The 288,358-nt window shown below is 48.9% G+C and overlaps 3 protein-coding genes across 3 annotated transcripts; 2 read left to right on the forward strand and 1 right to left on the reverse strand.

The window, feature by feature from the left end:
• The first annotated feature begins 22,173 nt into the window (after positions 1-22,173).
• Positions 22,174-30,098, forward strand: LOC135879898 (perilipin-3-like). The gene is made up of 8 exons (XM_065405928.1): positions 22,174-22,198; positions 24,722-24,801; positions 25,740-25,935; positions 26,631-26,713; positions 27,100-27,337; positions 27,840-28,015; positions 28,419-28,547; positions 29,733-30,098. Exons 1-8 carry the CDS (start codon positions 22,174-22,176, stop codon positions 30,096-30,098), a joined length of 1,293 nt encoding a protein of 430 aa, XP_065262000.1.
• A 5,474-nt stretch (positions 30,099-35,572) lies between these two features.
• On the forward strand, positions 35,573-41,589 carry LOC135879899 (perilipin-3-like). The gene is made up of 7 exons (XM_065405930.1): positions 35,573-35,635; positions 36,168-36,363; positions 37,876-37,958; positions 38,303-38,588; positions 39,831-40,018; positions 40,953-41,081; positions 41,188-41,589. The coding sequence occupies exons 1-7, from the start codon at positions 35,573-35,575 to the stop codon at positions 41,587-41,589; spliced, it is 1,347 nt and encodes a 448-aa protein (XP_065262002.1).
• A 25,663-nt stretch (positions 41,590-67,252) lies between these two features.
• SHB (SH2 domain containing adaptor protein B) lies at positions 67,253-202,321 on the reverse strand. Its single transcript, XM_065406819.1, has 6 exons — positions 201,761-202,321; positions 162,633-162,750; positions 117,976-118,191; positions 103,200-103,371; positions 97,935-98,054; positions 67,253-67,436 (listed from the first exon to the last, which is right to left on the reverse strand). The coding sequence occupies exons 1-6, from the start codon at positions 202,319-202,321 to the stop codon at positions 67,253-67,255; spliced, it is 1,371 nt and encodes a 456-aa protein (XP_065262891.1).
• Positions 202,322-288,358: the final 86,037 nt, after the last annotated feature.

Below are 288,358 nucleotides of genomic sequence, written 5' to 3' on the forward strand. Positions count from 1 at the left end.
GGAAGCTGTTCCATATCCCTAATAATGTTGGTTGCCCTTTTCTGTACCTTTTCCAATTCCAGGATATCTTTTTCAGACCAGCTCCAGTATTCAAGATGGGGCATACCATGGATTTATTGAGAGGCAATATTACATTTCTGTCTTCTTTCCTATCCTGTAAGGTGATTTTGGTACATGGTCATATTCTGTTAGGAATGTTGCTGCAATTCAAAATGGAGTTTAGAAATTCAAGATGGCGCATATGATAGGAAGGGTTTGAACGCCGTAATGGTACCCTTTCTTCATGGCATTTTCCCGCCAAAACTCTGTTTTCCTCACGGAACCTGAGGGACAGAGAACTGGCGGGAACCGGTTGGGAGCGGTGCCTGTCAGAGTGTGCCTCAGGAATGCGCGCCTCAGACAGTGTATAAGGGACTGTTGGTGGTGATGCAGGTGCTGTCCACCATCGAGGCAGCCATGTCCAGGTTCTTTGTGTGGCATTAGATCAAGACTTCGCTTACTAACATCTGTCAAGGACTCTGATACTTACCTGACTCCTGTAATCCACCAAAGGATCCAGTGAAGGCTGTGCTATCCGCTCAGATCTGTTGATCTCCTGCTTGGGCAGTAGAGAGCCAGATCCTCCGATGTTCCAGAGATCCTGAGACAGACCATCCGTTGCCAGTGTCCTCCACCTGCAGCTAGAAGAGAGACAGTAATTATTTTTTGGACATTTATTAGTTTAGCCAAGGGACAGTTTAAGGGCCTGGGCTTTATGCCCCCTTGCTGGAATCTATTCATGGGTATTTGTAGTGTTCCCCATAGTGAATCTTCCCCCAGTTGTATCTATCCCTTAATAAATCTGCTTTCTGTTTAAGGTTATATTCTTTCTATCCTTTATTTCAATGCAACATGGGCGGGAGGCACACAGATTTCTAATTCTCCCAGCTGATAGATGCTGGTAGGAGTTGAACCTGTTGTATATATCACCTCCTTATTATTCCACACAGAGATTTTGGGGTAACAATCCCTGTCCCTTTCCTAATGATTTCCCAACATTTTGTTCACTTTTTTCACTGCCGATGCACATTGAGTGGATGTTTTCAGAGAACTATCCACAATGACTCCAAGATCTCTTTCTTAAGTTGTAAGAGCTAATTTAGACCCCATCATTTTAGATGTAGAGTTGGGATCATGTTTCTCAATGTGCATTACTTTGCATTTATCAACATTGAATTTCATCTGCCATTTTGTTGCCCCGTCACCTAGTTTGGTGAGATCCCTTTGCCACACTTTGCAGTCTCTTTTGGCATTAACTAATTTGAGTTGGTTTACTTGTGGCACCTTAGAGATTAACACATTTATTTGGGCATAAGCGTTCATGGGCTGAAACCCACTTCATCGGATGTGGGTTTTAGCCCATGAAAGCTTATGCCCAAATAAATTCGTTAGTCTCTAAGGTGCCACAAGGACTCCACATTTTTTTTGCTGATACAGCTTAACACGGCTACCACTCTGTAACTTGAGAGTTGGTTTGTATCATCTGCAAATGTTGCCACCTCACTGTTTACCCCTTTTTCCAGATCACATAGGAGTATGATGAACAGTACTGGTCCCAGTACAGACCCCTGGGGGACACCACTATTTACCTCTCTCCATTCTGAAAACTGACCATTTAGTCAGACCCTTTCTTTCTTGCCTTTTAACCAGTTACCTATCCCAGAGAGGACCTTCCATCTTATCCCATTTTGCTTCAGAGATTTTGGTGAGGGACCTTGGCAAAGGCTTTCTGAAAATCTAAGTACACTATATGCACTGGATCACCTTTATCCACATGCTTGTTGACTCCCTGAAAGAATTCTAGTAGATTCGTGAGGCATGATTTCCCTTTACAAAAACCATGTTCTCTCTTCCACAACAAATAGTGTTTATCTATGTGTCTAATAATTCTGCTCTTTACTATCATTTCACCCAATTTGCCTGGTACTGAAGTTAGCCTTAGTGGCCTGTAATTGCCGGGAGCATCTCTGGAGCCTTTTAAAAACATTGGTGTCGTATTAGCTGTACTCCAGACATCTGGTATGGAAGCTGATTTAAAGGATAGGTTACATACCACAGTTAATTAGTAGTACTGCAATTTCACATTTGAGTTTCTTCAGAACTCTTGGGTGAATACCATCCGGTTCTGGTGACTTATTGCTGTTTAATTTATCAATTTGTTCCAAAACCTCCTTACTGGTCCTTACTGAATACAGTCAAGTCATGATCAGTGCCCCAGAGCAACCACGAACATCCAGTCCAGTGATCAGTTCATCTTTATCCACCACAAGGAGGCCCACAATAGAGTCACCCCTAGTTGGGTACTTTGCATTAGAAATTTATAATTTTTCAAAATCTCCAAGGATGATTTACTCCTGGCTACGGGAGACCTCCCCGTCTGTCTCCCAGTAGGAAGTCCCCCGTGCTAACCTAATTTCTTCCCACAAGTCACAGACAGGTGCAAAAGGAGAAACGTTTCCTGCTCTCTGGTTTGGATTCAGTGAACTGTGCCAGCCCCCCACCGGTTCACCTGCTGGGCTGTGTGAATTAGCAGATTGATCCCTATCCATTCGAGGTCCTGGGGTTCTCAATAACCAAGAACATAAAACAGGTAATGATGTGTCTAATGTGGGGATTCTCAAACTTCACTGCACTCCGACTCCCTTCTGACAACAAAAATTACTAAACGACGCCAGGAGGGGAGACTGAAGCCTGAGCCCTCCCGAGCCCCACCGCTCCAGGTGTGGGGGGAAAGCCAAAGCCTGAGCCCCATCACCCTGCGTGAGGAGGCGAAAATCAAAGCCCAAGGGCTTCAGCCCCAGACGTGGGGCCTGCAACCTGAGCCTGACTGTCCAGGGCTGAAGCCCTCAAGCTTTGGATTCAACCTCAGGCAGTGGAGCTTGGGCTTCAGCTTTGGCCCCATGCCCCAGAAAATTTATGCCAGCCCTGGTGACCCCATTAAAATGGGGTTGCAACCCACTTTGGGGTCCTGACCCACAGTTTGAGAACCGCTGGTCTAATGTAAAGTGCCACCCTGCCCACCACTTTTATCCTCTCTCCCCTACCTCAATGGGTTGTAACCAGTGACATTAACATTCCAGTCATACACATCGTCCCACCGGGTTTCCCCATTTCCCCACCCCAGGGAGAATTTCCAGCTCCTCTTCCTTATTGCCCAGGTTTCAGTGCCAAGAGCAGTGTTGCTTCCCTTCACGAGCGAGGTCTTGCAGGGCACATACACTGCACCACAGCATTCCTCTGAGTCCACACTTGGGTTACTGCAGGTTGGGTTATCTATAAGCCAGGGAGAGACTCCATCTTACGTGTTCCTTTCTTCCCTCCATTGGAAGCTGCCGGGGGAGAAAGAGAACGTGTCCCTAGGACTGAGGCAGAATGGGATTGCTGGCATTGCAGCATGGGATTGCTGGCGTTGCAGCATGCTCTCCAGGAACCCTCAAGCCTTCCCTATCTGCTCTGCAGCATCAGAACAGCAGAGCCTGGATTGGAGCAAGGGAACGGCCTCTTTTCCCACAGAATCCTTCCCTCAGGCCCGGAGTATTTAGAGCAGAAATCCCTGTGGGTGTTAATGTTTCTCTAAAAAGAGTGGTGCAGCTTCTTGACTACACAATGCAAAGTGATCTGTTTGTAGAGATGCATAACGCCCTGTAGTGATTTCTCTGAGAAGATTCCCCTGAGCAGTTGTGGGAGGCAGGACCTTATTCCTTACCTCTCATGATAGGGCTGTGTGAGAGCTTGTAGAGAGCCAGAGGCAGCTTTCTAGAGGGTTCATTCAAAAATTCCCTATGGAACCTAGGGGCTGCGGCCTACAGCAGGAAGGAGCCAGGTGGTTGTTGGAATGACTCTAGGTGGAATGCTATGGGATGGCTTTCTGATCACCGCTTCACTCTGCTTCTTCCCACACCCACCTTTGGGGTAAGTCCATCACCTCCTCCTTAGTGTAGATGGGCTGGAAACCAGATATGGCATTAGGGAGGTTGCCCACTCAGCCCATGCACAGGAGGATCCATTGCAGTTCAAGTCCTCCTGCTTGTTGCAGCCCAGAGGAATGCATGACACTGAGCCTGAACTCTGTGACTGCATTAGTCACCAACAGGTGAGTGTGGCAGGAGAGGACACATAACATAAGCTCTGGGATCTGAAGAGAGGTCTCTGGAGCCTCGGGATGTGCAGGTTTGGAGACATGTGGCTCCTACCTAGTCCAAAGTAACCTGCCGTGCTCCCTGACAAGAGCCATATTAACAGGCAACACTGCGACTGACCCCCATATGCCTCTCTATTTCCTTGGCCACATGTATTGTGTCCTTTTTCTGGTGGCTAGTCCAGAAGAAGAGCTCACTACTGCTACCACCTCAGGGATTTGTTGGCTTGAGATCATGTTGATAGAAGCATGCAGTAGTGACAGAAACTGGGATGTCAAGCCCCTAGAGTGACTTCTTACCTTTATAGACCTGCCCTTTCATCGTACAAGGCTATTTTAAAGTTGAGTGTGATAGTAAAGAGACCCATTTTCAACCCTTCACCACACAAGACAAAGCCCACAGTATTCATCATTAACTATTTATTTCTACGCTCCTGGCTCCCAAACTGTTTTTCCTCCTTACTGCCACCAGCCACCTTCGCGTTCTCCCTCTTCTCTCCCCAGCTCTGCTCACTTGATTGCAGCAGCTCAGCGGATGCTCCAGCTTTACTCTTTCACTTCCATTCTTCTTCACTTCTGTGGATGGCTGTATTTGCCATTGAGCAGCATGATGGAAATACCTGAGTCCTCTGTCTAGGCACGCAGGCCCAGCAGCTAAAGCCAAAGCCCCACTGAGAGCAGTGGGAAATTAGCTTAGTGTGTCAGGAGTGGAGGCTTGGCCCATGGGGACCCCAGGCACTGCAGCTGCTGCCACCTACATGGTGAATCCTCCAACCCATCGCCAAACAGCTCTTCCACATTCTGAAAACTGGCCTCACTGGCTGATTCTCTAGGAGCATAGAAACCCTTTGTTAGAGCAGGAGAGTCTCTTCAATGCAGCTCTCTTTCCACGGACCCCAGAGGGTCACAGTGAAACACCTGCAAGTCTCTAGGAGTCTCTCAAGGAGTTCCCTGCTCAGTCACTTGGCACCCACTAGCAATGGTCTCTGACACTGTCATTGCAAAGGGGAGCTCAGCAGATGGTCCCTTTCTATGGCTTCCTGAGTGGGAGGGAGGTTGGTCTTGTCATTTAAGGCCTAGCTGTCAGAGTCAGGGCTCCTGGGGTTCTCTGGCTTTAGAGGCGGGTGGAGTCTAGTGGTTGGAGCTGGACTGGTATCAGTACCATGCTTCCTTCCTGCCTCTGGCAGTGATGTTGTCTGTGACCTTGCAGACAGTTGCTTTCCATCCCTGTGCGCCAGCTAACAGAGATAATACTGACCCCCTCAGAGGGGCTGGTAGGGGTCACTACCGTAATGACTCAAATTGGAGTGAGTTGTGCTCTTGGCAGCGAAGGGCCCAGATTCAGTCCCCACGGATGCCTAAGGTATCTATATGTGGCCAAGGTTTGACTCACCTACCATTACAGACTGTTTAGCCCGGTCCTGGCCATGTGTGGTGCATCTTCTCCTGGCCCTCTCTGGCACACAGCTCCATCACACACAAGAACATGGCCCACCAAGGACAATCTATCAGCTCCCATTTGGTGTTCAGCTCCAAGATGGATGGTGAGCCCTAGTCAGACCATAGAAAGACAAGGTGGTGTTCTTTGGTGGAAACTGCTGGAGCTTCAGCCTCTGCTCCCACCTCCACCCACATGCTAAGGGCTTCAAAAGTGGTCCCTGATCCCAGGTCAACAAAGTAGCTGAGGTGAGGCCAGGGTGGGTGGAATTACTGTTGGGACTGATCCTAAGAAAAGAGGAGATTTCTCCTCTGCTCTAGGGAGATTCCCATAGGAAAAGCAGCTCGTGTGGGGGTGGGGGCAATACAAGCACTACCCCTCAGCCCTTGAATAGCAGGCAACCAGGACTTTGGGAGCCAAGGTACTGGTGTATCTTGCTGGACAGCAAAAAAGAGCATTGGAGAAATTGTACAATGTCACGGCTGGGTCAAGGGCAGCCAGACCTACTGGTCAGAGCCAGAGTCCACACTCACATGACAGGAGTTGAGACTCAGCTGGGTCAGGATTCTGGAAGATCAGAAGCACAAGAGAAACTTGCCATCACAACCACAAATCAGATGCCACGAAATCAAGCCAGGGGAGCAGCAGCAGAAACAGGCAGCACATGGTCCAGAACGGGGAACAGCCCTGGTGTTCAGTCAGCTTCCTTTTCCTGCTGCTGCCTTAAGCAGGGCCAGAGGGACAATTAGCTTCTCTGGGACTCCTCCAATAGGACCTCAGGAGTGGAGCCTCAAACTGGGGCTGAACTTCATGGGTCCTAGGTAAGCAATTTTCAGCAGGCTTCCAGGTGGAGGGTTGGAGTGTGGCTGCTTCCATGAACCCTACAGCCCCGGGTTGAAGACCTCTGGGTCCTGAGAGTGAGTGATCTCTCCCCATTCAAACCTCCTGCAGAAAACATTATCCAGGATCCTGGACACATCCTCTGAGAATAAAAGGAGGATATCATGATGAGAAATAGGTCTCTGTACCAGGGCTGGGATCCAGGGATAGGGAAAGCTCCCAACCAGGGTATGTAGCAGTAGCCCCGTTTGTTTGTTGCAAGAGCCCCAAGTGGCAGGAAGAGTCAACGGTTCTTACCTCCAGGAGATGCATGGGATCTTCCATCTGAGCCTCAATGAGACCCATGTTGCTTGGGTTGACAGGATGAGATCACCTGTCTCCACTGCTCCCTGAGCTGGGTTGGCTGCAGGATACATCTCTGTGAGAGGCTGGGACAGAGCCTGAAAGACAGATGTGACAATCAGGGTTCTGTCACCCCAGGGGGAGAACAGAGGGTCTCTGCACCCCAAAGAATAAGCAATTGAATCAACTGATTCAATGCAGAATTATTGTACCATACAGGTACCTAATAAGGTCCTCTCATGGATTGGTAACTGGTTAAAAGATAGGAAACAAGGGGTAGGAATAAATGGTCAGTTTTCAGAATGGAGAGAGGTAAATGGTGGTGTCCCCCTGGGGTCTGAACTGAGACCAGTGCTGTTCAACATATTCATAAATGATCTGGAAAAAGGGGTAAACAGTGAGGTGGCAAAATTTGCAGATGATAAAAAAACTACTCAAGATAGTTAAATCCCAAGCAGACTGCAGAGAGCTACAAAAGGATCTCGCCACACTGGGTGACTGCGCAACAAAATGGCAATGTTCAATGTTCAGAATTCAATGTTGATAAATGCAAAGAAATGCACATTGGAAAATACAATCCCAACTCTACATATAAAATGATGGGATCTAAATTAGCTGTTACCACTCAAGAAAGGGATCTGGAGGGGTATGGAACAGCTGCCAAATGAGGAGAGGTTAAGAAGACTGGGATTTTTCATCTTAGAAAAGGGAGGACTAAGGGGGGGATATGATAAGAGGTCTTTGAAATCATGACTGGTGTGGAGAAAGTAAATAAGGAAATGTTATTTACTCCTCATCGTTCAAGAACTAGGGGTCACCAAATGAAATTAATAGGCAGCAGGTTGAAAAATAAAAATAGGAAGTATTTTTTCACACAACACATAGTCAACCTGTGGAACTCCTTGCCAGAGGATGTTGTGAAGACCAAGACTATAACAGGGTTCAACAAAGAACTAGGTAAGCTCATAGAGGATAGGTCCATCAATGGCTATTAGCCAGGATGGGTAAGGATGCTGTCCCTAGCATCTATTTGCCAGAAGCTGGGACTGGGCGACAGGGGATGGACCACTTGATCATTACCTGTTCTGTTCATTTCTTCTGGGGCACCTGGCATTGGCCACTGTCGGAAGACAGGATATGGGGCTAGATGGACCTTGGGTCTGACCCAGTATGGCCGCTCTTATGTTTGGAAAGCTGACAACACTCTGGTGATGAATATCCTTGTGTGATGTAGGTCTGAGTGGGGTATAATGAGTTCTATACATGTACTGGAAATACGCCCCCTGAAATATGTTGAGGGGTCAGACTTGATAAACCAGTTTGGCTTAGAGATAGAGAAGTTCCTGTTTGTTTCATGTTCATAGAGCCATAGCTTAATAGCCAAGGCAGGAGGGGAGAAGAAAGTGTACCAGGGCAAGTGCAGGGGTAGGATCCGGTCAAGTGCCCAGCTCTCTCCCAGGTTTGTGGGTGAGAGCTAGGACAGGTCTCTGTTGGATAAAGGACAACGCCCTGCTCTTTACAATCCTCTGTGTCCATGGGAGAGAAGGGATGAATCCCTCCTTGAGAATCTCAGCAGCTTCCTAGGAAGGAGCCAGTGCTCTTCTCGGAGGGCCTTCTCCTGGACCTCACAGGGGTCTGATGCTCTCACTCCACAAGCCTGCCTGGGGCCTTGGAGTTAGTGCTCAACAGAACCAGGCAGAGCCCTGTTGTCGAGCACCAGCGCCTCCCCTCTATCCCTGAAGGTGGAAGGGCCCCAACACTGCCCTGCACTGACTGCCCTGACCACGGATGGCTCTCAGGTAGCAGGACACAATGGAAACGTGGATCATCCAGTCTCTCATTTCCAGGCCTCCCCAGGGCTAAGGTAAAATTCCTGCTGCCCCTGACCATTATGCTCACCTCCAAGATGTGCTGGAGATTGTCTGTGCTGGGGGTTGCTGTCAACAAGCTCTTCAGCATGGCATCCATGTCTCTGGGCAGGCCTTCTTCAGAGCCTGCCAGCGGAGGGAGACCATGGGTCAGGGTTATGGAACCTGGGGCTACACCTACCAGGATGACAGCTGGCTCTGCAGTTCTTGCCCAGAGCAGCTCTCTGCAGAGGGCCTGGTGCACAGCAGGGTAGGGAACAGCCAAGCTGCTAGGGATGGGAGCTGGGCTTCCTGGCAGAGTCCAGCATCTGCAAGGAAGGGATTCCCCACAGAGGGGCAACATAATCTCCCGCAGAGGGGGAGTCTCCCCCTGACACTTGATTAAATCCTATGGCCTCTTCCCACCTCTGCCCACCCCACCCCCAAATCAGAGCAGCTCCAGCTACCGAAGAGAGCAAAAACCAGAGGCCTTCCTGGCCCTTGGGACAGAGGAGTAGGTTGATGATCTACCTGGATGTGAGTTTTGGCCTTCCCCAGGCCCATGCTCTATACTCCCTTCAGGGCAGCGCACAGGAACCCACCATGGACTGCTCCACCCTTGTGTTTGTCCCTACTTCAGTCTGCTTCATCTCTGTGCCAACCGTTTCCTCCTTCACCTCCCTGCAGCACTCGGCAGGGTGTGTGTGTGAACGATCAGCATGGTCCCCTTAAAAGCCCAGTCACCACTTAACCAGGACAAGAAGAACTTGACTCTACCCAAGCTCATTCTCTGCTCTGCCTCTGCCTCCCCAAGAGGAACACCCCTAACCCACAACCCCTGCAGCAGCAGATCCTACAGCCAGTTGGAGCCAGCCCGCCTCACCCCTACTGGTGGTGGGAGGGGAACAGGAGAAAGGTCAAAAGAAGTAAGAGATGAAGAGAAAGGAAGGAGGGATAGTGGAAAAGGTAAAACAAAAAGGACAAACCCTAATGTCCCCAGTGATATGGGACAAAATCCCAGGTGGGGAATAAAATTCTGCCACCTTAAACTAGTGTTTTCCATGCCTAGAATTCAGCTGGCACCGGATGGATCAGACTGAACACGTTCCAAACCTCTCGGAGGTTCTTACCTTCTCAACAGGGACATCTGTTTTCTAGTAAAATCAGTAAAAGGAAAGGAGAAAACTCGAAAGAGGTTCCTCCTCGCGCTCACGTACGTGAACCCTAATACTCTCTCAGTCCTCAAAGAGAGACCTCGAGAAGGAGACTTGCTGAAGCAAAGCCACAGGGGTCTCCCAGGTTTCCCTGGCCCTGCGCCCCTGTCCTGCCTGGCTGATGTCAGCATCTCTCTGTGAGGTCACCACCACCCCAGCACCTTTCACCAATAGGCTGAGGTCCTGCAAAAGGCCTTTGTGATGTCACTGCCACACCCACCCATCCCCTGAAGTGCTAATGTCCTGCCGCTGGCCTGACATTTTGGAGGTTTGAGCTACTCCCTGTGGATCAGCCCACTCAATGAGTGTTCATTCTAGGAAGCAAGACGGCTAGACAGTAAAACATCAGAGGCTGCTCCCAATGCTACACTCAGTTTTTCCGAAATTAGTAGACTTTATGGCCAGAAGAGACCTTTAGAACATCTAATCTAACCCCCTGCATATCACAGGCTTCCTATGTAGAACTATAGTTACCTTTTGGGCAAACACATTCTAGAAAGGCATCTAGTCTTCATAAAACGACATCAATGAAATTAAGTGATGGAGAATCCACCACTTTCCCTTTTAGTGAGTGCCAGGGGGCTCCATTTCCCCTTCCACTAGCTCCCCATTTACAGTGAGCCAGAGCAGTACCTGCAGCAGGGAGCGGGAGTTGCTGGTGGCCTCAGAGGCACAGCCCCTGCAGTGACTCAGGCACCTGGCGCAAGAGCCGGATGATGCGGAGCTGGTGAATCACTTTGGCCGTGACGTCCTCCTGCTGCAAGGGAACGAGAACCTGTCAGAGACTCAAACGCCCCGAGGAATCAGGGGGAATTAAGGGCACCTGGAACCAGCAGTATTTCCACCCAGCACCTGCCCACCACTGAGGGATGGATTCACCTCCTGAACCCCAGAATGGAGATTGTTCTCCTTTCTAGTAACCTCCAGTTGCAACCCCACTCCTTGTAGGGTGAGCTCCTGCCACCTCCGCCTCAGTGCCCTTGACAGCTGATCCACCTCCAAACCACAGCTTGAGTCTTCAGAACCCTCTCCTCCCACCCCCACCCAGGTTGGGCAGGGAGGGGGCTCTAGCAGGGTGGGCAGGAGGGATTCTGGCAGCAGTGAAGTGGGTTGCAGGGAGGTTGAGATCTTGCCCCAAGTCATCCCAGACACTAATGCTAAGCCAGAGGATCGCAGCATCTAGTGTCAGTGGGATCCAAGCACTATTTCAACCCCACATTTTTGGATGGACCTCCCACAATGGGAGATGAAGAGTACCCCCAGCAACACACACACACACACCCCTCCTGGTGGTGGGAGGGGAACAGGAGAAAGGACAAAAGAAGTAAGAGATGAAGAGAAAGGAAGGAGGGATGGAGGAAAGATAAAACAAAAAGGATAGGTTCCAAACCTCTCGGAGGCTCTTACCTTCTAAACAGGGACGTATGTTTTCTAGTAAAACCAGTAAAAGAAAGGAGAAAACTCAAAAGAGGTTCTTTCTCGTGCTCTGGAGCTGCTCTCAGATGTTTTTGAGAGCAGCCTCCTCTGTGGCCACGTCCACCCATTCTTCCTCCTCGTCCTCTGAGTCCCTGGGGGTCCCTGCACCAGGGAGAGAAGTGGACAAGGTGACGCCTGCTGCCACTCGGGGGAAGGACAGGGGCATGGTGGGGCAATGTGACCCCTTCCCACCTCCGGAACCCAGGGCACATTGTGCCCCACACTCCCCCCTCTCAGTGATGCCTTCAGCCGCCAACTCCTTCAGGAGCCCATAGGAAAGAGACCCCCCACACTCTCCTGGACTCCCTGGGATGCCTTCCCCTCCCCCCACCCAACTGGAGCATCAACCACAAAGTGGCAGCATCTAGTGTCAGTGGGGTTCACATGGCTCAGGCCAGACACCTGTGCTGGGGACTCGCCCCCATAGCACTGGTCGAGTGCGTGGCCCAGGGTGTTCACAGCCCCCTCCTCACCCCTCCCTGAGCCCAGCCTGGCTCCTCACCTAGAACAAAGAAGCAGCGCCCATCGGCCTCGCTGCTGCCTGAGTCCCAGGCGCTGCTCTGTCCCCTGGGGAGCGGGCCGAGCTGCTGGTGCTGCGACAGGGATCCTCCATCTCCTGCCGTGGGGAGGCTGGAAGGTCCTCAGGGACCGGGCAGGGCGATGACTCCTGCTGGGAACCGGGGCTGGGCTCTTGGGGCCGGTGCTTCCCACACAACAAGCCCCAGAGCCACCCTGCCCGGCTCCCCTTCTGGGCTGGGTCCTGCCTGCCCAGCCGCATTCTGGGCCAGCTCCATTTCGGCCTGGCCGGTGGCTCTCTCACCTCAGCGCCTGCGCCGGGAGCGGGTTTCCTCTGCCAGAAGGCTGGGCACTTCCACCTCCTCGCTCGGCCGGGAGCTCCTTCCCCGCCAGCAGGGACGGAGAGGCCGCTCTGCTCCTGGGGAAGATGGCAGCTGCTTCCCTCAGGCTCTGGGGCCACCTGCAGAGCCTTCTTCCTGAACCTCCTCAGGAGCCTGGACAGCCTGGAACCGAGCGGGGAGCAGGCGTGAGTCTGGGGTCAAGGCAGCCTCTCACTAACCAGCCTTTTTGGTCCCTCCCCATCCCTGCCGCAGCCAGAGCAGCTCCTTCTCCCCGCACAGGGGTGCAGGGAGTGCAATCTACACACACTGGCTGGAGTTCATTGCATGATCTGCTCCCATGGATTGCAAATCCAATCTCCTTTGGGAGAGATTCTCTCCCCCTCTTTCTGCCTCTCCCCAGACAGACAGGGGACGCCACAGAGGAACCCTAATGCCACTCACTTGCTCTGGGTGATGGAGCGATGGATGGGGGATGTTCAGGGTCGCCAGCTGTCCCTTGCCCTCCTCCTCACTCTCCAAGCCCAAGGCAGGCTAGAGAGGGTGGTGACCTGAGGAGTTACCCTGCCCAGCCAGCAGGCAGGGTGATGACACTGGGCGATCGACTGGCTGTGAAAACAAGCGTCTGTCTTATTGCCAAGGCACAAAGAAATTCAGCCAGCAGCAGGGGGTGCAGAACACTGCCCTAGTGCGGGGGTGACAGCGCATCCCAGCTCCTGACATCCCGGCACTTTACACACCTTCCTGGAGCCTGCTGCACTTAACAATTTCAAAATAATAAAATACAAAAAAAATTAAATATTTCAGCTATTCTATTCTGTCATAATCTGATCTGAAAAAACGGGATAGGACACCTCATATTATGCAGTGCTCCTAGTGACACTCTCCAATGGATCCCCATCCTCCACCTACGCTGAGGTAGATAGAAGCGGATTATTATCCCTACTTGAAAGAGGGAGAAGCTAAGGCTGAGAAAGGAGAATTGACTTGTCTTAGGTCACACAGCCAGTCAGTGGCAGAGTTGGGAATAGGACCCAAGAGCCCTGACTTTCAATCTAACCATCGGATCTTGAATTTCATACATTGAATAACCTGCATAAAGTGCTCTCAAATGAGCTCCAGACCAACAACAGTTCATGAACTGCGCAGAGACAATTAATGCAGAGAAGCAGCAAAATTCGTCAGAAAGATGACTGGTTATGACTTATTTACTTGTTCTTAAAAGAGAACAAAAAGGACCTGAGTCTCCTCCCTGTCAATAACCCCCTGCTCAGCCAATCAAGGTAGAGACTGAGGGGCGGGAGGCTGAGAGTTCTCACCAGAGAGCCCAAAGGAAGGCCCAGGTCACCGGTAGGGATCACTGTCCGAGGACTATTTCAGCCCCACTTTCTTGGGTGGACCTCCCACAATGGGAGATGCAGAGCACCCCCTGCAACACGCAACACACACACTCACACACACACACACACACTCACACCTCCTGGTAGTGGGAGGGGAACAGGAGAAAGGAGAAAAGAAGTAAGAAATGAAGAGAAAGGAAAGAGGGATGGAGAAAACGATAAAACGAAAAGGACAAACCCTAATGTCCCCAGTGATTCCACGGGACAAAATCCCAGGTGGGCTATAAAATTCTGCCACCTTAAACTAGTGTTTTCCATGCCTAGAATTCAGCTGGCACCAGGTGGATCAGACTGAACAGGTTCCAAAACCTCTCGGAGACTCTTACCTTCTCAACAGGGACGTCTGTTTTCTAGTAAAATCAGTAAAAGGAAAGGAGAAAACTCGAAATAGGTTCCTCCTCGCACTCACATACGTGAACCCTAATACTCTCTCAGTCCACAAAGAGAGACCTCGAGAAGGAGACTTGCTGAAGCAAAGCCACAGGGGTCTCTGAGGTTTTCCGGGCTCTGCGCCCCTATCCTGCCTGGCTCATGTCAGCATCTCCCTGTGAGGTCACCACCTCCCCACCACCTTTGACCAATAGGCTCAGGTCCTGCAAAAGGCCTTTGTGATGTCACTGCCACACACACCCCTCCCCTGAAGTGCTATTGTCCTGCCGCTGACCAGACACTTTGAAGGTTTGAGCTACTCCCTGTGGATCACCCCACTCAATGCGTGTTCATTCTAGGAAGCAAGCCGGCTAGACAGTAAAACATCAGAGGCTGCTCCCAATGCTACACTCAGTTTTTCCAAAACTAGTAGACTTTATGGCCAGAAGAGACCTTTAGAGCATCTATTCTAACGCCCTGCATGGTCACGGGCTTCCTGTATAGTACAATAGTTACTTTTTGGGCACACACTTTCTAGATAGGCATCTAGTCTTCATTAAATGACATCAAGAGATGGAGAATCCACCACTTTCCCTTTTAGTGAGTGCCAGGGGGCTCCATTTCCCCTTCCACTAGCTCCCCATTTACAGTGAGCCAGAGCAGTACCTGCAGCAGGGAGCGGGAGTTGCTGGTGGCCTCAGAGGCACAGCCCCCGCAGTGCCTCAGGCACCTGGCGCAAGTGCCGGATGATGCGGAGCTGGTGCATCACTTTGGCCGTGACGTCCTCCTGCTGCAAGGGAACGAGAACCCGTCAGAGACTCAAACGCCCCGAGGAATCAGGGGGAATTAAGGGCACCTGGAACCAGCAGTATTTCCACCCAGCACCTGCCCACCACTGAGGGATGGATTCACCTCCTGACCCCCAGAATGGAGTCTTGTTGTCCTTTCTAGTAACCTTCAGTGCCAACCCCCCTCCTTGTAGGGTGAGCTCCTGCTACCTCCCCCTCAGTGCCCTTGACAGCTGTTCCACCTCCAAACCACAGCTCAAGTTCTCAGAACCCTCTTCTCCACCCACACCCAGGTTGGGCAGGGAGGCGGCTCTAGCAGGGGGGGCAGGAGGGATTCTGGCAGCAGTGAAGTGGGTTGTGGGGAGGTTGAGATCTTGCCCCAAGTCATCCCAGACAGTAATGCTAAGCCACAGGATGGCAGCATCTAGTGGCAGTGGAGTCCAAGCACTATTTGAACCCCACAGTTTTGGATGAACTTCCCACAAGGGGAGGTGAAGAGCACCCCCAGCAACACACACACACACACACACACACACACACACACACACACACCACTCCTGGTGATGGGAGGGGAACAAGAGAAAGGAGAAAAGAAGTAAGAGATGAAGAGAAAGGAAGGAGGGATGGATGAAAAGGTAAAATGAAAAGGACAAACCCTAATGTCCCCAGTGATTCTACGGGACAAAATCCCAGGGAGGGAATAAAATTCTGCCACCTTAAACTAGTGTTTTCCAGGCCTAGAATTCAGCTGGCACCAGATGGATCAGACTGAGCAGGTTCAAAAACCTCTTGGAGGCTCTTACCTTCTAAACAGGGACGTCTGTTTTCTAGTAAAATCAGTAAAAGGAAAGGAGAAAACTCGAAAAAGGCTCCTCCTCGCGCTCACGTACGTGAACCCTAATACTCTCTCAGTCCTCAAAGAGAGACCTCGAGAAGGAGACTTGCTGAAGCAAAGCCACAGGGGTCTCTGAGGTTTCCCTGGCTCTGCGCCCCGTCCTGCCTGGCTCATGTCAGCATCTCTCTGTGAGGTCACCACCTCCCCACCACCTTTGACCAATAGGCTCAGGTCCTGCAAAAGGCCTTTGTGATGTCACTGCCACACACACCCATCCCCTGAAGTGCTAATGTCCTGATGCTGGCCAGACACTTTGAAGGTTTGAGCTGCTCTCTGTGGATCACCCCACTCAATGCGTGTTCATTCTAGGAAGCAAGCCGGCTAGACAGTAAAACATCAGAGGCTGCTCCCAATGCTGCACTCAGTTTTTCCAAAACTAGTAGACTTTATGGCCAGAAGAGACCTTTAGAGCATCTATTCTAACGCCCTGCATGGTCACGGGCTTCCTGTATAGTACAATAGTTACTTTTTGGGCACACACTTTCTAGATAGGCATCTAGTCTTCATTCCATGACATCAAGAGATGGAGAATCCAACACTTTCCCTTTTAGTGAGTGCCAGGGGGCTCCATTTCCCCTTCCACTAGCTCCCCATTTACAGTGAGCCAGAGCAGTACCTGCAGCAGGGAGCGGGAGTTGCTGGTGGCCTCAGAGGCACAGCCCCCGCAGTGCCTCAGGCACCTGGCGCAATTGCCGGATGATGCGGAACTGGTGCATCACTTTGGCTGTGACGTCCTCCTGCTGCAAGGGAACGAGAACCTGTCAGAGACTCAAACGCCCCGAGGAATCAGGGGGAATTAAGGGCACCTGGAACCAGCAGCATGCATTTCCACCCAGCACCTGCCCACCTCAGAGGGATGGATTCACCTCCTGACCCCCAGAATGGAGTCTTCTTGTCCTTTCTAGTAACCTCCAGTGCCAACCCCCCTCTTTGTAGGGTGAGCTCCTGCCACCTCCCCCTCAGTGCCCTTGACAGCTGATCCACCTCCAAACCACAGCTCGAGTTCTCAGAACCCTCTTCTCCACCCACACCCAGGTTGGACAAGAGGGGGCTCTAGCAGGAGGGTCAGGAGGGATTCTGTCATCAATGAAGTGGGTTGCGGGGAGGTGGAGATCTTGCCCCAAGTCATCCCAGACACTAATGCTGAAGCCACAGGATGGCAGCCCTGGTGAATGGGGCAGATTAGCAGCCCCTGCTGACTGAATTCTGCTGTTCTCCATAGGTGGTGGCTTGGTTGACATGGACACTAGGCCACTGGGAACTAGGTGAGGCCCTCTGGGACAGGAGAGGCTCGCAGAGGGCACTTAGGGGACTTGTCTACTCTTCCCGACAGCGAACGCACCATTCCCTAAGAACATAAGTCCATAATGAGTTAATGCTTGTCATTAATTAGCCTTGCTAAAGAGCTGTGTTGGAGCTGCACCATGGACAAGCTGGTTCCCTCCTGCTCATGGAGTTGAATTCATCTCCCTTCCCAGTAGCACCTGCTCTCACTCTCATTCCCCACCAGGCTCCTTGCTGCCAGGCCAGCGAATGGCAATAGGATGGGTATGAGGCCTGGGCACAGCCCCAATCTCCTGATGCAGCTGCTTACCTTGTCCCCCATCAGCTCTTGGGCTTCCCCCAGGAGGGAGTAGGCCAGGACCAGCCCAGCCTGCTTGACATGTAGCAGGGGGTTGTGGATGGCCAGCACTGCCGTCCGGAGGAAGAATCTTCTCTGCCCTTCCGAGAAGAACTTTCCAAGACCTAAAACCAACAGGATGTGAGGCATTAGCAGATTGCCCAGAGACAGGCTCCAACTCCTGGGGCTAGAACGGCATCTCCATCTAGTGGCTCCAGGAGGCAGCCACTGCAGGGGACCCAGCCACCCCCACTCCCTGAGCTGTCTCATGCCCTGGCAGAGTGTCCTTACCTCCCCCATCCTGGCTGTGTTCCTGTAGCCCAGGAGCCTGCTCTCCTGGTGCCAGTCCCAGCACCACAGGTCTTCGGCCTCATGGATGCTCAGCCCTGGGAAAGAGAGACACACACACATTTGTCATTCTGGCTGCAGTGCTTGTGTCCTTCCAATCCCATTGGTGGCTGCACAGTGGGCAGAGTGCTCGCTGCGTGCCCGGCCCAACAGAATTGCAGGGGAGGGGTGTAGAACAGAGAAAGAGACAGACAGAGACTCATCCTCCAGCCGGGGTCAGTCTGAGAGAAATTGGCTGGGGTCCCAGTCTCACTCTTCTATCGGGTGCCATTTCCCAGCTGGGGTCCTTACCCCTCTGGTGCAGCAGCAGCTGGTAGAGCCGGTAAACCCCCTCCCTGGCCGGCCGGCTGATGTCCTGGCCTGGGTCACTGATCAACAGAGCCAGCTGTGCCACGTGGTGACCCATCCTGGGGAATTCTGCTGAGTTCTAATGGAAGGGAGAGGGAGAGGGGACTCCATCAGCATTTTCCTGTCAGCTCCCAGTCCCCCGTGGGCCAGGACTCTCTTTTTCCCCTCAGCCCCTCTGCAGGAGATGCTAGAGGATAGAAGGGAGAGCTAGACCCTTAATTTCCTCTGCCCCCAAGGGAGCCTGGAGAACAGGGATATGGGCAGGGCCCTCCATGAGGACTTGCTTCCCCAGCTGCTCCAGGATGACAGGAAGGCATGAACCTGGAGCATGGTCCCCTTAAAAGCCCAGTCACCACTTAACCAGGACACGAAGAACTTGACTCCAGCTAAGCTCTGCTCTGCCTCTGCCTCCCCAGGAGGAACACTCTTAACCCACAGCCCCTTCAGCAGCAGATCCTACAGCCAGTTGGAGCCAGCCCGCCTACGCCTGGAGTCAGGAAGCTGGGGTCAGAGGTCACTTACGTCAAACTCAGGGAGGGTGATGGTGAGTCGGAGCAGGGCCGTGCTGCTCCTAATGGCCTTGGCTCTCTCCTGCGACACCCTGGACACCATCCAGTAGTTATGTGCTGCGGGGAAAGGAAGCAGCTCAGGATCAATGGGCAGGTGCATGTGTTGTGCAAATGAACCCCCCCCCCTTCCCAATCTCCAGGGGGCTGAGACATTGTGCGCAGGGTGGCATATCTGATTCGTTGATTGCAGAGCTTTAGAAGGGGATTGTTGCCCCCAGGACGATGCTTGTATCCTGCAGGTCACAACTTGTCATTGTCTCTGTAGACTGGAACAATGTTCGGTGTCGGGGCTGGTCCCATCCTCCCTGAACGCCTGATTCCTGAACAGCTCAACAGGAAGGAGATAGATCCCCACCCCTCCCTGCCTCTCGAGTCCTTGGTTGGGTGAAGGGACTGAGTGTCAGCACAATCCCCCCAGGAATCTCAGGGCCCGTCAGAGAGAAGGGCTGATTCTCTGGGGTTCTTCTGTTTCTCTAGGAAGGAGCCTGTGACTCTTCTCTGAGGACCATCTTCTGGATCTCCCAGGAGGGGTTCAGACTCTCACTCCCCAAGCCAGCCAGGGCTCAACTGTGGTTAGTGCTCGACACAACCAGTCAGAGCTCTGGCTTGAAGTCCCAGCTCCTTCCCCTGACCTTCAAGGAGGAAGGGCCTGACACTGCATTGCACTGACTGCCCTGACCGAGGACGGGCCACTGGGGACCCAGATAGGAGGACAGACTGGAAAATGGATCTAAGAGTGAAGGAAAAATTGCCCCCACCCCTCTCATCAGGCTCACCTCCAAGATGCAGTGGAGCCTGTCGGTGTCTGGGGACTCTGCCAGCAGGTTCCCCAGCATGGCATCCACAAGGTGTGGCAAGACCCTATGCAGATCCTGCAAAGCAAGGGAGAGCCGTGGGTCAGAGTTAGGGAAAGTGGGGCTACACCTGCCACGGGATGGGAAGAGGGGTCCCTGGGAAGCACTGGTGAGACCCCCCAAAACATATCTTGGCCTCTCACATTCACATCCCACTGCTGGCAATTAGCCAGGATTCATGGCAGGATGACAGCTGGCTCTTCAATCCATGACTTTAGCATGATCTACCTGGACTTGGGTGGTGTCCTTCTGCGTGCCCAGGGTGAAGACGGCATGCAGGGCAGCTCGAAGGAGATGGGTCTCTAGCTCTGGCTCAAGGGCAGGTGTCATGGTGCTGGGAAGAGAGAGGAGCCGGTATTAGACTGTGCAGTGCGGGGGTGGGACTGGCACCAACACGGCCGCGAAGCTGCAGGGAACTAGGCAGAGGCTGGCGAAAATGGAAACTGAGGCACCAATGATAAGGCCAAGGTTTCCCAGACACACAGTGGCAGGGCAGGAATAGTGCCTGTTCCCTGGACCCTGCTGCCCCTCCTGTATCTGATCCTGGGAGTGAGCCTCTCCCCAAAGCCATTGCAATGTTACTGGAGTGAAAAGAACAGCCCAGCCAGGAGAGAGGGAACCTTCCCCCCACCTCGGCCACAGGTGTCACCCTTGGGAGGTGAGCTGGGAGTGGGAGGGGCAGTGACTCCCAGCCCTGGGCCTGAGCAGCACCGGGGTTAGGGGAACCGGGCGGGAGGGTCTCGGTACCTGAGGTTGCCCACAGCAATCAGGGAGTTAGCGAGGACGCCGCTGGGTGGAGAGTTATCAGGCAGCGCCTCAGTGAGCTCCTGTGAGACCTAAAGGAGACAAAGGAGCGTGTGAGATTCGGGCCTCACTGACACTTGCCAGTGAGGAGATTACACAGGCAGCACCCCACACAGCCAGCAGGATCCCCCCACCTGCCTCCCGCTCCTCCGATTCCTGCCCACTAGTGACCAAGCTCCGAATTTCTCCTGTCTCTTCTCCCCAAGCTTCAGCCCCAGCAATCCCTGCCCTCAGCTGCCCCTCCAGCACCAGCCATCCCCCATCCATTGGCCCGGGGAGACCCCTGCCCCTCCCATGTCTCTGGCCTCCCTCCAGCTGCTGGGCACCGCGTCTCACTCACCACAATCCTCTCCACCACAGCCGCCTTGCAGCAGTGCGGCTCCAATGTGTCCTGCCCTCTCTGCTGTGCAGGGAGACACTCAGGTGGATGGCGTGCAGGAACATGAGCTGCTAGGCCTCATCCTGCACCCACCAGGAGTGCTGTGCTCTGGACTAACAGAGGCCCCTCCAACACACTCAGGGGGAAAAGTGAGTAAAAGCACAAGCCAGGTGGAGCCCTGCTTGGGTGAGTAAAAGTCCTAACCTGCTCCTTTCAAGGATATGGAAGAGTAACTAACTACAGACTTTAACCGTTCTGTTCAGCTAATCTGTCTTCTGTGTTCAAGCCCTTTGCTATTTAGTGCAAGTCTAATAAAATGTGTGAGGTCAATGAGTGGATTTCACATCAGCAGATATTCGCTTCAAACATGGATAGAAACAGCAGCTGGATTTTCTTTACACCATGAAGAACATTGTAGCCTGCATTTCCCCAGCACAGCCCCTACAGCTAATCCTTACATAGAGGAGTGGTTCTAACACATCCCCAAGCCAGGGTCAGACCTAAGATACCCCATAGAAACTGTTGCTGGACCAGTCTTAAGTTATACAAAGCAAATGCAGTAACTGACCAACCCAACGGATGCAGTGTTTATGGCACAAGGAGCAGTGAGTTATTTCAACAGGCCCCAGCATGATACACCAACGGGCTCAAGTGTTCAATCCAATGGCCTGTTAGAAGATCCAAGGTATGAGCATAGAGATCACACCAGCTACACCCCAATGGTCTGAATGGGAAAAGGAAAGAGATGCTTCCTGCCCCCAGCTGGCTCTCTCTCCTGGGTGGTACCCCCTGGATAACTAGCAATTGTAGCTGCAGATACCCCATAGGAAGACTTGCACTGTGCTCTGAACATGTTTGGGCTTGTTCTGCTGCCTGTGTGTACATGCGGTGGGGGGCTATGGATGGAAAGGTGGTTTCTATGCCCTGAGTATGCAGTGGTCTCTGTGTGCTGGGGATCCTTGCACCTGTGCAGAGCCCTCTGGAACTCAACTACTCCTCCCAACTGCCTGGTGAAGCTAATGGGGGTCTGAGTAAATGCAGGGGCTGGTTTGTGCAGGGCTCACTGTAGGATCAGGGCCTAATACTGCCCCACTCTGGCACTTGCAGCCACTGAAGCGGAGGATCGTGTCTCTGGATGGAGGCCCGCTCACATCCCTCTGTGGGACAGAAACATGGGTATGAAAATCTAGGCTTGCTTTAAAGGAGTGACGTGAGCACCAGCCTCAGCCCCAGGCCTCTGTCACCCTCCCCAGCTGCTCCAGGCATTTGCACTCCCTGCTTTGATTTTACTCCATGTGTGAAGGGCGATGGGGAGGTTATGGGAAGAAGTTACCCATGGTGTGATCTGCTGTCACTCCGGCTGGGAAGGGCCCTGGCACTGGAGTAACTAGGCCAGGAATGATAACGGGGAGAGGGCAGAGCCGAGCATAGTGGCTATGACTGAGCCGCCCCCCCCACCCAAACTTTTCCCTGAGCTTGTCTCCACACTTAGTCCTGCCCTGTGGCTGTCACCCCCAGCATCTCCCCAAATGCTCCCCTGATACCCCCTGAGCCTGTGGGTTCCATGTATTGAACTGACACTTATATTAGACTGAGTGCAGTTAGTGGAGATGGGAAATGCTATCAACAGCAAAGGTAAAAGCCACCTAGGAGAGTCTGCTGAGGAAATGCCTGTTGCTGGGACAGTGCTCATGACGGTATCAACTCATACATGAGCCAGCCACCAAACCATGGCAGAGAGATTGTCAAACATTTAACAGGGCTCCCAGGAGAAAGCAAAACTCAGGTAATGATACCTGATGTAGTTGTTAGTCTGATTTATTGTGCATGAATGGTACTGGGGTAAGGACCAAAGGCCTCCCCCGGGACTGGAGCCCCAGTCTGCTGAACGCTACACAAAGAGGTGGTGTGCCGGGAGAAATACCACACAGCATGAGCCAGCCCTGGGACAGAGAACGCACCCAGCCTCTGCCAGAGTGGACGGGGAAGCAAACAGCTGCAGCAACCACCCTGCTGCCCACTGACCTGAACGCCTGGATTGAAACATGCCAATGAGCCGGTGTGGAATTCCCTGGCTGATGGGCACTTCCAAAGTGAGGGCTATATTCATTGGCAGCTTGGTGGGCCTGATGCAGGCATATCACCTTGTCTATGCCAGGGGGATGCTAAAGATTTTAGCCCCTCTGCCCGCTCCAGGAGCAGCCTGAGTCCTGTCTCGGCTGAATGCACAGGTTATTACGCTGCTCGGCAGGCACCGGGAGCTGGAGGGTTGCCTGAGGAGAAGTGTCCACATGCAATGTGTGAGGAGGTCCCTAGTGATATACACATACCGTCCCAGGGGAAAACCCTGCGGTCCCGATCCTACACTAGCTCTGTGCTGCTGTGACCCGGAGCCCATGTGGTGGAGTTGCCCTGAAGCCCGCGCTCCTTTCCTGAGGTCAGCAGAGCTGCACACTGGCAGGGCGGGCCCATGGGCAGTCAGGTGCTGGATGTGGCCTACCCTAGGAAATGTCCCCTCAGCCAGGCATCCCACCACCCTCTACATGAACCGAGGAGAACTCAGAGCCGTGGAAACAGTTTCCCCGGTCTCATATATCATCGCAGTGGTCAAGGCTCCCATCTGGAACAGCTGGGACTCCATCTAGACAAACAACCCCCTATGTCAATCGTAACACTGCTATTTTCCAGGCTCCACCCCCTTCCAGACCTCAGTGGTCAGGGTAGAGAGTGCACCTTCCTGATTGCTTTGCTGAGCTGTCTGTCAAGTGGCCCCTGCCCTCTGCTGACATCATCACTGGGCTATAAAAGCTGTGCAGGGCTGGTTTGTGTATTGTGGAGGGAGCTTCAGAGTGCAGGCTTGGTGAGAGATGGGCTGAGCGCTGGAGCTACACTGTGGTTTTGGGGCTCCAGGGTCTGAAGTGTTGAGTTCTGGGGGGATTGTTTTGTTTGAACTTGTCTGTCATTGGAATGGACCTTAAAGCTGTGCTTGCCTTGCTGTGTTGGGCTTTCAATTGCGAGAGCTGGAGAGTTTGAACCCCTTTCAGTTCTTGAGCACTGTTAGTGTGGGGTGTCGTGATGTTAGATGACTGGCCCACTCTCCACTTCAATAGGCAGCACTTGCATGTGTGTCTAGCTCTGACCTGGATTACTATTAGCAGAAAGGGAAGGGGGACGGGGCACAGAGACTGTCTGTTAAAGAGAACAAAATCACTCCTGACCATAGCTGCTGTTCTAAGCTCCCACTGAACTCATGACAAGGAACAGCCAAGATCCTGTCTCAGGAAGGAAGAGCTCTGCTCCCTCCAGGGGAAATGTCTTCTCTTGGGAGCCCGTCTGCCCAGCTAGGCCTCCTGTGCAGCTTGGCCCTGGCTGGCCACGGCCACACAGTGCTGCTGTTCTGGGGGCTGCTGGAGCTTGTCTCCTTGCACACCCTGATGCTAACTCTCCATCCATCGGGGGCACTGCGCTTGGCAAAGAGAATCCAGCCTGGCCTGGGGCGTGTCCATGGTTGGGGTGTGGTAGACATCTCCTCTCCCACCCCATCCCCCTGTCCAAGGAGGTGGCGCCCAGAGGCGGTCGGTCTGCTCGTGGGAAGGGAGAGGGGCCAGACACTAGAAACACCCAGGGCTGCTCTGTTCTCCCCTCCTCTCAGTCTAGCCTGTGTTGCTGCAGGGGCACTGCCAGCCCCTTCCTACCGCTCTGCCGGGGCTCGGCTCCTGGCGTGTGGAGTGCATGGGGGAGAGGGAGAAGCGGACTCCTCCCTTAGTGCAGTTACTGCCCTGACCCTGCAGCCTGGCTGCAGCTCCTTGTCATGGCTCTGACTCCTGCTGGCAGGAGGAATTTCCCCTGCCTCTGCCTGGCCCTGTGTCCTACTCACTGAGGTCTCCAGGGCCTGGGACAGGTTTCCTTGGTCCCAGTCATCAGTGTAGCTAGGACAAGCCAGAAAAGAGAGCTGCAAAGGGCCACGGCACTCCTGCATTACCTGGTCCTGCAGCGTGGCTTCCCTCCCTGGGGAAGCATATGGGTGCCCTACGGTGGTAGGCACTGACTGGCCAAGGGACTGCAGCAGCTGTTAGAAATGAGTGTGAGGCTGCAATCTGGTGCAGCTGGAAGCCTGAGGCCTGCTGATCCCTTAACGGTTCCTCCTGGTTCTTGCAGTGACAACTCCCTTCCGCATGTCTGGTAACGTGAGTGAAATCCAGGCTGCCTGCCCTGAGCCCCAGGGACAGGAGCAACAGGTAGGTCCATGCTGGGGAGCCGGTGTCCCGCTGGCCTTCTGATCGAACTTCATTGTGGCAGAAAATGCTGATTTTGCTGGAGTGAAATGTTTTGGCAAATCTATTGCGGCGTCAACAAAATTTTTGATGGAATGCAGGCAGGCTTTCCATGGAAACCTGCCAGTCTCTGAGGGGGAGCCCCGCAGAGTCCTGGGCAGCCTGTCTGGAGCAGGGTCTCTGAGGTCTTGGAGGCTCCCACTCCACAGAGCAGCTAAGTGAAATCGATGTTCTTGTCACTCTTGCAGTTGCTGTAACCGAAAAGGTCAATTTCCCAAACTTTGTTTCAAAACATCTTGGCGTTTCTGATTTTAACTGTGTGGCGCTCTCTGGTTTGCAGAGAAGTTCTTGTTGTTTGCTTTTCTTCCAAACTGGCTCTGGCAAGTGCTACCTAGAACTGTTCTAGAGCAGCCCGGCACTAGTCACTGCTGCACTGATTGCAGATGATCACCCTGGAGCACAATGGGATTCCTGCAGGGGCCCTCCTCAAGCAGGACTCTTTCCATCAACTAGTTCTTGTGAAAGGAAGCCCAGAACTAGCTGTATTAATCCTGGCAGCAGCAGTGATGGGGTTAGCGCTTAGCTGTGGCATCCCAGCCAGAATATAATAGATAAATATAGCCCCCTATGCTGCTGGGAGCGGAGCTCTGCCATGCAGTACGTGTGCAGAAGAAAGCAAGGATCATTCTGGGGATGTTGCTAGCTATTCTTGTTGAGCCAGCTGGGGTTATGGTGTGGGGGAGTAGAAATGGCCTGGGATGGGGGGGGAGCACTGAACCCTTCAGCACCCAGCTCTGTGGCTTGCTGGGTATAGAGTTAACAATCCCAAGAGGGTAACTGACTGAGGAGTCATTCGGTCCAGACAGTAGATGTTCCCCAACTGACTCCGTTCCCTCCCTCAGACTGTAGTGGGCAGGGTGGCTGACCTGCCCTTGGTCAGATCTGCCTGTGAGATGGCCTCTGACAGCTACGCGGCCACCAAAGAGACCCACCCAGCCATGAAAGCTGTCTGTGACGTGGCAGAGACTGGGGTGAGGGCCATCACCTCTGCTGCCATCACTGGGGCACAGCCCATCCTGGACCAGCTGGAGTCACAGAGTGAGTAAGGGAGGGGAGACAGGAACACTCCTGTATGAACAGCCTGGGGTGGGTACCTGACAGATTCTGCCTCAGTTCACTCTAATGTCCTGGCAAATGAGTGTTTGCAGACAGTGCCCCTTTCCTGGTGTCCTTGCAGCTGGACACAGGTCCTGGGACAAGACACTAGGCAGGTAACACTCCATGGGGACTAGCACTGCTCTGCAGGGATTGCTGTGGGGCAGGGCATGGTTTCCCCCCTGTCCTAGGACTGAGAAGTCGGCTGAGAGCGAGCAGTGTCAGGCATCCAACCCTGATCTCTCCATGGCCATAAAGCCAATGGGGCACTAACCAGTCTACAAAATGCTGGAGGGATGCTTGCAGGAGCCTATTGGAATTCCTGATGAGCTAGAGTGCAACAGAACATTAATCTCCAAGAGGTTCTGGTTGCTTCAGGGGGCTGTCTTGTTCTCCTGAGGGATCTTGGGGCTAGTGCTCTGAACCCAGAACTGGCAGCCAGGACCTGAGTTCTAATCCTGGTTCTCATGTGACTTTGTTGGCCAAGTTGCATAACCTCTTCCTGAGCCCCACACGACACATGGGGAGGCTATTTACAACAAAGGGACATTGGGGCAGGGGGTCCCCCTGCCCAAATGCTTGCTGTGATTGAGCACATAGGAAGGAGTTGAGGGGAAACAACTCTGATCCTCCTCTAGTTGCAGCAGCAAATGAATATGCCTGTAAGGGACTAGACACCCTGGAGGGGAAGCTGCCGGTGCTGCAACAGACTGTGCAGAAGGTAAGAACCCTTCATCTTGGTTACAAAAAACACACGTTATGGTTTTTGGGCAGACCACAATTACTGCCATGTCTACTCCATTGATGCTGCTAAGCAGCAACGAACACTTTCTTGAAATCCAGGTTCTGTCTGGCACTTCCCACAGCTGTAACACCTCCACAAGGAGGCCACAGCCAGCTCGATGGGGGGGGGGGGGGTGAATGCTGGTTAGTATACTAGAAAGCTTCCACAGATGAGCATTAACCACTTGGAGGGAGAGATCCCGCCGCACTTCCAGGCTTCTCTTGCTATGCTTCCCTCTTCTTCCCCCCCCCCCCCCACCCCAAACCCATCTCATAGCTCTAGTGTAAGAGTGCCACGACCTCTCCTTTGACACCTGCCTCTAGGTAGCTTCAGATGCCCAAGACTGCATGCGTGCTGCAGTGGCAGGGGCCAGGGATGCAGTCTGTAGCATGGCTGGTGAGGCAAAAGATGCAGTGACCAGCATGGTGGGTGTGGCCAAAGGGGCTGTCCAGGAGAGCATGGAGATGACCAAATCCGCAGTGACCAGCAGCATGAACACAGCGCTAGGGAAATCTGAGCAATTGATGGACCACTACCTCCCCATGACAGAGGAGGAGCTCGGTAAGAATACTGGTGCTGGCTCTCCATGGCCCAATAGCAGAATGGGGCTTTAACCTCTGTATCCTACTCCTCTGCTCCCTCATGCTCTGTGGGGTAACAAGGGCCATGCAACCCACCTTGATCACATGGGCCTGCTGTCTCTTGCAACTTGAGAATCTGACTTATTTTCTGCCCATTAGGTGGCAGCTAGTGGACATCCTGCAGCAAATGTTGGCAGCTGGAAACTGTTTACCATAGATCCTTTCTTTAAATAAAATATGGTATTGGTGGGTGGAGGGGAATCTCCAGTCTCATCCGGGAGGCAGGGCTGGGAATGAATGTCCATGTACTAGTGTCCATGTCCCTGCCTAATCCCTCATTGTAGTGATCCTCACCTTGTGTTTGACACATCAGTGCCTGTAGCTAGGCCTCCATAGCCTGGAACAGGATTCCACACACTGGGGTCTGACTCTGTAGTTCAGGTCTCATCACAACTGGCCATTTCTCCCTTGCTATATTCCAGCTGAGCTGGCAACCCCTATGGAGGGGTCTGGAGAGCAGAAGAGTTACTTTGTGCGTCTGGGCTCCCTTTCTACCAAACTCCGCCAGCGAGCCTACCAGCACGCCCTGGGCAAGATGAGACAAGCCAGGCAGCACACCCTGGAGGCCCTCTCCCAGCTCCAGCAAACCATCGACCTGGTAGGGCCTTTTGTCTTATTGTGCTTTCCCCTGTAGCTGCTCTAATCACTGAAGCTCAGACTGGGGCTTGCCAAGCTCTGCATGTCCCTGAATCATTGTGTGAGCAGGTGGGGGTCATGTAGTGTCTGCACACAACTATAGTTCAAAGCCCAGCTGAGTGCCATGTAGTGCTGGGTGCATGGTACGGTACACCCACTCCCATAGATGCAGGTGACACTGGTCTTCGGTGGCTGCAGAAGTCAACAGCTCCCTTCCAGGTGGAGGGTCTCTAGCCTAGTGGTATCACAGGTGTGGCACTGTCTGCTTCTGCTGCTCCCCTGTACACAAGACACTGGGAGCAATACTGGGAGAAGCTCTTGTTCTCTGCTGTCCTGCACAGTGATTGAACCCTTGCGTCCTCTAGATGGAACATGCCAAGCAGGCCGTGAGTCAGAAGGTTCATGATGGGCAGGAGAAGCTGCAGCAGATGTGGCTAGAGTGGCACAAGGGCCAGCTGGGAGGCAATGAGGATGACAGCTCACCACAGCCAGAGGTATCTGATGGGTTGTACTCCTGGGGTGTGGTCTAGGAGCCGTTGGAACCACTGATCCCCCTAACAACTCAGCTGGGTTGGCCTTTCTCATGTTGCTCTGCTGATAACAGTCCTTGGAGAGGCTGGCTGTGAATCACCCACCACAACAGCAGGTGGCTCCACACACCCAACTGAGTTACCTGAGTGCTTTACCTAAGCCACTCATGGACAAACAGGAGGCCCCCCCAGGCAATTTGCTCCCTTACTAGAGCAAAAACCTAGAATTATACCGTCTTATGCTGCACAGGGATCTGTTTGCTTCCCCCCTTGATGTGGGGAAGATATGCAACAGCCTCTGTTTACAGAGATAGGATTCCCAAACACTTCACTTTAAGATAAACTTGTTTTATCTTAACAGTGTAACTACAGAAAGATATCACTTATAATTGCTTAAAGTCTAGCAAGCAGATTACTTAGCAAATAAACAAACACAAACTAAGCCTAATATACTAGATATGGTTTGAATTAGCAATTTCTCACCCTGGTTTATATGAGCAGTCCACCAAGTTTCCATATGTAGGCTAGAAATCCCTTTAGCCTGGGACCAGCATTTCCCCCCGTCTGCCTCTCAGGGATTTCCAGAAGTCCTCTTGTGTGGGGAGCAAGGCCAAGAGATGTCTCTCCACATAGCTTGGAACAAAGGGTTCCCAGCCCAGTTTGTGGAAAAATACAGGTACCAAAATGGAGTTCGGTTTCATGTGGTCTGGTCACATGCCCTTGCATACCCTGCTGAGTAATAGCAGCCATTACTCATAGGCTGGCTGAAACATTCACAGGAAGGCTAAGCTCTTCCATGGGCCATTGTTTTGGCTGATGGGCCATCAGCCCTATATAGCTTCTTCATTGTTGTACCTCAAAGGCTGCTTGTGGGTGTCTTCAACTTCACAACCTCTTCCAGTATCACATACATAGCATATACAATCTGATATATTAATGGTCAACAGATTGAGACTTTGAGAATGATACCTTACAAGGCATACTTTGTACAAAATGCCACATAATCATATTACTATGGTGAATGTGGGGTGCAGAGTGTCACAGTATCCTTGTCCTCTTGCTAAGATGCAGTGTGACAATGCTGTATAGCACATCCTGACAGGAGTGAGCTTCACACGCACCTAATCACTCCCTCCTCTCTCTCTCCAGGAGATGGCGTCCCAGGCTCTAGCCACTTCCCATAACCTCATCCTGCAGGTGCAGACTGCCTGCCATAGCCTCCTGCCCAACATCCAGGGTCTCCCTGCCTCTCTCCAGGAGAAGGTTCAGCAAGCCTATGAGAACATGGGAGAGCTCCAGACTTCCTTCTCCAATGTCCAGTCCTTCCAGGAGCTGTCTGAGGGTATCCTGACCCAGACCCGGGAGAAGGTGACCAAAGCCCAGGAATCCCTGGATGAGCTGCTGGAATATGTGGTGCAGAACACTCCCCTCACGTGGATCGTGGGACCCTTTGTTCCTGCTGGATACTCTGCAGAGCTGGTGGGGGAACCAGCAGAGGAGAAGGTCACAGCCTGAAGGTTTCATATCCATGCCTCCTCCGCCCCTATGCTGCAGATGTTTGTGGTGAACAGCATGTCGCACTCTTCAGTTATTGCAGCAACTCTCATGGAATGGAGGCAAATCTCATCACCTTGATGATCCTAGCTGCACTGGGTCTGCTATTCTAATACCTTGGCTTTCTCACCTCCCCACTAGTTAGTGACTGATAGGATAACTTCTCATGAGTACCCAACTGTCTAGAACACCCACCTATTAAATGGGCCTTAGCTGGAAGCCCTCAGAAGGCATGTGTCTCATAGTGACTTGGCTTCTAACAGCTGTTGATGGGTTTGCAGGATGGGAGAACCAGCTCAGTAGGTCCAACTTCCAGGCTGGAGAAGGGTGGTTCAGAGATGGGAACCCCACTACATGGGAATCCTGGGGTGTTGAGCACATGCTGGCTACAGGGGCTGACTCCAGTCCACCTAGAGGTTCTAAGGGATCATTTGTCCAGCATGAGGGCTCCACCTTGCCTTCCTCCAAACAGCGTTTAACCAGTGCTGCTAGTTCAGTTATTATGGGTGTTCCTCCCACCTCTCATTCCTGTGCTAGGTTTCTCTAAGGTAACTGTAATGAGCCTTGTTAATGGAACTGCATATGGGCTGGTGGATATAAAAGGTCTCTCTGCTGGTGACTAGACACTTCTGTATGTTAACACAACTAGCCTCTTCCACAATAAACACGAGCTGCTTTCAACAAAGGTCTCTCGTCTTTGTGTTCATCTGCAGAGCTCTCCACGTGGCTCCCTGTCTTGCTATCCCACCTCAAATGTACCCTCTGACTGAGGCAGGTTCTGGAGATCAGCTCTCTCTGAGTAGGGCAGCCTGACTTCGGTTCCTTTGCTGACTTGCTGTCCTGGGCCTTCCCAACTCCCTAGGACAGGCTCTGAGTGCTAACAATGCCAGGAAAAGGTCTCCCAGGGATGCTGTTCCACCCCTCTGAAGACAATGCAGGTCTGGAGTATTGTTCAGACCCTGGCTATGGGAATGATGCTCTGCCCTGGATCACTCAGATTTCTGGGGCTTGCCACTCTGCCTTCCCTTCCCCATTTCTTAGCCTGACCAGCCCCATGTTGCCTTCCCTGAGTCCTGCCACTCAGACTCTCTCATTGGCTTTATGCTCTAACAAAGGAGATGCTTAAAGCCTTCATCAGAGAAGCTAGTTTAGCACTGATAAGCGTTTCTAGTCAGGCAGGGTTGGGGGAACTTGGTCTCAGGCAGGATGATGCTAAAGCATCCTCATTGCTACAAGTACTGGTGTAAAATGCTCCCCTGAAAGGTGACTGTAGTCTCACCCTTAACAGTCATCACCTACCTGGGAACCAGACCAGCTTGAAGACAATGCTCAGATAACTAGGTCCTCCCTTTGGTTTCTCCTGCCATCTACTGCATTCAACGTGCCTGCAGGGATTTCAAAGAAGCAGAACTTAGCCCAGTATGTTAACACAGGTATAAAAGACACTTGAGAAATGACCCAAAGGAATTTAAGGGAACTCTTCTTCCTTCTTCTCTCCCCCCCCCCCCCCGCCCCACACACACAATTGTCACTCTGACCAAAGCTACATACAGTATTTCCCTAGCTCAAATATTAGGTGTCTTTGCTGTGCTCAAAGGTGGTCAGTGTGGTTCCACATGAAGCATTCTTTTTCAGATTACAAGAATGCTATTAAGGCTGCAGGGTTTCTAGAACTTCCTGGGCTTCAAAAAACAACAATTCAATCAGGCCTTCAAACAAGCCAGTTAGTATAAACCACTTGTGAATATATGCTATGGCCTTCTTTAGCGCAAGATGTAGCAGCTTGTACTTAAGCGGCCCTGGTTCAATTGCCAGGGTTTCATTGAAATTCAGTTCTGACTGAAAAAAAATTCAATTAACCCCAAGTTGTGGCTTGCAAAATCCCATGCAATTAACTAGTGAAACACATAACATTTTGTGAAAATGTCTCTCCTGTTCCCAGCACTCACCTGTGAGAGAATGGAAAAGACACCACATGTACGAGAAAATAAGACCCTTTTATGTGCTATGCAGATGTTTCTCCTCAGGAAGTCTGCACGGCTGCTTCCTGGCCCATGTGACACAAGGCACTTGTGTAACTCTCAATTTTAACCAAAGGGAAAATTGTCACAACAGCTGCAGTACCAGAATGTAGCCAACCTGCCTAGGAGTAGCAGAGAGACCTGTGGAACACATTTAAGAGTATTCCTAGACAAGCTGGGGCTAGTGAAAATATAGGCTACAATTATAAATGGAATCCATGAGGATAGCCAGAAATTAAGTAAGGAGGCAACTTGGCTGGTCCTGGACCAAAGAAAACATCCCAGCCTTTCCCAAAATAGACAGTGAAGCAAACAACCACAGAAAATGCCCAATTGCACTGAACAACAGGGTCAGCACCCTAGTGTGGAATGGGGCTACAGCCTCTAGGAAGCATATTCTGGGGCCTCCTATGGGAGCTTGGGAGACCTGAAATGGGCTGATTACTTTGTCCAAGTGCCATCTTTTAGCTATGCTGCCCTCTAGGAGCCAAGTCCTGCTGTGATGAAGTGGTCAGCTCTTCTGGGCAGGAATCATGAGCCCTAAGCATTCCCTGAGAGGCATTGTCTCACTCAGTGGTTGTACTTCTCAGCCAATCACGCTGATAAAACATCTAAAATTATGGCTCTCGCTATTCCCCTGAGAGCCCTGCTGCCCGCACTCCAGAGAAATCTCTGATTTATTTTAATATCCCTGTTCAAATGAGCCAGCTGATGGCATATGATTAAAAACTGGCTAACTGATAGGTCTCAAAATGTAATTGTAAACAGGGAATCACCATGGAGTTGATGTATTTCTAGTGGGGTCCCATGGGGATCCGTTCTTGGCCCTATATTATTTTAACACTTTTATCAATGACCTGGAAGAAAAATAAAATAAAATCATCACTGATAAAATTTGCACATGCCAAAAAAATTGGGGAAGTGGTAACTAATCAAGAGGACAGGTCACTTGGTACTAGCAAACAATATGCATTTTAACATGGCTAAATGTATATGCCTAGGAACAAAGAATGTAGGCCATCCTGGGTGAAACAGTGACTCTGAAAAAGATTTGGGGGATAATCAACTGAACATGAGCTCCCAGTGGGATGTTATGGCAAAAAGAGCTCATGTGATCCTGGGATGCATAAACAGGGGAATCTCGAGTAGGAGTAGAGAGGTTATTTTTTCTCTATTTGGCACTGCTGGAATGCTATGTCCAGTTCTGGTGTCCACAATTCAAGAAGGATGTTAATAAATTGAGGAGGGGTCTGAGAAGAGCCAGAGAATTATTAGAAAACCTGCCTTATAGTGATAAACGCAAAGAGGTCAATTTATTTATCTTAACAAAGAGAAGGCCAAGGGATGACTTGATCCAGTTTGGACGTACCTACATAGGGAACAAATATTTCAGAATAGGCTCTTCAAATCTAGCAGTCAAAGGTATAACACCATCCAATGGCTGGAAGTTGAAGCTAGACAAATTCAGATTGGAAATAAGGCATACATTTTTAATAGTGACGGTAATTAAGCATTGGAACAATTAACCAAAGGGTCACGGTGGATTCTCCATCACAGACCATTTTTAAATCAAGGTGGGATGTGTTTCTAAAAGCTCTGCGCTGGGAATTATTGTGGGGCAGGTCTCTGGCCTGTGCTGCACAGGAGATCAGACTAGATGATCACAACAGTCCCTTCTGCCTTGGAACCTATGAATCTATAATATCAGGGCTCCATTAATGCCTGTTGTTTTTGTTAAGATGACTGAAGGGGAAAAGGCATTTCCTACAAAGCAACTCATTGGTCAGGGTGGAGAGTTCTGATTTCTTTCTGGTGCTGTCTGTCTAGGCCTGCCCTCTGATGACATCAGCACTGGTATATAAGGCTGAGCAGCACTTCTATTCTGTACCATTGCAGGATCTGAGAACTGACTGGAGAACCTTGCTGAGGTAGGCTGTGGTTTTTATTGAAATAGCTTTGTTTACCTGTCTGTTGGGCAGAGGGGTCATTTGGCCTGTTCTGAAGTGTTTGGTGAAGATTTTTTTTTTTTTTTTTTGAGCTGTGAAATGTGTGGTTTTAATTTAACCTATTTCAGTGTATGGCATCTGCACTACTAAGAAACCAACTTCAGACTTTTTAGTACAGGCCTAGAAGGGAGATGCTTAGAGAAGAAGGCTCTTGAGTTTGTCTTGTGATCTGTGAAACCTGGATTAGTGAAGAGGAAGGAAGTGGAAGTCATGAGACTTTTCAATCCAGAATGTCAGGCTAGTCCTAATACTGCCTAGTCACCCTTCCTGGGTGAAACTCTCTCTCTTCCCCCCCTCCCCCCCCAAACAAAAAAACCACCAACAACCAAAAATTCTTAAGGTTTATGGCTTTATGAGATCTTGATTAATCATCTGCAGATGGGGAATTACCTGCCTTGGGAAGCTGAATCAATTAACCAGTGTTGATCAATGATCTTAGTAAGGCAGGGCTAATGAGAAACAAGTGGAATATGATCATAGAAAAGACAAATTTGCTTCTTTAGGTGAAATTCTGATGGGGCTTTAAATCTCTGTATCAAGTGGTCTTAATCTCTAATTTCCAGTCAATAACTCTGGTGCCTCTAGCTAGGGGAGTTCACACTGTGAGGATGGGAGTCCTTAACCACTTAGAAATGGTCCTGTGGTGATGGTCACAGGGTTGCCGTCTGTCTGCAGGTGGATGTTTACCTTCCATTAGGCTTGTTTTCAAGCTGCTTAGCTGGTATCTCATGTACTTGGAGGAACTCCTCCCTTCAAGCTTGTCTTCCAACTCTAAACCTGTCCCTCTCTGTGAACCCCACATGAGGGGAAATGCTATAAACAAGGCAAACTGCTTTTGGTCCCCATTTTGACCATATTTCTGTATGCAGTGTAAGAATGAAATCCTATCACTTGCTCTCCTAGCTGCCTGATGGTTGGTAGGTGAGCTTGGTTGGCTGTATAATCTCATTTCAACCTTTTTTTAATGATGCTGGACAGTTTATTAGCACCTGCTGAGGGAGCTGGGGGAAGGAATTGTGGGTTTCTTGCTGATTGTGTGCTGCAGGAATCTGATCCAGCAACTGCAGTGAGTGACACTGCTGTTGTCACTCTAACCTACACAGCCTTCATAGACCTGCCTGTGCCACTACCTCTGGGTTTGGCCACCCTGCTATAGCAGGAAAGTGGCACAACTGAGCTGCTGCATTGGTTGGCTGGCTCTTGTCTCTTGGAGTAAACTAGAGTGGCTGAAAAGGTAACTGGTAAGATCTCTCCAATAGCTCTTCCAGGAGGACTCTGCCTTGGGCAATCTAGGAATGATCAGAAGCACTGTCTGCATTTAAGCTGTTAGTCTGGGCACTGCTTGCCTCTCTCTTGTTGGTAGGCTAACCTCTGTGACGTTCTCTCCACCGCAGCATTTGGCTTCACCATGTCTTCTAAAGAGAATGACGTTAAGGATGCTCCCTCAAAGAGTGGGGAGCAGGAGCAACAGGTGAGTGTGCTGGAAATCTGGCCAGTGAGAGCATGGTTCTATCTGCTCTTTTAGCCAGTTGTAATCCTAGAGTGACTGCTGTAGTGGCTCTAGCCCCAGGCATATGGTGGTGGCAAACCAGCCTATGCCTAGACCTATGTAGCAGAACAAGAAGCACCATCAGCCCTCCTGAGAAGTCCAGGTTCCAACTTGGCTGGTAAATCCAGATAGCTAATGTGACCCACAGTAGTAGCTAACCATCACTCTGTCTGTGATGGGAACACAGTGCTGCCCCTCAACATGACTGGTGAGCCTGGTTGCACTGAGGCCTGCCCCATCCTAGGAAGTCACTACACCATTAAAGGGCTCTCCAAGCAGTGGCTGAGAGACTTAATGCTCTGGTGTTACTGTGTCTGGCCTCCTTTGCCCAGGAGGCTACAGACCTTCAAATCTGAAGGGGGTGTTGGACAGGAAAGGTAGCTGAGTACCCATAGTCCTGCACGCTAACTAGCAAGCAATGGTGGTCATGACTCTCCTTTCGTCCACCTGTTAGAACTTGGTGAGCAGAGTGGCCAGCCTGCCCATGGTCAGTGCTGCTTACGACATGGTCTCCACCACTTACACGTCCATCAAAGAGACCCACCCCGTCATCAGATCCATCTGTGACGTGGCAGAGACTGGAGTGAGGACCATCACCTCTGCCACAGTCAGCGGGGCCCAGCCCATCCTGGACCAGCAGGCGCCTCAGGGTGAGTGAAGGTGGGGGGGGGGGGGGGGATGCTCCCATATGCAGGGGTTGGGGAGTGAATTGCCAAGTGAGTCCCAAGAATGAACTGTCCTCCCCAGAGTGAGAAATGGGGCCTTCCTCTCCTGTGTAGGTGCATAACACTTCTTCATCCTGGGAGAAGGGCTCCCTGCTTCACCAGGCATCCCCACTAAATCCATCTTGGGTATTCTGCAGCACCCGTCAACACAGCACATGAGTACCAAACACGCCTCTGAACCGTGGTCAGTGAGGGAAGTCGGCACTATTCAGTCACATGGGGTCTGCCGCTTTATACGCCAAATACAAAGAACTGTGAATGAAGCCTTCCTGATTGCTTTGGCCTGGCGGTGTCAGACTGTGCTACCCCCAGCAGTTACATGTCTTGGGCTTGTAATCGGCTTCATACACAGCCTTATGATACTGCTATTGCCGCCTCCTTCAGGCACAGCCCAGAGGCAGCAGTGGAATGGTCTCCTATGCCCCTTATGTTCAGCATGTCCACACTGAGATATAACTCTGTTCATGTTAATGGCTTCACTTGAAATCCAGGGTCCTGCTGTCCCAGCTCAAGGTGTCCATGCCCTGAAGAGCTCCCAACATAAACATACCATGTAGCCTTCCCACTCAGTGCTGGTCACAATGTATAAGAAACATACATGTCTGCATCTCCCTTAATTAATGGTGCAGAAACAACTCCACCAGGCCCCATAAGGGCGGGGGGGGGGGGAAGGTGCTGCCACATCCCCTGGCTTGAAGGGGTTTCCATCATATGCAGGGTTTACAGTTCAATGGCTCTCAGCACCCGCACTATAAACACTATTCCAGCCACCAGAGAAGTATCCAGCAAAGCTTAGTGTCAAGCAGTGCTTAGCTGGAGCCTCCTACACCACTCCCTATATCTGCCTCAGTCAGCTGACCCCATTCTCACAATCCCAACTCCATCTCTAGGTAGTGTACCGGCTGCCTTCTGTTTTATTCCACCCCAGCCTGCTGGTGAGCAACACAATGTAACTCCCACAAAGCTTCCTGTGTGGTAAGGCTGAGCATTGCCAGCCAAAAAGGCTTTCTCCAACAATCCACCCCTGGCCAGCAGCATAACTCCACAGGGGTGCAAACAGCCCCATGTTCTGGAGCAGTGCTGGCTTGGCAGCTAGAACAGTGAGATGCTGGAATGAACTGTCTGGAGGAGAGGCTCCTTTTCCCAAAGTGTCTCTCCCACCTGAGGGTCTCTCCCAGTGGAGGTAAATCACTCTTCACATGGGCAGCGTGGCCTAGTGATCTGCTCACAAATAGGAGCAAGGACCACTTCCTGAGGTCGTCTGGCTCCGACACAAATTTACTCTAACCTCGGACTAGTTCACCTCTCTGCCCTCTCAAAGAGGAAAAGGAGGTGACCTCACATGTATAGAGGGTACAATGAACTTGGGAACTCCCCTGGATGTACACATCCTACTGAAATGGAAAGGCTTTTGGTAACTAATCCTAGAACTGTTAGTCTCAACAGCCAGTGACTATGCCTGCGAGAGCCTGGACAAACTGGAGGAGAAGCTGCCTGTCCTCCAACAGCCAGATGACAAGGTAACTCTAACCTTTGTTTCCGGGCTCCCTGTGGAGGGGAAGGGCTGTGGTGTGCAGGGGTTTGAGACCTGGTACTACCCTAGCTGAGGAAGGCTCTGACGGACCACAGCTGCTGGATTGCAGAAGCAAGCTGTTCCCAGGGGGCACTCCATGCAGTCTCCACTAGGAGCATTGCATCAGCCAACAGAAGGCTGTCAGGCAGAGGCAGAAATGAGCTGAGAAGTGGAGTTTCAGGCTGGTCAGTGCTTGAGTTGTGGGGGATTTCTCCTCCCCAATGTGGTGCCCAAGGGTAAGCGTCTATAGCTTTTTGAGCAGACCTAAACTGACCTTTCCTCTGCCTTCAGGTGGCCTCTGATGCCGAAGAGCTAGTATCATCAACACTGACCAGTGCCAAGGATGCTGTCTGCAGCACGGACACTGGAGTGAAGGATGCAGTGACCAGCATGGTGGGTGTGGCTAAAGGGGCTGTCCAGGAGAGCATGGAGATGACCAAATCCGCAGTGACCAGCAGCATGAGCACAGTGGTGGGCTCCAGCATGGGGCAGACGATCATGAGCGGTGTTGACTTGGTACTTGAAACATCTGAGTCGTTCGTGGATCACTACCTCCCAATGACGGATGAGGAACTTGGTTAGAACGCTCCTACACTCTTCATAAACCTAAAGAAATGTGACCCCTGGCTCGGATACCCCTACATAGGTTTTTGGTGTGGTCCTAAGGGTAATTTGGATAACAAGAAGCTTCATCTCCCCATCCCACAGATCAATGGTGGTGCTCATACTGTACCCATTGCTGTGATACAGGAGTTCAGGGCATTAAATAACATAACTTGCATTTGTCACATGGGGTTGCTTTTGTGGTCCCCTGATGTAGATTTGTAATACTAATGCTAAGCATGGCTCTCTCTGTTAAAAGTAAGGCTGGAGGTGCATCATCTGCTCAAAACCCAAATGGTGGCTTTCAGATTCTGCCTAGGGCCAGCCTTGAGTGAGCTCCTGCACAAACTAGCTTTAATCTTGCTGTAGGTGGTTCCATCAAGCCAAAGAGCAGAGTGGTCAACTGTGACACACACACCCCCCCCCCCCCCCCATTCTGGAGTCTTAGGCATCCCTGCAGATATCCCAGATCAGTTCATGTGGTGCTTGTGAGATCTCCTGCTTGATGGCATTGTAGGGACTTCTGCTCATGGTAGGCTGTTGCTGAAATTATGCATGGTTGCGTTTTGTAGCTTGGTGAGGCTTGCCTCTTGCTCATATAGACAGTACAGCTGTTCAGTTGAGAGGCAATGCAGGCCAGGTCACTGTGTCCAGATGAGATGCTAGATAGGAGCAGGGCCGGCTCCAGCTTTTTTGCCACCCCAAGCGGCAAAGGGGGGAGGGGGGTGAACCATGATTGGCGGCAGCTCTGCCGCGCTGCTGCATTCTTCGGCGGCAATTCGGCAGCGGGTCCTTCCCTCTGAGAGGGACTGAGGGACCTGCTGCCGAAGACCTGGACGTGCCGCCCCTTGCTTGGGGCGACCAATGGAACCTGCTTCCTGCGCTGATGCCTGGAGCTGGCCCTGGATAGGAGATTGCTGTAGATAGTGCTATGCAAGAGCTCAGTGTAAACCTGAATTGGGAACACTTCTAGACTGTGGACTGACTCCATCAATTGTAGAAGTTCTAGTTCCCTTCAGTTAACTTCCCCTATGGCAGGTGTTTGAACTCCAATAAAGTCTGAAGGCAGAGCTAATATTGTGTTGGCTCCCTTTCTCCAGCTCTCCGCTCTAGTACAGCCCCAACTAAAGTAATACAGGACTGGCTGGCTGGCACCAGGGCTGAAAGCAGCCTGTGCATGTCTGCTCCCTGCTGACTAGATCCTGGTCCTTCCCAGCTAAACTTGCAGTATCCCTGGAGGGGCCGGGAGAGACTCCTGCAGAGCAGCAGAGTTACTACGTGCGTCTGGGTTCCCTTTCGAGCACGCTGCGCCAGCGAGCCTACCAGCACGCCCTGGGCAAGATGAGACAAGCCAGGCAGCGCACCCTGGAGGCCCTCTCCCAGCTCCAGCTGACCATTGACCTGGTAGGAACACTTAAACCCCTCCCCCCCCCAGGTCTGCTTTGGGTAAAGCCCTCTGTCTTGCTAGCTACATAGCTTGCTGTGTGTCTGTGAGAAGGCTTTTCCTTCACCCCTGCCCCTGGTTCTTGTCACGTAGACTGAAAGCAGAAGTCCAAAGTGCGGGCAATGCGATGTTTATTGGGATTAGTTCCAAGCAAGCTTTTTTTATAGCGCTACACACTGGCAGTCTGTTCCCCAGTGTCCCGTTCCCAGCTCTCCTACCAGAGCCTTACTCCATGTTCCCTTCCCAGCTTTGATGCTGCAGAGCCTCTTTTTGTCCCCATTCCCTCCTTCTTAGCAGGCCTACATAGACCTGTAGTGGACACCTAGTCACACCTCTTGCACGTTATGGTCATATTCCATTTTGGAGGGTCATAGGTGGGACGAAGACCCCAGACTTCTTTTGTATCCCATGGCCAGAGCACAACCTCACTCCTTACCCAAGGCCAGGCTTTTCTTTGGCTTTTAGGGTTTTTTATATGCCTCCACCACGTTTTCTCCTTTGCCCCCACCTAACTGGTTGCTTGACCTTGGCTTAAAATAGGAGCCAGGTAGCCTTTCAGAGCATGCTAATATTACAGGGTATGGTGGGAGTGTAACACTTTAACTGTTCTTACTTGTTCCCATTATACTAACAAACCCATCTGGCCAGGCAAAAGCAACACACTGTCTTTGTCCTTTGTTGGCACATTAGTATAGAATAGACTATCCAAGTCAAACCCAAAATTCTATCCCAGGCTAACAGGCCTATATACCAACAGTGCCTGCCTAGCCTGAGCAGCCCCACTGTAGTAGTGAACAGTGAATTGAGTCCTGTGCACAAGCAGTTCCTCCCCTCACTACTATTAGCTATGTAAGTGTGACTTGTCACTGTGGAATCGTATGTTCCCTCTCCTAGATGGAACATGCCAAGCAGGCCATGGATCAGAATTCTCATGATGGGCAGGAGAAACTGCAGAAGATGTGGCTGGAGTGGCACAAGGGCCAGCCAGGAGGCAGTGAGGACAATGGCTCACCGCAGCCAGAGGTATCCTTGTTCTCTTGCAGTGTTGCACTGCACCTTGTGTCTACCGCATGTCATGACAGCAGTGAGCTTCACACGCACCTAATCACTCCCTCCTCTCTCTCTCCAGGAGATGGCGTCCCAGGCTCTAGCCACTTCCCATAACCTCATCCTGCAGGTGCAGACTGCCTGCCATAGCCTCCTGCCCAACATCCAGGGTCTCCCTGCCACTCTCCAGGAGAAGGTTCAGCAAGCCTATGAGAACATGGGAGAGCTCCAGACTTCCTTCTCCAATGTCCAGTCCTTCCAGGAGCTGCCTGAGGGTATCCTGACCCAGACCCAGGAGAAGGTGACCAAAGCCCAGGAGTCCCTGGATGAGCTGCTGGAATATGTGGTGCAGAACGCTCCCCTCACGTGGATCGTGGGACCCTTTGCTCCTGCTGGAGACTCTACTGAGAAGGTGGAGGTACCGGCGGAGGCTGAGAAGGTGGAGGTACCGGCGGAGGCTGAGAAGGTGGAGGCAGAGGCCTGAAGTAGTGGCTGTATGGTGATCTAATGCAATACATCTCACTACTGCTCAAATAGAACTTAATGTTCACAGTCAGAATAGTCTAGTCATAGTTGGCTTTGGGATCTGAGTCTGTCTGTTACTTTGCACACTGTATGTCCAGCTGTACGCACATGACTCTCTACAATGTATTTAAGGCTGTCTATCTTGTATTCAAGTCCCTACTTGCTAGAGCACCTCTGATGCTCTTCCTGGTGAGGTTTGAGTGGGAATACCACTCTCTGATGCAGGCCCTAAGCTTTATGGCCTTAATGTCCCCTCCAAGGGAATGGGAACAGACCTCCAATCCCTTTATTTGGGAGACTCCTGTCTCTGATCTTTCAAAGTCCTGGTAGGGCTTCCTCTAGCCTGTCTGTTAAGGGTATAAAAGGAGTGAGGGTGGGACCTAGTCTGCTTTCTGGTCTTCCTGTCCCTATTGTGCAAACACCTGACAGGATATCACAGACCCTCACCCTGGTTTCCCTAAAAAAAACTCCACTTCCCTTTGGAGTACAGCCTTAAGCATGGAAGCTCACGACCATGCATAGTAACTGCCTGTTCTGCACGTAGCATCTCCTGCTCCCCAGCACATGCCCTTATTGTGACGGTTGCTAGCTTTGTCCTCTTAATAGCATTGCATTGTTGGGGTACAGAGGCTGGTCTCATACTGCTCCCCTGAGAGAGTCCATAGTCTCTGCCCCTAGAAAGACCCCCACCCTTCCCTGTGACTGACTTACGAGTAGAACAAAATGTAAAACTACTGGCTGAACTAAAATAAACATTCTAACTGCATGCGGATAAGGGTCCTGGACTCATGTTTGGTTCTTAATGAAACTGAGTGAGCAGCAGGCAGGTCTCTCCTGCTGGAGAAGTATTGATTTCCTGCTTCAGTCAGTGGAACTTCAAGTGTCAAGTTCTGGAGTAAGGGGGTTATGGCTTCTCCCCTAAGCGTGTGCTCAGCAGGGCATGCTCCTAGCAGAGATGGAGGCAGAAACACCAGGCTCTTTCAAACCTAACTCCTCTCAGCTGCTTGCAGACTTCATTTCTGCTGCAGCACTGATGGGAGAACACCTCTACTCCTCAAGTGAGCTGGGCAAAGCAGATGGTCACAATAGCCTTCCTTGCCTGTTGGGTGGCAAGAATCTCTTCCCTCCAATCTCCCCCCAACTTCCATGGCTTGTGCCCTTTTGCCTCTTAAAGGGAGGAGCTGACTTAGCCAGAGCATGCAAAGTCAAATACAATCTAGCATGAATATTCAAACCTGCATCTAGCCACTGCCCTGGGGCAATTAATAGGCAGTACTGGGCTAGAGGCTGAATTGCAATGGTGAGGCTTGTCCATAGATGGGATGTTACAGGAATCATTCAGCTGAACTTAAAACTCTACACTGCAAGCACTCCTACCTTGGGATATGCTTCCTACACAAGCTGAGGGCGTCTCTTAAAGGCACAGCTCACCAAACTGCTGGCAAGGGCCCCAAGAACCACAGAAGCTGGAGGGAGGTGTGGTGGAGAGAGTGGGTCTGCAGGGGCTGGAGTTCCTGATGCTAAGCCATGAGTGGGGGCTAGGTTACTGCCTGTATGGGCATATTGCATATATTTAAGGCTTGATTGCAGAAGGTGCTGGTAGAGGGGGAAAGATTCTGATGCAGCTTAACTGAGAGGCCACATGTGGCCTGTCTGAGCAGGGCCTGATGCACTGAGTCTCTTCCCAACAAACTCTTGCTACAGCTTCTGGGGCCATTCCCTGGGGAGAAGGGCCATGCAGAGGACCCAGGGGAAGGGGCCAGCCCTCCATCTGCTCTCAGCCCAGCAAGACTTATAGCACGCTAACCTTCTTCCTCTGATCCATCAGCTGTTAATACTTCAGTGCAAAGTGCCCATCACTGGCAGACTCCTGCCCTTAACTGGGTCTGGCTGAGCCCTGGTGCTGTCAGGAGAGATAGTCGCAGTTGACCGCTCAGGAGATGGGTTATTTACCCTGTACCTGTACGTGCAGGCCTCTCGCAAGCTTGCTGATCACTTTCCTACCCCTGCAGTTGGAGCTTGTCTTCTGGGCTGGAGTCAAAGAGACAGAAGTCCGGGTCTAGGCTGCCAAGGCCATTCAAGTTTGCAGTGCGGCTGTAGCAGTGTCGCTCCCGGGGTGTAGAGAGCCAAGGTGGGTGAAGTAACATCTCTTATTGCACCAACTGCTGTGGGGGAGAGAGAGAGCGTGCTCACTACAGCTCCAAAGCTTGGTTTCCGGTGTGGGAAAGACCTGAACTGTCACCAAGTACTTTCCCCAGAAGAGCTAAAATGCCTGCCTCTAACTAACAGCAGTTGGGCTAATAAAAGGAAAGATGAAATTACAGCACATGCTAATTAACATGCCAAGGAGGAGCACCATGTTAGGGGTTCAAATACATGGGGCCCTAGCTTCACTAAGAGGTGACTGCAGGTGAGCAGTGTTTGTTTCCCAAGGTAGCCCTGCCCAATGGGAGCTGATGGTTAAAAACAAATAGTGTGAGGCATCTGGGCCTTCAAACCACCTGTCTCCTGCTAGGGGCTATGCAACATAGAAGCGAAGAGCAGCTTGTGTCCGGAGGAGGTGCCCTTTGACTGCCACGCCCAGTACCACTAAGGCTCAGTCTGTTTGGGCCTCACCTCTGGCCCGTGAGCGCTGTGGGGCAGGGCTCGTGTCTGTGTTTTTTATAGGGGGTGAGGCCCATGGGCTGTGCTGAGCAAATGATGAGCTGAGTACAGGGCTTAATTCATGTCAGGGCTGAGCTATCGCACCTCTGGGCTTGGCAGTTCAGAGCCCCCGCACCTCTGGGTTTGCCACATCCGTTATGAACGTAAAAAAAATTGCCCAAGCCCCAGCACCTCTTTCATTACAAATTATGCCCTGTGAGCCCCTAGTGCCAGAGCTGGGGTAGGGAGGGAGCATTGCTGGGAGACAGCGCCGGCTCACTCCCAGGACACAGGGATCCTACTAGCAAAGTGGTCAGGGAAGTTTACATCCAGCTGAGCCCATAATTAGTGGCGAGGGGACAAGCTGTGCAGACAGCGAGTGGAAGAGTGTTCTGAGTGGGGAAACCCTGGGGTCCATTCACGGTGTGTCCAGCAGCCCAGGCAGGGGGCTGGTCACCTCACCCCCAGGGATGAGCCTCAGTAACCTGCATGCACCAAGCAGCCCAGTGAGTCTGTCACACACGCTCACTGGCCGGCTGCTTCGGGGTGGGTGAGGTTTCAAGCAAGGAAGTGAGCAGCAATGCACAGGTTAACCGAGCCCCAACAAGGCTGCTGGAAACTGCTGGGCCTGGCCCTGCCTGGGCAGTGACACAAAACCATGCAGTTAGCCCTGCCCAAGCAAACCAGGGGGCTTGGCCCAGTGCTGTTTGGAGCTTCCCCGATGAGGCTCATTGGCACCTTGGAGGGGGTGAGCTACACCTCTGGTCACCCACGGCCCGCTGGGGGCAGCCAGGCATGCTTGGGGGAGCCCTTTGCTGGCACAGGACCAGGCTTGGCAAGAATGGGACGCCACAAGGTTGGGGGGTGGGTGTTTTTTTCCCCCTCCAGCTGCCTCTATGGAACTTCCCAAACCCAGCCTTTCCTGTGTGCTCACAGCCATGCTGCTGCTGCCGCCCTGGTGGGTCCTGTAAACAACCCAAAGCAATGGGAGCCCTGAGGAAGTGTCACCTACTGGCCAGAGCCAGGGACTGGGACTCAGGGGACCTGGGCTCTAGCCCCAGCTCTGCTGTTGCCAGCTGGGTGACCTGGGCTGACTCACTCCCCGCCCCACCACCCCCGTGTCTATTATCAGGGCTGGTCTGTCTGTTTCTTTTCCCCAGTAGCTCTCGGTGGGCAGAGTTCAGTGCTCCCTGCCTGGGCGTCACGGGGGGGGAGCTATTTGTATTCTGACACTGTGACTGTCCAGGGGCCCTGGCCCTCTTCTCCACTCACCCCGCTCTTACTGACCAGACAGGAGAGCGACTCTGTCCGGGGTGCCCTGCCCTGCCATGACATCAGCAGAGGCTGAGCATCGCTTCCCTGACCTAGAGTTCTTATGCCCCATTTTTGAAAGTGACCGGCTATAACATTTACAGCATCATTTTGAGCAAGCGGAGTTTTCCAGCCACGAAAGAGAGGGGCTGTTTTAACTGAGCTGAGTAGGACCATGTTTCTGATGCCAATTGAAAGCAGCAAGACAGGAGATATGAGTCTTGCACAAGGGAAAACACCTGATTCTGTCTAGGAAGAGCTGCCCTATGGGGTGGTGTCCCGGCAGGCAGCTGGCGCTGGCACTATGCTTGTCCTGCTGAAATGATGCTCCCCCTTCTCTCCCACCCCACAGCCACTCGCTACCTTGTCACATCACACCACCTTGTAGCTTTGGAGTTGATGTCAAAGAACCAGCCCCAACCCCTTCCTGTGGGTGGTTTCTGGCCTCAAGGAGCTCATGTCTGCCACCGCCCCAGCCACCAAAGATGCACTTGGCAGCACCATCGCCCTAGCAAAGGATGCAGCGACTGGCAAAGAGATTAGAATAGAGATGCTGCCCCGACCAGACCAACCTGCCAGTGAGCAATGGCTAAGCTAAACACCGGTCACAAATCCTCCCAGTGCCACTCACTCTCTCTGCTCAGATACCAGCCCCACTTTGCCTCATGCTTACGTCCACCAGCAACATGCTCCTGGGCCCAGGGCAAACCAGTCTCCCATCTGTAGCAGAGACTTTACAGCACCCCTGCTTGTCCCTACCACCCAGCCACCAACCACTTTTACCTTCTCTCCATTCTCTGTCCACCACAGCTGGTTCAGACATCACTCTGCATACTCCAGGCTCGGCGGCGGCGTGTGCCAAGGCTGGTGCCCTCTCAGTCTAATCAGCGCTTCCTGTTACAGCTGTCGCATTCCAAATGATTTTGTCATTTTCTTTCCAGGGCAGGACATCTACATCCCTGAGTGACAAGGGGCTACAGGGGACTCATGGAACTGCTTGCAGGAGGATTAGTTCATCAATTCTAATTTGACGGCCTTGGAATAAAATGCCTGGCAGACTATAGAGATGAGCTTTTGTGTCTTCCGCAGAAGGTGCTGAATCATGCCCAACATGCTCGGAAGGACAACTCAGTTGTTTGGTTTTCAAAGCTGCATCCTTGCCAATTCAGCATTTATACCTCCCTAGCTATGGGTGTGTGAAACTAATCTGACATAGCCGCACATACAGAATATTTGCGCACGCACATTCGGCATGCAGACAACCGCTGGGAAAACATTATTTACCATCTATGGTGCGGAAGCCTTGAAAGCTCTCAACCCAGGTGGTGCCTTATAGTAGATGACAGGCCAAAGGGCTTAGCCTCAAAGGTACTTGGAGGCCTCCCTCTAGTGCTGAAACACCTTTGAGGAGCTGGGCCTTGCAGTTTTAAGAAAGACGCCCTTAACTTTATTTGGTTTAACTGACAGCCATCTGGTCACAGTCGTTACAAGAAAATCTTGGCTCATGACTGGCTAAAAAGCACCACGGGAATCATTGTGTTATTGTTACAACAGGGTGATCCTGGTCCGTTGGAACTCAGAGCAGCATCTGGCCCAGCAGCTGGGACACAGAGCAGCAGTAGCTTCTATTCCGTCTCACATCACCATGAAGAGAAAGGGACCAAGAAGTATTGTCAACATCAGCCTTCCGGCTAAAAGGGAACGCAGTGCAGAAATTGCTACTCTCAGCCAGCTGCCAAAGTCACGAGCGGACGCCTGGGCACCCTGCCCTATTGAACAGGGCAGGGCCCGTCTTTGTGTTCTGTTTCTACAGCTCCTAGCACAATGGAGGGCACAACTAGGGCTCCTTGGTGCTACAAATAATAATATGATAAATGTGTATGGCACAAACTCATCCTATTCCAGAGCGAGCCAGCTGTGTTGGGAAACAAAAACAAAACAAACTGGTGATGTTTTCAGTAAACAATTAAACCATCGTTTCCCCCAGCTGAGTATGGGTCCAGCTCACACTTCCACGGGACTCAGGATGAACATTTATAGCTATAGCCACACTGGGTTAACCTTGACCAACACATAAAGGTTAAAAACTACAGGGGCTTGTCGCCATTAGGATTTTACATTGAGATTGGTATCATGCTTTATCAATCTCAGTGCAAACCCACAGATCCCTCTGCAGTGACCACAAAACCAGTGTGATCAAACGGCAGGGAAAAGGCCTTGGCCAGGAAGACAGACGGGCTGGGCAAGGGCCAGACAAAGAAATGGAAAAGTATATGGAGGCAAGAGGACACCCAGGGAGAGAAGTAAGTCAACAGCAAGGGAGTGAATGGGGTGGGCGGAGCGAAACAGAGATTCAGACACACAAAATCCAGAAGCAACATAACAATGAAGGGCGCAAAGCAGCGGCTGTTTATCATTCGGGACGCAGGGATTGCCCCACGCCTCATTACACCCCCCCCCCCCCCCCCATCACAGTGTATTTGGGCAATGTGATCATCACATGGCTGACAGCCTCTGGAAAAATAATGACCAGCGAGGCTAGTTTATGGGGGAAAAGCAGAGTGTGGGCAGGCCGGCACTCACACGGGTCACTGCGCCCAATGATCGCTGTGTACACAGCTAATAAAGAGAAAAGCAGTCACCAGCCTCGAGGTCTTTGACAGCAAACATTGTGTGTGAGAGAGACAGCGGGAGAGCAGAACAAGGATGGGGAGGGGGGGAGGGGCTCGGCCTGATACAGACCTGCAGGAATTTAGAGTTTGAAGGGCTAAAATCACACTTAGGAACAGAGGAACTGCCAGTTGGACTCAACCGCGCCGGCCCTCTTGCTCTGACAGTGGCTAGCACCAGCCGCTTCAAAGTAAGGTGCAGAAAACCCTGCAGCAGGCAGCTCTGGGCTAGTCTGTCACAGGGCCAGCCTCTTCCGAACCCTGCTCAGGTCGGCTCATGCCCTGAAGCGGGGGGGGGGGGGGGGGAGAGAGCAGTTAGGCCCCTGCTAAAGCTCTTGGTTATTTTTCAGTATTGCTATTGTAACTCCAAATCGTTTTGTCCAATCATTTTATGAAGCCTGCTCAGGTCTTGGCCTCAATGACCTCATGTGACAATGAGTTCCACTGGTCGCTTGTGAGTTGCATGGGAAAGTATTGCCTGGTATCAGTTGTCTATCGGCTGCCTAGCCATGTCACTGAATGTCCCCTTGCATGCATAGTGTGCCAGAGGGCAAATAGAAATGCCCATTCTACTCTCTCTAAACCATTCATATGGAGCCTGTAAAATCCTGGGATTGTACCTGTCTGTTGCTGAGGCAGGATAGTTTATAGCAAAAACCAGCATGAAGTCAAGTCCGTGAGTCGCTGTGTCATTCCTGTCCTGCTGTGTGCAGAGCTGGGGGCTGACGACAAGGCACGTGTCATCACTTGCAAATAACGTCAGCTCTATGGTACAATGGCACTCAGTCAAAGCCCCCAGGAGGAATGCGGAGCACGGTGCTGGCTCTCTGTGGGTAGGAAAGGTGCTTGCTTTTATCCCTCATTCCTAGTTTTCCAGCCTTCTTCTGCCTTGCACTCTGCCTCCCTCTTCTGCTTTCACTGGGACATGCAGTGTCTCTCTCTCCCCACCCAGCCCACCTCTGCCCTAACACACCCCACCTGCTTCTCACTGCCGTCCTCCCCTCCCCCCAAAGGACCTGGGGAGCAGCTGCCCCATGGCCTGCTCCAGCCTCCTCTGCCCATGGCTGCTAGACTCGCTCCGAACCTGAATGGCTTGTGCTCAGTGCACCCACCCTGCCCTGTCCTCCGTGGGGGGGGGGGGGGTTTACTGGCCAAAGCGCTCTGTGTTTCAATGGGAGCAGGAGCAGGACCTTTGTCTCACCATGTTTGCATCTCTTATGCACCCCCGACACCCCACCAGTGGGTTTGGCTGGGCTCTCTGGGGCAGCAGCTGTGTGAGCACTGCCCCGGCTCAGCGCTGGGCACATCGTCACCTGGCGGGACGGATGATTTTGACAGACAAGGGGGCCTTGTGCTCCCCTGTTTATTTCCTGGTGTGCACCCAGCTCCAAAGCTAATGTCAGGGCGGGTTAGCTGGTGGACTCCTGCTCCCACTAACCCAAACCTTTGTGAGCCTCCATGGGCTGGAGCTGCCAGGTGGTAGGGTCCCCTCAGCAACAGAACAGGGAAAGTCCCCACCCTCCAGCAGAACTCAGTTCTAGGGAAGGGGCGGAAGGCTCTGGCTGGCAGAGCCAGTCTTAAGGGGATGTTGCACTTATAAGTTTTCTCTACTTGTCCTGAGCCTGTGACAAGCTCTTTGTCTGAGCCCTGATGCAGAGGTAGATTTAACTACTTCAGTGCCGGTGCAGGCTGCAGAATGCACTGCTGGTGCGGCTCCCCGGAGCCGCTGCAGCTGCTGACAGCACGTCAAAGAGCGCAGCTGTATTCTGCTGCCACCTCCGGCTGCGTGACAGCCCAAGAGACCAGGCTAAGAATGCTCTCTGTGCTGAACAGCAGCCTGGCGGGGAGCGGGTTTTTACCATCTATTTGCAGAAGCGGGGGGTGTGAGCTTGGAGTGGGATGAAGTGGCAGATGGCAGGTTTCTAAAAATGCCAGCAACACTCCACTCATTGCTCAAACTGGACTTTGCCTGGGACAGCCCTCGCCACAGCTCACTGCAGCCACGGGGTCACTTTTAGAGCCTCTCACCCATTTACTGGCTAGGTCCAGCCCTAGTTAGTGCCTGAGATTGGCATCCCCTGCCCCTGCCCCCACCATGGCTAAGAAATACCTCGAGGAGTTTATAAGAATTGTTACAATCGTTGCACGCCTGGACATTCTCCCTTTGAAACGCTCCAGGACTGATTTTTTCCCCCAGTGTAATTACATCTGGGGCCGTATCTGCCCCTGGGGTGAGCCGAAGTCCCAGAGCTTAAGGCCAGAACCTGCCACCAGATCCCGTCAAAGGAGTGACACTGATCAGCAACAGCCCAGGATATTTATTGCAATATCAAAGGAAACCCCAAAGGCAGCGTCTAGGGCATAGCACTCGGTTCTCCAGCCCTCCAGGCAGGGTGCCTGGCACTAGTAGTAAAAGCGCAGCCTCCTTCAATCACTGGTGCTCTCGCTAAATACAGCACCAAACTAAGCAGTTCCTCCTGCCCCTAAACACTGACACTATGGAGTTAGTGCTGAGACAACACAGGAGCTGATGCAAGCCACACGTCAAGGAAGGAATCATGTGGATAGAGTGCTAGGAGCCGGATTCCCATTCAGCCAATCCTGCGCTTCCTGCCCGCCAGGCTGGGCTTTTCTATTTAGCGTTTGGATGAATCTGGTAAATCCTGGCCAGATGCCAGCAAAGGGCCATTCCCCTCACACCACCCCTGCAACAAACCGAATGAGAGCAAGCAAGCCGCTCCGGATTTGTGGGTTCCCCACGCCGCCATGGGAAGCTGCCGTGCTGACCTCCCTGCAGCCACACCAGGCCTCGTCCAGGACCTAAAATAGCCACCAGCCAGCCCTGTGGATGGCCCCGGCATCCGAGCGCCCCACTCTCTGCTTTGCACCCTGGAGCTGGGTCACCTCTGGCTTCCCCTCTGAAACACTGTATTGGAGCCCTTTGGTAAATTAGCCCTTCAACAGAGCTTAGATTCATAGAATATCAGGGTTGGAAGGGACCTCAGGAGGCCATCTAGTCCAACCTGCTGCTCAAGGCAGGACCAATCCCCAGACAGATTTTTGCCCTAGATCCCTAAATGGCCCCCTCAAGGATTGAACTCACAACCCTGGGTTTAGCAGACCAATGCTCAAACCACTGAGCTATCCCTTCCCCCCAGTAGGTTCCCATTCCGAGGCATGGCTTGCTCTGTGATCCCCAGACCCAGAGTCCCACCCCTCCCTCAGATCTAGCACCTTTCCCTCCAGAGATCTCCACACATTTTACAAAGGAGGTATCATTATCCCCACTTTACAGATGGGAAACTGAGGCACAGAGAGAGGGAGTGACTTGCCCACGGTCACCTAGCAGGTAAGTCACAGAGCTGGGCCTAGAACCAGGGCGGTTGAGTCCCAGTCCAGTGTCTGTAGCTAATGGACAAGATGGAATCACCCCCTATCTTACAGCCAGGGAGCTGAATCACAGGGTGAGTTACCCAGCATCATGCAGGAAGCCTGTAGCAGAGCTGGCAATAAAACCCAGCTCTCCTGAGGGCCAGGCCAGTGCCTTTACCTTCAGCCCACCCTTCCTCTCCAGAACAGCTCACACCACCGTCCAGCCCCTCCCCCTGGGCATGCCACTGAATGAGCCTCCCTCACATTCCTAGAGACTGGTGGGTCTCAACCTACCTATTTACCATTGTGGGTGCATATGCAGCTCGCTGCGTGTTACATGGCCGCCTCCACACAATACATATACTACCTGTATGGCCCTGAGGACGTCATATGGACCGCAGCTGCATGCTGATTGGGTTGCAAGCGGCCCGCGGGCTGAGAACCACTGACCCATACCCTGGCATGGAATGTGTAACTATGGACGCAACATCCTGTTGTCCTCCTCCTCCTCCGCTGCCTGCTGCTGTGGCTGGAGAAGCCACCATTGTAGCCACATCATTGGCTCTGTGGTGAAGTCCAAAACTGAAGCCACCTGGTGCCAAGTGCCTGTGACGTTGTGCAGTCTATATGGTTTTATAAAAACTTGATAAGAAGTCAATATAATGTAACTGGGATAGTTTTAGAGAAAATACGGTAATAAGTGAATGTAACGTAACTGGGATATGCTTCATGCAAAAGGTCTCTTGTAAGGTATCATTACAAAGCTTATAATCTACTGAGTATGATCATCTGATTTGTATAAATGTACCACTCTTGTATCTAAAACTAGAAATATAAAATGTAACTCTGAGGGCCTATTGTAATTATGTAAAGTGTGGGCCATTAAGGATGGTTTGGAATCTTGATGACTCCCATTGTCTGCAAATGGCTGTATTTACCTGTGAGTCTTCCTGTATATGTGTGTGCTGGCAAGTGAGTAATGAAGTCTTGCAGTGACATGTGATCATGTCACCTGAACTGGAATCCATCTTTAACCTGGTGCTTTTCCAGTGAGGGGGGGGGGGGTGGAAACCCAGAGGGACAAAGGGTTCCCACCTTATGCAAAAGATATATAAAGGGGTGGAAGAGAACAGAGGGGGAGAGGAGCCATCATGAAGAATCCCCTAGCTACCACCTGAGCTGGAACAAGAGCTGTACCAGGGGAAAGAATTGTGCCCAGGCCTGGAAGGTGTCCAGTCTGAGAAAAAGCTTACTGAAGCATCTCTGAGGGTGAGATTATCTGTATTCAGTTTGATTAGGCATAGATTTGCGCATTTTATTTTATTTTGCTTGTGTCTTACTTTGTTCTGTCTGTTACTACTTGGAACCACTTAAATCCTACTGTCTGTATTTAATAAAATCACCTTTTATTTAGTAATTTACTCAGAGTGTGTATTAATACCTGGGGGAGCAAACAACTGTGCATATCTCTCTATCAATGTTATAGAGGGCGAACAATTTATGAGTTTGCCCTGCATAAGCTTTATGCAGGGTAAAACGGATTTATCTGGGTTTAGACCCCATTGGGAGTTGGGCATCTGAGTGCTAAAGACAAGCACACTCCTGTGAGCTGTTTTTAGGTAAACTTGCAGCTTTGGGACAAGTGATTCAGACCCTGGGTCTGTGTCTGGAGCCAGACGGGAGTGTCTCGCTCAGCAAGACAGGGTGCTGGAGTCCTGAGCTGGCAGGGAAAACAGGAGCAGGGGTAGTCTTTGCACATCGGGTGGCAGCTCCCAAGGGGGTTTCTGTGATCCAACCCGTCACAGTGCCCATATAAAGTACAAACAGCTTCCGCGCATCGGCAGCTGCCGGCACAACAGTGCAGAGCTCTCTGACGCCCTGGCTGGCTGACAGCAGTTCCAAAGAGGTGCTAACCCACCAAGAGAGGAAGCATGGGATGGAGACAGCAGAATCCTGGGATTTGGGGAGTTTGACCCCAAATCCTAGAATTCCACTGGCTTCTGCTAGCCATCCCACAATGCAGAGCCAGGGAAATCCCAGCATGCACACAGCTCAGCAACAAAGCTAAGGACTATGGGATACCCACCCAAAATGCCACGTGCTCAGTGCACACCAAGCCCTGCCCACGTGTACACAGTGAAAAGGGTTCAGGTGTCTCCTGTGCATGCTATTACTGCGTATTGCACGCTAGTTAGTGGGCGTGAACTCAGTGCGCGCTAACCCCCCTGCGTAGACAAGCCTGAGAGTGAGAGACCTGCTTGTCCAAACTAGTTCTGGAGCTGGCTGGAGCCAGCAGGCAGAGTCTTCAAAGCTAACCGTTCACGTATTGTCTCAGAACAAACCTGCAACATTTACTGGGGTGTGGGCTATTATTTCACTTCCGGCTTGTTTTTCCGGACAACTCCCCCTGGTCAACTAACCCTGCATAATCATACAGCAAACATCCCACTAACCAGGTCACCGCTGAGTGTTCCTCGGTTATCACAGAGCAGCTCCACCGCCATCGCTAGGAATAAAACAGCCTGCATTTGTCCCTAGCACTTTTTATCCCAAAGGATCGTGAACACCCCACACATTAATAGCAGCCTAATGAATGATCATGCCACCAGGCATGAGACGCACCAAGGGCAGCGGGACGTAGCAGCTGTCCCCAGTGCCCAGATGGGGAAGCTTGTGGAGAGCTGGGAAAATCCAGCTCTTGCAGAAAAGGGGAGAAAGAAAATCTCCATTCAAATCTAGTTAACATAAGAAGGGCCATACTGGGTCAGACCAAAGGTCCATCTAGCCCAGTATCCGGTCTTCAGACAGTGGCCAGTGCCAGGTGCCCCAGAGGGAATGAACAGAACAGGGAATCATCAAGTGATTCATCCCATCGCCCATTGCCAGCTTCTGGCAGAGGCTAGGGAGAAACCTGGATAAACAAAGGTCTAAAAGAAATTCTAGCTCCCTCTGGTTTTGTCACTTTAACTCAAGCCTCTGTGGCTCAGGACAGTTAGCTGCTTTTACAGCGAGCTGCGATTTATTCATGTGGGGCTAGATCGAAGCCGTATTTCTAGCCGGCTAAGGAGCACTGCACAGCTGAGCCGTCCCCGGAGCAGCCAAGGGGAGAACTGTGGTCTGCCGCCCCCCCCCCCTCCACTTGCCAGTGGACGCTGGGGAGTGGCTCTGCAGAGCCGGCTTTGTCCCCCCATCCCAGGAGCAGCGGGGTGGTGCGGGACTTGTGTGTCCTGAAAGCGGGTGTCACTGACAGCTCCGGCTGTGCTGCTCACACGTACTGGTGCGAGGTGATGACCCTCACGTGCGCCTCCTCAGCTCACATGGACTTTCCCTTTTCTTTTGCGTGTTGCATGTTACAGTCTCTAGCCTAGGCTGAAAGCTCAGTGCAATCAATCGCTGTACTGGCCATGGGCAGATCTGCGCTGCATCAGTGCTAAACCCAATCCTCTTCCTGGCCGATTCCTTTCCGGGGCTGCTGAGGCGTGTCCAGCCACTGGTAAGCAGAGCAGAGTTTAATTAGTGGTTTTAGATTTGATTTCAGACCCGCTCCAATGCAGACTGACAGGCAGATACCTCCACTGCATTGCTCCCTGAGGTACCCTTTCCACGGGTTGAACTGTCTGCTCTTGCCGGGCCGGCTGGGAGGCAGTCGTGGTATTCGCCCCAATAGTCTTTCTCCCACAACACTCGAGCAACAGTGGCAGCCCTCTTGTCAGGTGTGGGATATGCCTGCGCATACCGTGTAAAATGGTCAGTCATGACTAAAATGTTCCCAACCTTCCTCCTGTCCACTTCTAAAGACAAGAAATCAATGCACAGCAGCTCCAAAGGTGATACTCTGCAGATCTGCAGCTCTAGTGGGCAGAGTTTTCCTCTGAACACACAGAGCGCATGTCTCGCGTACATCGTTGGCCATCTGGGGCCAGTAGAACCTACTACGAATAAGTTCCAGGGTTCTCTCCATTCCTAAATGTCCAAAGTCATCATGCAGGGCCCTCGTGGCCAGGGCTCTGTACTCTTTTGTTGTGTTCGTTGATTTTGTAAAGGATCTACTGTGATCCGGTGCAGCACTCCCTGTATCAGTTTTAGTTTGCTTCATTCCCTCAACAGTAGTCTACCCTCGGGGGTAGATGGAAGAATTGCAGCAGGGTTTCGCCCCTCTCTTTCTGCAAGTCGTGAGTCCCGAATGTCAGTATCTTGCAGTTGGGCTTTTTGCCAGTCAGCGGCACTAAGCATGGGCAACGGAGATTGGTCCAACACAAACTAGTTCACTGAGGCAGATGGCACACTCTCCGGGGGCAGGCCCAGAGTTTCTGCACTACAACCATGAAGACTCTCGCGGGCCTCTGACTCTTGGTAACTTCCATTGCAAATAGCTCTCACTCCATCTATAGGACTCTCAGCAATTTCCGACGGCGGCAGACGCCGGGACAACGCATCCGCACCTACATTGCTTCTCCCTGATCGGTACTGAATGCTGAATTCATAGCTCGCCAAGGCGGCCACCCATCTCTGCCGTGTAGCATCCAGCTTAGCACTTGTCAACAGGTAAGCCAGGGGATTGTCGTCTGTCCACACTTGAACCCTAGCACCATACAAAGTAGTCACAAAATTTCTCAGTGATGGCCCATTCCAAGGCCAAGAACTCCAGCTTGTGAATGGGGCAGGAGTTTCACTATCAGACAGCCCTCAGTTGGCAAAGGCCACAGCTTTACATTTGCCTTCAACTTCCTGGCATAGGACCGCTCCTAAACCCTCCAAACTGGCATCTGTATGTGGGATAAATGGCACCAGGTAGCTTGGGGGGTTGGGTTTAGTGCACAGCTTCAGGCCAGCGCCGAGGACAAGCAAATAGCTGGGATTTCTGTGCACGGTCCGGCCTCAGCGTCGGGCTGCAGAGACCCTTTGCCGTGATCTGGAATTCCCCCACTTGGTGGCAGCAATGGCCCACCATTGCTCGCGAGGCACCTCCAATGGCAGCTGACCCTTGGCTCTCCCTTCTGCGTCTCACCCCTCCCCAGGAGCGATTCTGGCTGAACTCTGGGGCATTTCTGCCGCCCCATAGCCCTCCTGCTCACCGCTGGCTGTTCTTTTAGGAGCCAACACTCCACAGCTACGCATAGGGCTGGGCCACACGTGGCTCCTCGCCCAGATCACACAGCAGCCGGGTGAGGCCTGGGGCAGAGCCAAGGGTCTCAAGGCATCCCAGGGGATTTGGAAGCCCAGTTCACATGGAACTGAAGTGGGAATTGGGTGCCCAAATCACTTAGGTAGCTCTCAGTCTGGACCCCCGTGGCGCTTGGGTGTCTGAGGGCAGGGAAATGGCTGGGCTGTTTGGAGGAGGAGGGGAATGGCTGCTCGGGTTGTCTAGCTTCTGATCCTGCAGCTCTGGCTCCCCACACAGGGAGTGGCCCCTGCAGCAGCATTGGCTGTGACTACCCGGGACTGGCCAGACCTGCCGCTGATCTCACTGACGCCGGTGTAAATCTGGACTGTCTCCACTGGGCTCAATGGCGTTAGCTGAGTGGAAACCGGTGACGGATCACCTGCCCTCACAGTGGGGAGAGGCACAGCGAGGCGGGGGGGCTTGAAATGTCTGAGACCCTGAGAGCGGCCGCCGTCTCTCCCCCTTGAGGCACGCTTCCATAAAATCAACCAGACACAGACAGCAGTTGTGGGCGGTACCTGCAGCCTGAGACAGAGCACGGGAACTGCAGCGCTCATTGTGAGACCCCCTGAGCCTACCACAACTTGGGGTGCAAGCAGAGAGACCTTGGGGGGACAGGGAATGCCCCCAGCTCCCTTCAGCTCTCCCTGGGGAGATCGGTACCATGGCTGCTCAGTCCTGGGCCCTTGGGGAGTGGACTAGACAGCGAGTTAGTGTAAGCGACGTGCCCATCCCCAAACAGGCAGCTGGGTGCTGTCCTTAAAAGAGTTGGAAGAAAACACCACAGCAAGCTCCATGGGAGGGCAGGAGACCCTGACAGAGCGGTGTGGACTTGTTCCTGGACAGAACAGCAGCAGATGCTTTAATAACTCCTATGCCAGTGAGTCATTGTCGGGAATGCCTTGGGTGTGGGTGTCAGCTGTTGTCCACCTGGGCGCGTGGCTTGTGATTGTGGCTGGTTGTTTCCCCATGATAGGAACAGCTGACAAATGCTTCAGTCCTAGTTCCTGCCCACCTAGATGTTCTACCCGCTAGGGCTGCCCGAGCGTATCCCAGGAGAAACTTGACCTTTACATTTTGGGTCAGTAACTAATAATGCTGGGGTTGAGAAATCGATCCTGGAGTAGAAGTCAGTATAGACAAAATCACTGACCAACACCCCCAGCAACTGGATTAACTTCCAACCCATGAGCTGCGAGGCACATCAGCTGTTGGCCACATCAGTGCAACTTGGGAAGTCGCTGGGCTGAGCCCCATGCCAGGGAGAGCAGTGCTGCATTCACACCCTGTTTATGGAGAAACTACCCTGGGGGCTGACAGCTGTTCCTGAACACAGCCCACCAATGAGCATCCTGCAAATGTGGGCATGGCATGGGGGGCAGATGGGGATATAGGAGAACTGAAGTGTTATGGCCCAGATTCTCAAAGGTATAGGGGCACCTAACTCCCAGGGGACACATGTGCCTCCCATTTCGTGTGTTCAGGGGAAGGTGACCGAACGGATCCCAATTAACACCCCATCCAGGGAATTTAGACATGATCCCTTGTAACAAGGAAATACACATTGCAGTGAGTAAGTTTCATTTCCAATCTCCTCAGCTGACTGCAGAGGCTGTAAGTCAGTGGTTCTCAAGGAGGGGCCCGGGGCCCCCTGGCCCCCTGGGCGGTGGAAAGCAGGTTTCAGGGGATCTGCCCAAAAAACACCAGACAGCAGGGCTGGTGTTAGACTCGCTGGGGCCAAGGGCAGAAAGCTGAACCCCCAAGCAACTTAGGGGGTAGGGCCCCAGGCAATTGTCCTACTTGCTACCCCCTAATGCCAGCCCTGGCTTTTAATCTACTGGATATGCAGAAAAAGAGTTGTTGTGGCACAGGTGGGCAGTGGAGTTTTGATAGCATGGGAGGGTCAGAAAGAAAAGTGAAACAAGTACAGATTAAACACAGGAAATAGAATTTCACATCATGAATATTAGTAGTTTATGGTAACATTCATTACAGCCCTGCACTGGGTCCCTCGGGTGTGAATCAAGGAGAACATTCCCTGGGCAGACTAGGCCTTAATAAAATGTGGTGGTTGGTCAGTTGTTTTAACAGACTTTAAAGCCAGAAGGGACCATTGTGATCATCTGTCTGACCTCCTGTATAGCAAAGGCCAGGAACCTCACTCAGGGATTCCTGCGTCCGGCCCAGAATGTCTGGTTGTGCTACAGCTGATCCCTTGAAAGAAATAACCAATCGAGTTCAAATGATGGTTCTTCCACTGGCTACTTCCCTTCCCTCTTACAAATCTGCCCCCATGTGCGTTCTCCTTTGCTCTTTCATCTCCCCCCCACCCCAAACTCATTGCAAACATTCACTTTCAATAGACAGCAGCCCCCCGCCCCCCCTCTCCTTCTAGCCAGTGTCCAGCCCTGCGTGCTCACGTTTCACATGCTTCGGGAAGGCTCCCAGCTGAAAAGCAGGTGCACTAAGCAGGGGTGTTTCCCCACACCCAGAGCAGTGAGTGTGCCAGCTCTGGGTGTACCAGCCGCAGGGCTCACAGAGCGCGGGTGCTAAAGATCTCCAGCGCAGGGTAGATTTCACAGCCATTTCCAGGGTGAATCAGCCTGCAAAGGGCAGTTGAAACAAACGTTGCTCAGGATCATCACATATTACTACCCGGACCACTCCCCTTCTCTGCAGGTGTGGCAGGCCCGCTCCACGGCTGAACTGCTAGGGGATGCGCCCGCTACAGACTCCAGGGCACCGCTCCACAGGGGCAAGACAGGTCTGTGCTGTGCCCACACCGTGCAGCATGGGGGTGTGTGGTTTCAGGCACTTTTGCCTTCCACCAGTTCTGGGGCTCCCCCAGGTTTCCCCACATCAGGAGATACCTGAGCCTTTGGGATTCAGACAGCATTAACCGCTAACCCCCCATCCTTTTCCACAGCCCACGCCAGCGTCTCATGAGGGGGTTACCTCCCTGCAGGTTAGTGCAGTAGAGGCAACGCTGGTACAATGTAAGCTCCTAACGACAGGTGTGTGTCCTTTAAAATACAAACCGTGCAGGACAGCGTGAGCTCGGTGGCTGTATTGGCGTGGGAGGGACGGACAGAGCTAGGCTGGCTCCAATTCAGGCCAGAGGAAGTTTTTTTCCATTAAAAGGTGGTTTTTTTGGGTCAAAAAAAGTTTAATCAAAAATGAAAGTTTGTATTTTTTTAAAAATAATTGGCAGGAACGAATTTCTAATAAACTCAAAATGTTTCATTTTTTAAAGAGGAGAATTTGCACTTCCTCTCAGATTTTTTACTGTCCTCCCTTTCATCCTTACTAGAAAAAGCCTCCCCCCTACTTCACCAATGGAAAAAAAGAATGGGTTAAAATCGCACTTTTTTAGTGGAAAACAAAAAAGCAAGCGGGCGGGGGAGGGGGAGTGAACAATTTTGAATGAAAACAAAACTCTTAATAGTTCTGAAAACGTTCCCACCTCCCGCTCCCCAAAGAACGGTCAGCCAGCCCTCCTTTCTCTGGGTCGGTTACAGACAGTGCATGATCGCTGTGGTCCTGGTTGGCCTTGAATCTCTGAAGTGCTGATCGGGGGAGCTGCATCTTCCTAGCCCCCGGGGAGCAGCTTGGGGGGTGCGTTATACCTGCCGCCCGGAGGAGAGGCGTCATGCTCAGAATCCCCAGCCCTTGCACTAGTCCTGGACCGGGAGGAGAATCCCCTGCCAGGACTCCAGCTGGCAAACCCGCAGCTTGTCTGCCAGTCACCGATGGCCAAAGGACCGTACACTTCCTCCAGCTCCACCCCCGACCACCATTGCTGGGCTGATCTGCAGTGCAGGGCCCACCTGTCACTGAGCAGGGGCAGCCCCATGGCCAAAGCAGAAGGGCGCGATTGCCGTGCGGAGAAGGCAAAGACAGGCACACACAATAGAGGCCAGAGCCAGGCATGCACTGGGGCCCCAGTAACCCATGGTGGAGCCATGGGGGTGAGGCAATGGAATCCCCCCACCCCCGACACAGGGGTTAGTCACATGCCAAGGGGCTGGGAGCTGCTGGCACCGGGTAGCCTCCAGCTGCTGGGCACCCCCGGGTGAGATACCAGAGCCCCAATCCCTGCCCTAAGAGCTCCAGGCCGCCTGTGAGAAGCAAAGCGGGGGCTGGTCCAAGAGACAGGAGGAGGGCAGCGAGGGAAGGTCAGGCACTCTTGTCATGTGCCCAAGGAGACTCCAACGCCCGCTGTCGCCTCCAAATCCAATTGGCAGCGACAGCTCTTCCACTCAGCTCCGGGAGCTTGTCTGGGTCCTGCTCCCGCCGTCTGGTAGATGTCTTCTTAAGCCACTAAAATCCCTTCCTCACCAAATTGCCTCTGCCCACCCCATCCGCCAGCTTGGGGGGCACTTTACGGGCCGTTCCTTCTCTCCCTCTCATCGCAGCCAAGTCCCTCCTCCTGATTTACACCCCTGTGCGAGAGAGGATGCTGGGAGTGCGAAGAACGGCCTAATCCGCACTATCGTGTGCTTTAACCAGCCAATGGTGGCCTCTTTTTCTAGCCTCTATCCAGAACGCTCCCCTACAAGGAGCAATTCCCAGCCCCAGACCAGGCTCCCGACAGCGTATTCACCTCTAGGAAAATATCAAATTTTAAAAAGCAAAGGTGATATGTTAATTAGTGTTAATTACGGGTGAAATCCTGGCCCCACTGAAGTCAATGGCAGAACTCCGACGGACTGTAATACTGCCAAGAGTTTACCTCATCACCAAGCCTCATGTCCGGGATTTGATTTAGAACGTGCTAAGAAAGTTACACTCTCTAACCGGACTTGCTGCCGTCTGGCCCACACGTTCTCCTCTCTGCAGTTCAGACGGTGCAGACAGCCGGGATGGGCCGTTTCACTTCGAGCCCATTTTCAAGGTGGGTTCTCCTGCATGAACAGGAAGCAGCAAGGGGTCAATGGCAGCCTGCATGAAGAACCCCTAAGATCTATGTCTAGCTTGGTGGGGCCGCGTCCCTGGCAGCGACATCGGGGCCCATGAAAGGCGCCACTGGCAGCACTGAAGGTGAGAACCCGATTCTCCCCCACTAGAGTCACTGTTTGTGCCTGTGTGCAGCGACGGTCACACACCACCCACTGTGCGCTCCCTTTGCCCAGCAATGGGCGTCTGATCCAACCCCAGGGAAGTCAATGGAGTGGCCACTGGACCAGTCCCCAAGGCAGTGGGAATCTCTCAGTTCGCCCCCGTGGGCCTGCAGGTTCCTCACACGGCCCTGCCATAAGCCTTGCCCCTTATTGTGGTGGGAAAGAGAAGTTGGGGTGCCAAAGCCTAGTCTCGGAACTGCTCTCTTTAAAGCACTGCCGAGCTCCCGCAGCCCCAACCACAGTTGCTGGGAGCAGGTGCGCTCAGCACCTCTGAAAGCAGCCACTCGTGGTCTAGATTGGGCAGCCGAAGTCTCAGACCATTGCTGGAAAGTTGGGCACCAACTCTGCCCATTCAGAACCTGCACCTTCTGGGACTGATTTCAGCGAAGGGGCCACGGCTACGGAGGTTCTTGGCATGGCTGGGTGGAGCCACAGCGAAAGCACCACCTCACGTGACACGGAAAGTCCCGCTAGCCCACCAGATGGCAAGGACCTGCCTGAGTTCAGACTGAAATGAAGAATAATAATAAACAGGTAGGAATATTAATGGGCTGAATTCAATGCAGTTTCTTTTCTTCATATTAATACCCAGCTTCGGCACTTGATTCTGCTTTTGGTTCCTATCTACCCTTTTGCCCCAGAGGTATTTGATAATCATTTATTTTCATTTTAATACGCTGCAAACTAGGGCAAATGCTGCACAATGTGGAAAAATCCTTCAGCAGCAGCAGATAGTCCAAGTTCTACAACCACAACCATCAGCTGCACCACAACGGTGCGGAGTTCAATCACTTTTACCCTACTGCTTTATGCATCGGAGAATAACAGTGCCCAAGGGCAAGAACACAGGGAAGAGAGAAGAGTGGGTCTCCCAGCCAAAAAACACTTACAGGGCATGGGTCTCCTTGCCCGTACACCACGGGGTTAAAGTGGTGCCTTGTGGCATTGAAATGATGCCCTAGACTGTGGTCCCCAAACTGTGGGGCACACCCTCCTGGGACGGCACGGAGGAATGTTGGAGGGGCGCACGGCAGGGGCTGCGCCAGCCCCCATGTGGGGCAAGGAGGAAGACCCCCACCTGCCCCGCTTTGACCCCAGCTGCAGCTCCACCCTCATTCCCTCTCCACCTCTAGCCCCAGCTCCTCCTTCCCGCCCCAGCTCTGCCATCAGCCCAAGCTCCTTTGCTGAGCCAACTGTGCGGTAATTGTGGGGGGGGGGGGGCCCACGCACAGGCAGATTCCATTACTGGTAAGGGGATGGGGGAGCACACCATGAAAAGTTTGGGCACCACTACCCTAGACCTTGTGCTGTACCCTCTGCGGGGGGGGGGGGGGGGGGGATTTCTGAAGGTAACTGGCAAGGCAGAATATTGAATAGGGCTGAGATGCCTGGCAGAATGTGGACTAAATAGAATATGGCAGAATAATTATTTTCACTGCACGCTGCTGACACGCCAGCCTTACAAAACCTAAGAAACCCGAATGCAAGTTGCTTTCCAAGAGAATAATAGCTTCAATTGTTAGCTGTTCATGAAAAGCTCAATACATGCTGACAAAGAGGAAATCTCCACAATCAGAGGAAGAAAAGGGAGAGGTTTCTAATTTTTTAAAATAAACTTTTAATGGGCTTTACAGGCATGATTGCTACTTGTTCTCTCAGCCATAAGCAATATCACAAACTGCAACAGACCACATTTTCACTGTACGTTACAAAGGGTTGTTTTTTTTTTAAACTGGAAAAATATCATACAATCACTTAAATAAACAAAGACAACATTACAGTGCAAACAAACTCCTGGTTTTGTTTATGCTGCAGTTACTGAGCAATTTATTTTTTCCAAAGTCTTTCCCCCCCCCCCCGCCCCCATTAGAAAACATTGGTTGGAGAGATGATTTCCTTTCCCAAACTCAGGGCTTGTCTACACCTAGATGCTCCAGGAGCATTTCAGTGCAGCAATACCTATGCCAACAGGAAGGGCTCTCCCAGCAGTGTAAGTGACCCACCTCTCAGAGCTGGCAACTAGGTCAACCTAGCACTGCCCCCATGGGGACTCGGTCAGCCTAACCATGCCGCTCTGGGGGGTGGATTATTCACACCCCTGACTGACATCGTTAAACTGACCTAATTTTCTAAGGTAGCCCAGGCCTCAGTTTGTTTCTCAAAGTTGTACTACGTGCTATACACATGGCTGTAGGGGTTTGATCTGACTGCATTAATCGTGTCGGGCCTGATCCACAGTTCATGGAAACCACTCCCACCCACGTTAATGGCATTTGGATCTGGCCCTTGTACAAAACCCTACTTGACAATTCCTCCCCCTCCACCTCCCCAGCTCATAAAAGCCTGGCTAGGCTCTCCCTTAACTGACTCCTGTTCTTTGCACTTCATCGTGGTGAAGACGTGGGGATCTAAAATGATTATTCCACTGCAAAACCACGGAGAGACAAGTTACAGAATAAAAACAAAACGCACTTGAACATGCGAAACAGGGAAAAGGGCAGCTTGGAAGTTTGGATCGCCAGGGAAGGCTAGGCTAAGGTTATGCCTTGGGGCAGCCCCAAGCCAGGCGTGGTATGTAAGCAGCCCCACCCTGGTGGCAGGGGGACTCGGACACACCCTTCCCAGGGTTCCTCCTTGCTCTGGACAGGGAGGGGAGTTAGGAATTCGCTGGGACCCATGTAGCCCAAGTTACAATCTCTCTCCACTCCCACCTGCCCCAATGTTAAACTGAAAGTGGCTCCCACGTCCCCAGATCTGAGAAGTAACATCTGGGAGATCACTGCCTGCCTGTGTCCTGGGGGAGTCACGGAGGAGCAGATAAACAAGGAACCTGTAGGGTAAGTTCAGCCATTTGTAAAGACCATCACACAACCCCCACTTCAAGGGTAAGGAAACCACAGCCACGCTCCTGCAATGCAGATTCAACCAGAGCGTTCATGAGCTGGCCACGGTATTACACAGAGCTCTCCTTGGTATTAACAACCAGCTCACAAACTTGTTCTAACTAATGCTGGAATTCTCTATACCCAATTCACATCTGGAACAGATAGGGTTTAAAAAAAAAAAAACAGGCAGCAAAATGCTTACTATCAATCTGGAAACATCATTATGGAACATCCTGGAGGTTCTTTTCACATTATACAGTACAATGAAGCAGTATTTTACAGGCATTAGAGTAATGATTATTCCATTACACTTCTCAATCAGCACTTATTTCAAAGCATGTATGAGGGGGAGAGAGTTGGAGAGAAAGGTGAATTAAATAACAGACATTTTCACAGCCTTATTGCAGTCTGTAAAGTCTGTAAACTGCAAGTAACCAAATCTCTGCTCCAGTCACTGATGTATAAATACACAGTGTGCTAGACAGCAAGGTGATGACAGACCAGGATCAGGACTACCTGGCTACTGGATTTCACCAGTTCCAGCATTCACGTGCAAACACAGTTGGTCAGTTATCCTATTCAGCAGGCGTACAAAGAGCGTGCCAGCCATCTCTTGAGTTGGGGAGGCCGCTGCATTTGTACTGTGGAGGTAGTACAGCTTCTCCAGCTGACAGTAATGAGATACAGCTACACACAGATGGGGTATGACAGAGTTACTTGTGATGGCAGAGGTCAGGGCCCAACAGCCCTTGGGCTCACTTCTATCTTATGTCCCTAAAGCTCATGCTTCAGGGCTTCAGCTGGCCATCTGCAGCGGTCAGGAAGGGATCTCCTTCCTCTGAAGCATCAGGGATGGCCATGGCTGGAGATGGGACATTGGGCGGGGTGGACCAGGCTTGGAGGTGGCATCGAGCAGTCTCTCTCTCAGGAGCTCACCTGGCTGGTTCTTGCCCACGTGCTCAGGGTCTAACTGATTGTCATGTGGGGGCTCGGGCAGGAATTTCCCCCAGGTCAGATTGTCCGTGACCTTGGGGGGGGTTCACCTTCCTCTGCAGCGTGTGGGTGGGGGTCACTTGCCAGGCTTGTTTGGGTCTCTCTCACTTAATTATTTCCCTGCCATTACATGGGCCTCAGGAACTGGTGCCCCTTGGTCCCTCCTGCTCTGTGCCTGCAGCACGTGATAGTCTCGCTGCAAGACCCTGGTCTCATTTCCATCTCTGGGTTTAGTGTGTGGCTGGCCTGTGATGTGCAGGAACTCAGACGGGATGATCTGGTGGTCGCTTCCGGCCCTAAACTCCATGACTCTGGATATTCTGTTGGGGGAGGAAATGCCAGTGACCGCAGTAGTTCCATATGCAGGAGCACCAGGCTCTTCGCATGCAAGTTTCAAGAATTCCCCGTAACACGCAGTGCCACAGAGCCATGTTTTCCTACACACTGTACGTCTCTCTTGGAGAGCTGGAAAACCCATCCATCACATGCTCTTCCATGCCAGAGGTGGAAAGCATCTTGGATGCCGTTGGTCAGTTGCCCCAGTGGGACTATTATTTGCCCAGATAAAATGAGCACAAGAAGCGTGGTCTCTGCCTGCCTTTTGAGGTCTGAAACCCAGCCTGTTGTCACATTCAGATGACGTACTGCCACTGCTGACATATCAGCGCCCGCTGCACTGGCACAGTGGACAATGAGAATCAACTGCCTGCCTTGATCTAGGAATGACACTTGCAAAATGAACGCAGTAACCCTCCGAGATTTATTAATGTACCAAAAAATGATAAAAATATATATATTAAACCACTATTTTAATTACATACCCTATTCATAAATAATCAAACACACGTTGCTATTGTAAAATTACTCATTAAGATCTCCTAGTCACACTGTGCGAGACAAAAGACTCTTGTGTTTGGATCATCCTGACAAACTGTGCGTGAAGAGACACACTAACACGGGGCGAGTGGGCAGAGCTGCGAGGACTCGCACGTTAAGCCGGTCATGTGCCGATTTCTCCTTGAGCCCTGAAAGAATCTTCATCCATTTCAGTGTCTGTTAGGACAGCATGTCACCAGTGGAAGATTATTTGATCATACACAGGTATTAAGTCAGGAGAGTGAAAGAACAAATATCCTTAGAGTTTCCTGACTGAAGGAAGATGTTGGCTTTATTTACCCTTGACCGCAGTTCTTTGGATTTGGAAACATTTTTTCATTCACAGAAACATCCCCCAGGAAGGTTCTCTGTTCTCATCACATGGAAACAGAAACACAGTAGTGCAAGAGTACCATACACAAAGGACTGTCTAACAGTTTTCAGACAGCCAGCACACATCAGAAATGAAAGGCAGGACATCTCCATTTCAACCTCGAGTTTCTGAGTTCTGGTCATCGATGCAGCATGAATTCCTGCTTCCTTGCTTGCCCGTCCCCTCCCATCCACAGGAAGGAGTGAGATTGGAGTGTTATAGGGTCCGGACAGCTACAGGGTAAAGCAGGGACAAGTGTTCTGCGCCCTTGATGGGCAGTTTTTTGGTGGTATAGTAGTGGATGACTTCTGGAACGCTGTCAAATGGGGGGCTGTTCTGACCCAGGATGTATTTCTCTTTGGTTTTTGTCAGTTTCATGTGCATAAAACCTTGACTGCTCCTGTGAAGGAAGCAAAGGAGAGGGTGTTAGTACCTGCACAACCCCCTGGACACAGTTAAGCGTTCAGCATCAAAATGCAGCTCCTCTTTGGTGGCAACATGCCACTGCTGCGTAAGAACCGCGAGACGGTCCACCAGCACAGAACGCTCAGACCAGTCTTTTGTCTTGTGCCAACAGCTCAGAGCAGCGTGCGAGGTCTTCCCTGCATCAGCACAGACAGGCGGTCCATGCTAATGGGGAGCCCTGGCTCTGTGCTGACGCTAGCCCCCATGGAGCAGTGCCCGGCAGGCCCCAGAGATAACGGGCCCTTTCAATGGCTTTGAGCCTTCATTCCCAGAAACTTCTGGGGTTTCAGCCCTTTCCTTCCCCAGGGCGCTGGTCTGGTCCAGAGCTGCACTAGGGGCGGGGCAGCCTGAGAACAGCTGGTGGCCCCTTCCAGGACAGCTAAGCATCGCCAGCTCCCTGCTGCGGCTAGCTAGGGACTCGGGCCGGGAAAAGCCAAGGGCCCGGGCCTGGAGATGTGACACATTTCAGCCTTTTAAATGAACGCGAGGCCCTGCTCGGTCAGCCCCTGCAAGAGGCTGAACTCTCCCCGGGGTGGCCTGGGGGTCTCAGGTGCTGCAGAGGAGTCGGGCTGCAGCTTTCCAGCTCCTAACCCCAGGCAGCCCCGACCCCCACCAGCAGGTAACAGGCACCTGTGCAAAACCCCTTCCGAGAGGGATCCAGCAATATCCTTCGAATCAGCAGGCGGCTGGATTCCTGCTGCCGAGGGCCCCAAGCCCCGTGGAGTCCAACCCTCAGAGCACTGGCACAGGGACTTCTGCAGACGGAGCAAGCCCCTCCTCTCCCGAGCCCGGCCGAGCCCTCCCAGCACAGCAGGGCCCCGCCTTTCCCTGGGCCTTGAGAAGGACAGAGGCATGTTACGGGCTGGATCGGGGCTTTCTGGCCACAGCCCTGCGCAGGGGGTGGCGTGGGGCCGCCCTGCCCCACCAGGTGACTGTGTCTCCGGCAGCGAATGCGGCAATGGGGGTAGAACAAGGAGCCAGAATTCTGCCAGTGCAGCTCCTTGGGTATGGTTGAGGGATGGGAACAGCACCCCCACTCGTGTGCCAGCCAGGCTGGGGCGGTGCCAGCATGGCCCTGCCTCTCCTGGCCCGCTCTTCACTGCTGGCTCCTGGGAGGGGCCGGCGAGCAGGAGTGAGTTCTGGTGAGATGCCCACATGGCAGCACTGCAAGGGAAGGGGGCTTCTCGCGTGCCCCCGCGCTCCTGCCCAAAGCCATCTTGGCACCCGGCCCTGAGCAAGCCCAAGGACTGCAGGGATTTGCTTTGAAGGTGCCGTACAAAGTGTTTTCTGGCCCTGGCTCCCTGCTCGGGTGCCCAGCTGTATCGATTAGCCTTAATTCCCCCTTCCTGAGGGGATGGGCACAGTGGGGAGGAGGAATCGAACTGCAATGCCCCCTCTGGCCAGTAGCGAGGGGGGCACATCTCAGAGCTGCCCTGGCACTAGTCTGCCTGGCGCATTGTCCCAGAAGGGCAGGAGTTGTCTAACTGCACCGGATACAGTGGCGGTATGTAGCGAGCAGTGCCCCTCATTTCCACGGGCATCAAACGACAGGCAAATGCAATGACACGTAGGCTGTCCATGCCAGAGGCAAGTCAGTTACACGGCAACTGTGCGAGCTACTAAGCATCAAGAGCAGCCTCCAATCCACCCGCCTGGCCATGGGTGTAGAGCAGAACTGCAGCGCTGGGGACAGAAAACCTGGAGAAGTCACCCCTGTTCTGCTTTGCTGCCCGGGCGGGGCAGGGACACAGGCCTCAGCACCCGGCACACAGGGCAGCAGCTGCCAACACCACCCGTGGGCTCCAGTACTGGGAACACAGCACTGCACACGCCCACTCAGCGTAGCTTGGATCCCTGCGGGAACGACACAATCAACAGGCACTGGCTGCTGGACGTGGTGCAAAAGGAAACAAGTTGTAGCATGGCTAGAACTGCTTCCTTAGGACCATCTTTCCGCCGCGGTTTCCACTAGGATGCAGCATTACTTTATGAATAGGATCAACATTTAATTTTTAGCCCAAAAAACCCCAAGTCACCCTTCTGTGAAAACAGTGTTTGGAAAAGCTCCCTCTTTCCATGTGCTAGAAACAACATCTCCTAGGGAAGAGACAAAAGCTCGGCTTTTCCAGATTTGTTGAGGCAATTCTCTGATGAAATGACCCTTCTCTGCTGAGCAGAAATCACCGCAGGCCCTGTAATTACAGCTCTGCAAGCTTAAAATCTTGATTTCAATTTTTTTTACAGGAATGATTCTCTTTTGAAAGCTCTCTAAATGATTTCCTGCAAGCCAAGGGTGACATCTCTAAATACGTTCTTATGAGGAGATATATTGTCCCCTTCCCTTCAGCTTATTGTCTATTTCCTTTGCTGGTAAATGGCTTACGAGTCTGCCATTAAATTAGCACGATCAGAGAAATAGGTGCATATGAATTTAAAGAATCTGGCCCGAACTGGAGAGCAGGCTGTTAAATGTCTTCAGGTCTATTGCTCAGGCAATAGGAGTGGAGTCATGTGCTACTTTTGAAAGAGGAGTTAACATTCTTCATGTTCCCAGCAGAATGCTAAATACTATGAAGTCACCCCAGAACAGTTAGTGTTCTCAAAGCAACCAGCCGCCCCCATTCACAAGACAATTCGCTTCTGCACTAGGACAGCACATTACCGCATTTTCAAAACCCCAGGCCGGGACACTTCTGGGGGACGTGTTTGAGGTTAGCAGGGTACTCCTAAGACAGCCAATAGCTGTTCTCTTTCCCAGCGTGCTGGTGTCTGCAGCGGGCACCTGGCTCACAGCGACGTGGCTGGACTGCTCGGAGCGAAGGGTTTAGCCAGTCCCTTAGCGGCTGCATGAGTCGATGGGGACGCACTGAACGAGCGTCCTGAACATTCGCTCAGAGCAAAGGAACAGTCTGACAGCCACACTCCTTTCCCCTCCACGCCCTGCCCAGTGCACCCAGCGCTCACTCCATGGGCAAGTGCTATGCCACACAGCAATGCACAGGGGATAAGGCAGATAAAGAGGTGGAGATCTCGCCACACCCACCCCACGGGAGAGGGAGCAGTGGGGAAGCGCTGTCCTCTCTCCCCATTTTCTTGGCATTTCCTCTCGAATGACCACTGTCATTCTAACCGACCCAACGCTGCGACTGGTGAAACAAAGCCAGGTCCTTTCAGAGCACCCCAGAGATGTGAGACGCTGAGGCTGCACTGAACAAGCCGGCTAGGTCAGATCTCAGGGGGCAATTCACTGCCCGGCTCCAAGCACCCAGCCACGCATTCGGTGTGATGGAGCCTGCTCCGCCCACCACAGCCTGTTCTCCGGTGCGCGCACACTCTTCTCCGTGTCCTGCTCCAGCAGCACGAGCCTGCCCGAGCCAGTTCAGCCCAGGGGCCAGAAAGTCCCAAGGGGAGCGTAATGAACCAAGGAGCTCAATGGAGCTGGCTAATTAGCAGCACTGGCCTCCATTAAAACGGAACCTGCACACTCCCCTCAGCGGCGCCGCACCCAGTGACGGGAAGGCAATGGCCCTGCAGATCCATTCAGGGCGGGTGATGCTGCGCTGGGGGCAGCGCGGGGACCTCTGCAGGTCGAGGGGCTGGTGTCCCTGGCGGACTGGAGATGGGGGTTATGCCATTGGATACTGTGGCAGGAGCAGAGCTGGGAAAGCCTTAAAAGCCAGAACAAAGACTGGGTGAGGCAGTGAGCTAATGGAGGGCTTCGAAGAGGAGCTGATGTGGTCAGAGCACCCCTAAGAGCGCACTTAAAGTGGAGCGGAGAGGGGGGCCTGCCATGGCAGAGGGGGCATGAACCGGCCAGCAGTAAATCCAAGCTGGAAATGAGAAGAAGGTGTCTAACCACCAGAGCGGTGAAGCTCCGGAAGGGTGAGGGGCAGACAACCTGCCTAGCTTTGAGGTAGAGCTGGATACGTTTGTTGTGGGGATTATAGGAGGGGCAGGGATTGGACCCGATGACCCAGGAGATCTTGTCCTATGTCCCTACGGAGTCGGTGGGAGATGGGGAGACCCTGGATGCGTGTGAACTCTGGGCATCGGGGAGAGGCAGCAGCTGTGGGTTTGAGTTGTGTGAGGCGAGGGAGGAGGAGACAGGCCCCAGCCTGTGCGTGTACGTGGCAGGGTGGCTCTGGAAGAGGGCAGAGAACAGGAAGGGCTGGGCCTAGCACACAGGACAGGGTGTTGGCCAAGTGGCCATGCAATAGCCACAGGGGTCAGGGAATACAGGACTCAGATTGACAACGTCCCTTGCTGCTTCCCCTTCCCCTCCTGAGCAGGGCCTCAGCGCAGCACAGTGGGGTCCAGGGCACAGGCTGCCCCCCGGCTGACAGCCTGGCAGGTGGAGAGTCCGGAAATGAACCACTTTCCCTCCTGCTCCGGTGTCACTGTGCGAAAGGAGGCAGGAGTGCGCATGAACTGCTGAGTGTGCAGCCGCTCCAAAGGAGCAGGCCCCCAAGCAGCCCCTCGCTGCACCTGTGCTTAAGGCCCAGCCTGACCCCAAAGACAACGGTCAATGAAGGACCGCATCTGCTTTGGGCTTATTGCTTCTGGCCGTGGTGCATACAGGAATGTAACCCTCACCCCGATCTGCTCCTGCCAACATCCCCCAGCCCAGCTGGAGGGGCGAGGGCCACTCACGCCAGGAACCAGAGAACATGACCCTAAGGCTTGGAGAATCCTGCTACAGCTGGACATCACGACCCCTCTGCTGATTTTTCATGATTGTTACATTTCCTGCCAACTACAGCCCAGCCGGTCAGTCCAGGCCTGGACCAGCTGGGTCTGGCTGGCTGGGGAACGGGACAGAAGGCTGGGAGAGGGCTACCAGGCAGACAGCAGCAGAGGTGAGCTGTGCCCACTAGCCATGGTGTTAGAATGCTGGTCAGAAAGCAGCTAACGCTTTGGAGAGATTTACTTCTGACTGGCACCTGCTGCCAATCTTTTGTTCGGAAGGAGACCAATTGCGATATAATTGTGGAATTCTCCAGTACCACCCTACATACCAGAGACCCTCAGTTGAGGGCAAGGTCAGATTTCTGCAGCTGTTTTTTCCCTTGATTACAAACCCACGGAAATAAAGCTTCTGTTAAGAGCACTGCAATGCCACCATCGGTTTACAGCAACGCTAAAGAAGCCAGGAACAGCAGCCCTGTTTCTCCAAAAGAGCAGAGCGCTTAGGTCATTTTCTGCTTCTTTGATCCAACAAGCTGAAGGAGCAAGCCATAAATACACAGCCCTCCCAGCGGGTGACTTGCCTAATTAATGCCCCAAAGCTTTCAAATAATACAGAACACCATTCATACCTATGCTAACCCTGTTCATTAGCATAACAAAAAGCAATTTCTGATCTAGAGGATTATTAAATACTATTGCCTAGACAGACCCTAATAATAGGAACGGTCCCCTCCTAATAATCAAGGTATTTAATAATACATTACACATCTTCGCAGCTGCCGGTGCACATCGCCTGCAGAAAGTATGTCTGCCCTATACCTCTTCCTTTCAGCTGTAATTGCTTAATGCATATTTCATGAAGAATGCAGAGTAACTGTTATGTTAAATCACTTCTCTTCAGGATAAAATGACTTAAAAACACTTGCATATAGTATGTGTGTGATTGCAGGCGGGGCGGCTGCCCGCGTGTGCCAGTGATTGTGACCCTATTACAGGTATCCATGCACTGTCAGCCTCTGCGCCTCTGACCGGGAGAACAGGGAGAATCAGCACCATCATTTTCCAAGCCAAGTGGAATAAAACAGATTTCTGCATCAGATCATGGTTCCCAGGCCTCTGCTGAACACACGCCTTTCCTCAGTTTGCACCGTAATTCTGAGGAGCCCGAGCCTGCAATCAGTGACGGCAGGATTGGGCCCAGAAGGCTCAATCATTGCTCTCATCACACCATCACTGGATGGCCCCTCCTGCTTGCAACAGGTAGCACACACGAATCCGTTCTAGAGTGGGAGGGAAACGCAGCCCACGCTTACCACTGGCTCAATCGAACTGCCCACAGACGGCTGCCTGAGACTAACGCACATTTTGTGAATGCTTGACTCCACCAAGCCTAGCTAATTACCACCGGTCCTGAAACTCCTAACAGCATTGTCCACAGAGCACCCCACGTTACTAGGCAGAGAGACAGGACCAAAAGACTTCCATTACCAACAGGCTACCCAGGTGAGGAATTGCCTCCGGGTTACCTTTGCTCTCACTGGTATCACCGTGATTGTTCTGACACCCCCCATCACCAGAACATCTGGCTACCTTCACAATAGACAATAGACTTCAAAACAATAGATTTTCAAAACTATAGACTTCAATCTCGGGAAAAGTGTTGGAAATCAGCAACTCTCCTAACCCATTTCCCACCTGTCTTCACTTTGAAGCAAGTCTGACACTTCCATCTGCTGAATTCATTTATTACCCTGAATTTACATTTCTTCTGCTTCTCTTCAGCAGCGCTGTGCTTAGCGTAAGGACACAGCGAAGTGCCTGAAAAGAACGGCCTTCAATTAGCTGAAAGAAGAGAGGCTGTCCTGACTTTAAATGTGCTACCTTTTGTTTTACCGCTGGTTTACGAAGGAGTATCAGAGCAGAGTGGCGGGGGATACACTTCATCACACAGCTACGGCAGTGAACCTCAACCCTGGTGTGCAACCCCCCTGCCATGTCTCTCCCCAGTCTCCTGTGAAGATCCTGCCCCGTGCACAAAGCTGTGCGGTGGTATGCAACACGGAGACAGATTCACTAGGAACTCAGACACTCATTCCACCTGAGAACCCAAGTTGTAACTTAAATCCAGGTCTCTGTAGCTGGAAGGCGACTACATTAACTCATTGTGCCACGGAGCAACCGCTGGGAAATATTTAAAATTAAGAGTGTGCAGCACATAGTCAGTGAAATGGAACTAACAATTTGTAGCCAACGTAGTGACTGCATCGTTAAGGCTGGGTTCAACATTCCGTTCCGGCCCACTTTTGTCAGTCATTCATAATTCTCTCTGATTTTTTGGGTCTGGACGTTGTCCCAGGCTCAAATGCAGCCGCAAGGCAAAAGGTTTTGGAAAGCTGGAGATAAGTTGGTTTAAGCATCTTTTCCCTTTAACGTCAGCATGACAGCCTGCCTCCTCCCCCAGCCCCTTCCCCCTTTGCCTGTGCTCCAGTCACAGGAACTGTGCTCATGCTGGCTGCAACTAGAAATATTGGAGGACGTTTTTCACCATCCTCCACGAGGGTGAGAAAACAATCAGTGGAGCACTTTGAAAGCTATGGCCGTTTAAATGCAGCACCCTCAAGCACGCATGATGGGAGTTGGTTCCCTCTCCCTGCCCCACGATGTTCAGGGCCTCTTGACACATTTGTTACCGAGGCCTCTGCTAAGTAGCTACAGATCCCGAGTCTGCTCCTGAACGCCCCCCGCCCGCCAGGCCGTGTGTTTTTACAGACACTTAAGTTTCTCTCCCCCATGTTGCTGTGCCCAAAAATCAAAGAGAGGCAAGTAACTAAGACCCAGATCCTCATAGGTTTTTAGGCACCTAACTCCCAGCGAAATCAGTGGCAATTAGGCAGATAAATGCCTTAGAGATCTGGGTCGAGCTGACAACAACAGAGGTGGGCAGAATGCATGTAGTCAATTGCACACAGTGCTGTCATCCATTGAACAGTGAATAAATGGGAACGTTTTCATGCCCATTCCCCCCACCTGCCCCCCTCGGTTTGCGATTAGGAGTGTTCCGTTCTGGGGCACTCGGGGAGGTGGAGTCTGTGAACGGGGCATGCTGACAAGTTAGGGGGGTCCAGCATGCCCAGAGCAGAGCGTGGGGTGCAGCCCACGCAACCCCACGCTGCAGCTACAGCTCACAGCAGCACAGCTTTCAGCCAGTGGATCCACGCAGCAGCAGCTGCTGTGGAGCTGTATGCTACGGTTCACAGTGTGTGTGCATGGCCTCTCTGCCCTATGCCCACCCCCCACAGCAATGGTACCATTACATATGGCTCCTCGTGCTGGTCTTGCGCTCATGGAGCACTTGTAGAATACATATAGGCTCTGTAATGTGGCTGCAATAACCTGGGCCCCACGTCCTGCTTTCGGTTACTCGGGTGCCATTGGACCAAACAGGAATGGACCATTGTGACCATCTAGTCTGACTTCCTGCATAGCACAGACCAGAGACCTGCCCCCCAATAATTCCTAGAGCAGAGCTTGTAGAAAAACATCCCACCTTGATTTAAAAACTGTCAGGGATGGAGAATCTGCCACAACCCTTGGTAAATTGTTCCAATGGTTAATTACCCTCATTCCTAAAAAATTATGCCTTCTTTTCATTCTGAATTTGTCAAGCTTCAACTTCCAGCCATTGGATCGTGGTAGACTTTTCTCTGCCAGACTGAAGAGCCCATTATTAAATATTTTCCCTCACGCTGACACTTACAGACTGAGATCAAGTCCCCCTTCACCCTTCTCTTTGTCAAGCTAGATAGGTTGAGCATCTTGGGTTTATCACTAGAATGCAGGTTTTCTAACCCTTCAGTCATTCTCATGGCTCTTCTCTGAACCCTCTCCAATTTATCAACATCCCTCTTGAATTGTGGGCACCAGACCTGGACACAATATTGCAGTTCCAGTCATACCAGTGCCCAACACAGAGGTAAAAACCTCTCTGCGCCTACCCAAGATTCCATCCCAGGATCACATGACCTCTTTTGGCCACAGCAACACACTGGGAGCTCATGTTACAGTTTGAAGATGTCACTGTCACCCACAAAATTAACATAGGGTTAATACTTAAGTCTAAAACTATTCAAAATGTGACTTATGAACAGGAAACACCGCCGGTAGTGTGCAGCATGCAAGGAGATCACAGCACGACAGTGACGCAACTTCCTATTATAATGAGCACGTGCTGCTGAAGCCATGTGGGGGTGAAGCTGTGAGCCACAGTGCCCCCTGCAGGGCTGGAGCCGTGAGTGCCAATTCGCCTCTTCTCTCCCTCCCCCCAGCCCGCGGGGTGAAGCTCCGAGCTCCCTGAGCTGCAGCTGACCCCTCACAAGCCGCGGCTCGGCCCCGCCTGGTATATTACATCAATACTATTACCTTTATCAACCAAACTTGCAATCTCATCAAAAAAACATATCAAGGTTAGTTTGAGTTGCAAAATCAAGAGTAGACTTTATCCTTAAGTTTTAGTATGTCTTTAGCATTTTTAATATTTCTGGATTTTTCATTCCCAATGTTGCTAGTTGCCAAGTTGACGTCCGCTAAACCTAAGAAATTCAAAAACAGGGCCAGGGTCTCTTAAAACCACACTTTTGAAAAATCAGACCATCTGCCTAAGTGTTGAACACCCAGCAATGCCTACTGATGACCACAGAAGTTGCTGGGTGCTGGGCCTTTGTGAAAATCTTGGCCTACGTACAATAAGCGACTTCTAAAAATATTATCACATTTTGCTGACTTCCTGTCTATTAGCACAATTATTCTTTGCCAAAGTCCTGTTTTACTGAAGCAAACCAAAAGCTTCGCTGCAAACAGCATTTACCTCTTTTGCCTTTTCTTACTTCATTCATCTCCCTGGGCTTCGAATGCAGAGCGTGAATATTTTTAGACACTAATCATTGCAATAAATGCCTTTTAAACACTTTTAGACTCAAACTGTTTACATTGATGTAATAGCTTGTGTGACACAGTTACGCTGCACTGAGGGAAATATGTTGCAGCAAAAGTACTGTCATGAAACTGAACCTTTGAATTAAAAGTTTCCTAGGCATTTTTCTTAGACTGAGTAACTAATTGCGGGGAGAGGGTGCCTGTGTGTGTGGTGCTGGTTGCGGGGGCGGGGAGGGGGGAGGATTCTTTATAGGCAGCTCCTCAAACTACACTTCATCTTACCTTGCTTTGGCATTGCTCAAAGTGGCAGCATGTCTGACATGTGTGTTCTCTTTTTCTTTCTCTTCCTTTCTTTTTTTTTTTTTTTTTTTTTAAAAAGGAAAAAATAATTTAAAAAATTCTTATTCAAATTATGGTGACTGGTCAAAAGAGCGGGTCAAAAATTCTGTCCATTTATTTTTAAATCAGAAGATCCCATTTAATCAAAATTGGAACTTTCCATGGGATGTGCTGATTTTGATGAGGTCTCATTTAAAAAATGAAAATGAAGTGTTTCAATAACGTCAAAATATTCCACTTCAGCATTTAAGGACTATTTCCATTTTGAAACAACTGTCCGCATATTATATAGACAACTGAAACAAAACCTATTTTTAAAAAAAAAACTTTGTTTCATGGGAAATTTCAAAATACAACATTTTGTTCCAATTTCAAAATTGCAGAATTTCCTGTGAAATAAGAAATTCCAGTTCCCGGATGGTTCTAGCGACTGGTGTGCCGAATCCTCAACTTAGAAACGTGTAGAAATCGACCTTCTGGTGTGTGGGGTGGTTTTTTTGGTTTTGGCTCAGCTGTGTTCTTCTCCAAGAAGAGATGACACAGCCATAGATCATTCTGTACCTGACAGCGGCTATCTCCACAGAGCAATTAACACCGTCTCTCTTCTAGCACTGGCTGATAACATGTCCCTCAGCAACATTATCAAACAGGTGGGAAAGCTACAGCAGTGTCAGCCTCAGTTCGCTATAAAGGATTTCCGTCAGCTGCTTTGAAAGAGGGGCCAGATTGTTAGCCTGTTGGATAACTTCAAATGACAGGGTACTTCTGAGGAAAGCCAATCTGCAAACAGCAGGGGCCCTGTCACTTCTGTTTAGATTATAAGAGGAGTAGAAATACATTAAAAAACCACTTTGGATAAAATGTTTATTTGAAGAACCATGAAAAATGTCCTAGCTCTTCCCAAATTGTACAGGGAAAGGGAACTAAGATTTTCTTTTGCTATCCGAGTTACATTGCAAGGGCTTAGGAAATGTTTTAACTAGATTATTTAAGATTTCAAAAACACAGCACTGGTCTCGCTGCTTTCACAGATATGTATAAGGTTTCTGGATTTCCAAAAGCTGGGCTCTTCTATTCTACAGCCCAGTTCTGAAAACACTTAAGCATGTGTGTAACTCAACTCACATTGACAGTCTCAGCTACTCACGCCTAGGGAGTTACATTCGTGCTTCTGAGTGTGCAAAATCAGGCCCTCAGTAAATATTTTTCTACACACTGGTAGAAGATGCCAGAAGTATCTTCTGTTCTCACCCAGGCTTACGCTGATGTGACTAATGACTTCAAGTGGAATTACTCCACGTGTACACCAGTTGGAGCAGCGTGGCCCTGTTTTGACACATTTTTGCAATGTTTAGATGACTTGTAAAGTAATCTCCAGCTAAAATAACCGCATTGCCATAAGCTTGACACTGAAACACAAGCCAGAAAGCTTGGGGCAAAGGCTGACTTCTCCACGCTTGACCGAGGCTCGGGGTGAGGGGAGGGGGAGGCCCCAACTGCAACTGCTTGAAAGGCATATCAGCCTAAACCCTGAATAGCCTGGCTTCTGACAGGTTATCAAAGCTTATACCGACTCCAGGGTGAATATGGATTTAGGGGTGGGTGTTACCAAGGGAATCCCACTCCCAAGACCATCAGAAACAGACCACCGAGCAAGCAAGGAATACAGATACAATAGTTATGGATCTGAATATGGACTTTTAGATTAAGCTGAAGATTGGAGAAGCAAGTGCGCGGATGAGGTTACGGCATGGTCGGGCTGCCACTCTTCCGGGCGTCAGGCTGGAAAGCTGTAGAATGCTAGATGAACATGTGTTTTGGCATGGTACTAATTCTGAAAATACCTTCCATTCACCCCAGGGACGTGGAGCCATCTATCAAGCAAGCATATACTTAGGCACTTGCACAAGAGATTTTCTTTTTTATAGACTTACTGAGCATCTTGACATGTAAGTCTGAGTTCATGAATTAGCGCCCTACTAGATGGTAATTTCTCCCCTGTCATGTAAACCTGACTGCTGCTCAGACACACACTAAATTCCACAGGCTGGATGACTTTGCATTAGAGTCTGTACATATGGACAGATAACCGTGGCTCTAACTAAAATAGAACTTGTAGGTTGGTTGTTAAGAGATCTCCTACACCCTCCGAATAGTCACTTCTCATCTGTATCGTGGACTAAACCGCCTGAACGATTACTTTGAAGTTCATACCCATGGCGGGCCGGATCCTCTCTTGGAAATCATAAGTAGATGTTACCACCATGTTACCAAAACTTAACAGCATTCAACAGAGTTTTAAAGGGTTATTATCGAATTAGAAGTGCGGTATTGCTCTCCTACTTCGGGCCCGACATTACAACTTGGCTCAAATGTAAATATAGACCATTCATCGAGATGCTGTTCTGCTACTGGATTCAGGAGACAGAGCCCAGATGAGCCAGATGCATCAAGGAGTCAAACCTAAGCAACTTCACCCCCTATTATCTGGGTATATTTCATGAACCTGTGTTAATAAATGAAAGACCACCGGGAGCCTGCTGCTGAGTGCCCAGCGCTTGAGGTGTTACCAGTCTGGGAGTGGTGCTCCCTTTCACTGCTGGCTCCAGCGGCATCAGTGGGGCCAGAGCTGGACGAGTGGGCCCTGGGGCTGCTTGAGAAGCGCTGATGGCTCCGGCAGATCCCCTGAGATGTCTGTCCTGGGGGGTGGATCCTGCTCCTTTGAATTCTTCCCCCGCCCCAAAACACTCTGGTGAGAGCTGCAAAGGGATTCCTGGTCTTTGCCACTCCCCCCGCCCCTGCGTGCCAGCAGGACAGGCACATCTAGCCTTGTGCATTTGTAACTGACCAGACCAGTTCTTGATTCAAATGGGACATGCAATAAATAGCAAAGCGCTTGCGTGAGAGCGGAGACCCTTGCTCAAGCATCAGCCTACAGTGAGCTGAAAGTGCAAATAATGCTGGAGATCACAGGTGCTGACCTGATTACGTGTAACTGCCTTGACACCTGGAGAAGATGTTTTACGGCGCTGCCCTGTGCTTCCTGGCAAGGGCCCTAGTCCTATCTGTGTTTGAGTGAGTGTTCTTGGCTGCCCCGTCGAGCTTCCCTTCCTGCCCGTAGATATGGAGAGAAGGAAGCCATGACAGAAGTCACCAGGACAGCGACAGGATTCTGCTTTATTTCCCTCTGCTGCCGAAAACCCAGAAGGGCGGGTTCTCTGCTGTATCCCCGGGGACAAGGACAGATGTTGGGGAGCTGGTGTCTAGGGAGGTCTAATGCACACCCGCTGCCTATGGCTCTCAAAGAGCCAAGCGCCACTCAGGGACCTGCAGGTCATTCCAGTCCCAGCCACCCACGCTGGGAGCTGCTGGCAGCATGGTAAAGGAGCTGGCTCGAAGCTGGCTACGGACTGCTCCCCCAAGGGGGAGGACAATAAAAAGTCCAAAATCCCCCCTAACACAGGCTAAATATCCTCCCCCACTCCACACTGATTGGACATGGACGGCTTTCCTGTGGCACAGGAGACACACTCTCCGGGAGGGGGGAGGGGGGGCGAGTGCAGTTTATGGTGTCATTACTCAATCAATGACATTTGAGTGAAGTAAGGATGACAAGAGTGGTTATCATCCTATTTAATGTTAACTTGGCAACTACAGGGGGGAGTAGTTTGCAGATTCTTCTTGCCAAATATGGAAACATTATTGCAACTTGTAGGCGTAGAGCCAGTCTCCCGGTACAGTGCACCTAATGCAATTTTAAAATTCAATAAATAAAAATGAGATGTTGTAAAATAAACAAAATCACCAAGAGATGCCACACACAACTAGCTTCAGAACCCCGTGTAAATGTTTAATTAAAAAAAACCAACCCGACATTAGCTCTTTAAAAAAGCAGCCATGTGACATTAAAGAATAGACCTTTCAATCCTTGACACCTAATCTTGATATACAATCTGGGTGTCATTCTTCCTTTTTCCTGGAATCGGAACTCAGTGCACCAAACAGAGAAAATAAATGCACACACACTGGGGAAGGTCTCAGAGTGGCACAAACGCACAATATAAAACCCCTCCAAGCCTCACAGACAGTGGTGCACGTTTCATTGCATAGGAAATGCTCAGGAATCTATGCAACATTCAGATGAAAATGAACGCTGTTTTTAAACGCATATGGTTACACAATTACTAACTGTTACTTCACCTTCAGAATTCCCCTTGCCCCTTTGAGAGTTCCAATCGCAGGATGACCTAAAGATGATCATTTCTCCCTTCTGTAACTATATAGGAGACATTTGTGCCAAAGCAATATAAATACTAGTCACAAACAGAGTGATGTAACGACTGGGGACAAAAGCAACTCATTACACTTCAATCCCAATTTAAACAGACAGAAGAACCCTCCATTTTAATGAACCAAAATGGAAAAGGTAGCACTCCTAAATGTATTAATATGCAAAGCACCTTCAGCTTCAGCAACACTTACGAAGACTTGGAAACGCAATTTAGAAAGGTCAGTTTCATCTCTTTGTAATTTGGACTTTGGATAGCAAATCCACTCCTGGCTGGTACTCTATCAATTTCTTGGCAGCCTATTTCCACAGGGTGAAAAATTTTCTCTAAATTAAATCTCCATCTCTGTGCCCTCTAATGCAATTGATTTATGCACTGATACACAACAAAGATTCGGTTTTATTCTTTGGCCCAGAATATGCCTACATTAATTACAGGGTTTTGCAGCATGACTGCTAGTAATACAGTTCCAAAAATTTACTTAATCACAGAGCTGATTGCCTTTTTCTTTTTTTTAATTCAACACCCACATACATCAACACAAATCAGCATTTATAGATAGAGTGCATTTGTGAGGAGCTGAATTTTTTAAACTGTGCAATACCTATGAAACTGGTGGGGGAGGGTTCGGGTGGGGGAAAATCCATGTTTATAGAGATTATCTGCCTTTGGATGCCACGGCTCTCCCAATATCTCCTCTACAGGTTTTGTACCACAATGCAGTCACATCCATAACTACAACGATGTACTGCTGGGACCCTTCAAATCAGCCATTAGCTGACAACTGCCCCTGAAAAGCTGAAGGGAACATCTAGCTAGCTGCTCCTGGGAGTTCTGGGCAGGAGGCCTGCCAAGTCTGCAGGCAACAATCTCCTGCTCTTCAAACACTCACTGGGTCCGTCCCCACCCCCCACCTCAGGTCCTGCAAACATTTGGGGCCATTTGTATGGGTCTCAGGTGTTCCTCACTGCCCCTAAGCCCCCCTCCCACAGGCTTTAGCAGACTTCTCAGCCCCTGATCAGCCAGAACAGGCAGCTGGAGGCCAACAAGCCTTCTGCGGTTGCAGGGGGTCGTGGGTGGCCCTTAATGAGCCTTTCTGGCTCAGGGGCTGTCACTCTGTAGTGACCAGAGTGTAGCCTAGTGGCCAGGACACGAGGCTGCGAGTCAGAACTCCTGAGGTTCTATTCCTAACCCACTGTGCGACCTCCAGCAGGACACACGCGTAAAACGCCATCTCCTTTGTCCAGAGCTCTGGGGTGGCTGCAGAAAAGCACCGAGCATTACGATCGCTACCACGTCAGACAGACACAGCAAAAGGAGCCACGGGCAGAGCTGTGAAACCCACTACTGAGCTTGGAAAATTGACACTTCTAAAAAAAAAAAATCCTCCTTCCATTACTAAATAAAAGATGCACCCTCCTCGTGAGAAGTGTGTCCATTAACGGCCTGAAAAGTGTAAATATTAATTACAGAACAAACTGGCTATAATTACACAAGTCATTAAATATGTATATTATGGCAATGCCCAGAGGCTTCGAGCAGGTTTTCTGACGCACCGGGTGAGCGTAAGATAACCCGCATCAGGCGTCTGACAGATTCCTCTATGTTCAGAGGGATCACGGTAGGAGGAAAATGCTGCCGATAAACAGCTTAGTGCTGTACAGAGCATATTAATTAACAAATGAAAAGGAATTGCAGTAATTTAAAAGCCGTTTCATTAAAGGTGTCTCCATACAGCTGCGGTTATTATTGATATTTCTATCTGGTGAAGTAATCGCTTCTCAAATCTGTTACACTTAGAAGAAATAACAGCAAAGTGTGACACGCAATTAGATAACCAAGAAGAAATTCAATAACTGCCCCCTTGAGAGCTTATTCTAACACATTGCCAGAGAGAGCCTGTCTGGGCTGCAACTGCCGCCTGGCCTAAGGGGCTTCAGCCCTGGGTTACTTTTAGAATCACAAGGATGCTCTGAAGTTGCATCCAAGGCTTGCAGTCGCTGCTCTTAGGGCATACAAACCTGGAAAGAGATGGCAGAACGCTGCTAATAACTCAGCGTTAGCATCGAGAGAATAATTCACCATCAGAATAACCACAAATGTCGGCTCTGGAAGAGACGTTGTAGTTAGCTTGGAGCCAAACCGCGGCTGGGCCTTGGGGAGAGCGCAGGGGGGATGCTAGGCGCCTTTCAGAGCCCGCCGTGCGTGGGGTTGTAAATAATCTCTTTGGGGAGCTGGCTTACTGCTTCGTGCCTTCCCAAGTATGCAAGGCACCATTTAGAGGGGCAGAACTACCAGCTCAGTGTGCCTGGAAATTCTGCTGCGGCTCCCAGAACCAGGGCTGGGCTCTCAGGGCGACAATCCAGCCTGTTGTTCGCTTTAATTTCAGACTGACCTATCAGGCTGTGTATGACCACACACTATACCTTCTTATGGACAGATTCAATCACCTGTGCATGGACTATTAGCAGAAATCACCACTTTGTGAGGCTGCACCTCGCTGTTTATGCACGTCAGTGGCCCTTGGTGCTTCCCATCTTTATAGTTTCAGTACTATTAGTTACAGACTGTCCAAAAATAGCGGAGGAACAAGAAAGAATAAGCTATATACAGCAGCTAAAGCTGCTCCCTTAGAACAAAGGTCTCTGAAGATGAGATGCAAGGCCAGAAATATTTGTGGGATGTTATGTTACAAAGACTGAGCGGATCTTTCCATCTCAGCTCTCACCTTGGAAAATATTCACTTGTGCTTCTCTTATTCCATTGCAGGAACACGGCGAGGAAACATACGCCTACTCATCGAGGGTGATTTACGAGTCAGGGAGGTTTCCTTGCCTCGAGAGCCTGGACGGGCATTCGCAACTCAAGGCTACGGTGGAATAGTAGCAGCACTAAATCACAGCCGTTTCCTCCTGCTTTAAATGGAAGTTGGCAAAAGACTCTGGATCTGCAGGGTTTTTGATTTTACTTTTATCTATTACAATCTCTAGCCATGGCTGAACATGCATGGTTCAGTATCCATTACCATCCTAGTTCCCTTCACCAGGGGGCTCTGATAAATGGCCCTGCAGACTGATGGGCTGGACTGGTGTCTCTGCCAGTGCTTTTGGGGAAGTGTGGTTTTGTAACTCTGTATAGCAATCCTGGGGAGGAATAAATATCCCTCTGCTTCTCCCGGCCTGCTGGGTTCTAGAGCAGTGTGCATAGGTCTGTGCATTCCCCATTCACCCGCTCTTCTCCGAGCTGGCTCGCACTGGGCCAGGCGGGGAAATGGCCTAGAGAGCGGCTAGGCTCCCGCTCTCAATCGCAGCACCAGCTGTTACTGCCAATGACCCCACGTCGGTGTTACACACCCTTGTCAATGCAACACGGCCCTCTGGGCTAACTGCTCCAGGGCTCGGCGTGCCCACGGCCACCAAGCCAGGTCGGTGGCTAGTGCTGTGGTGCCGCAGTTCCCGGAGGCGTTTCGCCTGCAGGAACCCTCGGGCAGACAAAGGGAGCGTGTCACCTGCTAGCCCCCCCCCCCCCAGACAGAGCGCAGCACAGGCCCAGTCTGGTGCCGGTGTGGAGGGGGAGCATGAAATCCCCCCTCCCCCAGCCCCTCCCAAGGGGGTGCTAGTGATCATAGATGGCAGGCACGGCTGGCCCCAGTGTGAGGGAAGCCGATTTCACACCCTCTCAGAGGCCAACCGCACCCTGACCCCGCAGTGAGGATGAGCTGTGCTGACTCCGAGCTCCCTTTCTAATGAAGATCACAGAACACAGCAACTTCTTTACGTTGTCGGGGTCTACTCTGTAAAGCAAAGCGTTGCATTCTCCATGTACTGGAAATGGGACTCGACACTAGCTGCGGGACAGCAATCTGCACTGGAGAGCCAACATTTAAAATACATTCCCCAAGAGGTGCTCTGACTGTCTGAAGCTGGGATGGGATGACAGGGGATGGATCACTCAGTAATTGCCCTGTTCCGTTCATTCCCTCTGAAGCACCTGGCATTGGCCACTGTCGGCAGACAGGATACTGGGCCGGATGGACCATGAGTCTGACCCAGTGTGGCTGTTTTTGTGTTACGTGCTAGGTCTGCAAGAAGAATCAATACCTTGTGCAGCGGGACACAGCTCCCAGTGTGTCTGTGCGCCCCGTAAGTTATCGAAAGAGTTTCTCTTGTTGCACGCTGCCCAGCTGGAGCACGGGAGGGAACATCGTGGCCCGACACAGCACTGGAGTCTATCACCTGTCTGCGATCGCCCACCAACTTTGCTGCCCCATATTCATGCAGCTGGGACTCACTCAGTGCGTTGGCACTGGAGAGCTTCCCTGGCCTCTCCCCGCCAGCTGACAAACACAGGCTATTTGCATCACAGAAACAAACCCAGAGGTGTTCAACGGGGCCTGCTGCAGTGGCCCTCAGGCAGAGCAGCTCTCCCCACAGCTCCTGCCCAGTCTTCATTGGGGACAGTGATCATAAGCCCCACTGTTTATGCTCAGGCCAGCACCTAGAGGTTCTGTGCCGACACCCCTGGACAAGTCAGCCAACAGTGATTCGCCTCAAGCCCAGCTGTCCATCACGGAAGCAGATCTGAGTGACCAACCACAGCACTAAGAGAAGAACTGATGAAACGCCCATTCTCTGGGCCAAGCCTGAGAGGCAGCTTTGCGAGGGGAGCCTAAGTATTGCTAATATCCCTCAGAACTCTTACATGACAGGAAAAAGGCCTCCCCTCCCCTCCCCCAGCCTGTCAGCTCCGAGTTCAGCCACGCAGCCCCCCCCCCCCCGCCCCCCCAAGAGACATCCGGGTTAGGAAAGGCCCGAGAGTGCGCCCCCTTCCCTGGGGTGTAGAAAGACGGGGTTCGCGGCTCACTGCACCGAAGTGGGGTGACACTGTAGAGTGACCGAGGAACAAGGATACAATGAGTTTCTTTCTGGCACCCACCTACCTGGCTGAGCTTGGCTTTCCCTAGCTCTGTGGAAATGGATTTTCTTCCTTACCGCTTATTGGTTTAACCTCCAATTCTCATCACTCCCTGTTTTAGGTGTCGAACACCCAAAACCCCACAGGTTTCATTGCTCAGCGCCTCTGACAGTCAGGTCCTACCCGTTTCCATGCTATTAGTGAATCCTGGATTGCATTTAAATGCATAGACGTGTTTCCCTGACTTTCAGCACATCCTTTGATCTCAGGATGTGTTCATTTGCAGGATGTTTGCATTAACTCATTAGCTCTGTCGACTGTCAACAGCTTCGGAGACACCTTACCATGCTAACTGAGAAAGCTCCTTCACAGTAGCCTCTAGCAACATCCCTTCTAGGAAGCCCAACTGGGGAGCACCACAATGAAGGTGGCCGGTATTACCACAGCCGGTACAAGCCCTGCCAGAGGGGCTGGTGACACGGTCACAGATGCGGAAGGATACATCAGCGATACAGTGTTAAAACTTCAGAATCACACTTAGGATGGAACCTATTTATGAATCCGCACTTGACTTAGCCCTTTCCAGTAAAGCATGCGCCACAGGGGCAGCTAACACACCTGGGCCAACACCCAACCAACCCGCAGGCTGCAACAGGAGGACATGGAGGTGCTGGAACCCCCCAGGCAGTGGGACCCCCTCAGCACTGGGCTGCTGAGAGAGGAAAAGCTCAGGGTCTGCTCTCCTACTGCAGTCACTGGCAGGTAAAAGGAGGAAACAGAGGGCGGGGAGCAGAGCACCCAGTGGCAAGGAGGCAGACAGTATGTTGTGGGAAAAGGAGCTGGGAGGGCAAGAACCTGCCGGAGAGGTAGGGAGAGAGCACCCAGGTGCCTTTCTCTGCACCAAGAAGAGGTGAAAGCTGGGAATGATCACAGTAAGTCCGTACCACGGTATCACAGCTCCTTTCTAATAGCAACCGCAATGTGCATGCACACAGAGCACTGCAAGCGTAGGCCGAGCTGCCTGTGGGGAGGCAGAAAGAATCACACTGCTCCTACAGGAACTGGGGGCAGAATCACCTATGCCGCCAGCTCGCTGAATGAGACATTGCCCCCCGGTGCAAACACCGCACCCCGCCCGAGTATATACATACAGTCACATTCCCAGCACCAGGGCAGCGGGGGCACGCGTGCAGTCTGGCTCGAAACAGTTTTCCCCTGAATTTCACAACGACAGGCAATGATCTGGAATCAGCCTGTGTGGACCTGTCTTATGCTGGCATTCTGAGCTGCATATCTCAGCAAACACTTGGTAACGCCATCAAAGGAAGCTGTCATCGGCACTGCTCTTTTCATCCTGTTTAGAAGAGTTAATCCTTTCAGCCTTGGAGACGTTTACACATTTTCAAGCTAATATTTGTGGTTATGTACTGAATTATAGCTTATTTCAGACTCTAATGTGAACACATTCCCTCTCCACATGCTGAACAAAACAGCAGTGAGTCCTAACAGAGCCAACTTTGTATCAACACACAAACTGAACTGTTTCAGCAAGCAAACGTGCTAGACTACGGGAGGGCTTTCCAGACGCACAGTAAAGGCACCACTTTTGTCTTCACGACTCCGTGTAAAATGGCGTTGGCCTAACACTGAATTCGATTTCACGCCCGTTGCACACCTGTGTCAGACTGCAAAGACAGAAGTCCCAGTGGAAGCACTGCCTCCCACCGTGAATGCTAGATGATGTTCGAAAACCCTGCCACTAAGCCACAGACAACAGATCCTCTGGGGGATTCCAAAGACACCACCACGTGCCCGTTCCCACTAAGGGACCCTGGAGAAAGTAATAAGGAGATAGGTCCCTGGCCGAGGAGTGCACCGTTCCTTCCCTACTCATGGGCCGACTGCTCTAAACTGCCGACTACCAACAGCCCAGTGTAACAGCTCGTGAACAGCAGAGGGCAGAGAAGCCTTGGACATGACCCCTCTCCCCTCCCGTGCCCCCCTGCTGGCAGAAAGAGGGATGGTGCACATGTTGAGTTCCTTTGATCACGCTAAATTTGGTGACCCTCCTACGCCTGGATACAAAGCAGTGGCAAACGATACCAGCTGTAATATTTATTCTCAGGCGCTGTTCCAAGGGGGCCTCTCGTTCTGGGTGCACCACTTTCCGCCTTTCAGAAAGGCCGAGTCCCCACCCCCGTCCCGTCCCCTCCCCCAGATCCTCCTGAAGTAAGTGGGAGCTTCGGGACTGGGGTGCCCAGGTAATGCAACAAACAACAAAGCACCGAAGCCAATGGCCACTTCTGCAAACACTGACCAGAGCCTGGGATTCAGACGTCCCCCAATCACTACGACAGGATATTGCATTTCTACAGGCTCAAGGCGGGAAGATTTAGAAATCCCCATATGGAGACTGGGTAAATAACAGTAACCTGATGTTAGTCAAGTGCTTTTCCCAAGTTGTGAGCAGCTCTGGGGGCATTTAGGGAAGGAGGCCATGCTGACTTGCTAGTTAGCCTCTAGCTTCACACTAGCACTAGAGGCAGGTAGATCAGTTCACCTGGAGACTGTTTAAAAACATGATTTATCCCCCTCCCCCATCTTATGAGACGAGACCCGTGCCGCCATGCTATGCTCTCTCAAAGCGTCAGATACCACCTTGTAATACCTGGTACTTGCACAGCACCTTCTGTCAGATGATCTCAAAGTACTTTACCAACATTAATGGAGTAAGCCTCACAGTAGCTCCAGGAGATAGCGATGTATCAATGTCCCATTTTACAGATGGGGAAACTGAAGCAAGTAGTAGTTAAGTGAGTTGCCCAAGGTCACACAGAAGTTTGCAGCAGAACCAGAAATAAACATTGATCGCCTGATTCCCAGTCGTGTAGTTTGAAATACAAGATTGCCATTGTCCTCTTAACAAAAGTGTCCATCCCCCCACAATCTCGCAGAACCCTGCAAACACTCTCCCTGGTTGGGCACAGCGGCCTTCTCAAGTTATTTTCCACCAACCTACTCTTATTCCTGACCACCACCTAGCCACTGGCTCTCACTGCACGCGAGTATGACAGAAGTGATGCAGACGGGCAGAGGGGAGCACTCGGAAGAGTCTGCAGCCATGGTTCAGTCTCCTGTCACACCCACTATTGGTCAACTCGGGTCCCTGGCTCAGGAGAGCTGCTCATGGATTCGTCACTGACCCTGAACTTTCACATAGCAGCATGAGCCACACTTTCTATCATCTCTGCTTGTCTAGAAGAGATTGTCCCATCCTGGCACACAAGGGCCTGGCCTGTTTTTCTTGGCTGAACTACAGCAATGCTGTAGGCCTGGGCACGAAGCTTTCAGAGGAAACTCCACCTAGTACAGAACGTGGCAGCGCATCTCCTCAGCAACGTGGACTAGTGTGAGCACATCCTCCCAACACTGACCTCCCACAGAATAGGGAATCTAGTTCCAGGCTTCAGTCCTTATCTAAAAGGAGCTCCAGGGCCTGGGCCCAGGGCATGTCAAACAGCTTAAAGCTCTGGGACGAAGACCATGGTCCACAACTCTGGTCTCATGGCACAACAGAACTCTCTCTATTAAGGGCAAAGCTCATCGGTGCAGGAAATGGGACTTTCTCAGGGCTGGTCTGAGACTCCGGAACAAATCCCCCAGAAGGAAGGACCATCACAAACCTCCCCACGTTTCCACTCCAAGGGGTGGACACATTTCTTTGATCTGCCTTCTTTAATATAAATACAGAGCTAAATATGTATTAAAAACCACACTCCAAAAGCAAGACACTCAACTGCACCTACTTCTCCCCCATGGCAGAGGAGAGAATGAACATCACATGGCAGATGTTACTTCTATTCCTTAATGCACTACTGGAAGGAGCTCAGATATTACAGCAATGAGCACGGTATAAGAACCTAGAGAGAACAGAATTGAAGAATAAAACAATTCATGCTTCCGCAGAACCCTAGATCTGACCAAAACAAAACAGAAGAAAAATGTTCTGCCTTGCTCCAGCAGCATTTATATACAGACCAATATCCATTGTCAACCGCTATTCGCAAACCTGTTGATGCAAAACCAACTATACATTGCAGTTATTAAGTTCACATTCTATCTAAAGGGGTGTCCGAAAACTGAAAGCATTTAATATAGTGCAAAAGAAGTGAGACTTGGAAATGGCTCTCTGGTCCCATGTTTATTAACAAGGACAAGATTTATTCTGTAAAACAAATAAAGGGCTACCGGGTTTTTACAAAGAAAATCTTGTTTCTTGCTCTCAAGATGGCAGTAGCCACAAACCAAGGTTTACAGCTGACTGTCCATAATTGAATGAAACATGCCTACTGTACCCCTTGGAAAACTGTCTTGTCACCCCATAAATCAATGAGGAAAGCTATTGCTGGACTGCAGAATGGCAGCCCTTTGAATTCCCGGTGTTGCTCCTTTCTCCCTGAAGCCATACAGCAAATTAGTGACCAGGGGGTGGGGGTGGGAAGGTATCCAAAGACATCCTTCTAGAATTCCATTGCAATTAAATTGTGAGATATCAATAATGAAAACGACACCTAAGACTGACCGGTCTAAAAACTGTTGTGCCTTGAAAGAGATTTTTTTTTTTTTTTTTTAAATCTTATTTGAAAGGAGTCAGGCCATATTCTTTGTCAAACTGGAGTATTTCTTGGGGCCAGTATTTTAAGCCAATAACATCAGAGGCAAAACTAGCTCGTTGAGATTAAAGAGGCATGTGACTAAATGGCAGTGAAACTAAGATGGAGATAGCGACAAAGAGTCCTGTGGCACCTTACAGACTAACAGATGTATTGGAGCATAAGCTTTTGTGGGTGAATACCCACTTCGTCAGTTTACTGTCAGTTTCACAATTTGTTACCAATGTATTACAAAATGAGGCTAGCCACTGACAGATGCATAGCAAGTCTGCTTTCTTTGATCCTTCCAGGCCAGTAAAATCACTCCCCCTGTAATTCCGGTTCTCTCGCAGTGAGAATCAGGCTCTTACTAGCTATTTTGTGAACTAACAGACAAGAACTTCATCCCAACTCTGAAAGCAGATGGGTCGAATCTGTAACTGCCTGCTCTCTGAAGGCAAGATGCTGTGGTCCTAGGTAAAAAACAAACAAAATCAGGCTCCAGCCAGCTCAGAGGAAGTCTCTGTAAAATAACATTTAAATTCACAAACTAATACTTAGCAAGCAGAGATATGACGTGCCTCAGGAGAGCTTCCCAAGGACATCCTGATGTAAAGAATTACATGTGCAGCATGTGCCAAAGTAGTGGGCAGGGATGGGGCTCGGTTTAGTTGGAAGCCAGAATACTGCCTTAGAACAGAGACTTGGAGCACAGGTGCACTCTAATTACTCTGACAGTAAGCTGCTCCCTGATCAGTCTCTCTCTCTTTACTGGCTAACTATGACCTACCGGGTCAACAAACACGGAGCAAGGGCTACACTCGGATGCAACCGATGTACAGAAGAGCTTTTTATTATTATTTTTTTTAAGTTAATTCAAACTATTTTGGAGGGTACATCTCACTAATGACAGCACTAAATTATGCATGGCTTTTGGGAACTAATAACGTGTGCTGAAGTTGTTTTTCATACATGGAATATCATCACTAATTACCATGTTTGTTTATACTAGGCTACCAAATGCACTAAAACAAACAAGGTAGTAGCTGGCAGTTCCTAATTTAGATCTTTATAATTGTAACATTAAAATAATTTACAAAGTGGAGAGGCTCAGCACTGAATCTTATTTGTATATTGAACACATTTAACATCTATTTTACAGTCGCATTCAAGAGCCTCAAACAGTATATTCTGTTTTATCTTATTTTACACACCCCCAAACACACCTCCATGAATGCCTGTGTCTGTCTACCAGGGGAAAACTGATCATCCTTCAAAATCCCGCGCTGGTTTCTGCAACGGTTGTCCTTACGCTGTAACTGTTGATTGCATTCTTGCGGGTCAGCAGGGTATTGAAGTTGTGCAGTGAAGCACTCTGAAACTTTTGGTTTGTATGTGTGAAGTGGGTGGGGTAGAGGGATGGAGGGGAATGAGCAGCAGGCTGACCTTGATGAAGAAAGGTCTGGCTCGGTTGGGGTCAGGGAATGTCCATACGGAGGGTCACAGCGACCACCAGCCAGGAGCCGGATGGCTGCATTTCATTTACACTTCTTAAAAAAGGAAGAAGACAGAGAAAACTCTAATATGATCTTGATGTTTTATTGTCTCTGAAAAACAGCTTGTTGATGGTGCTACGCAGCATTCTAGACCAGCTGTCAATGAGTTCTGAACTCACCACGGGCCCCGCCCTGCAAACATTTCTACGTGACTAACTTGACTCACAGGAGTAACCCTCCGTGGGACCATAACTGTGAGTTACGTTACTTGCGTGTGTCAGTATAGGCAGGATTGGGGCCCACGCCATTCAAGGGAGAAAGTGCCTGGGACTGGGTTTTAGCAGCCTAGCTCTTCCACCCTTCTTTGAGCACCCTGGGTATAACATGTTAGAACCTATACAGGAGATAACGAGGTTGGGAAAACTGATGGGGTCTAGTATTTCATCTTCTTTACATCAGCCTCAGGGTCCAGAGGCTGCACTAAGAGCCACACAGGTGGGCCCCTGCGCTCAGGCTCTAGGTGGGTGTATCGGGGTGGCCATGTGGTTCGCAATACTGGATCAGGGCCTAAGAGTAACCGCAAAAGTCTACTGGCTTTAGAGAAGGAAGGCAAGGCAGTTACGCTAGATGCATGCTACACACCAAACCCACGTGAAAAACCACCACCTATTCCAGGAACACAGAGCAACAAAGTCACCAGGGCTCATACTCCCCAGGGATTCTAAACTACTCCGATATTTATTGGCAAGTAGGAACTGGAAGGGCACAGGATAGCCATACAAAAATGACACCAAACAGAACTACACTAGATGAGCGTGCAATTGCAGTAAAGCTCGGTAGGAGTAAAACCGAAGAAAAGCTGCAAAATGAAAGTAAAATTGACCAAACTAAAAGCGCAGAATTAGTGTGAGGTTTTAAAACCTGCATCAGGGACAACAACAAATACTAAAGGGAAATACAGAGCTGCTGCCAAATACAGAGGAAGTTCAGTAATAGAGATGGGAAAGGGCGAAATACTCAGAACACATGCACTTTGTTTCATTCTCCAACAAAAAAGAATGAAGGAAGCAGACGGCACGGCAAGATAAACGTTAATGAGGATCTGGTGAAGTTAATGAGGCAGGTAGGAGATTACTCACTGAACTTGAAGCTAGTGGGCTGCCTAGGTGGAAGTGATCATGATGACCTAGTTACATTTGTTTTGGGCAAATAGAATTAAACCAGACAGCAATATATGTTTGGCACTTGAAAAGGGTCAATTTCCAAAAGCTAAAAATAATGATGGGAAAAACTCATTGGGAGGAAATAATTAGACAGAGACATGTGACTAATGCCTGGGAACAGTCCAGAAGAACATCTTACTTCAGGCCCAAAGGGAACGAGTCCCTCAGCAGCCAAAGGGCTATTTTGATTAAACAGCCCTCTTCATTAGGAGGGGATATGAAAGCAGCAATACAATATAATGAAACAATACATTAATAAATGGAAAAACAGGGAGGCAGCTGGCAGCGAATAGGAATCAGATGTTAAAGGAATGCAGGCGATTTATTTCAGAAGCTAAAAGGTATCAAACTTTCCCATGGCCAACAGGGCCAAGGACAAAAAGACGGAATGTTTTGAAATATATCAGGAACAAAAGGAACCCATTCAAACGTACAGATCCACTCCTAGCTGGAGATGTGGAAAGTGACAACTATGAGAACAAGGCAGAAGCAGTGTTCAATAAATAGTTCTGCTCTGTATTTGGGAAGAAGCTGGATGATGCAGTCTCACCATATAATGATGATGAAATACTTTCCAGTCCAACAGTAGCCAAGGAGGATGTTAAAACCATGTCTGCTAAAGACAACCATTTTTAAAACCATTTTTTTGCACCCAAGAATTTTAAAGGAGCATTCCAGAGCACTGATGTTAATCTTGGAGAACTGGAGATAAGAACGTTAGTGATTTGCCAATATTTAGAAAGGGCAAATGGTATGAACCAAGTAACCATGGGTATGCTTACATTGCATTTAGACACCGGTGACTGGCCCCTGCCGGCTGACTGGGGCTCACGGGGCTGTTTAATTGCAGTGTTGACATTTGGGTTCGGAGGCAGTGCAAGCTCTGGGACCCCCCTCACCTTCCAGGATCATAGAGCCAGGGCTCCAGCCCGAGCCTGAATGTCTATACCGCAATTAAACAGCCCCTTAGCGTGAGCCCTGCCAGCCGCCGGTTTTCAACTGCTGTGTAGACATAACCTATAGGCCTGTTTGCCCAGGATCCAATAGCAGGCAAAGTCATGGAATGGCAGCTACAGGATCATCGCCGAAGAGTTGAAAGGATGAAAATATAATTAACTACCTCCAATGTGGGCTCCTGGAAAACGCGGTTCTGTAAAAGAACGTGTTATTGTTCTCGGAGATGAGTACAAGTGTGGCTGACAGCGGGAATTGTGCTGCGGGAATATCCTGGGACAGCTGACAGCACCACACAACAGCCTCCTTGAAAAGGGCGAACTAGCTAAAAATCGGCGTGACTCAGATGAAAGGGATTTACAAGGGTTAACTGATCAGCCTCAAAACGCAGTTGTTAATGGGGAACTATCAATGTCTAGAGGGGGCCAATTCTCAGCCCAACGCTATTGTGAAGGACTAGGGAGGCGGTATACCTCGCTACACTGTATATTGCGCTAGTGAGACCATTGCTGTATTCTGTGTCTAGATTTGGGGTCCACACTTTAAAACCATGTTGGGAAGGGTTTGGAGAATAGCGACAAAAACGATCGGTGGCCTGGAAAACGTACCTTATCATGACAGATTAAAGGAACTCGAGCTATTGAGTTTATCAAAGAGTCGGTTAAAGGGCGATTTAAAACACAGACTAAATACCCACACAGGGAGTTACTGGTAACAGTCAGCTCATTAATGTAGCACACGAAGGCATAGCAAGAGCCAATGCCGGGAAGTTCAGTCAGCAAAATTCAAACCGGAAATAAAAATGCAACACGTTACCAGCGAGGGCAATTAACCTCTGGAACAGGTTCCCAGGGGAGGGGGTGGGTTCGCCATCATCTGGAGTCTAACACAGGGTTAGTTAGTTGTCTTCCTAAAAGATATGCTCTAGTTCGACCACAAATCATTGGGCTGAAATTCTCTGTCCTGTGTCATACAGGAAAACAGACTAGATGATCCTGGTGCTCCCTTCTGGCCTTAAAACCTATTAAATGTATAATTTAAATGTACTTAAGTCAGCAGAGCCGGGGTCATTCATTCCAAGGTTCTCAGAGAACCAGAGGAATCGTTACAGCTGACAACTCACAGAAAACAGGCGAGGATCAGAGGAGGATATCATCTACACCAGTGGTTCTCAAACTAGGGCCATCGCTTGTTAAGGGAAAGCCCCCGGCAGGCCAGGCCAGTTTCTTTACCTGCCGCATCCGGAGGTTCGGCCGATCGCGGCTCCCACTGGCCATGGTTTGCCGCTCCAGGCAACGGCGCGGGCTGAGGGATGTGCTGGCCGCCCTTCCCGCAGCCCCCAGTGGCCTGGAGCCGCGATTGGCCGAACCTGCGGACGCGGCAGGTAAACAAACCGGCCCGGCCCGCCAGGGGCTTTCCCTGAACAAGCGATGGCCCCAGTTTGAGAACCACTGCTCTACACAGAAACTGCATTCCAGCTATTCTGGGTGGGTCTCTGCACATGACAGCACAAAGTCACAGTGCAAGCCTGCGTGTGAAATGTGTGTTGACACACATACAGAGAGGAATTTGGATTTTAATATTCTTGAACAGCATATTTTTAACCTGTAGGGCCAGATCCTCAGCCTGTGCACATTGGCACACATCTGCTGAAGGCAACGGGAGTATAAAACCAAATCTGAGAACATGAAGTCAATGGACTATGCTGAGTATTTGGCCTGTAGCTTTAAGGGTAGGAGGTCTGAAACGGGCTAACTGCTAGATTTACATATAAGTGTGGAGCCCTTGTGACACTTTAGGTACCACCGCCCCATGGAGTAGAAATGGACCTGTTGCACCATCCCAGGACTTGCCGTAGGAAGCATCACGAATCGGGGTATGTCTACACTGCAGTTAGCCCAAGCCCCAGAAGCCCATGCCAGCCACAGGGGTCTAAGGGACTGTTTGAGGCTAGAGACCAGGTCGGTCTGGAGCCTGGGCTCTGGGACCCTGCAAGGTGGGAGGGTCCCAGAGCCCAGGTTGCAGCCAGAACCTGAACACCTATAGCACAGTTAAACAGCCCCTCGCCTGAGCACCGCGAGCCCGAGTCAGCTGGCACAGGCGAGCCGCGGGGGTCTCACTGCAGTGCTGACGTATCCTCCAACAGAGGCACAGTCTTTTACACAGACCCGTTTCCCACCGCACCCGTTCCAGGGAGGGTATAAATAAGCCTTCTTACGCCTGCGTGCCCAGACCCAAGGTCGGAGTAGCCCATGGAGGGGCTTCTTCCTGCTGTACACAGGCACAGAGGGTTAGTTTGTGACTTCGGCTAAGACAGCATTTCCTTAGCTGCTGGAACAGTGGCAGGAACGCTCGAGTCAGGTGAGCCTATGATGAGCTGATATGCACAACGTGAGCATGCTCTGAGTGAGCCAAGCCAGGAAGGGAAGAATTGTTAAGTGGAAGTATGGAAGAGACCAGAACAAAAACAATTACTTAATTTTGGAGTTCCATGGGCCTTGACCGTGTCCCATTAACTGTTACGAATCTCCTCCAATCTCTCACTCATAGCACTACATCCTATACACCAGCTTCCCCCAACTGTACATTTCCAGCCAGAAAGACAGTCTTTGTGAAAAAGGGAAACAAGCAAGAAATGGGTGTCTATTAAAAAGCTGAAACAAAACAGAAAGAGCATGAATGTTTTAATCAGACGCTGGAAAAGATCAAGTGTATTTTGTTAAAAGCGCGCCAAGCAAAGATTAAAAATCCCTTAACACCCCAGAAGTGCAAAGCCAAATCTAGGAACTGTCACTAGACGCAACACAAGCTGACAATCCGTATTCTACAATTCCTTTGGGTACATTATCCAACCTTACTAGTGCCACAAAAGTGACTGAATTCTACTGCACCAAAGGAAGCCTTGTTTATAAGTTTTTGTCCATCATGTTTTACTGAACTGTACTTACTTTAAGGAAAGAGAATAGTCATGCTTGCTTGTTTGACTATTCCTTACAAGGTAGCTACATTCTTTACACAACCGTAACAGGTTTTCTGCATCTGTCCGACTGATTGCGCCATGATACCATCTAGGAAAAAGGAAAAGCAATTAAGACATCAGTAAACAAGTATTCAACTCACAGAACATTTAGCTACATAAGTGCTTTAATTTGAATCATTGGTTAACAGCTTGAGGATCACTCCAATAAAATACATTGGTTACGTTCTAGAAGGCTGTCATTACAATTTGAGAGAGACAGGGGGAGTGAAGTAATATCTTTTATTGGACCAGCTTCTGTTGGTGAAAAGGACAGAGCTCGGTGTCAGCTTGAAAACTGGTCTCTCTCACCAACAGAAGATGTTACCTCATACACCCCGTCTCTCCAATATCCTGGGATCAAGCTGGCCAAAACAACACTGCAAGTTACAATTTAAGATGACGCTTGCACGGGAGTGTCACAGAAGGCTGAAATGCAAATCAGGATGTATATACTAGTAGAGTCTATACGAACCTTCCCATGCAATGTTTGGTAACAATCTGAGGACATTGTTAGAAAACAATGGTATATCTGCCATAATCATATGATAGGAGAGAACTGTGAAAATCTCTGGTCTCCAACCCACACAGGCTTCCTGCCTCCCACAGAAGGGAGTGTATCTGTAATTTAAATAATTGAAATGATCCAATTGTATAAATCTAACTGGGGGATAAAAACGGAACAAAAAGAGAACATCAGGATTGCTATATATGAGAAATGCTATATATGAAATATGAGAAAGCATGAAAGAATAAGAGAAATGAGAAATAGGTGTGCCTGTTTCCTTAACAGAACAGCTAAACCAAAGGCACTCTTTCTAAATACACCTGTGAACAATGTAGAATGTTTTAATTTAACCCCCTGGATAAGTCTATTGGGCTAGTTCCTTTAAGGAGAGATGAAGGGGTCAGGCATTCTGAAAGCTTGTCAATTACATCATGAAGGAGGGGAGGGAGAAATTAGCCCTTCCTTATCTGCAAGCATGTCTGCAAATTAAAGGTTGTGGAGGCTTGGTTTCCCTAGGATTTGCCATACAGGATCAGGTTGTACTAGTCCCATAATGCACAAGCTAAGGCATTAGAGGAAAACAGACCTCACCCCTTGCACCAGACACATGATATGCCTGGTCAGTGGTGCAATGATGTACATGCATGGGGAGAATCTCTTCCTTACTCCTGCAGTGCGCAGCTGACACCCCGATGCAGAAAATTTGATCCCCCACCCCACCCTTAGCAAGCATAACCACAAATATTACTGGCCTTGAACGCCATGAATTGCTGCATGCTGTGTGGAAAAGCATTTCCTTTTATTTGTTTTAAATTTACTTCCCCAATAACTTCCTCTGAGAAGGGCGCTGCACTCACTACCACTGAACCAAGTCATTGCCCGAGAGATTCCCTGGAGGACAATCCATTATGCTCCTCAACATCTGTGGGGTAACGTTAGCCCTATGGAAAATCCTGCTAGCGAAATCTGGTGCAAGGCCCTAAACAAAGCTCGGTGCTAGTATTAAATATTCATCACGTCACCCTCTCTTGTTACATCCAGAGTCTCCACCAGAAATGGAATATCTCAACCGATGGAGGGATTAGGACATAGGCTCTTGAGGGTCTTTATTCTGCTCTCTACTAACTGTGAAATGAAGGCATGAGAAGTATTGAGAAATGAGTATGAAAATTAGCTGACAAGGTTTTTTCCATCAGATATTTACAGGTAGGGGAGATTTCTTAGTAAGAATTTTAGAGGTTATCCTGATAGGGTTCTGAGAACCAAATTGAAAGAAGCGTTATCCAATGGATGAAGTGATCTGAGCACGGAAGAAAACACTAAAATGATCGGATTTCACAAAGCGACAGAACAATAGAATTGGGAAGCGTGATCTGAAAAAATAGATCATTGCCATTCGTGCAAAAAAAAAAAAAAAAAAAAATTAATAGTCCTCAAAAACAAAACATCTAAGCCAACAACAGGGAAATGCCCATTAACCTGAGATTGAAAGCAACACACTTCAGCTATACCCATAGGGCTTAATGCATGCCTCCCGGCCCGGGGCAGCTGCAATAGACGTGTGTGAGTGTGCAAGGCAGAGTGTGTGCACAAGTGAGCAATGCTTGTGCTACTGCTTCACGCGTGGGTTGCAACACGGACTTTGGGCTTTAAAATGTGATGGGTGAAAACAGCAGTCTGAGGAGACATGGGGCAACGGCTGATGGCGATTACGTTTCTGTATCAGATAAAGATTGCTAACGTGGCTTGGGGGAGTCAGTGACTCTTTACTGGTATATAGGAGAGTATTACTTTGCATAGCATAGCCATATAAACTAGACACCCAATACTGCAGCGATTTCCAAAGCCAACTACAGACTTTAGCATGGCAGTGTGTCCTTAAGCAGAGTTAGAATCTCAACGGATAGGTTTATTTTGTTTGCACTGGGGCTGTCTATTGTTCAAATGTCTCTCTCTCTCTCTCTCTCACACACAGGTCAAGACTCAGCTGCCAACAACATGGCCAACACGCAGTGAAACAGCCTCAGCAAACATGCTTGCATAAACATGTAAAACAGAAGAAGCTCTAGAGGTCCAGGTCTCGTAAGGATGCTAATAAGAGACCCAGCAAAAATGTATGGCAAAACACTAAAAGAGGGGTAGGCAACCTATGGCACGCGTGCCAAAGGCGGCACGCGAGCTGATTTTCAGTGGCGCTCACACTGCCCGGGTCCTGGCCACCGGTCCGGGGGGCTCTGCATTTTAATTTAGTTTTAAATGAAGCTTCTTAAACATTTTAAAAACCTTATTTACTTTACATACAATAGTTTAGTTTTATATTATGGATTTATAGAAAGAGACCTTCTAAAAACGTTAAAAATGTATGACTGGCATGCAAAACCTTAAATTAGAGTGAATAAATGAAGACTCGGCACACCACTTCTGAAAGGTTGCCGATCTAAGATACGTCAACTTCAGCTACGCTATTCTCGTAGGTGAAGTTGCGTATCTTAGATCTCGTAGGTGAAGTTGCGTCTCTTAGATTGATCCCCCCCCGCCCCCCCCCAGTGTAGACCAGCCCTTACTCATCCTGTCATGCCCATGTATTGCAGCTCACCTGCTATGCAGCATTACATTACTCACAGTTCTGAGGTGGGCACTGGAGGACTAGAGTAGCTGCAAAGGACCTTATTTACAGGGGCGGGGGGAGGAAGGAAGATCTCATCTCCAGTGAGAGGCAGGAAGTACAGAAGAGACATCATCATCTTCATGGTCTCATTTTTTGCCTTGTATATGGGGGAAGTGGAGCAGTTCCACTCAACTTCTTCAGGTCTCTGACTTGCCAGGTACATGTGCTTAGAGGTTTGTTTTTCCCTTAACACCAGGCATCTAAAAGTAATTTCCTGATGCTTAGCTGGAGCTGACATTTGTGTCTTGCCAACATACCCTCCACTAATCCACTCACTTTATAATCTGCACACACACACACACAAACCCTGTCTCTCTCTGCTTCTCAGCAAAGATTTAGTAGCAGATGCTGCAGAAAGGTGTCATATTACTAAAACTTAATTTAAACCAATCATTTACGCTCATATTTCAAGATGTACTGCAGCATAGTTTGTAAAAATGAACTACCTGCTCACCTATTTTGTGATACGTTACTGTTGCTTTTTAAAAATGATTTGTTCATTTCAGGCTTGACCCTGGAGATGCAGTTATGGGAACTGAGGTTTCTCGACACCTCACAGCTTCAGACCTTTACATTTGCCCGTTCACAAAATCCAGAAAGTTGCAAAGGGTCTCCCAGTTACTGGTGCAAATTAGCAAGGTGCTACTGTATTCCCAAAGTCAGAAGCTGCTCCTTTGCAGGGATTCAATCTTGGATTTCATGTCAAGTTGATGAACCAAGAGTCTGGTGTAAATATCTGATCACCACCCAATGAATTGAAGACAGAAGTACAGCCAGAACTCTGGTTTTTACTTTCTATTTTAACACAGTTGTTGCATTTCAAATTATCCACTAAATCTTGACCTCAGTCATGTCCTATTTTATTTGCCCACCGAATGTTCTGAGTTACACTACCATCCCCATCCTACTAAACTTCGTATTCTTTAAAGAGTCCAAACGACTCAACTGATTCTAATCAAACTTTGTCGTATGAAATTGATGGTAGTTTCCTGGCTAAAACCACTTAAATCCCAGAGTGAATTTTTATAGCCAACGTTATAGTCCTGTAAAAGCCAGGGGTTTATAGTAGAGGTGTTGCCTGACCCTTGACAGTTGCAGTTTCCTAGATTAGAGATTTCTGCATTTTCAATGCGTAGCTGCTTGAAAGCTTTGGGCGATGCCAAAGGGGTAGCATGACTGTGTGGATGGGAATATTGCCCATTGGAGAACTTGAGGTGCAAACCCCACTTGCAGAATGTGCTGCCACTTGGCTAAGCTGTATCTGCAGCAATAGGTCTGGTACCAGATCACATTACCACTTGTAACCACACACGCAGCTCTGCTCAGTCATCCGCTGGGTGACATGGAAGCACAGGGAACCCAAGAGGCACCCCCGTAGAGGAGAGAGAGAGATATGTCCTGGAGACTCTTCCCAGACTGCCCTAGGAGCAGGTGTGGAGCCAATAAACCCAGAGCTGATTATCACGCTTGTTCTGATGACCTCTCCTTATACTGGTTTTGTAACAGGTCCAGCCAGGTGAACCCAGAGACTGTTCTCACCGATAGGTGGAAGGGGATGAATAGCTGAAACAGTATGACTACTTTCTATATAAACAAGATCTTAATTAGAAAGACTTTAAAGCAGGGCTTTGATAAGCTTGAAATACAAGAATAAATGTGATCGACACAGATAAAAATTTAAACACAAAAATGAGCCACTTACAATTCACACAGGTCATGATGATTACAGCTCTTGAGCATCATTCAGACAGACTTCTATTGTTTCCCCCCCCCCGGCACCTATCAGCATAATATTTACACACTGTACAACAATTAGAGAGAACCCTCAGGGTGGTGACATTCTCACCCCCTCCCTTGTTCCTTGTGTGCATGCTTAGGGGTTTGTAACAGCATGAGACACCAGGAAGTACAGGGGACAACAAGACCGGAATGTTAACAGGCCTCATTCCCTTCCAGCCGCCTGCCACTCACTCAGGCAGATACAGAACTGTGCGCACACAGCGTTTTCCATGGGAACTCACATTTGTTTTTCCAGTGGCACAGTTGGATCTACTCTCTCTCCCAGGATCCCACAGAATTCCGGGCTGCCATGCTTGATGGGTTTGAAGCCACCGCCTGGCGCTCGGAGCTGTCGACGCCGGTCACTTGAAGGTGAAGGAGAAGATTGCCTTTTCTCATTCCCGTTAAACTGGGCTGCAAGAGATTTGTAAGAGACAACAGTTACCTTTTCAGAATCTACTGACAAAAGAATTCCAACAATGATGACCAGAACTGCAGCATTTTAGAGGGCTTTATGCTTTAGAATGAGGATAAATATGCGTCTCTGACATGGGATTTAGTGGTTTACCCAAGATGCTTAACGTAACATGGAGCCTTTCTGATAGTTCACATTACAGTCCTAAAATACTGCATCAGATAACTTAGTCCAGTTGTTAGACAACCATCAACAGTGCTTGTTTTCAACATCTGACTTGCATCTCCATCACATTTAACTGCTCAGTGTGGAGCAATTTGCATTATACTGAAGAGACTTATTTTCGCTTGTTTTAGGGATGTGATTCAAACATAAATCAGGTCAGAGAAGATGCAAGAACCCAGTTCCTCTGAAGGTATAAGGAATTGCTTGGACAATGATCCAGGCGAAAACACGGACAGTACATAGTTACATGAATACTTCAAATGCACTGACTGATGAGCAATAATTTAAAAATGCAGCCAGGCAGTGTTTGGCAAGACCAGGGGTTCGGGACCCCTCAAGGGGTCACGAGTTTATTACATGGGGGGTCGCGAGCTGTCAGCCTCCACCCCAAACCCCGCTTTGCCTCCAGCATTTATAATGGTGTTAAATATATAAAAAAGTGTTTTTAATTTATAAGGGGGGAGGGTCGCACTCAGAGACTTGCTGTGTGAAAGGGGTCACCAGTACAAAAGTTTGAGAATCACTGGGCAAGACGCTTGTGTCTTGAAATAATGGGGTAAAATGAGTGACACAACCAAAAACGTTATTCGCCCGTCTCTCACGTGGTGGTCCCGCCAAAGCAGAGTGTCAGTTCTGGAAGCCTGTGATTTCTCATGGCATTGCAACATCAGTAACAGAAAACACACTGAAATAAGTGCTCATAAAAACGATACTTAAGAGTTTTAGGGACCATCACAGTGTCATTATTTTTATCCAACCCCACGTATGGATAGCTGTGGTCCTCCAAGGAAGAAGGCACAGATGTGGTCACAGAGGTTTTAATATCTACATTCCCTGCTCTAAGTTCCTGGGTCATCTTTCCTGGGTCATCTTCCCCATAAAAAATGGGAGTGCTGACTCTGCTGCTCCGGAGAGATTTCTCAAACAGCAGCAGCAGCATGAAGCTGTCATGTTTCACTGCCGCCGACAGCTTTCTGAATAGCAGCTGCAAAACTGTCCAGTCTTGACAGGCACATGCTGCTGTTGCTGGACAACAGGTTGAGCAGCAGCAGAGGCACTGGAGCTGCCTGGCTGCAGATTCAGGATGGCCGCACTGCACTGGTTTACATTCAGCTCACATTTTTGATTTTCTCCTGGCAACAAAATGGGTTAAAAAGCTTAATTAAAAAGCACACCTCACGTGCAATAGAAATTGATGTCATAGAGCCCCATGTTTGCCAGAGAGCTGCCCGCTCACCTCTGGAAGAGGATTTTTCTTTCTCTGCTGAAGATCATGAATTATTGATTCTCAGCAGATCTGTGGACCCAGTGCAACACAAACCAGTCTTTCCAAGGGTTTGGAATAGGGCAACGATCGTAAATTAAGATCAGTGGTTACCTGCTGAGAATTTCGACAGCAACCATAGGGAAACAGTCATATCAAGAATGCTCCTGGACATGCTTGGTCGGTGCCAGATGCTAAAAACCCACCTAGTGCTCCAGGGCAATGGTATTACCATGGCATAAGTTTGCAGTGACTAACATGGAGAGTTTGGAATGGTTTGTACACACCCTGCAGCTTTGCATCCATGACACTTTGTTAAAGCCAGCCTGGATGACCAGCTTAGTCACCATTTAATTGACAGGACAGGAATCAGCATGACCCGGCACAGCCAGAATTCAGCTTACTAGGATACATAGCATGCCAGACGTATATTTGGTACGAATCACAATTGCTAATCTGATCCAAACCATTTACATATTACGTGCTCAGGGGCGCTAGCCAAAGTGTCCTAGGCGTTATGCAAATCTCAAAAGATTGCACTTAACGAAACAATGAATGTGGGAAAAGGGAAACAACATTTTTTTTTTTTTACTTAATTTGCAATTTTAAAAGGTTTACCTTATCAGTTGTAAGATCAATTCCCAAGTGCCCCTCTACCTCGGCATTATAAATTAGGGGCAGAAGTGGGTCAAACATATTCATACATAACCTATTTCCTTCTCGCACTGGCAAATTTAGCGTAGTTACTGCAGAATGAGTTACTCTCCAAAAGAAGATGAAATAGCGTGTGCCACAGACAGCCAACACATAATCAGTTATTATTTCCACTAGGAAAGAAACAAACACACTAAGCTGCTGTAAAATGGACATCATCTCTCTACTGGGACTCTGTGAATGATAATGAACAAGTTTTATGCCTCCAGCCGAGAAATATCCTTAAAATAAATATTTTATTTATCCTAGCCAAAAAGAGAGACAACCTACCACTAAACAGTAATATTGTTATAGCAATACAGTATTTAAAATCAGTGTCTATATACATTCCTTGTGCAAAAATCTCCTGTTTAAATTCCAGAGGTACTTGCATATTCTGTTTCTGGCTGGTGGCCTTCGGCATCTGATTTGGGCACCTGGCCAACGTGTGTCTGTGTGTGTGGAGGCAGTACAAGCTTCCCAGCTACAGCTGGTGGAAAGTCTGAATTTCTGTTCTGCAGGAAATTCGGAGGGGGGTGGGAGGGCGAGCCTTCCATTTTGGAACAAAAAGTAGAAATTTCAAAAAGGTTGCCACAGAAGGGAAGTCTGAAAAAAGTAAGTTCCTGGAGACAACTGCAGAATTCCTGGGGTGTGACAGCACTTTGCAGTGTTCTAGCAATCCAGCCAGTCCCGTGGTGCTATACGGGTGAGGGTACGCGGCAAGAACATGGAAGTAACGGCTCAGGCCAAAGGTAACCGTTTCGAGAATGAGATAATTGGTATTAATAGGAATGGATGCGTTATTAATACATAAGAATATTCTAACCTATAGAGTAAGTGTAACCCTACGATTTATCTGGATGAGGAAAAAAGATTTGTGCATGGAAGTTTGGGCACTGATATGAATACTCAGTATAGTGCCAGGACCCTATAAGAGGGCAAATCACCACGTGGAGAGGATTCTTTTTCCTTTTCTTTACCCTTAAGGCCTCTCTTGTTTCGGCTATCAGCTTAGCTTTTGCAATACAGTTTAACGACTAAACACCCGATCCTGATCTCCACCATCTCAGGAGTGGAGGAACCTGGACCATCGCACTCATTGGGCTGGTACTTTGTCTCCCACGACCAGGCCCCAAGGAAGGGTGTGAGTATACTAGTTTAAGTGGCTTTGTAAAGGGATGATCATAGAATATCAGGGTTGGAAGGGACCTCAGGAGGTCATCTAGTCCAACCCCCTGCTCAAAGCAGGACCAATCCCCAGACAGATTTTTACCCCAGTTCCCTAAATGGCCCCCTCAAGGATTGAACTCACAACCCTGAATTTAGCAGGCCAATGCTCAAACCACTGAGCTATTCCACTGACCCACCCACAAGGGTCTATAGTACTGTACTACTTCTTCGTGGCTCTGTGGTTTGGGGTGTTAACTCTTTCCTTTATTTTCATAAAAATCTTGAAAGCCTGGCTTTGTCCTCAGTGTGAATGTCCTTGCCATACACCCCGAGGGTCCAGACAAATGATTGAACGCTTTACATTCTCTCATTCTGTAGCCTGTTTTGGGACAAGAACCTAAGTATCTTCTGGTCAGATCACTGGCGAGCCTATAATAAATCAGCCCTATAAAAATCAGGTTAACGATGGCTTGCTAGGCTTCTCGGCTCCTCGCTTTCTGCTAAGGCTGATGGGGCGCAGGACCGGTGACTGAGCCAGGAGCCTCGGAGCTTGGACTCAAGTTCATTTTAAATGTTAGAAGTGAAACATTTTGATTATTTCAAAATATTTCCTCCCTCGTCTCTGCTGGGGTAGAGAACAAGAGAGGAGGCTGGGTGGTTTTGCTTCCTAGTAGCTCTTTCTCCCCTCTCCTTCACCAATAGAAGGGAGAGGACAGAGGTCAGTTTAAAGTGAACTGCCTGGGAAGACAAGTTGAGCTTGAAACCTTTTTGCAGTTTTATGGAGTATCGGGCTAGTAAACCAAACATTTCCTTTAACACACACCTGGCTCCGTTTTCAAATTTCAAAATGTTGACGACGTTTTGAACGTTTCAGCCCGTCCTGTTGCTGACGCTTTTACGATGGGAAAACTCACCTGAGCATTCTTTGCGCTGCATAGAGCAGCAATAAAAGGGCAGAAATAGATTTTTAAAAAAATAATTTGCAAGTCACTGTTCCAGGCTAGTTGCACCTGTCGCCTCTCTGGTTTGTCTGAGCACACCCTCAGGTATTGGGGCTCACGCTTTCCCCTCTCCTGTAGATGGGGACGGGGGGAGGGTTGCAATTCTCCACTCTGGTCGAGGCTACAGTGCCCTGCAGGTCAACTATGCTTATTCAGCAGTAGAAGCAAAGCATTAGAGGGAAGGATTTTAAACCACATGCAGCCTGCATATGTGTCCATCTGACCAGGCCCTGATGGTAGCCTACACAGGCTAGACACCCCAGCAGGAGCCTGCTTTCCCTGAACAGCTACCTAACGACCTTTGGGAGGGAGGGAGAGAGAGACCCTCACAGCCTAGATCGAGTTCCTTTGTTCTGCTCAGGTCCCAGGCATTGGGCCCTGATTGTTCAAACCAGCTCCCCGGACTCAGCACCAGGTCCAGCCAGCCTCCTCAGAGGCAACGGCCCCTCAGGCGTTTGCTGTGGGGTGGTTCATTCGGAGTCACTGTTTCCTTTCTGCTTGCTTTTCCTGACAGCCCCCTATTAAACTAACCCAATACGTTCAGACCGACAACATCCACTAACCCGGGCGACACACAGGAGTAATACGTTATTACGCAGCAGCTCCATTTCCATCATGATCCCCTGAGCATTCTAACCACACCCTGCCCAGGCTGGCTCTGTAAGGACTCGATGGGACATTGACTCAGAACGGCCACACTGGGTCAGACCAAAGGTCCATCTACCCAGTATCTTGTCTGTCAACAGTGGCCAATGCCAGGTGCCCCAGAGGGAATGAACGGAACAGGCAATAATTGAGTGATCCGTCCCCCGTCATAGAATATCAGGGTTGGAAGGGACCTCAGGAGGTCATCGACTCCAACCCCCTGCTCAAAGCAGGACAAATCCCCAGATAGTTTTTTTACCCCAGTTCCCTAAATGGCCCCCTCAAGGATTGAACTCATAACCCTGGGTTTAGCAGGCCAATGCTCAAACCACTGAGCTATCTCTCCCCTCTGTTGCCCAGTCCTAGCATCTGGCAGTCACAGGCTAGAGACACCCAGAACATGGGGTTGCATCCCTGCCCATCCTGGCTACTAGCCATTGATGGACCTATTCTCCGTGACAGAAGCACCTGCTCCTGGAAGATTCCATGAGGCAACCTTGGGGGCTGTGCTATGGGGCACACTGGCCTCAGCCAGAGTTGGCTACTAAGTGCAGCACAAACACCAGCCAACCCGCCACTCCTTCGGGCTGGCAAATCTCTGGCTACAGGAAGAGATTTCTGACCGTTGTAGATTGTGTCTTCTCCCATCAGTGAATCTAGAGAGCAGACTCTGCCCATACCATTTCAGGTGTAAATCTATCTGCAGTAGAGGATCAAATGTTTTCTTGAGCAGTAATTGAGTGGGTGATAATTCTCTGCATTTCTTGCGGTTCTTGGTTTGTTTTCCAAATCTCAATTACTCCACAGATCAAAACCATCTACCAGGAAGGCCCAGCATTTACCGAGTTCACACCACTGGAGCATTTGCAGCTTGGTTTTGGAGGATTAGTCAAAATCGGGAGGCCTAGAAATGAGGATCCCGCAAGACCTGCCTGGACTCCAATGGCAGTTGTGCGACAGCAGCTGGATCAGGCCCAAAGCCTGCATTACGAGTACTAATCAGTGCCAGGGCCGCCCAGAGGATTCAGGGGGCCTGGGGCAAAGCAATTTTGGGGGCCCTTTCCATAAAAAAAAAGTTGCAATACTATAGAATACTCTAGTCTCATGGGGGCCCCTGCGGGGCCCGGGGCAAATTGCCTCACTTGCCCCCCCCCCGGGCAGCCCTGATCAGTGCAAGGCTCTATTTACCTCTTAGGAAACTAGCCACTCTTAACATGAAACAAAATCCCACGTCCCATTCAACAACCGGGCAGGCTTCGGTAATTCAGAAAGTGCTCTAGTTCAAACCGGAATTCATTCGGGCGAGTCCTATGGCCTGCGTTGTGCAGGAGGGCAGACTATTCGTATTATTGATACGACCATAGAGCCTTGAAGCCCCAAACATGGACCGGGACCCAACAGTGCTGGGTGCTGTACCAGTGCAGAACAAAAGGATGGGCCCCAGCCCCCAAGAGCGACAGTCTAAGCAGATGATCACAATGCCCCTTCTGGGCTTACCTCTGTGAGTGAGTGCTTGAAGGAGATTTTCTATCCCAATGTAGTGAATAGAACAGTCACCCTATGGGACAACCCTACAGAGTTACAGTTGAGAGCTCCTGTTTATAGTTCACCTATATAAATATTTATTCTTCACAGAAATTAAACGTGGTACAATATCATGAAACCGTGTTAGACAACAGCTTGAAGCTACGCTCAATGACAATACTGACACATTCACTTGCAACAAATAATCATAACCCTATATTTTAAAGACAGCAAGTGGCAGTGACTGACAAGTATAATTACAGAAATCTCATACACCTAAATCAAAGAACTCCCATTCAGAACACTATAATTCAGAAGTAAAAGTGCTGATAGGAACCAACAAAAGATTCAAATGTATCATAATACATTTTAATTAAATTTCTTTTTGTAGGATGTAATTTTACGCAGGCAATATTTTTAATTTAGTGGATCTTCATAAAAGATAACTGTTGTAATCCCTTAAAAGAATATTTACATTTAGACAAATCATAAAACCAAACAGTAATGACGGAATTAATTACAGCCACATGCAGCAAATTAAAAATTAATCTTAATCTAACACATTCCAGAACAAAGAAATAATTGGTGCAAAACAAAAGCTGTGGTTTTTTAAAAAAAAATTAATTCAACATTCAAACAATACAATATCAGAGAGCACCAAAGAGTGCATTAAAAGCTTCATTATTACTCAAGAACCAGACTCCCCATGAGTTGTGTGAGAGACCTAAGGGGAAAGAGGTAATATGTTAAGGAGACCAACTATTTATTGTTTTGGTCAAATATAACTCATTGATCTTATACTATATGCATAGAATATAAAGAGCATTGTCTAGTTTGACACACACACGTGCACAAACACACGTAAACTCAAGATTATTTTTGAATAAAACCAGGGATATTGTATTTTCTACGTATTTTGTACTCCTAGTTCAAAAAGGTTTCAGTTTGTCCAAGTGTACTCAGGTGTGATCTTGCTTTACATGGAAGTGGTGCGGTACTGTACACTCACACAGTAAGTATTTGATTTGCATTCTCAGCGTTGGACAAACAATGAAGTCTCTGTTTTAACATTTCACATACGGCCTCAAAGAAAAACAGTGTTTGGGCAGCACACAAACAACACCCTTGTGTGGGAAGCTCACAATAACTGATATTATTCTTTATGGTTGGAAAAGGACCAAACTACTATGTGAGGAATGACAAGAACTTAACGTAAAATGAGAACCGTGTGCACTACGTTGCACAAGTATTACAGAAAAGCTGGAAAGTGATACATGTCCCAAAAGAATCCCGTCTTTAAATGTTGGTTATGTAAATGCATCTGTCATTTACTGGACACTTACCCCATGTTTTACACACCAGCATAGCATTTCCTTTCTTTAGAAAGGACTTAGCCCAGACAGCACACCACACAGGCAGAGGAGCATGTCCAGCCCTGCCTATGGCTTGGGTAAGGCAGAAGGTCAGAGCGGAGGATTCCATTTGGCCTTAAAAATCTATGTCCATGGGATTTTGCTACTCAGCTTTCACCTCTGCTAAGCGCCTGCGTTGCCCTGCAGAATTTCATCCGAAGTCTCCTAGCTAAATGAACGCTGACGCACGGAAATGTGTCACCCTGGTGATCCTCGCTCAGCCGACTCCTCTATACTCCAGTCCTTGCTCACCCCTGGATTAACGGCCACTGGTGTAACCCAGGGCACGGGGCTCCAGCGGGTCAAGTCTGCCAAGAGAGGGGCTGCTGCAGCTCCAAGCACCTGGAGCACTTTCTCCACCAGAGGCCCACAGCAGACCAGCACGGACCCAAGTGCAGGCCTGGCCGGAGTGGCTGGGCAATATGCTGAGGCCTGGCCCTCCAGGAGCCCTGAGGAGAGACTCCAAATGAGAATTAGAACTGCCCTCTCCACCCAGCCGGACCCCTAAGGGTGGGGTCTGTGGTGCGAACGCCACCCGCCTTTTGCACCAGCAGGGTGGATCAGCCCCATGGGTGCTGACCGGTTTGGGTGAACTGACGCACAAGCTCGGTGGGGCAATATTGCTCCAACTCCCTGCCACTCCCACACTGAGGGGGTATGTCTGGGTAACTGCTTGGAACTAACTGAGGGCTTGTCCACACTTACACTTTATAGCGCTCTAACTTGCTGGCTCGGGGGGGGGGGGGGTGAAAAATCACCCCCCGGAGCTCGGCAAGTTTGAGCGCTTTCAAAGCGCTAGTGTGGACAGGCTCCGAGCGCTGGGAGCCCTCAGAGCTATTCCCCTCGTGGAGGTGGATTACTAGGAGCCCTGGGAGAGCTTGCTCCCTGCGCTCGCGTGCGACCACACTCACACTTCAAAGCGCTGCCGTGGGAGCGCTCCCGCGGCAGCGCTTTGAAGTGTCTAGACGGAGCCTTACTGCTCACAATGTGCACAGGAGGAACAGGAGAACAATGAGTCTCTAGAGCATCAGGAAGCTGCACGACAACTCACTGATTTGCTGTCTCCTTTTTCCTAGTTAATCTTTAACACCTCTTCGTGAGTAATGCAGCACCTACTCTGTCTGTTATGGAAATGTGCCCACCGCTCACCTACAGTGCAATAAACCAATACACCTGCCATTCAATAATGCATGGCAGAGAGTCCGGATCCCAGCAAGGACCCTGAAGCCAGCCACTATGTTGGCATCACAAAATCCTGCATATGTTTTATCAGGCCAAGTGGAAACAACCCTTCTGATCCTCCAGCATGAACAACAGCCTGCTTAAAACATAAGCAAAGGAAAACCAGAACCTAGGTCCCGCCTAACCAAAAACCTGCTGATGCAGACACTGTAAATTACAACCATTTGGTAGATTCTACATAAGCCTGTTTGTTGCGTTTGATAGTTTCATCCATATATTATCTTAGAACGAGACTGTAAGCTCCTGGGGCAGGGCCCATCTTTGTGTTCTTTGTTCGTACAGCGCCTGGCAGAAATGGGTCCATTACCGGGGCCCCTAGGTGCTACTGCAATACCAATAACAAGCAACAAAGTAGAGTTCAATGAAACCAGGGCCTAAGCCACAACCCAGTGAAGTCAATGGAAAGACTCCTAGAGATTTCAAAAGGGCTTTGGATCAGGCCCTAAATAAAAAGCTTGCCCTAGTCCAGGACATTCCTTAAAGCGGAATAATGAAGAAGCCACTACAAACAGCCAAGCAACTCACTGGCTACTTATTTATTTGCTCTCAATGACTCTGATCTAATTTAGTCTATTGACAAGTTACAAAATTCCCAACCCCACCCCAGCCACACACAATCTGGCCTGTAAAAATCAGGAGCGGTTTATGCCTCTTATCTCACCCTTGGGATAGAGCCTGCCATCCGAATTGTTCTGACAGTTCTATTACTAGCATACGCACCAGAACACAACCTGGCTTGCTCTCCAACAGCCATGCTAACAAGGGGGAAAACAGTAGTTCCTCTCCTCCCCACAGAAGAACAGGGGGGAGGGACAGCTCAGTGGTTTGAGCATTGGCCTGCTAAACCCAGGGTTGTGAGTTCAATCCTTGAGGGGGCCCATTAGGGATCTGGAGTAAAAATCTTTCTGGGGATTGGTCCTGCTTTGAGCAGGGGGTTGGACTAGATGATCTCCTGAGGTCCCTTCCAACCCTGATATTCTATGATTCTAACTAACGCATTGTAGGAGCGGCTTGTTTTTTTAAAGCCATCTTTGTGTTTGTGTGGGTGTGATCGAGACAGACAGATGCACACACATTTCCGAGGGTGTACGCTACAACTGAGGGTGTACATTACAGCCAGTCATTAGGCTTGAAAAAAACATATCAAATAGAAAAAACAACAAAACACAGAAAGGCGGCAAAGAGGCAGAAGGGTGGTGTCTGCTCACCTAACCTGGCACGGACAATCCCAGACAGCCAAACGGCACTATGCTATGGCGCACGACAGCTCATGCCATGTGCTTCTCCACGACGTCTGACATACCCTTCCACCATCCTGTTACACACGGAAGAGGGGCAGTAATGATCTTTTTAGGGAAAGGTACGGTACTGAAGTAACAGCCCCTGGAGGCTGAATGTCTATTAAGCCACAGAAAAACTTCCCCAAGATTGAGACACTTGATGGAGGTGATGTGGGAGATTATCAGCTGCTTCTTTAAAATTAATCTAGCCCTTACTCGTGCCCAGCTGAATGGTCTTTCTCCTCCTGCAGAGCAGAGGATGGCTCTCTCGGGTCGAACTGCATTCCACGCCCTGGCTGGCTCTGCAACGTGAATAGCAAGCACATTGCAGAACCCACCTGGTGATGCAAGTCTGGACAGACCGTGCCGTTCATTACCTCGACTGGAGTGCGAGTTTTACAGTCTGGTAGGAACGGACGTGGAAATGGCGGACATGCAAGACCCCTGCTGACTGGAGCCAAGGTGGCCCGTAAGGCTGATTAAACCCGCATCTTCTGTTCCTATTGAGATGCGGTGTCATTTCACTTCACAAGCAGCGCAGGCTGCAGCTCTGTGAAATCAGACCCTTCGGATCTGCTCTCTGTTGCTGATACTCACCAAAAGCCAAATGCTCCTAATCTTTTATGGCATCCTGGGAATTTAAACAAGTGACTGCACTCGCCTAGCCAGCCAGGGAATTACACTGATGGTCAAGGTTACCGGAGAGACTATTCACAAACCCAACACCCTCCTGCCCAGCCGCCAAACGAACAACATGCCAAAAGAAAAGGAGCGAGTCAGCATACCAAGTGTACCGCTGAGCAGCCTCACAATGCGATAGAAATAGCACAGATTGCAGGGAATGCCAATTATAGGTTTAGATCCTGAAAGCACCTATTGCCACGTACTGTGCAACTGAAGCTAATGGAGCTACAACTGGTCAGAAGCATTAACCCCCAGAGCGCTGGGAGAATATTGCCCTTAATTTGGAAAGCTACATCGATGTATTCTTACTAAGCAGTTCGTATAAAGCAAAGATTCCCTTACAAAGACCAGGTTTATTTTGGAGCCTTAGTACAGTGTTACTCTAGCAACGCATCTGATTAACAAGGACCTTTCTTGATGAACTCCCATTGTTAGGTTCTTCGAAAGCTTTCCCAAAGTAGAACTCTGGTCTTCCCTCTCTCAGGATTGTTCCCAGCTCAGAGGGGATTTTGTTTTGGGAAGCTGAATCAAGTTTTCCTTGGTCACTGGTGTGTTATTCAAACATGAAATAAAAATGGAGACGCTTGCACCCTGGTAACACCAATGCTTAAGCATGTGAGTTTGCATTCACACGTGTGCAACAGTTTCACAAAAGAGGGAAGCTGAATGCAAACTTTTACTTGTACGTTTAAGTGTTAACAGAGCCAGAGAGCAAGTCATCATTTCCACACTAACGTTTACATTTTTCAGCTCCTAGACCTGCTCTAGGAAGAGAGCGCGCAGAGCTGAAGCGCAATCCCAGAGTGACTATCATACACGATACAGATAAAAACTACACTTTAAAGAGCTGACACACAGCGTACGCTAGTCAATCGTGGTCTCTGGTTTGGCAGAGCTGCTGTCACTCCTACACTCCTGCCATTGCCGTGCCTAGCGCAATCTGACCTGTGAGTACATAACTCACATAACTACACTTACAAAAACTGACCTGCCGGGCAGTCTGTAGGGCCCCCGACAGGCTCTTTCCAGGCACGTATAAAGGGGACTCCAAGTGGCCATCCAAAAACACTTCTTTGAACTTCAGGCTTGTCCTGGTTTAAAACCCCAGTGGGGGCCAGCAGTACCTTTGACAGGTTGGACAATATTGGGCTGGGAAATAACGAGGGGACAGTCCTTTGCCGGTGAAGATAAGCAGCTCCTGTGTTAGCTCAGTGAGCACACTGCCCATCTCCTTCATTCACTGCCTACTTCGTGATGGCCTGAAAAGAAGAGAGTCATCAGGAGCTCTTCCCCAACCCCGAGGGCTGAGCAGAAGCTACACAGTGGTGATGCACTGAATCCTATGGAAGGATTCAAAGACCCTGGCTGTGGGGGACACCTCCGCAGATAAACAGATATGCCAGATGCCAATATTTCAAATGCTCCATAGGGCGAAGCACCAAGTCTCTTGGTGCATTTTCGGTTCCATTTTAGAAAATCTTTGGGACAGGTCACGACCATGGAGCTAAGTGAGAAAATTCACCTCTAGAAAGGACGAGAGGACGGAGACGCATGTGCGCGTACTAGGGTTTGATCTGCTAACCAGTCTTTCCAAATGGCTGATGCAAGGATCACGTGACTAAAATGGCGAATTGTACACAGTCACACAAAGAGGGAACAAATGCTCCTCGCGCCTCCTTTGCTTTAAAAAATCATATTTGTTTATGTATAAGATGTGCAAGAAGTGGTTCTCTCTTTTCATACATTAAAGCAACTACACCTCTACCCAGATATAACGCTGTCCTCGGGAGCCAAAAAATCTTACCGCGTTATAGGTGAAACCGCATTATATCGAACTTGCTTTGATCCGCCGGAGCGCACAGCCCCGCCCCCCCGGAGCGCTGCTTTACCGCGTTCTATCCGAATTCGTGTTATATCGGGTCGTGTTATATCGGGGTAGAGGTGTATTAACAAATTTAGCTCAATATCATCTCCTCCCGCTCCATATTCTGCTGTCAGCTTGGTCAAATAGCAGAACAATCGTTTTCTCACTGCATATTTCAACTTCTACCCTAAACTAGAATATTGTTGCTGTTCTGCTGAGCAGAGATTGGTGATTTGCGGGGGCGTTTCCCATTGGAGGAAAAGTCACTGATGGGGAAGAGGGGTTTTTTTCACCCCGCTTCGCAAAGAGAGGTGGTCACAAACAGCGAGCAGGCAAGCCCCCTTCTCAGAAATCTCAGCCCCAGCGCCAATGGCAAGTCCTCAGGGAGCCGCTCTGCCTCAGGAATGGGCACTAATTAGCGGGATTAAAGCAAAGAGCAGAAATTCTTCATGTTTGCAACAGCTCTCCCCAAAAGAAACAGCATCACAAAACACACAGCATTTATTCAAAGACTGGACCCTGCCTGCATGAAGAAAATATATGAATGACTAAGTAACCCAGTCACCTGATAATTCCCACCACAGTATGTACAGCCATGAAAAAAAAATCACTAACTTGTCAGCCCAATTCCTAGTCCAGCTCCACTGTGTCCATTTAATCTCAACAGAAAACATAGGATTTCTGTGGCTATATATTATTCTAGAGAATTAGCAATGCTATCGCCGGTATTACGGTACTCAAACAGGTGCTGGAAACTCACCTTACTCCAGACCAGTCAGAGCTTCCTTAAATGAGTCAGATCTTCAAGCGTTAATTGCTCCCTGACTCAGACCCTCCACCACCTTTCCTTTTGGATGTGGAGGCTCAAGAGACCTCAGAATAGTGGATTAAAACATCATTCCGGCCCACCCCACACCCTGCGAGCGGTGAGACGGAGGCAGTTTGCCTGTCTGAAGCAGAATATCGCCACTGGCTCTAGGTGGACATCAAGCCTGGAGCACTGGAGATGGACGTACAGAAGTGACTGTCTGGATACAACGTTTTCGCGAATGGTGAGTTTTGAGGTGGGCTAATGTAATAGTGCAAGGGGGTGAATTTAAGACCAAGCTATGCAAGTTACTCATGTGCACATCAACCAGCTTGACTCAAATGAACACATTTATTCACTGTAACAACTACTGAAAAGTTGTTTTAACACAACGCATTAGAGAAGGCGTGAGCTTTTCCGCTTGCCATGCACATCTAAGTCGCTAGCTTTATGGAGCCATCTGAGGTGTATCTTAAGGAACAATACTTCTCAGCAGCTCCGCAGTGCTGCAGTAAGTGCAATGGGTTATTCACCTCGAGCATCTGAGACAATTCGTAACCAGAGACTGGACCCATCGTGGAGTTTCTTTGCCAGATCTACGCTGGAATGCTGACAAGTGTCTATTGTTTCTTATACTGATGGAAGGGAAAAAATCTCAAAATGACTTAACCTTTTCTTTAAAAAGCCCTTAAAAATGGACAAAATTCAGGGCACTGAGCCCTCCTCACTCTGGGCATGAGTGCTGCACATGCAGGAGACACAATGGTGTGGACCAGATCCAGGATTCCTACCTGCCAAGGCTGGGATTGTGACTTTGTTCCACTCCCAGGGCTGATCGTATTCATCTGCAGGCCTGTCGTCATCCTGTGGCAGCTTGCTCTCTCGCAAGCGCTGGCCCACCAAGCTGTCAGTGTCTGACTCCACACCATTGCCTTCTGGTTCATAGGGCGTGTCATAGAGCTGAATGCCTTTCTGCTGGGACTTCACGCTTTCTTGCCTTTGAAATTCTGTAGCAAAGAGAGAAAATAATTGTGTTAGGCTGACCACTGACGATACCTATATATTGAACAATTGTATAGCATTAAACACCGGTGAAAACGTTGCTGCAGACAGCAAGCTGTTTAAAGGCTTCCAAATTTATTTCTCTATTAGGTAACTGACATGAAACAGACCCAGGTCTCTGTCATCAATATTTTACATGAAGTAAAGATAGCCCACAGCATGAATGATTTCTCCTACTGCCCAGTTGATGATAAAAATACTGGAGGGGAGATAAGTGCCGACTAGATCACAGGAACTATGCAGCACATTGATGAGCAGCACTTCAAATGGGTCTGGTTGTATCAGAGTTCACCATTACTCCCAATGTCATTTTGATACATGGCAGCACCCATACGCAGTCACAGAAACAGAGAGAGGTCTTCATGATCACAGAAAGATGTAAAGAGAGGCATTTAGCCAGCTATGTCGGATGGATGCCAATGTGTCTGTTTTATTTGTTGGATCACTACTAAAAAAAATAAAAATAAACATACCAACACTACACAGAACAATAGTAATGCTGATATAAATAATGGGCCTGGGTCTCTACTGGGCTAGTCCAGTTTCAGCAGGGTATAATCCAGGAGTTAACACCTCTGGAAATTTCCACTACATGCATCCAACGAAGTGGGTATTCACCCATGAAAGCTCATGCTCCAACACTTCTGTTAGTCTATAAGGTGCCACAGGACTCTTTACCACCCCTAATGTTATAACACCTCGCTTTCACACAGCACTTTCCATCAGGAGCTCTCCAAGCACTCTACAAAGGAGGTCACATATCATTAACTCCATTTTACAGCTGGGGAAATGGAGGCACAGGGAAGGACAGTGTCTTGTCTCAGATCCCCCAACAGCAGCGGAGCCAGGGCCAGAACCCAGTCCAGTTTCTATTCATTGGGCCACACTGCCAAGATACAGTCTACAACTTACATGCATTACTACTAAGCAGCAGCATTACGATAGTATTTCTTTAACCTAGGAAACATCAATTGAAGTACTCAAATAAACAAAGCCCTCCCTGCCTATAACACTGCAGAACATTCCCAGACCAAACTGATGGCTGCCGTTTTCCATCAGAGCCGCCATTATACTCAAGAGATGAAATCTGGGACAGACCAGGATGGCTACACTATTTCCTTCCTAGGAGGATAGAGCAGATCAACCCCATGCAGCAGTCGTTCAAAGGGAGAGCTTTTAAGGCTCAAATGGGAATTTGGCACCTTGTTCCCCTGGAAAGCCAATGAGAGTTGGACACGTGACACCCATTTCTGCCTGTCAAAGTCTCCCCTGAAGTCCTTCTGAGAAATTCATTTTAGAGGGAAAAAACCTCTCCAGAGAAGTCTGACTAGGGCAACCAGTACTGTCAATTACAGCGCATGTCTTACAGGAACCGCTGGCCAGGCTTCTTGCAAAGGGCACCCCGGGGCCACCTAAGCATTCGCAGTGTGGGCAGTGGGAGCACGCAGTGTGCCACAGCTCTTCCTAATTTCAAAGAACCGACCGTCTTTAAATTCGACTTTTCCTGTAGCACATGGACAATGACAGTCAGCTCTACTGCAGTGAAAAGAAAGGGCACATTGGGGAAGAGTTTTTGGAAATGAAAAGACTAATCTCACACCGAAAGCCTCTCCTGCCTGAGTACGAAGACGGTTTGCGGGGGAAGTATTCTGATCTGTGCATTTTACTGCACACGCCCTTTAAAATGTCCATATTGCCACCAACACAGCTTGCTCCCAGCTTGCCAAGGGTCTGCTCTAAAGCTACGTGTACTGCAGGGAGAGCAGTGTCCTGGACAGAGGCGAGAATGAGTCTCCTCTGCCCTGCCTCGGATTCAAGAGTTTAACTGCAGCTGTGGGCCCCATCTCTGTTGGACCAGATGTAATTGGAAAAGGGAAAGGTCAAAAGGGAAAGGAGGCCCCAAGAAGCCGCCGGCAAGCTCTGCAGAGCCAGCTCCCGTGCAGCAGCAGTAGCCATCATGTTCAAAGCCTGACATTCACTTTCCTACTAGACCAAATAGATCTCAAGTACTTGGTAAAGACCACAATACCCTGGGCAGGAATCACAAATAGCAAACACTGCAACAAACAGAAGAGCCCTGTAGAGTTACTCATTTGGAAAAGGTTAACCTGGCCCCTCCAAGAAGAGAGTAATTAACCGCTGGAACAATTTACCCACGGTGATGGTGGATTCTCCATGACCGGCAAGTTGTAAATCAAGATGGGATGTTTTTCTAGAAGATCTGCTCTGGGAACGATTGTGGGGCAGGTCTCTGGCCCGTGTTATACAGGAGGCCAGACGAACTCAGGGGTTCTCAACCTTTTTCTTTGAGCCCCTCCCAACACACATGCTATAAAAACACTGTGCCACAACAACTAGTTTTCCGCATATAAAAGCCAGGATCGGCATTAGGGGGTAGCAAGCAGGGCAACTGCCTGGGGCCCCATGCCACGGGGCCCCCACAAAGCTAAGTTGCTCAGGCTTCGACTTCAGTCCCAGGTGGCAGGGCTCGGGGCCCCGGGCTTCAGCCCCACACAGTAGGGCTTCAGCTTTCTGCCCTGGGCCCCAGCGGGTCCAACACTGGCCCTGCTTGGCGGATCCCCTGAAACCTGCTCGTGGCCCCCCAGGGGCCCGGACCCTGGTTGAGAACCACTGGACTAACTGATCTCAATGGTGCCTTCTGGCCTTGGAACCCAGGGACACGTAAACCACTATCACGAACCCACATTAATCACAAATCAGGCATCGCAGAATTCCATTTTATTTATTATCTGTAAAAGTTTATTTTAAATGGATGTTTATTTCAAAACATTTTTCTCAGTTGCAGAACATTATGGGGACAGGGCCTGTCAGACAATTATTTAATGACGGGGGATGCGGAGATTCAAAAAGTTAAAGCTTTCCAATTGTAAAGCACAAGTTATTAACATTGCATCAAAAGATAGAGCATAAATATCCTTACATCAAACTCTCAAATTCTCAACCAGCATTTTTCTTACTTTGCCTATCTGTAAATTTTAATGGTTATTCATGGAAATGTGTGTGTGTGTGTGTGTGTGTGTGTGTGTGTGTGTGTGTGTGTGTGTGTGTGCGTGCGTGCGTGTGTGTGCTGAAATCAATGCTTATCAACATTTACTGATAAAAATGTAATCCTCCAAAGCCCAGTCATAATTTTGGATTTCACTACAGAGAAGTGATTATTTTTAACAGAGCAACAAAGACCTGCAAACATCACCACCCTAACTGCATAATCCAATTTTCCTCCATACAAAAAGAAAACGGATTAAGAGTTAATTGTTAAAAACAGTACTTCAAAATAAATAATCAAAACTACCTATGGAAGAACAACTTCACTGCTGGGCAGAAGCATGTTAACTTATACATTAAAGATGCAAATAAACACGAAGAAAATCATACTGAAACCCACTGATGCATCTAAACTACACAGTTCCAGATAATTCACAGCCATGGATTTCAGACTACACTCCCACCTTTGTAATAGTAACAACGCCTAGAAAACAGTTATCTGAGTAGTTTTTCTACAGCAGCTTAAGTGTATGAGAAAAGTGTCGTTCCACATCATTAGTGCTTTCACATAGTGAGATACAGGGAATCTTCAGTGCCTATATTGAAAGTGTGTCTTTGTAAAAGAATTTTGCTCAAGGGTGGAATGCTACATTAAGAAAACTCTCCCTGTCAAAGATCACATAGGCTGCACCCAGCTATAAGCTATTAATACCCTCCTGACGCTTGCTGGATCAGAACCACAAGAGTCTCATCCCTTTTAAATCACAGCCATATTTAGTGTCTGGCAGTTTACTAAAATGTGAAATGTGTTTTGTGTTCAAAGAATACAAAAGACAATCTTCCTAAAACCAAGAGTCCAGAGCTAACAACAATCAGTACCTGCATTTGCGCTGCAGACACCATTAACCCCATAGGAACCCATGAAAGGCAGGAGCCAGCAATCATATGTTTTAAGTCACAAGTTATTTTTTACAAAGCATCAACAAATTCATAGAAAAATGACCTTTAATAAAGGATGTGGCAGGTTGCTATTTCATGCTTTCTAGTCAGAGAACATGAGCATTAAACAGACATGTGTTGAACCCTGAAGTAGAAAGGTTTTCCGTGTGAAGCCAGGCTCTAAGGCAAGCAGAGAAATATTAAGATCCCTTTAATTTGTTTGAATTTCAATCTTTGATTAACATGTCAAACGACTATTTACACAAGAATGTAATTTGTCTCAGTTAAATCACACGCGCTTTCCCCGTCAGCAGCAAGCTGAACTGAGAAGCTGCCGCACAAGCAGTGACAGTGTGATGCGTTGCTGACAGCACAGCCGGGACCGGAATACTTAAGCATTAGCTATTTGTAGGAGACAGAACATTTGTGCTGGGGCACTTTTTATGGATCTTCATGAAAGCTGTAATCACTACAGCTCTAAGCGCTAAAATAATTCTTGGAATGACCAAGGAATCTGAAAGTGTGTTAATTCCACTTTCTTGAAGTCTGGCTTTGAGGATTACAAGGTCACGGGTCTTTTCATTCAAATAGAAGCAAGAGCAATCAAGAATGCATTGAATAAAAGGCTGCTAAAGCTTTATATAGACTATTTTCTGCTTTCTTTGAAGACCAAATTTTAATGCCCTGATTTTCTCATTTATTAATTTTATCCTTTGATCTCAATGCTGAAGTGCATTTTTCTAGAATTATGCTTATTAAAATTCAACAGCAGTACAGGGAATTGAAGTTTCCATGGAAGAAATGTACTGTCACTTTTGTTGCTAGCAGGTTGAAAGTCACCACAATGGGAAGAATAAACTTACCTCCAATTCTTATTCTCTGCAGTTAGTGATTGTAACAGAGCCATGGTCCACGTTTTCAGTCTCCTGTGTGAAATTCAGAGTCTGACTAGCAAGCTAAAATAATTCAGAACTTTTGGGAGGATCAGGTTATGTGACCCAAAGGCTGAGCTAAAAATCTTATGACTTCCAACAGCCAAAGAAAAATGCATACAATATAGAGAGCTACAACTATCAAGGGGAAGCAGATAACCACTGTAGCAGTTACACTAGCGCTAAATTGCTCTTAAACTTTTCAGTAGCCTAAACTACTAAACAACTTAAGTATTTGCAGCATTCCCATGGTATCCGCTTACTTGAGGGAATACCTTTGGAGTTAAATAGGGAAGCAGCAGAAACCCTGCAAACACAGAAGTAACATTATCTAAAGAACACTGGAAAGTGTGGTTTGTTTTGGAGACCGGCACTGTGCCTTCTGAGAATCAGACTGATTGACGAACATTTTCTCCTCCTCCAAAGTAAATGCAGTAGATGATAAAGCTATTTTTCCAGAATCTATACAGCTCCTTACTCTCACTGAAAATAAGAGATCTGGAAATTGAAAATGATCAGATCAAAAAACGTAGCCCCATCCCCAATCTAAACATATTTGTTTCCAATTGGGGGAGAAGGGAAGTTGTTTCCTCTATCCACAAGCCAAATATTTCCATAATGTAACTACTAAATAGTTATAGCTCAATCTAGCCTGATACACTGCTATAAAAAACATTAATTAACCCCCTTGGAAATATTCCAAGTTTATGTCTGATTGAAACACAAGTCAAGGAAACTTTTCTTTTTATATTTCTAACACAATGAAATACAGAGTAAGGGGCAATTCAGTATTTTATGTAAATATTTGTACTAGGAACACAGTATATAAAAAGGTACCTGAAGTCAAGGAAATGCTTATCAGCACTTAACTGGCAAAAGAAGACCAGCTGTCCGCTGGTGCTATTCTCCAAGTACCAGTATCTGCACTGAGTGGTACTATGCAATAAACATCCTGTCATGTCTTTAATGAATCTTGATGCCTTAAAAATATCACATCTGGACAGGGCTGGCGCAACCCATTAGGCGACCTAAGGCGCTAACATTTGGGGGGGCGGCGACCGCGGCGGCTGGACCTTCGGCCACCCCGGTCATTGGCGGTATTTCGGGGGCGGGACCTTCTGCCGCTTGTCAGGGGCAGCATTTCGGGGGCGGGACCTTCCGCCGCCTAGGGCGGCAAAAAAACTGGTGGCGCTCCTGCATCTGGACTATGCTTGCATCAAAGGATGGACCTGCCAGGACTGCGAACTGTCTGATCCATGATGCACATTGTGTCACCTTTAGACTGAAGCTATATCTCCATGCACCACATGTCGGTGTCCTGATGATACGGCACCTACACCACAACGGCCTATTACATTGGTGCTTCAATGTTACTCCCATTGGTCACAAGAGACATTGACAGCATTCGGACACATCACCCTGTTGGGTCTCAGGCTACCCTGAATGCCCCAAAGGAGAGCGGGGGTGGGGTGGGAAGAGAAGGGAATGGACACATACCCAATTGGGAGGGATGGGGGGGGAAGGACGACAAATGGTTAGGTGCCTTCCACCTTTGGCACAGCTGACTAATGAGGAACATACAAAAACCGCCAAGCATTTCAGCTACCGAACAGCATCAGCCCCACAGTGAGATACAGCCACAACAGCACCGTCAACCAAAGAGCTGCACCAAAGACCAAATTTGGAACTCTGAACCACTGAGGCAGCTGGTCTCTTCTGGGCCCATGCAAATCCCACAACCCCGAGTGAAGCGTGGAAGAGCTGGGGACAAAAAAGCATTCTCAGCCAAGAGGATCCCAGAATAGAACAAGCTTCCAGAGGTGATAAAGGTGGATAGAAAGCTGGCTAGATCATTGGGCTCAACAGGTAGTGATCAATGGCTCCATGTCTAGTTGGCAGCCGGTATCAAGCAGAGTGCTCCAAAGGTCGGTCCTGGGGCCAATTTTGATCAATATCTTCATTAATGATCTGGAGGATGGCGTGGACTGCACCCTCGGCAAGTTTGCAGATGACTCTAAACTGGGAGGAGTGGTAGATACGCTGGAGGGTAGGTATAGGATACAGAGGGACCTAGACAAATTAGAGGATTGGGCCAAAAGAAATCTGATGAGGTTCAACAAGGACAAGTGCAGAGTCCCGCACTTAAGACGGAAGAATCCCATGCACTGCTACAGACTAGGGACCGATTGGCTAGGCAGCAGTTCTGCAGAGAAGGCCCTAGAGACGAGAAGCTGTGGACGAGAAGCTGGATATGAGTCAACAGCGTGCCCTTGTTGCCAAGAAGGCTAACAGCATTTTGGGCTGTATAAGTAGGAGCATTGTTAGCAGATCGAGGGATGTGATCATTCCCCTCTATTCGGCATTGGTAAGGCCTCATCTGGAGTACTGTGTCCAGTTTTGGGCCCCACACTACAAGAAGGATGTGGAAAAATTGGAAAGAGTCCAGCGGAGGGCAACAAAAATGATTAGGGGGCTGGAACACATGACTTATGAGGAGAGGCTGAGGGAACTTGGATTATTTAGTCTGCAGAAGAGAAAAATGAGGGGGAATTTGGTAGCTGCTTTCAACTACCTGAAAGGGAGTTCCAAAGAGGGTGGATCTAGACTGTTCTCAGTGGTACCAGATGACAGAACACGGAGTAATGGTCTCAAGTTGCAGTGGGGGAGGTTTAGGTTGGATATTAGGAAAAACTATTTCACTAGGAGGGCGATGAAGCACTGGAATGGGTTACCTAGGGAGGTGGTGGAATCTCCATCCTTAGAGGTTTTTAAGGTCAGGCTTGGCAAAGCCCTGGCTGGGATGATTTAGTTGGGGATTGGTCCTGCTTTGAGCAGGGAGTTGGACTAGATGACCTCCTGAGGTCCCTTCCAACCCTGATATTCTATGATTCTGGCTGCCTCTAGGGAACACTGCAGATCTTTCCTCTTCACAAAGGCCTTTCCAAACTAGGAAAAGCACGGAGTTACATGGGCTCTCCTTCTGCCCAAACAACCCAGCCAACCTAGCCCTCAGAACAAGTCAACCCAAAAAGCTCAATACAATCAAATACAATTGAAAGAAAGCCCCACACCCCCTATCCCAAGCAGAGTTTTACTGCAAAAAGGGAGAAGTGCCAGACACTCCATGGAGTCCACTAGGGACTTCGCTACTGCTCCTGATTTTACACGGAAGGGGCTTAGATACTGTGGTGATGGGCAGCAGCAGCAAACCCCTCGGCCTGTTATAAACATTCTCCAGCTCAAACAAGGCTACTCAGAGACCTACTGGGCTATGCCAAAGGCCGCTCTCTGCCCCTGTCCCTGCCTCCCGTGTGTGCTTACATTACAGCCTTTCAGCCAGCTCAGGACACGAGTCAGCCTGCTGGTGCTGTGCAGGTTAGCTAAAGGCTTTGCATAGCTCTTTTCCAGTTTGGGTAAAAAGAGGCAAGGGCCCAGAGGTGGAACCCTCCCTCCAACCCTACCTGACTTACACTGCCCAGCAGGCCCTGCCAGAGGGAGGGTGGGAGCCTTTAGATTGTTAAGCAGACACTTAGTTTGCAGCCTCCTTAGGTGGCACAACCAACGTATTGGTTTGAGGGGCTTCTATTTCCTCAAGCAAATGCTTTCATCGGAGCACAGCACCAGATTGGCAAGTGCTCCAGAATGTTAGCTGATCAGCCAAGCGCTCCTCTATGAAAGCTTCAACACACATATTACAATACACTAAATGTTTATTTAAGAGAGAGGCTAATTGCTCCATCAAAGGGTTTGCAAGGTAAAACTGTTCCCCCTTTCCGTGTATTTATTTTGCAGCAATCATTCCGGGGGCGGGGGGGGACGGGGACAAGACACTTCTGTGTTACATCCAGCAGCAAGCAAAGGGGCAGTCTTTACAAGGGGTGTGGCATTGGGGCTGCAGAGCGTATTGGACTCTATTCTACCTTCAGTGCCCATACATCACTCTTATAAACAACAACAATAGCTGGCCCATGCACTGCGCGGGAAGGAAAGACACCTGAGCGTTTAGCTTCAAATGCCAAATGTTGGGAAGGGTAACACGGCGAATTAAAATATATTTAAACAATCACCAAACCACGAGTGCAAGTGGCTAGCCTCCAGGCTAAAGAATGCCCAGGAACTTTACGTCCAGAATTCTCCCCAGGGCCAAGATTGCCCTGGGGAAAAGGCAGGGGGGGCAGACTGCCAGAGAGCCCGTTCTGCCTCCCTGGGTCCAGCTGTACCAGGCCTGACAGCTGACTCCAGGGGTGTGCTGGAGTGCACCAGGCTCCAGCCACGGCATATTTCTAAACTGGAGGTGCTGGTGGGAGGGGTGGGGAATGTCTGCCGTGGCGGTTTAAACCTGCCAGGGACCCCGACATACATAGAATCATAGAATATCAGGGTTGGAAAGGACCTCAGGAGGTCATCTAGTCCAACCCCCTGCTCAAAGGAGGACCAATCTCTAACTAAATCCCCAAATCCCCCCCTCAAGGATTGAACTCACAACCCTGGGTTTAGCAGGCCAATGCTCAAACCACTGAGCTATCCCTCCCCCCTCATAGGGCAATGAATACCCTGTTGAGGAGACGTGGACGCGTCTCACTCCGTTTGCACTGTAGGTGCCCCAGTCTGTCTCTACTTCCACAGCTGTGGTGGTCCCAGGATATTAGAGGGACGAGGTGGGTGAGGTAATGCCATTTATCGGACCAACTTCCGCTGGTGAAAGAAACAAGCTTTCAAGCCACACAGAGCTCTTCTTCAGCTCCTACGTGTCCAGGCTTCTGCCACAGCCTCAGCGTTAAGTAGGTTTGTAACCTGTGTAAAAAAGTAATCAATCGTGTGGCTAGTTGTAGTCCTGCCACCCCACATTGCTATAATGGGTTTTTCAACATTTTATATGCTGAGACTCCCCAACATCCGTGACGGAAATGCCTGCCTAAGACATTGCTTTATCAATCAGACAGCACACAGTCACTTTCGCATGCATCACTGAGAAATTAGAGATAGAGGGTAATGAAACACAGACACATTAACCAGCAGACTAATCAGCTGTGGCATGACAAATCTGCTCTGACTCAACAGTTGTGTCAGATTCTAAAGTGTACTGACCCAAATAGATCAGCTGTAAGTAAGACAAATAGACCCATCCATTTCCTGCCACAGATTCCCACATTAGTGCATAGTTTAAAGCCCAGCCCTATCTGTTCTATTGCAATTATTCAGCTGGTTTCCCAAAAACCCTGGTTAGCGAGCTTTTGTTCAACTAGATCAGACAGTGCAGATAACACATTGGAGATGAAACTGCTACAAAGTACAAGTTTCTGAACAGCTAACCTCGGAAATAATTCCCTAAATAAAGCATGGCTGATTGCTATTTACAGCTTTGGTGCTGCTAGCAAACAAGAGAAACAAAAGCTCTAGAGGAGTATGAAAAATGCACATCAAGAATTACGTTACTAGGATCAAATCCAATACTGCTTTATATATATATTAGTTATCCCCACGAATCACAATGAACTACCATGTCCCAAACACAAGTGACAGGTTCATGGTCCCAGCATTTCGTGAGAGGGGTGTAGTGATGCAGTTAGCTTACACTAACCATACCCTGTTTATTAAGCTACTTGCTGAAAATACTTTGCAATGATTTTATGGCTCTTTCAGGTGAAGGCTACTACCAGTGCCTCTTAAGTGAGAGCTAAGGCCCGAATCCAGCAAAGAACTTACGCATGTGCCTAACTTTAAGCACCTGAATAGACTTCATGAGGGTACTGCAATGGAAGTATTCACCTGCTTAAGCACATGCTTGGCTAAAAGCACTCTGCTGGATCAGTCCCACAGAGAGCAGTGATTAGAATTCAGGAAGTCTTGTCTCCCAGTTCCGAGTTCAGAATACACCACTCCTCTAGACTGTGGACCTACTGAAGAACTAAGAGGAAGGAAGGTGGTCCTATGGAGAACTGAAGACCACTTACCAAAACTCTATCCTTAACAGAATTTCCTCCCAGGAGAACTGGATCGAGCTTCTTTGTCATCTCGGTATTTATTAGCAGGAAGAGGGAAATCTGCCTGTATCTGCTGCATAATATGCAAAACCTTATCCATCCGAGACTGAATACCAATGTAATACTGTCCTCACCAGTTAAACGTGCATATTTAAGTACCTCTAGCTGCAGGATTCTTGGCATCAAAGACAAAGCAAGACAGCTTTATCATCCAAAAGTTAGACATATTTCTGTGAGCAAATTTTCAAAGCAGACAGATGAACTATATATAAAGATGTTTACTACTGGAAGTCTCTGAGGGCTAGTCTACACTTACCCGGTAGTTCGACGGCTGCGGATCGAAGTTCCGAGTTCGATTTATCGCGTCTGGTGTGGACGCGATAAATCGAACCAGGAAGTGGTCCCCGTCGACTGCGGTACTCCAGCTCGGCGAGAGGAGTACCGCGAAGTCGACGGGGGAGCCTGCCTGCCGCGTGTGGACCGCGGTAAATTCGAAGTAAGGTATGTCGAATTCAGCTACGTTATTCACGTAGCTGAATTTGCGTACCTTACTTCGACTTGGGGGGTAAGTGTAGACCAAGCCTGAATGATTAAGGGTTAATTAAATAGGCAATGAGTGACCAATAATAAACTGCAATAGATATGAACTTGTTTTCTAGCCCTGCTGGTCATCTGGATCCACTGTCATGTCAATAAACCCCCTGTTAAAATCATGTTCCTGAACAAGGGGAGTCCTGTGGCCCCCGTGACAGCAGCTGTTGGGGAAGGGGCTCAGCTTCGGTAGGACATGCAGAAGAGTGCAGCTGAGGCAATCATTGTGACAGTGCAGCTTCTGAAATATGTATTCAGAATCCAAATGAACAAGCCCCAGAAGAAAAGTCTAAACAGCAGACGACACTGGACAAGCTGTTGCTCTGCTAAAGCAACATACAAAGAACAGTGCGGCCTCTGCCTGTGTCTCGATTTTGTGTTGGTCCATCTCACCTCTCTTGAGCCCCACCTACCAGAGACAAGTCTCCCAACAGCAGCTGGGAACATGATCCTGTTTCAGACAGGGGGTTGCTCAGATAATTGAGGCGGCCCACTTATAGACAAGGGGTCAATCCAATTCTCACTGAAAGACCCAATGGGGGTCAGTGGGAGCTGGATCAGGCCTGGGAAGAGGGGTGCTTTGCTCCTGTGGACTCAGGCCTTGTCTACCCGGGGAATCTGCCCAGACTCGGCAGCCAATGACCAGCCACTGATATAGCTGCACTGGAGTGGACAAGGAAAGCCAAGATTTACACCCCTGTTTGAAACCAGATTCTAGCACAATGGTGCAAGTCACAGCATTTCTTGTATATGCTTGAGATTTCGCAACTTCAGGGGCCAGCCATCAACTGCTGGAACTGGTGCAGTTTCCCCACCCCTGACAGCAGAGACTGTTGCTGTTTTTTGTACACCTCCGTGCACATTCTTGAAACTTACGCCCAACCCGGACTAGATTTAAACCAGAGACTTAGAGGTGAAACTTTCTACATCACATCACTCGTCACCTGAGCCTTACAGCCCAACCTCATATATAAAAACTTATTTCTAACCCCATATATAAAAGCTTGTTTCACTGGTGTGGTGCAGCCATCTGCTCAGTGGAGGGACGGACGCATTTCCAGAATACAGACTGCAATGGAGATCTCTACCAAATTGGTAGGTTTTGATCTAAGTAAAGCAAATGGCCTTCCAATCCATGCAGAATGCATAGGACTGGAGGGAAAAACATATGGGCATGCAGCCCCTCTTCCTTCTTATTAATGAGCCATACTCCAAAAGAGAAAGCACTGGGAAGCGTAACAAAGTTCTGAAGGGATGATCGGCGGGTGACTCAGAACTAAGTTCACATCCAAATGATTTAACCAAAAATAAACCACCAAACCAACCCACAACACCCTATCACAGCATACCCAGATCCCAGCAGTGTCTTTATAGCCCCCCAAAGAAGGAGGAAAAGCCAGAGGCTTCATGTGACTTTGTTATTGCTATTGATTTTTCATGGAAGGCGCTCCGATACTGTGATGATGGTCAGCAGCATAAAACCTTAGGAGATAAGACCATAAGAATGGCCATAGTGGGTCAGACAATTGATCCATCTAGCCCAGTAACCCGTCTTCGAACAGTGGCCAATGCCAGGTGTTTCAAAGGGAATGAACAGAACAGGGCAATTTTCAAGGGATCCATCCCATCATCCAGTCCCAGCATCTGGCAGTCAGAGGCTCAGGGACACCCAGAGCATGGGGTTGTCCCCCTGACCATTCTGGCTAATACTCATTGATGGACCTGTCATCCAGGAACGTCTCATTCTTTTCTGAACCCAGCTATCCTTTTGGCCTTCAGAACATCCCCTGGCAACAAGTTCCACGGATTGACTGTGCGTTGTGTGAAGAAATACTTCCTTTTGTTTGTTTTAAATCTGCAGCCTATTAATTTCATTGGGTCACCCCTAGTTCTTGTGTTATATGAAGGGGTAAACAACACTTCCCTATTCACTTTCTCCACACCAGCCATGATTTTATAGACCTCTATCATATCCCCCCTTAGTCGTCTCTTTTCCAAGATGAACAGTCCTAATCTTTTTCCATCTCTCCTCATATGGCGGCTGTTCCATACCCCTAATCATTTTTGTTGCTCTTTTCCATTTCTAATCTTTTTGAGAGGGGCAACCAGAACGGCCTGCAGTATTCAAGGTGTGAGCATACCACAGACTTATATAGGGGCATTATGATATTTTCTGTTTTATTATCCATGCCTTTCCTAATGGTTCCTAACATTGTTAGCTTTTTTGACTGCCGCTGCACAATGAGCAGATGTTTTTGGAAAATATCCACAGTGACTCCAAGATCTCTTTTTTTGAGTGGTAACATATATGTATAGTTGGGATTATGTTTTCCAATGTGCATTACTTTGCATTTATCAACATTGAATTTCATCTGCCATTTTGTTGCCCAGTCACTGTTTTGTGAGATCACTTTGCAAGTATCTTGAGTAATTTTGTACTATCTGCAAACTTTGCCACCTCGCAGTCGTCTACTTTTTCCAGATCATGCATGACTATGTTGAACAGCACTGGGCCTAATAAGACCCCTGGGAAAACCTGTTATTTACCTTCTCTCCACTGTAAAAGCGGACCATTTACTCCTACCCCTTGGTTTCTATCTTTTAACCAGTTACTGATCCATGAGAGGACATTCCTTCTTATTCCATGACAACTTACTTTGCTTAAGAGCCTTTAATGAGGACCTTGTCAAAGACTTTGTGAAAGTCCAAGTACACTATATCCACTGGATCACCGTTACACACGTTTGTTGATTCCCTCAAAGAATTTAACAGATTGGTGAGGCATGATTTCCCTTTACAAAAGCCACGATGACTCTTCCCCAACAAATCGTTCCTCAGATCGGTCACCTAAAAAGAATGGCTGAGGTTTGGGAATCTCCCTCACATCCCCTGCGGTGAAGACTGATGCAAAGAATTCATTTAGCTTCTTCGCAATGGTTCTGTCTTCCTTAAGTGCTCCTTTAGCACCTCGATCATCCAGTGGCCCCACTGGTTGATTAGCAGGCTTCCTGCTTCTGATGTACTTAAAATAATTTTGCTATTACTTTTTGAGTCTTTGGCTAGTAGTTCTTCAAATTCTTTTTTGGCCTGTCTAATTATAGTTTTACATTTGACTTGCCAGAGTGTATGTTCCTTTCCTTTTTCCTCACTAGGATTTGACTTCCTATTTTTAAAGAATGACTTTGTCTCCATCTGCCTCTTACTCTGTTGGTTAGCCATGGTGGAATTTTTTTGGTCCTTTTTTTTATTTCGGGGTATACATATAGTTTGATCCTCTATTATGATGTTTTTTAAAGTTCCCATGTAGTTGGCAGGCATTTCACTCATGACTCTTCCTTTTAATTTCCATTTAACTAGCCTCCTCATCTTTGTGTAGTTCCTCTTTCTGAAGTTAAATGCTACTCTGGTGGGCATCTTCAGTATTCCCACCCCCCTCACCTCCAAGGATGCTAAACTTAATTATATTATGGTTGCTATTACTGAGTGGTTCAGCTATATTCAGCTCTTGGACCATACCCTGTGCTCCACCTAGGATTAAAGAATTGTCTCCCCTTGTGGGTTCCAGGACTAGCTGCTCCAAGAAGCAGCCATTAACGGGGTCTAGATTACTTGGGGGAAGCTGAAAGCACTGAGGAAAGAGGATATTTTCAAAGCACAAAGGGCAGCTAGAAGTGGGGCATCTAACTCCCATTTGTGCCTTTGAGAGGCTCCCCCAAACCTACTAGTGCATGAGCAATCTGTAATATCATGGACTGTCAGCAACTGCAGCGAAGCCCATGGGTTCTGTTCAGATTTTTTTTTTTTTTTTTTAAACTGTATGCCACTTGTCACTGATTCTTCTTTCAAATCCTTCAATTATGAACCTCTCTCTTTGTACCGTCTTCTCCTACCCCCCTCCTCTTTCTTTACTGCAACATCACACTGACAAGACCCTCCTCCCCCCGGAGTGCTTCAGGAGTTGATTAGCTCCAGGGTCAAAGGAACACGAGAGAGCACAGACATTTGGAAGGCTTAGCTGGCCTCAGCCCTTTTCGGTAGGCCTGCACAACCACTGTCCCCTGCCCTGCTCACCCTCAAGTGCAATTCCTGACCCGTATCACCCCAACGCACAGGGCCAACCTATGGGCATAGAGAAGGGTTAAGAAGAGGATTCTTTAGGAGACACCCCAAATATAAAGAGTTGGGGTCCAGGGAAGGGAAGTGTTTAGGTCTCTCCTGCTGGAGCAGTGGAACATAACTGCTTGTTTCTCCTAAACTTAACCTGAAAAGGAGCCTTCGGACTATCTTCACAAGATGAAAGGTTAGCACCTTTTTATAATGCAGGGTGAGACACATTGATATTCCTATCGCTCTCCAAGTGAGGACGCCCCTAGCAACTCTGCAGGGACCAAAGGCCAGCTTCTGCTCCAAGTGGCATCACTCATTCTAACTCAGCCCACCCAACTGAGCTGCTTCCTGCTCTGGTATTGGCTCGAGCCAGCCGTCTGTGTCTGCTTTGAAGCATGTGTCAAGACAGCGCAGCACTCAGGCAAAGTGCTCAGAGCAGAGTGATGGCGATGCCCAGTGACTGCTGCCGAGGAGAATTCCTTTCAGGGGGAGCTGGGGGCAGAGGATATTTTTATTGCATTCTCTTGTCTCCCAAGCTCCTAGTTTTGAAAGCAAAATGGGAATTCCTTTAGTTTTTGCAGTGATCTGAAGGCAGAAATTTATTCCACATTCTCCCTTTCCCCCCAATATCCTCTTTTCTATTAAATGAGTGCTGGATCAGAAGTTTTAATTGCCACCATAAATCTGGTATAATCTCTGCCGACTTCCCCTCTTCAGAATGAATTAATGCCAGTCAATTTGGCAGCTACTCCAGACAGGCCCCCTATCCATTCCCCGAGCGAGGAAAAGGAGAGGAGCGGGAAGCCTTCCTTCGTGGGAAGTGTCTGGTTTCAGAACGTCTGGTGATGCTTGGCCAGCAACCAGCTCTCTAGACTCTGCTGTAGCCTGTTGCACCATTACACTACCAAACCCGGCTTGTACTTTATTATCTTGCGTGGCTCCAGACAATAAACTAATGCTTCCCATGGATTCCCCACATCAGGGACAGGATGATGCAGTAATTCCACTAACAGTGTCATGCAGCTAACAACAAGTACATCCATCTACGCTGCAAATAACACAACAAAACCAAAAACCAAAACCACGGCAGCAAATCTCAGAGCCCAGGTCAAGTGACTCAGGCTCACTCGATGGGGCTAAAAATAGCAGCATAGATGTTCCCGCCTGGTCTGGTGCCTGGGCTCTGAAACCTGGTGAGAGGGTAGGTCTCAAAGCCTGAGTGGAACACCCACACTGCTATTTTTAGCTGCGTAACAGATGCCCAACTCAGTTGGGCTCAGACTTGTTACCACTGGGGGTTTTGGTTCACCCTGCCCCCCATCCCTTGCAGCACATAGACCTACCCTGTAAGGACCCAGAGTCAACCCACACTTTGGTTTCCATTCCCAGACTCAATTCTCTGCAAAACTCATTCTTTACCAGATCAGAGGAGCAGCAACCCGAGTGTTGGATCAAAGCTCGTCTCCCCCACAATGCGGATGATGGAACTAATTTTTGATTTACTGAATGTGTTTTCAGAGACCTGCTAATATTTTAATGTTTCACTTACGTCTCTATAACCCACCCTGAAGCTGAGCTCCCTGGCGTGTCCTTTTAAGCAATGAATTCTGTTCCGGAAACTCCTCTAGAATTGGCACAGTCAGGCATCCAGACTAAAATTGGGCCATCTTTAAAAAAGGGGTTGAAAGATGGAAATTCCCCACAAGAAGTTGAGAAGTGTGTGGTGTATGCGGGAGCTACTTAAACCAAACCATTTGCCTTCCTCTGCTCTCCCCTACGGCAGCAATTAGTCAAAATACTGAAAGCCGCACTAATACGGATTGCTTATAAACAAAAAAGAAAAGCCCTGCTTTCACGTTAGGCCTCCTTAGGAACACAAGACAACAGCTTTGCCAAATGGACACAATACCAAACGGGAACAGAAAGAGGAGCAATAAGTGATAGGATTCCATATATCAAGCAAAAGGAGATTTTGAAAACAAATGCAGTTTTGTCTGTTGATGTAAGGGACATTCTTTTGTTTAACCCTGTTTACTTTTCAGTGTCTTGTGTCTTTTTTCCCCATTTTTACTCAGAAACTTGGCACAAATCCAGGACAGACTGCCCACATACCTATTTTAAAGAACAAGTCAAAATAACTGTCTGTCTACCCATGAATAAAAGCAGGGACAGAAACAGCTGAATACGAGTGACGATCATTTTACCACAATCCAGAAAGAGGGCTATATCATTTTTCACTAGAGCCCGTTAGACTTCTATAGGAATTACTGAGGAGAAAACTCTAATCCTCCTTTAGTCACAAGGAAGCTACCATTTGAACAATCTATACAAGGCGTGCTGGTGGTCACGGTACTTCGGCGGTCATGGTAACACTGACATCTGTGTTATAACAATTCCCATCTCAAGTTTAACAAGCTAGAGTGTGAGATGAACGGTTAGGTCATGATTCTATACAGAACAGACAGAGGAAGAGACTTTGGTAGTCAAGAGACGGGTGCTGCTCAAGAATATTTTCAAGTGAATCTTTCCTGTAAACACCATTAGGGAGCTGCACAGTCCATGACAACATACCAATGTGAACAAGGGTTTAGAACGTCTGGCGAATCATTGTATGATAAAAACACCTTCAAATATGAACTTCCAGTGGGGTAGCAGCTACAGGGGGACTCTGCCCAGTTGAAAACCCAATTATGTATAATTTCTTTAATTACTTGATCTTAGAAAAATTACTATGTACTTATCAAATTAATGGAAAAATCAGCTCAATCTGTGTCACCGCTTTGGAATTCACCATTTTAATTTAGATCACATCAAAGCAACCAACACCAGGATACAATCGACAAGAGATTTCTCTCTGAGCACCACATTCTTCCTCCTTCGAGGATCCCTTTTGCTTTATTTACAAGGCCTAATGCAATAAGCAGCAACATCCGAATGCGTGCTCACAGCTTAGTGGACACTTGCGTTTCTTGTTCAGAGGTGCAGAGCAAGTGTCAGAACATTCGGGTTCAAATCACTGAAGGAGTTTTCCTGTAAAGCCTCAAGGCCATGTACCAGATGGGGTGGGTAGAGGGTCACTTTCAGCTCTGTGGGTTTATCCATTTGCTGTATTTTTAACTTTGTTCATGTCCCTGGAAGCAAACAGAATGCAACAAGGAATGCAACAAACCACCAGGCCAAATTCTCTTTGGGTCAGGGAGTTCTGAGGAGAAGAGGGCTTTTTAATTACCAAAAAACCCATGGCTGGAAAATGAACCCAGACAAATTCAATTAGAAATCAGGCACACATTTTTAACAGGGAGGGTGATTAACATCTGAACGAACTACTAAAGGGGGGGGGGGGGAATCTCCATCTCTTGTCTTCAATCGGATGTCTTTCTGGAAGATCTCCTTTGGCCACACACACAAGTGGGCTCGATACAAGGGTAACAGGGTAAAATTCTATGGCCTGCATTCCACAGGAGGCCAGACTACAAGCTCATACTGGTCCCTCCTGGCTTTAAAAACCCGTGGCCCTTATACAGACAGCTTGGAACCACGTGCACCCAGCTTGTCGAGCTGGGGTTCTTGAGGAAAAGTTGACTTGTTTATGACCTTTCCACCCTGTTGCTCTAGGGAGCCCACAGGACGCAGCCTGGGATTCTGAGGCGATTGTCCAAATCCAGGCCACTTGTGCGGCGAAGCAGCAGCTGCAAACAGTGAAACCTCCCCCAAGAGAGAGGGCTGAGATACGAGCTCTAGCACGGTGGCTCTCCACCTTTTTTGGATCCGGACCCATTTGTAAACATTGATGGCCAGCCCACAGCGGAGCGCAGGCCCATAGCCTCTGCCTATGCCCCCTAACTCCCCAGCGCTCTGCAGGGCAGTGCGCCCGGCTGCCCAACTCTGTCAACTTCTCGGGAAAGGCCAAACGTGCGTGCCTGGCCCCTGGCACCGAAGTGAGCCCCGCGGCGCTACCAACGGGGATGGCAGGGCCACGGTTTGTATGGCCAGCCCCGGCCTCACCACGAGCGCCCAGCGCGCCGGGCAAAGTTTGCACGGGCACATGCGGGGCTATACGAGGCCCAGCTAGCTTGCAGAGCACCAGATGCTCTGGTTGCAAAGGTGCCCCACGGGGACTCTCCCCTTCCCACCGCTCCTCTGGGATTCCATCCCCTGGGACTCTGGTATCCCACACTGCTTTGCGAGGCAGGAATAATCCTCCTTCCTGACCCCCAGTGCTCCCCAGCTGCACCGGGACGGAAGGGACTGCTTGGGGGTCCCCTCCCTCTCAGGGCTGCTGCAGCCCAAGGCAGGGGCTGAACCCAGGGACGGTGCTGGGGCTGGGTGGGATACCCAGGCAGCTCCCTTCTGCTGGGCTGCACTTGCTTTCCTCGCCAGCAGATCTGCATCTCCTACTCTCTCAACCTGCCTCCCCCCGCCAGAGCCACCACATGCCCTCCAAGCCGTGCGGCGGGCCGCTTGCGAGGCAGCTGGGCACCAGCAGAGGCTGCCACGCACAAGGCAGAAACAGGCAGGCAAGCCAATCATCCCCACCACTTCCCTTCCCAAGGCAGTCAGCTGGGGGGGGCCGGAACGCGAGACCCCTGCATCCCAGTGCAGTCTTTCCCATCACCCTTCGCGCGTTGCATTCGACTGGCTGTTCGGTGGCACCTACATGTCCGAATAGCTTTATGGGTATGCAAAGTGTTAACACACAGGGAAGCACAAGCGGCATCTATTTAAACCCACTTTTGGGTTGCGACCCCTGGGTTGAAACGCTGCTCGAGCAGACTCGATATACAGCCCAGACCGTCTTGCACATAGATGCGGTTAGGGTAATTAGTGCCAGCTTCCTCCCTCCCACTCAGTACGGAAACACTGGAGCTAATTATTTTGTTTTGACCACCCAGGTGAGGGAGCCAGATAGTCTGCAGGGAGAATTCCCTCAAACCTTGCCAATGACAGTAAGGAGAAGGACTCTGACACAATCTCTACTTGGCCTTTCCCTGGCTCTCACGAGCCAATTGTGTGTGTCTGGCAGAAGGCGGATGTCCTCTTGTGGAGGACAGGCTGTGATTTTAGTAAAGGGAAAGAGTTCCCATCCATTCCCTGGCCTATGCCTTTCCTGTTCGCTTGGGGAGCTTGGCAGAGAATGTTTGTGGGGAGGGTTGGCATGCCAAATCTCAGAGAACGCCACTTGCAAGGGGGCAAAACAAGAGTTACCCTGCAAACCTGAAGTTTAAACATTCCGTACGGCATTTGTTTACAAGGCTTTTTTGTTATTTGTCTGCACCTCCAAACTTCAGGGGTGTCTTACTTCGAAACCCAGTTTCAATTCAAGACCATTTCAGTGACTGACTGACTACTGTTGGCTCAAGTACGGCAGCACTTTATAATAATGTGGCCATTAGCAACGTATTGGGCTATTTAGACAAGTGTACTACTCCCTTCTATATAGAATATTTGTCAACATCAAGCAAGATTTGAAACCAAGTATTTTTTGTTTTTAATATTCTTGAGTAAAACGAATTCAGATTGTTTCCGTATTTAATGTGATAAACAACCAAGCTCGTTTTCTCTTTCAGAGAGCAACCGCGTTAGAACAAAAGCCAACGACAATCCAACATCCATAATAGGTTTAGGCTATAAAACAGATTCATCTCTTTCCAGGTCCTTCTTTTTAATAGCCATATTTTCTTAGCTATTATTTGTGATTCAAACATGGATATTTCTCCTTTTATGCCAGTCAGAAAGGTCACATTATAAAAATTCATTCCGGTCAGGATCTTGCTGAGTCAGCACTTCCTGATAGCCCCTTTGTTTTCCAATCCCCTCCTCTCAAACCACCAGAGCAAGTTTGTTCTTGTAAGCTAAAACAGTTACCCATTCCGAGTAAAAACCCATCCACCCTCTGGTGCACCACTCCCGCCTTCACCTCCTGCGATGTCACCATTCCACTCGCTGTTTAGTCAACATGGAGTCTGCGCATGCTGGCAGAAACTGAAGCACGTCTAACCCAGGGACACGGATATCAAACCACCGGAGTCCCTTCTAAGCCTTCTTTATAGAACAAAAAAGAGAAAAAATAAATAAAGGGGCCCCAGCCCATCTTTTTTGCCTTTGCATGTCATCTTACAGTGAGAGAGAGAGAGAGACTGTCTCATGGATACCTGCCCCTCCCATTTGAGATCGCATAATATCCCTGTGGCAACGGCAGCAATTGCTTGCACGGAAGAGTAATATTAGAAGAGTACTTAAGGTATGTTTAGTTGTTTTAATGCAATTTAGCAACACCCCCGGACCACCAGCAATGACAGAATCCTAGGACCAACCAACAATCCACAGTCCATCAGCAAGCGCTCATGGGCCAAAGAGCTAGAGAACCAATCCACTAGACCATACTCCCTTCCCCTGCCAACCTCTGCAGCCTTGTACTTACACCAGAGAGGACATTCAAATTTACGAATACAGAACAAAAATACTGGGAAGGGTGAGACTACAAAAAACAGCCGTATTGTATGATGGAAGCATCTCCACCAGTCAGTGCTTTGTGAGAGAACGTGATGATGCCTGTGTTACAGCTACTTTATACAGCTCTTCCGACAATCCGTGGTTTCTCTCGGCATATAAAAATTATATACATCTTGTAGAATGAGTACAAATTTCCTCTGGAGAAGTCTTCTCCTTTTGGCCTGCTTCCTTAATTACTAGTTTGACCTATTAGAAAGCTATAGTTTTGTAAGCATAGCCCTCACTTTGGGTAGCCAAATAGCACAGCACATAAGTTTTCCCCAAGCTACTGATTTGCTTCTGTTGTCTTAGTGGTAACAATCAGTAGGGTTTGTTGCACTTGCCTGGTGCCTGCCTGAATGATACAAGAAGGAATTCTCCAACCCACACAGCCAGCTTCTCGGATTCCAATCTCCTCTTCTCAAGCCTGACCTATGCTAGGAAAAATAACTCCCATTATTCACCGCAGGTGCAGCTCCAGTCGTTCAAACAATGGTGGAGCCATCGTGTAAATGGGGCTCCGGCATTTTTACTGTAGTGCCATCTAACCTTGCTCCAAATAATCTAGGACTACAACCGTAAGAGCAATGGGTTTTATTACCATCAAAAGGGGATCTTCCTGAGAAGATCAGACAAATCCTCTGGCCACCTTAGCAAACACCACAAGACCTCCACTGTAACCAGCACGACATTTACAACAAACTCATACACACACACCGGCTGTGATAATGGGGCCTACAAATTTATCCTAATTGTATGCTCAACTGTAAGAGTGGTGACAGTTCATAAGACGTCAGGGTAACCTATAACAATAACAAATGCTGATGGGAAAAGGTATGAATGGGAGATGGACTGAATTAGTTCAAAACAACAAAAAACACCTGCTGACATAACTCCAGGACTGTGTAAAGATCATTCTGGTAAACAAGAAGCGTGGGGCCAGAAATCAATGAACCAAAATTGGCACGTCGGAAATTAGGCCTAATTGGTGAATAATGAGGCGATGGGCCATTCCCTCATCACTCCATTTTGGAGTCCTTAAGAGAAAGGACCTGAGGGGGTACAGGAAGAGGAGGCAAAACACAGCGATTCCTGAATGAAAGAAGGGGAAGGCGCAAGTCCCACCATCGCGGCTGCCACCCTCACCGTTTCCTGCAAGCCAGATTTACCGTAGCACCATTGGGCCTTCCCTGAAAGATGTTCAGATCAGACTTGGCCAGAGAGAGGGACCCAGCTGGCACTGCCACCTCCACTGACTTTGGCTAACTCCCAACCACCACCTGGGATGCGAGACTTTGCCATCTCCCCGTGTCCTTTTCCTTCCCCCGCCTTATTTCTTCTCTTTCCTGTCTCTCTTCTTTTGCCTAATAAGAGTCTGGCTTAGCCAGCCAAGACTTCTATTTCGCAACCGTGCTGTAAGCCTGTGACCGGGAAGAGGCAGCTGAAAGCAATGCCCTAAACAGCCTGGCACTGGTACAAAAGTTTGCAGGTCTCAGAGCAGCTAATAAGAGCACGTGCTGCGCCTGTGTTTATCCAGCAACGAGGCTGCAAGTCAAAGTCAACATTCGAGACAGAAGCTACATTTTCTCCTTTTGCTATTCTTCACTCTCCCCTCGTGTGTGTCTGTTGTGTCCATTAGGAAACGGAACTGGACGTCAACAGGTCCAGCTCATCTCAGCGCACTTCTTCTCTTTTCTCTGTATACCAAACCCCAAACCTTGTTTAACACGGTGAGGTTGGATAGTTTCAGGGTCATGGGAACACCTTTGACCCTCTGGACCCATATATTCCATTTCAATTAACAAGTCTCCTCCCTCCCCCCAAAAACAGCTACTTTCAAGGGGGGAGGGATAGCTCAGTGGTTTGAGCATTGGCCTGCTAAACCCAGGATTGTGAGTTCAATCCTTGAGGGGGCCACGTAGGGATCTGGGGCAAAATCAGTACTTGGTCCTGCTAGTGAAGGCAGGGGGCTGGACTTGATGACCTTTCAAGGTCCCTTCCAGTTCTAGGAGATGGGATATCTCCATTAATTTATTTATTTTTATTTATTAAGCAGCTTTTTTTGAGCCATCCTAGCCAGAGACTAGAGAAAGGCATGAGAGTGCATGGCGATCCTGTTTTGCTAGGTGGAAGATGCTCAGATAATATGGTGATGAGGGCTCGTTGGAAACCCGAAGGTTGGCAGAAGCGAGGAGTAAGTTGGATATTGAGGCTGGCGGTCTAAGACACTGCTGCTATTTCCCATTTCCAGGAAGGGGACGTGAAACGTAGCCAGCAATCTTTTAGAGTTATTTTTAAGTACAGTAAAAAAATATTTGGTTTTAGGCTATTCCAGAGATCCAGAAGCTAAATGAACGGATGCTGGTTGACAGCTTAGCCAGTATCTCTAGGACAGCTCATTGGTTTAAAACAACAGAGAAGCAGCAGCTGTCAAATTACAGCTGATGTCAAAAAACACTTCAGATTTCACTCCCATCTCCCTGCCAGAGGCTTCTGGCCTTTGGAGGCAAAACGAAAGGAAATATTAACCACATGCACCGTCAGCTTGGCATGACAAAGATGGCAAAACTACTAATAAAAAGGTCTTTTTACCTCTATGCAGCATTTTTAGGTTGTTTTATCATGAAAACTAATATTTAGTGTGATTGTTTGATCCAATATATTGTTCAAAATGTCACTTTGATAAACCAATTCTAAGCAGCAGTTTAATTATTCTATACCCTCAGCATACATATTTCATTCTCTTAAATGGTGGCAGACTTTTTAATTAGCTAATCATCATATTTGATTTGATTACGAGTCTTCTTGAAAGCCTTCTGTGCTCAGTTACCTAAAGGTGTGGCTTTTTCCAGATTTGTCTAGATCTAATTTAGAGAGAGAATTCAAATAATGCAATATGAATGAGAGAAAGAGCAACCGTAATAGATAAATACAGGTAAGTCATGCGTTCACATGGAGGTGGGTAAGAGGAATTGCCATTGGACAACTGGTAACCTGCTATAAAATGTTTTAATCTTAACTTCAGTTGTATGGAGTCGTTCAAAGCTCTTGTCTGTACTAGGGACCAGCTCCGGTTCAGCGGCTGGTGTACCTGCCCAGTGCATGCCCCAGGTGCAGACAAGGAAAGCTGTGATTTGCACGTGAGGCTTTTTCTGGGTTCAGGTAGGATAAACCGTCTTCCCTGTCCGTACTTGGAGCTGCTACTGCCAGGGCCTGGCCACCGATGGCTGAATACCCAAGGTCTACGGTAGAATCAGAGATGGCTCATGCATCTGGAAATTCAGTGAAGAAGCTGAATGTCTAGAATAATGGTCTCTCCCCCGGATGGCATCCCATGTCAACACAGAGATCTCTTCCCCAGCTCTCAGCCCCCTCAAGGGCATCACATTGGGCATCCCGTCAGATGCCACACAGCCAGTGGGTAGCTACGTAGCAATGCAAGCTGCTCTCCCTTCCCCCCTCCGGGTCATACTTTCAGCCCCTGCTAACTGAAAAACAAGAGACTAAGTCATAAGCTGAAGATCTACTCCAGAACCCTGGGGGCTTTGAAAGGACAAGCAGATACGCCGTAGCTAGTTCTGGAAACAAATCCATTGAATCAACTATCAGCTGTATAGAAAAATCAAACCTAAAGCATGTTAGAACTCAAGGGCTGCGCATTGTTATAAGTATTGAAACCAACAATCCTCAGTTTCTGATGTTAGCACATATGTTTCTTTCAACAGAGAGGTAAGAAAATCCCTCTTTCCATGTCCCCAGTGCTTCTGTGGCCCACTGCCTGCAAAGTGTCGCACTTGCTTCCGTTCCTGATAGGTCTGCAGCCTTCACGAGGGGAGTGCTGTATTTGCTAAGGCAATTGGTACAGCTAGCAATCTACACACCTTGTGCTCCAACCTCACCTGGTCCCTTCCTCCTCTACTACTTTCTCGATCTTGCTATAAATTCAGAGTTATTTTAAATTGCTTTATACAGAGGCATCAGTTGAAGAAAGTGGCTTAGGAGAACAAATTGTGGCTTGTGTCTAAAGAACAAATATTTTGAGGGCTTTACAGAAGATGTGAAATTGTGGGAATTTGCACGACGGCAGCCCACATGGGAAGGCCACCTTAACATAGACTCATAGACTCATAGACTTTAAGGTCAGAAGGGACCGTTATGATCATCTAGTCTGACCTCCCGCATGATGCAGGCCACAAAAGCTGACCCACCCACTCCTGGAATAATTCTCTCCCTTGACTCAGATGTTGAAGTCCCCAAATCGTGATTTAAAGACTTCAAGTCGCAGAGAATCCTCCAGCAAGCAACATACTCCACTACACGCTTTTTAGGCCCCAATTTAGCAAAGCACTTAAGAGTGAATAATCTTTAGCTCTTATCCAGCACTTTTTATCAGCAGATCTGAAAGCACTTTACAAAGGAGGGGAGTATCATTATCCCCATTGTACAGATGGGGAAACTGAGGCACAGGGAGGGACAGTTACTTGCCCAAGGTTCCCCAGCAGGTCAGTGGCAGAGACGGGGATAGAACCCAGGTCTGCCAAGTCTCACTCCAGTGCCCTATCCATTAGGCCAGCCAGTGGCTTTAGAGGAACTATTCACAAGTTTAAGTGTTTGTACAGTTGTAACAATTGCGCCAGTATGTCTATTGCAGCTGATACATTGTTAGCATCTATACAATTTCTTCTCTTAGTTGAAGATATTTTTAGATTCTTGGAAGTAGCCTGTACTCTTAAAAACACAGGTAAAGCAAAACCAACAGCCTACTAACTATGCTCACACGAGTTGAGTTACCTGCATGTGTATTCACAGGACTAGCCCTATTAAGGTCCCAATCTGCACAGGCTGGGTGGGATTTTTCAAAGTTCTGGATACCCTGTTCCTATTCATTTGAATAAGAACAGCTTCCAAATCCCTTAGGTGGCTTTGAAAAATCTCAGCAACTACAGAGATATTCAATTTAAAGCGCAGTCCCGCTGAGGTCAACAAGACTGCTCAGATGCTTAAAGTATCAGAGGGGTAGCCGTGTTAGTCTGGATCTGTAAAAGCAGCAAAGAGTCCTGTGGCACCTTATAGACTAACAGACGTATTGGAGCATGAGCTTTCGTGGGTGAATACCCATGGACATGCATCCGACGAAGTGGGTATTCACCCACGAAAGCTCATGCTCCAATAGGTCTGTTAGTCTATAAGGTGCCACAGGACTCTTTGCTGCTTTTACAGATGCTTAAAGTGATGCTTACAAGAATCATTGTGTTTTGTTATCTAAGTTTGGTTTGACTGCAGAATCAGGGCCTAACGGGCAAGGAAAAAAAGTTTTGAACCAAGTTATACGTGTGGCACAAAGGACCATTGGTGGTTCACTACTATGTCATCAACTTTTATCAGGCCTGGCATGCTCACTACACCTAACGCTGTCATAATCTGTATCTATAACATGCCATGTACGGTATTATACTAATGGGAACATGCTGGTTCTGAAAATCATCATGTGGTGTACGTGCAGGGTGTACACGAAGAGTTACAAATGTGTGCTACAATTATGTTCTTAAAATGGTGTTTGGCAATGAATAAGCCAGTCTGCCCTAGACAAAGGAATGTGTCTTTACGTGTCTGACCGACCTAGTCAGGCAGACAATGAAGGTACATTTACATGCAAGATAAACAAAGCCATCAGGAGAGCAAGTGAGGAAAGAAGACCAATCCACGTGGGATGGAGACTGCGCCCCAGGAAGCCTTCCTGCCTCTTGAAGCAGGGTCAATGCACTTTTTGGGAAGATACAAGGAGAGAGGAAAAAAGCCATTTTGACATCTTTCACCTGAAAGGACAAAGGAACCGAGCACTTTGAGATCAGTGAAGGGTCCTGGCCAGACAGGCTGGAAAAGAGACATGGTGAAAACCCTTCTTCGAAGAAGAGACTCTAGTTTGTTGAATCATCAGGTTTTAGCTTTAGAAGCATATTTTTACTTTGGTTTGCTCCTTTCCATCTTTACTCCTTATCCTCAGTATCACTTACTCCTATGTACTTTTGCTAAATAAACTGTTTTACTTTTACTATGAACCAGTTCAGTGCACTGATTGACGGGAAGGAGGTGTTAACCCCAGTTAAGCTAACAGGCTGCAGCGTATTGTCTTTTTAAAGGAACAACAAGCTTAATAACTTCTTTAAGTGTTCAAAGATAGGGCTAGACACTGCAGGGAGACGAGGAACTCGGGTGTTGGGGTTCACGGTTACCTGCAAGGCAAGGTTTGGACTGGCAGAATCCTGAAGAGTTTGCTGGCTGGTGCGTCAAGGGATTATCACACAGCTTAACATAGTAAAACTCATTTGCTGAGGCTGAGAGGGGTTACAGTAACTCACAATTCTGGGAACCCCAGCAGATTGTCACAACATCAAAGTATGCCAAAATATTTCGGAAACTAGAATTAGCTAACCAAAAGTGGGTTTATTTTAGGACCCTGGAACAAGTGTAATATGATCAAGGATCTGAGTGTATGTTCTCTCAAGTTTAATTTATGGCCTCAATTCAGCAAACTGACAAACATGTGTTTAAGTCCCACTGACTTCAGAGCTGAGTACACATAAAAGTGCTTTGCTAGATCAGGTTTATCAGGCCATGATTTAAGAGGCAAAACACAGGACATATTGGAAATTTTTCACTGGAGCAAGAGACTTCGTTTTCAAGAAGCCTTAGCATAGGTGAAAGTTAATTCCAAGCTTCTAGAGCAAGTAGACAGCCTGCATTCTTAAAATAAAAACCATTTTTAACCTCTAGTGAGCTGTATGGATGTAATTATGAAAATAAAAAAACTAATAAACTGGCAAGTGTCAGCCAAAGCAGCAGCAATATCTCTTAAAGCATTAGAAGAGGACGTTACTGACCTGTAACTGAAGCTTCTTCAGAGGTGTGGTCCCTCTCTGTATTCCACTGTGGGTTCTGCATGCTCCCCATGCGCCCAAAGCCGGGGAATTTGAAAGTAGCGTCTATTGGTCTGTGCCCACGCCGTGACGGCCTCATGCCTCCATCCAAGGGGATAAAGGGCAGGGCGGACTGGCCACCTTTCCAGTTCCTTCTCCACTGCGAATCAGACACGCTCCAAAGCAGGGCGGGTAGCAGAATACAGAGAGGGACCAAGCAGCTCAGAGAGCCTCCAGTTACAGGTCAGTAACTTCCTTTTCTTCTTCAAGAGATGGTCACTATTGTATGCCATTCTGGGTGACTAACAAGTAGCACTTCGGTAGGAGGCGGGTGTGAGGATGTAGAGTCGAGCAGAGACGTCCTGCATCTGAGCCTCACAAAAGCATGAGAAGCTCCACATGGCCTCTTTAGAGATATCCAGGAGGGGCTGATCTTGAAGTGATGCCATATTTCTTGCGCTCTTGTGGAATGAGCTCTCACCCCATGGTAGGGTGGCAGAGGGTGGGTTGATAGAGTAGAATGCAGCCAGAGATCCATTTGGAGATTCTCTGAGTGGAGATGGTGTGGCCCCTAATTCCTTCTGCTATAGCGACGAGCAGTCTCAGGGATTTCCTGACTGATTTTGTTCTTTGCAGGTAAAGGGCCAAGGCCTGTCAAACATCAAGGAAGAGGAGTCTTCTTTCTTCTGTGGAAGTGTGAGGTTTTGGGAAGAACACAGTTAAGTGAAATCGATTGGTTATGGTGAAATTCTGAAACTACTCTGGGGATGAATTTGAGGTGTAGACACAAAGAAACCTTATCCTTCTGGAATATAGAATAAGGAGGATCTGCCATCATCGTTGCATGCTCGCCAACCCATCCAGCTGAAGAAGTGATGGCTATAAGAAAAGTGACCTTCACGGAAGAAAAGAAAAAAAAGGGACATGGTGCGAGAAACTAAAGGTTCAAAGGGGGGCATTGTGAGCACTGAGAGAACAAGGTTCAGGTCCCACTGGGGAATAGCGGGGAGGCTCTGGACTAGGTCTTTCCAGAATCTGATTCTCAGTGGATGCATGAAAACCAAGTGGCCCTGAGAAAGTGGATGGTATGCACTGATTACCAGCAAGTGGACTCGCAAGGAGCTGATGGACAGGCCTGGATGTCTTCAGAGAGAGGATATAGTCCAACATGAAGGAATATCTGCAGTTTCTGGGAGAATGCTCCTTTGCTGTGCCCAAGAAGAAAAGCACTTTTATTTAGCTAGGTAACATCTTCTAGTAGAGTCCTTCCTACAATTAGAGAGGATGTTTCACGTGGCCATGGAGCATGAATGTTCTAAGGATGATGCCCATTCAAATACCAAGCCTGGAGGCGAAACGGATGTGGTGCTTGATCTTACCACTCCACTGGGTCAGGAGATGAGGAAACATTGGGAGGAGGATTGGTAGTCAGGGATGTCAAGCTAGAACTGTTTACAAAGTGAAATCTAATTCTTATTTTGTAGGCCGAAGCCAAAGCTACGGACAGTGCAGGTTCCGACCTGGATTGTGTGGTGGTGAGAAGAAACTGGAGACACGGTCAGTCTGCCCCACCCTTTTCCCCTCTCATACGGAGGCACAAGGTGAGCCCAGACACATGTGGGGACCAACAGACACTAGTTTCAAATTCTCTGGCTCCAAGCGCGTGATGAGCATGCATAACCACAGTGGAATACAGTGGGGACCATCACTCGAAGAAGAAAAGCACAGTATAATCATATAGAAAAAACAGTGCCAATTGCTGACTGAAAAACTCAACCTGCCACAAAAATTGTAAAGCGTTTCTCATTGTCTGTGTTTTGAGTGACACTTGCCACAACTAAGCATCAGTAAATTGCTGTCTGATATGCTCCATTTTGTATGAAGAGTATGCTCACCCCTCATTTTGACCCTGGCTACACTGGAAAGTTACAGGGTTAGAACTCATGTTAACTCACATGATGTTAAGTGCCCAGCATAGACAAGGGCACCATTTTGTCAGCTGCCTGTAATTTCACATCAGACACATGGTCTTTGTAGCTATAGTTAAAGAGAAGGGCAGGGTTTGCTTTGATGCAGCCCTGGAATCTTTTCAGTCATGTCTTACCTTGCATGCATACAAGGTAATAAAAAGGAAGGAATCCTGTTTTGTTAGCCTTCCCTTTCTATTTCACAACAGCGGGGGAAATAGTATAGTAAGACCTGCCTTCTCCAGCACACTTTTTTTCCCCTTTTTCAAACCATTTCCAAATGAAAGCTGTAGCCAGATTTCTAAAATGGAGCAAGGACCAACAAAAAAGCTGGGTCAGAAGGACTTTGTCCAATAGTTCTGAGCTGCTGTTTCTCCTCCGTCAATCCATGTCCCCAAACACATAATTGCTGAATCAGAGCGGGCATCTCCATGACATCTCTGCGGACATCTTTGAATGGCTTTCCAGACCTCACTTAGCCAGCGTGACTACTATACAGCCTATTTACAATGGCTATGTAATTCATAGAATCATAGAATCTCAGGATTGGAAGAGACCTCAGGAGGTCATCTAGTCCAATCCCCTGCTCAAAGCAGGACCAATTCCCAACTAAATTGCTGTCCTATAGGCAATTCATGCTATTCAGGAAGCTGTGATACAAATATTAGATATCCAAATGTCATCATTATCTCCCAGGGGCTTGATCCTTCCCACTGATTTCTGTGGGCTCTGGATCTGGCCCCGAAATGCTCTTTAAGTCTGGCCTCTATTCTAAAGGTGAGCATCTGAATTGATGAAGTTTGAAATGTGCCCCAAAATTTTGCTGCTTCTTCCCACAATCAAGGGTCAATCCTGCAGTCCTTACTCAGGACAGAGTCCCATTGGACTGAGCGGGAGATTAGCCCAAGTAAGGATTACAAGATTGGGCCCAAAATGTTTAAAATGTAGTGCCTGCTATCCACAGTTTAAGGGGCAACGTGGCTCTTCATTCTCCACCACGGGCAGCTATTTCCCTCTTCTCAGAGTCAGCTTCAGCTAGCAAGCATACCTCAAACTGATCTACTTCCAGCCACAGATAGCTGCTAATGTGAAGCGTCTATAGCAGGGGTCGGCAACCTTTCAGAAGTGGTGTGCCGAGTCTTCATTTATTCACTCTAATTTAAGGTTTCGCGTGCCAGTCATACATTTTAACGTTTTTAGAAGGTCTCTTTCTAGAAGTCTATAATATATAACTAAACTATTGTTGTATGTAAAGTAAATAAGGTTTTTAAAACGTTTAAGAAGCTTCATTTAAAATTAAATTAAAATGCAGAGCCCCCCGGATCGGTGGCCAGGACCCGGGCAGTGCGAGTGCCACTGAAAATCAGCTCGCGTGCCACCTTTGGCGCATGTGCCATAGGTTGCCTACCCTTGGTCTATAGATTACAGGTTTGTTTTGCTAGGTCCAATATCCTCCTTTCTGAATGTGTCTTCATGAAACAGACCTGGTCACAAACTACCACCAGTAAGGACTGAGACCTAATAAAGAGGAAAGTAATTACACCCTATCATTTCTTCTTTACCAGCAGCAGCGACGTGCCAGAAACAACCTGCCTAAAAGGATTAAGTATTTTGCAAGGACTGACTCACCGCAATCTGAAATGCCTACAGTCACTGCACTGCATGAAGTTACATGCTCAAACAAAAAACGTCCTCTGGAGTTACAAGGGGAACTGGCGTCCAGGGGTTGGTTTACAGTAGGTACAGGTCCATGGGAATGCTGCTTTCCCAGCACTCCCAACATTTTCAAGCTATCTGGCAGAGTGATCCTGCTAGTACTCCTAGCACGTCTCCATAGGGAGAGGGGACAGTAGCAGCACCAGTCCGAAGCTACAGTGATCTCAGTTAGTTTCATGATGTTGCCCCTGGGAGGTGGACGGCGGGGCATTTGGTGCTAGTGTGACAAGCAAGCAGTCTGCTTCTGCAGACAATACAAGTGAAGTACAGTAGAACCTTGGAGTTACGAACAACTTGGGAACGGGGTTGTTCGTAACTCTGAACAAAACATTACGGTTGTTCTTTAAAGGTTTACAACCAAACATTGGCTTAATACAGCTTTGAAACTTTACTATGCAGATGAAAAATGCTGCTTTTAACCTTCTTAATTTAAATGAAAGAAAGTTTCCTTACCTTGTCAAATCTTTATCTTGCCCTTTATTTTTTAGTAGTTTACGTTTAACATAGTACTGTACTGGATCTGCTTTTTTTTTTTTTTTAAATCTTTGGTCTCTGCTGCTGCCGGATTGCACACTTCCGGTTCCAAACGAGGTGTGTGGTTGACTGGTCAGTTTGTAATTCTGGTGTTCATAATTCTGAGGTTCTACTGAAGAAAAAAATGACTTAACCCCCTCTTCTGCCCCTGGACACACAACTTCCCCCCATCTACCAAGATCAGAGCTGAACAATCCCCCCTCATAACTGAGCTAGTTTAACTCTCCTACTGCTCTCCTTGCTCGGTGAAGCAGCGGGTACAGGGCTAGGGGGAGAGGACCAGACTGGGAAGGAAAGGGGAAATGCATAGAAAGGACAACTGAGGAAACATGGAGGGAGTTTCACAGCTGATCGAGAGGCAGGATGTTCATTGGGAATCAGATTTGCTCGGCGGGGGGGGAAAAGAGAAGGCGGCAGTCTGCGCTGGGAGGCAGGCAGCGCTGCACACTGCTCTTTAGTGACTCCCACTGGTCCAGTGAATTCACAGCAAGCACCAGGCTGTGAAGGGAGTCACGCCCCGCCACCTGCGGCCAGAGGGGACTTGAAGGAAGCACGAGAGAGCCGAGGATCCTGGGAGAAACCCCACCACCACCACAACTAGAAGTGAGATCTCACACAGACCTACCTACAGGATGAAAACAGACAAAGGAAACAGCAACAGTGAGAGCAGGGAGGGGAAGGCAGCTCACCTGGCAAGAAGAAGGAAGTGAACGAAACACACAGAAGGGGAGGTCCAGAAAAGGAAGAAAGGAAAGGGAAGTGCTTCGTTTTAGTAAGCCTAGGGGAGCAGTTCTTGGGGGTGATTTGAGCTCTCAGAATAGGTGACCAAAAGGCACTCAGCAGTCCCTTGAAAGTATCTTTGTGATGGGGGGCAGAGGGGAGGGGAGAGAGAAGGCAAACCACACCCTACACAGCAATTACATTCTCCACTCCATTATACAGGGCCACAAAGTGCTTAAAATATTACATAGCGAAATCACTCCACCCCCCAAACAGCAGCCTTGAGTGAGGTGTGCCAGCATGTCTCTGCCAGCCACACCGGGCAGGGTAAGAGCAGAACAACGTATGGCAACAAAGCCAGTGGTGGGAAGAAAATACTAATTTCCCAGGTTTTCTTTCAGGCTGGTCACTTGGGCTAAGCTTTCCCACTATCCCAAACAGCCTCCTGGATGTCAAGTAACCCCAAGTGCTCAGGGCTGCATTCGGCGAGCCCCAGGGCCCTGCTGGGGCACCTCGTGGGTCCGGACTCAGAGGGGTGTGTGCCTCCAGCTGCATCAGCCCCACTTCCTGCAGGCGCTGTCGAGACCCATCCCTGCTTAGCTAGGAGATTCAGCTCCTTGCGCTCGCTCTTGTTGGCTTTGGGCACCCAGAGTGACTGATGTGTCGGAGGCAGGTTTGGACACTGGACGGACTTCCTGCCTTGCTGAACTTTGACTCCCTGCCTATCCCTGTTCCTAGGCTAGCGAGCTTCTCACGGGCAACAGGGCCAAGCTTTTCCTGAGCTGAAGAGAGACGTACAGTAGGTGTTGTACTAGGATGTCTGTTTTGAGTCCCCTAAGCTGGAAGTGCCTGTTGCAGTACCGCACTTTCCAATCCAGGCAAATAACGTTACAGGCCACAGTATGGGAAGCCATTGGCTATGCCGAGACTCTCCCATCCACAAGGAATTTTGCAGAAGGCTGAAACAAAGGAATCGCTTTTCTAGAAGCCCACTCTGTGTTGTGGCCGTGCTTAGGAGCCCTAGGCATGGACCGGGACCCACTGCGCTAGGCTCTGTACAAACCTGGCGGCAGCACAGATCACAGAATGCTAGATGTGCATCCAGAGCACCATGCAATGCAGAACCCTCCAGCATTAGCTTCCCTGTCCACAGTGTCACTGGCCACTCTGTGCCCTCTGTACTAATGGCAAAGCTCTCATTCCAGGTGGCAAGGGCGGCCCCCGGGATTAGCACCGTCCTGCCCCTGCTCGGACTTTAATGCCCGGAATTCCGGGGAGAAACAGAAGTTCCCCAGGAGGCAGCTCTCCTTTCATACTTCTTCCAATTTCTAGTTTGGAGGAGAAAATTAGCGGAAAGGCCAAATGAAAAGCTGCCAGCCCTCAGGACTAACAGCAATTCAAACCAGCGCCCTGAATCGCTGCTTCACACCTCCTCCGTGCGCCCGGGCTCCTGCTTTGCCAATCTTCCGCAGCAACACCTACCTGCAGGGTCTGGCTGCCCAGACAGACGGGCTCCTGGCTGATCACACAAACAGCAAGGGCAGACACAACGGAGAAGTGCGGAGCATATGAAGGGAATCCCTGGCTGTCAGAGTTTTGAGTAAGATGACAGAGTGGGTGCTGAATCGAAAAGGTTCGGATCTGGCCTGAGAAGTGAGAGGAAAGCCCAGCATGTCCTGCCGCAGGAGAGGGGTGGGTTGCAGAACCGCCATAGCTCAACACAATGTGCTTCACAATACTGCAGGAGAGGACAGTCGGAACAGTACTCAACGGACTGGCAAATGGGAAGTCAGCAGCCTGCCAAAAGGTTTATCGAGCTCTTTGGAGCAGAGTGTGTCCCCCCTTTGCTCCTGGCACAGCGGGGCCCAGGCCGATGACCAGGGCTCCGCAGCACCACGGCAATACACGTGATAAAAGTATCACGTTTCCTGAGTACTGGGGAGGAGGGTGGGATCTGCGTGGAAGGGACCCTGTTGTACCTCAAAGGGTTAATCCACCCCCCTTGCTCTTCCCTTGAGGGCGTGCGTCGGGGGGGGGGGGGGGGGGGGAGGGGAGAAGAATGTCTGTCCCCACATCCCGCACCCGTCACATGCCACCATCCCACGCAACATCCCTATGGCTCCGCTCCCCTCTGCTTTAGAAGACACAAATGCGTGGAACCGGGTGTAAGTTTAGTACGAAGAGACATCCTTTGTTTATTAACAATCCTAGCTCTTAAGGCAAGAGGGACCATCAGGATCACCTGGTCTGGCCTCTTGCACAGCACAGGCCAGCCGCCAGAAAAATTCCCCTACTGAGGCCTGCATCAGGCCCAGCACGTCTGCCTGCGCCAGCTCTTCTCTTTCAGAAAGAGTCAGCCACTTCTGACATGGAGGCTGCTTGGTGCTGGAGAACTCACCCCGTGACCTGGGAAGCCGTGTCAATGGTTAATTACCATCTCACTAATTTAAAAAATTGCACCTTAGTTCCAGTTTGATCAGATGACACGTGGGAAAAGCGTGATACATTCTGGATACAGCGCACACCATGCTCATTAGCATTCTAAGGGCTGACAGAACACACTTTGGAAATGAAGTAACATCAGATAGAGAGACTGCTTGTAGTAAAAATAAAAGCATTTTTATTAACTATGGTTTTACATATTCTTAAAGCTAGACCACAGCTGTATTAAGAGATATTGAGAAGAATGGGAAAGTATATGGCTTAACTAGGAAAGGCTGAATGCCAGAGTGAAACCGAAGCAGAAGCGGACTGAAACCTTTCTAGAGAAGGAACATGTCTGGGCATAGGACAGTGCTGCATTTTACATACAGCCAAATGGGATTTTTTTTAAATACATGCAGCACGTGAAAAATGACCACAACTTGGCCTCTGTGCAACCTTGAAACAACAGCCACGCATTATGCATATTGGAGTCATTCTGCAAGCTGAAAGACATACAGATTATATTAATGGCATCGCAGAGAACTCAGCTTGTGTAATTTGAAATGGGCTTTGGGGGAGGTGGAGAATACCCTTCCCACAGATGTGTTTGAAAATACTGAACTCCCGGCACAATCTGATCCTTTCCAAAGGCCAAAACAGTTGTTTTTCAGCACTAGATTCTGGGAATAAGTCATCTCTGGCTGGGATGTTGATTACCCAGCCTCTGGAGAGGGGGTGAAGTGCACTGCAGACAGTAGTCACCCCAAGCCTTCTTTCACTTGGGGGGTTGAATTTTAACAAGGGGACCAGGACAGCACTGGATCAGACAAAGCTGTGGGATGGTGTGATGTGCAAACACCATTAATGGCACACATGCCCAATGCCCTTCTCTGTCGGCAGTGCAAGCCCCAGTACCCTCTACTTTGCCAGCTGATGTTTGGAGGGATGGGGATTCATTTTTGTTCTTTCAGGATAGCATGAATTTTACAGACATTTTGCAGTGCAGTTCGGTTTGGGACATGTAATCTTTGATTGGGTCTAAATTTATCATCTTTCAAACTGATCTTTGTTTAATCAATTATGTGTCATCTTGAGCCCCTGCTAATTGAAATCAGGAGTTGAAATAGAGACTAATTTAATTTGGCGCTCAAAAAAAATACCGTCACAACAGACGTAACTGGACAAAGTCTCAGAGTGGATTAGATTAACAGTGTAATTAGCGTTCACTTATCCCTCTGATAAGGTGACACACACGTTCCTCTGCATGCTGTCCTTGTATAACTGCATTAACACACTGTCCGAGTCACGGTCCACACTTGGACCCTCTCCTCTGGGCTCTGTAAGAGTCCTGCTTTGTCCAGTGTCGCGAGCAGTCTGTGGAGTATATTGCTTCACTCAGCTGCGAGAGATGGGTCACCCAGCCGGAGGGCTCTGCTCACTGCTCCCGGGGGCCCAGCTGCACAGAAGGAGATGCACTGCCTCGGAAGAGTCATCAGGAGGCACGGCACTGCTCAGGTGCCTCCGAAGTGCTGGGGAGCAGGAGGAGGGGACCGCACAGAATGGGCTTTGCTGCAGTTTTCAGAAAAAGCATGGCCCAGCCAAGCACAGCCATCCCCAGCTGCAGGGGAACAGCAGTCCCCCCAAACCCTTCCCCATCTCCCGCTCGGCCCAGAGCGCCCGCCCCAAGAGGGGTGATACTCGGTGCTAAGAGCCCAGGTGCTGACAGTAGGTGTACAGTTATAAAAGCAAGTTAGCACCCATCTCCTAGGTCTCTTCCAACAACGATACCCAGGCCCGACAGATCCATTCAGCCACCTGCCCTGCAAGGACACACAAGCCACCAATTCCTGCCACCGGGTAGCCCTTCGGGACACGCACAGAACCTGGTGGATGAGACGCCGGGCTGCCCTCAGACAGCCCCAGCACAGATCAGTGAAACCGCCGAGACCGGGGTGAGTCTCACAGCTGCTACCCAGACCGACAGCAATCACGTCCCGTTACACTCTGCTGCCTCTTGGCAAAGCTCTGAGCAGCCGGCGGCGCTGGGCCGGCACGTGGGAGAAAAGCGAGGCTGGGAGAGGTAAAGCAGTAGAGATGCCCCACTCTCAACAGCTAGAAGAGCTGGCCAGGGGCCCAGCAGCAGGGAGCCCCTTTCCTTGCCCAGAAGAGCACAGATCCTTCCTCCCTCCACCTCTCCCCAGCCAGAAAGAAGGTCCTTAGATGGTTGTGGGGTGAAGGAGGACAGAGGTGGCATTCTGCCTGCTGGCAGCCAGTGGTTACACGGGGATTGGGGAAAGCTTCAGCACGCACTGGACATCTACTACCCAGAATCGGACATGACCCATGGAGCCCTGAGCAGCGCCTGGGGACAGCAGCCTAGCAGCAATCCCAGTAGCTGCCTCTTTTCCAAACAGCAGGGGCCAGACACCACGTTTCTGACTCGCATTCCTCCCCCCAGTCCTTCCTACTGGGCTCTGGCTAGGGGGCGTCCTGCAGCCGTGACAATACCAAGATGCTGGGCTCTCCTTATAAAGCTGCCTTCCCGCGCTCTGCTGAGGACCGAATGGGACAAACTGACTGAGCAACTTTTACCAACATGTTCTGCCAGAAACTGGAACCCCCCCACACTTCTTTAACTGGAATTACTTAGCCCTGATCCTGCAAAATCTGCTGCACCCGGCAAGGTCACGGCTTCAAGCAAGTCACTGGCAGAATTTGAGCCTTTCAACACTTTTTATTGCATTGTGAAGCTTTCCATTTTGAGCCATACACAGTCCTAGCCAAGTTCAGAGACGGACTGTGCCCGGCCCTTATGCAGGAGCACAGGGAACTCCCCCTTACACCCCGTCCCTTGCATGCCCTGCTAAGAGTCAGGCACAACTGCAGTCCCTACTCAAGAGGGTGCAAGGGCTGGTCCCTGTGTAGTGGTATGAGGATGCCCAGCACCTCAAAAAGGGGTCGAGAGGCAGCCATCCTGCTACCTTTCCCTCCCTCCATCTTCCTCCCTGCCAGCCTGAAGGGCAGATCTGCCCCTGGAAGAGAGGGCTGTACCCCAGGAAGGAATGTAGAGCAGATGCACTCCCTCCTACACATCAAAAAGCTCCATAGAGCAGACCAGATCCCACTGCTCCTCTGGACTGCTGCACCTCACAGTGATCCCAGCACACAGCTAGCTGGCCCTTCGTTTCTGAGGACTACGTTGTGCCTTTATGGATCTTCTCTTTAGAAGCTGTTCACCGACACTAATACCACGTCATAGCTGCCACAGACCAAACGCACTCCAAATGCCAACCATTAGCAACAGACATCATAATCTGACGTCTGGACTTTTAGTAACTGCAGTGTAATTCTTCCCTTTTATGAAGCTACCTTCCCCGAAGTATTCGACACAGATCCCACGACACTGCCTGAGCCAACATCTTATTGTGAGTGTCCATGAAATGCATTAGAAGGGTCTTCAAAGTAAAGCACTGTATCCATTAAACAGCACATCCCTGGGGAAGTGAAAGCCAATCTAGAGTAAGTAAAGGGCATAAATGTAAAACGAGCAAGATCACTGAATGTATTTAGGGCCTAGCTGCCCAAGAAAGTCTTTGTTCAGTCTTAACCACAGATCGGACCATAAAATGACAAATGAAGAATCAATTATATTGTTCTGTCCTGCTGGTTTAACACGTTAAATGATCCTATCAAGGCTATTGCCTACCCACTTGTGACATAATTAAACAGCAGGCTCACTCCTCAAGAATAAAGGAAGACAATGTTGGGGTTTTATTAAACTTTGCTTTATCCCTGGCTATGGAAAGGAATACAATTATGCCTTAGATAACAAATCTACCCAATTTATTCATCCAAAACATGCAGTGCCTACAGCTTCAATGGCCAAAGGCTGAATTTTTGGTTGAAATCTCAGGCAAACATGGACGTGAAATGTTTTTCAAATATAACCAAAATGAATCATGTGAGACTAACAGAGAAAATGGTGATTTGCCAAGAAGAAAAGTAGCTAATGGCCATGAGCAAGTCCACAGCTAACCTTTGCACAGCAATTCTGAACGAAGGCAGTAACGCAGTTTCCTTTTAAAGTCTGACAAGTGGCTTATGTCCAAGGTATAATCAGAAAGAGAGGAGTAGTTTGGAGCGGAAGAACCATGGTGGTGTAGCTATAGGAAGCCCCAACTCCAAGGCAAACAGGGCAATACTTCAGCAAGGGAATATTTTAAAAGGTTTCCTCTCTAAAAACTAGTAAATATTTTTCATGGAAAATATCAGTTCTCCCTTTCGCCAAATTTCATCACTAAATTCAGTCCCTGAAGTGTGAAAATAGGGATCTCGATGCAACTGGAACTGTGGAGTCACCTCCAACATCTCACAAAACTTATTATTATTCATTTTACAGTGGTTCCGGGAGGCCCCAGTCAGGACCAGCGCCTCCCAGTGCTAGGTGCTGTAAAAATACCTATTACAAAATAAAGATTAGCTAGGCCACCACAAGGAACGGAGTCCAAAAAGTGGCTTAGGTTTCCTGAGGAACTGGGTAGCCAAGGTCCCACCCTAGAACATGGAAGAGAGACCACGGTTAGACTAAGAGTTCACAGGGCTCCAGGTCGGAAGAACATTCACTGAAGACAGCCCATAATCATTTCTCTCTGATCCAAGTGCCTGAGACAGAACATCAGTTGCTGCCAGGAGAACAAGCAAATTTGCTCCGTAACAGGAACATTTTGTTTTCCCCTGGCATCAGTCTTACAACTCAGACCACAAAGGGATTTTCTCCCCATTTACAGACTTTAGCATGAAGACCGAGCTAAACCGCCAGTCTGGCAAAGAATGCGCTTTTTGGGACACTATCTGGAAAGCAAGTGTTGAACCAGATGAGAGCTGTGTCTACACTGGACAGGGTGCTGGATCAGGCAAACCAGTGACTGCTAAGGTTCACTGTCTTATTTCATTGCTGTTGCAAATTAAGTGCTTGGAGGACTACACAGTACTGTAAGGGAAGTTTGCTTGTCTAAAAACAAGCTACATTTGTCAGGTACACGATCAAAGTTATTGTCACTAAAGAACGTAATCCTTCTCCTGCTTGAGCTCTGACTACTTAATACAATTGAAGCGGTTAGCTTATTTCTGACAGAAGGCTGGGACTCTGAGGGAAACTTATTTCTCCAGATATACGACTGAAAGAAAGACAGACTATTTAAGAACTGTGGCTCCATTCTGAGAAACTAAAGTTACAAGAAGTCTCTGCTCATTACTAACCCAAGTGTCTTCTCCTCCCTACCTTGAGCAGCATGAAACCCAAAGGTTTTAGGTCCCTGCCTGGCAAGGTGCTCTGTATGGATAGACCCGTGTGCCCACCAAGAGCCTTCCTTAACTTCAGCCAGCGTCCATGCACCTGGGGCCAGTTGCTGGACCGGTGCCTTGGTTAACAGTAGTTCGATACGGAGAAGTTAAGAGAACGGTTGGTCACCCACCTATCATTCACGGACATGGGAAACACACATAAGGTTAAGATTTCCGTTTCATCTGTTTTACATTGTTCAGAATCTTTTTATCCATGAATTTCCATCTTTTGTTTTGTTTTTTTTTAAGCAAGTAGTTTTGAAATATCTTTAAAGGCTGGGAAGGTAACTCGGATACTTGGGAGAAGTCCACGGATGTGTTTGGGAGAGAGAAAAAATAAATGGCAGGTTTTGCCTCAGTTTGCAGACTTCCGCTATCTGGTATCCATCAGGTTTTGAAACAAATCAGAGTACTTTTCTTTTTAAGCCAGTTCTCCGGATCAGCTGAAATCTCATTCATATCTGTCAATTGTAACATGCTCTTTTACCTGTCAGTCACCACAGCCAACCTAACCACTTCACGGAGGAATTCAACACTGAACATTTCACATACAACAACAAAGACTGGAGTAAGAATGTGCTCTTTAAACACGATAGGTTAGAGCAGTTGCATAACATCAGTAACAGATCCTTGCATGCCGACACAGGAATCCAAAACGAAATCTTTGAAAGCTTCCAACAAATGAGCCGTCTGGTTTTCCTCGAGCAATAAAGCACCAAGAAGCATAATGCTTAGATATTAAGGGACATAATCCAACTGCAGTCAAAGTAAGCGGAAAGGCTCCCACTGGCTGTCATAGGAGTTGAACCATGTCCTTAAGTAGTGGACAACAAATCAGTGGTCCAATCCTGAAAGGTGCTGGGCTACTCCTGTGAGACACTGAGCATCCTCTACTCCCACTGAATGTAATGGGACCTGAGAGTGCTCAGCACTCACTTTGCTTGATTGGACTCCTGATCATTTAACATCCTTGCAGTGCTCTAAACATCAACCTTATACCAATATATATGCACAGAACTGGCCTGCCAGTACATCCACTACATCGAATGCTATTTGGACCAAGACTACTGTAAAACGCGCTCTCTCATGAATTAGTAGCACATCCACACACACTCGTTGCCGGTTATCTCAGCTAATGCACTCTGCAACACGGATGTAACAGTCTTGTCCTTTTCACGGATTATTTAAAACACAGAGTTTCTATATAGGGCAATCATTTATATTTGTGAAGAAATGAAAACACTGTAAACATGAAAGGAAAAAAAAAATGTACAACCCCTCCCCCCCCATGATATTTAGACTGAAAATAAAAGACAATTTATTCAATAGCAGTTAAAGCAAGAAAGCATTCAACCCAATTCATCTAAAAAGCCTCTGAAGAAGATGGCTGAATAGATTTACAACAATAAAAACAAAAAGGGCCAATGACACCTTGATAGGACACTGAAAGCATTCTGCTTATAAACAATACAATCACAGGTGATTTTCTGCACCTCTCTTCAAGTGTGCTATTTAAAAAAATAGGAGTATGGGCATTTATACTAACACAGGACGGCTGCTTCGTATAGCTTTGGCTTCTCCTGCTGCTTAATCTCCCCAGATATGATAATCCTGCTTGGACCTCATCCAATGCCCACTGCGGAAATGAGAAGATCCCCATTGATTGCACTGGCATTGGATAGGGCCCTTTGTGACATTTGTTTAATGTCACGGTGAACTTGCTGTACAAGCCGGCATCTTAGCAACATGCCATAGGTCCCCATGCAAAAACCACTTAGATCAGAATTAAAGCTTCACCAGCCGGAGCCCAAGGATGTGTCTGTCTGTCTATGCTTTTATACTAAACTCAATGCCATGGTATCATGGGGGCATCCCAACAGCCACCAGGCATACCCGCCAAAGTCTCAGGCAGACAGCAGATTGTGAATTCAGGTGTTCATTTATCTACGTATGCTTCAGATTATCCAAATATCACAGGGAACAAGGATTTTATTCGGATAATCAGGAATTCAGGTAATCAAGAGGTCAGGAGCCACCCAGCAGGAGCATGCCCTCCCCTCCCACCAATGGCCAGGGCTTGCCTATTTGCACTAGTTAACCTAAAGTCGCTTTAGTTAAACAAGTTATGAAACTTGTGCGATTTCATATCGGGATAGTTAGACCAAGACTACTTTGTGTGTGGACACCCACCTGTAAATACACCTCTACCTCGATAGAACGCTGTCCTCGGGAGCCAAAAAGTCTTACCACGTTATAGGTGAAACCGCGTTATATCGAACTTGCTTTGATCCGCCGGAGTGCGCAGCCCCGCCCCCCCCGGAGCGCTGCTTTACCGCGTTATATCCGAATTCGTGTTATATTGGGTCACATTATATCGAGGTAGAAGTGTACACTGATCCAAGCTAACCTGATCTAAGCCCGTTTTGAACCACCATAAGAGCGCCCCACACAAAGCTGCACTGGCCTTGCCCGAGTTCTCTCCTGCAGGAAGCGCTGCAAATTGCAACCTTCCTTCACTCCCTTTATTCCTGAATGTCTTAAATGCAGTTTCAAAAAGCTACGTAAGACACAGTTTAATCTTCATACTTGCTCCGATGTGTTACGCAGCAGAAGGACCTTGGTTCACCTAGGTTGAAGACCAGGGCAGCCATGTGTAAGACACCCCATATCAAATATCGATCTCACGGACACCTGCCTAGTGCCCATGTTCTTACCGCTCATTATCCTCTGGGCTTCATAAGGTTCCATGTAGCCAGTGTTTTCTCCTTTCACCGCTTTGTTCAGCTCACTCTTGGCATCAAACGGATCAGAGTAGTCATCTGCTATCAAGACCTGAAATGAAGAAAATTACACTTTTATTGGAGGAGGGTTTTTTGTAATCTAAGACTCACAAGCTAAAACTAAGTGAAACTAAATCAGCAGCAAGTGCTGGAAGGGGTGACATCTGTACAGTGAAAGTGAGAACAAAAGCTTCACAAGAGGCCTTAGCCAACTCCTTTTAGCATTGGAAGTAAGGCCCCGATTCAGCAAAGCACTTAAACATCTGATTAACAGAAAGCACCTGCTTTAAGTGCTCTCCTCAAATCAAGGTGTAAGCGCTTGCATCTCCTCATTCAACCATGGACCTCTCACAAAAGCAGCTCTCCTCTGAGGAGTCTGACTCACACATCACCACACAGGGAATAATGGGACACTAGCAAATTAATGAGATCTGAACGCTTAGCACAACTGAATCCACCGCAGGACTCCAATTTATCACAATACCTTCTCAGAGCTTCCAGAAAGCCTCTCTCCTTGTCACACATTTTCAATACTTAAGATCATTTTGTGCGCTTTGTTAACTCTTGTGTATATTTACTCAGCTGTAAACCACAAAACTGCTAAAGTACCTTAAAATACTGTCAAGCTACTTCCTAGGAAAAACACACACGTCTTCTTCTCATTGCATTAAATAAAACCAAAGCATGGTTTAAGTCCTTGTTTCTAATTTTCCATTTAAAAAAAAAAAAAAAAGACCATGAGACCAAGCCCGTTCTTTGAGGCTGAGTTTCTCCACCTAACCCATACGTTTTATTCCTTATAAACACTGTAGAAGGCCACTCAATTTCCCGTCATAAATGCACGTGAAGTTAGATGGCAAGAAAGTAAACTGAAATTAAGCAAACGCAAGCGCCACCTCTTTCTTCCTTGATAGATAGGCGCAGGTGAAATTGGGTACTGTATTACCTGGGACGTGCTGCCTTTCCACTCATTCCCACCCCTTGCTGGCTGCCTGCAACTTAGCCATCTGCCAAACGGGGCTGGAGGCCGCGTCAGCCATTCAGCGGCGGGCACTTGGTGGCCACAGGGAGAGGGCAGGAGCCCACTGATTAATTAAAAGTCTACAGCACTGTAACTTTGCACAGCGCTTTACAGAGACAAGGGAAAAGGCCAAGCTGCCCCGAAGAGCTTCCCATCTACATCAGCCTGATGCTGAAAAGGGAGGTAGCGGACCAGAAAGGCACAGGGAAGGAAAGTCCAAGGATGAAGAACTAGAGAGAAGGCAAGCTGCATTGTACCACAGACACACTTGCATTCCCCAGTAACTTTGGCACTGGGAATAGGGCGAGGCGGAGCAGACACGGCACAGAACAACAGCAGAGAGTGAAGTGAGAATGGAGCCAGCGGCGAGTGAAAATGAATGCGCTTGGCACAACGTAAGCTGGATTTAAAGTTCCAGGCTTCAGACGCCACATGGGCGAAACCACCTAGGCAAGGGCGGAGTCAGAGACAGCAAGGGGATTGATGGGCAGGGACCGAGCCACACGCCAGCCCAGAGGGTGAGGGTGAGGAGTCTGAAGGGAGGGAGCCTGGGACGTGACAAAAAGACCAATTTTAGTTCCTGCCCACACTGGGCAGGGGCTGAGGAGGAGATGGTTACAGACAGTACTCCGCGCAAGCGCGCCATTGCAAACAGCTGCGTGAACTTCCCCATTTAATGTAAGGAGCCCCATTACAGCCAACGGGGCGCCTCATCTGCTTAAGCACTTTGCCGGATCAGGACCTGTGCATGAATCCAGCACAAGCACCCGCACTCCCGTTAGAGGTGGCCGATGGCAATTGGGTCGCCATCTTTTTTTCAAATTAGTCTTTGAGCATGGGAGGGCAGGAATCTAAGAGCTCGAGGAACCCCAAAGAATCCTCTGAGAGATCCTACCGAAAGCCCGACAGCCTAGCGATCATATGGGTTTGTTTTGTGTGTGTCTGTGTGCGCACACAGGGGGGAGGGGGACTAAAACATACACAATGCACGAATGCATATCGCTCCCATTGTTAAGAATCATGGCCTGAGTCTCTGCATGTCACACATGAGAGAGAGTCACTTACAATGAAGGAGTAGTCGCTATCTGACAGCACACACTATAAGCCAGGGTATTTGTTACTCATACTTAAAAAAAAAAAAGAGCATTTGCCTCATGTCATCCCTACAGGCACAAGTTAATTATTGCAATTCTAAATTACTTCTCTCGGCTGTTTTAAGTATAAACCTACGATGCCTGCTTTCCACATATAATTTAAAGATATTTGAGGGCCTGGGTAAACTGAAAACCACTAAGATGACAAGGAAAATCAGGAGGAGAAAGAGCAATCCTTTGTGTCACCTAACAATGAAATGAACGGCTTGTTATTGCAGATATAGTTAACTCAATGAAAAATGCTACATCTTCTGTAATGTATGCATGAGCTGTAATCAGCAGTGCTGTCAGAGCAGTGTCAGCGGCTGCGTGCGCTCAACACAAAGACAACAATGTGCATCATGCAGCAGTAATTCCTCGCAGTAACAAGGGCATATTTATCTGTAAAAGCCCTACAGCTGAAACACCATCCATTTACTTTCCCGGATACCGCTTTGTCAAGAGCTGATGGATAGTATCTTGGGCTCCCTGCTGGTCCCCTATTCCAGATACTGACACTGTAATAGCTACCTTTCTTTAAAATAACTGCACTAAAATGACATGAAACAGAAAAATAGCCTCACAAGGACAACGTGCTTTATTTGCTATTTCTTCTTCTCTATTTGCCGAAAAGCATTAAGGGAAAAATTAGACATATAATGCTGTCCAACAGCAGAATGTCAAATGTTGATTTGGTTTAAAAGCAAGACGGTAACATATTCAAGTGCTCCAGGTACCAGACACCACCAGAGGGACTGAAATGATGAACCTGCTTTATAGGAGGAGACCTAATCAAAGATGCAGCAAACAAACAGATCTGAACGTACGGAGCCTTATTCCCATGTGTATCCTTGCAGAGATTCACACAGGAACACGGGCCCGTGTATGTGGATCTGTCGGCAGGATCAAGCTCATGATTTGTTAACAGTTCTGTCTCCAGCATCCTGCAAGCACGGGAAACCCCCGTAAGAGATCCGTGGACTCCCCCCCCCCCCCCCCCCAAGCGGAAAAATGATTATGTCGTCCGGATGGTGGAAGTGCTGGGCTATTCATCATAATCTAGAAATCAATACGTGAAATAAAACATGGCGTATAAAATGTGTAAATGCAGAGGGCTGCAGAAGTAACAAGCTAATGCAGTGTTCGCTTGGACAGACACAGGGACCAGCTCTTTCTAAAATGCTGCATCCGTATTTTCTAATTAAAATTAGATCTCTAGCTCCGTGCTGTCAGAGAGCCCCCAGCTGCCTGCATTACTATTTCAGTTTAAATTAGAATTTACAAATTCTCAGCCTAGATAAAGCAGCTGGCCTATGCTGACATATGGTTTCTTTTATACTTGCTGACAGTTGCAAATCCTCACAGTTTCTAAGAAGTTTAGAGATTTTTTTAAAGCAGTTCGTTAAAGCCCTACGTTGCTTTTATTTGGATCCTTTTCCAGATTAAGGCCAAAAGGAGAAGAATTCTCTAACACTTCCAAATGCTTAATTATTTTTGCATAAATGCATTTAAGTAATTTATATAGCACACCTATCAGATCCCCTCCCCCACCACCATTGTCATGGAAACAACATCAACAACAGGAGCCGTTTGCATTGGGATAGCATCTAGCAGCGCCAGACAGTTGCCGGCCCCCCACTGTGCTAGCCACTGTGCACATAATGGCCATTGCCAGCAGACCGGATACTGGGCTAGATGGACCTTTGGTCTGACCCAGTGTGGCCGTTCTTATGTTCTAAATAGGGTGACCAGACGTCCCGATATTATGGGGACAGTCCCGATTTTAGGGGACTTGTCCCGCGTCCCGACCTTACATTGGTCGGGACGCCCTTTGTCCCGATATTGGGGACTGTCCGCGCTGCCGCTCACCTCTTCCTGGGGCAGCTCCCAGCACCTGCCCACCGGCAGGAGCGTTGCGTGCTGCAGGGGCAGGGCTTGCAGGCGCTGGGAGCGGGCAGAGAGCCCTCCGCCCCCCCGACCCGACCCGCGACCCTAGGAGCCAGAGGGACCAGCTTGCCGGATGCTTCCCGGGATGGAAGCCACCCCAGGTGAGCACCGCCGGGACTCCCCACCTCGCCCCCTGGCAGGTCCCTCTGGCTCTTAGGGTGGGGGGGGGCTCTGCGTGCTGCCGGCGCCTGCAAGCCCCGCTCCATGGCTCCGGCAGCTCCCATTGGCGCTTTTCCCGGCCAATGGGAGCCACGGAGCTCGTGCTTGTGGCGGGCACAGCATGTGGAGAGCCTGGAGACTCCCCTCGCCGCTCTCACCCTAGGAGCCAGAGACCTCCCAGCAGGGCTGGTGAGTGCGGCCAGGGAAGGGGGCAGGGTGTGATGGAGTGAGTGTCTGGGAGGCGTGTGGGGGGCGCTGGGCTGGGAGGAGGTTTGGGTGTTTTGGGGTGCTAGACAGTGGAGACCTGTTGGGGGGTGCTGGGCAGTGGGGGAGATCTGTGTGTGTCAGGGTACTGGGCAGTGCGGGTCTGCGTGGGACATTGTGTAGTTGTGGAGGTGGGGCTCTGAGGAAGGGCACTGGGAGGGAGGAAGGAAGGGAGGGAGGGAAAATCTGTGTATTGGGAAACTGGTGAGTGGGGTTCTGTGTGGGGTGCTGGGCAGCTGTGGGCAGGGGTCGCTGGGTGGGGTGTGTGCGCACAGCACTGTACATTTGTGGTGGAAGGGCTGTAGGGGGGGCTCTGGGCACAGTGGATCCAGGGGGCATTGGGCAGGGGAGCTGTGTGGCCCAGCATGGGCCCACCGCCAACAGGAAGGGGCACACTGGTAGCACAGGGCCAGGCGGACCAGTGTGCCTCTGGCTCCGGTCGGGGCTGTGCACCTGTCTGTCTGTCTGTCCCCGTCGTCCCCCCCCCCCCCCCCGCTCGCCCAATGTGTCCTGATATTTCACTCGTGATCTGATCACCCTAGTGCTAAAAAATGCTTCTTGCCCCAGGCAGCGTAAGTAACTTTCCCTCCCTGCCCATCACACGCCTCCAGACCCTCCTCAGGGGGTGGGTTGACTGAGGGACAGCCCGAGAGGGTAAGCTCTGTAGCATGGCCAACTAGATCCCAGAGTCAGCATCCTGCCCTGCCAGTAGTCTCTTGACACAAAATCTAGGGGCCCATCAGCCCTAGCATACAAGCAGATCTCCACTAAGAGAAGGCAGACCCAGCTACAAGGCCACCCCCTCCATTTAAAGCTGAAACCAGAAGATAGGCATTGCTATCTGAAGCAAACTGGAAGCCAGTGCGGACTGCAGGCCACAGGTGTCAGATACTGCATGCATAAACCACTAAGAAAGCGAACAGCTGCACTCAGGACCAGCTGCAGTTTCCCTCCAATCTAAAGGGATAGGGAGCTGGACACAGCCCTTTCCATAGTAGCAACCACAGTCCCCTGACTAACCACTGCCATCTGAACCTCCAGAGGCAGCGGAGGAGTCAAACAAACCCCTGAACTGGAAGCCTTAACAAAGAGACAGGCCAGGCTTCTGCCTTCTGGGAACAGTCTGGTTCCTCACCCAGCAGATACTTTCAGCTTACAGCCACCCAGGGAACAATGAGAAGCAACAGCCCACAAGGACTGTGGGGAGAAGGTAGGAGAGAGTCATCACTAACACAACAAAATCCACCCCTAATCGTATTTATCCTCACGCTTTGTAATAAGGCTTCAGCTTTCATCTTCCAGGAATATATTCTTTTCCATCTTCAGTTCCTCAGTAACAGGTTAGCTAGAGACTGTACAGGCAGCTGGCCTAGGACAGCAGTTCGCAGTCTGTGGGTCGAGAACCACTGGTGGTTTATGGATCCCTTGCTTATGGGCCTGCAGAGAACTGGCTGGTTCCATGTTTCAAGCTAATACATTACAGTAAAAAGACGGCTAATTTACACTAACACACCTAATTTCACCTTCCATATTAGCAATGGCTAATCACAAACGGGAGGGAATGTTGTTTGTATGACTGGGGAATGAGAGAATAGAGGTGGCTTATGAGACAATCCCTCTGTTAACAGAGGGACGGTTGACTCCACACTACAAAAAGTTGAAAGCCCCTGGTCTAAATAAACTAGCACTGTTTGGTGCTCTGTTCTGTGTGTGTCCAACCATTTGCTATGTGTAACCACCAAGTAGGGATTCAGCAAGAGAAAATCACTGTACCATAGACAGTGATGTGTTCAACATACTCACTGAAGAAAAGGATTTTCAGCTCTCCACGCAGCTAGCGATGCTAGCCAGAAAATAAATCAGGAGGGAGCACACTCAAAAGAAATAGAGTCAGGTCTCAGTGCATAAAAGGCTGCAAAAGGATCGTCACAGACACTAACTACATAAAGGGATCATGATGTTTAATTAGTTCTCCCAACAGAACTCTGACCACTCAAGCTACCAAGGACATCAGTTGCCTATGGGTCGGTCAATTGATTGTCACCATCTCAGTTCCAGACAGCATCAGCTTAAGAACAACTCGCAGAGGTAAGTAACTTTTTCAGCACGTGCCGGACGCTCCGCATAACCAGGTACCATGGTGGTGACGTAACAGCTTTCATGGAACCCCAAGGGAGCTGGCCTAGAGGATTCAAGTATGTATCTTAATACGTTGCACTTTTCCCCACCCAGTTTTTCTATTTTTTGAAGGACTCAGAGGCAGCTTACAGAATGGTCCAGTAGTTGGAGTACTAGCCTAGGCTCCAAGAGACCCTGGTTCAATTCCTGCTCTGTTACAAACACCCTTTGTGACTTTGGGCAAGTAACAGTCTCTCTGGGGCTCAGGTCCCTTTATCAATAAAACGGCGATAACCGCTCTTCCCTCCCTCACTGGGGCCTTACAAAGGGAAATACATTAAAGATTGTGAGGCACTCACACACTAGAGTGAGCTGGTCAGAGAAGTACCTGAGACAGACATTTTACATGGTTACAGAATAGTTCTGAGCACAAAGAGAGCAGCTTGATATCAGAGATTTCCGCAATGCTACAAAAACAAAGAGATGTAAATATATGTCCCCTGCATGCTAAGGACAAGACATCCTCACTCTGAGAAAGCGTGGCTAACATGGCTATTTCCACTGTTTCTTATTGCTGCATTTTCTTTCCAAGGATTTAATTTCAGTGGGGTGATCAGCATTTCACGCACATTAACGGAGTCTTCCTGCATTTCAAGCAGTGCCTATTTCACATAAAAGTCCAGTAGGTGCAAACGCTCTCCAGTGCTATGTGGCCAAAAACACCACACATGTCCTATCACATTGTTACCTTACAAAGCTCTTTATCTACTTATGGAATAACCTTGTTTGTGTGGGGGAGGATAGCTACTATCATGTTTTCCAGGTGTGTCGCCTAGCCAAGAGAAGCACAACTCTCATTCAGTGTGCCTGCAAGAGTTCTGAGACCCATCCTGGACCTGTGACATTTTCTGAAGTTCCACAAAATACCTCTTCTCTTTAAATCACTAACAGGAGATCATCTGCATGTTACAGAGCTCACTAACCAATGTCTCCCACACTCCCATGTGTCTAACTTCTAACAGATGCATGCCTTATTCTGGTGCTCTCAGTAAGAGAGCAGGGCCTCAGTTTCCACAAACGGGTAAAATGTATCATTTCCCCCTTCCAAATAACTGAATTTTGTTGATTACACGAATATCCCAAACTTTACTGAGAACTCACTTTAAATGGTTTTACGGGCATTTTTGTGAGGCATACAAGTAAGGAAACATCTAAAAGTATCTGAAAAAATACCTAGGCCACTGCCCAATTTAGGAGAGTCTAACATAGATTTCTAATTTTAAAGAAATTTACTCTACTATAGATTTTAGAAAATCAAGGCGAAACTTTCTACCATGTGTGAAATTTAGCCAGTCTGCCTCCAATTAACAGCATTTACACCGAAAAGCAATACACTCATTACACTTACATAGAAGTTAAAAAATGCCAATTTTGTTTTGTTTTCATTTGAATCCACTGAGTTGGCAGCAGAAGCTTTTGTGGGCTTATTATTTTTTTTTTTTTGGCAAGGCCCTCAGAGTCAAAACCAAAATTAAACCCAGTTGTTTCCAGCTGTGTTTCAACTGCTTCTCCAGCCGCTGCAGCAGAGAGCATGTTCCAAATGCAGTTTCTCATTGAAAGTCAAGCTGTCCAAGGTAAGTCCAGCTGCAGTACCCTGCATGGTACTCAGCAGTGACGCAAGAAACTACATGGGCATTTAGATGGTCATACATTTAAGCATAATGCATAAGGAGGCATTGACACCTCTCTGCTCTCAGTTTGTCCGGCTGCAGACTCAACAGGACACAAGTACATTGGACTATCACTGCCATCTTCATTGCCAGAAAGGCTAAAAACTTTAGAATGTATGCGTGCCTGCAGCAGAGATTACAGCAAACTCAGCAGGAAGAACCCAATCCTGTGGGTTCTTCGAAAGTTTTATGCTTGTGGATTCCTCTTCTCTGGCAGAGAGGGAACTAACCAGAGGTCCGAGAGAAGGGGAGGGGAGTTTGAAATTGTCAGTCGGGTGGCTTGTCCCACAGGCAGCTACCAATATTACCACCAGATATTCTGCTTTCCAACCAGCAGTTGTTTACACCCACTTTCCATACAACTTCTTTGGTCCTGTCCACAAGCCCTGCCTTTGTTCAGAAATCGATTTTAAAGCTAGTTTTTAAATGGTTTCTGTAAATGCAGTTATGCTAGCCAGTGCCAACGGGGATCTCATCAAAATCAATTTTTAGGAACTGTTCCAGGCTAGGTCACCATCTAGCCTTGAGAATGGATTTTTCAAGCGTTATGCCCCAAGCAAACCAGACCGGCATCACGAGAGCTTGCAGAAATCGTTTTTAAGAGCGAAGTTTAAAAGTTTGCAAACACAGGGGGAAACTGCAGCATCAGACAAGCCTTGTTTTCTTCTGAGAAAATAGTGAATCCATTTTGTACAGAATTGTATTTCTAGTTACGCTACCTCTTCTTTACGGCGGTTTGTTTTATTGATAGGTTCTTTTGCTGTCAGAAGCCAGGGCACACTTGTTTCATCAGGTGGTGTTTATTCAAATGACTGACAAATACAAAAGACCTTGAAGTCTATTAGCCACACAGCAATCAGTCATCAGTTTTCACTAATACAGGCTTTAATCCAGACGCCGCCAAGAAACTACATTTAACTTACAGGAAACAGGTTCTCTGACTGTTTACTCGCCTTCCCCGGTTTTCAAATTCTTGTTTACTAATATTCCAGTTATTACTTTTCTAAACTAGGGATGGGGCCAATTCTCTTCATACCTTCAATTGTAAAGAGAACACTAAAAATGGTTAATTTGAAAAGGAGGAGAAAATAATAATGGCTACTAAAAAAACAAACAAACATGGGCCAATGTTCAAAGCAAGGTGACTTCAACTATTTACAGTCTTTTGATTAGCAGAGCAAACATCCTGCCCGATCTATATGAATAAGTCTGGCCTCACATTTACTGTTTAATGGAAAGAAGCTGAATTTGCAAACCACTACAGAAGTTGAAGTACTAGATAATGAAAGTTTAAAGGGTGATTTAATTCAGCAGAATTCATTTAAATTTAGTTATATATAAAGTGATTCACATTCTCTTTTAACTACTAATCTGGTCATCTGTCAGAGGTAGTCTTAACAAGAAGCTCCTGGGTCTAGTGCTAATCATGAAAGAATCTGAAAGATTCAATATAGTCAAGATCAGTAAGGAAGCAATTCCACATCCCTCTCGCCCAGTATAGCCAGTGCAGGAATTTCTACCTCTTTCTCACAGCAACAGGAGACTTTGGTGGGATGTGCGAAATAATTCCTGGGCTGTTGACTCTTGCTGAACTAGTTTTTCCAATTCAAACCCTTCATCTTAGGTTTTCTTAAAATAATGCATTTACTAGTCTAGTTTGCCGTTACAGGCTAGCCAAATATACTGCTAACGGAGTGGAATTTGGCCGTGTTGGTGAAAGTATACCAGACTTTCTTCGTAAATTGAGGTTACGATGCTTAATAAGGCAGCAGTCCATGAGCAACAGCAACTCTACATCTTTGCATTATTATTTATAGGGCCTAATCCTGCAACCGCTGAAATCAATGGCAAAATTCCCATTCACGTCCCTGGGGCAGGATCAGTGCTTTAGCGAGGTTCAAGATCACAGAAAAACAAAAGAGGACACAATGCATAACAATTTGAATGCAAGTCTAAAATTATGGGTCTGATAGTCGGTGCTCCATTACCATGGAGATCTCTTATTGGTAAGTGGAGAAGGATTTTTCTCAAAGGCCCATTAGGACCACTTATAAAAACAACAGATTATACAATCTCTAGGCTGACCAAAATGGAAAATTATTCTAGGAGTTCTTAGCAAGTGGGTCTTATTCTAAAATTATCCATTTTTTCTGAAAGCCACAAAATCTGAAACTATCCATTTGTCTCGCTAACGTTTCATCCAGCATATTTTATTAAGGAAAGAGCACAAAACGTTCAGCCCTTCAAGTGTATCTAATTGCTTTGCTTCGCAACGAGGAAATGTACAAGAGGTGCAGAAAGCAGCATCCGAACTATAACGGGAATGGTTTACAGCAGCCCTAACTGCACAGCTGTGCTCTTCCTTTTTCTGAAACCAAAGACCATCAAGGTCAGAAACCTGGAGGACTTTCCTACCAGTGCAGTTTCCTTGAACTGAAGTTCATCACAGTGCCCTGCCCCAAAAAAGACATGTCACATGCAATGCCAGCTTCTGCCCCAGTCACAGAACCACAAACAGGGCAGCGAAATAGGGCGTGGCTGGGGATTTTGCTGCATTCTGGAGAATCTAATTATTATTTTTAAAGGGATGTTTGTAGCCAGATTATGGAAGTGAAAAAAGCAATGAAGTGTTTTGTTGCCTCCACAGAGGCTAAGAGCCCCATCAAGATCCATGTGGCACTCAGTGCAGAACCCTACGGATCACGGCCTGTCCTGCAGACACCTTCCTGGAGAAGCTGTGCTGCGGATGGCTCTACTCCCTTTGCCATCCCTTGTGAAGGCGGAAGCAGCAGCAGCAGAGAAGTTACTACCGTTCCATGCACCAGTAACTCCTAACAGGATTGCCACTGGAAATTCAAGCTGCTTGAAGAGGTGCATGGGGAAAACCACAACAGAGCCCTGTTTTTCCATCTCAAGAGTCTCTGCATCCCAATGTATCTTCTCAAGAGGACTCTCTCTAAGAGACCCACTGAAAATACCTCCTTCTCAGAAGCAAAGGCAAACAGCCGGATGAGATCCCAACCTTTCAGAAGACAGAAAAATCTAACGGCTTAGCAAGAAGAACAGAGAAGAAAGTACTTGGTCCCACCTCTGAAAGCTTTGCCTTCCCAAGGTCTCCAAACACAATTTCTATTGCCTTGTATTTAAATCCATGCACACAGGGAAGGACATTGCCAACTCAGCACGACTCTGCCTTAGGACTGGTGTTCCTTGTCGATGGCATATTGGTATACAGCAATCAGGGCAGAACCATTTTTCATTTTGGCGAGTCGCCCCAAGACCAGCCCATTTTAAGGAAGGGGTGGGGTGTTCCCAGCAAAGCACTAGCTTCTTACTTCAATGGAACATCCCATGTGCAAGTGTTTTATTGGATCAGGGCCTTGAAGCCAATGAGAAACAGGGAAACAACTGAAGCAAACAATCGCCCCAGGTTTGTCCCTTTACTGCAGCCCAAGGGGAGTAAGGCACTCCTCTCCTGGCGTTCTCAAGAGAGGAATCACCAAATTCTGACCCCGGCTTTACTGCCCACCACGTTACCTTGGAATTTCTCGGTCTCAGCAAGTTGCCCTCATCTATGAAATAGGGACAAGACTTGCTTTGCCTCTTTACAGGGGGGCTGTGAGAGTCAGCTACAGGGTGCAGGGCAATCCCCTGCTGCTACGTCTGATTCTGTCCCCAAGCTGAAACAGGCTAACGTACCCGCTGTAACCGATCTTTGGACGTTAGCAAGATTACGACAGGTCACGTTTAGTCACATGAATGAACACTCAGATTCTTTCCTTACAAAACCTGGGGGAGTTTTTCCATTCTAGATTACGGCAAGTGGATTAGTTTTAGCATGGAAGTCATTTAGACTAGTGTTTCAGATATCCTATCAGATTAGATCTGGAATAATCCTATCATCATTAATTACTGGATATCAAGTGGATTACAAAGGTTTATTACAGACCACACTTCACATAATCCACCCTTCTGGTAGACCATGCCAAAAACAGGTATTTGCTTTCAATCATTCACATAAAGTATTTTTTCCACTAAATACTCGTCCCACGTAAACTATCTAAACGCATTTATTCACTTGCAATAAAGCTCCCTTTTCAGGAGTCTATGAACAAAATCAATTAGTCTTGGCTATAGCAGACTAGCACATGGAAAAAAAACACCAAATATTATGTTTAAAAAAGTGAAACCACCTATAAATTCATCAACCAGTTTTGACTCCATAGTAGTTCAGTACTATGATTTAATGTTCCCTTTACAGTAATTTTAAGTGATAATTCATATGTTCAAAGTATTTTTACAAGAAATCACAATTTCTGTTACTACATAGTTAACCAAATAATGTAAACTCCAGAAAACATACAGTAGAACCTCAGCATTACACACACCAGAGTTACGAACTAACCGGTCAACCACACAGCTCATTTGGAACTGGAAGTATGCAGTCAGGCAGCAAAGACAAAAAAAAGCAAATACTGTATAGTACAGTTCTGTGTTAAAAGTAAACTACTAAAAAATAAAGGGAAGGTTTAAAAAAGATTCAACAAGGCAAGGAAACTGTTTCTGTGCTTGTTTCATTTAAATTAAGAAGGTTAAAAGCAGCATTTTTCTTCGGCATAGTAAAGTTCCAAAACTGAATTAAGTCAATGTTCAGTTGTACACTTTTGAAACAATGTTTTGTTCCGTTACAAACAACCTCCATTCGGGAGGTGTTCGTAACTGAGGTTCTACTATATGTAAATGTAAATCAGTCTGAGAATATAAAAAAAAAAACTAACACGCACATTTGAGGAATTAACACACCTCAAGAGACTAATAAAAATAATTTTTTGCATATGAAGGGGAGATACACCAACTAAGTAAAACATTCAAAACTAAGACTTTGATTACCCTCCCACCCCCAATGTGGGCACTATTTCAGAATAAAAGTCACTTTGGGGAGTTATTGCAGCATAGCTACAACAAAATAGACTATTCCTCTACAACAGTGATACTCAGACCTCAGCGGTTCAGGTGCCAAACTAGAGATCAACTTTACCCAAGAGCCATAGGTATGTGAATTCATTGTTTCATGTACGCACACAATTCTCATAGCAAAATGACTGACCAAATATTTTACAATTGATTAATACCATAGTAAAAGCATCCTGATGGATTGTTAATTAAATCACACAGAGTTTTAATCTCACGTGCTGCAAAGAGACATAGGAGACGCATTAAAGCACCCCTTGCGGCTCCCAAGCCTCAGTCCGAGTATCACTGCTCTGTAGCTATGCCGCGTAGTTTCCCTGTATACACTAGCCCTATCATCCAAGTACACAAACATGCTTCAGTTGTGGAGCAGATCTGTTAATTCAAAGCATATATTGGTAGTAACCATGGTCCAGTTACTAGATGTGAAAGAAGCCAAAATAAAAGTATCAGATACTAGAGAAAACAGGCTATATGATGTAGATGGAGTAGCAGTAAGTTGCCATTTAGACTCTTCTAAAATCCAATTACTAAAGGTGCGTTTTGTAAATTATTAGCTGTTCTACACCCTCTATATACTAAAGGCCAGATATTCAGAACGGTGTGTATTCAAATAATTAGTTATAGGTCTAATGGAACATTTGTGTGTGTAATTTCAATGATTGATGTGCATCCATGTAATTGCACAACCAGAAAAAGGACACACTACTATGTGAATTTATGAAAATCTGGCTCTAAATCAATGGGGCTCTAATTTGTTAAAATAAGGTGTGTGGGGGGGTTGTTGTTGAGAAATCCTCACATGATCTGAAAACACCACATGTTGGAAGACTATCCCCAGGAAAGATAATGTAATATAATTTTTTTTAAATCTGACAACTGGATTCTGCACAGAGCATTGATTGGATCCCATCTAAATTTGCCAACTAACACCTTTCACCTCAGATTAACCAACCCCATTTTAAGGTAGAGGGCCTGAGAATTATGACGAAAATTTAACATTAACAAAAACAAAAGCCTATTTCCTGCCAGTTTGTTTTTGGGACTTTGGCCTCGTCTTCACTGAAAAGTTCGGATGTTATAAGAACATAAGAATGGTCCTACTGGGTCAGACCAAAGGTCCGTCTAGCCCAGTACCCTGTCTTCCGACAGTGGCCAGTGCCAGGTGCCCCAGAGGGAATGAACGGAACAGGGAATCATCAAGTGATCCATCCCCTGTCGCTCATTCCCAGCTTCTGGCAAACAGAGGCTACGGATACCATTCCTGCCCATCCTGGCTAATCGCCATTGATGGGCCTATCCTCCATGAATTTATCTAGTTCTTTTTTGAACCCTGTTATGGCCTTGGCCTTCACAACATCCTCTGGCAAGGAGTTCCACAGGTTGACTGTGTGTTGTGTGAAGAAATCCTTCCTTTTATTTGTTTTAAACCTGCTGCCTGTTAATTTCATTTGGTGACCCCTAGTTCTTGTGTTATAGTTAATACACTCAGGGATGCAACAAATCCACACCGAGTGCTCTAACTACACAGACATAATCTCCAGTGTAGATGCAGCTAGGTTGACAGAAGTATTCTCTCAACCATAGCTACTTTTGCTTAAGGAGGTGGAGTTCCTACATCAATGGAAAATCCCCTTCTGTTGCTGTAGTCTGCTTCTATCCCACGGGCGCTAGAGCGGCAGCACTACAGCACTGCAGCCACAGCACCTACAGTGTAGACGTGGCCTTTGTTTGCATCGGCGCAGACTGCATTCACCTCCTCATCTGGCAAACTGAACGCAGAAAATAGGCACTCAAGATGGAGATGTGTCATGCTCTCCCTTGCTACATTCCCACCCTTCCCCAATCAATTGTTCGGTTGAGCGGGAGGGAGAGGGGGGAATTGTATGGTCACACAGATATAGGGGCTAGCTGACCGAAAGGAGTGACCGCAAATGAGGGTGAAGAGGGAGACAGGAACAACTCTGCCCGGAGTGGTGCTTATGAGCTGGCAGAGACGTGAGCGAAGGTGTTAAACCCTCTGACGTCACTGGAGATGCATAAGGCGCGTCGGGGCACCCTTACACAATTCTGCCCTGTAACGGTAAAACAGCAGGTAGGGCTCAGTGAAGGCAGAGGAGAGATTCGTCTTTTGAAAAGGAGAAATAAATGAACATTAACTAGCTTTGAGGAGGTGTGTGTTAAACAAACTCTGGTTTTCCACAACGTCATGTGAATTCCTTGTTTTTCCAGACGTGTACACTTACAATGAAGCAGTCACTAGTCACAGTAGAAATCAGCGTGTGTAAAATGCCCATATATGCACCAACATTTATTGCCTACTTTTTACACCCATGCAACATTTCAACAAGTACCAAATTTGCCTCCTCAACACCCAAGGGGTCTTCCAGTCTCGCTTCCCAAACAAACCTGCAGGCAGGTGTTTCCTTTAAAACCGCCTGTCAATGTAACGCCATTAGCTCAGGTGCCTACGTAAAAATGCATCAGAAAGGTCTCCAGAGTACAAGCAGAGTTTTGCCAGCTTATAAAGGGGCCGTCAAATTTTTAAATTTAAGTGCTAAACTCAAAACCCTAATTTAGGCCAACCACCACATGGCCCCAGGTAGTGTTTTTCAAACTAGTGCTTCCCCCAGCTGCAAGACAGGAGACAAAAAGTGGATTCGAGATCTCAAAAAAAATCAAAGCAATAGGCCAATACAGCCCCCATTCAAGTCAATGGAAAGACTCCCATTAAGGTCGGTGGGATTGTGACTGGGCCCTCTGACAGCAGATGCAGGTTATTTGGTTAAAGAATCATACATGGGCCAAAATGTCACAAGCCCTCTACATTGGCAGAGCCAAACTAAGCCCAAGTGATCAACCCGATTCGTGGGGGTTCACATGGGCTCTGCCAGAGCAGTGCTGCTGGCAGGGTTGGAAACGCAGTTGTTTGTAAGGGGCAGGCGATAAGTTTCCAGTTGGTAGGCCCATGTGAAACAGAAGCACCTTGAGGGAATTTGGAAATTAAACGCCCAATGAAAAAGTCTTTTGAGTTCTTCAGCAGCCTCTGAAGCCTGCTACATAGCTGCTGATTGACAGAGCCACAGTCGTACCAGTTTCACTCTCTGGCAGTCAAGTGGGAGCACTGAGGAAGGTTGAAGAATATCAGATTTTCGATGGTCATCTTCATCCGCTGCTCCATAAGTGGTGGCCGGACAGGACCAACAAGGAGGCTATTCACAGCCAAACTCAGCAGCCACTTCCATCAGCAGTGGTTCAGGTGCAGCGGCTTTCTTGACACGGATGTAGTATTAGCATGGAAGATCAATCACCTATGAAACATGTCTAACGAGGAATGCCACTACATGACTGGGGATCACATGGTCACCAAGAGCTTCGGTGGCCAATCAGATCACCAATGATAGACACAAACTGAATATCCAGCCAAACCACCCTTAATGCCATAGTTAGACATTGATGCAGATGGGGCTCTGTCTGCAAGGAAGGAGGCTACATCCCTTTGACATTTGCACTGATTATTTTTAAAATCATCAAGTAGGTTGATGATTTAAATGATAGTAAGGTTTTGGGATAAGAAATCTTGATGGGAAACTTGTAACAATAACTTTACTCTAAACTTAAGGATTTCAGAGGCTACTGCCCGGCTAGGCAAGCTTTAATTCTATAGGAAGAGCTGGATTCATGTTTGTAGACTCCCAAGATTGAAGTGAACCCAACAGGTTATATTAATTTTACCATCAATTTGCAATCTGGAATAGCAGACTCACCCAACTCTATTAAATATCCTTATATTCCCTGCTTTACAATCTCATGTCCGCCAGGGATAGCTCAGTGGTTTGAGCATTGGCCTGCTAAACCCAGGGTTGTGAGTTCAATCCTTGAGGGGGCCATTTCGGCAAAAATCTGTCTGGGAATTGGTCCTGCTTTGAGCAGGGGGTTGGACTAGATGACCTCCTGAGGTCCCTTCCAACCCTGATATTCTATGATTCTAAAAACCACCCTACCGTCTGTAGAGGCCGCATCATATGTAAGTTTCCATGGTCTGGATCATTGGAGTTTATTTTATTCAATTTATGGAAACCGTGATTTGGCCCCAATGCTTTGGAGTGTATTCTTCTTCTTCCCATTCTACCACCAAAATGTGTCTCTTGATACCAGGCTTTGCAGCTCCAGCTGTCAGCTTTATGCTACCCTGGTCAATTACACACCAGTACCTGGAATCAGGTTGATAGCCAAGGTCCCGTATTTCAGAAGCAGAACAAACTTCCCACATATAATTGCCAAAAACTGACAGAATGTGGAACTGTGGCGTTGGTTTGTCTAGAGAAGAAAACACAAAACTGAAGCCAGAAAGCCCAAGAAAAGAAGAGAGTGAAACAAAATGAATGTTGGCTCATCTACTCGTTCCCTTTAAGATCTAAAAATAATCTTTTGGTTGCAATTTAAATGAATTTGTTGCAAAAGAAATAGGTTAATAAAATGTTATTAAAACTTCAAAAGGTCTGGCAACTATGGGTTTGATCCTATGAGATGCCAGGCACCCTCCACTCCTGTTAATTCCAGAGGAAGCGGACACTATTCAGGACCATTGTCCTTTATCAGGTGTGATGCCCTTTTGTTCAGGCAAGCAGCTGACTAAATTTTAGTAACCTTACAGAATGGGATGCTTTAGTGAGCAGGAGGCTTTCATTTTAATTTGCAATTAACCTCTTGTTGCTGTCAGACTCCCAGCTGCTTTGGCAATGTTCACCAGCAACCATTTCTAACACAAGTCCATATTGTGTGCGACAATGTGCTAGTCAGCGTGCATTTTAGTAAACATGTGCAATGTAGCCAAGTTACAGCTATTACAGGGATAATAATTTAAAATATTCTGAAATGAGAAAAAGGAAAAAGGAATCTGGATGCTAACAAAGAAAGAAGATATACAAGCCAAGTGGTGTTCCCAGCATCCCAACAATTAAGCGTCAACATCCTTTACACCTCCATTCCCGTCCGAACTAACTACACCGAACAACTGAGGCAATCAATAACCCAGGAAAGGCGCCGGTGCGAACAGCGCTTCGTCAGCGGGAAAGCTCTCGCACCGACAAAGCTACCGCCACTTGTTGGGGGCGGAATTTTTTTTTGTCAGCGGGAGAACTCTCTCCCGCCAACAAAGAGCAGCTACACTGCGCGCCTTTTAGCGGCACGGCTGTAGTGGCACAGCTGTGTCGCTAAAAGACGCGTAGTGTAGACACCGCCTAAATAAAATCCCTCTCCACATACTACTGTCAGCCCTGCAAACTCAGCCTGGAAGCTGCAAAAATCAAGCAGGGCTCTTTTCTGTTTGATCACCAACACCAGTATTAGAGGTTCTGCAGCCCAAGTCAGACCCACAACACATGTACAGTCCCACTTCCTTCAGTGGATTTCTACAAGTCTACTCAACTGGAACTTCGTGAGTAAATCTGCTGAGTTGCACACACGTGAATCACACACTCCCTCACAAACCTGCAGAGCCAACGGAGCTAAAAAGGTGTAAAAAGCAATTAACATTTTATTTTTGTCATTGAAGTCAGATGATGTGGCTCTAGATGCATGCAGCAAGAAAATCCCAGGATACACTGAAAAACAGTAGATGAGAACTGCACTTCAAAGGATTGTAGGTACAATCCCAAATGACAATGACTTAACTGTGTACTGCACTTTCCATCAAGCCCACGGGCAATGTCAATGCTTCATGTTAGCTGCAAGACATGAGAAAAGAGTTCTGAAGCTATACTGATCTACACTGAAGCATCACAAATAAAAACATTACATAATACTGTGTGTGCGGAAGTTATTTCAGCAAGACTTCAATGTCATCAGTAATAAGAAATAACCCTAGAATTTAGCAACTGACCTACTACCAGAGTAAAACTGCAGCACCAATTACACTATAGTAATGGGATAATATGTAGCAATATTCTTAAAGACCAAAAGCCATCCAAGAGTCATCCTTTCTAGAAGTCTGGCTACACAAGGTGCACAAAAACACACACACTTACTTGTTTTCTTTGCAATATTTTTTACACTCAAATAGTTTGATCAAGTGCACCTGAAGGCTTAAATTGCCAACATAAGAGCGATTATATTTCTCATTTCAACATGATCCTCTCTATGATGCCTGTTACATTAAACAAGGGAAATGCAGTCATCCCTGTGCTTTCTTCTTAGACAGGGCAAAGTGCAAGTTAGTGAACACAAAATGCTTCCAATGGTTTTTAAATAGTGTTTGGACTTTTCTCCAACTACAATATATGAAGCCAAGCACATCCCATTTTTGCCTCGACCTGTTTTTGCACATACCCGGGCAAATTTCAGCATTCAATTTAGTTCACCTGGATCCCTGTTTGCTCGAACTTCTGAACGCCGTAACAAGTGTTTCTAAATGCATGCACACAGCACTACTGCAAATTGGACTGAAATGCTGTAATTTCTCTCTCAAATTTCTTCGTGCCTGAGCTGGCTTATGAAGTTAAATAGAAGGGTTGGCTCAATACAAAAAGCAGAATGACCTAAAGACTTTACGCCATGGAGACACATCTCTATATTATTAGACCTTCTTTAAAATATCCCTGGCCAGCTTACAGCTGTCCCTCAGTGCAGGCGGAGCCCCAGGCTTCCAGCGTCAGTGACGGTTAAATGACCAGGGACTGAGCCAGCAGGGATTATGCCTGTGGTGTGCAGCACGCTTTTCCGGCACGACAGGCTAGCTAGCGAAACGGGGCCAAAGCCAGCACGACTGGGTCAGTGTAACATAACGCAGCGGCCGATTTCACTCCCTCCTCTCCATGCTGGACGCTCCTCTTGGAGGATTCCTGGAGTGCAAATCTGAACAGTACATAGCCGAGACAAAGGTCAGGGAAAAAACGCACGGGTGTGTAGAAGAGCAGTAACGAGAGCTCCAGTTAGCAGCCATCCTGAGATACCACCACCGTTGCCAGCCGGCAGAAGCCATCCCAGCACCACAAGCCAGGCTGTCACAGCCCACATGCCCTGGGTTCAAGGAGTCGCACTGAGAATTACTGAGCTCATAGCACTGTCGAGCATCGCAGTCCTGGGCAATTCTACATCTACTGGGGGCTTAGGCAAGGGAAAGTAACAGCAGGGCCCGGGGGGCAGAGCTTCTCTGGTGCCGCCTGCATAGAGGTGAACGGGTTCCTGGATCTCTTCAGGGCTGGAGGAACATAAACACCTGTAACCTAAGGACCAAGCCTCCATGCCAGCCCAGAACACACCAGCCTTCCAGCCACACTCCCAGTGCCCCAGCCTGAGGGTCCTGGTGTCCTGCAGGCCGAGCTCTGTGCCTCAGCATCAGCCCCACCCACCAATCAGTCAATGCCCCACTGCTCTCCTCCCCACACCCCCCCCCCCCCAACTGCTGCCCTCCACGCCTAGACAGATCAACCAAAGCTGGCCCTACACACAGGCCTCTGCAGGGAAGGTGGAGTGCTCCCTTTTCCTCGGCCCAACCCCAGTCCTCCCAGAAAACAGGGAGCAGCCTGCTGAGGAGCTGTGGGGCCCCAGCCAGTCTGAAGACCAGCAGCAGCAGGCCCCTGCCTGTCACCCTAGCTGAGGACCCACATATGGGGGTCTCCGCTGCTGACTCAACCCAAGCACGTAGAGAGCTGTGTGGAGACCCTCCTACAAGGCCAAGAGAGCCCGCTGTGTGGTGCCCCTCCTGCCACCTTACCAAAGGGTGGTGGGAGAGGAAGGGAGAGGCACTACGATCCCACTGCCCTGTCAGGGGCTCTCACACCCTTCCCCCGGGGCCAGACTGGCAACCCACTCGGGCACCCTAACAGTGCCAGGCTGGCTTTCACCTCACAGCAGCAGCTGCCCTGCCCCACACCATCCCACAGGGCAGTGGTACTGCTCCAATCACACATCAGAGCGGCCACAGATTGAAGGCCAATTTCACAACCTAGAGATTTCACAAAAGCCTTGTATCAGAGGGGCAGCCGTGTTAGTCTGTATCCACAGAAACAACGAGGAGTCTGGTGGCACCTTAAGACTAACTGATGTATTGGGTCATAAGCTTTCATGGGTAAAAAACCCACATCTTCAGATGCATGGAGTGAAAGTTACAGATACAGGCATAAATATACTGAAACATAAAGAGAAGGGAGTTACCTCACAAGTGGAGAACCAGTGTTGGCAGGGCCAATTCAATCAGGGTGGATGTGGTCCACTCCCAATAATGAGGAGGTGTCACTACCAAGAGAGGGAAAATTGCTTTTGTAGTGAGCCAGCCACTCCCAGCCCTATTCAAGCCCAAATTAATGGTGTTACGTTTGCAAATGAATTGTAGTTCTGCAGTTTCTCTTTGAAGTCTGTTTTTGAAGGTTTTTTTGTTGAAGGATGGCTACTTTTAAATCTGTTATTGAATGTCCAGGGAGATTGAAGTGCTCTCCTATTGGCTTTTGTATGTTACCATTTGTGATGTCTGATGTGTGTCCATTTATTCTTTTACGTAGGGACTGTCCGGTTTGGCCAACGTACATGGCAGAGAGGCATTGCTGGCACATGATGGCATATATCACATTAGTAGATGTGCAGGTGAATGAGCCCCTGATGGTGTGGCTGATGTGGTTGGGTCCTCTGATGGTGTCACTAGAGTAGATATGGGGACAGAATAGGCAACGGGGTTTGTTACAGGGATTGGTTCCTGGGTTCATGTTTCTGTGGTGTGATGTGTAGTTGCTGGTATTTGCTTCAGGTTGGGGGGCTGTCTGTAAGCGAGGACTGGCCTGCCTCCCAAGGCTTGTGAGAGTGAGGGATCGTTTTCCAGGATAGGTCGTAGATCGTTGATGATGCGCTGGAGAGGATTTAGCTGGGTGATAGCCAGTGGTGTTCTGTTATTTTCCTTGTTGGGCCTGTCCTGTAGTAGGTGACTTCTGGGTACCCGTCTCGCTCTGTCAATCTGTTTCCTCACTTCCCCAGGCCCTGTCAACACTGGTTCTCCACTTATGAGGTAACTCCCTTCTCTTTATATGTCAGTATTGTAGTTTTAAGAATGCTTGATAAAGATCTTATAGGTGTTTGTCTCTGTCTGAGGGATTGGAGCAAATTTGGTTGTATCTTAGGGCTTGGCTGTAGACAATGGATCGTGTGATGTGTCCTGGATGGAAACTGGAGGCATATAGGTAAGATTAGCGGTCAGTAGGTTTCCGGTATAGTGTGGTGTTTATGCGACCATCACTTATTTGCACTGTAGTGTCCAGGAAGTGGATCTCTTTTGGGGACTGGTCCAGGCTGAGGTTGATGGTGAGGTGGAAATTGTTGATATTAAAAGCCTTGATTCTCCAGCAGCTCGGGGCAAGGGCTCCCCCCCACCTCCCCTAGTTATCTCCAGCACTGCTGCCCCCTTCACACACCTGCAGCTCACGCTACGGCAGGAGCAGCAGCTCCTGGAATGGCTGACTCAGGCAGATTGATTATTTCTTTAGGAGAGCACACCAGGCCTAGGTCAGGCTTGGGACAGCGAAACTGACTAACCGTGCTAGCAGGAGCAGATCCTGGGCAAACTTCCCCATGCCGCTTGGATCAGGAACTTGGGTTCTGACCCGCAACAGCCCTGCTAGTTCAGTCCACGGCCTCTGGAGCAGGGACTAGCAATCATGTGCAGTTGCGTGGCAGTTTCCAGCATAGGAGCAAAGGTTTGCTAGGGAATAAGACTAGACCACCTACCTCATTTTCACCGGTGAGCCAAGAAAGAATTTGTACAGAGCTCTCCTAAAGTGAAGTGGCGGCACCTAGTCCCCTGCGCAACTTTGCCTCTGGCAACATCTTAACGAGCGAACTGTCTCTTACAGATTCATTTCCAACTCCCACCCTTAGAGAAGTCAAGTAAGGACACTTCACTGTACTGCTCGCTGTTCTGGCTTAGTGGGAAGGCGCCTCTAAGACTCCCTGGTTTGACTCTTCACCCCGAAACCCACTCCTGCACCCTGCTAACAGGCACGGGCAGCAGGGATCGTAGCCTGGGGGAGGCTGTGCCTCCCCAAACAGCCTGGCGTGGGCCCACGCTCCACCCCCAGACTCCCTCCTGCAGTTCCTGGAGCTCTGCCCTGGCAGGGGCTGGCTGGGCCTGGCCTCCTGCAGGGACTTGGGGTGGCTGGCGCTGGGGCTGCGGGCTATGATGGGGGTGCTCTGGGCTCCTGCACAGGAGGGGGATGGGGACGGGACATGGGCTAGTCTCCCCCCAATGGCCGGGTCACCGGACGCCCATGCTAACGGGATTTCTTTCCAATGTGCTGGGCCAGATGGGACTCTCTGGAGCCCCGGAACCAGTCGTTTTAGTTCTTGGGGAGCTGGGGGTGGGAAGTCACCACACGGCCTCTTCCCGTGCTGACCCAGGGCCCTCACACACACCTTCATTTCTTAATTGCTCATGGTGTCCCTAGCCTCTGTTTGTCAGAAGCTGGGCATGGATCACTTGATGATTCCCTGTTCTGTTCATTCCCTCTGGGGCACCTGGCACTGGCCACTGTCTGAAGACAGGATACAGGGCTAGATGGACCTTTGGTCTGACCCAGTAGGGCCGTTCTTAGGTTCTTATGGATGGACCAATGGTCAGGGCACTAGCCTAGACTTAGAAGACCTGGGTCCAAGTCCACAGACATACCATGTCACCCTGGGCAAGTCGCTTGGCCTCTATGCCTCAGGTCCCAGCTGTCCAATGTAGATATCGGCCCGGCCCTGCCCCTAGGGTGCTGCGAGGAGAAATACACTAAAGATCGCGAGGCTCCGTGACACTGCAGTGAAGGGGGGCAGATGAATACCAGAGATAAACAGATCTCTTCCTGAAGCAGAGCTCTGCAGGCCCATGGCCAGTCTTGGAAACTTTCACTTCTCCACGGAGAAGGGCTGTCCAAGGCTGAAGAATCAGTCTCAGTTATTCCAACTTCACGTACTTTTTAAAGCCATTTCCTTTGGCAGTTCCAGGGGAGAAGGGATTAGAAAGGCCTGCAAGGTTCCGCTCACTTGTTTTCTTTGTTACTACGGAGAACTCACTAAACCTAGCGTTTCATACATAGCTGCCAGCTGCCGCAAATCCCCACAGAGGAGATTTAGGATTTAAACTGCCTGCAAAGTGACTGTTTCTTAGAGATCTGCCGCAGGAGATCTCTGGCTCGGCTCCAGCTCGGCTGCCCAGCATCAGCCATAATCAAGTCCCTCCTTTGCAGTGGGACTTGGAAAGGAGATAGGAGCACAGAGGGGTGTTGGCAAACTTTCACTTACCATCCCTCGTCCCTGTATCTGATCTCCAGTTGCTCCCAATGGCACAGAGATTTACTGGATAGCCACAAGGCGTGAAAGCAATGTCAGCACACCAAGGTGACCCCACCACATAGCATGCTAGAGCAAGGCAAGCAGACCCCGCTTTCACCAGTGCTTCTCCCCTTGACTCAGAGATTCTTGTTCAAAGGGCAGCGCTTTCAAAAAGCAAACATTGATTTCCCACCGCCGCACATTGCACTGGGAGTCTCAGAGCAGAGGAGGGCAGAACTTCATCTGGAATTTCTTTCCTATAGCTGTAGAAAGCAGAGACCGGTTAGTTAACAAACGTACATGCTTGGGGGGGGTTGCATTCCTTTAAACTGCTCTCTGAACACTGTTGTGCCAGGATCAATTGAGATGCTTTGCAAGAGAAGTTACATTTTCACCTACAGCCATAGCACTGTGGGCTGTGATCTTGTCAGATCTCACAAGCTTGGCAAGGTCAGCCCTGTTTGGTCCTCAGATCAGAGAACTGCTGCATTAGTGTTGTAAGTTCACTCGCGAGCGCTCTTCCTGCCGAGCGAGAATTACACACCAGTGCCTCCAGCATGACTGGGGTGGGTTAGGCTCTGGGTTATTGGTAGTACTGTATTTTCAATGAGAATCAGAGCTAAGACATTGTATAGACAGGAACTAAATAACATCATGGCACTTCTTGCAAGAGCAAGCGGTTACCTATTTTGAACCCAAATAACATATTGTGTCCACACATTCTCCCTTCACCTTTCCCCATCAGGAACTCTGTCGTGGTGCTGTGAGCTGTTATACACCAGACATTGGAGGTGATGGAATACAGCAAGGGGCAACATGACCCCTGTATATGTAGTTAGTGACATGCTTTGCATCCTTTAGATTAGAGCAGACGTGGGCAAAATAAGGCCCGTGGGCCACAGCTGGCCCGCGGGACCGTCCTGCCCAGCCCCTGAGCTGGGGGAGGAGGTTCTGGGAGGGGTTGGATAGGCGTGGGAGTCCCAGGGGGCCTGTCAGGGGGCGGGGGTGTGGATGGGGTCAGGGCAGTCAGGGGACAGGGAGCGGGGGGGATTTGGATGGGTTGGGGGGGTCTGAAGGGGGCAGTCAGAGGTGGGAAGTGGGAGGGGGCCAGGCTGTTTGGGGAGGCACAGCCTTCCCTACCTGGCCCTCCATGCAGTTTTGAAACCCCAATGTGGCCCTCAGGCCAAAAAGTTTGCCCACCCCTGGATTAGAGGCACCATATGAAAAGGCAAGTGACTAAAGTCACCCTGAAGAAATTTAAGAGTGCAAGTGAATGCAACTTGGCGACACAAGCAAAATCCATCTGAAACCAAGAGGTCTCAGAGCTGAAAAAGTGTGTTGTCACCAACCAGATGTTGCACTTCACGATAGCTGTAGCAAAGTGACAATGGGTTACTGTTGTTTCTGACAACAAATATTCAGAAAAACCCAAGAGTGACTCACAATTGCAATTTAAAAAGAAATTAAGATGAAAATCCACGAAAACCATTTGAAGCCCTCGCAGCCCAAACTGTGGCTCTTGGCAATTTAATTGTTGGGTAATAGTGGCTTGTTGGCTTTCCAACTCAAATTTAAAGGGCTATTCTAAAAACTGCTGTCAGCAAGCTCCCCGTTGTGGAGGCTAAACCACTGGCTACAGTTTTCATCATTACTGAATTCCTTCGAGGACTCTTTCAGAATGTGGCTCTGTTAGATGTAGAAGGAAAGAAAGAAAAGCCAGTCAGTAACAAGGCCAAATTGATTTTGCTCCAAACCTATATCTGAAGCCTGCTTAGGGCATAAGACACATATTGAGCATTTAACAGAGTCAGAGGCTGCTGAAAACATGAGATACTGAATAGCTTAGGCCCAGAACACTGCATATTAAGCACGTTGATTTAAATCATGATTTAAAGCACGTTGATTTAAATCATGATTTAAAGCACTAGTCAGGAAGACTCTATTTAATCATGGATTTCTACATAAAAGTGCATTCTTGTTGGTTGTTATAACCTTAATACACCTCTACCCCAATATAACGCTGTCCTTGGGAGCCAAAAAAATCTTACCGTGTTATAGGTGAAGCCACGTTGTATTGAACTTGCTTTGATCCACCGGAGTGCGCAGCCCCGCCCCCCCGGAGCGCTGCTTTACCGCGGTATATCCGAATTCGTGTTATATCAGGGTAGAGGTGTACATATTCTTCACAACTCAGAGATAGATGAAACCCAAACTGGGTCTCTTTTATGGCCTGCTGCCATTATAGGTTTTCCCTTCTAGGGAGAGAATGGTATGGTGGATCTCAAATCAATGAAGGCTACACTCAGAAAGATCTCAAGACTTCTGGAATATGCTGCTCAAACTGTTTCACTTGTTTCTACTGCCTGTCCCTCCCTTCTCACATTTATCTCCAGACGTTTTCCTCCTTGTCCAGATCTAGTCCGCCTCCAACAATTTCTACTCATTGAATATTTTGAAACTTTGCACTTTTATAGAGAGAGGTAAGGGATTGACTCTGTGTACACAAATTTGCAGAGGGATAATAGGGTTGAGGTCTGTTATTTCTCACCTCTATATATTATTTATTTATTTATGAACATTTTTGCTGTTAACAACTGTTATTTCTGGAGACACAAATCCAGTTTGAGAACTGCAAAACTAAGCATCTCTGATGGTATCTTCTAGACTGAGCACTGAGTGCCATTGGGTAGATAGAAAGATTAACCTAAATCTATACCGAAGCACCTGGAACCCCATAAAATTGGGTCCCTAATCCATGAACTATTGGAAGTCATTTACAAAACTTTTCTTAAACATTACATGAATATATTGTCTCATACTACAGAATTAGAATTTATAATCCCTATTCCATGATGAGATATCTTTGAGCTATAATGTATGTTAATTAAAACTATCTTTAGATAGGTTTTTTCCTCAAAAAGCATTTTATCAAAAATATTCTATTTTTTTTTATTTTTAAAAAAAAACCTCATTGATTTTTATCCACCCTGATATTAAGGCAGCATTAATGTATCTACAAGTAGAACTGCAGTCACATAAGGATTATAGGATTGCTGTCCGGGAAGAAGCACCAGGAATGAAAATGGGGTAGATTTTCGTCTTTCCTCCCCAACCTCAAACAATGCTTTCACCTGCACCCATCAGCCTGAGAGCGCAGAATTTCAGCAGGACTTACCCAGTAACACTGTAGCACACACCTCTGCATACATCCTTTAGCCCTAAGAGAATGGGTACTACTTAGGCACAAATCAATCCGATAGTGAACAAAAGGTGCTGAAGTACGTCAGAGTAACAAACTGAGCTTCAGGTAGCAATAAGGAGCTATTTGTTCTGTGCAGTCAGAATCTGCTCATTAACCCATCACCAGCTAATGAATTTCAGCGGTGCTACCCAGACAGATAGATTCTAGGGCAGAGCAAATGTTGTGTGGAGGAGAATGAATGAGGATATAAAGAAATGGTGACAGATATGTGAAATTACAGAGCACGCTTATCTGGGCCAGTAAGTTTGGTTCCTTAATGCTAGGTAAGTAGGCAGACAGGGTGTGGTGGGGTGGGTAGGAGGAAGAGCGCTTTACTAGCCTTTCCTTGTGACAATTCCCTGGGAAGGAGAGTCACTAGAAAAGGGCCTCATCCTCCCTAATTGAACTAACTTCGTTATCTCTAGACTGATTCTTCCCTGCATATTTATACCTGCCTCTGGAAATTTCCACTACATTCATCTGACAAAGTGGGTATTCACCCACGAAAGCTTATGCTCCAATTCGTCCGTTAGTCTATAGGGTGCCACAGGACTCTTTGTCGCTTTTTAAGGATAGAAGTTTATCATGAGCTGGGATATTCAGAGCCAGCCCCCACCCCCCGCCCGACGTTGGATCTGAGAAACTCGATGCCACACTTCGAGAGTTTGGGAAGAATTCTAGACCCATCTACGGCTGTAGAGGCAGGACTACAGGCTGCTGCGTTCTCCCTACCAGCCCAATACTCTGTAAGCCACCGCTGTGATCCCCGGTCATAGAGAGGGGCAGCTGAATAGCCTGATACACAGGGGTGAGGTACGTTTAGAGACATCCAAGCCATTATCAAATAAATCAGTTAAAACAATAACTAGGTCAGGCAACACACACATTCACTATGCGATAGGGACAAGAGAATCACACTAAAGGGGCTAGTCACAGACTGGTTTGCAGTACGTAAGATGGCATTAAAAACCATGGGTCAAGCAATCTCCAGCAACACATACGCTCCGTGAGCACAAGTCTAAATGATCTCCTCCAATGGCCCACAACGTCACCATTCAGATTGCAACCAGACCACCACCATGTGACCCAGCATTCCCCCTGTGCCCCCATCACATTCTTTAAACTCATGGCGCGGAAATGGTTTTGGGCTGCTTCATGAACGGGAGAGGTGAGACTCTTTCATTTGTGACAAAACGGCACCCATGAAAGACAAAGCACTGCCTCTCCGTTTGGAGATGGAACACGGTCACATTCCCTGCAAACACACCCACACCAAATGGTCCTTTTCTCCTCCACAAGCTGCAGCTGTGACTTACTGGTTGTTCTGAATCCGTCAGACATAGCTTAGGGCACAAACAAGGCACCACCAATGTTGTCCGGCCTGGGTCGCTGTCTATGTGGTTGAAGCCCATAACTTTTCCCTAAGTACTGTTCGGTGGAGGGATTATTTTGGTCGGCCCCTTGTCCGTGTTTTTCCAGCTGCCCAACGGCATGCCTGCCATAGCTGACGCTTTGGCCTCATTCTTAACGCCTGTCCCAGTTATTTCCATCTTCTTTTCTTCATAACTTTGGAGATAAGTAGTTGTTAAATGCTAACAAATCTCCGTATCTGTTACAAATTCATTCCATTTAATAGCTAGCATTTTACAAAGCCATTTGCTTTGTAAAAATCAACACTCCAGCCAGCTCCTCAGCCAGTTCTTTTAAAATTCTTGGATGCAAGTTATCTGTACTTGCGCATTTAAAACTATTTAAGTTTCGTAGCTGCTGTTTAACATCCTCCTGACACACTACTAAAATGGACAGAGTTATCAGGTTGCAGATTGTCAGTACACCCAATCTTGTGTAAGCTGGGGAATGCAGTTGCCACTTTGCTAATTCAGGACATTATTCCCTTCCAGATACACCTCTACCCCATAACGCTGTCCTCGGGAGCCAAAAAAAATCTTACCGCGTTATAGGTGAAACCGCGTTATATCAAACTTGCTTTGATCCGCCCCCCCAGAGCACTGCTTTACTGCGTTATATCCGAATTCGTGTTATATCGGGTGGCGTTATAACGGGGTAGAGGTGTATTCCCATTGGCTTGCACTTTACTGCCAAAGTACATGAAGATTCTCCTCTACTGTTCCTTTGCCTTCTCAAGTAAAGGTTGAATGGGGCGTTGCTGGGGTTCTCATTAGATATGTTTTTTCATAATTAATTAACCCCATTGTTTCTGTGATGCGGCATGCACAGAAAGTACACACAGGCTTGAGGGAATGGTTCAACCTAGACACTGGTGCCAAATTAGAATATAGTCTCACCTCTCCTGTTTGACGTCGCCACTGACTTCATCATGAGAAAAAGCACAGCTAGATACAACACAGGAATTGTACGGCTCAACAATAGTGCACTAGAAGATCTAGATTTTGCTCGCCACATAGCTCTAAGCGACAACTCAACCAACTGTGGTTGAATCAAGTTTAATTTTTTTTTAAGTTTTTCTATAACACTTATCACTGCTCTATCGGAGCACATCATAAACATTAATACATTACGCTCACCACTAAGGTCTGCTGTGTACTACAGACCATAGGCGCCAACTTCTCCTGGCACCAGGGGGTGCTCCCACCCCCCACCCGCCCTCAGCCCTGCCCTGATTCCACCCCTACCCCGCCCTCCTCCCCTAAGCGCGCTGCATTCCCGCTCCTTTCCTCTCCCTCCCACAGCTTGTTTCGCGGCAGCAAGCCTGGGAGGAGAAGCGGGGACGCGGCGCGCTCAGGGGAGGAGGCGGAGCCGAGCTGGGGATGGGGGGCAGGGATCTTGGCTGCAGAGCACCCACCAATTTTTCCCCATGGGTGCTCCAGCCCCGGAGCACCCACGGAGGCGGCCCTTATGCTACAGACCTATGTCAGTACAACAACATCACTCAGCGGTGCAAAAAATCCACATCCCTGAGCAATGTAGTTATAGCAACCTAGCCCCACCGCGTAGACAGTGCTATGTCGGGGGGAGAGCTTCTCCCATCCACACAGCTACCGCCTCTCAGGGAGGTGGATTAACGATGCCAACGGGAGAGCTCTCCTGTCGGTGTAGAGCACTTTCATTAAAGCGCTACAGCAGTGCAGATGTGCCAATGCAGCCTTTTAAATGTAGACGTGCCCTAAGTAGTGAACAAAAAATAGAATCACCCTTGTTATTGGGGTTTAGGAGGTTAGCCGGGGTCTAAGTGCCAGAGAAGGGTGGACACACCTAGGTTCAGCTCAGTATTTTTGACAGAAAAAGCGTCACCTTCAGAACATAAACTTGACCTTACAAGAACACTTCAGGGGTGCCCAAAAAGCGAGAAGCACTCAGGAGAAGTTGGTCCTCTTCCCAATCTGACCCTGACTTCTTCTGACCTCTCTGCAGCTCTGTTCCCAGCCTGGAAAAGGAGAGCCAATATTTCCATACCACACAGGCTGTTGGGAGATGCTCAGATACTGCGGTGATGAAATGTGCAATGCTCAAGCCACAAACGTTCCAGTTTTACCCTTCACTGCTAAGGAAACTGCTTCCAACCTAACAGCTGTTCTGGTTTTAAAACAGCAGTCAGGAGACTGTCAAAAGTTATTTTCCAAAAGAAATAGCTTTACGATGACCCAGAGCTTGATCAAAAGAGCTGAGCAACTGGCTTTCAGGTCAGGCTCACAGATGGGAAAGTCACCATTTCTAGAGACAAAATAGGTGCAGACCGTATAGTATGTCGAGGCCCCAGAGACAGAGAAGGGCCTGAACGTCTCTCTAACACTACCCTCTGAGTGAAGGAGCAATGCTTATAGACTAGATAAATAAGAATCTACACCCCTTCCTGGAAGGAAAGAGCTGCAGCCATATATAGGCTATATAGCGAGAAGTGAGGACTCCAGCAGACACTAAGCCAGAACGAGGGACCGGAAAGAGGAAAAGCTGCGTGATGTGAAATAATCTATTCTTACAATTAGGGCGGGGGAAGGAAATCAGTCTTCACAAGACATCAAATACAAGCAGTTAAAAGTAATTAAAAGGCCTGGTGGTCAAGGACGCTGAAGATGCACTATCGATGGCATTTATTACTCTAACTTTTGCCACTGAAAGAAGGTTCTCAAGTTTGATTCTCAGGTTACAGGTACCCTCAATTATTTGTGGAAGAGAGTTTGCTCATGTGCGCAGGGCTATACTGAAGATATTTGACTGGAAAGTTTCCATGAGTAGTGAGTGCTTACAACATGGTATTTCATAATTGGAGAAAAACGGAGGATGCTGGAATACTGAAGGAAAACGGATGCATACCAACCTATAAATTCTCCTCTTCCTTTCCTATGCTAGCCTCCCCTGACGACTGTCCACTGGCCTTACCCTCCTGGCTGTAATCTGGACAGATCTCACAAGCCAAGCAGTCAGGGTGGGCCAATGCTTTGAGGGGAGATCTCAGAGGACTAGCTGGGTGACGGTTATTTCATGGGTGGCATTTTACTGAGTTAGCACTGAACAGGGAGGGGTTCCATGATGGTCCAGCAGGCAGTCTGTCAATAGGAATGTGTAGTATAACTCCTCAACATCACATCCTATGGCATGGCACTTCTTTCCCAGGGAAAGTCCAAGGCAGATACTTATATTCTGTCTATCGATAGCCCCTTACCGCTCTAAATGGAGATATTTCTCACTTGGACTGTTGTAGGATTGCTAACCAATGTTAGACAGTTGCTGTACTTGACCTGCCACTAGAATAATCACACCTCTGTGTGTACACAGGCTCAAACAAGTGTTGCAATTCAACATTTGTGAAGTACTTACAGATCTTCAGATAAGAGCCACTGTAGAAGAACATACTAGTATTTTGTCCTTAAAAATCTAAATGCCTCTTCTGCACAGCAATCTTACAACGTTCAAGCCTGTTTAAATGCTAGTATCAATCACAACACTTCATCACCATGTACATTAGATGCATTTTGGTTGTTTTAATTGCTTACGTGCAATGAGTCCACAAAAGACAGATTGATACTTTACACAGCACGGAAGAAACAGGAAATATTTAAGAATGTGTTAAAGAAATCTCAATTAAAAAAAATAGCACCACTCTGATCAGGAATGTTATATTAGTATCACTAGTTTCAGATTAAAGGCTCAGACAGAATATCCCCATATTGCTTGGAATATATGAAACTGTCCTGGTCAAAACAACAAAGCCGTCTTGCACATAACTTTTAGCCTGGGTGTATGGTGTTCCTTAGAACTACATCCCACAGAAATAAAACGTTTTTCTTCATGTTGCAATGTGGTGTTGGCCACATGAAGCAGTGTGGGTGCAAACGAACAGAGAGACATACCTTCCTCAAAACTTGGGCGAGAATGCAGCCAACTGTGCCAGCGAGGCTCTCGCCTTCAGATACAGAACCCTACCTCCCAGCAGCTGCCATGTGGCGTTTGTGCGCCCCTCCCTCATTTCTGCTCTGCCCCCTCAGACTAAGAGTATTTATTATGCCATCAAATACACCCACTTCTTTGGCAGCACATCTCGCACCTGCTATGTGTCACTGCATTCCGTGCCTAATGCAGAGGAGACTGTGCAGGAAGTGATTTGTTACGAAACGAGAACAGTGATTAAAACAAACTTTTTCCACAGTCTGAAACCTGAGATGATCTTAAGGAGGAAAACTACTCAGACCTTTAAAGGAAGAGGGGCTCTTTTGGCTTAGTCACTTTAAACAATCCGTACTAGAAGTTTCATTAATGCAACCAAACATACGCTTTTAACAAAAGCCCACCTTAAATATAAGCAGACATTCTGGGCCCGATTCTCTCGCGCATGGTACCTTGCACTGACATTCACACCTGTGGAAGAAGGTGAAGGGGGCAGTGTGTGCAAGATCTCACTGGGGGAGGATGCTGCTGTAATGCTTCATCCCCATTTTGCACACATCTACCCGAACACAGAAAGTGCAAGACGGAGATGAATCAGGCCCTCTCAATTCCACCTCAAAGAGTTCTACCATGGCAACTACCGCTTTGAGCAAAAAAGCCAAGTAAATACACTAAGCTCTTTGGGCCCAGTTTTGTCCTGAAATACCCAGATGGAATTCCCACAGAAGTAACTAGACGTGGGAGACTCTGGAGCATGCAGGGTTGCAGAACCACAATGCATTGACTAGATATTTTAAAAGTTGATTCCCACTGTTTCACTTACATGATGTTTTTCCTTGTCGGACTCTCTTTCCCCAAATTCACCAGCTTTGATTCTTCAGGTACCTCCGAGTCGCAGGTTATTGTCGGTCACAACATCAAACATGCACATGCAGCTTTGACAGGCAGGTGAGGGATCAGCTTGATTTTGTGTTAAGTAAATCATGTCAGATATTCCTGCAGGAACTAATTTTTTGACTGCATCAGCACCTAATGGATTTGTTTTTAAAAGCTTTATGTAGAGCAGGAGTCTCAAAAATAAAAAACCCACCACCATTTCCAAAAGTTATAGTCACAGCCTAGTAACTGTCTGAGGTGCCTAAGTACCTCTCCATCTGCAGCGCAGTGCTGGAGTGCAAGACAGCCACGGACCAGTTACGAAGCAAACAAGGTGCTTCACAGCACAAGAGGCTCCAGTTGACACAACAGTGTTTAGGTTTCACTTTTGCCCAATCGTTGCTCTGGGCCAGATCAGCGGGTTTTCCATTGGTTTAAACATATTTCACAAGGCTCACGAACAGGCCATCACACAGTAAGCTTTGCCACATGCTGTCAGGGCCGGGACTCCACAACGGCATTGGGTTCCTGGGCTGCGTGTACATTCATTTAAAAAGCTCCGTTCTATACCCACTGCACAGCTCAATTACTGACGTCTAATGAATTCGACAGTTTAACACACGAGCAGATTTATGACATTTAGTGTTACCGTTAACGCAGAAAGCGTTAAGTAAAGCCATATGTTGTCACCTAATGCAGAGTGCCCCTTTTTCTTGGTTATCTGGGAATATTGCAAGTTTGTTGGGGCAGGGAATCACGTCTCCTGAGTGTTTGTACTTAGTGCTTAGCAAATTATTTGTATTACAGTAGCGCTTGGGGCCCTGATCTTGGCTGAGGCCTCTAATGTGTTAGGCGCTGTACAACGAGAGGCAGTTCCTGCCCCAAAGAGCTGACAATCTAAACAGAGAAGATAGACAGCGCAGGAGAGAAAACAGTGGCCCAGAGAGGTGAACTGACTGGCCCACCTTCCCACAACAGAGCAATGCCAGAGCTGGGAAAAGAACCTCGGTTCCCTGACTCCCATGGCCCACTGAGTAGACCACACTGTCACCCATGGGGCCCCAGCACCAACTGGGGTCTTTGGACACTGAAATATAAATATTATTAAAGTCAACCAATACCTACGAGAATCTTGTGCTGAACTTAAGGTTCTAACGAGTATTTCATAGAAAGAGTGATTCCCTGTCCTTTGGACCAACTTTCCAGGCCCTTCCGCTGCTTGTCAGAGTAATGGAAAAGCCAGAGAGTTCTCATTTCCACAACTGAGAGGAAGCAAATAATTCAGCTGGAAAGTTATGTCGTTCCTCTTTGTTCTATAGCTGAGAAAGTCAGTGTTCAGGAAATTAACGCCTCCTACGAAAGTTAACAGAAATATCATCTGATGTTACTAAACAGGAAAGCTTCATTGTTTGGGCTGAGTCCTCAGTCTATAGCTGGATTCCTTGGAACACTGAAAAGTCAGTAATGACCTCCAAATCCTATTATGTGGAATATTAGCCTGGTACCATGCATGTGGAAATATAGTCTGAGTATGCACTTAGCACAGTCAGAGAAGTCAGACAACTTATATCTGGTACCCCCCCCATGAGACCAGGTACATTAATGTTCATGACTGAGATGAGCCATCACAGCAGGAAACAAGACTAACACGAGCTCAGGCAAAAATAGTTAAGTATATATGCCTTTCACACTACAGCCGTGGTCTGGTTCCAGTTTTGTTCTTCAAAATGCTAAGAGCTTGTGTTCTCTCTCACTTATATCAATCAGAAAAGTGATAACTGAGATTTGGGAAGTCACTTTTGGCATTATCCTACTTTAAGAGCCTTCAACTGCTTATCCAAACTATTTTTAAACAATGATTGTTGGGTTTTTGTTTTGTTTAACTTAGCATGTAGCCTCAGAACAAGTATATAATTGAAAAGAGCAGTTCCCTGAGTTGTTCCAATCTAATGGGTAAATACTGTACATGTTTTATAACAGGCTGCCATGGTTGCAGATTTAGAAGCTGCTATTTAAAAAAAAAAAATTGCTCCAGTAGGGTTTAAAATTGAGTAAAATGATTTTGCTTGTGACGGTCACGTGATTTTTAGAAATTCATGCCCAATGAGCAACTATTATGCATTACATATGCCCTACTAGGCAGGTACTTTCTAAATATACATGCCCCAAAGGAGGAGATGCCGGAGGCACGCCACTTTCAAATACAGATCTCAAGCCATGCGGCCTATGGAGAAGTGAAACAAGAATTAATATTTTAACTTTAAATCACTCACTTCCTTGAAAAGAAGTGTTTCCAGTCAGTGACTACATATGACTGACTGACAATACAATAAATATCTTGGAGTTTTAATCTTATTTTATCCTGACAACTTGATTTATTTGGAATTAGGTTAGGACAGAATATAATGTATTCATTTAAATCACAATGGAAATGTGTTACCATTCAATTCAACCATGTTATATGCCTAAACATGCACACACTTACCCAATTTAAATTGATAATATCCAGCAAATATTTAGATTATATGAACCTACTGTTACATTAATCTCTCCTGTACACTCCAGAGTACGCTGCCATTGAATTGAGAACTAGTCACTACTACGCTCAGGGAAAACTAGACTATGGTTATCAGGATAATAAAAGCGGGGATACCAGCTTCACTTTTAAGTGATTAATACTACTTCCCTGTACAAAGGCCGCCATGATTTCTCCATAGATGGTCTAGTGTTTGCAGTGCTTGGTACATACCTGTAGAGCAGTGGTTCCCAAACCGGGGTTTGTGAACCCTGGAGGTTCGTGAAATGTTAGAGGGGGTTCTCGGGAAAAAAATTCCTAATGGCGGCCAGAGCTGTCCCTAGGGACCCCAGGCAGCACTGGGCCAGAAGCCCGGAGCCCCTGGACTTCCAAGAACTAAGCAGATCAAAGCAAGCATATCTATCACACTGAGGAGATTTAAACTTCAAAACTCTTTATAAGAAATGAAAAGGGAGGTGGATATATTTTGTTGTTTTTAAAATTAAATAGGCAGCTAGTATTGTTTTTTAAATTATTATCAAGAACAAGTTTAAGCTTTGTTGTAACGTGCGGTGTTTGCCTGGACTGCTCAAGATCCGAATGCTTGTGTAGGAGGAACTCTGAGTTGGCTTCTTAAATCCCTTCATGCTGTTTCACATCTGATACTCCTTGATGAAACATAGGAGCCTTGTCTTACAACAGGCTTATTCAAAGTGATACAAGCTATGAAAGTGAGATCTTGGAAGAGTGTTGCCGTTTTCATAATGTAATAAAAATACTGTAATGATACATAATAATTAATAATAAATAGCGTGTAATAAGCATGTCAAACACAAATTTTATATTTCCAAGATCACTGCTTTTATAATTTATACTCGGGTAAAGGACAAAATCCCTGGAAATATTCATTTTTAGGAGGGGGGTCGCAAGACTTGACATTTTAGTGAAAGGGGTTCACAGGTTGTTAACGTTTGGGAACCACTGCTGTAGAGAAATACTACCCGAAGAAAGCAAAATATTTACAGTTGAGCCTCAAGCACTGAAGTCTGTTTCAGTGTTGTGCCTTCTATTGCACAAACCACCAATAGATATGGCGTAATCAATGGGACTTTACTCAACCTTAATCTCTGCTTCACCTTTGCCACTGAACTTCCCCTCCCATTCATTTACAGGCATTTCTATGGTGCTCATCACCATAGTATTGAGTGTCTATTTACATTTCAACATAAGTGACTAAAAGCAACCCTTCCATAATGTTCAGATCAGTCAGTGACTGACATATGGAGCTAACCTCACGTGCTGAATCACATCTTGGTCAGGTATTCTTATATTCTAGAACCTACACCAGAAGTAAGCAGTGACCAGCAAAATAATTCAGTTGTATGGAAGAGAATCCCTATATTCTTAATTTTTTTTAAAGCCTTTCCAAACATTGGGCATAAGTTTCCATTAAATAGTCTCTAAAGCAATCTCACTACCATTTGCCTTACTCTTAAAATCAACTTTTTTAATTTGTTCAGTATGACTGCCTACAGACAGCGTACATACAAAAGGAGGAAGGTGATGTATACTGCTTTCCCTATGAACAGCTGTCAAAAAGTTATGTAGTAAGCACCCATAACTTAAATCACAAAATTATTTCCACAGAGCATCTTCAGGAAAAATGCAAATGATTGAAGCCAAGAAATCTCCTGATTCTAGCACATAAATCACTTTTCATATCTGAAGACAAAATAATGAGATGGATTGAAAATCAGGCAAAGTAGGTCACAGCGAAACCTGTAAAAAGCTTCACTTGCTTTCTGATGTTTGATGCATGGGTGACACAAAATCACAGACAGCAATAGAACAGATGGTGATGTATCCTCAGCACTCCTAGCAACCTTGCTAACACCTCCAGCTCTGAGTGCCAGCACCAAGTGGCTGGCGTTAAACTCCTTTGAATACGCTGGTTATTGTAGTGCCTGACCCACAGTTCTTTTTCTCTTTTCCAAATATTATTTCCTACAACGCTGAGATTAAAAAAAATCTCTCTCCCTTTACTGACCTGGACACCTCTCCTTTCTCTCTTTCTTCCCCCCTCTGACACATGATGGCATCAGATCTTGCTCTTTGATTTGGTCAGAGAAAGCAGTTGAGTCACCGTCACCACACGGAGCCTAGTGGTACCCAGGCCTCTGACCAAGAGACAACCTGCCCTAGCTGGTCTCCCCTCAAGCACTTCGCACCCTGCGTCTCAAAGATTCCCCGCGGGCGTGTGCAGAACTGGTGTCACTTCAGCTCCCGCAGACCGGGCAGCTGTACTGCCCAAAACCAGGGTCACAGCCCTGCCAAGCCTCGAGCTTGGGCACCGCTTGCCTGTCTGCCCCGAGACCCGTCCCGTCCCACGGCAAACCCAGTACCCCATGCCCGGCGGCTCTCTCACCTTCTCCGGCTTGGCGGAAGGGACGCTGCTCTCCGGCGGCTCCGGGCACTTGCCCACCTTCTTGCCGGCGCCGCCGGGCGGGCTCCAGGTGATGGCCGGGGCGGCGGCGCCCTTGCAGCCCCCCGCGCCCTCGCAGCCGCTGTCGATCTTGATGAGCCGGTGCTTGGGGGAGAGATAGCGGCCGTCGGGCGGGGTGGGCGGCCGGCGCTCGCTCTGGCTGCGGAAGAGGTGCGGCGAGCCGGCGGCCGAGGGAGGCTTGGCGGCCGGCTCCTCGGGCGCGCAAGGCTCCGGGCGGCACAGGGCGCGCAGCTTGCGCAGGGACGAGCCGGGCCCGCTGTAGGGGTCCTCAAAGTCGCGCTCCTTCTGGGCGCGGTAGGCGCGCAGCAGCTCGCCGGGGTCGTCGCACAGGTGGCGGGGCGCCAGGCGGGGCGAGGTGTGGCGGTGCGCGGCCAGCAGCTCGGCCCCGGGGCGCCGGTCCCGGTAGTCGGGCCGCGGCGGCTGCGGGGGACTCTTGGCCTTGTTGTTGCCCAGGCTGAAGTACTTGGTCAGCCACTTGGCCATGGTCCGGCGCTAGGGCGCAGCGCCCATGGGGAGGGCGCACGGGGGGCCGGGCCGGGGCGCTGCCCGGCGCTCAGAGGCGCTGCCCACCGCCGCGCCCGGCCCGCGGCAGCCCCTGCCCCGCCATGGGGCCGCCCGGCCGCGGGCTCCGGCCGCCTCCTGCCCCGCGCGCAACTTTCCTGGCGCCGGGGGCTCCCCGCGGGCACCGCCGCTCCCCGCGCCGCTTCTCCCGGCACCCGCTGCGGGCTCCGGGCAGCGAGCGAGCGAGCGTCCTGCTCGGCTCCGGCTGCTGCCCCGCTGCCAGCCGCCCCACGCCCCCAGCCCCAGCCCGGCTCTGCTGCGCCGCGCTCCCCGCCCGGCCTGACCTCAGCACGCACCGGGGAGGCGGGGACGCGGCTGTTCCGAGACTCCCCCGCCCCCGGCAAGGGGGCCCCTGCCTATCCCGGGCCGGGGGAGGGGCTGGCCCAGGTGCCGGAGAGGCGGGGAACTTACTCCGTGCCCCGGCTCGGCTCGGGGCCCGGGGACTAGCTGCGCCTCCTGCCCCAGCCGCTCAGCCTCCCCCGGCACTCAGCCTGCGCGGCGCCGGCTGCCGGGCTCCGCTCGCCGAGGCTGGGCGCTCCGGTGGAGGGACGGGTCCCGTCTCGGTGCTTCCCGCTGGGGAACCGCTGTCACTGCTCTGATCTAGTCCGCACGCCGCGCACCTAGCCGAGCCCATGGACAATGCGCCCGGCTGCCGCAGGGAGGGCTGGCTGGCTCCCTGCTTCAACACGTGTCCCAGCCGCTCCGACACGCACCACTGAAAGCGTGTCCAGCTTACACGTACCCGGCGCTTTCATTACAATTCGGGTGGGTCTGCAGGGCTAAGGTCACCCAGGCGCCAGGAGACCCACTTTCCTACACTCCCCGGACCCTCCCGGGCCTTTCCTCCCAGTGAGTGTGCGGAGAAGGACCCGGGGGATCCGCTCCGGGCAGTGCCGCGGGGAGCTTTTTATTTATGGAGCTCTGATTGTGCCAGACTGCGCTAAATGTAAAGGCAGACACAGACCTGCCCCCATGCACTCGCAGGCCAAACTCGGACACAAGCAAACAATTTGGGCACGAAACATGGGCTGGTGAAGCAGAATGGTTTGTTTCTAGATCATCTGCCCCGCTAGGTTTTATTTCCGGGTTTTTTAGGGGTGCGAAGAATTGATAGATTAACACTGGGGTAAACATGCCCAAGCACTGAGGAAGAGGAATTGTTTTGGGGCTCCCAGGGTGGAGGAATGGGATGAAAACCAGGAAAACTGAGATGGGGACAGTGAGATCTATGGTCTAGATCTCCCGAGGGAAACAGTAGAAGCCACATTACGTTGGGACGTTTAAAGCAAGACTGGGAAAGGTTCTTCAAAGTGTGCTGCGGTGTGAAATCTTGCCCTGGCCGGGTGGACGGATGAGCCTCTTCCGTCCCTCTAGCAGCCTGTGATTGTATTACTCTGACACTGACACATGTAGCTTCAGCCATGCGGTGTTCAGCCTGGCCACTGGGCGGGAGTAGACGGCACATTTGGCTCTGCAGGCCCTGTACTGGCAGAGCCAGTTAGTACTGTTCCTTTCAGGCCCTGTAAGAATTGTACTGGTTGTAGATTTGTTTTAAAATGAGAGTCTGTCTTTGGGAGGCATATTTCTAGGGATGTCTCTTAACTGTGTCCCGGGCGGTCTGCTGCTTTTTAAAGATCCGCCCTCACCAAGAAATGGCAGACAGACAATGTCAACAGAATGTGTTCGCAACACCCTGTTGGGCCGGAGGGGGATTTGGAAACAGTCCCTAAAATCTTTAAGGTCATTGTAGGAGAGGCAACCTCACAGGCCGAAAAGGCCTGTCCCATGGAGGAATTTGACTATGGAAGAGCCACCTTGAACCGATTACGGTAGGGAGCCAGTGCAGAGCACGGGGGTGATGTGTTCGTGGTGACCTGTGTTGCTAAGCAGACAGGATATTGTGTTTTGTATCAGTTGAAGTTTTCTCAGGGCATTTGGCTTCATTTATAGATAACAACCGCAATAACTCAAGACGTGGAGGGGGGATTGCTGTGAATCAGTACGGTTGCAGCCATGCCTGTGAGGAGGGTGAGCAGTCTTTGGTCTCTGGCAGTTGGGACTGGGCAGGTTTGGCTGTTGTTGCTGTTTGGGGCCCCAGCAGCACTGAGAAGCCCAAAAGGTCCCCATGGTTTCTGAGAGGAGAGGCCCTCACTAGAATCATAGAATATCAGGGTTGGAAGGGACCTCAGGAGGTCATCTAGTCCAACCCCCTGCTCAAAGCAGGACCAATCCCCAACTAAATCATCCCAGCCAGGGCTTTGTCAAGCCTCACCTTAAAAACCTCTAAGAGAAGGTTGTGGTTATATAGGAGGCCTGTTCTTCAGCGTGCTGCCTGCCGATCTCACCTCAGTCTTACCAGCAGTTCTTCAGTCTATATAGACTATATAGATCTATATCACACCCTCCCTGAATAGAGGAGAGGAGTGAGCTCAGTAGGACTGCAGAGGTGGAGAGACAATAGCCTATAGTGACTCTCTCAGTTTGATCTCAGAGGAAGGACATGAAGAGTTTGTGGTGTTTTTGTTCACACCTGCAGCAGGTTGGTTAGGATTATCTGGCAATGAAGGAATCAACACCCTCCCTTCCATTGAGGACCGAGAGCACTCCCAGTCCACATCTGTGGGTCCCTTAGGAAGAGCTCTCCAATGAACCAGGGAAGACTAGACTTGATGTGTGAAGCAAAGCCCTGTTGAAATCAATGACAAAATGCCTATTAACTTCAGTGGGGCCAGGATTTCACCCCAAAACTGATATTTCTAATGTTAAAAAAAGCAGACTTAACCCTCCCTCCCCCCCAACTTTTGGGCATTCTTTCCATCCTATAGACCGGGGTAGGCAACCTATGGCATGCATGCCAAAGGCGGCACGCGAGCTGATTTTCAGTGGCACTCACACTGCCCGGGTCCTGGCCACCGGTCGGGGGGCCTCTGCATTTTAATTTAATTTTAAATGAAGCTTCTTAAACATTTTAAAAACCTTGTTTACTTTACATACAACAACATGCGAAACCTTAAATTAGAGTGAATAAATGAAGACTCGATACACCACTTCTGGAAGGTTGCCGACCCCTGCTATAGACACACAAACAACACAGTCCATCTTTTTTGTCTCCCTCTGCAGGTCACCTTTTCTATGAGAAAACGCTTCTATTCAGATCAGTTAAAACAGGGGTCGGCAACCTTTCAGAAGTGGTGTGCCGAGTCTTCATTTATTCACTCTGATTTAAGGTTTCGCATGCCAGTAATTTTGTATGAAGTCTGCTGCCTGTACGGATAAACTTGGCCTGGCTTTTGGCCACACCTTTTCTCTGGAAATTCACGGATAGGACGTGGCAGGTGTTTTTTGTTTTGTTTTTTTTACGGTTGTGCAACTGGCATAAGCTGAACCCTTCTTTATGTTGCAATGACCTCATAAGAGCACAGCCTCTCCCTTGTGACCATAGGGTTCAATTATCATTCCTTCCCAAGACAACTTCCTCTGGTGTTCCTTCATCGCTTGTCATCTAGGTAGCACGAAGTGGAATGCTTGCATTTCTGGTTTGAGCAACTGCGGCCAGGTTATATCCATCCTGGAGACTCTGCACCATCTGCCAAATATCGATCAAGATTCTGGCCTGATGCCTTCCAGCAGCCTCCACTGTCTCCAGTCTCAAGATAACCTGCCGAGGAACATGGCAATTGCCAAAGTGGATCAGCCCCGAGATCCATCTCGTCCAGGATCCTGTCTCAAGAATGGTCCGGGCCAGATGCTTTAAAGGAAGGTGCAAGGCTCCCAGGGCCAGCAGCAGCTATGAAATAACCTTCCCCCAGGGAGAGTCTTCTCCTCACCCCCATAGCCAGAGGTTTGTTTATACCCTAGAACAGGAGAGTTTAACTTCTTCCAAAGCCCTGGGGATTTCACTGTTCTAATAGCTCCCCTGTTCAGCCTTGGCTCCAGTCTGTTCCTTCTCAGAACCTGCCCCATTCTCAGCCTTCCACTGCCACATTGGCCTGTTGCCAGCTGGGGGAGGCGAGGCAGAGAGTGGGGGACTACGTTTTGTGCCCACAGGCCTGTGACCTGAGTAACAGGGTTGCCATGAGTTTCACGGGAGATGCTGGAGACTTGGCAGCCTTGATCCAGCCAGCATATCACAGCTGGTAGCATTAGAGGTGTTTCAAAGATTCATTTAATCCACACAGTTAGTAATTTCAAGGGTCAATGCTTTGGCTGTAGCTAAAGCTTGGTGGTCGATGGAGGGGCGGGGGGAAACCATTTGGGTTTTTTTATACAACCCTAGGAAAAAATCCTTGACTCTTGTGAATGCACAGTGGCAGAAGTAATGATTCTTTAAAAATGAGTTGGGAAATAGTGAACAATCTTCTCCTCCTATAACGCAACGACCTGAAAAGCAAGGTCTCTCCGCACCTCCTGCAACAGTCAGTCATATTAGGACAGGGTTTGCAACTTGTTAAAACTTAGATAATACATGATGCAAAAATATTTTATCTGCACTAAGGATAGATAGCTGGCAGATGATGTGTTTCTTAACACACTTGACTACTTGGGTTGTGCTGACTAAGAGTATGCACAAGCAATTATATCATTAAATTTAATTAAATAAAGTTACATAGCAACTTATTTTGAGTGTGTGGGACATGGTTTCCTCTTGTAGTTCTGGTTTGCATGCTTAATAAGGCTTGCAATAAATTTTCATGGCATTTATAATTAAGATAATAAGAAAAAGAGTAGATGGTATTCCATGGAGACAGTGCTGTGGATTGATAGTCAGCCAGGGATGCTGCCATTTCCAAACCTGGAGTTGGTCTATTGTAGCAGACTGGGGGCTGGGAGGAGGACAGTCCTGTTGGTTAATATGGCCCTGGGCAGGCTGAGCAAAGGATCATATAAATTGTGCACAAGAATTGCCATAGACAAATGTTCTACCTTTTCTGACCCCCTTCTCTAAGAGTGGCTAACGCCAGATCCTTCAGAAGGAGGTGTATAATATCCAAATGCACTTAATTTCATCCTGTGGTGCCATATGAAATCATTTTCTGATCCCAGGTAGTCCCCAGTTTGTGACACGACGGCTGAGGATTGACAGTCTGTTTTCTGTGTGTGACTGCAGGTGTTAGCGCTAGCAGTGCAAATCACTAAGCACCCAGGTGGCATCCCATAGCAGTGAGTTCACTCAGCTAATTGTACTTTGTGTAAAAAAAAAAAAGAAAAGTCATTTCTGGTATCCATTTGGATCCTTCTCTGTTCTCCTATTCTGGGGAAAGGTGTACAGGTGTCTTTACACTCTGCTTTGTATGTAAACCTCTTTCTCCTCTCACATCTGCCGCTGCCTTGCCATCGAGTGCTGCTAGTCAGTTTTGCCACCTTTCTGAGTCTATCGTTGTTATATTGGCTTGAACATTGAGGATCAGATTTCTAAAGGTATTTAGGTGCCTGAAGGGGCAGCCTGGCACCCGGTAGGATTTTCAAGGCACCTAATTCTCACTGAAGTCAGGAGGAGTTCGGAGCCTAGGCGCTTTTGGAACGTTCACTCGATGCCAGTCTTAACCTTCAGGTGTCTAAATACCTTGTAAAAAACAAGCCCCAGGTGCCCAAACAGGGCCCAGCCTTGGCTGTACCCAAGCCAGGGCAGTGTGCCACTGCCTTGCCCCGAGAGCAGACCAGAAGGCAGAACGACTCTGAGTCATGCTCTGCCTCTGGGGTTTCCACTGCTCTGTGTGGGCACACGCCTGATAAAGCAGACTCCCCCCCATCACATTGGCACTGCTAGGCTCCCCCACTCCCATCCCGTCCTGCACCTAATGGCACAAGTGGGGGACAGAGCTCCCCCATGGAGGCTGCTCTCCTCCCTGCACTGCTACCCACAATCTGGATAGGGGGTGCAAGGCAGTAAGGTACAACGTACACCTCCTGCTTCCTTGCGCTGTTCTGCAAACCAGGACGTCCTCTGCCCCAGAGTGTTCTGCTGGCCAACCATCAAACACGCCAGTCCCTCAGCTGGACCTGGGGCTCTGCCTGTTCCTAGCCAGTTACAGGATGTGGAATGGTGTTATAACATTGTCCAATTCTCTGTCCTTTTCTTAACGCAGCTCTGTTCCTTATTCACCTAGCCCCTTGTTTGGGGGGTTGACTGCACTTCACATTAAGCAGATTCCTTCGCTGAGCTGCCCACACTGCTGTCAAGATCTTTTCCTGGGAAGTTACTATTCATTCTAAACCCTCTGGCATTGATCTAGTACAAATTGTCTTTCCTTTATATATTATTTTGTGTGTGTGACTTTCTTTTTTCAGTGTCGCCTGCTTACCTAGTTTTCTTAGATCCTCTGGAGAGATCCTCAAAATCTTCCCTAGTTTTAACTAGCCTAAATAATTTTCTGCCATCAGCATATTTTGCTGGCTCTCTAGTCATCCTGTCTTCCAGGTAATTATTACTGAACATCAGCAATCCTAGTACTGATCCCACAGGCATCTCATTATAAACCTCTTTCCAAGCTCAGAGTTGGCCATTTAGTCCTTCCCTTTGCTTCCAATCTCTTAACCAGTTTTAATCCCTCATAGGACTTCAACTCCCACTCCTTAGTTACCTCATTTCCTTAATAGCCTCTTGTGAGGAACTTTATCAAAAGCCTTTTGAAAGTCTAAATAAATTATATCCACGGGTTATTTTTATCGACTGCTTTAACTCTTGCAAAGAATTCTAACCATCAGAGAAGCATGGTTTGCCCTTACAGATTTATCCTGATCATCGGCTTCATCTAGGTGCTCTATAAACATTTACATTCTATTATATTATTTGATGCTTTCCATCTCAAAGTGTAACTTAAAACCCTGCTGTTTAGTGGAAGAGCCATGACTGAATCACCACAAGGGTGCGTCTACACTTCAATTAAACCCCCGCGGCTGGCCCGTGCCGGCTGGCTCTGGCTCATGGAACTCTGGCTAGAAGCAGTTGAACCGCAATGTAGATGTTCGACCTCAGACTGCAGCCCAAGCCCAGATGTCTGCACTGCAGCTAAACAGCCTCTTACCCCAAGCCCCGAGAACCCGAATCGGTTGCTGGCTTGTGCCAGCTGGTCTCTAATTGCAGTGTAGACATAGCCTAAGGGTCTGCTGCATCGTCTGTGGAGTCTGAGTGCATATGTCTACACGGCAATGTAAGCCCAGGGGTAGTAGAACTCAGTTGACCTTGGGTTTGTTAATCTAGGGCTTGAGTGTCTAACACTTATTTGTAAACCCAGGTTAGGAATTGTTGAACACTGGCTTCCGACCTGCGACTCTAGCAGGTTGGAACTACACTGCATTATATGGGCCCAAGTCAAACTACCCATATCCCAGACTTCCTAGCGCCCTCCCAAAACGTGGCTGCTCTAGACCTCTGTTTGTGGTGCAGTGTGGGAAAAGTTGGCTGTCCGCCAAACTTCATTGTCCAGAGGACAAAGAAAGTTGGCCCGTGGGATACTTTTGGCGGATTCCCAGAGCACAAGTCTGGTGGGGCTGTGTCTACACTACAAAGCAACAGGGCTTGAATCCTGTGTGCCAGCTTGACTCAGGCTTGGACCCTCCACCCCTGTGGGGTCCTGTGTCTGATTCCTAAGGTAGCGTGATTTGTGTGTAGACAGAAGGGGGCATAGGCTTGATCGTGAGTTCGAACCCTTGGCTTACATTGCAATGTAGACATACCCAGTGATAACTGATCTCACATCACCACTAGCCAAACAGTGTGATGCCAAGGGAGCTAAAAAGAAAAGAAATATGTTTAGAGTAATGTACTGAGAGCCCCTCTCTCCTGCACTCCAGGGCGCATGCTGCACACATCTACAGGGTTAATGTCTTCCAAAACTTTGCAGGTCACCTTTAAAGAGAACTCTGGTTTATGTCATGTTTGGGGGAGTTTATACAGAAAATATTTTCATTTGACAGACTAATTCCTTTGACAGGTCATTATTCTTGGGTGCTTTGCATTTTAGTGCACCGGGAGTTTATTCTTTTAATGGGATTTTCTCTGTAGTAAAAAATACACGTAGTAATACTGCAGTAAATCCCACTCATAGATAAGTTCATGGAGGATAGGTCCATCAATGGCTATTAGCCAACATGGTCAGGGATGTAACCCCATGGTCTGGGTGTCCCTAGCTCTGAGTGCCAGATGCTGGGAATGGGAGACGGGATGGATCACTCGATAATTGCCTGCCTGTTCTGTTTATTCCCTCTGAAGCATCTGGCATTGGCCCCTGTCGGAAGATAGGATACTGGGCTAGATGGACCTTTAGTCGGGCGCAGTATAGCGGTTCTTACGCCAGGGTGTCACTGAGTACTGTGCTATCCCAGTCCCTCCTCTATATCTGGTAGCATGCTCTGGATACTGCAAACTTGGAGGCAAGTGCTAGCTGCTGCCGACTAGCTCCTGGGGGGCTGTCATTGATACTCTGAGCGAAGGAGGACTCTTTACTAGGGCAGACAGAAAATGAGAGTACTGGTACCCTGATGCCATTGCAATAGTTGAACAATCCTGTACTTCCTAACTCTTCCCCGCGGGAATCAAGATGAGCAAAGGAATTTCACCTCCTGGGGCCTCTCAGGCCCATTCCTGTACTGGAGGGCAAGGGAGCACTGATCTGTAGGGCCCTCTGACCAGAGAGCCGCGTCCCACTGCAGTGGTGATAGGGGGGTTACTCTGCATTTTCCTTGCGTCCTCCAGCTACAGCAGTTGTTTCATTCCCCTGCTTGCAGGCTGCTCCCCCTGCCTCCTGCCACCGCTGCTGCTGTGAGAGAATTGCAGCCACTTGCCGTATTTCTGGGGATCGTATTGTATTCAATGTATGGATGTTCTGTGGATTGTTACGGCCTATGGATTGGGTTCTGCTCCGTGGTGGAGGGTGACCACAGCTCCTCCAGGAATTGCAAACAGTGGGGTGCGCTTACGGCCATCCCTGGGCCTGTAAAACCCCTCCAGAGAAGTACCGCCCCGGGGCTGCCTCACATAGACTGGTTCAGGCAAGTACCGGAGTTCCTAGGAGACAAAGAAAGGGCTTTGAGTATAGAAGGCTGAGCTTAACCTGACAGAGGGGCCTTCTTTTTCATTCAACAGATAGACATGAGCTTTGGTCCAAGGGCAGACCCCCACCCCCGGGGGAGGCTTGGAAGGACTTGTATCTGCTGTGTGGAGAATGGGTGGCTTCTGGGGCACTTAGTATGTATGTAGATCTTTTTATTGTTTGGTGTGTTTTCCATAAGTCGGCATATTCGGCTTTGGAAGGGCTGTTTGGTTCCTGGAAAATCAGTGCCAGCATTGTCCCTGGAGAGAAAGCAAAGCACAGGGGCTGGCCGCGAGTCAGGCCTGCTTGGGATACTCACAGCGGATTGCAGGGGAGCTGTAGTGTGGCTAGAAGCCTGAGCGGGCATTCCCAGAGCAGACCCCGGAGGGGGGCTACAGGGACAGTTACCTCTGCCTGCCTGTTTCCCGGCTTCTCCATCAGTCTCCTGGCCCCAGCTCCCAAGTCTGCCTTCTGCCTGGCCTTCCTCTCCCAGCCAGCTCCCAGGCTGCGGCTCCTGCTCCCTGGCCTCCGTCTCACACTCTCCTCAACCCATCAAAGGCCTGGGGCTGCCTCCAGCCCCAGCATCTCCCCTGATCTTTACCTGTGACAATTCCTTGGCGAGTGCAGAATCGGTACCTTGGCCTTGCCTCCTGGCAGTCACCTACAGCTGCTGGCTGCTCCTCCGAGCTCCTCTCTCCCACGGGGCTGAGTCTGGTCCCACCACTGTCCCCATTGCCAACCAGCCTGCAGGGCTATTGTCATGGGCACAGCACCAAAAGGGTTACGGCCCCTGGCCCTGGGCAGTTTTCTAGCTAGACTCAACCCTCGGCCCCCAGGAGAACAACATCGATATGATTTATTTTCATAGTAAAGTGTGCTCAGCCTGAGGACACGTACCAATCTTATGATTATAGAAGGACTCCGCTCTAGTCCCTCCGTATCCCCTACAAACTTTGCCCCCACCCAACTGCTTGTCTCCCTCAATTCTCTCCCACCCCTCCAGAAAAAAAAAAAAAAAGGCCGAGAGGGGAAAAAACCTGGGTCCATTTTCCATTGCCCCTCAGATAAGGTGAAGAAAAGGAGGGAAGTGAATTCTACATCCCAGGACCCCGCACTGAGAAAACCCTGGCCAGAGCCCCACCACTGTGAAATGATGGGAGCAGCAGGGAAAAGTGTTAGCTAGGATACCTTGGGGTACGTCCACTGCTGTGGTATCACGCGAGGGGGGGCAACCCAAGGGAAGCAGTACCCTAATCACGCAATTTGTCATCATTTGCATGGCATTACATTCATTCTTGGCGACAGGTGTTACTAATGGAAATGGATTATTTTATTTCTCTGTAATTTATATTCATTATTACACCAGTCCAATCTCGGCTCTGTCAGAAAATATATAATTTTATGAAGTTGGTGAATTTGCATATTCCTGCGTTCAGTTTAATGAATAGCACTGGCTCGTGACCTCTGGTTTCTGCTGCTTGCAGCTAGTATAGAATTAATATCCAGAGTTGGGTGACATTTTGTCAGCCCCTGAAGGAGAGGAGAAGGGTGTCTGCATTGTTGGTGTAAAGCCGGGCTGTCAAACCTATGGCCCACCGGCCAGCCTCAGCCCTTGGAGTAGTTTCATCCAGCTAACAGACTTCCCATAAATATCTAGGCTTGTCTACATGACCCCGCAGGCTGCACTATGGGGGTGTGATTTGTACAGCGGACCAGCATGTTGGACTCAAACTCCCCCATGTAGACCCTGCTGGAGTGCTTTGAAGTATTCTGTGTCAAACAGGACTAGATCAACGCGCACTAAGAACAGTCAGTGCACACCAGCAGGATCCACACAGGTGAGTTAGAGAGCAGCATGCTGATAAGCTCTCCAGATCACAGCCCTGCAGGCCGGACTCCAGTGCAGCAATCCAGCAAAACCTCAGGTACAGGTGTAGAAATGCTTGGCCATGTTCACGAGGCGCTGGAGTGGCAAGGTCTGGTGGAAGCTGGCCCGGGTCCGGGTGAGGAGAAAGGGCACTGAAGAGTGCTAAGAGAAGCTAGGTACTGAGGAACGACGGTAGCAGTCACTAAAATCCAAAGTAAATGAGTGTAATTACCAGCGTGGTTTAGCTTTAGTTATTTCTATTTTAAGAACTTTTGCTGAACGTGGTGGCCCAGGCCAAATGGCCGGGTATTGCCTCAGGACCGCCCTATGAAATGACTTTGACACCCCTGCCCAAAAGCACCAAAGGTGAGTAATTCAGCCGGCGAATGAGAGCACTGAAAGGATCCAGCAGAAGAACCAGGCCAGGAATCCTGGTAGGTGGCTCAAGGAGCTGATCCAGCTAAAGAAAGCAAGACAGTATGCTGCTTCCGCTCAGTGCCAGGGCAAAGCGCAAGAACAGAGCTGGGTATCTTGACACATGCCTGGGAATTCCCCCGGACTGCAGCTCACGGGGGCGGGGGGAGAGCCAGCACTGACAGGGAGCTTCAATATAATTGACAATGATTTCGGAGAATGGAGGAGAGAACAGGTGATCGTCTCTGGAGCCATATTACAAAGTGGTCATAACAACAACCCCGGCTACTATATTACAGATGGGGAAACTGAGGCACAGATAGGGGCAATGACTTGCCCAGGGTCACCCAGCAGGCCAAGAGCAGGGCCAGGAGTCCCAGTCCAAGACCATACTGCCTCCTTGAATAAGTGTTTACACATATAGAAAGGTTAAAAGAAGTACAAGTGAGAATGCAGAGCCTTGAATGAATGAAATGAGGCAAATACATTAATTACGCGACTGTCTGAGAGATTCAACTTCTAAAAATCTGTCCATAGGGTTAAATGAAATGGAAAGAAGCCTGGACAATGAGGAAGTCAAGAAGCTTTGTAACGACAGCTACTGTAGCAACAAGAGCAGGGGAGGGATATGTGGAAAACCTGTGCGGATAGGGCCAAATGCACTGCTGGTGTAACTCCATTGAAGTCAATGATCCAACTTCCGTTGAAGTCAATGGGGTTACACCAGGGACAAGAAATCTCTCCTACAGGGTTTGGTACAATTGCTGCTGAAGCGAAGGAGAGTCTTTCCATTGACTGGGATCAGGCCCGTGCCAATCAGATGAGTCCGTGTTTGCAGGAGCGGGGCCCAATACCATCCAGGGGAGGAAAACTATTCAGAGCCTGATGTTCAGTGCACAGGCATGCTGGGAAGCAGTAATGCAGGAAGCGGCTTTGGGGAGACAGAGAGCAGCGATCTAGACGTGAGTTTGCAATGCTGTCTTCATAGGCAGACTGAGACTGAGCTGTGCTATTGTGGTCATTCTTTGGTGCAAACACCAACGGCGTACTGTGGTCAGTTCTTCTCATGCACCGTGCTGACAACTCATGCGATGTTTGGGTTGAAATCTGGCTCCATTGAAGTCAATGAGGTTTTGCAAGTGTTGCCTGGGGATGGGGAGTGGATGGCATTATGACTGGACATGTCTTCCAGGGGAGCTCTGGAGTTGTGGTAGGAGCTGGGCTGAAAATCAGGTGGCTCTGTTCCCTTGTGAGTCACAGCTCCTGTCTCCGGACTGATGGGAACGGCTGCTCCATCATGGGTGGGTCGGGGAAGAGCTGGAGAAGTAAGTGGCAGAAAGCAGAGCTGAGTAACCAGGGCAGGGGGGTACCCGGACAGGGAGGGGGGACCCTCAAGTTAATAGTGTGTTTCCTACTGCTCATCTCTTGGGGTGGGACAGGAAACTCTGCCTGTGCTTGGGCATGATCTGACCAATGTCTGGTCACCCTGCTGATGGCAGAAGGGGGAAGTGAAAACTCCACGAACCCCCAACACACTGGGGTAGCACGCCTGGCAGGTCTCATCTGCTGCTATGGCGTACATCTCGTCCAGGGCAGGGCCTGAACCGGGATGAGCAGTCAGCGAAAAAGCATCAGTTAGAATCTGAACCTAGACCTCATGAATACTGCGGAGGAGAGGAGCCCGTGCTCCAGTCTGTCTTCACCTGGAAATGAAGCTGTCAGATACAACTCACTGTGTCGGAGTAGGAAGCTGGTGAACCCAGCCTAAAAGAGGCCTGTCCGGCTGCTAGCACTCCCCTGCCTCAGCACTTCCCCTCCTCCCTGCTTTAGCAATGGACCCTTGCAGCCTGGCAGCATGGTGGAATGTAAACATGGCCCTTTCTGGCTCAGCCGCTCTGCTCTGGGCGGGTGTGTTCAGGGCTGTCTCTGCTGAGGTTAGTGTCTGCAATAAAGCTGTCCTGCGCTGCTGGCCTCCTGCGAGCCTTGCCCAGCGCAGAGAGGGGGTGGGGCTCCGTTTCTCCCAGATGAACTGAGTGGAGACAATGGAATTGCATAGGTGTGACTGAGAGCTTCATTTGAAGCTAACCGGGCTGTAGCTGAGGCTGATTTGAAGTGCAGACTTTTAATGCCTGGGGATAATATACAAGAAGGAAGAAACGCAGCTCAACTCTCGCAGTCCTGGAAGCGTTTGCAGGGCAGGCAGTTAGCAAAACTCCCATTAATTTCAGTGGGGCCAGAATTTCACCCACCGTGATTTTACATGTAAATTGAGCAGAATTGATAGCGCCACACATGAAGGATGCCCATGATGCCATTTTTAGGGTCATTCTCCAGAGCAGGGCCAGAAAAATGGATTCTTTTTAAAATAACGTGTCATTTAAAACGATTGGGTCTTTCTCTTCCCTTTCCCCACCTGGTCTGATCCTTGGAGCACACTCCCTCCCTCCCACAGTCAAGTGCTCTCTTCATTACAATTGGTACATTGTCAACATTTTGGGTGGGAGGGGGGCTGTGACTTGTATTGTGTTTCACTACATTTCCCAGGCCTGGGAGTTTGCTCAGAGGCTGGGCTGGGAAGAGAAGGGGCCAGAGACCTAGATCACTTGCACAGTCTTGGGTTTGTTCATTCATTGAGTCTCCTTTATGAAAACCACTAAAGGTTCAGTACCCTCCTTTTTCCCCTGTGAGATTTGTTAAAAGTGTGTCTACAAAGCATTAATATCGCTCACAGCTGCAAACAGAAAAGGGCTAATAAATGATCTGAAGCCTCCAGAGTTTGCAATGAAACAGAACGCACACCCCATCAATACAGACTTCCAGCCATTATAGCCTCGTCTTTCTTTGAGACAACAATTTGATTTTCTTTGTGGCTTGCATGCAGATGTAGCCCTGGGAAACAGAAAGGCTCACGTCTGAATAGGAAGATAAAGTGTGACGTTAGCCAGGTGCAAAACAAGATGCTGAATGAGCTATTTTAAAAATATAGCCCCCCAAAAAGAGACTGCCGCAGACCCCCACAGCTCATCCATAAAACATTGGCTCGCTACTGTACGTTGTTTTACAGCTCAGCATTTCCATAGGCGCAGGGTAGCTGTGATGTATTCATCTTTTTGAAAAATGCATATTTAAAAGAATTCCCTGCCACGGGAAGCATGCTAGAGCAAGATATTGCCCTCTGTGAAACCCTGCGATTAAATCTCTGGAAATAAGAAACAAAATGTCTTGCTTAATTACTGGGGATAGTGAGTCTTAGCTGAAGGGAGGGAAATCTAGGCAGGCCCTCTTTACAGAAGGGGAGGGCTCCAGCCCCGCAGAGGGCCGTCTGGACTACAGTGACATTCTTTGGCCTTTGCTATGCAAGAGGTGAGACAAGATAGTCATAAGGGTCCCATCTGGCCCTGCAATCTGTGAATGAAATGGGGCTATGTGTGGGTGTATGGGTCTGCTTGTGCAAAGCAGCTCGCAGGATTGGTTCAAATCCCATTGAAGTAAATGGGATCTGTCTATTGGGTTTCATACTAGGTCTTGTATCTGGGCCTAGCTCAGGGGAAATTTTGAACCTCAATTTTTGCCTTTATCATTGGCACCAGCTCAATCCATGGGCCCCTCAGGATGCACCGCCTCAATCCATGGGACTCTCGGGCTGCCCTGAGGTGGCTCAGCAGGAGGGGAGATCCTGGTGTCTCGTGTGAGATGTAGGCCAGTCAGGTAGCCTGACCCAAGAGAGGAGAATGGAGAGGGTGAGGGCAGTACAAGGTACTAGAACTACAACTGCCATGATGCACCGTGGTAGCATTTCTGAATCAAAAGTTTTCACCTGAAAATGTTCCGTTAAGTTGCAAATTTCCACGGAAAATGTGGATGAAAATGTTTTGTTTTGTTTGTTGTTGTGGAGATTTTCCACTGGACCCTTCTCCCCATTTTCTGACCACCGGGTTGGGAGATCTGAGCTCCGGACGCCACCCCTTTCAGGACAAAGCTCAAGAAGATGATTTAATGAAGCCAGGGCCTACACCCTTCAACATTTTAAAGCCCATCAGGGACCGGTTAAAGTCACGAGCAGCCCATGTAAGGAATGCAGAGTAAGTGTAATATGAGCACAGTGGCTCAAAGGGGCCATCACATTCTGAACAAGATGCTAGCAATAAAGAATTCTTGCTGAAAGGCCCTGCTAGGATAGAAGTGCAATAAATAACCTTCATGGTCTGAAGGACATGTGCTGCTGTCGTGAGGGTGTCAGAAGACACATAAAGACACTGCCTGAAAAAAACTGTACAACAAAAAATAACCCCTGGCCCTTTTCACCCCCCCAAGTGATAAGTGGCTTTCCATGGAAGAAAGCATAGTCTCAAATGATTAGAGCTTATTGAAAATTTGGAATTTCTGTCCCAAGGGAAATTCCAATACTTTGACATCTTTTTTACCTAAAATTAGGAGGAAAAGTTGAAATATCTAAATTTTTCCAGAACCGAAAGTTCCATTCGGAAACATTGAAACACTTAATTTTAACTCAGTTCAGAATTGAACTATATCTCCCTGCGCTCTGACTTCCATGATACACTGTGGCAGTTCAGCCAGAGGGGAGACCATGGTGCTTCATGGGAGTTGTAGTCCAGCCATGGACCCCAGCCCAGGGAGGAGAATGCTTGCATTGATTTTGCAGAAACTGCATTTTTGTTGAAAAATCATTTGGATGGAAAATTCCCAGCTAGCTCTACAAACAACACCACGGTTCTGAGCCGGACTCCCTCCCTCTGATCACGTCCCCTACAGCCTAGCCTGTAAGTGAGCACACAGAGCAAGGGGGAGTCTCCTCTTATCAGTGACTGCTATGAGATTTCTGTTCTGCTGTGCCCAAAGTTCATCCACCTGGCCATGGCATCCCACATTCTTCCAGGTCCAAGACCAAACTTGCAGGATCACAGTCCAGGAGGTATAATTGTAAAAGCATTAAAATGAAATCTCTGAGGCGTCTGACAACAATAAAGGAATGAAAAAACCATTCCTCTTGTTCTCATCCTATTTCCAAGCTTTTATGGAACAAACAGCCTGGTTAATGAGGAAACACCCCTCATTTAATGAGTATCACTTTACATTATTACAGAGTATGGGATTCAGAACATCATGAACGACTCCCAGATTTGCTAGAGAGCTTGGAAAACATTTAACATTAACCAGCTGCAAACTCAGACTGAGAACAACTAATTACCCTTTCCACTGGAGGACAAAGAAGAAAAGATCAGGTCCTTTAGATAAGGACCATTAGAATAGTCAAATTACTCATTACACTTTTCAAGAAAAACTGTCAAAGGAATTATCTCTGGTATTAGCATCACATCGCTAATGGGAGAGGGATGTGTAGACTTGGTAGTCAGGCACATTTTCTTAATGAACTGTTCAACAAAACTGGAGCAATTAGAGCATACTCATATTAAGCTCTTCAAGCTAGGCAATGTTCGGCTTACCTCAAGTTCTTACTTAAGGCCTAGTCTATACCAGAAAAGCTTCAACAGTACACATCAGCATAGCTATGCTGACATACCCTCTACCTTGTACAGGCAAAAAAGTTATTTTGCTGGTGTAGCTTGTTCCAGTTCCCTGAATATAATAAACTATATTGGCCAAAGTTTTTTTCTTTCTTTCTTTCTTTTCTTTTTTTTCCCTCCTGGTATAACGACATCTACATTAGGGCTTTTGCCGTATAAAAATGTAATTAAAAATCCCACCTCTAGCAGACATTGCTAGACCAACAAAAGTTTCTAGTGTAGACCTGGGTTTAGTAAAATCTACAGGGAACTGACTGACTGGGCACCCTCAGAGATCAGGAGATCAAGACACTGGTTTGTATTCATTCCTTCTCAAGGAGGTTTGACGTTGAGATTGGTTTACAGGACAGCTAGGTGCTAGATACAGGTCCATCACTTTGACTCCAGCAATCATCCTATGGGATTTCTCCAAGGGCATCTTAAGAACAGAAGAACAGCCACACTGGGTCAGACCAAAGGTCCATCCAGCCCAGTATCCTGTCTGCCGACAGTGGCCAATGCCAGGTGCTTCAGAGGGAATGAATAGAACAGGGCAATTATGGAGTGATCTATCCCCTATTGTCCAGTCCCACCTTCAGGCAGTCAGAGGTTTAGGGACACCCAGAGCATGGGTTTGCATCCCTGACCACCTTGGCTAATAGCTCTCAATGGACCTGTCCTCCATGAACTTATCTTATTCTCTTTTGAACCCAGTAACAATTATACTTTTGGCCTTCACAATATCCCCGGCAAGGAGTTGCACAGGTTGACTGTGCGTTGTGTGAAGAAATACTTCCTTTTGTTTGGTTTAAACCTGCTGCCTATTAATTTCATTGGGTGACCACTGGCATTGCCTGACCTTTGAGTGCTTGATGTTGCCACCTTCATGTTCTTTAAAGTCATTGTTTGGATGTAACATTTATTATAGATGGACCACGTTCAATGTTAAACGCTTTCTTTACACTGACTGACTGTACCTCAAAACTGCCCAGTATGCCTGTGTGAAAAATCAGCTGGTAATTCTATTATTTAATACACACACCCATATAGCATCTCAGCGTCAGGTCTCATCTGGGTCCTTACCTCTTCACATACAAGTGGTGGATTAAACAGATATGAATGTTGGAGCCTATTACTAAGAATAAAGGTCTTTAGACTTCAGTGGAAAAGCGAATTTAGGCCAGGCTTACACGCACTAGACTTTTGCTGGTATCGTTTTTTTCCTGACATTTCTAGGCTGGCTAAAGCCCTACTGTAGACACAGTTCTACCTAGCTGTGGTGGGAAATGGTTTTCCCATTGCAGGGGAGGGAAAGCTCAGTGGTTTGAGCATTGGCCTGCTAAACCCAGGGTTGTGAGTTCAATCCTTGAGGGAGCTACTTAGGGAGCTGGGGCAAAAACAGTACTTGGTCCTGCTAGTGAAGGCAGGGGGCTGGACTCAATGACCTTTCAAGGTCCCTTCCAGTTCTAGGAGATAAGATATCTCCATTAATTAATTTTTTAATTTATTTAAAAATCTGCGGTTTCAAAAATGTTCCCATTCTGCACTGGGACAAAACTGAGACCTTTCAAAAAATTTCTCGCTCTCTCCTTTTGAGCAGAAATTCCATCCTGGACCCGAGACACCTTTCTGAGTGAAGTTTTCTAGAAACTTTGCCACAAAAAGTTTCTGTTTTGATAGATTGGTATTCCCCTCGCCCCCCTCGCTCTCCCCTCAAAAAAAGGTTTGTTGAAAAATCCCCGTGCAGCTCTAGATATTGCCAGTATGGCTTATCTCACTCCAGCACTCCTTTGCCGTCATAAGCTGCACCTACACCAGGAGGGTTTGCTGGTTTAGGTACAGCAAACCTGTTCCGGTATAGACAAGGCCTGGGTTAAGTGTGGCTGCAGTTATGTGGGTAATAAAGGTCTTTATACCAAAATCAGGCCATACTGGGACAAACACCTTCATACCAGTATAATGGCATCCACTGATTTGAACCAAGTACGTTTTTCAAGGGCTTTAGTAAAAATCAGTACAAAACCCATGCCCTTTATCTGTCACCTGCTTTGCCTCAAGTCAGAGACGACCTGCCGATAGTGGGGAGGCCGAGTGAGGGCTGCCGGCTTCGCAGTGTTACTGAGCGTGCTCTGTACAAGCCAAGCAGCAAATCGGGGGGGAGCACCTGGCCCCACATGCCTCCCAACCCATCGCCTCTGCCTCAAGTCCAATGGGGCGATTGCTGGATTTGCCAAGGATGTTCAACCTAACGAGGCTATTTTTGCATATGTATGCCAGAGAGGACAGTAACAATTCTAGACTTCTCCCTAGGCCTGCAGGCTCTTGCCTAACGTAGTGGCCTAAACTTGTACTAGCACAGTGCAAGAGCTGTTAGTAGGGGCTGGGGAGGTAATGTGTAGGGCCCCCACCAGCCCTTCTAGACAGTGTGGCCTAAGGGGTAGTGCACAGGCTGGGGACTCAGGAGATCTGGCTTGTGGTCCTGGCTTTGCTACTGGGTGACCTTGGGCAACTCACGTCCCCTCCCTGTGCCTCGGTTTCCCCATTTGTAAATCGGGGGTCATGATACTGACCTCCTTTGTAAAGCGCTTTGAGCTCTGCTGACGGAAAGTGCCAGATAAGAGCTGGGTGTCACCAATATTCTTGGGGGGGACACAGCAGCAGAAAACGTGCTGCTCAGAGTCTTTCAGAGGGTTGAGAAGAGCTGCTGCTTCTCCTAGACTGCCCAGCGAGCTCCCAGCCCCTGGTGGTTTGTAGGGAGAGGGTGTAGCAGACGACGGATGCTCCTCGTGGCCTCCATGGGGAAATACCTGTGGGAATTAAGGGCCTTGTTTTCAGACCTGGAGTCATGGGGGCTGAGGGTGCCCAGCATCAGAGAACCAGGCCCAAATTCGGCCCCTAGCAGCACTGAATCCCCTCGGTGTGAACCGTTTCTTCTGCGGGGGGAAGGTGATTGCCACAAGTCTCCAATGAGAATAAGCCCTCCCTGCCCTGCCCTGCCCTGCCCCGCAATGGAGCTCAATCTGTCTGCAGCATCGGAGAGCCGCTGTGCTCACCCTCCAAGCAGACACACCCCATTCCTCCCCTGGTGAGTCTTTGGCAGCTCTCTGAGCCTTCCACTGGTGGCGTTTTCCCAGCTGACTTTACCCCCACACGGGGGACACGATCTATCCTCCAGCTCCAACATAATGAGACTGGCCTGTTTTAAAGTGTCAGCTCTCTGGGGCAGGGGCTGCCCTTTGTAGTCTGCGTTTGTACAGCGCCTAGCACAGCGGGCTAAAATAAATCCTGCAAATAGAGCAAGAGGCGCTTGCAAGTGGGCACTGTCCCGTCTGCAAAGAGTGAGTGTGTCCAACCACAGGGTTTATGTATTTCAAAGCTGAACTCATTTGACTGCCTTGTCCATTTAGAACAACAGAAATTAAACAAAACCAGATTTCGTCTCTTTTGTAATCCCTTACAAATCACAGTTCCATTCCAGCTCACCAGCCAGCAGATGGGCCTGCCACTGTTTCCCACAACCGTGTTAGTTTCACAGCAACACCTCCTGATTACGAATACTGGTGTCCCTGCGTAGCTAACTGGAATCTAACTGAAAACCTCCTACGATGGCATTGGAGCTTGGAGATGAATCACGGTTAGTAACATATTTCCAGCCAAGACACGTTTTGGTTTGTTGTGACCTGAGAAAACTGGTTATTTCCAAGGTAAAAGCTGATATTTAATTTTGCTGTATACCATGTCGTGCAGCACGCAGAGAAAACTTTCCTCCAACGCGCTCCCTACTAAACAGCAAGCCAGAGTCAGTCGCCTGGGTTTGGCTACTGCGTTTATTCCTAGTTTGCTTTTGTTTTAAGAAGGCTGTCAACATGGTGGCGGTTTGCTTTGCCCGCTAGAACAATGCACGGGGAGATGGTAAGGGCCCAAGTCCTGTCTCACTCCAAGCTAATGACTCAGTGTAAACGTGGACAAGTCACCTGACCTCTGCGTAGATGTTCCAACTGTTAAATAAAACAAAGGCAGGTCTCCCCTGAAAACCACATGCTGCAGCTGGCCTGAGCTTGCTTAGGTATATAAACTGCAGATTGGGAAATTTCAGGGGCCGATTTACACCTGCCCAGCTTCCACTGATTTCAGCATGAGGTGATGTCTGCACAGGTTAGCTCACTGTAGAAAGCAGTTCTGGGGGAAGAGCACTGGAGCCAGGAACTGGTGCCTTCAAGGAATCCTGCCTCTACCCTTAACTAGGGTGACCAGACAGCAAGTGTGAAAAATTGGGACGGGGGTGGGGGGGTAATAGGTACCTATATAAGAAAAAGCCCCCAAAATACGGACTGTCCCTATAAAATCGGGACTTCCAGTCACCCTACCCTTAACACAATGCAGGCAGGTGTTCTCCGGCGTGGGAATGCTACAGAGCAGGCCAGTTCTTCACAGTGCTGCCCCTTTCCGAACTGCATTGCCTCCGTCTTTGTGGGCTCAGCTCTAGCCAGCTGGTCTTCATCCGGATGCTGCTCTCCGCCGGGCACTGAGCCAGCGGGGAGGTGGTGCTGTTTGTGTTTGAGGGAAAGGGGCTGCTGTTATCTGCGTGCGGCTGGCGTGTCAGCCCAGGTCTTCTCACCAGCTTCCTACAGACGGGTGAACAACACTGGGGAGAGGACGGAGTCTTGTGGGCTGCGTAGCGGGAGAAGCAGTTACTCAGAGGGTCTTTCCGTTCACCTCTGCTGCTCCTGGGAGGCATCTGCCGCTCGGGTTTCCTTCTCTGTTCCTCTCCCAGTGGAGAGATTGAATCCAGGCTTTTAAAGCTCCGTGTTTGTGAAGTGTCCTGTGCAGCGGAGGCAGGTGGAAGGAGTGTACCCTGCTCCGGGAACGGGCATGGGCCTGGTTTGCGGCAGCTCGGACGGCCTGCAGGGGTTCCCAAGAGAGATCTGTGGACTGCACCCAGCTGCTTCACCCCTGGGGTAGACTGTGGGTTTGGTGGCAGCTGTCCTGGCTCTGAGCATGAGGCAAACCCAGGTCCAAGTCAGGGCTGAGACCTTGAACTTCCTGTGGTGTCCTGGGAGGTGGGGGGGAGAGGGGTTGTTCACAGAAGCCAGGTCTGATGTGCTTGCAGTCATAGGCCGAGGAGCCAGGGATGGGGGGCATCAGGCCATGGCCCAACCACTTTAACTAGCGACCGTGCGCATCACAGCTGGGAGCGTGTCATGGCTGGCGCCCGGGTCCCGCTCTGCGTGCTCATATTGCAGTGTGCCGGCTGCTGGTCTCCTCTCAGTGCCGGGGACTGGCCAGGAAGTGGGACAGACCCATCAGCAGAGGGCAAGGCTGGCCAGCAGAGAGGGGTGAGGGACGGAGTGCGGTGAGGAGGCACCTGGGATGAGTTTTAGGGGGGTCCCTCCAGAGCTGAGTCTCCTGGGAGGAGGCGGGTGTAGGGGCCCATGGTTCAGGCTGCTGGTGTGTGGGGGCACCTGAGAGGGGACCAGAGGTGAAAGTAAGCCGGTATGGTACGGTATGGCGTACCGGCAAGAGCCAGTACACCGTGCCGGACTGCACCGGCTTCCGCGGCCGGGATTTAAAGGGCTCGGGACTCCCCACAGCCGCGGGAGCTCCGGGCCCTTTAAATCAATGCCCGAGCCCAGCTGCCGGAGCTGCAGTGGGGATTTAAAGGGCCCGGAGCGCTGCAGCAGCCGGAGCCCCGGGGGCTCCCAGCCACCTCTGCAGCTGGGAGCCCCGGGTTGATTTAAAGGCCCTGGGGCTCCCAGCCACAGCCGGTGCCCCAGGGCCTTTAAATCTTGAGAGGCCCCGCCTCCTCCGGTTGAGGCCACGCCTCTTCCAGATGAGGCCACGCCCCCCTCAGGACTCCAGCAGTACCCGTAAATCCTGTAAGTTACTTTCAGCCCTGGAGGGGACAAGGAGGGTCTGGGGGCATTCTGTGCCTCTCTGCAGTTCTCCAGCCCATGCTCACAGTAGCTGTCCCTGTCCAGTGTCGATTGCTCTAGCCCTGAAGTGCCCGCTTCCTCCTCGGCTCACCTCGGTTCTTGGTTGGGCTGGGCCAGAGAAAGCAGGAAAGAAATGGGAGCGCTGGTGTGGGAGAGCACCCTGCTACAGACAGACTCCGCTTTCTCTCCAGTCTCACTCAGCATCTACGTGTGCAGCCACTCCCCACCTCCAGCGTGGTTTGCACTCCATGTCCAGGGCTCGGTCTGGATTGTGTGGGGGAGGGAGGGGTCTAGCCTATTGCCTTCAGCTAGATGACCCCGACGAGCTTCTGGCTGTCCTTGCTCCGGAGCAGTGGGTTTGATACCAGGCAGTAGTTCGTAGGTTCTCCACTCCAGGAACGGTTTCTTCAGAGTTGGCAGGACAACTGCTTGTTCTAAGGAGAGAGGAAGTGATCAAACTTGCATTCCGTCTTATTTCACCGTCACAAAGAAAAGTCAGTGACAAGAAAATCAGGGGCTGGTAAGTGGCTGGGGCTGAGTACACGGCTAACTCTCTGACCCCCACCACTGTTCTCCAACCAAGCCACCATTCAGACCAGTCCATCTCTCACTGAAATCAATAGCAAAGCTCTCATTAGCTTCGATGGCAGCAGGAAAGGGCCCCTTGTAGAACCTCAGGCAGGAGAACAGAGCTTATTGAAACCAGTTGGAAAATTGGTCATGAAGCATAGATTCAAAGTTGCACAGAATTTAAGGCCAGCAGGGACCATTATGATTGTCTAGTCTGACCTTCTGCATAGCACAGATGATAAAATTTCACCAAGCGATTCCTACATCAAGCCCATATCTGATGGATGAGCTAGAGCATATAGTTTAGAAACAGACACCAAGCTTGATTTAAAGACTCCAAGTGATCAAGAACCCACCACATCCCTAGGTAAGTTGTTCCTATGGTTAATTCCCCTGATTGTTAAAAATATGCACCGTATTTCTAGTCTGAAACTCATCTAGCTTCCAATTCCAGCCACAGGATTTTGTTCGGCCCTTATCTGCTAGACTAAAGAGCCCTCTGCTCTCAAAACTCTTCCCCATGTAGGTACTGTAGACTGATCAAGTCACCTCTAATTCTTCTCTTGGATAAACAAATAGATTGAGCTTCTTTAGCCTCTCGCTGTAAGGCAACTTTTCCAGGACGCAACTTATTCCTGTTGCTCTTCTCTGAACCCTTCCCGATTTGTCACCCTCTTTTCGGAAGAGTGGATACCATAACTGGACACAGTATCCAGCAGTGGTCTCTCCAATGCTCACCTAAGCAGGATCTCTCAAATATCCCAATGCTAGAAGTAAGTTGATCTTCCCGGGGCAAACAAACTGCCAAACAAGTGAAAAGGAAAGAGAAAACCAGGGGACAGAACATCACAAAGTAATGGGAGGTGGGGAAGGTCCATATACAGGCAGCAAAGTGATTCCAGAGCCCTTCTCCACTGTGCTAGGAGAGACCATGGGGCCCCTGCTCCAGCCCCTTTGGGCTGATCCGCACAGCAGGGATGGGAGCTGGCCTCCAAGGGCGTATGACGCCAGCATGCCCACCTCTAAGCCGGGCCCACGCTCACATGCGAGAAGGCAGAGCCAGAGCACACTCTATTCCAGCTGGTCCCTGCCAGCGGAGCCGAGCCAAGGCGACTGTGCTGCTGGTGTCACTTAGAGCTGCCCTTAGGCACGGCCCCAGTGCGGCTGAGGCTGGGAGCCACCTTTCCCACGCGCCAAATGCAGCTGGGCTGGCCCGAGGGATCTGGGCCGATATGTCAGGTGGCGTCTAGTCTGAGCATTATTTAGGGAGAGAAACTATCAGTTTTCATCACGGAAATAGGAAAATTCTTGACAAGCCTGGTCCCATGCACGCCGCAAGGCACCGGCAGATAGCATCAGTGCATTCTGCAGGACGCCCGTGCCCGGCGAGGGCAGCATTCCACACCTCTGCACTGGGAAAACAAGCCCGGGGTTGAAAGCAGGGACTGGGGGTGGAAGAGATGGGGAGAATGCGAGCCCCCATAACTTCACCTTCCCCTGAGGCCTTCGGTACACCCAAGCCCTCCTCTTCCTCCCGGGAATTCCAGACCACTGTCCTCCAATCAAACAGGCCCTGCACCAGACCCCTTCTCCCACAATTCACAGGGAAAGCCCCGGGAAAGGGAGCCACAGTCAGCAAATACATATAAACCCCAAGCCAGTTCCCTCCTCGGTTCAACAGACTTCCCTATTGCGTGGCCAGACGTGGAAACCCCGGAATGAGGGCATAAAAAGGAAACTAAAGAGTAAAGAAAAATGGATCGTAGCCAGGCCGTGTCCACGAGAGTCCAAAGATCAAATAAATGGATCCTCAGCTGTATATTGGTGCTGCTGCACTGATTGTAATGGAGATAGAGCCAATTTACACCTGCGGGGATCTGGCCCCACTGACTGCAATGGAGAAAGAGACACACCAGAATATCTGTGTGATTTGGCCTGCTGAGGAATTCACAATCCTAGTTTTGTTTTATAGGTCATCAACCTGACACTGAAGTTGCTTCTTGTCCTTAATTAGGCCATTAATACGTATTGAGACAATGGTGTACTTTCAGAGTGGACCTTGCTATACGATGTTTCATTCCATTAGTGTCAATGAGAGGTTCATTGCTCCCCATTTAGGCAAAGTCCACCAGCGTTTAGCAATCGTATCTTTTCAGTGCGGCGTGTCCGAACCTGGTCGTGTTGGGAGGATTTTGCAATGGGCTGGCCACTATCTTTAGCCTAGGTCCAGGGAAGTTTAAATGAACCTTGACTAGAGGGGATCTAGGTTTGTACATGCTTGGAGCTCATTATAAGCACAGAAGGAACTTATGAACTCAGAACTTGGTGAAAAGGCCAACTTCTCCGAAATGAGATGAAAAGTGTGTAACAGATCTGGAAGCCACAGGTCCCAATCCCGCAAACACTCACGTGCTTAATTTACATAGTACCACTGGAGCAACTCACGGATGTGAAGTAAAGCCTGGGTGTAATAAGTCTTTGAAGCACCAGGGCCTTAGTGAATCAGCTTCCGTAAAACAAAGCCGTTTCAGATTTGATCTCCCTGCAGAACCTACTCTACGCATTCAATCAGAAGATGGGTTGGCCTGTTAACATATAATAGAACTGTCATGATCCCCAGGACCAGCCTTGACAGTGAATATTAACAGAGAGAGATGAAAGCAAGTCACTGGGTGCATGTAATAGAGATATTTAAGGAGGCCATGTACGTTTCCCAGGAAAATGTAAATGCTATCTTTACACAGTCCTTTGTTCTTTATCTCAAGTCAGCCTGAGTGATGGATGCTGTAACTGACTCAGGCAACAAAGATGATATTTGCCAAGTCTCTTGAGAAGATTTGTATAATGGTGCATTAAATATCCTACTCACTTATGCCTAATGAATAATCATTGAAGGTCTAATTTTGCTTTGATAACTTTTGTGATCCAGCTGCACCCCTATCCAGATTCCAGCTGCATGTACTAATACTGTACTCTGCTCAGACACGACAGGCCTCGCTGTGGTTTGCCTAAAAGGAAAGTTAAAGCATATGCAGATGGGGCATGTTTTTCCTCTGGTGTGGATGCCCAGATGTTGCAATGGCAACATCATGAGCGGCTAGGAATATTTACTGCCCAATCACAGGAAGCAGGCCATTCCCCTGTTTTTCATTGTTAATTCTTTGCACCTAGACACCGCCTTCCCACTCAAAGTGCTTTGAGGCACATTAAGGGCTTTAGGCTCCCACTGGGGAGACGGTAAGTATAGGCCCTGATTTTCAGAGGTGCGATGCCCGCCACTCTCCTTGCCTTCCGCTGAACTGGTCTACGGTCGGCACCTTGGGAAACTAGGCCCAAAGGGCCAGATTTTCCAAAGAACTGCGCAGCTCCCATCTCCCATTTCGGCACGAAGTGAAGTGGCTTTTGAAAGGTACTCAGCTCCCTTCTAGGCACCGAACAATGGGAGCTCCTGGGTACTGAGTGCTTCTGCAAATCTGGCCCTGCCTAGGTGTCGAAAGTTGGATGTTCCCAAGGGAGGTACCCAAAGTTAGTGGGCACTTTTGAAAATTCTGTCTTAACTTCCCAGGTCACACAAGAAATGTCTGGACTAGCCAGGAACAGAACATGGGTCTCCTGATGCCCAGGCCTGGGCCAAAACCACAGGACTGCCCTTCTGTATCTTTAACAGCTTTGTCATGGAAATCAAGGAAGTGGTTACCAATATTATACTACACTAAACTCTTCATGAAAAGCTGCTAGTCTACAAATGGATGGTGACTCAGCCATTTAATCGGCAATAAACTGCCAACTATAAAGGGACAAATCTACCTCTCTTTGCAGGAAACTCAGGGTTGGATCACAAGCTCTCCTCAGATCGACTCTGTGAGTGCTGTGAATGAGGCAGGGCCACACATTGAACAGAGAGGATAACAAAGAAATAATGAACAACTGCCTTGTTCCCTGAGCACCGTACTGGCTGCACCCTGAGTGAGGCAGGGTGTGACGGGGCAGCTGCCCCTCACTGGCTGGCAAAGGGTTAATAGCAGCCCTTGGAGTGGCTACGCAGAACCCAGCCAATCAGAGGAAGGCTTAGAAGCAGCCAATCAGGGCCAGGCTGGGCCCTATAAGAAGGGCTGAAGGGCAGAGAGGAGCACAGTCTCTCCCTGGAGCTTGAAGGAGAAGGACTGGCTGTTTGTAGAGAGAAGGGTCAGGGTAGCGGTAGCAGTAGCAGTAGCAAGCGGAGCTCCAGCCTGGCTGGCTTCCAGACTGAGGCCTTGATATAGGGGTCGAGTAGGTGCTGGGGCTATGGGGAAGTGGCCCAGGGAAAGCAGGTAGTGGCAGAGGGGAAGGAGAGGCAGTGAGCAGCTGCCAGCTATAAGGTGCTTGGTTCGGGGCTCAGAGTAGTGGGTGGGCCTGGGCCCCCCACTTTGCCCCACTGGCTGCCGAGGGAAGTGGCCAGCCAAAGGACTGCAGTTTGCCCCTGAGCAAGGGGCTGGACTAGAGGCTGCAGTTTGCCACTGCGGCGAGAGGCCAGGCGAAGGACTGCCGGTTCCCCCCAGAAGGGGAGAGACAATGGAGTCGGGGCACAGCGGGAGGGCCGTGCCCTGAAGAGGACATCGCGGTCCAGGAGCAATGCGGGTCCCCACAGACAGCGGAGACGGTGGAGAAGCAGCGACGGAGAGTGAGACGCCACAAGAGGGGAGCGCCCTGCTGATGGACAGAGCTAATTCCCGGAGCAACCCGCAGGAGGTGCCACAGTGGTGAGCACGACCCGTTACACAGGGGTTCTGTGGAAAAAATACTATGTGACCATGTCTTTAAAAAGCTGTATCATAAGGCAGGCTCACAAGGGGGCTGAATGGAAGTTGCCCAAGCATTTTCCAAGTTTTTAGTGCTTCGCGGAGCAAGCTTAACATTTATTTAAGGTGGGGAGTTTTCATATGGGATTTCCTTTACAAATGGATAAAACAAAGACATTTCATCAGATGCTGGTATTTAAGATGCGCTGTCCGGTAAAATGGGTGCACAATTTGATTCACGTGCCTGTCTCACTGAGTGCACAAAGATCATCATCGTTTCCTTCAGAAACGGAGAAAGCAGGAAACTCCAAGTACATTAAAAACAGAGTTTGATGCTGTGGAAATGCCTCAGTTTATGAATAAGGTTACAGTTTTGGAGTGGAGGTGATAATGTTCAGTCATCTTGTATCTGAATAAAATCCAGGACCCCTGCAGTGGTGGTTCCTTTCCCCTGCAGGCTCATGTGGTTGCAGCTCCCCTGGGGCGTGGCCCTCTGCCTCCATCTGTGGCGGGGTGGATGCTCCAAACCTGAGCAGCACTGCGACCAGGTGGGCTAGGTCACAACGCAGGGAGCCGGGCTGAGCCCTGCAGGACAGCAACTGCTGCTGTGGGGTGAGTGTAGGTTGGGCTGGCTGTCCAGTCCTCCTCCCCAGCCTGGGGCAGGCTCCTCCGGCCTCTTGCTGGCCCCCTTTGTGTGACATGGCCTTCTTTTCCCACACCTCTGCTCTGAAACGGAGGACGATTTTCCAGGAAAAAAACTGCAGCCGTGTTGATGAAGCCCAGCCTGTGGTTTATTCCAGAACCCAAAGGGAGTAACCTCGTGATGATTATCGCAATCCTGTCTGTGCTCCCACCCTTTCACCCCAGGCTCGCCCGGGTTGCTATAAACCCCCTGTGCTCTCTTTGTTACTGCAGGTAGCGCTTCTGTTCATTGTGACTGGAACACCCAACGCTCCTTCCCTGCACCTAACCCTGCTCATGGCTCTTCCTGGCCACTGCTTGGATCCAGCAATGTCAGCCCTCAGTCAGAGCAAAGGGACTTTGCAGTGCAGTGACTGGGACATAAGCCTACGTTCCGACGGCTATTAGAGGGTAGGGATTTGCAAAAGAGACAAAAGTGGCCCATGACTGCCCAGCATTCCCCGGCTGCCACTGGCCAGAGCAATTCCATTTCACTTTAATAGGAGATGCATCTAGCAAGCACCATCGCTGAGTACAACCGGCCCTTGGCAGCTTATGCAATCATAAGGTAGCTGAGTCTTAAAGGAAGAGGAAGACCCCAGGAAAGAGAAGAGTTAATCTTCCTCTTTTCCTTTGTGTGAGCCCCCTCCGAGCTTTACATTCTCCTCTCTGATCTTTGCCAGAAGCCGAGTAACTGACACAGATCCCAGAAAACATAATGTCTGATTTTTGCTCATCCCTCCCCCTAGTTTGGAACGACTCAGGAAAGCTGCCTTCCCTCCCTCATCTCCACAACGTTTTGCTCGATGGGCAAAAGGTTCGTTCTTCCCTGTTGAAGAGCAAAGATTGTGGTTTTCCTGCCTGTTTGCTTTCAGGGCTTGAGTCCCTCACAGCCCTTGTAACACCACTTCCAGTTCCCCGAGAGCTGTGAGTCTTTAACATTTTTCCCAGGCACAAAGTGTCATCCCCAACACTTAGGTCTGACAGTTTGACAAGTCAAGTTTCCACAAGTTCAAAACTATCCATCTCTCTCCCCTGCGTGACCCCAGCAAACTCAGTTGTTGTCATTGGATTGGTTTCTAGAGGAATACTGCGTCCCACCGGGGGGGGAGGGGGAGGATTGTGTTGGAATTGTTACCTTTCTTCCCTGGAAAGAGAGGGAAGGTGACCTCAGGGTGAAAGCTCTGCAGTGGGACCCAGGAGACCTGGGTTTAGTTCCTGGCTCCATCACAGACCCCCTGGGTGAGCTTGGCTGTGTCAGTAAGGGCCGGATTTTCACAGGTCTGTAGCTGCCCAACGAGGCAGACAGGTGCCTAGTGAGATTTACAAAGCGCCCGAGCAGGGTGGGTTTGCTCACGTTAGGGTGACCAGACAGCAAATGTGAAAAATCGGGACGGGGGTGGGAGGTAATAGGAGCCTGTATAAGAAAAAGACCCAAAAATCGGGACATCTATTCACCCTAGCTCACGTAGGCACCGCTGGAAAGCTCCACTGGTGGGAGCTGGGGCTGGAGAAGCCGGGGCGTGTGCACGTGAGCTCGTCAGAGGCGCACACGGCCAGCGTAAGACAATCCAGGCCCCTTGGGGCCTGCTGCAAAACTCCCATTGGCTTTGGCTCGGGGCCTGTAGCCCTGTATACCTGGGCTGTGCAGGGGCCCTCAGAAGAGCAGCACAGCCGTGGAACAACTAGCCAGGCCCCCCTTGCATGACTGGGGTGGCCACTGGCCCCCGTACACCGCAGCGGACAATGGGTCTAGGACTGCTATCACTGTATAGAAGGCAGGCCTCACGCCCACACAACATGGACTGGACCTCCCCAGCCTACCTGTGACTCTCCTGCACAGAGCTGTTAATATCTCACAAAGGGAGAGAAGGGGATTTCCCCTTTGCTCCTGCCTGTCATCCATAAAGCAGAGCGTGTCTGAATCGCTTGGCTGGGCTATAGAAAGCCTCTCACCATCGCTACAGGGTGCTTTTGTTGGTCACACAGACAACATCTGGCTTGGCACAGCCCCACTAGTCCGCCTGGCTAGCAGAGGTGCCCATGGCTGTGTTGCTGTTACCTAGGCTGGCTGCAGGGGGAAGGCCTGGGAAAGCACTGATTACTGTGGCAATAACCAGGAATCACAATGCAACAAAGGGGAACTGAATGTAGGGGGTTGGGAGGGATTCGTTCCCCTAATGGTGAGAGAATATAGCAGGAAGCAGCCCAGGGATGATAATAATAACCCATAGCTCTTGTATAGCACTTTCTAGTCATTGATTTCAAAGTGCGTCACAAAGGCAGTCAGTATCCTAGCCCAATTTTACAGATGGGGAAACTGAGGCACGTAGTGACTTGCCTAAGGTCACCCAGGATGCCAGTGGCAGTGGCTAGGACCCAGTTCTCCTGAGACCCAGTCCAGTGCATTATCCACTAGGCCCCACTGCTTTCAAGGTGTGTAACATGGTAACAGTACTGGGGCAAACCCTGCCGGAAGCCCAAACCGCAATGGAGATTGCAGGTGAGTGAGCACTGCAGGCTCTGTCCCATTGGCACACAGCACCACGCAGAGGTTCCTAGTGCGGCCGGATGCTTTTATCTGGCGTTGCAGTCAGGCATTTGCCTACAAAGCAACAAGGGTTTGGTTCACACTGCAGTCATGCCTCTTCCCGGGAGGATGTGGTGTGAATTCAGAGGCTTTCAGCATGCTGCGATTCATGTGCCAATGAATGAGGCATTAAAGGCTTCTCCCCACCCTAATGGCCATCAAAAACGTCCTCGGTCGCAAGTGGTGGAACATGAACAACTCCTTGGGATCCAGCCCCTTGAGCGGGCGCGTTGATTTTACAATCTTCTTTCTCACCAGGGGGCTGATCCAAAACAGACTCCAACCCTGAGGAGACCTCTACACTTTGAGCTGGCGGTGTACGTTTGAACTTCTCGCTCAAGGACACATACCCACCCTAGCGCCATTAGAAGTACAGCACAGCGGGAGGGGATAGCCAGCCCAATGTGATGCTAGGCACGTCTTCTAGTGGCTAGCTTCTCCCTCTGCGCGTGCTGCTGGGGCGGCATTGTGATTTTTAGTGTGCTGGCTTGACCAGCGCTAGCCTGGGTTGTGACCATTCTCAGGGCACCCAGGACTGAGAGTCACCCTCCAGCAAGAGGAAAGTAGATGAAGACATTTAAAAAACCCATGTGGGGACATAATGGGGCTGTGCTGGCTTGCACCATCCAGGGATCTGGCCCAGGATTTTTTAACTAATCATTAATCTTGCTGAGGTTTTGGAATTCAGCCACTTTATCCAAAGAAAGCACATCAGCTACTCTTTGTTTATTATGTTTCAATATGGGCTGACAAGGTAATGCAGTTCTCCGTATTGCTAATGTAGACGTGCATAACCAAGACTTGTTACACAATTTAAATCTTTAACTAAGTTGTCAATATACTTTCATCTCTAAGGAATTATCACAAATCTTCTTGTAAATTCAATCTAGGGCCCCAGAAGGTGAGGAGGGTTTTACGTCTTTCCCAGAATGGAAATGACAAAACATTGTTGGGAAAGTCTTTCCCATTCAGTTGGACTGGATCATACTTCATGTGTCAGAAAATCAGGTTAAGTTAGAATAGTTCTTATTAGGAGCTTATGACGAAGCCCCCTGTGTCCCACAGGTTAGGGATGTGGGGCTGCCAACCACTTTACTACGTGTCATAGGTGACGTTGAGCACCAACGCTACCTCTATCTTTCTTTCATTTAAGGTAAAGAGTTTTCTTTCTTCCCTCTTAACCTGAGCTGTTTTGCTTTGTATGGATTTTTGTTGGAAAAGGCCTTGATCCTGCTAAAATACCCCATGGGAGGTAGTAGCGCTTACTACTATGAGTAAATAATCTTCTTCATGTCTATGGGACTACTCCTGGTAGTAAGCACTACACACAGTAGGGCATGATTGCAGGACTGGGCCCTCAGTAATTGATAACACAGAGTTTCTTCATCTCTTATAGACGTTAGGAGGGTGAGGCATGGGTGAGAATCTCCCTGACATGCCCTGGATCCATTACATCTGTCTCAGTATTTACCCCATGCCTGTCCTCCTATGGGAACCTGCTTCCAAGCTGGCAACCCTGATCCTTCTTGAGACTCTCGGTCTGGTTCTGAGATCTGCCTTGCTGTGTTAGGAGCCTGGGCACAGAGGGAGGGATTGTGGACACTGACGTGAATGGGAGTGTAGGACCAAGCCATTAGGCTCTGATCCTGGTCCCATTATGGTATCAATGTGAGTTTTCCCCTGCGTTCAGTGGGGGCGCCCTTGGGGAAAACCCAGTCCCTTTCTCCCTAGCCAAGTGAGACAGAGCCAGAGTGGTTCCAGTGTGGGGCTGGGAGGTGGGGCTGGATGCAGAATGACTGCGGAGAGGGTATTCATGCCCAGCAGTGCAGAGCTCAGATCTGTGGGCTGCCATGCGTGCTAAGGCACTGGGGTGGGTAGCGGGAGGCGGGGCACAGGGACAGGGCAGCAGAACTGCTGTTATGCAGATCCGTCCCCTTACTTCTAGCGGGGGAGTGGCTGCACACTGGAGTGACTCCCCTGGTGAGCGGCAGCTCACGGAGTGGGGCAGGATTGCCAAGGGGCCCAGCACAAAGCCCATTATTGGGGACACCCCTGAAGTCACTGGGTCGGGGCATCGCTTCACCTTGCCAGGCCCTCCAGCTTTTCCTCTTGTGGATGGTTCACAGAGTTGCCTCTTCTCTCCATGATGGGAGCATTTGCATTCAGCCTTCTGAGACTGATTGAAGGTCTACACCACCTAAATGTGCAGGAAAACGTACTGGCACATTTCCCCTTCAATGCAATGGGTCAGGAGACCCGAAAGCCAGGAAGCACATTCCTGTAGGGCCGCTTCATAACTGACTTACTCCTAAAATGCCACTCCATCAAGCTGTGACATGGACCCAGCAGAAGACCATTATCCCAGCATTTGGGGCTTAGCGTTCATGTGAACTCCTGATTCTAGTCCCTGGGCTGTGGTCTGAGAATTACAGCTCATGTCCTCTCTAACGTGTCTCCCTGAGAAGCATGTTGCATGAAGCTACTTGAATCAAAGTATGGAGCTGTCATTACGATGCTTAACTAGCATTGATTTTTCACTAATGACACTGGTGGTGACCAAATATTTATGCTCACATAGAATGCCAATAGCCAGGAGACAATTCTCTCCCTCTCATCAGCTCAGACATGCAGCTGCTGCTTTCCTAACATGAATTATTGACCTCAAAAAGGGAAGAGCTCTCTCCAGGGAAGTATTAGATTATGAGAGTTTTTTTCTTTCACAGGAAATTCAGGTATTTCAAAATTACTTTCTGTTCCAAATCCTAGTGAACAGTCAAAATATTCCAAAAAGTTTTGAGCCGGAACAGAAAATGTCAACATTTTTTGATGGAAATGAAAGGATTCAATAGGTCAAAATGAATTTTCTCCTCTCAAATTGACAATTTGAGATGAAATCTTTTGTTTTGAAGCCAAAAATGTATATTCTCCCAAGCAGAAAATTAAAAAAAAAAGAGTTAGTCTAAATCAACATTTTCCCATGAAAGGTTTCTATTTCAAAACAATCACGTTTTCTGATGGGAAAATGTTTTAGTCAAGAAATTTCTATCAGCTCTAAAAAGTCGTATCTTTTGATATGGGGTTTTCTAAATCTGAACATTTACACAGTTACATTTTAAAGGTGCAAAACATTCTTAGTCCATCCAGCCTAGCTTTTTGGTATTACAGAGGACAGTACAAAATAGGAAGATAGGAATTGCCAGACTGAATCAGACTGTGGTCCATCTAATCTAGTATCCAACCTCTGCCAGTGGCCAGTACCAACTGCTTCAGAGGAAGGTCCAAAAACTCCTGCAATAGGCAGTTATGGGCTAACCTGCCCCAGGAACAGTCTCCTCCTCAACCCCCCTAGTTAGAGGTCGACTGCTGCACTAACTCATGGGGTTTATGTCCATACCAAGGTTGTTTAATTTCAAATCTTTGCTATTATAATTCTAGACCTGTTTTATTCATATAAATGTTTGATGCTGCTAAGCTTTTTGACATTGATAATATCCTGGTGCAGTGAGTTCCAAAGGCCAATTTTGCATTGTTTGGGGGGAAAATATCCCCATGAATCATATCAGCCTTATTTCTCTGTTTCCACTATATCCTTTCTGAGTCCCCTGTGAGCAGAACTGCATCTAGATGTGTGACCTCCAGACTAAGCAATATGGGAAAGATTGAAACTTGTTCTGACACTTATTTAAGCTAAAAGCCCCTACAAATAGAAAAGGTGATGAAAGGTTTTTTCCCCAGGTATTAAACCACAACAAGAAAGCAGGAGGAGAAGATGCTGATTCATGAGACCTTGTGAAAACTAGATAAGATGGTGAGAAGATTGTGTTGACCGAAGACATGAAAGAGGCATGAGTCACAGAAGAGGCGAGAAGCTGTTTGAGTTATACACCCTGCTCCTCCATTGCCAAAGAGAACAGCGGGGCTTGTAAATAAAGCTGATTTGTTAGAGCTCAGGTCATTTCTTCCCCTCTGCCTCACTGAGATCCATGCCAAGGCTGGGGATGAAGATTTATGGGTAGGATTTGCAGTCTGGTTATATGACCGTCTTTCTCCCACACTCCATTTATTGCACCTATTTATCCACCCTGCTAGCTGAAGGACACTCCTGCCAGAAGTGGTGGCCAGCCATAACTTTCACTGTTACACAATGGGTATCTAAAGTCGCTCATAAGGGGTGGGTGTTGGAATACAAAGAAGAAACCTGCAGAATGGGAGAAACCCCTACTAGAATCAGAGCGAGGTAGGTTTAGCTTATGGAAATCTTTCTTTAGTGGCCCACGGAGAGTGGCCATGTGGTGCATTCCCCTAAACCCAGGGCTATCCTGTGACCCACAAGGGTCTCTGATTATCCACAGACACAGGGACCCCATTTTAGGCTCCACTACGACTCACAAAACTGCCCCTGAATCCTGCCGGTACCTAAACACCCGCGGCTCCCTCTAGGGGCCTGGGTTCTGCTCCCCCACCTGAGGGCCAGGGCGAGGCACGATCTGGGGAGAAGAGGCCCATGGAACTCACGTGCAGGGCGCAATCCGGTAGGCGTGCTCAGATAGGGGCCTGCACGCGAGCTCCCCCCAAACAGCTGGGGGAAGAGCTCCCTCATAACTTTGAGCCTAGTGGTTAGTCCCCTGGAATGTGGGAGACTCTTGGCTCAAGTCCCCCCTCCTGAGGGGAAGGGGATTGAACAGGGATCTGGTCCCTCCCAGGTGAGTGCCTGAGCCATGGAGCTAGGGGCTAGTCTGCTGGGAGACTCCCTCAGTCTCTCCTGTTGAAGCTGCTGGATGGGGGCTATAGAATTAAAGAGTTAGTGGAGCAGAGGGACTGAATCCTATGTCTGCCAGATGAGTTCTTTAACCAACAGCTACAGAGTCCCTCTCTCCTACAGTCACTCTTTCATTATTTAGTCACAGGGGCACAGCTTGAACAGGAGAGAGTGAGGGGCCCCCGTCCACCAGAATGTCTCATCGCCCAATGGTTAGAGTACACACTAGCGAGGTGGTGGAAGACCCCCTAGTCAAATCCCTTTTCCCCCTCAGGCGGGGCTCCTAAACCAGAGGGCTCTCAAGTAAGTACCCTGACCAGTGGGCTGAAAGTGAGGAGGGACGTCCTCCTCTGCCTCCCCCTCCCCCTCCGGTGCCGAGCTCCCACGAGCGGTCATGGCTGAGCATCGCCAGCAAAGAAAGGCACCGATCTCTGTGAGAGGCATAGATGCTGGAACCTGGGGTGCTGCAGCACCCCCTGGCTTGAAGTGGTTTCCATCATATAGAATCATAGAAGATTAGGTTTGGAAGAGACCTCAGGAGGTCATCTAGTCCAACCCCTGCTCAAAGCAGGACCAACCCCAACTATAACATCCCAGCCAGGGCTTTGTCAAGCCAGGCCTTAAAAACCTCCAAGGATGGAGATTCCACCACCTCCCTAGGTAACCCATTCCAGTGCTTCACCACCCTCCTATGAAATAGTGTTTCCAACCTAGACCTCCTCCACTGCAACTTGAGACCATTACTCCTTGTCAGGGCCGGCTCCAGGCACCAGCCCTCCAAGCATGTGCTTGGGGCGGCACCTGGAGGGGGGCGGCGCTCACCCGGGGAGAGTGGGGCCCCAGCCGGGCTCGCCGCCCTCCCCCGGTGATCCGGCCGGTCGGGGAGAGCAGGCCCCGGCCGGGCTCGCTGCCCTCCCCCCGGCGCTCGGGCTGCAGGGGAGAGCGGAGCCGCGGCGGGCTCACCGCCCTCCCCCCCGGTGCTCCGGCCGGTCAGGGAGAGCGGGGTCGCCCTCCCCCGGCGCTCTGGCCGGTCGGGGAGAGCGGGGCCGCGGCCGGGCTCTCCGCCCTCCTCCCGGCGCTCCGGCCGGCCGGGGAGAGTGGGGCCACGGCCGGGCTCGCCGCCCTCCCCCTGGCGCTCCGGCCGGTCAGGGAGAGCGGGGCCGCGGACAGGCTCGGCACCCTCCATCTTCTTTGGAACCCCCCTTCAGGTAGTTGAAGGCTGCTATCAAATCCCCCCTCACTCTTCTCTTCTCTTCTAAATAAGCCCAGTTCCTTCAGCCTCTCCAATTTGTCCACATCCTTTCTGTGGTGGGGGGCCCAAAACTGGACACAATACTCCAGGTGTGGCCTCACCAGTGCCGAATAGAGGGGAATAATCACTTCCACCAATCTGCTGGCAATGCTCCTACTAATGCAGCCCAATATGCCCAATATGCCATTAGCCTTCTTGGCAACAAGGGCACATTGCTGACTCACATCCAGTTTCTCGTCCACTGTAATCCCTAGGTCGTTTTCTGCAGAACTGCTGCTTAGCCAGTCAGTCCCTAGTCTGTAGCAGTGCATGGGATTCTTCCGTCCTAAGAGGAGGTCTCTGCACTTGTCCCTGTTGAACCTCATCAGATTTCTTTTAGCCCAATCCTCCAATTTGCCTAGGTCACTCTGGACCCTGTCCCTACCCTCCAGTGTATCTACCTCTTCCCCCAGTTATCTGCACCCCTACTACACAAATTGTTCCAGCACCCCTGGTGGGAGGGGCAGGGCGTGGCGCACCCTCCCCCGTGTTGGCATCTTCCATTGGCTAGGTTGGGTGGCGCCCCATTTAGCATGCTGCCTTTTGTCACCTGATCGGGTGTCTCTCTCTCCCCAGGCAGTGTATAGCGCCTAACTCAGGGGTTGTGAATCATGACACGTGCCTTGATTTTCTAGGCACCTAGGAGTTAGGCAGTGGCGCTGGAACACTTACTAGTGGGGGGCTGAAAGCCAGCCCCCTTACCCTGGTCCGCACCCCCCACCCCAGAGCTGAGGCCGGGAGCGGGGACCCAGACAGAGGTAAGAGGGCTGGCAGCTGGAGCAGAGCCCCGGGTGCGGGACCAGGAGCAGAGCTGGAGCGGCAGCCAAGACCCTGCAGGTGGGGCTGGGAGCAGAGCCCAGGGCACGGAGCCCAGGGCACGGAGCTGGGATCCCACACACAGGGCCAGGAGCGGAGCCCTGGGCTCAGGGCCGGCAGCCGGGACCCCGTGTTGAGGGCCAGAAGCAGTGCCCCAGCCGTGGGTCTGGGACCCCGCATGCGGGGCCAGGAGCAGAGCGCCGCGTAAAACCTGGGGGTGCTGGAGCATCCCCCCTCACCCTTAGTCCCCGCGCCTATGGAGTTAGGCGCTGTGACACTGACCATTGCAACACTAAGTACCTTTGTGAATCTAGGCTAGGATCATTCTGCCCAGCTGCCTATGCTCCCCCATCCTGCACTGCAACACAGATCCATGTGCTCCTTGCTGTTCCATACCCCTCAAAGAAGGGAATTCCACTGGCATCAGCACAATCTGTTGTGGGCAGTCCTGGCTGCGTTGGTATAGGCCAGAGAGCAGGGCTCTATCCCAGCCTCGGGCCACCTCCTTCTCTGTCCAAGGAGCCCATAGCCCATGAGACTGCCGCACTATTGAAGCCGGAGCAGGTGAGAAGAAGGTTGGAAGCTCAAAGATGGGCTGGAGCCTCTATCTGACAGAGGGAGCTGCTGGGGGGTGTCTGGGACAGAGAGGCTCTGGAGAGGAAATGCGTAGGAACAACCATGACTGGCATGCAAGTTGTGTTTAGCTGTGTTTGAGTTACAAGTAAAGCCAGACCCCAGGAAGAGAGGAAGGCAGGTCTCTACAGAGAGTGAACGTCATTTATTAGGAGCAGCTATAAAACGCTGGCCCTGACAAAGCAACTTCATTTGTTTCAGCTAACAAATCAGGCCTTTTAGCTAGAGGAGTCCGGTCCTTACTCTTCAGATGAGCTCACAATGTGAGGCGGGGCTGTTTGGACTGGATAGCGTCATGATGGCTCATGTGAGCTGCCTTTTTGCATTATACCACCAGTGTGGCTTTTCTTTGCATTAATGCAATTGATATGGCTAAGCATGCAGACAGGCTTTCGAGCTGTTAAAGAACGCGGCTTCGAGAACACCCTGAGTAATTGGAGCGGTGAATTATTGGAGTTACTGGATAGGCAAATCCCCTGTGTTGCATCTCGGGGAATTCTTTTAAATGTTAATCTGCACCTGCTGCGGGCAGAGGGAAGAGAGGTGATGGATATGCATGGGAAGGGAATCGATAGGCCATGGGGACCTACACAAGAGGCATATTCTGGTTTCATGTCTGTGTGAATCAGGAGCAGCCCCACTAGATCCAACAGACTAATGCTGGTGTATGCGAGAAGAAAATCAAGCCCCTCGTGACGTTTCTGTCTAATCCCTGTAGGTATTTATTCCACGTTCATTGTCATGGTATCCAAGCCCCTGTGCAGCATGTGAGTTTGAGCATCCCTTGGGCTGTGTCCTTGTCAGATTGGAGCTGACTCTGCCCACATGTGTGAGATTCAGTTCTTCAGATCCGTTGGAGAATAACACCTACATTATGGACACAGAGTCGCTCATACATTTCCCATCGCTGGTTCATTTCTTGCTCAGGCTAGGAGAGAACTCAGGAATGTTCATTTGTCTCTTGCACTCCAGTGCCATGTCTGCACAGTAGCACCAGGAGACCTTGCTTTGCCGTTTTAGAGCCCATGCGCAAACTCGATGGTCCAGATTTAGAACAAAAACACAAGACTTTGAGGCTCGGAAAAACGTGAGCTACCGTATGGCCGTGATTTCCTCCCCATCGATGTCACTGCAAAGAGAGTGGAGCCCATATTTGGAAACTGTATTTTCATTGAAAAAAGAGAAGGTTTTAATTAAGGGGAAAGATTGACAATAACACGCATAACCCAAACTATGTTCTAGAGACGTCACAGAGCAAAGCACCCCAACGGGTTTCCATACCTGAGCGAAGCACTCGTAGCCCAGTAGTATGTATCATTTGGGTTCAGAGACACCAGCAGAGATCAGGGCTCCACTGGACCAGCGGTGGGCTAGAGCCATTGCAGCGCTGGACTGCATAGGGGGTCATCCCCCACCAGCCAGCAGCAGCAGCATGGGACTTTTGCTGGGGTCGGTGTGCAGGGTTTTTCTCCATTTGGTTGATTTTTCCCTGGGGGCCCAACAGGGAGTCTCTGCACCCGCTCTTGGCCGGGTGTGGCCTAGCAGCTTTCCTCCTCTTTTGGCAATGGCCTGCGCTAGCCAGGCGGTGGTCTGTGGCTTCCTGGGACTCGGCCCTCTGGCCAGGTCACTTTTAGTCCGGCCCCTTCTGGGGACAACCAAGTTCAGCACACCACGGGTCTGGCAGCGTCATGCCAGAGCTTAGGCCCAACTTCAGGCTTTTGGACCTGCTAGTCCTTGGCCCCGGGGCCTTCACGCCCTGCCGTAGGTGGGCCAGTGGGTTCCAGCCCAGGTACCCTCTGTGAAGTATATGAGAGACCTTCTGCTGTATCCCCGAGCTGCTTCCTACCGGGCCCTCACAGGCTGTCCCCTGTCTGCCTGTCTGCAGGGCCCCCAAAAGAGGAACCAAACTAGTTATGGGGGACAAAAGAGAAAAGACACAAGCTGATCCCGCACCGGGCCTATGTGCCTTAAGAGGGCTCTGACATCTAGGAATCTCTGGGGTCCTGTCCCCAGCTGGGCCTTCTTTCACAGTGCTGAGCTGTACTTTTCCTCTTCTAACCCTCCCTCCAGGCTCAGCTGCTCTCGCAGGCGGGATGACTGGGCCCACAGGCTCTCGGTAACCCCGTCCTGGCCAGCGTAGGGTCTGTACATCCCATCACGGACACCTAGCTGCCATGGCCAGGTCGGGAGTAGCCTTCCGCTCGGATACAGGCTCTGAGCCTGTGAGCGACGCCTATGTCCCCGCAGGTATAGGTGCTCTCTGAAATATCCCTCGTCCGACGCCCGTTGGGGCTCACTGCCACATTCCTCTTTCCCGCAGCCCTTTGGAAGTGGAGGATCATGGGAGGGGGGCAGCTGAGGTGGTGGGGGTCCCACTGCTGCTGCGCTGTATTATGTTGGGGTGTTTGTGAGGTATTGGTTGGTTATGTGCACGGCACCTGGCTAGCTGCTGGCCGTCAGTGTCTCTACACATCTAGGATAAATACAGGAAAGACTCTCCTGGGGATATCCAAACGCAGCTGGCAGCCCGTCAGTCCCTGCCCCAAAGAACTTGCAGTCTGGGACCCCGACCCTGCCATGCGCAAGGCGCTATCTCAGAGTCACGGTGCTGCTGGGTCGGTGTGCGTGGCACAGCTACAGATGGGTCCACACGGGCGTGGCTCTGCCCAGACAGGAAGGAGGCAGGAAATTCCCCTGAGAGGAGGGTCAGGGTGGGAGTGCGCTGTGGGGGAAGGCAGGTGAAAGCACCTTGGAGTCAGCAGCATTAGAGGCAGGATGGGAGCATCCTCTGACCCCTCTTCCAGTGATTAACACCATTCTGTTGTGTACTGAGCTCTGTGTCGTCGCTCTGGGGATGCCGCCTGCTTGTGCTGACCCACGAGAAGTAGCACATGAGGCCACGTAACCGGAAAGTGGGTGGGTGTAGGGCACAAGGGCGTGGGGTATGGGGGAGCACAGAGTCAGGACTAAGAACATGCAGTTGCTATGTTACCTACCTGTACAATTTAGAGGCCTCCTGGCTTTGTGAGGCCAGTCAATGCTATTAGAGATGGTGTTTGTTTTTGAGGACAGGTCACTTTGGATGTACACGGCCCCCAAAGGTTTTGTACTTAGCTCTCTTTGAAAGCACCTTCATCGCTCCATTGTCTCTAAGGCCCGAAGGGACTATGAGATCATCGAGTTTGACCTCCTCTATAGCCCAGGCCAGAGAACTTCACTCACTTAGCCCTGTGGTGGCCTCATATCTCTGGCCTAAAGGGTATCTTCCAGAAAGGCAGCCGGACTTGAGGTGCTGACACCAAGAGATGGGGACTCCGCCACTTCCCTTGGCGACGTCCCACTGTGAGCAACACCAGCGTGGTGGCGGTGAGCGGAAGCACCCTCGCTATTGTAGCACGCCCATCACCCAGTACCGAGCACCCAGCACAAATACACACAGGCAGAGAATTGAAAAGGAAAGTGGCTGTTGGGAAGGTATTTCCTGTGAGAGATCCTCAGCTTTGGAGCTCACTTCACCCCTGGGTCTGCTAGAGCCTGGGCTTGTTCACCTTCTGGGCAGGCTGCACCTAGCTTTGTATTTCAGGTGTGAGGGGAGGAAGGTGGGCAGAAAGGGATGTAAACGATCGGATGTGGGGCTGTTATTATGGTGAGCAAGTATTAATGTCCTATGGGTGGGCACCTCACCGTGGAACTTGTGTAATGTATAGTTTAATTATTATAAAGCATGAAGGGCAGGATAGGTGCAAGAGAGAGCAGCAGCAGGAGGAGGAGGAGGAGAAGAAGAAGAAACAAATTATAAGAAACTCTGCATTGTCCCAACAACTCTACGGGCTTCTGCTTTGCAATCCTGTGAAGCCAGCTCCAGGTGGGGTCTGAGTGTATTTACAGAGCCTCATCATATACATTCTGTACAGGAATCTCTCCCATCTTCTGCATAGGGCCAGGCTCTCTGCTCGGGCTGCACCTGCTGTGGCCTCTAGAGCTATTTGAGAAGTCAGCGATGGAAGAGCGCTCATTGATTCCCCCAGTGCAGAATGGCCATTCCCGGGACATTGTCTAGGGTTTGGTTTGCTCTAATGTAAAGTCACTAAGCCATGGGCCTGCCATGCCTTCCCTAAGGAAGAGTCTTTCCCTAAGACATTTGGGATTTGCGGCAGCAGTGCCTAGAACCGCGAACAAGCGCCACTTCCACTTCTGTACAAATCCAAAGAACATAACTAATTTTGCTACCAGGACATGGTCCCCTGATATTCTGTCTGTATTTCCCCGTCTTAGTTCCATCCCATGTGTTCTAGTTATTACCCAAGTAGCACACTAATTAAGTAAGTCAAGTTTATCACTGCAGTGCCTAAGGGCCACCCAAGAATGGAGTCCCATGGTGCTAGGAACTGTACAGACCAGACTGACACAGGGTCGGGGAAGAGCTGGGACACACAAGCAGAGCGAACAGTGTGGTGGTGGCAAATGGCATGTTAGTGCCACCGTTTTGTTTTGGATGGGTTTAGTTAGGTGGGTATCAGCTCAATAGAAAGGGAAGGAAAGGGGCATGAGGGGTACAGGGCAGGGGGAAGAGAGGCAGGTGTGGTGTGAAGAGACTGCATGGGCGTGGGAAGACTCAAGGTTGGAGCAAACAACCAATCAGCAGAGGGCAGAGAAAGTCCACTCAAAACTGTAAGAAGTTCTCTGAAAGTCCAGAGAAGGGGAGGATCCATCGGGGTCCCAGTGCCCCCAGAGTGTGCGTGGGGTCTCCCTTGCTGTCCTCCTTGGCTGTTAACACCCTTCAAATACCGGTAGCATGTTGTTGTGTTCCCCCCTCCCAACACACACACACACCATTGTTCAGCCAAGCTATGCATAAGGGACTTTCGCAACCACAGCCAGACACTGCTGCCCCCAACACAATTACCATTGTTATGATCCACCCATCTCATGAACTGTGCACATGTCTTCCCAATGGAACGCACACTTCTCTATGAGACATCGGCAGCCCGGTGAGCCGCAGTGCTGAGGCCCTCTTGGAGTTACCTGTGAGCTGTATCACAACTGGAGGCCAGCAGCTGGGGGAGTTCTTGGCAATGAAGGTACTTAAAAGACTCACATGTAGAGTGGGCCCCCATTCATGAGTTTCCCTGCGTGGGATGTTTAGCTCACCTTGAATTTTAATCTCCTAACTCCTTGCATATAAATGAGGGTCCTTTCTTTCTGCTGCACGAACGCTACCTACACTGGAAAATACAGATGAGTTTGAGGAGATCCTTGCTTGCCCATTAAGCTTGTAATGAAATCTGAAGTATGAGCATGTTTAACCCCACAGGAGACCTATTATGACATCATCTCCAGTGCATTTGGCTGGCCTCTGTTACGTGTGGGCCAACAAGGCCAATGCCATGTTTCATTAAACGTTGACATACTATATTCTGAGTGGGTTTAACAGCCACCTTTTTTCAAAGGGAGGCCCTATGTCAAAATTAAATACAATTCCATCGGAACCACCATGAACCACTGAACCTCCTAGTAGACTCCAGTGCCCTCTTTGCACGGCATCCATTCTGGTTAGCCAAGAGCTGGAAGCCTGGAATGAGAAAACTGGCAGGGCTAGAGAAAAATTAGCCCGTTCCGACATGAAGTGATGTGGCTAAACTGTCCAAGGATGTTACACAAAGGCGATGTAACCAAAGTGCAGGTAGGCAGGCCCTTGGAGGACACTAAAAGCATATGTAATTGCTTTGTTGTCTATGGGTTGGCGCTTATGAGATGGCTGCTGTCTATGTGCTATTATTGCATTAACTATCACTCTCTCAGAAAAGACCACAACACAACCCTATTGGAATTAGACGTGGTTACTCATCAACTAGCAGGATCCAATGTCCTCTTTGCAGACAGAATGAATTGCACACTTTGCTAAATCCACCTTGTCTTTTCCCCCACATCATGTTGGTTTTTTTCATCTAAAGGTTTTTATTGCCGATTGGAGACAAGAGGAACAGACTGTCCACTAGGACATTTGCCCCACCGCCATCTGAACACACAGAGTTCTAGTCCAGAAGAGACATTTCAGAACTAGCATCTTCGGATTCATTTTCACGAGTGGACTTTTCAGGTGGAGACTCAGGGGGTTGCTAATTGGATACAAAGCCAGAGCTGCTGCCTCTCACGATTTTATTGCAAGTCGGGTGCTTTCTGTGAAGCTCCAGCTCCTGGAGGCAGGTGATTAGGTAAGGGGCCCAGATTTTGTTTTAAAAAGGCACTTTCTAGCCCACGTGGTTGCAGAGAAACATTTGAAAATGCGACTCAAGTGTACCCGAAAGACTCAGAAACCAGAAGGCAAATATAAACCACACCAAGTATATTCATTTTTTAAAGATTGCATGATTTTTAAACTCGCTCATGATTTTGCTGAGGGCTGATTCATGCGCTTTGAGCTCTTGGCATTGGTGACACTGCCAAGGCTTTGCCCTCCACCCTGCCAGTCCCAATCCATCTCAGGCTGGATGACCATGCTAGACCTGGTCGAACATTTTTTGTGGAAAAAAAAAATCACAATTTTTCATGAAAAAAATTCCATTTTTCACTGCAAAAATGATCCGCATGCAAAGGGTTAGCTCTGACCAGCCAGCACATTTTAAACGTGGCAGTCGCCGTCCACACTAAGAGCACAATTGTGCTTAACTTCATGCAAGTTACAATATGGTATTAACATCGTTTGTCCCGTGACACACTTCCTGCCGTCTCTCCGAATTTTGGTGGATGGAGGCAAATGGGGGAGCACCCCTTATTCTGTGGATCAGTGGAGAACTAGGTTTTGCGCCATCAGCCTGGTGCCAAATCCGCATTGAGAATTCAAAAAGAAAGAAGTGGGATTTTATGAGAATTAATGTATAATGTTGGGACAGTTGGATCAGCCTCTCTGTGCTGGAGCTGTCCTTCACACAGAGCCGAGTGGATTAGGAAGGAAGTAACTTGCTCTCCTAGACCGCCCTGCTCCACCAGTCTGCTTAGCAAATACCAGCTCTCATTGCCTGGTCAAGGGGAAAACACCTGCCAAAGATCACGGCCTTGCAGAATAAAATAAATAAGTAGCTGTTCCCAGGAGATAAGCGCATAGAGGATGTCAGAGTGAGGGACCTGACCCCTGTTGTCTTAGTTTTTCTGTCATGGACTATACCAAACTAATTATTTTTCCTGGAATGTTCCAAAAATTGCATGCGCTCATTTTAATTGTAGTCACGTGTGCATTATAGAGACAATTGTGCTCAATACAGGTTAAATGTCTAGTGCATTCGTTTAGACACCGTTTGCTTTGGCTGCTGTTGAAGCTCATGTAACTTCCTTTTACACAACTTGAAAGATTTAGGAAGAAACCTGACACCAGCGTCAAATTAAGCAAAGGGGCTAATAAGTATATGTGTGTTTGCTAGTGGGATCGAGGTACCCATGGAGCGCTTGACATAAGCAAGCAGGTGACGTTAACACAGGATTGCGATTCCAGAATTCTAGCGTCTGGCCAGTGTATTTTATGATGCCTGTTTGTATCTATCTGACCATCTAGAAGAAGACTATTCATACAGCTGATGATGATAACGTTGTGTTTGAATGGGGCAGAAGAAGTTGCTGTCAGCTGTAGCTTTCTGTATAATCAAAGTGAGATACTGTATGTTTTAAATAGTGTACGAAAGACAAAGTAGAATATGATCCCAAACAAAATAATGTCTCCCACTCTGTAGCAGCTGGCTCCTCTCTATTCCATCCCCAGCTTTGATGACACCCAGAAGTATATTTTGTTAACATTCAAAGTAATCAAAATAATGTCTAATGTGAAAATCATTATCCAGAATTGCTGCTACCCTTAATTGCCTACTACGCTGTAAAACTCTACCTCCGTCTAACGTGTGAGATGTTGTTGTCTGTCAAATCTCAAAATATGAAATTCAAAAGCAGAACTCCCTTGACAAAAGCAGGGCAGAACATTCTACTTCAGTCCGCCCTTTGTATTCTTTGCAGCCCGGCCCCTACCATCTGCTTTATGAAGCTGCAGGACTCTGGTGACGGTTTCTCAGTATGTAGATTAAGGAACAGAGGATTTTACATTCAAATAATGGAAGGTGGTCTCATTTAAACTCAAGAGAAACAAAGCAGGCTCAAACTCCATCTGTACACTACCCTGTGGCATAACTCAGAGTTCTCCTTCATTGCTCTGAATACCTTGCTGTCCAACCCGATCCACTGTTATTGGCCCCAGCTGAAATCAGGGCCCCATTGTGTTAGGGTCTGCACATAAATAATAAGAGCTAGTCCCCGCCCCAAAGAGCTTATGATCTACACAGACAAGACAGACTAGTGTAGGGAAAGGGAAAATCATTATTCACTTTGTATGGATGGGGGAATGAGAGATCAAGTGGTTTGCCCAAGGTGACACAAGAAGTCACAAGATTGGGAACTGGCCCCTGGTCTCCTGATTCCTGGCCCAGAGCCTTCATGACAAGAGTTGTTTGTGTGTTTTTCTGCCCACAGCCTCGTCAGTCATGGATAAGGCTGCGAGTCTGTCATGGAGGACGCGGAACTCACGGATTCTGTGACTTTCCGCGACCTCCGTGACTTCTGCAGGGGCCAGTGCGGCTGACACCAGGGCCGCCCAAGCAGCTGGCCTCAAGATCAGCCGCACCGTCTGCTGCTGGAGTGGCCCCGGGGCCAGCAACACCAGCAATTGCTCGGGTGGCCCCAGGCCGCTGGCCCCGGGGCCTGCCCGAGCAGCAGCCAGTGGGGCTGTTCCTGGGGGTCCCCCAGAGCAGCGGTGCCCCGGAGGCCCTCCAGCTAAGATTTAGTCAGGGATATTTATAGGAAAGGTCATGGACAGGTCACGGGCCATGAATTTATTTTTATTGCCCGTGACTTGTCCATGACTTTTACTAAAAATACCCGTGACTAAATCTTAGCCTTAGTCAAGGATTGATCTATCCCAGAGTGATCTTTAATCTAGCCAAGAGAGAACTGTATCCAAGGGCTGGAAGCTCACGTAAAAAGAATTCAAAATGAGATCAAATGTCTACCAATGAGGGTGGTCAACCACTGGAGCAGATTCCTGAGGCGTGTGGTGCATTCTCCATCATTTGCAGTTTTTAAATCAAGACTCGGTGTCTTTCTGAACAACCTGCTCTGTCTCGACCATTAGTTCTGGCTTTGATGCCAGAATCACTGGGTAAAATTCCCTGGCCTGTGCCGTGCAGGAGGTCAGACTAGATGATCACAATAGTCCCTTCTGGCCTTAAAATCTCTGCATACATGTAAGTCAGGTATGCGTCTAATATTCCGCTAAAATGAATATTCCCTATGTGTCAGCAGCTGCCGTTCTTTCTGTCATGCATCTGGAGTGGCTCACGACCAGGAGTGCTTAGGGCAGAGACCCCCAAATTCGTGGTATGCTCTGTGATTAGATGTCACCAACCCAATACCAAATGTAAACTCCTAAATCACTATAACAGTCTTACCATGGCGTCCCAGACAGCCCCCTTGGGCAGTCCAGTCTGTCTTGCCACCCAGGCGAGGGGGTCTTACTGATAGTTGGTTGCAATACACCAAAGACCACAAAATATTCAGGTTGCTTCCAGTCCCAAGAGATCAGTCACTTAACCCAGGTCAATTTGTACTTAAGGTCTCTCACCAAAGACAAAGCTCATAGCCAATCCTGTAGTAAACTAACTAAAGGTTTATTAACTAGGAAAAAGAAATGAGAGAGTTATTACAAGGTTAAAGCAGGCAAACATATATACACATATGAGTTACAATCTCTAGTTTTAAAAGGTGACACAACTGTAGCAATCTGTCAGCTCTGGATGTCTGGAGGGCTAACCCAGGTTGACCCTGGGGATCTCTGCTTCTGGTTTGTAGCTCCGGCCCTATGAGAGTCCAAACAGCAAAAGAGTTAAAAAAAATTTTTTTGTCAGCTATCTTTAGTTCCTTCTTCTAGAATTCAAGCTGATGGGATGAGCCCTTCTTCACGTCACCTCTTCATGGGTGCAGGGGGGCAACTTCTTTGTATTGTGAAGTCCCACAATGGCCCGTTTAATTTTGATGGGCTTCCTGATGGGCAGAAGACGATCCCTCCTGACTGGGTTCACAGTTTCAGAGCAAACACTTTCTACAATCATAAAGCAAAAACTTCAGTATTACTTTATAGCCTGTGATACAAATGCTAGAAATGAGATTAATGCATGCAGTGACTTACAAGCATTTCATAAAGTCTAAACACTAAACACCCTGTTACAAGTTCAATACCCATCTTAGCCATACTAACATACAGGGGAAACAGACTAGGCCATCAATCAATTTGTCAGTGCTTGGCTGAGGCCTAAAATCTTGGCCAGAGTTGGCACCTGGTCTGCCAACATCACACCTTCCTTTTAGATTGCACTTCTAACCTGAAAAGTGACCTAGTATCCATGGAACTGGTCCGTATTAACTGAGACAAATTCACTGAGTTAGAAAGTGAGCAGATACATTATCCTAGCTGCCAGTCCTGTAAAGTCACCCACACTGGCCAGCCAAGTTGGGTTCTTCTCATCTCACAAGCCCTAACCAGCACTAAAGTTTCTACAGGCCAAACTATGCTCTGGGTGACACCTGAACTACACCCCCAACCCCCGTCTTCCAATTATGTCTTCGGTGATGCCTATGAAATGCCCGGGTTACATATGTGAAGGCTAGTGGGGGTAGCACCGGTGTCAGTGAGGGCATAACATGGCCTGGAGAACCTTTATTGCCGGTTATGATGCGTGAGGCGAGATGAACCAGCTGGACTGTCTGAGCCCAGGGTGAGCTCATCAGAATAACATCATGCGCAGCAGTTCATTGACCCTTCCCCTCCCAGCCCACACCCTGTCAGTCTGTTTCAGCCATGAGGAGCAGCCTGCCCGCAGACTAGACTGGGAGCATTCTGTGCTCTGCACAAAGCAGGCCGTATCCACGACAGGGCCTCTAGGCGCTACTACAATACACATGCTAGATAAGAGCCATTAAGTAATGCTCTGATACTAGGAAGCTGATGCAGGGAAATCGATTTAACCTCATCGAAACACAATCTCTGGGTGTACAACTATCTACAGCCCCCACATTCCTCTTGCTGTGATGCGGGAATATTCTGGTTTATAGCAATTAAAGAAACTGGGTTAGGGTCTGTGTGGCTTGCCGCCATGAATGACTTTTAGCACTACAGCTGCAAAACCAAATATTTTTCTATTTTAAAGGAAGCTATTGATCCCGAGCTCTGGTATAAACACGGATAACTCAGTTTTATCACCTAACTGCCAGAGGACGAGGCCTTCCATTAGAACAGACACACAAAATAGATTCTGCTCATAAACCCCAATGGCCCAGTGCTTCAGAGCATGGCATTTTAGTGTGGAAGAGGGAGATATGTTATTAAGACCGTTACCCACGTGGACTTTTATAAATTCAGCTGCTGCTAGAGGTATTATTGCAGGACTCTTCTGGCTTCTGTTTCCTAACCAGAGCCACCTCTCTCCTGTTTTCAGCCCAGCAAAACACTTAGGGTGAAATGCTGGCACAAGCAGTCAATGACAAAACTCCCAGCGACGTCAATAGGAGCAGGATTTCAACGGTAGGGGCTGACTCGGCACACTGGGCTGTCTGTAGAAATTTGACCATTGCCATCTCTCCTTTGTCTGTTTTCATGTATCAACGTCAATCACATCTACGTGAAAGAAGGGAAGTGGGTTTCTGCCTTGACTCTGAATGTTCCTGACGCTGTCGTTTTAAATTCGATGCTTAACAATACTAGCTGGTCGGAGGGCTGAAGTCTGGGATTTCAGCCCAGGTAGGGAAGTCCTAGAATCCTTAGAAAAACAGCTTCCAATCCCTGGAGTGGTTTGTCAGCTCTTTTCAGGAGGGAGGATTCAGTGAGGGTTATGCACTTTAACTTGAGGAGCTCTCTTTTATAAGCTCCTGCAAAACTCGTAAAGATCCCCTGGCATTTTTTGCTAGATTAAGGCATTTGACCCAATGTACTTGGCCAACTCCCCACTCCTCCAGTGGGGATTAGATATTGCAAATTGAGATTGTGTCCTCTCAAAGAACTGCCTGGTCTCTACAGTCACAGGCAGTTTGGGTGGAATCTGAGTGATTTTCTCCACCACACACCTAGACATTTTCTCCCAATAGAAGGAATTCTAATCAACTATCGAGTGGAGACAGCTGGGTTAATCCACCACCCAGAACAAATCTGCTGATTTCAGATTGCATGGATGATGTGGCAAACCAGAGACCCTCCTCTTTGTCTCCTGCAAATCACAGCATAGGAGCTCAGAAACAGAAGTGACCATCTGGAGGTGGAGACTTGCACCTCACAAGCTCCAGCTATCTCCTCTCTCACATCACCCATCACAGGTCACCTGGCAACCAATCCCAGGAATGGGACTTCTGGTATCTATGAGAAAGAACAAAGGACTGTGGTAAAAACCTTCTGAACTACTAAGGACAGACTGGCCTCCCAGAGCAAGAGTCCTCTCCCTCAGAAACATTCCCGTTCTCCTAGACAGACCATGCAAGAAGGAAAGGCTTTCCTGACCTCCATCCACAGGAGGGAACACCCAAATATCCAGCTCATATAATGACCTACTTGCCCCTCTACCAGCTCCACCTCAAATGCTAGATTAACAGTATGGCCAACTGCATCTGTTCAGTGTCATAGACTGTGAGGCCAGAAGGGACCATTCTGACCTTCTGCATAACACAGGCCAGAGAACCTCACCCAGATTCTTGCATCAAACCCACAGCTTCTTGCTGAGCTGTCGCAGATCTTCAATACCAGTAGCCAGTGGTCCCATGGCAGCCATGAAATCCTGAACTAACTTAGAAGATTTGTCATCAATATGCAGGTTTTAGTCACCAAGTATTATCAGACTCAACCCTCCAACTTCATCAGCCGAGCAGGGACATTGTAGTGCTTCAGTGCAACTTTATCCACCCCGAGTAGTCCCATATTCACTCTATATGGGACTTACACAGACACACAGTATTCAGTCCAGTTTTGAGACGAGAAACTACAGGAGAACAGCTAAAGAAGAGAGACAACCAAACAATCAAATGCAGAAGAACTGGCAGTATTCTCTGGGAGGCCTGGAAGTGAAAATTCTGGCCATATGCTGTGGAAAATGTGCTCGGTGAAATAAATTCGAACAAAAATCCAGGGAGTATGAGAAGATGTTCACAGTTTGAAGGACAGACAATGACCTGCCATTCTTATTTGCAGGGTGGGTGGGGAGAGAGAAGAACCAAGTTGCAGAATCCTCTTTTCTGTTCTATGCTGGGAACTTTACAAAACGCCAGCAGGGACTTGTGCGAGCAGACTGAGCCCTGAGCAGTTTCTCCCCTGACACTCAGAATGGGTGTTCTCTGAATGATTTACGGAAGCTGACAACACAATGCTGCAGGACTCCTTGGCTGTAGAACTTTTGAAGGTGATTAAGCTCTCACCTTCAGACAAGCAAGTCTGGTTTAATACAATTGTGATAATCAGAACATGGTGTAATTTGATTCATCTCACTTCTGATTATATGGGTTTCTGCTTAAGTGACTAATGAACATCGATAGCACAGGGGGAAATGCATTAAATAACAAAGGCCTAGTCAATTAGAGAGGAAGAATGGCCTTGTGCTTAATCACGGAATCATAGAAATGTAGGGCTGGAAGGGACCTCAAGAAGTCATCAGGTCCATCCCCCTTCTCTGAGGCAGGAACAAGTAACCCTAGAGCATCCCTGACAACGATTTGCCCAATTTGTTTTTAAAAGCTTCCAATGACGGGGACTCCATGACTGCCCCTGACAGAGAGAAAGTTTTCCTGATATCTAACCTAAATCTCCCTTGCTGCAGATTAAGCCCATTGCTTCTTGTCCTACCTTCAGTGGACACAGAGAACAATTGATCACAGTTCTCTTTTGAACAACCCTGAACATATTGGAAGACTATCAGGTCCCCCCTCAGTCTTCTTTTCTCAAGACTAAACATGCCCAGTTTTTTTACCCTTTCCTCATAAGTCAGGTTTTCTAAACCTTTGATCATTTTTGTTGCTCACCTCTGCACACTCCAATTTAGCTACATCTTTCCTCAAGTGTGGTGCCCAGGATTGGACACGGTATTCCAAATCCATCTTGCCCGTCTTTAAAAAAGGGAAGAAGGAGAATCCGGGGAACCACAGACGTCACCTCAGTCCCTGGAAAATTCATGGAGCAGGTCCTCAAGGAATCCATTTTGAAGCACTTGGAGGAGAGGAAGGTGAACAGGAACAGTCAATATGAATTCACCAAAGGCAAGTCATGCCTGATCAACCTGATTGCCTTCTATGATGAGATAACCGGCTCTGTGGATATGGTGAAAGCGGTGGACGTGATATATCTTGACTTTAGCAAAGCTTTTGATATGGTCTCCCACAGTATTCTTGCCAGCAAATTAAAGAAGTACGTATTGGATTCATGGACTATAAGGTGGATAGAAAGCTGGCTAGATTGTCGGGCTCAATGGGTAGTGATGTCTAGTTGGCAGCCTGTATCAAGCGGAATGCCCCAGGGGTCTGTCCTGGGACCGGTTTTGTTCAACATCTTTATTAATGATCTGGATGATGGGATGGATTGCACCCTCAGCAAGTTCGCGGATGACACTAAGCTGGGGGGAGAGGTAGATACGCTGGAGGGCAGGGATAGGGTCTACAGTGACCTAGACAAATTGAGGGATTGGGCTAAAAGAAATCTGATGAGGTTCAACAGGGACAAGTGCAGAGTCCTGCTCTTAGGGTAGAAGAATCCCATGCACTGCTACAGGCTGGGGAGTGACTGGCTAAGCAGTATTTCTGCAGAAAACGACCTGGGGATTACAGTGGACGAGAAGCTGGATATGAGTCAACAGTGTGCCCTTGTTGCCAAGAAGGTTAATGGCATATTGGGTTGCATGAGTAGGAGCATTGCCAGCAGATCGAGGGAAGTGATTATTCCCCTCTATTCAACACTGGTGAGGCCACATCTGGAGTATTGCGTCCAGTTGTGGGCCCCACACTACAGAAAGGATGTGGACAAATTAGAGAGAGTCCAGCGAAGGGCAACAAAAATGATTAGGTGGCTGGGGCACATGACTTATGAGGAGAGGCAGAGGGAACTGGGTTTATTTAATCTGCAGAAGAGAAGAGTGAGGGGGGATTTGATATCAGCCTTCAACTACCTGAAGGGGAATTCCAAATGGGATGGTGCTAGTCTGTTCTCAGTGGTGGCAGATGACAGAACAAGAAGCAATGGTCTCAAGTTGCAGTGGGGAAGATCTAGGTTGGCTATTAGGAAAAACTAGGAGGGTGGTGAAGCACTGGAATGGGTTACCTAAGGAGGTGGTGGAATCTCCATCCTTACAGGTTTTTAAAGCCCGGCTTGACAAAGCCCTGGCTGGGATGATTTAGTTGAGGTTGGTCCTGCTTTGAGCAGGGGGTTGGACTAGATGACCTCCTGAGGTCTTTTCCAACCCTAATCTTCAATGATTCTATGATATTTCTGTGAAATGAGGCCTCATTAGTGCAAAGTAGAGCAGGACAATTACCTCCCATGTCTTACATACAACACTGTTAATACACCTAGAATGATATTCGCCTTTTTTGCAACTGCATCACATTTTTGACTCATATTTCAATTTGTGAGCCACTATAACCCCCAGATCCTTTTCAGCAGCACTACCGTCTTGCCACTTATTCCTCATTTTGTAGTCATGCATTTGATTTTTCCTTCCTAAATGCAGTACTTTACATTTGTCTTTATTGAATTTCATCTTGCTGATTTCAGACCAGTTCTCCAATGCATGAAGGTCATTTCGAATTTTAAACCTGTCCTCCCAAGTGGTTGCAACCCCTCTCAGCTTGGTGTCATCCGCACATTTTATTAGCATACTCGCCATTCCATTATCCAAGTCATTAGTGAAAATATTGAATAGTATGGAATGTTCTAAACTGGGACTAACAAGACCTGGGTCCAGTGCCTGGCTCTGGTGCAGATTCCCCAAATGACCTTAGTCAAGTCATTTAATCTCGGTGGGCCTCAGTTTTCCATCTATAAAATGGAGATAATAATACTTTGTTGGTTCACAACTGCAACACCAGCTCTTGAAGGCCAGGGCTGTACAGCACAACGGGGCCATGCTCTTGACTGGAGCCTGCAGGTGCTACTGTCATATCAATAATCATAAGTCAAGGGCTTTTCATGAAGTAGGCAAAAAAAAGAATAGTGGGGAAGGAACCACAGCTCTGTCCCTTTTTGCAGGGATAGTAAACCTCCCGCTTCAGGGTTTAACCCAGTCTCTAACTGCTAGAGACTAGGAGGAGACCTAATGTGCAGGCAGATTATCCACATGTCTGTTATAGAGTTCTTGCACCTTCCTCTGAAGCATCTGGCACTGACCACGGTCAGAGACAGCCCTGGCTCTGAGCCACTCTAGTGACTCCTATGTGCCCAACTGCTTTCATAGAAGAAACTCATCTCAGGTAGATTACACCAATTCTTCCCCTAACAGTAACAGACTTCGGTCTCAGTCTTATAATCCTTACTTGGGCAAAACTCCCTTTTGAAATCAGTTGGAGATTTACCTGAGTAAGAATTGCAAGAATGGGTCTATGGTCTGACTTACAGTTTTAAACAACATTGAACCAATGTTTATAACCATGTAACATAAGAACATAAGAATGGCCATACTTATGTCCATCTAGCCCAGTATCCAGTCTTCCGACAGTGGCCAGTGCCAGGTGCCCCAGAGGGAATGAACAGAACAGGTAATCATCAAGTGATCCATCCCCTGTCACCCATTCCCAGCTTCTGGCAAACAGAAGCTTGGGACACCATTCCTACCCACCCTGGCTAATAGCCATTGATGGACCTATCCTCCATGAACTTATCTAGTTCTTTTTTGAACCCTGTTATGGTCTTGGCTGTCACAACATCCTCTGGCAAGGAGTTCCACAGGTTGACTGTGCATTGTGTGAAGAAAGACTTCCTTTTATTTGTTTTAAACCTGCTGCCTGTTAATTTCATTTGGTGACCCCTAGTTCTTGTGTTATGAGAAGTAGTAAACAACACTTCCTTATCTACTTTCTCGACACCAGTCACGTAGAAAAGGAACGCTGTATTACTGGCTGAGAAGATAAGGAATTGCCAAAACAAAGCAAACCAGCTAGTCTAGCATCCCGTCTCTGACACTAGCCCCACATCCATCAGAGGAATGTGAAACATCCCCTGCACCTGGACAATTGTGCAATTCTAGCCCACCCGGGTGTACTTCTTCTTCGCCTCAGCTGGCAAAGACATTGTGCCCTGAGGCAGGAAATCTCCTCATATTTATTATTACTCTTGTAACTGCTTCCATATAAGACTATCTTGTACTACAGTGGAGAAAAATCTAACCCATTAGGCATTGCAGCAGGGTATTTTACAATGTCTTTACATCGGCCAAACTGGACAGTCCCTACGTAAAAGGATAAATGGACACAAGTCAGATATTAGGAATAGCAATATACAAAAACCTGTAGGAGAACACTTCAAGCTCCCTGGACACACAATAGCAGATTTAAAGGTAGCCATCCTGCAGCAAAAAAACATCAGGACCAGATTCCAAAGAGAAACTGCTGAACTCCAGTTCATTTGCAAATTTGACACCATCAGCTCAGGATTAAACAAAGACTGTGAATGGCTATCCAACTACAGAAGCAGTTTCTCCTCCCTTGGTGTTCACACCTCAACTGCTAGAAGAGGGCCTCCTCCTCCCTGATTGAACTAACCTCGTTATCTCTAGACTGATTCTTGCCAGCATATTTATACCTGCCTCTGGAAATTTCCACTACATGCGTCTGAAGAAGTGGGTATTCACCCACGAAAGCTTATGCTCCAATACGTCTGTTAGTCTATAAGGTGCCACAGGACTCTGTCGCTTTTTACAGATCCAGACTAACACGGCTACCCCTTTGATACAATGTCTTATCTGGCTTAGAATAACGCATACAATGAGAACTGATAGGGCAGCCGCTCACTGAGGCCCTCTAAAAGATGGTTCCTGTATATTATATACAAGTACTGTTTTAGTATTCAAATCTCATTTTACATGAGATTAAAGTATAATTCTAAAAAAATGTACTAAACTCCTCTGAGGTTAAATGGAGAGCAGAAGTACAAGAAGGGATCAAATAAAGCTTTTTCTTAGCAGGGTTATGAACATTCCTTGAAAAAATAGTGTTAATTCTTTCCATTGTAAGCTCCTCAGGGCAGTAAGCTTATCTGCCAATGTATTCATACAGCACCTACCACTGCGGGGCCCTTAGCCTGAATTGGGTGCTTCCACACTGCAGATAATAAATAATGAATACAATAGTAAGTTTTGAAAAATCAGGCTCTACAATGATAGAGCTAAGGATGAAAACTCAACCTTAAAGCTCCTCCTTTCTTCATATGCCTTAAAATGTCTCTCTTTATAAGATATCAGTCAAGTAATATAATACAAACAGGAATTTCTCATGCAGCCTTCCACACAGCAAGTTACTGTACATGATGTACTGTAAGAGCTCAGTGAGACCGTGACTGCACAGTTGCATCTGTGCAAATGCACGCCTGTGTTGCACTACTAGGTATGTGTGTGCAAATCCCTGGTATCGCATGTGCACGAGGCTAGCTAGACCGGTGCCGAGAGTCCTTCTCAAAGTCAGGCCGCAGGCCGGACTTGCTATGTGAGTTTCCATCCCATTGCCAAGTGAAGCCAAGTCTGAAGAAAACCAATTGAATCATTTTAAAGGTACAAGCTGTGAAAGCGGAAGAGGTCTGTGCTGGAGATCTCCAGTTCAGAATGAGCTCTGGTTTCCAACGACGCTGTAATGCTGCGCAATCTGGAACTCCCCGGCGGCTGTGACGGCCCATCATCCTCAGCCACAGGGGCTCTGAACCCATCTCACAAAGAGGCGGAAAGTTTCCACTTGCAGTCCAAGGTTTGCTTCGTTCTAACTATGGCCCCAATTGCCTGAGAGCCGGGGCCGGTGTGTAGTACACTGCTGCGGAAGGAGCATGGCTCAGAGAGGCACAGTTCCTGTCCTGCTTCCCTCTCATCCCAGGGCCAGTCATTTCCTGCAGCCCTGAAAGGGGGGTGGCTTATCACCCTCCTTGTGCCCAGCCTACTGCACTGGGGGGGAGCTGCCTGCTATGGGGAAGGGGCCACGGCTCGTCTCACCCCCTCGCTCAGGGGACCCAGAGCTGGAATATAATGGCTCCAATGGGGCAGGGCCTTACTTCCCTTCACAGCTGTCAGGGCTAGAGACAATCCCGCCACTAGCTGGGAGAGGCACCTTAACATTGAGGTGTCCCCCAAGGCATTGCAAGCACTTTCCGGTATAGTGACTCTAGACGGACCATATTCCCACGGGCTAGGTAAGGATTAGCCCCCCTCCTTTACAGATGGCAGAACTGAGTCACAGACGGGTCAAGTGACTTGACCGAGGCTATGCAGACAAGCTTGTGCCAGTCCCAGGATCAGAACCCAGTCTTGTGCTTTAACCACAATCTCGTTCTGAGCAGCCACAGAAAGAAGCCCAATCTCTAGCTACTCCAGCCATGCTGCTTCCCAGCCTGCACCCCTCACCTTTCAGGCATCCCATGCAGCCCCACAGCTCACAACACCCACTTAACCTGCCTTCTCTGCGTGCTTGGCCCAGCTTTCCGTTTATCAATACAAGCTGTAATAATCTGTGTTATGTTCACCTTGCAAAGCTTGGGGCTTACAGGCTGCTAAGAGCTAGGGCCTTGAAGAAATGACTTCTGAAAGCATATTCCTAGGAGGTCCTTTCCCCCCACTGAATAGAAAGAATGTTGGTTTGTTTTCCCCCCTGCTGTATCAAAGGCACCTATGCCCTGAACAGGCATCCCTGCAAGGCAGATACACGGCTCCATTAAACAACTCAGACAGTATAAAATCACCTGCTTTCTTAGTATGGAAAGGGTTTGAAAGCTGAAATCCTCACAAGCAATGGTGTGAGCACTTGAAATGTTATCCACTGAGGCCATAGGTCAGCCAGGAATCCCGGGGTGTCAGTAACTGGCGTGTGCTTCTAAAAGCATAATAGCCCTTTCTCTTCTTCCAGGCTTGCATTTCCATCTTCAAAAGGCACGTAATGGGCACTGAGGGCTGGATGGGCTAGGGATAGCCAGAGAAAAGGGGACAGGATCTTCCTTACTTAAAGCCCTTTTCTTTTTATCATAGAACCTCAGTGTTGGAAGGGACCTCAGGAGGTCATCAAGTCCAACCCCCTGCTCAAAGCAGGACCAATCCCCTGTCGTTAGTTCCCCTGCGACATCCATAGTATGGGGCTGGGTAGCTAGATGGCCAGATTTGTCCCCTTTCCTGGGATTACAGCTGGGCAAAAAATAAAATGGATTTTTTGGTTCACTGGCAATTTTGAAATGTTGTTGGAAAAACAATTATTTCGGATCCGACTAAAAATGAACATGTTCAACATTTTTGGGGGCTCAAAAATTTGAAAGAAAGGTAGGGTTGGCTTGGGTTGGATGAAATGTTTTGTTTTGACAAAACCATTCTGAAACCTCTTTGGATTTAAAAAATAAATAAATAAAGGGAGAGAAAATGTTGAAACAAAACGTCGTTTCATACCGAAAATGAAACGTTTAGTTTCAAAAATGTAGAAACTGGCCATTTTGAATTGTTCTGGGGGTTTTTGAAGTTTTTTTTTCCTAAATGAAAAATTTGCAAAACTGACATATTAGTAAAGCATTTTTGTGTCACTAAATCTGCACTTTTTTGCCCTCTCCCACCCTCTCGAAAATAGTTTTGTGGGAAAAATTCCAACCAGCTCTCCTTGGAAGACCATGACCTCTGCTTTTCCTCTGGCCTTCCCTCTGCTCACACTGGCCCCTCAGAGAGTCTTTCCTCTTGTCTGGGGAGAACACACACAAAGGGACAAGCTGCATGTCCCTGGTGAATACCTGGCCTGCGGAGAGCCCCACTCAACAGCTCTCTGTGGTAGATTGACTGGGAGTGAGAATGTCTCTGCAGGTGGGATGAGCAATGTTCTTGCCAGGAATGCTCTTCCAGGCTCTTCTGGAGCAGAGCTGGCATCAGAGCTGGGGGACAATCTGAGCTAGCTGGGCATTTTGTATGAGCCCTGACTCCTTCTCTGTGGTGGAAATTTGCTCCTATGTGGAGCCAGCACAAAGCCTAGAACCACTCAAGCCCTATTCAGTGACAGCTCATGCTGACCCTCCGCATAGGGCCGGTATGCTTTGCAATTGAATACTACCAGACCCCACCCTCAATCTGAGTCTCTCTCAGTATTTGGCAGTAATTCCGCTAGGGGGTTGGAGTCCCAGACTATGAACTCTTGAATTCAAAATTTCACTGGCAACAATAAAGGCCCAGCCATGTATCTGTATCCCTCCTGGAGAAATCTTGTTTCACTGCCCAGAAAGCCTGTTTCTCTGGGCTTGTTTATTAGGGCCAGAATAGGCTCGGATTCCCCCTCAAAGAAATCATTTTCCTTCCTAGATGCCTACAAAATAGACCTATCTTGCCCCACTGGTGGTACTGCCCAGGCCACGTGGCAGTCTGTGCTTGTGCTAGCTAATTTCTGTAGAAACAGTACTGGGAGAAAGCAGCTTCTTGCTGATGAGGATGAATTTTGACCCCACGGTTGCCTCCACGCCCATGTCTCTCAAGTCTTGTTCTAACATAAGTCCCAGTTCTGCCCTCTATGCACGTGGGTAGCTTTCATCGGGGGCGGAGTTTATCCCTTAGAGGGACACATTTTCAAACCATTCTGCCACCAGCTTCTGCAATGGTGCATGTAGACGCTGCACATACTGTATCTGCATTCGTGCAAACTGAGGGTGTGCACAACAGCTGCACAGACAATTTCAGAAACTGGGCTTTAGAATTTGTCTCTCATTGTCTACTGCTGTGATAGTCTCCTGTGCCACACACATTTACTGTGACGGGTTCCCCCTGGGGTGCCACCTGGAACTGGGGTACCACTGAGCCCCCCTAACCCACCAGCCTGGGCTCCCTCCCACACTGTACTGCTGTGACGAGCTGCAAAGCCCTCCAGCCTGCACTTTCACCAGTATACATAGAGGTAGAGACATACCCAGCTGCAGTTACATGCAGGCTCTCTGACCAGCCGCTGCATAGGAAGGCTACAGCTAGGGCAACTCCCAGCTCCCCAGGCACGCACTCCCTCTGGAATATAAACCCCAAATTACACCATCTTGTGTTGCACAGGGAACTGTACAGTGTAAGCTCGTGAAATTCACCCCCTCCCTCAATGTGGAGAGGAATATGCAACAGCCTTTTGCCCCAGAGCTGAGATTCCCACACATTCACTTGAACTCACTGGTTTAGATAAAGCAAAAACAAGTTTATTGACTACAAAATATAGCTTTTAAGTGATTATAAGTGCTAGCAAACAGAACAAAGCGGATTACCGAGCAAATAAATAAAAACCCAAACTAAGCATAATATACTAAATAAATTGGACATGAATTAGCAGATTCTCACCCTAAGAGATGATACAAACAGGCTGCAGATTCTTAAGGGGCAAGCTGCATTTGCTTTACAGCTTGGAATCCCCAGGTGTTTCAGAGGAAAAACAAGATGGAGTCCAGAGACATGTGGTCTTGTCACATGACCTTGTAGAGTCATAGCAGCCATTACTCGGAGGCTGTCTGTAGTGTTTTCAGAAAGGCTTCCAGGTGGAAGATAAGCTTCTCCTAAGGCCTATTGTTTTTTCCTAATGGCTCATTGCCCTGAATAGGCCCCTCCCCACCCGCTATCTAGACTGAAAGCATCTTGTCTAGTGGGCGTTACCCAGGTGTAACTACATTTGCAATACAGATACATAGTCAATATTCCTAACTTCAGAAACCAAAATGATACATGCCTACAAATAGGATAATCATATTCAGCAAATCATAACTTTTCCAGTGACACCTCACATGACTTATCTTGCATAAAATACAACATAATTGTGTCAATCATATCATAATAATATCACTGTGAAGAATATGGGCTCCAGTGTCACAAGCTTCCTGTGCCACATACATTTTTTCACTTAGTTCCTGTAATGCTGTGTGTAGCCGCATCAGCAGGAATGCAAACATTTTTTTGCAGCGTTTGCATGGCCTGGGTTCCAACTGCATTTCTGCAAGTACATTTTACTTACCAGCTTTTTATTACCAACAGAATTGCTGGCAGTTCAATTTATTTTCTGGCATGGGCATTAAAAGAGAGTGATAGATATAAAAGATCAGGAATAGCTACTGCGGAACGCAGGCTATGAATTAAGGCGAATTTGCATATTGCGATTATAGTAAGTTATAGCAAGGATTTTATTTAATCATTTCATCTCATTCGACCCATCTTTCCTCAACTAGTTCAGCTGTTAATCCAGCCCATTAAGTCATTTCATTTCCCTGCCTGCTTTTATTCGAGGCAACTATATTTTTATGGCTGGTATTTGTTTTTGCAGCCTTCCTGATGAAACCCAGGCCTTGGCAGCAGGCCTGGTGATTCAGAGCAGGCCTCTCTCTTTGTCTAATTGTGGCAGAGGCCAAAGGGAAGTCTTGTTTGCTTTTGCCAGCAGTGGTTGAGAAGATGAAGCTGCAATATCTTATACTCACCCTCGGGTAGCAAAGCTCTACAAATGCTCAGAGAAAACACAGCAGTGCAGCTCTGGTGGAGAACCAGCTGTCTCTGCCAAACAGGTAGATCTGACTGGTCATTACTTAGGGGCAACAAGAAGTGAGTGAAATTAACTGTGTGGGTGACTGCAGGCTTAGCAAGGTGCTTAGAAAAGCTCTGACCTCCGAGCCAGACCTGAGAGCAGGGCTTTGTCCCTCAGGCACCCTCCCCCTGCACTGCTCCTTTAGCACGTTTAATAAAGCTGTCACTCAACACTGGCTCCAGCAACTTCCCTTCCTCAAAGAGAGAGCCAAGGTCACGTCTTCATTTAAACAGGCTGCACAGCCGACCGGAGGGGACTGCCCAGGCAGGGGGCCGCCCCACGATCAGTCAACGAACACTTCATCAGCACCTCTGCTCTGCAGATCTGTCCAGGGCCTGTTTCATGCTCGGCTTCGGCCTTGGGGAAGGCCAAATTCAGCCCTGATGCAACGAGGGAGAACTCCATGGGAGTCGGTGGACCTGAACTGCTTAAACCAGGGCTAAATTTGTCCCTGTGCCTTTAAAGGCTGCCGATGGGTGTCGCCGTCCTGAACCATGGAGCTGGGACAGGCCACCGAGCCAGAAGGAACGTGCATGAGCTACGTGCATCATTTAAGCCGATGAACTACGACAAGAGAGAGAACCGGCACTGAAAAGCTTGTTAAAGACAGAAACGCTGGGTGCAGCAGAACCCAGAAGTCACTAAAACGATGACGCCTGCGGGGCTGTGGATGCTGCTTACCTCGCTGAGAGAGATTAGGCTGCAGCATTGGGACAGCACCTAGCAACGGGGACTTTGAGCTGGTGCAGTAACCCTACTGGCATTTGTTTCTTTGTCTATGGTCCACTACGGTCCCCTTCCTGCCTGGGCTGCCAGGAGCTCTCCTCTGGGTCAGATTTCCCACCTTTTCCCCACACTGATTGCCATATCCCCATATCTCCTATCAGGCATTTTCATTCTGCCCCCTATGGTCCTGTCCATGGCACCATCCAGACTTCACCTCCTCAAAGGGCTGATCATTTTCTCATGCATGGTGTCATTCAGTCCCCACTGAGGGCTGGTTTAGTTATTCCCCTCTGGGAAGGGGAAAAGAAACTTGTTCAATATTCTCCCTCTGGTAAGCCAAAGATTCGTTCATGTCCCACCCGTTATTACTAACAGGAGCACTTTGTGGAAGCCTTCACCTTCACCCACGGCACCTCACTGTGAATCTGGGATGAAAGGCCATTCAAGGAACCAAATGCATCTGAGGCTACAGCCCATTGCTAAGTGCAATGCAGACATTTCACCTACTGGCTATGCCTGAATCCTGACTTTGACCAACCACCTTACTAAGGTCAGAAGCCATCTGGGCTCCATCTGTATATGGAGACATTGCCAGATCTGTGGTCAAAGCAGGCACACTTCTGATGGCTTGAGTCTGAAGATAGCTACAGAGTGACTATAATATCCAGCCTCACTACTGACCCTACGCCCATGGTTAGACAGCTAAGGAAAGGGCTTGATTTGTCAACGGGAGCTGCAGGGTGCTCAGCTCATTGGAAAATCAGGCCGCTTACTTTTAACGCCTACCTTTAGGCACTTGTGTTGGAAAATCTTGTCTGAATGCGGTCGGTACATTGCAACTGGAGCTCAGATGTCACAGCCGTGGGTGACAGGAAGAGCCAGAGAGAATGGAGGGGAGGGCTGGAGAGCTGAATACCTGTTTTTCAGAAGCTTGGCTTAGGTCCCTGTTACAATTCTTTCTCCCTGAAAACCTCCATCGATAGCTTGTCATGTACCCTTTGGACAGGCACCAAGACAAGTCCACATGCTCACTGTAGTCAAGAGCTGCTACTATTTACCCCCTCTCGCCTTCTGCATACACTACACAAACCAGCTTCCCCCGAGCTTCGCCGAGGGCAGCTGACACCCAGGGATTCCCCAGGCCCGGCCCACTCCACAAATCAGCCGGATTGCTATTACCCTGCTGTTAGGCACAGACTCAGGAGGACGTCACACAGTGAATGGCATCAGGAAGGGGAGAATCAGCGGTGCACAGAATGGGGTGTGGGATGGAAGCAGAGCGAAGGGTGCCTAGAGAACTTTAATTCTGCGTTTTCACACACGCATACATGTCGGGATTTTAAGTGCCCTGAGTTTGACATTCCCTGGCCAGCATTTGGTGTTGGAAAAGGGCCAGATCCTGAGGGTGCTGTGTACTCGGGGGTGGGGGTAAATGAGACTTGCAGGAGCTCTGCGCCTCCCACATTAGGCCCAAGCACTCACTCCCATGGAAATTACAGCTCAGGCTCATAACCGTAACTCCTTCTTCCAGGTGCTTTTTGTGTGCAGACACTGCTGCGCACGGGAGGTGCATCGCAGGAGATAAGGCCCCAGAGAAACTAAACACAATACGCGAGTGTTTGGGCTGCCTCCAGCACGTCCAGCAAAAACGGTCAATATCATTTCACGGCAGCAATTTCACATCAAATCACCTATTGACGGCTCAGAGGAAGCCAGGAGAAAAATGAATCCATAAAATTGCCCTATCCCCCGCCTTGCTCCTGGGACAGATTTCCCCTTGAACACATTTATTCAGGTAGAGGAAATTCCATTTTGAGGATCAGAGAGTGATTGGAAGGACAGCCTCTGAAAAGCAATGCCTCTGTATGGCTTTCGCATCAGGAGTTACTTATTCATGTTGGAGGGTAGCCACAGTAGACTGGCCCCCTCTGCAATCCACAATCCAATCTCCCCTATTCAGTCTTACTCTCCCGCTCTGTCAGGCAGAGAGAGGGCTCTGTGGGATGGATTCAGACCCTTGAACTTCGGCACCGCATTCAAAACACCGGCAGTATTTAGACAGACGGTCAGCCAAGGACTTTGTGTGTGGGAAGCAGGTGCACAAAAGCTGCAACAGGCAGACTGGCGCGGCTCAAGCAATGCTCTATGGCTGGTTGTGTTGTGCTTTGCTTTTGCATGGGTTTTAACTATCTAATACACAAACAGCACCAGTGACATGTAAGCAGGTGTGTTTTCTATCCTCTCCCTTGTTGGCACAGGTAAGAGGTGTAATGGGCCAGAAAGAAATCAATATGCATCAGACCAAAAAATAAATTAATTAATTAAAAAAAACCTCCTGGCAAATGTTCAGTTATTTTGAGGCGCGCTCAGGTAGGGCACACCGTGTTCTGTGCTGGCAAATGGGACAGCTCTGGCAGCAAATAACAGCAACAGAGCAACGCCCAGTAGTACCCCATGCTACTAGAGAGAGACCAGGAGGCTGCGTATACACGGCCTCCTGGGTGAGTCCCCCAAAGGGGCTCTTTGCTGAAGAAAGTGCCCCTCTGGGTGAGTCAGGGCGTGGCTGGCTGGGTTTTTTGCTGCGTTACAATTTTGAGAGGGCTCAGCATTCTAACACAACCGTTCCTGTCATCACCCTGGCCCACATGGCTTTGCACTGACAGACAGTAGCTGAGTCACTGATCCTGGAGGGTGCATTATTGCAGCTGTTCCAGTGAACTAGGCTGTGCTGAAGAATGGGGGTTTCTCACCAACATTCCTTTGGCTCTATAAGAACAGCCACACTAGGTCAGACCAATGGTCCATCTAGCCCAGGATCCTGTCTGCCGACAGTGGCCAATGCCAGCTGCTTTGGAGGGAATGAACAGAACAGGGCAATTATCAAGTGATCCATCCCCTGTCACCCAGTCCCAGCTTCTGGCAGTCAGAGGGTTAGGGACACCCAGAGCATGGAGTTGCATCCCTGATCATCTTGGCTAATAGCCGTTGAAGGACCTGTCCGCCACAAATACAGGGTCTCTTTTCATTGTTACTGGAATCTTAGTCAAGATCAAAAGTTAGCAGAGAAAAGGCCTGATCCAAAGCCCAGAGAAGTCAATGGAAGAACTCCCGCTGTCTTTCATGGGCTCTACACAACCCTTTGGTTAGAGGGTGAATTCTCAGAGCCTCTGATTGTGGGCATGGTCAGTAGAGTTTTGTTGTGGAAGGACTGTCTGGGGAGACTGTGAATTAGGGTTTAGTGATCTGTTTACTTTCAACTGTATTAGTAAGTATGGCTGACTAGGGCTGCTCGAAAACTAAGGAAAAGTTGACTAAATTCTGCTGAATTTTTCTTCTCTCATTGTGAGAAGTTGCATACTCAAGAATGAGAGCTGCCCTGCCGTTGGAGAAGCGCGTGGTGATTGCACTGTGGAAGCTGGCTACTCCAGACTGCTACCCATCGGTTGCTAACCAGTTCGGAGTGGGAAAATCGACCATTGGGTTTGTGTTGACGGAAGTGTGCAGGGCCATTGATCGCAGCCTGCTCTGAAAGACCGTAACTCTGGGCAACATGCGTGACATTGTGGCTGGCTTTGCACAAATGGGCCCCCTTAACTGCGGAGGGGGGATAGATGGCACGCACATTCCAATTCTGGCACCAGACCACCTAGCCACCGAGTACATTAATCGCAAGGGGTATTTCTCAATGGTTCTCCAGGTGCTTGTGGATCAACGTGAGCGTTTCACGGCCAGTAACGCAGGCTGGTCCGGAAAGGTGCATGACACGCGCATCTTTCGGAACACTGTCCTGTTCAAGAAGCTGCAAGCAGGGACTTTCTTCCTGGACCAGAAGATCACCATAGGGGAAGTCGAAATGCCCATTGTGATCCTGGGAGACCCCGCCTACCCTTAATGCCGTGGCTCATGAAGCCATACACGGGGCAACTTGACAGCAGCAAGGAGCGGTTCAACAACAGGCTGAGCAAGTGCAGAATGACTGTGGAGTATGCATTTGGCCATTTAAAAGCCCGCTGGTGATGCCTGGATGGGAAGCTGGACATGGCCGATGACAATATTCCTATGCTTATAGCCATGTGCTGTACGCTCCATAATATTTGTAAAGGGAAGGGTGAAAGCTTCACTCAGGGCTGGACCACAGAGGCTCAGTGCCTGGAGGCTGAGTTTGAACAGCCGGAGACCAGGGCTATTAGAGGGGCGTAGCGTGGGGCCATAAGGATCAGGGATGCCTTGAGGCAGCAATTTGAAACTGAAAGCCACTCATATTTGTTGCTATGCTCGGGATTGCACTGCTTGTAATGCTAGGAGGTGATTGGTGCACATGATGCAAGAAGGATCCTTAACATAATTGTATGTTGCTTTGCTGTGCTCTTTTTGCTTTCACTTAATAGAATAAAGATTGCTTTCAAACCAACACAATTCTTCTATTAAAAGACAACAACCGGAGGAGAGTCAAACGAAAAAATTAATCAGCAGGGAGGGGGATGGGAAATGGGGGAAGGGAAGGTCTCAAGAGGAGGAGGGGTCCTGGGATGGCTACAGATTTGTGTATGTCCAGGGATCATATCCTCAACCTTCTCCTTTGGAGTACAATGCAGCGGGTACTGTACTTCAGCAGGGCCAGACTGCAGAGGGCTGGGTGTTGAGTGCAGTGGGTAGTGGGAGTCCGCAGGGCTGGACTGTGACGGGGGAGGAGTGGAATGCTGCGGGTAGAGACTGGAGCCAGGAGGTTGATAAGAGAGTGTTGGCGGTGTCTGGGGGGAGCACAGGAAAGAGCTTTGCGACAGCAGCTGCAAGGGAGGGCAGGCGCGAAGCTGCTCGGTTTAAAGAGCTAGTATCGGCTGGAGCGTGTCTGCTTGGTGCTCCATGACAGTTAAGAGCCGCTTCTTTCTGGTGTGCCACGTTCTCCTTTCAGTCCCTCTTCTCGCTGTCCCGCCACTCCTTCAATTCCTGTTTCTCGGTGGCGGAGTGCATCGTAACCTCACGGAGAAAGTCGTCCTTAGTTCTTCTTGGCCGCTTTCTAATTCTGTGCAGCCGTTCAGCTGCCGATAGCAAAAAGGGAGGCTGAGCTCCCAAGGTCATCTCTGTGAAGTTTAAACGCAACGTTTTACAGAAGTAGTATTGTGTGCAACATAGACAACACTGATTCAGTGCTTTAAAACACAGCCAGTACTCATGGGTCAGGAGTGAGGGGCCCCAGCAGAGCTGGGGGTGGGTGGGAGTCCAGGACTGGAACAGCGGGGGGTGGGGGAGCTGTGGTTCAGTACTGAGGGGCATCAACAGAGATTCGTGTTGAGTTCCCAGGGCTGGAACAGCAATGGGGGATGCTTATGTGTGAGGGAGCCCAGAACTGCAATGGGAACGGAGGCTGTGGGCCAGCACTGAGACACAGCAGCAGGGTTTGGAGCAGAGAGCCAAGGAGTGAAGTAGTGGGAGGGTAGGGGGCTATCGCCCAGGATTGAGGTGCAGCAGGAGGATAGTGGGGGGCGGGGGGAGGGGGCAGGACTGGTATAGCAATTTTCAGATTTAGGGCTTGCTTCTGCTCTCACTGAAGAATGGTGTAAATTACATGGGCCGTGCCACTGAAATAAATGCAGTGACACCACTTTACAACTAGTGAAAGACAGGCCAGAATCACGCCCTCCTACAGCAATACAGTTAACCTAGGAACCCCACTCCCAGCGTAGAGCCACGGCAGTTTGGTTCCGGCCCCATTCAGAGATTGGGCTTAGTTTCAAGATCAGGTTTCTCCTAAAATCTCAGGGAGTTTTGTCTTTCAGCTGATACCCCCACCCCATGCCACCCTCATCTGCATTCATCACACATAATAGAGTTGTTCAAAGGCTCAATCCCACCCCGGGCTGGATCGTCACAGTGGCTGGAAGACGCCCAGTGACTTTGGTGGACTTTGATCAGGATCCAAGTTACAATTGAATCACTCCCTACCCCCCGCAGTGTGTGGAGACCTGAATTCCATCCACCAGCGACGCTCATAAAAGCTGCAAGCCCCGCAGCCTGAGCTGGCTGAGTTCATACCTCCATCGGGCCCCGATTTTCTCGCCTAATGGAACCAGAGCTATTGTTCTGATGGTCCCACGGACAACACGGCCGGGGTGCTGATACTCTCACCATGCGGGGAGACCGTGGCAGGCCTGGATTATCTTGAGAGTGGAGGATGACTCACCGGGAGAGGATCATTCCACACCTGAACCATGTGGTAACCAAGCACAACTAACAGCGTGTGTAGCAGATGCCACAGAAACAGGACTTGGGAAGATGCAAATAATGGGCCCCGTTGCTCCTTGGTGAACTCTGTTGCCATCAGTGGCCTTACACCAGGGGGTTCTGTGTCCCATGGAGCCAGTGACGAGTTTAGCTTTCTGCAGGCAATACCCATAGGCGACTCTGCCGCCTCATCATAAGTGAATCCTTCCACCTAGCAACTGGGCTGGCTGATGAAAACAGCCTTATTCACCTCTGCCCCCTGGAGCCTTGACTACCTCTGTACGAGAGCTGGCAAAGCCTGTTAGCCATGATTGCTTGTGTGTGCGCGTGCTCCAAGGGCACCGGGCTGGCTGGCTGCGGTGGGTTTAATTAACCCCCAGAATGACCCAAGAGCCTCAGCACAGATGATTTTTAATATTTGTATTGATGCTCAAAGTAGGCAAGAGACCAGCAGTTCTAGCTGGAGCCAGGCCGATGCAGGCTGGTGGTGGGCAAGCTTCTCCATACAGCCTGGCCAATGCTCCCTACCAGGGAGCTGCAAAGGGGAAACAACCAGGGGTGTGCCCAGGGCTTGATTCCTTCTGATGTAAACAAATCACAAGCTAGGAAGCAGGGCTGGTCCGGAACAGAGCCCTGCTGGATTCCGGCCAGCTCAGCTCGAAGATGCATGTGGATGCCACGTGGTCTGCCTCAGGGCCAGGGCGCCCAGAGCTTCTACCCTTTACGCTGTACAACTGGGAGTTAGGAGCCCCGGCTCCAGCTGGGCTCTCAGGATTTCCAGACTCTCTGCCATGGGAGTTGGGAGCCAGGAAGTCCTGGCCCCGGGGTCCACAGCTCTGGGGCAGTCCCACCATGCCGACTGCCATGAGTTGGAGATCCCACCGCCCCAGGAGTCCTGCAATCCAGGAATTCTGTGTTTCCGCCAGCTCTGCTGTGCTACTGTATTACAGCCAGTGACAGAAATGGCACCATCTCTCCCTAGGTTGTCCCGCACAAGAAGAATGAATTGCTCTGGATGGGAAATGAATAGTTTCCATTTTTCCACCAACGCTGCATGTGACAGAGCGAATAGCTGAGGTGCTCAGAGCGTAAATGATTGCCAACAGCTGTTAGACCTGTGACTCCCAGGATCTTGCACTAACCCCTAGGCCTTGCTGCCTGCACTACCACCTGTAAGGCTGGGCTAGTTCTATCAGAACTCAGTGAAAAAGAAACAAGCCAAGGAAGCTGAAATCACAAGGTTTCTTGTGTGCCTTTCACAGCTTTCCAACCTCTCCTGACCCACCATCCCTGGGCGAGTGATTGCTCTGGATGGGATTGTACCATCTCTTTGGGGTATTTTGTATCATTTAGCATCGTTGTGGTCATGGCAAAGGACAGGTGAGTAGAATTGCATGCCTGGGCTGGTGCATTTTCATTACAGTTGTGCATGGGCACAGGATCAATTCTTGTCACAAGCTCAAAGGCCGTTCTCAGAGCCAGAAACTTGGCTTAGGATCAAATCCTCCCTTGTCTGACGTCAATGAGAATGTCACCATTGACTTTAGGGAACCAGGACCTGGCTCCTTCTGCCTGGATAGCTGGTGACACAAACACAGGCCTGAAGAGAAAACTCTCGCATGGTGTTGGATCACCCAAATCTCCTTGCTTGTCCCTGCGCAGCCCAGCACGTCTCAGTAAACTGCAACACAGCAAAGAGATAACCAATCCCTGAACAACAGTCTATCCAAGCAGCACCTGCCCAAAGAGACAGGCAAGTGTGCTTTCCAGCTTTGCTATTTTGCATCCTGATTAAAACACAAGACACATATTCAAAGTGTCAGAGCCGTCTATTTTTGATGCACAGGAGAAGATTTGTAGAAACACCCAAACAATTTCACCTTTCTGAGGCTAGACTAAAACTGATATTGGCTAATTACAGCTGTAATGTGGCAAATGCTTTCAAGGGACTGTAACCCTTTACCTAAAAAGAAGCTACTTTCAAAGGTTACAGCAACTTAAAGAGTCAAGAGACACTGCTTTCAGCAGCTAAATCAGATGAAAATTAGCATTGGGGCTACCCCCTGGCCACGTGTGGGATGCAGTGTGTAGAAAACAAGCTCCTAGTATGGAGATTTTATTATTTGACTATAGGTAGTGTGATGGGTTGGGTCACAGAAACCCCCTTGGGACTGCCACCTGATGTGCTGAGACTACCTCTGAGCCCGTTTTCCCTGCCACCTTGGGACTTCAGTACCCTGTCTTGTTGAGCCAGACACGCTAGCCTGCTGCAAACACAGACCCAGGTCTGAACCATGTCCCCCACAAGCTGCAGGCTTAACTGAAAACAGCTTAAGAAGTGGTCCTGTCTCTAGCACCCAGATACCCAGTTCCCAATGGGATCCAAACCCCAAATAAATCTGTTTTACTCTGTATAAAGCTTATACTGGGTAAACTCATAAATTGTTCGCCCTCTATGACACTGATAGAGAGGTATGCACAGCTGTTTGCTCCCCCAGGTATTAATTGCTTGCTCTAGGTTAATTAATAAGTAAAAAGTTATTTTATTAAATATAAAAAGTAGGATTTAAGTAGTTCCAAGTAATAACAGACAGAACAAAATAAATTACCAAGCAAAATAAAACAAATACACGCAAGTCTAAGCCTAATACAGTAGGAATCTAAATTTTGGTAAATCTCACCCTCAGAGATGTTCCAATAAGCTTCTTTCACAGACTAGATTCCTTCCTAGTCTGGGTCCAGCAAATCACTCACACCCCCGTAGTTACTGTCCTTTGTTCCAGTTTCTTTCTGGCATCTCTTTGGGGTGGAGAGGCTATCTTTTGAGCCAACTGAAGACCAAATAGAGGGGTTTCCAGGGCCTTTTATATTCTCTCTCTTGTGGGTGGAAACCCCGTTTGTTCTCCTGTGCAGAATCACAGCTACAAGATGGAGTTTTGGAGTCACATGGGCAAGTCACATGTCCATGCATGACTCAGTTCTTTACAGGCCGACGCCATATTTACATGTTAGTTTGAACGTTCCCAGGAAAGCTCAGATGTGGATTGGCATCTCCCAAAGTTCATTGTCAGTTAAGTGTTTCTTGATTGGGCACTTATTGAGAATAGTTCCTTCTCAAGAAGCTGACCAAATGCTTCACTGAGGCTACTTAGAATCAAAACACATTGAGATACAAGTACATAGCCAATATTCATAACTTCAACTACAAAAATGATGCACACAATCATAACCAGCAAATCATAACCTTTCCATAGACACCTCACACAACAACCTTTGTACAATATTTGCTGCAAATATATAACAGTGGTTGCAACAATGATCTATACGGTCACAGTTAATAGTGTCAATAACATCACAGGTAGGCTGTGTGTTTTGTGCTGCATGAGGCACATGACAGTCACTGGCACAGATGACAGCCCAGATGGAAAAGGTAATGGAAAATAGATTGCATTTCTTTAAGTGCATATAATATTTTCAACAACCTCAGTGTCATGTCTCTGCTTTGCATTTCTGAGGTGAGTTATTTGCACGAATAAAAAATAAAAATCCCTGGCTCTGAGACAGTCCTTTCCATTAGTAGGTCTCAAAGTACTTTACAAAGTAGGTCAAGATCATTATTTCCATTTTATAGATGGGGAAACTGAGGTACAGAGCAGTGACGTGACCTGCCCATGGTCACCTAGCCCTAGTGCTCTAACCACTAAGACACATTGCCTCCCTAGAGAGAGAATAGTGAGCAAGTGCCAGATTTCCATAGGGCACAAGTATGGGTTGAGTTGAGGCCCAGCTTTAAGGAGGAGGGAGGGATAAGAAGTATGTGTCTACCCTTTTCCCATCAGTAGTGCACAGCGGCTTACCCCGTAATGCCTGCCGTTACTCCCTGGCATTCGCAGCGCTTGCTTTCTTTGCACAGACCATCATAATGGTCTGCTGCCACCTTTCCAAATCAGCCAGTTTCCTTGAAGCCAATGGAACCGGCCGGGGAAGGTTCTGAATGACAGAGTACCAGAGGAGTTCTGGCCAGCGATTTCCACGCAGAGGGGAACTCCTCCACTGGTGTCACTCAGTGCAGCTCTACTGATGCCCATGGGGCTATGCGGAGTTACAGCACATGAGGGGCTGGCCCCATATCCTGGTCTGATTAATGGGTGTAGCCATAGGTCTTGGAGCCTGACCCTCAAACCTGCTCAGCTATTGTGTGACTAGCGCAGCAGAACCATATCAAACTTGGGCAGCAGCCACCTTGTTAGTCTCTAAGGTGCCACAAGTACTTCTCGTTCTTTCTGCTTCTCCAGGGACCCTTCTCTGCAGAGTTCTCTTCAGAGCTCTGGTTTGCTCCCACGCTCCGCCAGCTGAAAACCCCCTGCCCCGACTGCTAATAGCCCTGGTTACAGTCAGCCAGGGGACAGAGTGAGCCAGCGTTGTCTGACCTGGTCCCTTCAGGAACTGGATCTAGCTCCATGTGGCTGTGTGTGCTGCCTGGGTGTGTCTCTAGACCCCCATCCAGCATCCCCAGCCATTGCTCACACATGTTGGCACCAGCAGCCTTCAGCTTTTAACCCTTCCCATAATTCTGGAGCTTGCAGTGAGTGCCCGATAGGTACAGCCATCATACCCACCATGCCCGGTCTCCATAGGCCTCCGCACTCACCATCCCCAGAAGGAAGGTCTGAAATATGCAGGTATAGAGTCGACAGGGACCCTTCACCTGCCCCCTTCTCAGGAACGGTGATGATGTCCCAGAACTGAGAACAGTGTATTACGGATCTGTGGATGCCATTCCTTCTGTCTTCTGGGCTCTCTTCCCTCACGGCTCAGTCCCACCAGGGAGTCGGCAATAGCTGCATATGGCAGTGCAGCTGGGAAAGCCACTGCTAGCTTGTCTGCGCACTGCCATGCGAATGCACCATTTGCTTCTAGTTTTATGCACCAAAGGCAAAGCCGTTGCGTGGCTGTCAGACAGCGAGGCTGCCCGACAGCGAGGCTGCCCCGCCGTGCAGACCGGGGGTGCCGCGAAGCCAGGGAGATTTCGCAGATGCTCATTTACGAGCCATCTGCTTCGCTTCCCGTCTGCAGGGCCAGGCAGAGCTGCACCGTGAGATTCCCGTTTCAGAAGAGGCGAGAGCAGTTTTCCAGCACCGTTCAAAGGCTCCGTGGATTCTGCTGTGTTCAGCCTGCTCTGTGGACGGGCGGCAAGCGCTGAGTCCCATGGGGCAGAACCATGCGCTGGGATGCTAGAAAGCCCAAGTAAAGTGACAGTGCGTCTCCTCCTGACTGCTCTCAGCACCACTGGCTCATTACGAGCATCCACCTTTTGGAGGGGCACGTTTCATAGCACCCAAGGCCATAAGTGCTGTATTGGAAAGGGTGCCTCTGCTCAGCACACGCGTTCTTTTCCCCCACGGAGGGGCAAGCAGGACTGCCCCCTTCCCTCCCTCCAGCAGTCCCATTAATTGTATTCCACAGCGGAGATGATCCCCATTAGCCGAGGTGCGGAGCATTCACAGGGAGAGACAGGGGCCCAGAAGAGAGATCCATTTAAATGGACAAACCCGAGGCCACGTTGTTATCCTCATTTTGCAGCTGGAATCTGAGAGACTCAGGCCCAGATCCCGACAGCTGCTTCTGGCTCCTAAGTCCACCGTTTAGGGGCCAGGGACATTTTCCAAACAGCCGCTCGGCTGCTGCCTAGCCCCGGAGGTGCCTATGTCCCCGCTGGGCAGCATTTGCACAGTCCTCGCTCAGGCTGGGGCCCCGGGGGCTCCGAGGCTGGATTCTCAAACTCTGGGGAGGACGCCTATCTCGCCAGCAGGGCCCGATCTGTCAGCAGGCTCTGGGCACAGCTCACTCCTGGCAGCTGTCAGGCAGGCCTCCAATGGGGGGGGGGGGGGGACACAGCCCAGGGAAACAGGGCAAGCAGCCGGGCACGAGTTAGCCAGCTGCTGACCTGGCTCAGGCACCTAACTCCGGGAGAGGGTCTGTGGCTGCAGATCACAAGCAGAGGGAGACACCGGGGTGCCTAAGCCCTGCTTGGCTCCTCGCCATTCCGCTCCTGGCTGGCTCCCTGCTCAGCTTGCTGCCCATTGCCTGTGCTTTGTGCGGGGAGCCTGGGCACCTCGCTCCCAGCTGGGGATCACATGAGGCCAGCCTGAGTCTCCCTGAGGCAATGCACTGTGCTAGCCTAGCCGAGGGCTCTTTTAACCTGTGCACCGAATTCTTTGCAGCTGGGAGCGGGGATTTCCCCAGCCGCTGGGGCAGCGCAGAAGGCACCTCCTCTTCGTGCATGGCCGGCTGCGGCTTGCCCAGGCAGAAGGGGCTGCTGGGAGCGAGCGGAATCCCGTTGGTGGTTTGCAGCAACTTCCAGCAGGCTCGGGGCTCTTTGTTAGTTGCCTAACTAGAAGATGTCAGGAGCAAGTCGGAAGGGGCTTGTTCCTCAGAGTCGAATTCTTTGGCAGAGGCCTGGCTGCCAGTCTAATTAGGGCACTGCCGTTGTTGTTACATGTTCCCTCTATCTCATCTCACTGTCTGGAGACACTCAGTCCTCCTTGGAGCAGGATCCTCCAGCCTGTGGATTAGGACAAACAATGACTGCTTCCCTCCCTCTCTGCACTGAGCTGCCTCCTCCGCTGACTCCTGTTAGCTCCTGCGAGGCAGGGAGACCCAGGGGAGGAAGTGCCCAGCCACCCTGCAGCTTTCTACTGAGTCTGTGTGATGTAGTGTGTTTCAAGACTGCTTGTGAGCAGTATGCCAGCCAGGGTAGAGGGGCCCAGGCTCACCCCCCTCTGGCCTGTCACCAGGAGCCGAGGTAGGATGGGATGGCTGCAAGGTGGCACTGGTGAAACCAGACCCTTTCCCACGCCCAGGGCCTGAGAAGCTGCGTGGGTGACTGTGCTGGGAGATCTGTTCTGATATTCAGCCTCACGTTCACTATAGCAGGGCCTAGTGGACCTGGGTTCTGTCCCTAGCGCTGCCGGAGACCTTGGCAAGTCTCTTCATCTCTATGCCTCAGACTAGGAGCTCTTTCCTCACTCGCTGTGTAAACAGCTCCCAGCACAACGGGGCCCAGATCTCAGTGGGGCCTCTAGGTTCAACTGTAATATAAATGATCAAATACCGATGGCCGTGGGCTCGGTTCAGATGGATCACTCGTGTAGACGGGCAGCCAGCAGCTTTCCTCATTCCTCAGACATCAATTGGCCAAATTCATTCCTGGTGTAATTCCTCCTAAATCAGGGGTTCTCAAACTGGGGGTCGGGACCCCTCAAGCAGTCGCGAGGTTATTACATGGGGGGTCACGAGCTGTCAGCCTCCACCCCGAACCCCACTTTGCCTCCAGCATTTATAATGGTGTTAAATATATATATTAAAAAAAGTGTTTTTAATGTATAAGGGGGGGTCGCACTCAGAGGCTTGCTGTGTGCAAGGGGTCACCAGTTCAAAAGTCGGAGAACCCCTGTCCTAAATCAATGGAGCTACCCCTTGAGAAGGATCTGGCCCAGTATCTACAGTCCTTTAATAATTGTTGGCTTTCTCCCTAAATTTCCTCAGTACCTTAACCCAAGTAATACCTGGCACCTCGGGCTTGGAGAAGGTGGAAACAACATCTGACAATTAATCCTGAGAGAAAAATCATTGTCCCTTAGAAAATCTATCCCCATACGGTACGTACAGTGTGGGTGTGTACACACACACACACCCCCACTAGCATGTTCTCTTTTCTGGTAATTTCGGCTGCATGCAATCATGGCCCATCATCTTCAGAAGTGACTCGTGGTGGGGTGCCGGCCTTCGACGGGTCTGGCTTTTGGAGAGTGAGCCCTCAGAGAAGATTTGCCCTTCTAGGTGTCTCAAATTGGGTTTCCAAAATCACTGGTCACCCTTGAAAATCTTTGCCATGCTGATTAAAAAGTTCCCACTTGGAGGCGGAAAGCCTGATTGCGTAACCCAGAGGTGTATGTGCTTTATAGGATCCCCCTCTGTACCTGATCCCAAAGGACACAAATCTGTTACACTCCTAACTGCAGTAGCTCATGCTTTAACTCTGGATCCGGGTCCCCAAGTCAGTCAAGACAGCAGCCATCCCAATTGCTTGTCCTCCCTCTCCTTTTTCAGGCTGTTCTGGTTCTGATCCCAGCCTGAGATGTGGAAGGGCCTTTATAGTAGCAGTAAAACGTTATTGCATCACTGCCGAGAGACACTGACTGACAAGTTGGTGCAATGTATTCTAAACATTTAAGAGCAAACTAAGATGCCTGGGGTGATTTTCAGATCCTTTGAAAGGGCCAGATAAACCTCCTTGTGATAAAATTGTTAGTCTCTAAGGTGCCACAAGTACTCCTGTTCTTTTTGCAGATACAGACTAACACGGCTGCTACTCTGAAACTTGTGATAAAAAAAAACCTTCCAAGGTGTTTGCCTGGCTCTCATCCCTCCTAGCTGGAGGATAGTTTGCCAGGAGAACATCTTGTGCAAAGAAGCTGCAAAGTGTGGTTTGCATTTATTGACCAAATTGCATACCACACATTTCACAGGCAGTTAAAAACAATTATTTGCCTCTTCATAAATTAGCCTTTAACAAGAGTGTCAGGAGTTAAGTGAATTACCAGGTTCCTTTCACTGAATTACATGGCATTTCTTCTTATCTTGAATTGCTCTGATAATGGCATCAATTTTGTTGTTTCTCTTCACCTAAATTGATACAAGCCCTGGTAAAGCACCCGAGACATTCAATTAAATGCTGCACAATAGATCACATTACCTAAAGGTTATAGGTCCTTCTTCGCCAAAGAGGAGACATGAACTTTGGTCACCTTTGAATGAAGGAAGTCACCCATTCATTCCCTGCTGAAAACAGGTCTCAGCCCACTGTCAATCCTTGCTGTTGAAATGCTTGTGTCAGAGACAAAAAGTCACTGACCTTTGCAAAAGTTTTCAGAAGCTCCTGGACAAGTTACAGTCAATTTGCATTGAGCCATCAACAATTGCCAGTGAGTCCAAATACGACCGAGGTCAGTCGTTTGCTTCCTGGCTCTCAGGAGAGTTGTTCTTCAGTTGTTTGTCTATTTAACATACGATTTCGGCCTTTTATTTTTAACGTGATTTTACAAAATGACACTTTTGGTTTTAAAACATTCGTGATTAATTTTAAACTAAAAAAAGGAGTGTAGGGGGAGAAAGAAACTTATGAATATCATCCCCCTTCCTTCATTGTTTTTAAAAAGTGAATTTTAGCACACCAGTAGGGAGTCCATCTGCTGGGTGTGGGAGATTTAAGACCTGTATTGGAAAGGAGGGAGTGTGATCTAGTGGTTAGAATGAGTCCTTGGAATCAAGTCTCCTGGTTTCTAATTCCATATTTGCTACTAAATTGTGTGCTCTGGGGCAAGCTCTCTAACTTCTCTTTGTTTAGTATACTCAGCTGTAAAAAGAGTTCTCTTTTCTCACAAGACCATTGTGTGGCTTACAGCCTTGATCCTACAAATACTTATGCACGGTCTGTAGCAATCGAACTACATTGTCTATCACCACTGAACTATAACACTTGAGTCAGTGCAGCCTAGTGGAGAGAGAACTGGGCTGAGTCCCACTGGCCTGCTGGGTGATCTTGGGTAAGTCACGTCGCCACTCTGTGCCCCAGTTTCCCCATCTGTGAAATGGGGATAAGACCATCTCCTTTGTAAAGCGAATTGAGATCTACTGATGAGAAGTGCTACATAGGAGCTAGGGATTAGTACTGGGAGGATTCTGTATTCCAAATCTGAGCTTCTTTAATGGGACACACAGGCCTTGTGGCTTCCCGGTTCAATGAGCCTCATCTTGTAATCAGGCATCTGGCGCAATTACAAAACTGACGTTTGCTTTCCATGCAACGTCCAGGTATGTTTCTCTCTCGTAGGGCTTGTCTTCACTAGTGAATTACAGCTCCAGGGCTCTCTCAGCCTCCCCTCCAGACACAACCACCCCATCCCGCATGTGCAGTAGTGCCAATCCCAGGAGTTGGCTGGCACTGCTGGGGGGACAGGGCAGAGCTGCTTACTCGAGCAGCGTGGAAGCCGGCTTAGCGCTGGGCTATGAGATAACTGCCTGCAAGGGGTGAACGGCAGTGCGCTGTAGCACAGGCCCAGAGCAGCTGGGCTCTGGTGCTGCTCTGGGGAGGGAGTAAATTGTACCAGGCCTTTACCCTGTACAGCTGCATGGGCTACTGCCACCTGTACAGGGAGGAAGTAGTTGCAGTGCAGAGTCTGCTTCCACTCCTGCCCAGATGCTTACGGTGGGCACCGTGCATGCCCCTGCTCCCCTGTGCCCCCACACTCCCTGGCCCTTAGTGCCCGGAATCTCTCCTGCTACTATCTCCGTGGGAAGCATCTGAGCTCAGGCAAAGGATTTAAAGAGCAGAAAGCAAACGTGTGGGCGAGTGGTTCCACGTTCACCCAGATCTAGTATTTGAGTCTGTAGTGGCTAGTTACGATGCGGCAAGCAAACATCACACTGAGTAGTTCTACACTACAAAGCCGCCTGGGACCCACCCAAAGAGAAGCGCTAAAGGACTGTGGCTGCCCGGCCTCACAGCTGCAACTAAAACCAGGCATTCTGGATGCACTTGGGTCCCCCCCCCCCCCCTTTTTCACAGTTTGGCTTTTCTCCTGTGCCACTCTGCAGATTTGACCCAGAGTCCCTGTTAGATTTCAACACCCAGGCCTCTGCCTCTGTTTGTACTGGCCTTTCCTTAATCTGGCCTGATCTGTGAAGCACTCAGCGATACCACGCCAGGCCTGGGGCCTACAGAAATGCCAGGGACTGAGCAATTAATAGCCTTAATGATGACTCTCACCCACATTGGTATGTTCTATGGAGGAGTTCACCTCTAAAATCACGTCCTTGCTTTGCATAGCTGGGCCCATAGAGATACAATCTAGAATGATAGCGTAAAAAACGTGCAATTGCTTCCCGCTCCCCCCTTCCTTCCAACACCCTGTGTCTTTAAACGTATTATGCAACCAAGCGTCCGTATTGCATTGGGTCAGGTCAGTTCACATGTTCTCGATCACATGACGCAGCCCACACTGCTATCGCTCAGCAGCGTGAGTCATGCTGCATCAGAATGAAAGGAAATGAAAGCAGATCCCAGTGTATGATTAACTGGGCAAATAAATATTTTGCCATTGCCTATTCCCTGAGACATAAACATTGAGTAACCAGGAATTTCATTTATATTCTAGCAACGGATGCAGCACTCAGGTTCCTCTCCACTCACTCGCAGGCACCTATCTGTACATTGCCCCCAGCTGTTCACCCTTTGGCTTGCTTCCAGCAAAGGCTCCTGTAGTTGGTATTTGGTAAGATCTCTTCTCCCACCCCTCCCCCAGCCATTCCAAAGTTTTACCAGTGCTCCCTCACCCCATCTTTGGTGGCCCGTGACTCCCCCAGAAGTACAAGCCAGTTGTGTTAGGCCCTGGCTCAACAAGGTACTTAAGCAAGTGACAAACTGTAAGCTTTGGCGGAAGCCCCACAGAAGACCCACTCATGCTTAAGTACCTTGCTGAACTGGGGCCTGGGAGAACAGAAGGCCCAGTGGGTTTTGCAAAAGCAATTAATAGCCAGTGTTAGAAAGGTAGTGGAGCTCTGCCAGCTGACAGCCAATCCCTGGATTGCAGCATGTTCGAGTTGTACCAGCACTCCCAGGCCAGCTCACCTCTCTGGAGCACAGCAAGGTTGCTAGTCACCAGTAGACACAGGGGTACATAAAGAGGGCAAGATTAGCATAACCACTGGCCCTTGGAGCAGTGTGGTAACTTAAGTGAGGGCAATTTCACTGTTTGGAACCCTTGAGGAGAAGGCAAAGCACAGCTGCTGGCCTGTTTAGGCAGTCTGGCTTGCTGGGGATATCACACTGTAGGCAGGGAACTGTGCAGCCTGGAACTACCCTGGTGAGGAAGGAAAGAGTTGTCAGTCTCCATGACTGAGGTGACAGCGGAGGAACCTGGACCCCAGAGTGGGCCTGCCTCAGTAGACTGTAGAGGGGGAATACAGCTGAACCATGACCACCCACTAGGGCTGGCTGTGGGCATTGGGGTTTTGTCTGCTAGGATCTACACTGAGGCCAGCACAGGTTTTAATGGAAAGAACTGAACCACCAGCCCTGCCAAGTCCTGCTGGGGCTGGATTTGCACCAGGCACTGGGGACACATTCTGTGCCAGACTCACAGCCTGGAGCACTCCCCACCCCTCCCAGCACGACCCAGAACTGCAGCCCTTCCGGTGCCATTTCCCCACAATGAGCTGGAGCCTGCTCTCACCGGAGGGGCGATTAGTCCCTCCGGCCAAGCCCCTGTAAAGCCCTGACCCCCTCCAGGAAAAGCACAACCACCAGAATCTTCACCCCAGCATCCAGCCCCCATCCTTACCGGCAGGGCCCAGCTACAATGGCCTGCCTCAGCACCCACTAACAGGTACCTGGGCTCTGCTCAGCCCAGGGACCCAGTCTAGACCCACCCTCCTAAAGGGGGCTCTGGCCAGGGTCAGTTCTCCAGGCAGCACCTGGGCCTCAGCCAGGCTTCCTGCCCCAGGTGGAAGCAGCCTGTCTGCTTTTCCTCCCTAGCAAGGCTGGGCTTTCCTCTTCAGTGCCAAGTTCCAGCCCAGCCCACAAGTCTCTGGCCCCCCTCAGGCTCAGCCTGTACATGCCTCATCCTGAGCCAGGTACCCCAGTTTCTGGATTTAGCAGCCCCCCAGCAGAACACTCTCATCCTCCTCCCCTATCAGCCCTGGAGGGCTGTGCTTTCCTCCTTTTAAGTCCCACACCCTGCACAGGTGTCATAGGGTGGGGCTAATTGGATAGGCAGACTGGCCATTAAGGGGCAGACCACAGACCACCCTATTACAGATTTACATTGGCTGAGGGGTGGGCGGTGTGTTTACAAATCCCCCACCTTCCATTGCTTCCTGAGGCCTGTAAGCGCCTTCCTTCCACTAGCTCCTTCCTTGCATGCCTTGAGGCTGGATCAGCAGAGGCTCCTTGCCCCACAGTGGCCGCAGAAGACTCCTTCTCCCTAAACCCTGCTCTCCCACTCACTCCCCAGGGCTATGTGGTGGCCCACCTGCACTTCCAGGGTGAATTTCCAGGAGACACATTAGCCTGGCTGACAAGGGGGCTTTCAGGACTGACAGGAGCCTCAGGAGTTGGGACTAATGATGAGAGTTTTGAGGGTATTTGGGAGCCAAAGGGTGTAGATGGGAGCGTAGGAGGATTTTCCAAAGTACACAGGGCCCCTTAGCATGTGTGAGATCCCCCTAGGCACCCATCTGTGCCTTTGGGTCCCTAGGTAGTAGGGCTGGGCCTGGCCTGGAAACCAGATTTTCAGTTTGTGAAAAACGTCCAGGGTTCAGCATTTGTTTTTGTTCTGATGCAGAAGACACCCAGGACCCTTGGACATTGTTTGCGAAAAGGCCCCAGGGTCCCAGCTGGCGTTGAGGGCTGCCAGTGAGCCGGGTTCAAACCCTGAGTCAGATCAGAGACTTGAACCTGGCTCTGCTAGCTGCTAACAAAGGGCTCTGGCCTGTTAGACCTTGTTCCATAGGCCTGAGAGAAACTCTATAGCAGTGGTCAGGACACTCTGCTGGGATGTGGTTCGGGTCCCTTGTCTGAGCCAAGCAGAGCAAGGATTTAGATGTGGTTCTTTCCCATCACAGGTGAGTCCCTAAGCAATGGGCTGGGCTGGAGACCGCTGCCTTCATTCTGATGAAATCCGTGACTCAGAGGACACCATTGTAACAATTGGGGCCTAGCTAGATAGTCCAGCCTGGACTGGAGTTCTCAAAAAGTTCTCAGCAGCGCTACACTATGACTACCTGGGGTACATCTGTCTGAACCGTAACCCAGAGCAAATGGGATGGGACGGGCCCCGTGAAATGGTACGAGGCTCTGTGCTTCCCCCTTCCCATTGTGAGCTCTTCCCTGGAATAGCCTCTCCCTAGTACAAAGCTGTGGCGCACACACATCGCACTGACTCAGTGATGGCGGGGAGAAAGTGAATGCCTTAAAGGGTTCCTTTCCCTCCCTCGTGCGTTGCACACAAGTTATCTCACTTACACCAGGAGAGAGATGTGTCATTTGTTCATCCGTTTTTAGCATCAGGATAAAACCTCTTCATGTTTTCCCCCCTTCACGTCTTTTGCTCATCACTGAAGCTGTGAGCAACGGCGGCTCCTCATGCTGCGCGTGATGGTTTGAGATGGAGATGACACTTTGCTGGCTCTTGCAGTGGAAGTCAATCACCAGGGAGCAAAAGGGCCCATAAGCATTAGAAATCAATGCCCAGCTGATTGATGTGTTTTCTGGAGGAACATTATTAATAGAGCGCTGGGCTGCACTCGGAGGTTTGACTTGTAATAACTCTCTCACAGTCTGAGATACTTTATCACCTGGGTCATTCTCCTTTCCCAAGGACCTAGGGCAGCACTGGTCATGTGTATCCTGGCGTAGGTTATTTATATATCATGTAACTAAAACTTTCAGTGTTGATTTTATTCTCCTTTCCTGTTTAGAGATAATTCGCTTTTAAGAGGTAGATACGGGAAAGCAGATTCACTGCCCCTAGAATGAGGCCTTTCCTCCTCTGGGTTGGTAGCAAATCCATGCAGCAATAGTGTGAGAGGAATTGGTCAGGAATTTCATTTTTTTTTCACCAGAAATGCTGATTCGGTGAAACCGAAATTCTTTGAAGGAGCAGGTCAGGTTTGGTGAATTTCCTGACTCAGAAAACTGTAGGGAAAAAAATCTTGAAATTGTCTAAACCTCCTGTTCTGACCTTTTCAAGGTGAAAAGCTTCTGTTTTTTCCCTAAATGTAACTTAACTGATATTTAAAAAAGGATAAAGTGGGGAAGAGATCAACATCAAAAATAAATGTTTTGAAATGGTCAAAACATCATGTTTTGATTGACCTGAACCACGTCCCCCCCACCCCCATCTGTTGGTTTGTGAAAATTTTCAAGATTTTGACATTTTATCCCAATTCAGGACAGGAAATTGTTTTGAAATCTCAAAAATGCTTGTGGGAGGGGAAAACCGTTTCCGACCCAGCCCTACGTGTGAGCGCACATTGGGACCGTCACACAATGAGGGGACGAGTGTGAGCAGCACTCGGAGACCTGTGGGCTGGGGTCACTGGGAAAGTCAGCAGGAAAAAGCTTTCAACTTAAGCAGGGTTGGTGCAGAGGAGGTGCAGCACAGGCAGGAAAATGACGGCTCATTCCTAATCAACTCTATGGATGAAATACAGCCTTGGGGCCCGATCCTCAGCTGATGTAAATCAGCATTGACTTCAACAGAGATACATTGATTTACACCAGCTGAGAATCTGGCCCTTACCATCTATGTTCCCAAAAGCCTGATAAAAAGAAATCTTTAAAATGGTGTTCTCAGCCCAAGAAATAACCTACCAATACACATAACCACATTGAATGGGGTCATAGGCTTTCTCAGACCCTTTTTTCCTGGTCCAGTGTCTACATGATGGTAGGCCAGGTGAGTGTGTCCTGGCAGTGCTGAGAATACTGAGGGAAAGACTCCAATGAGCTGTAATAATTGTTGTTTTTGTTCACACAAGCGTTCTTCCCCCATGGGTACTGGCCCTGCATCGTGGCCTACGGGCTGCTTGTTGGCCGTGCTGTGTTTAGGGGGAGAAGGCGCTATGAGGAGGCCTTCTTGATCCCTCCAAGCCTTTAGCAGGTTCATGTGTTTCTTTTCTCTTTTCTGGCTGGCAGATTTCATAACTGACTGTCCCCACCCTTCTTACCACCTTGAACGGACCCTGCCACCTGGCCAGAAGCTTTGACTCTGAGGTCATTCGCAACAATAATACCCTGTCCCTGGGCCCAAATTCTCGCATCCTGGTCCCTCGGTTGTAGGTCTCCTCCTGGTTCTGTTGAGACTTCAGCAGATTTTCTTTAGCAAAAGGTCCCAGTGTCTCCAAATTCTCCCTCAGGCAGATCACACACAGTACCACATTTGGGACTGGGCTCCTCCTATGTCTTGTGGAGGAGGTTTAGGTTGCCTCCCATATAGTAGTTTGAATGGTGAGAACTCTGTCGATGCCTATGGCACCTCCCAGATGGCAAAAAGAAGGGGCAGGACTAGCCGATCCCAACGATGGGGGTCCTACATCACAAACTTCCCAAGCATCTCTTTCAGTGTTTCAATGAAGTGTTCCACCAGCCAGCCTGTCTGAGGGGGGTAGACTGACATCTTTAAGGCCTTGATTTTCAAGAGGTCACACAATTCCCCCATTAACTTGAATGTAAAATTGGCCCCAGGCCAGTCAGTA

This window comes from Emys orbicularis, chromosome 6 (genome assembly GCF_028017835.1).
Source record: "Emys orbicularis isolate rEmyOrb1 chromosome 6, rEmyOrb1.hap1, whole genome shotgun sequence".
Classification (NCBI taxonomy): Eukaryota; Metazoa; Chordata; order Testudines; family Emydidae; genus Emys; species Emys orbicularis.

Excerpts from the sequence above, each read along its gene's own strand:
- LOC135879898 (XM_065405928.1), top strand. The coding sequence starts at position 22,174 with ATGGGAAATGCTATCAACAGCAAAG. Across the intron at positions 26,714-27,099 it reads TGCAACAGACTGTGCAGAAG|GTAGCTTCAGATGCCCAAGA; the intron begins GTAAGAACCCTT and ends ACCTGCCTCTAG. Across the intron at positions 28,548-29,732 it reads ACAGCTCACCACAGCCAGAG|GAGATGGCGTCCCAGGCTCT; the intron begins GTATCTGATGGG and ends CTCTCTCTCCAG.
- LOC135879899 (XM_065405930.1), top strand. The coding sequence starts at position 35,573 with ATGTCTTCTAAAGAGAATGACGTTAAGGATGCTCCCTCAAAGAGTGGG. Across the intron at positions 35,636-36,167 it reads GTGGGGAGCAGGAGCAACAG|AACTTGGTGAGCAGAGTGGC; the intron begins GTGAGTGTGCTG and ends TCCACCTGTTAG. Across the intron at positions 37,959-38,302 it reads TCCAACAGCCAGATGACAAG|GTGGCCTCTGATGCCGAAGA; the intron begins GTAACTCTAACC and ends CTCTGCCTTCAG.
- SHB (XM_065406819.1), bottom strand. The coding sequence starts at position 202,321 with ATGGCCAAGTGGCTGACCAAGTACTTCAGCCTGGGCAACAACAAGGCC. Across the intron at positions 103,372-117,975 it reads CACAATCCCAGCCTTGGCAG|CCCAGTTTAACGGGAATGAG; the intron begins GTAGGAATCCTG and ends AATCTCTTGCAG. Across the intron at positions 98,055-103,199 it reads GTGCCACTGGAAAAACAAAT|ATGGTATCATGGCGCAATCA; the intron begins GTGAGTTCCCAT and ends CCTTTTTCCTAG.